The sequence below is a fragment of the Bufo gargarizans genome, chromosome 7 (assembly GCF_014858855.1).
Source record: "Bufo gargarizans isolate SCDJY-AF-19 chromosome 7, ASM1485885v1, whole genome shotgun sequence".
Taxonomy (NCBI): domain Eukaryota; kingdom Metazoa; phylum Chordata; class Amphibia; order Anura; family Bufonidae; genus Bufo; species Bufo gargarizans.
Genome location: NC_058086.1, coordinates 26,434,530 through 26,722,887, shown reverse-complemented (window position 1 = coordinate 26,722,887; position 288,358 = coordinate 26,434,530). Strand labels below are relative to the sequence as shown.

The 288,358-nt window shown below is 45.2% G+C and overlaps 9 protein-coding genes across 16 annotated transcripts; 6 read left to right on the top strand and 3 right to left on the bottom strand.

Annotated features, from left to right (window-relative positions):
* The first annotated feature begins 7,584 nt into the window (after positions 1-7,584).
* Positions 7,585-39,056, top strand: LOC122943093 (solute carrier family 26 member 6-like). The gene is made up of 18 exons (XM_044300528.1): positions 7,585-7,727; positions 8,981-9,120; positions 9,693-9,803; positions 10,711-10,877; positions 11,277-11,441; positions 15,906-16,058; positions 22,071-22,153; positions 23,500-23,647; positions 23,942-24,055; positions 24,423-24,500; positions 26,501-26,596; positions 27,080-27,186; positions 27,712-27,781; positions 29,216-29,308; positions 29,395-29,511; positions 32,185-32,376; positions 33,269-33,323; positions 38,905-39,056. The coding sequence occupies exons 1-18, from the start codon at positions 7,585-7,587 to the stop codon at positions 39,054-39,056; spliced, it is 2,184 nt and encodes a 727-aa protein (XP_044156463.1).
* An 8,351-nt stretch (positions 39,057-47,407) lies between these two features.
* On the top strand, positions 47,408-100,151 carry SLC26A6 (solute carrier family 26 member 6). 2 transcript variants are annotated; one of them, XM_044300527.1, is made up of 20 exons: positions 47,408-47,499; positions 58,310-58,471; positions 59,894-60,033; positions 73,146-73,256; positions 73,435-73,601; positions 74,976-75,140; positions 76,746-76,898; positions 78,402-78,484; positions 82,192-82,339; positions 82,868-82,981; positions 89,788-89,865; positions 92,620-92,715; positions 93,004-93,110; positions 93,342-93,411; positions 94,731-94,823; positions 94,914-95,051; positions 96,198-96,389; positions 97,922-97,976; positions 98,345-98,484; positions 99,536-100,151. In XM_044300527.1, exons 2-20 carry the CDS (start codon positions 58,341-58,343, stop codon positions 99,554-99,556), a joined length of 2,202 nt encoding a protein of 733 aa, XP_044156462.1. In that variant the 5' UTR covers positions 47,408-47,499; positions 58,310-58,340; the 3' UTR covers positions 99,557-100,151. The 2 variants fall into 2 exon arrangements, with proteins under 2 accessions (XP_044156462.1, XP_044156461.1); XM_044300526.1 differs by lacking the exon at positions 47,408-47,499 and adding an exon at positions 56,095-56,185 and having other exon boundaries at positions 99,536-100,150.
* Positions 100,152-108,499: 8,348 nt separating this feature from the next.
* Positions 108,500-150,187, top strand: LOC122943090 (solute carrier family 26 member 6-like). 2 transcript variants are annotated; one of them, XM_044300524.1, is made up of 21 exons: positions 108,500-108,573; positions 109,927-110,143; positions 110,425-110,564; positions 111,455-111,565; positions 114,483-114,646; positions 120,967-121,131; positions 125,222-125,374; positions 126,404-126,486; positions 127,002-127,149; positions 129,237-129,350; positions 130,273-130,350; positions 131,800-131,895; positions 132,782-132,888; positions 140,226-140,295; positions 140,906-140,998; positions 141,099-141,215; positions 142,891-142,959; positions 146,459-146,644; positions 147,431-147,485; positions 147,617-147,753; positions 150,057-150,187. In XM_044300524.1, the coding sequence occupies exons 2-21, from the start codon at positions 109,995-109,997 to the stop codon at positions 150,078-150,080; spliced, it is 2,259 nt and encodes a 752-aa protein (XP_044156459.1). In that variant the 5' UTR covers positions 108,500-108,573; positions 109,927-109,994; the 3' UTR covers positions 150,081-150,187. The 2 variants fall into 2 exon arrangements, with proteins under 2 accessions (XP_044156459.1, XP_044156460.1); XM_044300525.1 differs by lacking the exons at positions 108,500-108,573; positions 110,425-110,564 and having other exon boundaries at positions 110,038-110,143.
* A 5,540-nt stretch (positions 150,188-155,727) lies between these two features.
* Positions 155,728-167,245, top strand: WDR6 (WD repeat domain 6). The gene is made up of 7 exons (XM_044301192.1): positions 155,728-155,755; positions 156,702-156,835; positions 159,732-162,087; positions 163,667-163,762; positions 164,572-164,688; positions 165,242-165,357; positions 166,705-167,245. Exons 2-7 carry the CDS (start codon positions 156,760-156,762, stop codon positions 167,142-167,144), a joined length of 3,201 nt encoding a protein of 1,066 aa, XP_044157127.1. The 5' UTR covers positions 155,728-155,755; positions 156,702-156,759; the 3' UTR covers positions 167,145-167,245.
* A 12,458-nt stretch (positions 167,246-179,703) lies between these two features.
* LOC122944127 lies at positions 179,704-184,660 on the top strand. The gene is made up of 3 exons (XM_044302357.1): positions 179,704-179,925; positions 180,186-180,273; positions 184,149-184,660. The coding sequence occupies exons 1-3, from the start codon at positions 179,704-179,706 to the stop codon at positions 184,580-184,582; spliced, it is 744 nt and encodes a 247-aa protein (XP_044158292.1). The 3' UTR covers positions 184,583-184,660.
* Positions 184,661-185,363: 703 nt separating this feature from the next.
* Positions 185,364-194,222, bottom strand: DALRD3 (DALR anticodon binding domain containing 3). 2 transcript variants are annotated; one of them, XM_044300955.1, is made up of 13 exons: positions 194,003-194,222; positions 192,394-192,698; positions 191,894-192,147; positions 191,520-191,578; positions 191,330-191,446; positions 189,128-189,198; positions 188,561-188,619; positions 188,144-188,226; positions 187,573-187,696; positions 187,440-187,498; positions 187,195-187,308; positions 186,010-186,078; positions 185,364-185,913 (listed from the first exon to the last, which is right to left on the bottom strand). In XM_044300955.1, exons 1-13 carry the CDS (start codon positions 194,189-194,191, stop codon positions 185,794-185,796), a joined length of 1,623 nt encoding a protein of 540 aa, XP_044156890.1. In that variant the 5' UTR covers positions 194,192-194,222; the 3' UTR covers positions 185,364-185,793. The 2 variants fall into 2 exon arrangements, with proteins under 2 accessions (XP_044156890.1, XP_044156891.1); XM_044300956.1 differs by having other exon boundaries at positions 191,330-191,443.
* Positions 194,223-232,268: 38,046 nt separating this feature from the next.
* NDUFAF3 (NADH:ubiquinone oxidoreductase complex assembly factor 3) lies at positions 232,269-238,136 on the top strand. Its single transcript, XM_044301210.1, has 6 exons — positions 232,269-232,302; positions 233,636-233,749; positions 235,381-235,573; positions 236,118-236,184; positions 237,228-237,328; positions 237,998-238,136. The coding sequence occupies exons 1-6, from the start codon at positions 232,286-232,288 to the stop codon at positions 238,034-238,036; spliced, it is 531 nt and encodes a 176-aa protein (XP_044157145.1). The 5' UTR covers positions 232,269-232,285; the 3' UTR covers positions 238,037-238,136.
* A 104-nt stretch (positions 238,137-238,240) lies between these two features.
* On the bottom strand, positions 238,241-255,168 carry IMPDH2 (inosine monophosphate dehydrogenase 2). Of its 2 annotated transcripts, XM_044301208.1 has the most exons (15): positions 255,000-255,168; positions 253,919-253,967; positions 250,754-250,855; positions 250,565-250,639; positions 250,284-250,490; positions 250,105-250,192; positions 249,697-249,896; positions 248,604-248,694; positions 247,724-247,819; positions 246,424-246,495; positions 244,458-244,601; positions 243,586-243,730; positions 243,352-243,495; positions 242,817-242,900; positions 238,241-238,455 (listed from the first exon to the last, which is right to left on the bottom strand). In XM_044301208.1, the coding sequence occupies exons 1-15, from the start codon at positions 255,095-255,097 to the stop codon at positions 238,434-238,436; spliced, it is 1,617 nt and encodes a 538-aa protein (XP_044157143.1). In that variant the 5' UTR covers positions 255,098-255,168; the 3' UTR covers positions 238,241-238,433. The 2 variants fall into 2 exon arrangements, with proteins under 2 accessions (XP_044157143.1, XP_044157144.1); XM_044301209.1 differs by lacking the exon at positions 246,424-246,495 and having other exon boundaries at positions 255,000-255,166.
* Positions 255,169-262,131: 6,963 nt separating this feature from the next.
* Positions 262,132-287,634, bottom strand: QRICH1 (glutamine rich 1). 4 transcript variants are annotated; one of them, XM_044301781.1, is made up of 11 exons: positions 287,376-287,634; positions 279,126-279,441; positions 278,554-278,664; positions 274,254-275,228; positions 269,660-269,825; positions 268,066-268,220; positions 267,786-267,900; positions 266,159-266,267; positions 264,494-264,648; positions 264,309-264,408; positions 262,132-262,528 (listed from the first exon to the last, which is right to left on the bottom strand). In XM_044301781.1, exons 2-11 carry the CDS (start codon positions 279,423-279,425, stop codon positions 262,336-262,338), a joined length of 2,379 nt encoding a protein of 792 aa, XP_044157716.1. In that variant the 5' UTR covers positions 279,426-279,441; positions 287,376-287,634; the 3' UTR covers positions 262,132-262,335. The 4 variants fall into 4 exon arrangements, with proteins under 4 accessions (XP_044157716.1, XP_044157715.1, XP_044157717.1 ...); XM_044301780.1 differs by having other exon boundaries at positions 262,133-262,528; positions 279,120-279,441; XM_044301782.1 differs by lacking the exon at positions 278,554-278,664 and having other exon boundaries at positions 262,133-262,528; positions 279,120-279,441.
* Positions 287,635-288,358: the final 724 nt, after the last annotated feature.

Here is a 288,358-nt window from a genome sequence, read left to right as displayed (position 1 = left end):
ATTCATAGTTTTGATGCCTTCATAGTCATGAAAATAACGAAAACTCTTTGAATGAGAAGGTGTGTCCAAACTGTACTGTATATAAAGGCAACAGGGTCAGCAGCACTCTATAGGCATGCTAGGTGCAACTCCCAAATGTTCCTGGACCAGGAGCAGTGAGATAGAAATGTCGAAAGATGGGCAGCACTCCGGTCTTGTGGTTAAATTTCTGTGATGTTTATTTACACCCCAAAGCAATGCAGCATTTCAGCTCTCTCAGTGGAGCCTTTGTCAAGCTTGACAAAGGCTCCATTGAGAGAGCTGAAATGCTGCTTTGCTTTGGGGTGTAAATAAACATCACTGAAATTTTGCCACAAGACCGGAGTGCTGCCCATCTTTCGTCATTTATATATACTGTGTATATATATATATATATATATATATATATATGTATACTGTATGTGGGTAAGTAACTGGCTCAGTGATACAAAACAGAGGAAGGTTATTAACGGTACACACTCAGATTGGGTCACTAGTGGGGTACCTCAGGGGTCAGTATTGGGCCCTATTCTCTTAAATCTATTTAATAATGATCTTGTAGAAGGCTTGCACAGTAAAATATCAATTTTTGCAGATGACACTAAACTGTGTAAACTGAGTAATTAACATGGAAGAGGACAGTATACTGTATATATACTACAGGGGACAGTATACTGTATATATACTACAGAGGACAGTATACTGTATATATACTACAGAGGACAGTATACTGTATATATACTACAGAGGACAGTATACTGCATATATACTACAGAGGACCGTATACTGCTACAGAGGGATCTGGATAGATTGGAGGCTTGGGCAGAGAAGTGGCAGATGAGGTTTATCACTGACAAATGTAAGGTTATGCACATGGGAAGGAATAATGCAAGTCACTCGTACATACTAAATGATAAAACACTGGGTAACACTGACATGGAAAAGGACCTAGGAATTCAAGTGAACAGCAAACTAAGCTGTAGAAACCAGTGTCAGGCAGCTGCTGCCAAGGCCAATAAGATAATGGGTTGCATCAAAAGGGGCATAGAATTTGGGGAATTTGGGTAATACTCGGGCCTAAGAATTAATTGGGAGAAATCAGTATACATGCCTCTGGGCAAAGCAGACTGGACAGGCCCTTCCCAAATGGCATGGCTAAAGGTGGTAGACACATTCAAGTACCTAGGAGTAACCAGGGCCATCTTTAACGCAGGGCAAAAGGGGCAGCTGACTCTTGAGTAGCGGGCGTAGGGGGCATTGCCCCGGGCGCTAGCAGGGCCACACCGCCAATTAGGCAAAGTTATACGATGGCCCCAGGCGGCGCAGCCCTGGTGACAAGTGGGGGGCGGCGTCAGGGCACAGGGAGATGAGCACCTCTATAGTCATCTGTATTGCCGTCCTCAGGACAGCGATACAGATGGAAGTGCTGCGGCGGGGCAGGTAAAGGAGAAGCATCTCCCTTCTCCGTTCCTCTGATAGGCTGCAGGCGCTAGGCCTGCAGCCTATCAGAGGCCAGTGCAGGCCGCCTGAGCCGCACAGCGCGGGACACAGGCTGGAAGAGCCCTGCATCGCATAACTGCCAGCCTGATGGAGGTAAGTATAAGTGTTTATTTTTTTATATGGTACTGCTTACTGGCACATGAGTTGGGGGCATCTATGGGGGCACCTGTTACTGGCACATGATTGGGGGGCATCTATGGAAGCACTTGTTACTGGCACATAATTGGGGGGCATCTATGGGGCACTTGTTACTGGCACATTATTGGGGGCATCTATAGGGGCACTTGTTACTGGCACATGATTGGGAGCATCTATGGGGGCACTTGTTATTGGCACATGATTAGGGGCATCTATGTAGGTACTTGTTACTGGCACATGATTGGGGGGCATCTATGGGGTACTTGTTACTGGCACATGATTGGGGGGCATCTATGGGGTACTTGTTACTGGCACATGATTGGGGGGCATCTATGGGGTACTTGTTACTTGTACATGATTAGGGGCATCTATGGAAGTACTTGTTACTGGCACATGATTGGGGAGCATCTATGGCGGCACTTGTTACTGGCACATGATTGGGGGCATCTATGGGGGAACTTGTTACTGGAACATGATTGGGGGGCATCTATGGGGGCACTTGTTACTGGCACATGATTGGGGACCATCTATGGAGGCACTTGTTACTGGCACATAATTGGGGGGCATCTATGGGGGCAGTTGTTATTGGCACATGATTGGGTGACATCTATGGGGGTACTTGTTACTGGCACATGATTGGGGGGCATCTATGGTGGTACTTGTTACTGTCACATGATTGGGGTGCACTGTGGGGGCATCTATGGGGGCACTTTTTACTGACACATTATTGGGTGGCACTATAGGGGCTTCTATGGGGGCACCTCTTACTGGCACATTATTGGCGTCACTATGGGGAAATCTACTGAGGCCACAAAAAAGGGTTAGTTTATATGGGGGAAGGGGGGAGAGGAACACGGGGAAGGGGGGGAGAGGAACACGGGGGGGGAGTTTCTACTGAGGCCACAAAGAAGGGGTATTTTATATGGGGGGCTTTGTATAGGGGCATCTACTGAGGCCACAAAGAAGGGGTATTTTATATGGGGGCTCTGTACAGTACAATTTTATACTGGAACACATTATGGTGGGTACTATAGGGAAGGGGAGAGAGGAGTACTATGGGGACACTGAGGGCATCTACTGGGGCACTATATATGGGGCATTTTATACTGGTACATTATGGGGGGCACTAAGAAGAAGGGGGGAGAGGAGCACTATGGGGGCATTTACTGGGGGCATTAAAAGGGGGTATTTTTTGCACTAGTACATTATAAGGAGAATTATTACTACTGGGGGGCATTATGATGTGCTTTATTACTACTGGGGGTCTATGGGGAACATGATTACTAGTATGGGCACTATGGGAGCATTATTACTTCTGCGGCACAGTGGGGACATGTTGGCACTGTAGGAGCACTATTACTACCATGTGTGCTCTAGCAGAGAATTATTCCTATTGGTGGGACTTTTGGGAGGTCTATTACTGTGGGGGCACCTTGGCACAGTATCAGCTTACCACAATTATTTTTGGGGGACGTTATGTTTACACTATTAGTGTCAGGGGCACTATTTGTTGGGCACAGTTATTGTAGGACACTGTGTGCCAATAATTATTGAAAAGCACTATCTACATGGTACTACTATTATCAGGGGATTTATCTGTTTCTGCAGTATATTATTGGGGAGCACAGCGGCACAGTATTGGGGGTGGCAGGATGATTTGTCCAGAAAATGGAAGGATGATGGAAAAGTAGTAAACTAAGATTTTGTTTGTCAAACTTCAGAGACGAGAAATGGCTGAAAAATGGTGTCTGGTCTGAAGGTCTTAAAGGAGAAGATGAGGAAAGAGAACATCTACATCAAAGAAACGTCACTGGAGGTAAGAGGTATGTGGCGCTGTATTACCCTGTATGTAGGGGTGGATGGAGGGGTTAGTAGTACAGTACTATCTGCACATTGTAAAAAAAAAGCAATCTGCAAAATACTATGTATTCTTGTCAGAAGTTGTGCTTTTTTAATTTTTAGAACAATGATACAGCCATTTTATTTGATACTTTTGTGCGGATTCTTTTTTCCCCCTCTATATTAAGGGACACTACACTCGAAAAATTAGAATATTGTGCAAAGTTCATTTATTTCAGTTATTCAACTTAAAAGGTGAAACTAACACATGAGATAGACTCATTACATGCAAAGCGAGATATTTCAAGCCTTTGTTTGTTATAATTTGGATGATTATGGATTACAGCTTATGAAACCCCAAAGTCACAATTTTGAGGTCCCCTTTGCTCAGGGGGTACGGATTAATTAGCTGACTAGAGTGCGACACTTTGAGCCTAGAATATTGAACCTTTTCACAAAATTCGAATTTTAAGCTGCCTTAATGCAATTCCTTTTAATTTGCGTTACTGAAATAATGGACTTTTGCACGATATCCTAATTTTTCGAGTTTCACCTGTATAGTCACCAGAACCACAACAGCTAAACGTAGTAGTTCTGGTGTCTATAGCATGCCTCTGCAAGCTTTTCAATGTGAACACTGCCTTTTCAGAAATAAAGGCAGTATTTACATTACTGCCAAGGAACACGTCTAGTGGGCGCTCATCATTATTCAAGTTTACTACTCTACGAGGTGTGTGGATTTTTTTTTTGTGTGTGTGTTGTGGTGGAGGGCGTGATCACATGCTAGGGTGTGGGACGGCGGGATTCAGGGGGCCCAAGTAAATTCTTGCCCAGGGTCCAATCAATATTAAAGACGGCCCTGGGAGTAACTATCACTGAACGACATTCCCAGGCCCTGTCACTTAATATTTACCCCTTAATTGATCACATACGGAACAAATTTCAAAGCTGGTGGCAGGATGCATTAACCTAATTAAAATGATCATACTCTCTAAGGCTCTTTACGCCTTTCAACACTCAGAAGTACACATACCCAAATTGATTTTCAAAGAAATGGATTCCCTGACTAGGGTTTTAATTTGGGGCAGATACCGTGCTAAGCTCAGCCTAGATACACTAAAACGCCCAAAAACAGGGAGGTATGGCGCTATGGGACTATTTTATATATTATCTAGCAGGGCAGCTCAGGCTCATTAATACCTGGTACGCAACAGAAGACCCGCCTTCCTCGGAGTATGTTTTAAAACTTTACCTAAACTGCTACACACTGTGGTCGGTTTTGGAAGAGTCCCCCAAATTCCAGAAGCCACCGCTGCCATTGCACAAATTGCCTCAAATGATCTGGAAAGTGGCTAAGGGTACTTTCACACTTGCGGCAGGACTAAAAAGTCCTGCATGTCCGACTTTTTTTTCCGGCGGCGATACGGCGAAACAGCAGAAGGACGGATTCGACAGGGAGGCCAGCCTGCCGGATCCGTCCTGCCGCAAGTGAGAAAGTACCCTTAGTCATTGTCCCAATTTACGGAGGGACAATCAATCATTGCCGCATATACAGGTGGTTATGGGGGCGGACAGATGGCAATCGGCAGGAGCCAAAACCCTTGGAGATATTTAAGATCAGGGAGTGTTAATGACGTTCGCAGCACTGTCACAAAAGTATAACATCCCCCGTACCCACTTCTTCTCATATCTGCAACTTAGATCTGCCATACAGAGTAAGTTCCCGAACATTAGCACCAAGATCCCTAAGTACCCACTCATAGGAGTCGTCAAAACCCAGGGTCCCAGAGGACTAGTCTCAGCAATCTACTCACACTGATACCCACACTCCATAACGGTTTTATTTACAAGTTTTACCAGCAGTTAAGAAAAAAATAATCCAGCTTTACATAATTCATCAGACATATCTCACACCAACTAGGCTATATAGAATGGGCAGAGCACCATCCACGGCATGTCCACGGTGTGGGGAACTGGAGGCGGACTTCTGGCACACGATGTGGAGATGCAACCCGATTGCCACTTTCTGGAAGAAGGTGACTGCTTTTCTTTCTAATTTACCGCCAGTCCAGGTATCTTGCATCCCTGAGGTCTCCCTTCTAGGAATACTGAAAGAGGATAACTGGGATCATTATATGACGACATTCTTGAGGGAGTCACTGTTTATGGCGCGTAAATGTATTGCTCTGAGATGGCACAGCCCCAATACACCGAACTTGACCATGTGGAAATTGCAGATAAACCAGATCCTACCATATATAGCGTCAGTATTTAAACACCGCAATAAGCCTAAAAAAATTGATAAGGTTTGGGGCCTATGGTGTGGGTCATCTCACACTATGCACTCAACCTCGAGACTGCGACAAGCCCTGTCATCGGCTCGAGGATCCATGGCTCAGTCGGTTTAGTGGGGCCTCCTGAATATATTATATATTATGTAGACTGTAAGCCCTCGCGGGCAGGGCCCTCTCCTTCTGTATCAGTTTGTCTTGTTTATGATTAGTGCAATTGTCTGTATTATGTATGTGCACCGCTTTTCATATGTACAGCGCTATGGAATGAATGGCGCTTTAATAATAAATAGTAATAATAATAATAATATTGCTACTTCAGCCAAAGAAATAAGGAATTCTCAAGAGTGCAATGGTTGATTAGAGAAATTGATAATATGGACTCTGTATCTCTCTTTGTACTATAACCTGTAACAGGAGTGTATGATGTTGATGTTATTTCTATTTTGTTAATAAAAGAGTTTAAAAAAAAAACAAAAAAAACAATAGCCCTCTATGAGACAACTTTGGATGGACATTGGAGTCTTACCTAATGGGAGACTTCTGCCTTAGGGCTCCAATAAAAAAAAATAGTATACAAAACTGAAAATAGTAAAATACAAGCCTACAACTAAAGAGCCACTGTGTACCCTCAAGGTCAGATTAGAGCACGAGAAAAAGGGCGCCATTGTTCTGGATATATGGCAGCATTATTTAGACATTGTATGGCAGAGGAATGTCTGCACCGCAAATTCCAGCACATACTTGACAGTGAAGATGGCTAAAGCTGGTCACAAACAGCTAGATTCGGCCTCGACTAGGCAAGCGTTCTAGATTTCCTTTGGTTAAGAATTATTATTGTTTTAGTGGAGCAGAACAGGTTTTCGGTATAATTGTACAATCAGGGTGGCAGAAAGAAGATTCATTATTCTTTTCTAGGATGCAACACAGTGGTGGTTTTGGAGGGGAGAAGAACAAGTACCGTATAATGTGAGCTAGGGTAGGGGCTGGTGGATTTGATCCTATATATCTCTTGGAGTTGTCCTTTAAAGGTAACCTGTCACGGGGATTTTGTGTATAGAGCTGAGGACATGGGTTGCTGGATGGCCGCCAGCACATCCGCAATACCCAGTCCCCATAGCTCTGTGTGCTTTTATTGTGTAAAAAGACCGATTTGATACATATGCAAATTAACATAAAAGAGTCATATCTTACTTGTGTGACCAGAGAAGAGTCATATTTTCAAGCTCTGACACATCTCAGGTTAATTTGCATATGTATCAAATCTGTTTTTATACACAATAAAAGCACACAGAGCTATGGGGACTGGGTATTGCGGATGTGCTAGCGGCGATGTAGCAGCCCATGTCCTCAGCTCTATACCCAAAATCCCCGTGACAGGTTCCCTTTAAGCAAGTCATTGACAGCCTGATATAATAACGATAAGGTCAAGGAATAGGCCATGTAAGTATGGAAACGCCACTCTTCTGTATTTTTCCACTTCTTTCATTTACTAAGGTGTGAAGACAGAAAGACGTCTAGCCGATATCAAACTGTCCCGGACAACCATTGCCTTAAAGTACAGTTCCATAAAAAAACCTAAAATGGATACAGTATAATATAAAAGCGTGCGATATTGTGGAATGATCTGCAACACAGTATTGTGCATGTCTCCAAGAGAACAAATGTCAGTGTTTACTAGAAGGAAGCTTAAGACTCTTCTGTATGTCTTAGCAGGTTCCTCTCCAGTACATTTAGAGTGGGAAACTCTGTCCATTCATGTCAGGATTGATCCAGTAGAATCACTTAACTCTTGGTCATGGAGAACAAGGAGCTGAAGTATCGGGATGTGAGATATTGCGTTGAACGCCCTGTGTTTTACGAGCAAGAACTTGGGGTATCATTGCCTAGATCCACAAATACCATACGGTCGATTGTTGGTGCAGCCAAACGTAAAGTTAGGTAAGTGAGGAGTCAACTATTACTTTCAAAGGGTTGACCTTCATTGTGGTTTGACCAAGGTAAAGTTCTCACTTGATGGCTCTGATCAGATAGGATTGGGAACCTTCCATGAGTTGTATAGAAAAAAAAACATTAAAACTCAGAATAGGTGCACCACCATAACTGCAGCCTGGGACTGTAGGGTCCGTTATGTGTGTGTGTGTGTGTGTCGGGGGGTCTAACCTCCTCCATCGTTTGCTAACCTCTATAGATAGTAGGAGTCCTGAGCAGGTTCCTGTTGCCCATTATGAAGATAACCAGGCTACATAGCTACCATAGGGGCTACCTCTATGGTTTATGCCATTGAATGAGTAACACTAATAGCATATGAACACACAAACGTATGATGCTTCAGGGGCCCAAAGTCTCTATAAGACTTCATAAGAGAGCTTCAAGACTATAGATATTAAGGTAGCACTCCCACAAATTTTTTTATTCTCTGACCTGTTAAAAAAGGTATATGATGTAAACTGTAGTGACGGTAATCTTCTTACCAGTGACAGTATTTGTGAGTTATAGCCTTCCTTCTGATCCTCAGCTGTGTCATGTGACCAGCACTCCGATTTCCAACTGACACAGGACAGGAAGTCAATTACTTCTCTATTCATTCCTATGAGACTGACATTGAGGCTCCCATAGGAATACATAGAGAAACCGGCTTCCTGTCCACACATAAGATGCTGTGTTATTGACACAACTGAGGATCAGAAGGGAGGTTGTAACTAGGGATGAGCAAATTTCATATTTTGAAATTCGTTTTCGCTTCGTGTTGTGCTATTTACTGAATTGCGTTATGGATTCCGTTACCACGGACCATAACGCAATTCCATAATGGAATGCCTTTAGAGGCATTCCGTTATTCATTCCGTCATAATAGAAGTCTATGGGCTGCATAACGGATCCGTCGCGTTTACGTTATACAGGAGAGGAGTCCTCTGTATCGGAATGGTAACGGAATCCATAATGCAATTCAGTAAATACCACAACACAAAGCGAAAACGAATTTCAAAATATGAAATTCGCTGATCCCTAGTTATGGCTCAGAAGATTACCTTCACCACAGTTTACATCTACCTTTCTAATAGGTCAGAGAATAAGAATTTTTGTGGGAATGCTTCTGTGATGTTTAGGCCACTTGGAAGAGATTTTATATCTAAGCCCAAAAAAGCTACACCTCCAATACCAAAATTTACACGCCATTTCATACTATATAGATGTTCTCGCTCCGAGCTGAAGGCCTTGTTGTTCCAGTTCATCCCGATTCTCCACTGGCTGCCTCACTATCCAGTCAAGGAATGGTTTCTGGGGGATATTGTGTCAGGGATCAGCGTGGGGATCCTTCAGCTTCCACAAGGTAAGGCTGTTTTGCCGCAAAAGGGAATAAAAATGTACTAACAAGGCTGGACTACCCCTCAGAGGATCAATGGACTATCTTGTGGACCCAGGTACTAACTCTTGCACTTGGTCCATTGAGGTGAGGGGTGGGCTTTCACAATGATCTAAGGCCCCAATCCAATAGAATGTCCTAGGCACCCTCTTAGTTTGCTTATATGGTCTGGGGGTCAGTCCTTATGAAGTATATTTTAGGCATGTGAGTGGTATGTGTGGCTACCTACTCAAAGATGGTGGAAGGAAGGACACAGGCGGAACTTAAGCATGCATAACCTAAGTGGTACATCCTCAGCAAGTCACAAACCTTTAAACAGTTCATTGGGTGGTCCTGGCATCGTAACAAGGTCCTTTTACATGGGCCAGGAGTCGGGGCAGCATCTCCTCTGCCTCATCCCAGCCATCATGGAGAATGCAGTCACAGAGAGGGTTATATGAGCTATGTTGAGATTTGAGCAATTATACACACGGACTGTTTATTATAAACTCACGGTTTGGGTTCCATCCTGAACAAGCTGTATCCGTTCTCTTCCACAGGTTTGGCGTATGCTCTTCTTGCCGGAGTGCCGCCTGTTTTTGGATTGTATTCCTCCTTTTTCCCAGTGTTTGTTTACTCATTTTTCGGCACATCCAGGCACGTGTCAGTGGGTGAGTTATCGTGTACTGGAAATAAAATCAATGGTACAGTGAACTCGGAATCAACCACCAGCTAGTTTACTACCAACTGTAGTTCAGCTGAGCTTTTGCACAGGGTGTTGTGTAAAGAAGACACTTCCAAGAAGTCATCCACTGTGTGCAGACACTGAACAAGCAGGCACTTCTGGGAGATTTCAGCCTGCAGAACAGTGAATGCAGCTCTGGAGTATAAGACAGGATGTAACTCAGGATCAGGACAGGATAAGTAATGTATGTACACAGTGACTCCACCAGCAGAATAGTGAGTGCAGCTCTGGAGTGTAATGCAGGATGTAACTCAGGATCAGTACAGGATAAGTAATGTAATGTATGTGCACAGTGACTCTACCAGCAGAATTATGAGTGCATCTCTGGAGTATAATACAGGATGTAACTCAGGATCAGTACAGGATAAGTAATGTAATGTATGTACATAGTGACTCCACCAGCAGAATTATGAGTGCAGCTCTGGAGTATAATACAGGATGTAACTCAGGATCAGTACAGGATAAGTAATGTATGTACACAGTGACTCCACCAGCAGAATAGTGAGTGCAGCTCTGGAGTATAATACAAGATGTAACTCAGGATCAGTACAGGATAAGTAATGTATGTACACAGTGACTCCACCAGCAGAATTATGAGTGCAGCTCTGGAGTATAATACAAGATGTAACTCAGGATCAGTACAGGATAAGTAATGTATGTACATAGTGACTCCACCAGCAGAATTATGAGTGCAGCTCTGGAGTATAATACAGGATGTAACTCAGGATCAGGACAGGATAAGTAATGTAATGTATGTACATAGTGACTCCACCAGCAGAATAGTGATCGCAGCTCTGGATTATAATACAGGATATATCCTGCTTTTCTTTCAGGTAGTTTTGCTGTGGTCTCCATCATGATCGGCAGCATCACTGAGTCTCTGGTGCCCAATGACAACTTTATGTTGCTTGGAAATGAAACTGTAATTGATACTGTAGCAAGAGACAAAGCCCGAGCGGAGCTGGTGGCTGCAATCACTCTACTGGTGGGGCTATTCCAGGTAAGTGTCTCCGTTTCATACGTCATTGCTAAGATTGTGGTATAGCATTATAGATTATAATATACATATATTACATATACAGTATATATCATGGCTACTATCACCTATAGAGGCAGAAGCAGTCTATATAACAGTTATGGAGCCCGTGCCCACATTGGCATATAACTCATCTATTTTCTGGCTCCTGCACGCCCCGTTCTATTCCTTCTGTTCATTCATTTTAATGCTTGCAGTAGCCTGGGTGGTAATGCCCTGTATCAGACTGCAGCAGATACTCAGCACGTAGCACTTCCAATGACCACTTACTGGCATCTAAATGGTAGTCACTCAGGCAAAACGTCATGTGGTTGCTAGGCAATTCTGAACTAAACATATTCCGCCATCATATTTGTTTTGCAGCTTATCCTGGGCCTTGTGCAGTTTGGATTTGTGGTCACTTACCTCTCAGAGCCACTGGTCCGGGGTTACACCACCGCAGCTACCATTCACGTGACTGTGTCCCAGCTGAAGCATATATTTGGCCTCCCTCTGAGTGAACGGTCACAGCCTCTGTCGTTGATTTATGTGAGTATATTGACTGGATCAGGACGGCCCGGTGCCAGGGTTTGCCTGAAACCAAGATGTCTTCATTCACTGACAGCAAGCAGCTGTGCTCTCACAGTCCGAGGTTGCAGTTAAAAGCCAATCCTTTCTAATATACAAAACTAGAAGCATTAGGCCTCATTTATTAAACTGGCCTTGTTGCCCATAGTAACCAATTAAAGCTTAGATTTCATTTTTTAAATGGCTGAGGAAATATGAAAGCTGCACTGTGATTGGTTGCTATTGGAGAAACTGTTCTTGTTGCCCATGATAACCAATCAGAGCTCAGCATTCACTGTGGAAAAATGAGAGCTGTACTGTGATTGGTTGCTATGGCTAACCCATTCAGTTTTCTGATAGGCCCTTGGGACAAAACTGACCTGAACAGAATGGAGTGCTCCAAAATGCATTCCGTTCCGTTTAGTTGCGTTCCCATACCGGAAAGCAAACCGCAACATGTTGTAGTTTGCTTTCCATCCTGGGATGCGGAGCAAGCCGGATCCGGCATGACCCCTAATGCAAGTCAATGCGGACGGATCCATTTTCTCTGCCACAATAGAAAACAGATCTGTCCTCCATTGACTTTTCAATGACGTTCATGACGGATCCGTCTTGGCTATGTTAACCACTTCACATCCGCCCATAGGATATAAACGTCTTTTGGGTGGATGTTTATCTCTGAATGGATGTTCTGGAACGTCCATTCAGAGATGGCAGCTGCACGCTAATCATGCAGCTGCCGAGCGGGGGGCCTGCTGTCAGTGACAGCAGGCCACCCTAGAAAGAAGTGACCCTGCCTTTTAAATCCCTGTATACACAGCGCTCGCTATGCGCTTCCTGTCCCGGCCCGGTGGTCAGGTAACCTTGATCAGCCCTGAACTGAGGCTGTACAGCGTTGTATTCTGCTGTACAGCCTCTCAGGGGGCTGTATTTCCCCTGCAACTGGGGTTACTATGTCAGCCCCAGTTACAGGATAAATCAATGGTGAAAAAAAAAAGTGAAGGTAAATGTCCCCAGAGGTCTTGTATGAACTTATGGGGGAGGCAAAGTGTATTACTTACCCAATTAAGTAATTCAATAAAAATGTTAAAAATAGAAAAAAATAAAATAAAATAGACATATTTGGTATTGCCGCGTCCGTAAAGACCGGATCTATAAATATGTCACATGATCCACCCGGTCTAATAAACACCATAAAAAAAAAAACTGTGTAAAAAAAAAAGCCATTTTTGTCACCTTACATCACAAAAAGTGCAACTCCAAGTGATCAAAAAGGTGTATGTCCCACAAAATGGTACCAATAAAAGCGTCAACTCATTCTGAAAAAAATTAGCCCCTAAATAAGAAAATCGTTTAAAAATTGAAAAAAACTATAGCTCTCAAAACAGAACATGGAGACATTAAAACATAATTTTTTTGTTTCAAAAATGCTATTATTGTGTTAAAGTGAAATAAAAAAAAAAAGGTATACATATTAGGTATCGCTGCGTCCGTAACAACCAGCCAAAAAAATAAAAAATGTGCCAAAAAAGCCATTTTTTGTCACCTTACATCACAAAAATTGCAACACCTAGTGATCAAAAAGGCGTATGCCCACCAAAATAGTACCAATCAAACAGTCACATAAACAGTCACATAAAAAAGCTATGACTCTCAGACAATGGAGACACTAAAATATGTTTTTTTTTTTCTTCAAAACTGCTATTATTGTGTTAAAGTGAAATAAATAAATAAAAGTATACATATTAAGTATTGCCGCATCCATAAAAACCAGTTGTATAGAAATATCACATGACCTAACCCCTCAGGTGAACACCATAAAAAAATAAAAAAAAAACAGTGCCAAAAAAAAACATTTTTTGGCACCTAACATCACATAAAGTGCAACACCAAGCGATTAAAAAGGCGTATGCCCCCCAAAATAGTAGCAATCAAACCGTCACCTCATCCTTCAAAAAATTTGATCCTATCTAAGACTATGGCTCTCAGACTATGGAGACATTTCAAAAATGCTATTATTGTGTAAAACTTAAATAAATAAGAAAAAGTATACATATTATGTATTGCCACATCCGTAACAATCTGCGCTATAAAAATGTCACATGTCCTAATCCCTTAGGTGAACACTGTAAAAATAAATAAATAAAAACTGTGCTAAAACAACCAATTTTTTGGTCACCTTGCCCTATAAAGTGATATAATGAATAATCAAAGAGTCATATGTACCCGCAAATCATACCAATAAAAACGTCAACTCTTCCTTCAAAAAACGAGCCTCTGCACCAGACGATCGGCAGAAAACTAAAAAAAATATGGTGTTCAGAAAATGGAGACACAAAAACATAATTTTTTTTCAAAAATGCTTTATTATGTAAAACTGAAACAAACAAACAAACAAAGTAGACATATTTGATATCATTGCATCCGTAACTACCTGCTCTATAAAAATAGCACGTGATCTACCCTTTCAGATGAATGTTTAAAAACAGTGCCAAAACAGGCATTTTTTTGGTTACCTTGCTTCACAAAAAAATGTAATATAGAGCACCAAAAAATTCCAAGTTTCCAAAATGGGGTAACTTTTTGGGAGTTTCTACTGTAAGGGTGCATCAGGGAGGCTTCAAATGGGACATGGCATTTAAAAACCAGTTCTGGTAAATCTGCCTTTCAAAAACCATACGGCGCTCCTTTTCTTCTGCGCCCTGCCGTGTGCCCTTACAACAGTTTACGACCACATGTGGGGTGTTTCTGTAAACCGCAGAATCAGGGTAATAAATATAGAGTTTTCTTTGGCTGTTAACCCTCGATGTGTTAAAGAAAAAAATTGATTAAAATGGAAAATCTGCCAAAAAAGTGAAATTTAGAAATGTAATTTCCATATTCCTTTAATTCTTGTGGAACACCTAAAGGGTTAACAAAGTTTGTAAAATCAGTTTTGAGTAACTTGAGGGGTGTGGTTTCTACAATGGGGTCATTTATGGGGGGTTTCCACTATGTAAGCCCCACAAAGTGACTTCAGACCTGAACTTGTCCTTTAAAAGTGGGTTTTGGAAATTTTCTTAAAAATTGTAAGAATTGCTTCTACAATTCTAAGCCTTCTAATGTCCTAAAAAAATGTAATGACATTTCCAAAATTCATGCCAACATAAAGTAGACATATGAGGAATGTTAAGTAATAAATATTTTATGAGGTATCACTTTGTGTTTTAAAAGCAGAGAAATAGAAATGTAGAAAATTGCTAATTTTTTCAAAATTTTTGGTACATTTTGGATTATGTTATAAATAAAGGTGAAATATATTGACTCAAATTTACCACTGTCATGAAGTACAATGTGTCACGAGAAAACATTCTCAGAATGGCTTGGATAAGTAAAAACGTTCCAAAGTTATTACCACATAACGTGACACATGTCAGATTTGCAAAATTAGGCTCTGTCAGGAAGGGGGAAATGGCCCGAAAGTGAAGTGGTTAAAGATAATACAACCGGATCCGTTCATAACGGATGCAGTTGGTTGTATTATCAGTAACGGAAGCGTTTTTGCTGAACCCTGCCGGATCCAGCAATAATACTAGTGTAAAAGTAGGCTTAGACTGTATTGATGATGTAGGGATTGGGCTTCTACAATGATTTCCTCCGGTGGTCCCAAGTAACCCAAGCTTGACACTGGAAGGGGTCCAGGTGTTACATACTTGCTAAAATTTATGTTGATACATTCAGGGCAGTGAAGCATGTATCAAGGCCACCCTTGAGCACCCACTTCTGGGTGGAGTTTACATAAACCCCACCCATTTTGGCCCAGGAAAAGCCAAAATTGCGGTTATTGTCTTTGAAAATCTGGGACAATCCTTGAAAATTCTAGACTATTGTCAACTATGGTGTTATGTCTGTAATGCATAGGACCAGGTCAAGGTGCAGGTCCTGTGCATAATTTTGGTATGCCTCAATCCCACCCACTTGATCCGTATTGCAGCCTTGTGCCTCCCTATAAAGCCGTCCTGGTAATACTGAAGCTACGCCCCTTAATCAGCCATGATAAGTTATTAAAGGGGTTGTCCAGCTGGTACTTTTTTTTAAGCATCAGAGTGAAATAATTAACAAATTAAATCATACCTCAAGGATCCCCCTCCATTCTGATTCTGGTGCTTCCTGGGTCTCTGCTTCCTGGTCCCTGATGACACACAGGAAATACCCACTCAGCCAATCATTGGCTAATGTGGGTATTCCCTGTGGCCAGTGATTGGCTGAGCAGTCATTTCCTGTGTGTCAGAAGACCAAGAAGTATTAACCAGCAGGACCCAGGAATCCACTGGAATGGGAACGGAGTGGGGACCGGTGAGGGGAGTGTCACTTCTTTTATGCCTTTTGACCCTTGAATAAATGACCTACCCCTTTAAGGATAAGTAATGTATTTTTATTCGTTATTTTTTTTCTCTTTCTTTTCAGTCTTTAGTCAGTTTGTTCCGCAGAATCCACAAGACGAACATTGGCACGCTTGTTGTGAGCCTCATTGCCCTGGTTTTCCTCTTTGCAGTCAAAGAAGTCAACCAGAGGTTCCGTTCCAAATTATTCATGCCCATCCCTATAGAATTGGTGGTGGTAAGTACATGCTTCTCTCTAGAAATCACTTACCTGTGTAATAGCCGGTACTGGGTGCATTTAAAGAAAGGATCATATAAAGGAATGCACTCATTATTTCACCAGTGGATGGAGCGTTAGAGTATTGTGTGACAGTATTTTGTGTGTTCCTTAAGGTCTTTTGGGGTTCCTCAGAAGCACGCCACGTGGTTAGGAGTAATATTGCAAGTAAAAAAAGTAAAAAGGGGTTGTGCAGGCCATATATATTGATGACCTATCGTTAGGATAGGTCATGAATATCTGATCGGCGGGTCCCAACACCCGGCACCCCTGCTGATCAGCTGTTTGAAGAGGAGGCGGCACCCCATGTGAGCGCTGCTTCCTGTTTATTACGCTATACGTTGTCTCCTCTAGAGCGCTGGTGTACTGTAATCACAACTGCTTGCTCCATTCAAGTGAATCACACTGCACCGCCGGGACTTCCAAGATGATGGGCAGTGTAATGAGGAGGAAGCAGCTGATTGGCGGGGGTACCGGGTGTTGGACCCTTCCCGATCAGATTTTTTTTATTTTTTTTGCTTTTTGGTATAACATAGAAAACCATAGAAACATAAAATCATAAAGTATAACATTATATGAAATGATGTGTCATTTACCATCCAGAGGCCAGAAACACAAACACCTGACATGTTGTTAAAGTGCCTTGAAATTAGCCAATACACCACTCCAAACCTTCTCAGTGTAATCAAACTGAGACTTAGGCTACATGCACACGACCGTTGTGTGTTTTGCAGTCCGCAAATTGCGGATTCTCAAAACACGGATGGCGTCCGTGTGCGTTCCGCAATTTGCGGAACGGCACGGACAGCCATTGATATAACTGCCTATTCATGGCTCCAGGGCAGCAGATCGTGTAGTCTAAACAGTGATCTGCTGCTCAGAAAACATCAATCTGTAAGAGGACGAGGGATCACAATATCGACCGCCAGTGGCGTCTCTAGCTTTCAAATTTTGGGGGGGCACACTGGGGGCCAGGACAAAAGTAGGGGGGCAGCTATAACAACGATACATTTACACAAGTAGCGATACTTTACCCAATACCTAAAACCGCAACAGGGAAGAAAAGTCCAGCTGCCTGTGGATGACACTTTTATAGAGAGGGGGATCTGTGGATGACACTGCTATGGGGGCGGGGATCTGTGGATGACACATACCGTATATAGCATCTTATGTGTCATCCACAGATCCACCCCATGACAGTGTCATCCCCATTTCCCCCTCCATAACAGTGTCATCCACAGATCCCCCTCCCCGCCACTTACAGGAGTGTACATTTGACATTTCTAAACTGTAATCCATATCCTGCAGTAACTTTAACTTTAAATCAGGATTAAGCGGCCGCTCATCTCTACTAGTACCTTAACCTTACACCACTCGGCTAGCTTCGTTAACAGGGCCAGGCTACAGCCTACAGGTACTGCCTGTTAGTTCTTATCGAGCGAGTGCTGATTTCTGCAGGTCAGAGGATACGGATTACAGTTTAGAAGAAATGTACACTCCTGTGAGCGGTCCAGACCAGTGGCGGATCCAGAGCCTGGTTTTGGGAGGGGCACTTCCAGATTATTTTCTGTCCGCCGCCACAGAACAAGGGTGCTAATAGAACAGACTACACAGTGTAGATGTATACTGTATATTGTGTGGCACAGTGTAGAGGTATACTGTGTGGCACAGTGTAGAGGTATACTGTGTGGCACAGTGTAGAGGTATACTGTGTGGCACAGTGTAGAGGTATACTGAGTGGCACAGTGTAGAGGTATACTGTGTGGCACAGTGTAGAGGTATACTGTGTGGCACAGTGTAGAGGTATAATGTGTGGCACAGTGTAGAGGTATAATGTGTGGCACAGTGTAGAGGTATAATGTGTGGCACAGTGTAGAGGTATATGTCTATAACATAAACATATTTCACATGAACACTTACAGTTACTTGGCCCTTGGGGATCTCGGACGCCACTTCCACACTTTGGCCGGGGGCTCGGCGGAGCTGATGTTGTGCTTTATCCTAATGAGAAAGATTTTATAATAAGGATTTGGAGAAGGGGCAGAGGGATAGCAGAGCAGGGAGAGGCTGGCGCTGCTACTAGGGGGTCATACCATGTGGGAGTAATAAAGCCCACCATAATGCCCCCCAGTAGAAATAATTCTCCTTATAATGTGACAATGCAAAAAATACCTCCTTATGCCCCCAGTTGAGCTAATGTCCCCCATAATGTGCCAGTATAAAATATCCCTATATAGTGCCCCCAGTAAATGCCCCCAGTAAATGCCCCCATAGTGCTCCTCTCCCCCTTCCTCCTAGTGCCCCCCATAATGTACCAGTATAAAATGCCCCAGTAGATGCCCTCAGTGTCCCCCATAATTTGCAAGTATAAATTACCCCTTCTTAGTGCCCCCGTAGATGACTCCATAGTAGTCCTCTCCCCCCTTCCCCATAGTACCCACCATAATGTGTCCCAGTATAAAATGTATTATACAGCCCAGTATTAAGTCCCCCCCAATGTGCCAGTATCACTATTGTAAAAAAAAACAAAAAAAAACACTTATACTTACCTCCATGTCAGCGATGCGATGCAGGCCTCTTCTGGCCTGTGTCCCACGCTGTATGGCTCAGGCGGCGCAATGACGTCATCGCGCCGCCTGCGCCGGCCTCTGATAGGCTGCTGGCCTAGTGCCGGCAGCCTATCAGAGGAAGGGGAAAAGGGGAAGGGACACGCCTCTCCCTCCCCTGCACCACCGCCGCTGGCACGCACAGGCAGATTACTAAGGAGATGAGCGCAATGGAAGCGCTCATCTCCCTGTGCCCGGCGGCGGCTCACTTTGGGGGGGGAGCATTTTAGTTGGGGGGGCACATGGGGGGCACAGCATGATGTAGGGGGGGGCCGTGGCCCCCTTCTGGCCCCCCCCTGGCGACGCCACTGTCGACCGCTCGTCCTCATACAGCAGGGATGCTCAACCTGCGGCCCTCCAGCTGTTGTAAAACTACAACTACCATCATGCCCTGCTGTAGGCTGATCGGTGTAGGATGTCGGGGCATTCTGGGAGTTGTAGTTTTGCAACAGCTGGAGGGCCGCAGGTTGGGCGTCCCTGTCATACAGTAAAGGAGATCGCTGCATGTAAATTCACTAAACGAGCAGCTGACTGTCAGGAAGGAACGCTTCCTTTCCGACAATCTGCTACAGAATCGCCCTTTTTAAATTCACATTTAAACTTAAGACCTGAGGGACCCAAGTATATTGCACATTGTCCTCCCCATCCATCCCCTACTCTAGAGGCTGATGACCTATCCTGGGGATAGGTCACCAATACATATGCCCTGCAAAACCCCTTTAATTCATTATGTAATACAGTACGCTAGGTTTGGTAAAACCACACAGTAGTACAATAAGAAAAGCCATAACCACAATGTATCACCAGAGGGCGAAATAGTATTTAACACATAAATCTGTTTGGATTCCTTTTGTTTTAGGATTTTATCGAAGTCTCCTCCCCTGATAGAATGTTTAATTGTCTCGATCATGGAGAATCGCTGTGTTTTTACATTGCCTCCATGATGGAGTACTACATGCCTTGAGAGCGGTTTGTCGCGTTTGTTGCGAACATCCCCAACATGTTCCAAGATTCTTTTTTTGAAGGCTCTACAGGTCTTGCCAACATATTTACTTGCGCATTCACATTGAGCCAAATATTCTAGCTCTACGGTATTACAGTTTGCAAACGTACGGGCAGTGTATGTCCGTTCTTGAGCACGATTAGAGAAAGCGTCACCCACTTCAATGAAAGGGCATGCCTTACATTTTCCGCACCTGGGGGTACCCAATCTCCTGTCCAACAGCCAGGTATTTCTGGTTGGGGCTTCAAAGTGGCTGTGCACTAATGTGTCCCCTATGCTGCGACCCTGCCTAATCGTTATTGCTGGGTAGTCTGGGAGTAGGTTTGTCAGATCGGGATCTGTTTTAAGAAGACACCAGTATCGTCCCAAGATTTCCCAAACTTGTTGGGATGAGGTATCGTATGTACCGATAATTCAGATTATTTCTGGTGAACACTTTCTCCCCTCAGATTGAAATAGTGTGGACCTGTCCACGGACTCCGCCTAAGGGTCCATTCACACGTCCGTAGTGTATTGCGGATCCGCAATACACCCGGCCGGCACCCCCATAGAACTGCCTATTCTTGTCCGCAATTGCGGACAAGAATAGGACATGTTCTATTTTTCCCCGGAGCCGCGGATCGGAAGATTGGGGGCGCGCACTGTGTGCTGTCCGCATCTATTCCTGCCCCATAGAGAATGAATGGGCCCGCACCCGTTCTGCAATTTGCGGAACGGATGCGGACCCATTCTACGGATGTGTGAATGGACCCTTACTCCAAGCCTCATAGACACAAGAGTCAGGGGATCCCCTCTGTTTGAAACGGTGAAATAATTGTGAGGCCTGCCTGGTGAAATCCCTGTGGTCCGAACAGTTTCTACGTACCCTCAGGAATTGTCCCTTAGGGATGCCCTTCCTCAGTGATCTCGGGTGGAAACTGTCCCACCTTAGCAGGCTGTTGGTTGATGTTTTTTTTACGAAGCAGTGTAGTTTTAATGGCATTATCATCTCCCCTTTGAATCTGTATGTCCAAAAAGGTTATTGTGTCACGCTGAAGTTCATATGTGAAAAATAGCCCTATATGATATGTATTGAGCTCACTCATAAAGAGTTTAAAGTCATCCTCTGTCCCAGACCACAATAGCAGGATGCCATCTATAATTCTGGACCAGAAGGTGATAAATCTGGTCCAGCGTGTCATGGTCTCAGAAAAAACAATGCTATCCTCCCACCAGCCCAGGAGCAGATTTGCATAATTCGGTGCACATGGGATCCCCATCGCGGTGCCCCATCGCTGGTGGTAGAATTGGCCATTAAACACAAAATAATTGTGGGTACAAAGTCCAAGAGTTGAATGTCAAATTGATTATGTTCCTTCAAGTCATTGGACCTAGAATCTAAAAAGTGCTTAGCCGCTGTCAAACCATTGTTGTGGGGGATTGAGGCGTATAATGCCTCCACATCAATGGATGTTAGCCAGATGTCTGGTTCCAATGTGATGCCATCGATGAGTTTAAGTAGATCTGTTGTGTCCCGTAGATATGATGGTAGGGCTGTAACAAATGGGCGAAGTATTTAGTCAATATAAGTGCCTGCCTATCCCAGATACAATAGGTCGGCCCTTGAGGGGACTAGTACCTTTGTGTATTTTTGGAAGACTGTAAAACGTAACCATCCTAGGATTGGATGGTCCAAGATACTCAAATTCTTTCTGGTCAATTAAGAGCCTCCCGCAGCATCTAGTATGGCTTTTGTGAATACGGAATACTGGGGTCAGACTTCAATAGTTCATAACATTTATTTGTCAGATAGAAGTGACAGACACGTATTTCGATATTGTTGAACAGACATAACAACCACATTGCCCCCCTTATCCGAGGGTTTGATTACCAGGTCTTTGTTCATGTTTAGAGGTCGTTACACCTCCATCTCTGTAGACGTGTAGTTTTTATACCTCAGTGTCGGTACAATGTTTTTAAGATCCCTAGTTACGGATGTCAGAAAAAGGTCAATATTGGCTTCTCCCAATGTTTTTGGGGGCATTTTAGTGCTCTTATTTCTAAGAGTGGCAAAGGGACCCACGTTCGTTTTCATCCAGTAGTTCCACCAAATCATCAAGTCCTTGTAGATCGCTGGGTTCAATTCCCAGGTCAAGGCTTCTTTTTTAGAGTGGTACTCCCACCTTATGCAGTTCTTAATATACCAATGTTACAGAATCACAGACTCAAAAGTAAAAAATTTTATAGGGAGCCTTTGCACCTACTGCTTAGCATTGAGGACAGTGACTCTCTGACATCATCGTATCATAATGTAATCCTGCTTCTGTTCAGATTAGCTTCATATAATGTCTCTCCCCCTTGCTAATATCTGCTTCCATCTTCTAGCTCATCGTTTCTACTGCAATATCATATGGAGTGAATCTTCATGGAAATTATGGTGTAGGCATTGTGGGGGATATTCCTACTGGGTATGTATCTTCTGGTGAGAACTCCCTACCTGCTCAGCTTCCTATTTATGTATATTTAGGAGGCACTATTATAGCAGTAATATTCTTGTACATATGAGCAGTATTATAGCACTTATATTCCTGTACATAGGAGCAGTATTATAGTAGTTATATTCTTGTACATAGGAGGCAGTATTATAGAAGTTATATCCTTGTACATAGGAGTAGTATTATAGTAGTTATATTCTTGTACATAGGAGCAGTATTATAGCAGTAATATTCTTGTATATAGGAGCAGTATTATAGTAGTTATAATCTTGTACATAGGAGCAGTATTATAGTAGTTATATTCTTGTACATAGGAGCAGTATTATAGTAGTTATATTCTTGTACATAGGAGCAGTATTTTAGTAGTTATATTCTTGTACATAGGAGCAGTATTATAGTAGTTATATTCTTGTACATAGAAGCAGTATTATAGTAGTTATAGTCTTGTACCTAGGAGGCAGTATTATAGTAGATATATTCTTGTACATAGGAGGCAGTATTATAGTAGTTATATTCTTGTACATAGAAGCAGTATTATAGTAGTTATAGTCTTGTACCTAGGAGGCAGTATTATAGTAGTTATATTCTTGTACATAGGAGACAGCATTATAGTGGTTATATTCTTGTACATAGGAGCAGTATTATAGTAGTTATATTCTGGTACATAGGACCATTATTATAGTAGTTATATTCTTGTACATAGGAGCAGTATTTTAGTAGTTATATTCTTGTACATAGGAGCAGTATTATAGTAGTTATATTGTTGTACATAGGAGAAGTATTATAGCACTTATATTCCTGTACATAGGAGCAGTATTATAGTAGTTATATTCTTGTACATAGGAGCAGTATTATAGTAGGTATATTCTTGTACATAGGAGCAGTATTATAGTAGGTATATTCTTGTACATAGGAGGCAGTATTATAGTAGTTATATTCTTGTACATAGGAGGCAGTATTATAGTAGCTATATTCTTGTACATAGGAGCAGTATTATAGTAGTTATATTCTTGTACAGAGGAGCAGTATTATAGTAGTTATATTCTTGTACATAGGAGCAGTATTATAGTAGTTATATTCTTGTACATAGGAGCAGTATTATAGTAGTTATATTCTTGTACATAGGAGCAGTATTATAGTAGTTATATTCTTGTACAGAGGAGCAGTATTATAGTAGTTATATTCTTGTACATAGGAGGCAGTATTATAGTAGTTATATTCTTGTACATAGAAGCAGTATTATAGTAGTTAAATATTTGTACATAAGGGGCAGTAGTATAGTAGTTATTATTGGTGGCATACATGTTTCTCTGTTACAGGCTGGTAGCACCAACAGTACCCAATTATGAGTTTTTTGCCAGTGTTGCTGGGAATGCCTTTGCCATTGCTGTGGTTGGATATACTATCACTATATCGCTGGCTAAAATGTTTGCAATGAAGCACGGTTATAAGGTAGACAGTAACCAGGCAAGTTTTAACACTTTTTTTTTTTTTTTTTTGCATTTTTAGCTTTGTACCTTACATGGGATTAGAAAAAAGAATGGAGCACTTTTCTGTATTTATGTATTTCCCAAACACAGGGACACTGTTGTCAGTGAGCTATGTCTGTATTCAATAGAATGGGGTATAATCACAATACTAGACACAGTAGTGGGACAAGAATGGAGCTATATAAAATACAATGTACATATACAAATTATCAGCTGCCAGTATTCATGATCTAATTGTAATATCATTGTATATGTTTATTCTCCCTCTAAGGAGCTGATTGCACTTGGATTAAGTAATCTCACTGGCAGCTTTTTCCATTGCTTTGCTGTCACCTCATCAATGTCCAGGAGCCTTGTACAGGAAAGTACAGGAGGAAACACACAGGTAATGATAGGAGATAATGGCAAAAAAAAGTATCTGATGGGGGTCTGACTGATCATGAGAATGGGGGCTGTGTTCCCCCGCTTGAATGAAGTGGCAGACATGCATGCGTGTTTATAATTACAAAGTTTTACAGCTTTCTAATGTACTCTGTGTTTCAATTTCTAACCAATTACAAGATCTCTGCTTGCCGTCAATAAACGCATTGCTAAGCCGAAAACCTGTCCCGACCGTATCCAGCGCGCACAATTGCTGGGCTTGTTACAAGGGCGAAATGGGATGCACTGTAAAGAGTCCCGGACCCTGAGCAATCAGGACGGGGTTTCACCTTTTTTTTCATAAATTACCATTTTCTTCCTCTATTTGCCAGATTGCTGGATCCATATCTGCGGTCATTATTTTGGTGAGCATTCTCAAGGCAGGGGAGCTCTTTACATGCCTTCCAAAGGTAAGAATTTCTTCATTTATTTTAATCTTTTTCCCTGCCACCCTTTTTACCTTTTGCCTTTGAAATCCCAGACATATTGGTTAAAATCCATCTTTCCTAGGATGAGATAAATGCAGAATTGATATTTATTAGGATATCAATCTGAAAAAAAGACATTGATCACATATCCACATGCCATGCATTGATCTACCGCTTTTCAGCATAATTTGTAAACTTTTCCATTGAGGCACTTAGTATACTCTTGATCAAAATGCGTAGGTCCACTTACCACATCAAGATGGCCTTTTATGATTGAGGTCCTACTCTAATTTGGCGCAGTGCCATATGGTGACCACCGCCGCCACTACTCAGCACCTGCAGGTGGAGAGACCCAGCGGCCCAAAGGCATCTCGCTTTACAGCCTACAGGGAGATTGAATATAACCAGCTCATTATTGTTAGCAAGCAAATGATAGGTTTTAGGTATTGCCTAAGATAATACACAAAAGGAAAAGTGTAGAGGGCAGACACAGATTAGAGCCAGGGGCTGGGGTATCTGGAGGGAGCTGTGACATCACAGCATGGGGGCAGGGCTATCTGGGGAAGGCTGTGATGTCAGAGGAGATGGGATTATCTGGGGAAGGGTGTGCTTATCTTGGGAAGAGTGTGATGTCAGAGTGATGCAGTGGGATTATTTTGGGATGGATGTGATGTCAGAATGAGGGATGAGGTTATCTAAGAAGGGCTGTGATATCCTGTCAACAGGGCTTTTTTTTTCCGCCTTACATAACGGAACAAAACAGAACTATGATTTGTGCCTATAGAACTCTATTAGGACGGATCAAAACGGAATGCCTCTAAATTCTGTTATAGACAGGGTTATAACGGAACAGTATAATGGAATATACAAAGCATATGTGTACCCACCCTTACCTGGAGTAAAGTGTGATGTCAGTGTGAGGGGTGGGGTTATCTGGGAGGTCTGTGATATCAGAGTGTGTGTGCGCGCGGAGTTACAGGTTGTGATGTCAGAGTGAGGGGTGGGGTTATCTGGGAGACCTGGGTATATCAGAGTGTGTGTGCGCGGAGTTACAGGTTGTGATGTCAGTGTGAGGGGTGGGGTTATCTGGGAGAGCTGTGATATCAGAGTGTGTGTGCGCGGAGTTACAGGTTGTGATGTCAGTGTGAGGGGTGGGGTTATCTGGGAGGACTGTGATATCAGAGTGTGTGTACGGAGTTACAGGTTGTGATGTCAGAGTGAGGGGTGGGGTTATCTGGGAGGTCTGTGATATCAGAGTGTGTGTGCGCGGAGTTACAGGTTGTGATGTCAGAGTGATGGGGTGGGGTTATCTGGGAGAGCTGTGATATCAGAGTGTGTGTGCGGAGTTACAGGTTGTGATGTCAGAGTGATGGGGTGGGGTTATCTGGGAGAGCTGTGATATCAGAGTGTGTGTGCGCGGAGTTACAGGTTGTGATGTCAGTGTGAGGGGTGGGGTTATCTGGGAGGACTGTGATATCAGAGTGAGTGTGCATGGTTACCTGGGGAAGGTTGTGATGTCAGAGTGATGGGGTGGGGTTATCTGGAGAAGGGTGTGAGGTCATTGTGAGGGGGTGGGATTATCTGGGAGACCTGTGATATCATAGTGAGTGTGCACGGTTACCTGGGGAAGGCTGTGATGTCAGAGTGATGGAGTGAGATTATATGGGGAAGGGTGTGATGTCATAGTGAGGAGGTGGGGTCATTAGGGAGGGCTGTGATAGCAGAGTGAGCATGCAGCGTTACTTGGGGAAATTGTGATGTCAGAGTGATGTAGTGGGGTTTTCTGGGGAAGGCTGTGATGTCAGAGTGATGGAGTGAGGTTATCTGGGGAGGACGATTATCTGCTATACCTTGCTGCAAAAAAACATTAGTGGTCAGATATGGGCCCTTTTGTCCCGAAGGTTGTTCATGTATTAATTGCACCCATCCCAACCACAATATGGTTGACCGGTCCGCTATTTTAATATCTATTTTCTCCAAAGGCAATACTTTCCTCCATCGTCATTGCCAACCTGAAGGGCATGTACAAGCAATTTATGGATATACCCCTCCTATGGCGGACTGACAGATATGATCTGGTAAGTAATGCAAAATATGGGAAACCCTGCAATTTTCATCACTGTTGTATCATAGAGGTCCTATATGGTATGTGCATTGTTACATTTTCCCACTACCGCATTGTCTCATTCCTACATCTTATTGTGCTGTCTGTGTGTCAGTCTTCATTCTGGTTCTAGCATTCTATTCACATACAGTGGAGACCTGGCTAAACAATGTCATGCCTTGTTTGCCATTGTGAAAAAGTTGATCACCTGGCTGTACATTATATCTAGCTGAAAAACTAATTAAAAAAACTGGCACCGCATGGTGCAGCTGGCCACATGCAACTTGTCCACGCTCACCTGTGGCAACCAATGGCAGCATGACTTTGCCATTCGCTGTCGCAAGTTGGTATGGCTTGTATATTAACCCCCTTTCTTGGTAAGTGCAGAATTATGAGAAGTTACCATAATAGGATTGCTGTTAATTATAACGTAAATCAATCACTTTCCCTGTTCCAGTTTATATGGCTTGTGAGCTTCTTGTCAACCATCTGCCTGAACCTGGACATTGGACTGGCTGTGGCGGTCGTATTTGGAGTGTTCACAGTCACTTTCAGAACTCAGTTGTGAGTTATTGTTTATTTTATTGGCATGTAGACATGGAAATAACTATAATGGTATAGAACAGGCATGCTCAACCTGCGGCCCTCCAGCTGTTGTAAAACTACAACTCCCACAATGCCCTGCTGTAGGCTGTTTGGGCATGCTGGGAGTTGTAGTTTTGCAACAGCTGGAGGCCGCAGGTTGAGCATGCCTGGTATAGAAGAAATAACTGGCTGCCCGCAGCCACCACTAGGGGGAGCTCACTGCATATGGATTTATTTAGCTAGTATTGAACTCAAATCTGCACAAAGTTAGGTCTACCTATTTGCATGTAACTTCTATGGCTTTGCAAGCAGGAGAAGCAAATAAGAACTTCCCCTCTCCATCACTGGCCTTATCGCGGTCATATACCCTACCTCCGTGGAGTACAAAACATTGATACCCAGACACGTAATGATCCTATATCATTTTATATGATGATTTCAATATGAAGATAATGTTACAAACCGTTATATGCACCACATTGCTTTTCTATTTTGCTGTCGCAGGTCTCATTACTTCATTCTGGGGCAAGTTGCCGAGTCTGATATCTACAGAGAGGCAGAAGAGAATACCTTGGTAAATAACACAGGCAGAACCATACACCTTCCAAGATGGAATTTGCATAGAAAGATAATTTGCATAACATGTTTGCAACCATGATAGTATCTATAGGGTATGTTATCTAGCTTTCCATACATCCTGAATGGGATCACTATGGTTCACAGGCATACACAGCAAAACGCATAATTATAAGGCTACTTTCACATTAGCGTTTTTCTTTTCCGGCATAGAGTTCCGTCCTAGGGGCTCTATACCGGAAAAGAACTGATCAGGCATATCCCCATGCATTCTGAATGGAGAGCAATCCGTTCAGGATGCATCAGGATGTCTTCAGTTCAATCATTTTGACTGATCAGGCAAAAGAGAAAACCGTAGCATGCTACGGTTTTATCTCCGGCAAAAAAAACGGAAGACTTGCCTGAATGCCTGATCCGGCATTTTTTTCTATTGGAATGTATTCAAAATACCGGAATGCCAGATCCGTTCTTCTGCTCTGCGCATGCGCAGACCTTTAAAAATTAGAAAAAAAAAAATACTGGATCTGTTTTGCCTGAAAAAAACACCGGAAAAACGGATCTGGTATTGCAATGCATTTTTCTGACTGATCAGGCATTTTTTAGATTGATCAGGATCCTGATCAGTCAGAAAAAATGACATGCGTTTGCATACAGTCTGCCTCATCAGGCAGGCAGCTCAGGCAATGGAACTGCCTGCCGGAATCAAACAACGCAAGTGTGAAAGTATGAGATCTTGACCAAATATATTATGCTCCTCTGTCTGTATTGGGGAGCTCCGCAGTATCTAAAATATGACTTGACAAGTATTCCCTTGTAGGAGTCATGGAGGTGGAGCTGCTTGCCAGAAGAGTCAGGGTGGTCAGGCCCTAAACAGGAATCTGAATCTGGCCTGATTGATTCCCAAGACAGGGATACTTCACCTTAAACCTGTTCTAAATACCACATATGAGCCGTTGTCTTCCAGTTCTGGCGCATGCACAGTGAAGATGGGTTTACTAGCATCCGGAATGCGCTTCTGACAGGCTGGTGCACAATGCACCAATGTAGCCTGTGCAGTAGCTTTGGGTCATCTAATAACCCTTATCTATAAATTACTAATAGATCAAAAACACTTATTTAAGCCACATTCTTATCAATAAGATATGAATTGAGCTATAATGAGTTTTTATAAGGTCAGAGGTCAGAGATAAGGAGCATCAGCTGAGCTGCGTGACAGAACACAGTAACAATACAGAGCAGCTACTAGAGAATCTCAAGGCTGTACAGAGAAAGGGGCTCAAGATTTGTAATAAAGACTAATTGAAAGAATGATTTTTAGCTCAAAATGAGTACAATGCAATAATAAAAATAAAAAAAATGCCCCCAAAGGTGTACATGGCCTTTAAAGATTTTTAGATGAGTTCAATCTATTTTTTATCCCCCTTTTTTCAAGGCCAAAGAGATTCCCGGTGTGAAGATTTTCCAATCAAGTTCACCCATTTACTTTGCCAATGCAGAATTATATGCAAAATCCCTGAAGATGAAGGTAAGACATCTGTTGTCTAAAGCATGAGGACCTTCATGTAATTCTCAAGTCATTCTCAAAATTCGCCCCAAAATCATGTATTGTAGATGGGGGTGAATGTGGACAAACTGATAGAGAAGAAGAAGAAAGCCATTCAGAAAAGGAGGAAAGGCCTGCAAAAAGTAATCAACCTAGCCAAAATCATCCTGGCTAAAACACAAAAGGTGAGCGGTGACACAGATGCCCCCAAAATGGGCCTTATTAATCAAAACTTACTTTTTCTTGTTGTCCATAGCAACCAATCAGAGCTTAGCTTTCCCTTCTTAAACTGCTCTGCAAAAATGAAAGCTGCGCTATGATTGGTTGGAATGGGCAACACATTTTGATAAATAAACCCCTTATTGGGTACTGCATTCGGGTTTGTAGATTAACATGTCACCTTTATAACTATTAACTGACCGTGGTGCCTACGGAACCACAACCAAAGTGGCCACACATACTAGCTATCAAAAATAGCAGTGGGAATCTGCTGCCCACGTAATGCAAGCAGTGGCCAGGTCCTCCAGTGTGAGAGGATCTTTGTGGGTTTTGATCAGTGGGTATCTGAATGCTGAGAGAAATCTATGGGCCGGTCCAGATTCCGTCCTCTGCAGCGAGGGTTGTCTGATTTAGAAGACCCATTTTCAAATACCCTTTTAAGGAAGTCAAAGTTAAAGGGGATATCCATCCATTAAAAAAAAGAATGGCTTAAAAAAATATATTTAAAAAGTCATGCTCAATTAACTGATCCCCTGCCGCTCCCATTCCAATGCTTCCTGTGTTCCCTACCTGTCTCTACTTTGGCACGAAAATGGGACTGTTTAGTCAGTCATTGGCTGAGGGGAATCATCACTGCAGCCAGTGATTAGTTGGTTGAACATCTTTCCAATAGTGACTTGTGGGGTCCTAGAAAGCACTGAACAGGAACGGCGGGTGTGACGAATACCGTACCCCGACTGACGTCGAAAGTCAACTACGTAGAGCCAGCGAGATACGGTATGGTCACGGGTTACCAAGGCGCGACGTAATGCCGTTCCTGAGGAGCGGGTAAGGTCAGCTTGGTACAGTGTTCACAGACACCTCCTGTCCACACGGGCACAGAGAGGCAACAAGCTGAGAGAGCCTTTTCACTGCCCCAGTGAACCAGCGCCTTCTCAGCCTGGGTAATCTGCCACCAGTTTCTTATTTGATATAAGCCCGGTCCGCTAACGGGATTATATAGGGTAAGAAACCAACCAGCGGTAGCTTATAACTAGGCTGAAACACGGACGTGGGGATTCGTGATCGAGATACAAGAACAGCACAAGATTAAATTATATATTTATTCGCCTTAAGGGCTCACTAGAAATAACACTAAACACACAAAGAATATATACAGTGGTCTGAGGTTACAAATACAGATGGCGTGGTACAAACAGGGTTAAGCAGAACAAAAGTCAGTTTACCAGGTATAAGAGTCCTTTGTGTTGTGATGAGTTCTTAGCTGTGGTCACATGGAAAGCAGTGATGTCAGCTGGTTGCAGGTCCCTCTAAACACATGGCACGATGTGACCTCCCTTCAGAGAAAGACCCGCTGCTTGCTGGCACAAGCCTTTTAACCTGTAGCCGGCCCCTCCCGGCCTCTGGGAGGGGTCCACCCCCCCTCTGCGGTGCTGGCAGCACATGAGCCACAAAACCGATTAGGGCTCATGGCTCCAGACCAGAATGTTGCATGGAGGTGGTTCTGGGACCAATGGATCCGCCTGGGTTCCGGCTACCAGCAGAGTCCAAGCATGATACTGTTATTTGGTTTCTGTGGGGAGATATGTATATCTCCCCTCCCTGGCATCCCACTACCAAACTATGACCATGGGCCTGTTCCTTGTGGCCACAGGGGCACAAATATGCATCTGATAATGTTCATTGAACTGGGGAATGGCTTAGACCCCCTGCAGAGAGTTTTTTTCCTGTTCCTGGCTGAATGGAGGTGAGAAATTGTAAACAACGGTGGCCTGCTAAAGGTTCTCTGCCAGTTGGCTGGGCTTTGAAGCAGGGCCCCCCTCTGTGGAGTTTACTACCTCTGCTATCTGACAGCTGATGGCTGGTGTGGGAACATGGCTGACATGAAATAATAATCCATATTCCTCACACCTCCCCCTTTAAGAGGGTGACAGGGGGAAGCACATTCCTGTATTCCTCCCGTGCGCATATCTGCACCCTCTCCTTGCTGGGATAGCCCATCAGCGTTCCCGTGGTCACAGCCCTTCTTGTGGCGAATTGGCCGTTGCCGAAACTGCCTGACGCAAATGAATGGCATTTGTGAGATCAATCCGGATATGGGTCCGTCTGACAAATGCATTGAAATACCGGATCCGTCTCTCTGGTGTCATCCGGAAAAACGGATCCGGTATTTATTTATTGATTCATCTTCAAAGGTCTGCGCATGCGCAGACCGCAAAACCAGATCCGTTTTTCTGGAACACTTAATGTCGGATCCGGCACTAATACATTTCAATGGAAATTAATGCCGGATCCGGCATTCCGGCAAGTGTTCAGGATTTTTGGCCAGAGAGAAAACTGCACTATGCTGCAGTATTTTCTTCTGCCAAAAAACGTAAGAGGGACTGAACTGATGCATCCTGAACGAATTTCTCTCCATTCAGAATGCATTAGGATAAAACTGATCAGTTCTTTTCTGATATTGAGCTCCTGTGACGGAACTCAACACTGGAAAAGAAAAACGCAAGTGTGAAAGTGCCCTAAGTCTATTATTAAAGGTGTTTTTTTTATGTTTTTGTTTTTTTGTAGAGAGGGAGGGGATTAATTATCTGTATGTTTTTATCTTCATTTTTATACGGAAACCTTTATCTTCTGTCCAGGGAAGCGGATTAGAATTTTTGACAACTAAAGACGATGTGATTGGAAGTCTGAAGACTCTGAGTGAGTCCATCCCACAGTCTTCGGTCACCCTCCGCTCTTTAGGTTTGGAGAAACTTGACTTTCGCTCCCTCATATTGGACTTTTCAGCTGTCAGCTTTGTAGACACAGTTGCAGCGAAAATGTTAAAAAATGTAAGTAAAAACTTATTATAAGAGGGCAAAAAGGTTTTCTTTTTCATATACTAAACTTAAAGCAAACCTCTTACATACCCTTTGCCGCCAAAACATCTCCCAGTACCTGATGGAGCTCTTGATGAGATCTCCAATGGTCCTCTTCTCATGGCCCATCATTATTTCATTCATGTTAAAAACCTTTAGGCTAGGTCTACACGACGACATTTGTCGCACGACAATAAGTCGCGCGACAGATAGGGCACAGCATTTGTCGCGCAACACTTTGTTGCACTAATGTCGCGCGACAAATTTTATAATGGCAGTCTATGGTGTCGCACTGCAACATGCGACATGCTGCGACTGCGACGCAACAGTCGCAGAAAAATCCATCTCGAATAGATTTTCTGCGACTGTTGCGTCGCAGTCGCAGCATGTTGCATGTTGCAGTGCGACACCATAGACTGCCATTATAAAAATTGTTGCGCGACATTAGTGCAACAAAATGTCGCGCGACAAATGTCGTCGTGTAGATGTAGCCTAATAGTTTACATGTGAATGAGCTGATTAGAGTCAATCCCTCCATGCTCCTAATCTGGCCTCTCTGTCTGGCATCCAGCAGCGGTGGGGACGTCAGTACAGGCTTTTACAGAAGTTCCATTGCTCTGGGACATCAGTCAAGCCAGAGAGGCCACATTAGGGGCATGAAGTACGTGGCTAGCTCTCCAACCCCTTGACCTGAATCAGCTAAGTTATAAAGGTTTTTTATACATTATTGAAATAACAATAGGCCATAAGAAAAGGACCGCTGGAGAACGCATCAAGTGCTCCATCAGGTACTGGGGCCGTTTGGGGGACAAAGAGCATGTTCCCTTTAATGGTATTTCCTCTTTCTCTCTTTTTATTTTTTTAGATCTTCACGGAATTTCGCGAGATTGAAGTAGAAGTCTATATTGCAAACTGTCAGTGTAAGTTGCCATATTTCTGGAATCTTTATTGAATTTTGAATAACCCCCCACCAATTGGGAAATAATTAGAGAATAACATTTTTTACTCCAAAAAAAATAAAAATGTGTTTATGATTGTAAAAAGTAAAAAAAGACCAGAGAATGGAAAATTTAAAAATGACTCATTATTTTAAAACATTTTGTCTATTGCTACAAAATAAAGGAAATGTATACTTTTGCAATCATTCTTATTGTTCCAATGAAACAATGCCTGGTTCCTGTATTCAGCTCCAATGTAGGCCTATGAGTCTCCTTAGCGACAGACCACAAACAAACCTTTTGTGTAGTCTGATTATTTGCTTCACTTCCTCTGGCCTCTCTCCTTGATAACCTACATAAGGAAGAAGAGGCGGCAGATGGGATGGAATAATACATGACTACAGGATGTGACTACACAAAAGAATGCTGCAAAATGAGAATGGGGGTCTTGTGTAGCCTTTTTAGATGGAACGGTGGTCGAGCATGCACACCGCTGTTGCATGCAAAGTCTAGGGGTCTGCCGAAGAATACAGTGCTTGGCTATCTCCAGGGACGTAGCTAAAGGCTCATGGGCCCTGGTGCAAGAGTTCAGCTTGGGCCCCCTTCCCTTAGTGCTTGTTGGCAAGGGGTAGGGGAGCACATATCCTTTCTACTGCCTGAGGCAAACATTGAAAGGGCACCCCCTCATGCCAAATTCTTGACCTAACCCCCTTCCCTCCAGCCAGAGGTGTAAATTGACCAACATGCACTTTCTATAATGCCAGTGTCTTATGTGGCACAAGGGTCTTTGGGCCCCTCAGGCTCCTGGGCCCGGTAGCAACTGCTACCTCTGCACCCCCTATAGCTACGCCACTGGCTATCTCTAGCAAATACGACAGATTGTGAATGTTGTGGCCCTGCGTATGCTTGACAGCCGCTCCATACAAACAGGGAGACATGGGACCCCTCTTTTTGTGAGGGTCCCAGCAGTCGTACTTCTAGCGATCTAAGTATGGAATCTAAAACTTTATTAATGGTTGTACAGGTTCTCCAGCACATGGCTACTCCCCTATCGTTCCCATAAAGCCTTTCAGCTATTAAATACCCCCAAGAGGACTCACATGGCCTGTGACTCCTATGGAGGTAGGGATGCCCATCATGCACTATACACAATGGAGTTGTCATCAGGACAGGTCACTTTATACAGGTCCTTCTCAAAAAATTTGCATATTGTGATAAAGTTCATTATTTTCTGTAATGTACTGATAAACATTAGACTTTCATATATTTTAGATTCATTACACACAACTGAAGTAGTTCAAGCCTTTTATTGTTTTAATATTGATGATTTTGGCTACAGCTCATGAAAACCCAAATTTCCTATCTCAAAAAATTAGCATATTTCATCCGACCAATAAAAGAAAAGTGTTTTAAAAAAAAAAAAATCAACCTTCAAATAATTATGTTCAGTTCTGCCCTCAATACTTGGTCGGGAATCCTTTTGCAGAAATGACTGCTTCAATGCGGCGTGGCATGGAGGCAATCAGCCTGTGGCACTGCTGAGGTGTTATGGAGGCCCAGGAGGCTTCAATGCGGCGTGGCATGGAGGCCATCAGCCTGTGGCACTGCTGAGGTGTTATGGAGGCCCAGGAGGCTTCAATGCGGCGTGGCATGGAGGCCATCAGCCTGTTGCACTGCTGAGGTGTTATGGAGGCCCAGGAGGCTTCAATGCGGCGTGGCATGGAGGCCATCAGCCTGTGGCACTGCTGAGGTGTTATGGAGGCCCAGGAGGCTTCAATGCGGCGTGGCATGGAGGCAATCAGCCTGTGGCACTGCTGAGGTGTTATGGAGGCCCAGGAGGCTTCAATGCGGCGTGGCATGGAGGCAATCAGCCTGTGGCACTGCTGAGGTGTTATGGAGGCCCAGGATGCTTCAATGCGGCGTGGCATGGAGGCAATCAGCCTGTGGCACTGCTGAGGTGTTATGGAGGCCCAGGAGGCTTCAATGCGGCGTGGCATGGAGGCAATCAGCCTGTGGCACTGCTGAGGTGTTATGGAGGCCCAGGATGCTTCGATAGCGGCCTTAGGCTCATCCAGAGTGTTGGGTCTTGTGTCTCTCAACTTTCTCTTCCCAATATCCCACAGATTCTCTATGGGGTTCAGGTCAGGAGAGTTGGCAGGCCAATTGAGCCCAGTAATACCATGGTCAGTAAACCATTTACCAGTGGTGTTGGCGCTGTGAGCAGGTGCCAGGTCGTGCTGAAAAATGACATCTTCATCTCCATAAAGCTTTTCAGCAGATGGAAGCATGAAGTGCTCCAAAATCTCCTGATAGCGGCTGCATTGACCCTGCCCTTGATAAAACACAGACCATCACTGACTGTGGGTACTTGACACTGGACTTCAGGCATTTTGGCATTTCCCTCCCCCCAGTCTTCCTCCAGACTCTGGCACCTTGATTTCCAAATGACATGCTAAATTTGCTTTCATCCGAAAAAAGTACTTTGGACCACTGAGCAACAGTCCAGTGCTGCTTCTCTGTAGCCCAGGTCAGGCGCTTCTGCCGCTGTTTCTGGGGAATGCGGCACCTGTAGCCCATTTCCTGCACACGCCTGTACACGGTGGCTCTGGATGTTTCTACTCCAGACTCAGTCCACTGCTTCCGCAGGTCCCCCAAGGTCTGGAATCGGTCCTTCTCCACAATCTTCCTCAGGGTCCGGTCACCTCTTCTCGTTGTGCAGCGTTTTCTGCCACACTTTTTCCTTCCCACAGACTTCCCACTGAGGTGCCTTGATACAGCACTCTGGGAACAGCCTATTCCTTCAGACATGTCTTTCTGTGTCTTACCCTCCTGCTTGAGGGTGTCAATGATGGCCTTCTGGACAGCAGTCAGGTCGGCAGTCTTACCCATGATTGCGGTTTTGAGTAATGAACCAGGCTGGGAGTTTTTAAAAGCCTCAGGAATCTTTTGCAGGTGTTTAGAGTTAATTAGTTGATTCAGATGATTAGGTTAATAGCTCGTTTAGAGAACCTTTTCATGATATGCTAATTTTTTTAGATAGGAATTTGGGGTTTTCATGAGCTGTATGCCAAAATCATCAATATTAAAACAATAAAAGGCTTGAACTACTTCAGTTGTGTGTAATGAATCTAAAATATATGAAAGTCTAATGTTTATCAGTACATTACAGAAAATAATGAACTTTATCACAATATGCTAATTATTTGAGAAGGACCTGTATAAGGCTGTCTTGCAGATGTCCTAGCAAAGTGAAAGGTTAAACAATTGCACCCGTTATCAGTAAGGTACCAATCATGGCGCAGAGGGACATATGGCAGCACACCTTCATGAGGTCTCTACGGCTATGTCAGGAGGGCTTCCATATCCTGTGACACCTTTTATACTCTTCCTGTTATCAACCCGAAGCTCAACCAAGGGTGGGGAGGACCCTACTTATGGCCAGTGGCCGGGTACATACGATCCTCGCAGCATTAATTAATGCTAGGAGCTTAAGGTACTTATGCATCTGGCCAGCAGCCTCAGGTGTCCTCATGAAATAAACTGTATTGCAGTCTTCAGGAGGATGATACAGTTGAATACTGCAGCAGGGTGGCTGTGTTTTGTTCTGCGGGTGCAGTAGCTTAGGCTACTTTCACACTAGTGTTAGAAGAAAATCCTTATGCAAACGGATATCGTTTGTTTGCGGATCCGTCTGACAAATGCATTTCACAGATTTAGGCCTCATGCACACGACCGTTGTGTGCATCCGTGGCCGTTGTGCCGTGTTTTTTTTTTTGCGGACCCATTGACTTTCAATGGGTCCGTGGAAAAATCGGAAAATGCACCGTTTTGCAGCCGCATCCGTGATCCGTGTATCCTGTCCGTCAAAAAAATAAGACCTGTCCTATTTTTTTGACGGACAACGGTTCACAGACCCATTCAAGTTAATGGGTCCGTGAAAAAACACGGATGCACACAAGATTGGCATCCGTGTCCGTGATCTGTGGCCGTAGGTTACTTTCATACAGACGGATCCGAAGATCCGTCTGCATAAAAGCTTTTACAGAGCTGAGTTTTCACTTCGTGAAAACTCAGATCCGACAGTATATTCTAACACAGAGGCGTTCCCATAGTGATGGGGACGCTTCTAGTTAGAATATACTACGAACTGTGTACATGACTGCCCCCTGCTGCCTGGCAGCACCCGATCTCTTACAGGGGGCTGTGATCCGAAAAATTAACCCCTCAGGTGCCGCACCTGAGGGGTTAATTGTGCGTATCATAGCCCCCTGTAAGAGATCAGGGCTGCCAGGCAGCAGGGGGCAGTCATGTACACAGTTCGTAGTATATTCTAACTAGAAGCGTCCCCATCACCATGGGAACGCCTCTGTGTTAGACTATACTGTCGGATATGAGTTTTCACGATGTAACTCAAATCTGATGGTATATTCTAACATAGAGGCGTTCCCATGGTGATGGGGACGCTTCAAGTTAAAATATACCATCGGATTGGAGAAAACTCCGATCCGATGGTATAAAAGGGACTCCTGACTTTACATGAAAGTCAATGGGGACGGATCCGTTTGCAATTGCACCATATTGTGTCAACGTCAAACGGATCTGTCCCCATTGACTTGTATTGTAATTCAGGACGGATCCGTTTGGCTCCGCACGGCCAGGCACACACCAAAACGACTTCAAAAATCAAGGAAGACCCACGGATGAAAAAACGGTCACAGATCACGGACCTTAAAAAAAACCGGTCGTGTGCATGAGGCCTTAAAGGTGTGCGCATGTGCAGACCGGGAAACCGGATCTGTTTTTCCGGAACACTTGGTACTGGATCCGGCATTAATACATTTAAATGGAAATTAATGCCGGATCCGGCAAGTGTTCCGGTTATTTTGGCCGGAGAAAATACCGCAGCATGCTGCAGTATTTTCTCCGGCCAAATACCATAAAAGGGACTGAACTGAAGACATCCATAATGCATACTGAACGGATTACTCTCTATTCAGAATGCATTGGGACAAAACTGAAGCGTTTTTTTCCGGTATTGAGCCCCTGTGATGGAACTCAATACCGGAAAACTTTAACGCTAGTGTGAAAGTACCCTTATGCTTCACTAAGGTATTTGCTTCTGCTGAGGCAAATTGCTGTGCTGCTCTTTAATATTTGGTTTTGCTGGGGCAGTATTTTGTGCTGCACTTTAATATTTGGTTTTGCTGGGGCGGTATTTTGTGCTGCACTTTAATATTTGGTTTTGCTGGGGCGGTATTTTGTGCTGCACTAAGGTATTGCCTACTTCTGTAGTCCCTGCCTATTTGTGTTGCCCCCACATCTGTGAATCTGAACCTGCCTACAATACGGGCCACTTTTTGTTTTTTTCCCCGGGGTCAGTAAGTTCTAAGTCCACCCCTGAGCTGAACACACAGCCCTGGTCAGTCTCCTGCTGACAGTTTCCCTTTTAACTTTTTACCGAAAAACAGCGGACAGTGCTGTAAAAGGTTCAGTAAAAAGTGCAATAAGACAATGGTGATGACAGACGGTAAAAGTGACACGAGATCTGTTCTTTCTTTTGCAGCCTCTGTGCTACAGCAACTGGAGAACAACAATTTCTTCAATGAAAACATCACGCGGGCCGCCATATTTGCTTCCATTCACGACGCAGTTTCCTACATTTCCAGTGGACAGAGCAGCGAATCCAGCTCGGTGTCAGAAATCACAGCTATCTAGCTGGATTATGCTCTGTAGTCTATACGGCCATCAAAAGACTGAAATGGCTGCAAGTTGTATGTGACTGTGCATCGTGTTCAGGCAGCAACGCTTTATTCTCAGGAACAACGGCCTAACGGGAATTGCTCTGTCATATGGTCCTATATTGCTTCGAGAGTCCTACAGCCCTCTATGCAAGTGCGGAACAAGTCAAAGTTTCCAGGGAAATGTTACCCCCTGGAGGCTCATCTTTTAAGGAGGTTGTAATGACAGCAACCAAGGCAATGTTAAAGGGGTCTTCTGCTCTTTATATGGATAGTTCATCAGTATCGGATGGGTCGGGGCCTGACACCCAGCATCTCCACTGATCAGCTATGAAAACAGCTGAGTGTCAGGTGTCAGACCCCCACAGCCCTGATATTGATTGCCTAACCTGAGCATGCTGTATGTCACTAACATCTCCAGTCTGGAAAACTTCTTTATGAAGGTCCAATACATTTCCGGGGCCAGCAAGACCTGTTTAGATGAATATTGGTCAGACGTTGGGCTACATTTTGTGAAAACTGCACAACAATAAAAAAAATTCATACAAAAAAAACATAAATCCTGTATCTGCATCGTAATATTCTTATCAATATCAGCTCATACAGTCAATGGGGGTTACTGGGTGGCCAGTGGTTGGCAGTACTACACGGGTACACTAGGAGTGCCACACTATGCTGAATGCTAAGAATTAGTATCTATTCCATTTATGTCCACCTGTCTAGGATGAATATATATATATATTTTTTTTTTTAACTGGTTATGGAAATGCAGAGACTTTATATTACCCAGGGCAAAGGTTCAGTTCACTGCCCTAACCATGTAACTAAATACCCTGGGCAAGGCAAAGTAGCTTGTAGGTGCCCCCTCGCTGTACCTCTGAGTTAAGGATTAGCTGCACATGCCTCCATCTAGAAGGCTCTAGGACAGTGATGGAGAACCTTTTAGAGACCGAGTGCCCAAACTGCAAACCAAAACCCACTCATTTATCGCAAAATGCCAACACAGCAACTTACCCTGAATGTTACCGCCAGTACAGTATATCCTCCTCCTACTTTATCATTTAGCTATAATAACCTGCCTGCATTCAGTGCGCTGCCATAGTGCGTCCTGCGCTGATGAATGGCCAAAAGTGTCTAAGGCATATTGGTACACCATAGACTTTTTCCAGGGTGCGGGTGCCCACAGAGAGGGCTCTGAGCGCCGCCTCTGGCACCCGTGCCATAGGTTTGCCACCTCTGCTCTAGGACCACTATCCAGTTTATATTATGACTCTGCCCGATGCTCAGGCCCACTTATCTAGGAGATTCTAGAGCAGATGTCCATGTATGTTATGGTTGGGGCGCTTCCACAAGTTGTCCATTATAGCAGTGGTGTAACTAAAAGTGACTGGGCCCCACATCCATTTTCTGAACAGGCCACCCCACCCCCTCCAGCAACCCCCTCCTCCCAAGCAACCCTCACTCCTGCGGATAGTCAAGATGGCTCTCTAAGACCAGGCCCCATGTCCATTTCCTACACGTATATGCTGTATGTCACGTCGCTTTATATACCGTCACTGTATATATCGTGTCATTGTATAATACTGTTGAGGGGGCCCTGACAAAAAATCTTCTAGTCCTCCCCCCAGACGGGACCCTTTTGAGTTTGGCCCCCGAAGCAGCCGCTTACGCCCCTGCATTGTAGGGTGGACTTACCAGCTGCCCGTGTGATGCCCACACAATGCCTCCATGTCTGTATTTCAGCACCTGAAAGGACAAGAATATTTTAGCTTCTCAGGTTTCTTTATTTTGACCAAAGCAAAGCAGTAAAGTAGTAAAAAAAAACAACACAAAACATGTCAAAATGCTTTATGCCCCCTGCTATAAATATGATGTACATATTGATCCACAAATAAAAATAAACTTTATTAAAAACTATTGTAAATGTGATAAAAAGAATACTTGTAATCCAAATTTTTTTTTTTACACTTTTCCTTAGGTTGTTCAGTTGCCTTTATTAGCACTTGTAGACCGTTGACAATGTCGGGGGTACAGATCCCACTGGGGCCTCAGTGAGCGATGTACAGGCAGGGGCCCCCATCACTGCACTGCCTGTACCAGTTCCACTTGCTAATATCTCTTCATAGTACATCGCTATGCCAGGTTTTCTTGGAGCGGGTGCAGCGATGTGCTATACAGAGCTCCTGTCTGCGCTCGCTCCACTCTGGTAGAAGACTGTACCGATGTGGTATGCGAGGCTTTTAATAGAGAGGAGCGAGCAGAAGCAGGCGCTCTGTACAGCACATCGCTCCTACCGCTTGCGTTTGCTCTATTAAAACGTGTATTGGCGTATCACATCGCTGATGTGCAGGGGCGGACTGAGAATTTAAAGTGACCCATCTTGTAGGTAGGTCCAGATACGTGGGGGGGGGGGGGGGGGGATGATACAAGTAGGCATGGCCAACAATACCTTAGTGCAACAAAAAAATACTGCCCCAACAGAACCAACAGTGCAGCACAAAATACTGCCACCCCTGCCACAGTATTTAACCGTATCACGCGATCCGGTTGAATTCAGGAGGGCACCTGGCCACCAGGTGGTGCATAAATACCTGATGATCCTTGCATTTAAGAGTAACTAAACTTTTAATCAAGTTTTTAGTAAAGTGTCCCAAATGCCCTAATTAGGGATGAGCGAATCGACTTCGGATGAAACATCCGAAGTCGATTCGCATAAAACTTCGTTAGAATACTGTACGGAGCGAGCGCTTCGTACAGTACTAGAAAGTATTGGCTCAGATGAGCCAAAGTTATTACTCGCGAGACTTCGGGTAATAACTTCAGAAATTAATTTCTACTGTAAAAAACCTTTTACCGAGCTCGGGTTCAGTTCCAAGGCACCACTTGAAACCGAACCCGAGTTCGGGAAAAGGTTTTTAACAGCAGAAATTAATTTTAGAATTTTTGACTTCTCAGCAGTGTACGGAGTATGGACTGTACACTTTATGAATGGGGCCGCAGAGAACGGAGTACTGTCAGGCAGGGCCGGCGTTAGGGGAGGGCAAACTGGGCAATTGCCCCGGGCCCCCATCATCTAAGGAGCCCCCTGCTTCAGCTGAACGTCCGTGGAAGCAAACTGGCGGACAGCTGAAAAGCTGTACTTTACAATGCAGTGAAAAGCCCCCTCCCTGTACCCATAACACAAATCATTACCACAGTACCGCTCTGCAAACTGACAGCTCCGGACACCAGCAATACTCTTCTACTGGAGCTGTAAGATCTGCGATGATGTCATGTGCAGGAGGAGCTCAGAAGAGAAGAGGGGGGTGAAGGACCTGCGATGACCTCACCATCATGTGACCAGAACAGGAGGAGGAGCTAAGCAGTGCCGTAAAGTAAGGGTACTTGCGGCAGAGGATTCCGGCAGGCAGTTCTGTCGCCGCAACTGCCTGCCGGATCCGTCAAAAAGCATGCAAACTGATGGCATTTGTCAGACGGATCAGGATCCTGATCCGTATGCCAAGTGCATTGAAATGCCGGATACGTCTCTCCGGTGTCATCCAGAAAAACGGATCCGGCATTTATTTTTTTCACATATTTTGTGGTCTGAGCATGAGCAGGCCGCAATTCCGGATCCGTTTTGCCGGAACACTCTGGGCCGGATGCGGCATTAATGCATGTTAATGGGATCCGGCATTCCGGCAAGGGTTCCGGAGTTTTGGACGGAGATAAAACCGCAGCATGCTGCAGTATTATCTCCGTCCTGAAAAGTCAAAAAGACTGAACTGAAGACATCCTGATGCTTCCTGAACGGATCGCTCTCCATTCAGAATGCATTAGGATAAAACTGATCAGTTATTTCCGGTATAGAGCCCCTAGGACGGAACTCAGTGCCGATAAAGAAGCTAGTGTGAAAGTACCCTAACAAAGACTAATGCATGGGAAGAAGTGAAGGAACCATTGTAAATGCCAGGAAAGTGCTGGGAGTTGTAGTACTCTCCTCATATAATATCAGAGTACATTACAAGATGAGGTATGAGGAGAGGACTAAAACTCTCAGCATGTTCAGCTTGTTATGTAATATCAGAGTACATTACAAGAGGAGATATAACAGGAGAGGACTACAACTCTGAGCATGTCCAGGCCATTATTATGTAATGTCAGGGTACATTACAACACCCTGGATATGCTGGGAGTTGTAGTCCTCTCCTCTTATAATGTACTCTGATATTACATAATAACGGCTTGGAAATGCTGGGAGTTGTAATCCCATCCTCTTATACGTCCCCCTGTAATGTGCTCTGATATTAAATAATAATGGCTTAGACATTCTGGGAGTTATAGTCCTCTCCTGTTATACCTCATGCGGTAATGTGCTCTGAATTAGGCCTGGGACAATGGATAGGCGAGGGTAGTCATCGTCCTAGGGCACCACTTCGCTACTCATAAAGGGAGGCGTAGATAACATTGTGGTCTGCTTGGCAGACAGTGGCGGGGAAAACGGGAGTGAGGTGGGTTTTGTTTTGTTTTACGCGCGGGTGCAATGAGTGACGTGAACATTCATTTCAATGGGGCTGCGCACATGAGCGATGTTTTTCATGCATCACTTGTGCGTTGCGTAAAAATCGCAGCATGTTCTATATTCAGCGTTTTTCACGCAACGCAAGCCCCATATAAGTTAATGGGGCTGTGTGAAAATCGCATTGCATCTGCAAGCAAGTGGGGATGCAATGCAATGCAATTTTCACAGATGGTTGCTAAGGAGATGATGAGATGAGCCCCAGGACCCCATTAAAGTCCATTTACTGTATTATTTTCCATTATAACATGGTTGCAATGGAAAATAATAGCATTCTTTAATACAGAATGCTAAGTAAAATGTCCAATAAGGGTTAAAAAATAATAAAAAAATTACTTACCTCATCCACTTGATCGCGCAGCCGTTATCGTCTTCTTCTTGCAGGACCTGCGCTGACGTCATTGCGCTCACCCGCGGTGACGTCAGTGCAGGTCCTGCTGAATGAAGATAGAAGGTTCTTCTGCAAAGGGAGCGAATACAAGTGCTGCCCTGAGTGACATGTCTCCCTGCTGGGATACTCAGCAGCATGTTATATGTGTAGGACTATAAGTCCCAGCTGTACAATGACACTAGTGCTGATACACACAGGATCTTCCCCCTACCTGTTCTTCTGCAGAACTCCTCTGTCAGCTCCTGTGTCCAGCATTTGTCTCCTCGCTGCCTGCAGCTACTCAGTAAAGCCTTCAGCTCTGAGTCTGTGCAGCTGAAGGGGTTAATATTTTTCCTCAAGAATCCAGGGAGAGAGCAATAAGCAGCAGCCAGCAGTACAGGGGGCGTGGCCAGCACAGTGACCCTGTACAGGCACATATCTGCTCTCTCAGGTCCTGTGCTGACGTCAGCGCAGGTCCTTTTGCAGGTCCTGCAAGAAGGAGAAAGAAGACGATAACGGCTGCGCGACCAGGTAGATGAGGATTATTTTTTAACCCTCAATGGACATTTTACTTTGCATTCTGTATTAAAGAATGCTATTATTTTCCATTATAACCATGTTATAATGGAAAATAATAAAATCAACAGAACACAGAACCCAAACTTCAGTGAAGAAGTCCGGGTTCGGGTCTGGGTACCAACATTCAGTTTTTTATCATGCGCGTGCAAAAAACATTAAACCATTTTGCACTCGTGCGGAAAAAACTAAACAACGCAATTGCAGACTAATTGCGTGCGAACCCGCCCGCAACGCATCCGGACTGAATCCGGCACGCTCGTCTGCAAGGGGCCTAAATGTCCGCACTGCTGGGGGCACCAGGAAAGGGGGGAAAGAGATCATTAGATATACCTGGCACTACTGGGGAGGAATGGAGGAGCATTATATACTGACACTACGGGGGAACATTATATATATACTGGCACTATGGGGGGGGGCATTATATAGAACTAGTGGGAGGCACTACAGGGGGACATTAGAGCCACTGGGAGCATTAGGCCCCTTTCACACGAGCGTGACGGATTAGGTCAATGTCACGGGTAGAGTCACGGGAATCAAGATAGAGCGGAGGTGAACCCCCTGAGCTGCCACCCGGTCCCCTGTCCCTGCCTACTTGCACCACCCGCCCTAGGTGACGGAACGCAACTGGGCGACAGTCCCTGACCTACTAAGTGCAAGCAGAGAGAAAGAGAAAGCAGGGAAGAGGACAGCCACTGAGAAGTTACAATAAGCGGACAAGAGGTAGAACAAAAACGGAAGGCGAGGCGGGTCAACTAGCCGAGGTCAGTCCAGGAGGTCACGTCAGAACAAGGGAAGAGGCAAAGACAAATCCGTAAACAAGCCGAGGTCAAAATCCGAGCGGTAGCGTCAAGGTACAGGGAGCAGGCAGAAGAGGTGTCAAGAGGCGGATCGAGGTTCAATTCCAGAGGTAGCTTAATAACAATAAAGTACACAGCCTATAGGACGAAAATCACAGGCAACCTGTAGCCAGCAGGCCACCTGTATTTATAGTGGGGAGTGAGGGTCATGTGACGTGGCCAGCGTCACATGACCGACAGACAAACAAGTCGAGCACAGAGTGATCAGCTCAGCGCTCAAGGCAGACCTAGGAGCAGGGAGCCTCCCAGCTAGCAAGGCCGCCCTGGGAATGAGGCCAAACACAGATCCTCGCTCCCGAAGCTAAGCAGCAGGTCTGCGGCTGATGGGAGACTGAGTGTGCCTTTGGCGCCCCGTTAGGCTGAGTTCACACGAGCGTGTCCGGATGTGAATGCTTTTTGCACGCGCGTGATAAAAAACTGACTATGGTACCCAGACCTGAACTTCTTCACAGAAGTTCAGGTTTGGATTCGGTGGTGTGTAGATGTTATTATTTTCCCTTATAACATGGTTATATGGGAAAATAATACAATTCTTTAATACAGAATGCTTAGTAGGTGGTCAATTGAGGGTTAAAAAATAAAAAATAATTAGCTCACCTTCTCCTCTTGATCGCGTAGCTGCCAGTCTCTTCTTAATTCTTTAATCATGAGCTGCCGGCTAAAGGACCTGTGGTGACGTCAGATCACATGGTCCAATCACATGGTCCATCACCACGGTGATAAAAAACTGAAGGTTTACAAACAACATCTCTTAGCAACCAGCTTCCGGATGCAATGTATTTTTCACTGAAGCCCCACTCACTTCTATAGGGCCAGGGCTGCGTGAAAAACGCAGATTATAGAACATGCTGCATTTTTCACGCAACGCAAAATTGATGCGTGAAAAAAACCGCTCATGTACACAGACCCATTGAAATGAATAGTTCAGGATTCAGTGCAGGTGCTATGCAGTCACGTCACGCATTAGCCGGCGCATGCACATTAATTACTGTGATGCCGTGCAAGGAATGGGCATTGGAGTGCGCATGCGCCGGCCGACGGACTGAGTGCGCAGGCGCGGGATCTCGGCGAAACAAGAAGTTAGTAGATAGGCGGGCGGAGGGAAGGAAGGGGCGGGGGGAAGCGAAGAAAAGGCTGAGCTAGCAGGGCACCTATGAGGGTAACGCCGCCCCTGGGCACTTGCGAGCCCTCATTTGCATATGCTGCAATGATGTTTTTTGCCGGTTTTATAAGTCCAGGATTGATCATAAAGGTAACGTTTTTATTAACTGTAAGGATGCTAGAAAGCTATGGGAAGGGTTACAAAGGTGAAATGTTGATGAGAGACTCCCTTTAAGTAAAAGTTAAACTGTTTTACTGCAACTGACTGCTCATCCTTTCTACTACCCTCAACATTTGCACTTTACGGTGCTGGCGTCATGAACACAGGGGCCCAGCCACCAAAGCACCCTAAGCATACCCATTACCATCAAGGGCACCTCAACTTCCATCTGGCTGTTGTCCCCTGCAATAGAGAGTGCCTCGGAGGATTTAGTGCTGTCTTCCCCATCACTGCACACCGGCCCAGGAAGGCTCTGCTAACCGTGAGTACAAACACCTACTACCCCCATCGGCTCACTGTGCCTCAGGTGTTGCCCCTGCGGACCCGGTCGCTGCAAAGAGATGCTTTGAAAATTATTTTTCCGCTGCACAGTATCCGTAAAACACGGATGACACATGGACAGCAAAAAATGGACACACGGATCCTTCACGGCATCTTCACCGAGGCATCGCTGATCATCTTTACACAGATTTGAGCAGAGATGTGTGAATGAGGTTTTGGTGAACACGGCTGCACAACCTCACTGCTCATGCTAGGCTGGAATAGCTGCTAGTGGGTCAAGTTACCAGCAGAGGGAGGAAGATGTGATATCCTATGACACGAGGACGTCTGTAATTCCTACAGTCTCTCTCTGTGTGCTGGGATTTTCAGGGGGAAACACGTCATAATGGACACTTTCTGATGACGCAGAGGAAATGAAGAATCTGAGGGCAGAAGATTCTGTGATAATGAGAGGTAAGGAGATTCTGAGTCCTGGCATGGCCTGCTTGTAGATTGCAGGGGATTTACACAGCCACACATCTAATCCCAATTATCTGACTGGTGGAACAATAATGCTAGATACATAATAGTAAATTAAACACAGTGATAGCGCAGTCCAGAGATAATACACACAGTGATGTCACAGTACAGGGATAATAAACACAGTGATGTCACAGTACAGAGATAATAAACACAGTGATGTCACAGTACAGAGATAATAAACACAGTGATGTCACAGCACTGGGATAATAAACACAGTGATGTCACAGTACAGAGATAATAAACACAGTGATGTCACAGTACAGAGATAATAAACACAGTGATGTCACAGTACAGGGATAATAAACACAGTGATGTCACAGTACAGGGATAATAAATACAGTGATGTCACAGTACAGAGATAATAAACACAGTGATGTCACAGTACAGAGATAATAAACACAGTGATGTCACAGTACAGGGATAATAAACACAGTGATGTCACAGTACAGGGATAATAAACACAGTGATGTCACAGTACAGAGATAATAAACACAGTGATGTCACAGTACAGGGATAATAAACACAGTGATGTCACAGTACAGAGATAATAAACACAGTGATGTCACAGTACAGAAATAATAAACACAGTGATGTCACAGTACAGGATAATAACACAGTGATGTCACAGTAAACACAGTGATGTCACAGTACAGGGATAATAAACACAGTGATGTCCAGTACAGGATATACAGGATGTACAGTACAGGATAATAAACACAGTGATGTCACAGTACAGGGATAATAAACTACAGTGATGTCGCAGTACAGAGATAATAAACACAGTGATGTCACAGTACAGGGATAATAAACACAGTGATGTCGCAGTACAGAGATAATAAACACAGTGATGTCACAGTACAGGGATAATAAACACAGTGATGTCGCAGTACAGAGATAATAAACTCAGTGATGTCACAGTACAGGGATAATAAACACAGTGATGTCGCAGTACAGAGGATATAAACACAGTGATGTCACAGTACAGGGATAATAAACACAGTGATGTCACAGTACAGGGATAATAAACTCAGTGATGTCACAGTACAGGGATAATAAACACAGTGATGTCGCAGTACAGGGATAATAAACTCAGTGATGTCGCAGTACAGAGGATAATAAACCAGTGATGTCACAGTACAGGGATAATAAACACAGTGATGTCACAGTACAGGGATAAGGATAATAAACACAGTGATGTCACAGTACAGGGATAATAAACACAGTGATGTCAGCAGTACAGAGATAATAAACACAGTGATGTCACTAGTACAGGGATAATAAACTCAGTGATGTCGCAGTACAGAGATAATAAACTCAGTGATGTCACAGTACAGGGATAATAAACACAGTGATGTCACAGTACAGAGATAATAAACACAGTGATGTCACAGTACAGGGATAATAAACACAGTGATGTCACAGTACAGAGATAATAAACACAGTGATGTCACAGTACAGAGATAATACACACAGTGATGTCACAGTACAGAGATAATAAACACTAGTGATGTCACAGTACACTGGGATAATAAACACAGTGATGTCACAGTACAGGGATAATAAACACAGTGATGTCACAGTACAGGGATAATAAACACAGTGATGTCACAGTACAGGGATAATAAACACAGTGATGTCGCAGTACAGAGATAATAAACACAGTGATGTCACAGTACAGAGATAATAAACACAGTGATGTCACAGTATAGATATAATAAACACAGTGATGTCACAGTACAGAGATAATAAACACAGTGATGTCCCAGTACAGGGATAATAAACACAGTGATGTCACAGTACAGGGATAATAAACACAGTGATGTCACAGTACAGAGATAATAAACTCAGTGATGTCACAGTACAGGGATAATAAACTCAGTGATGTCGCAGTACAGGGATAATAAACACAGTGATGTCACAGTACAGGGATAATAAACACAGTGATGTCACAGTACAGAGATAATAAACACAGTGATGTCACAGTATAGATATAATAAACACAGTGATGTCACAGTACAGAGATAATAAACACAGTGATGTCACAGTACAGGATAATAAACACAGTGATGTCACAGTACAGGGATAATAAACACAGTGATGTCACAGTACAGAGATAATAAACTCAGTGATGTCGCAGTACAGGGATAATAAACTCAGTGATGTCGCAGTACAGGGATAATAAACACAGTGATGTCACAGTACAGGGATAATAAACACAGTGATGTCACAGTACAGATATAATAAACACAGTGATGTCACCGTACAGAGATAATAAACTCAGTTATGTCACAGTACAGGGATAATAAACTCAGTGATGTCGCAGTACAGAGATAATAAACACAGTGATGTCACAGTACAGAGATAATAAACACAGTGATGTCACAGTACAGAGATAATAAACACAGTGATGTCACAGTACAGGGATAATAAACACAGTGATGTCACAGTACAGAGATAATAAACACAGTGATGTCACAGTACAGGGATAATAAACTCAGTGATGTCGCAGTACAGAGATAATAAACTCAGTGATGTCACAGTACAGGGATAATAAACACAGTGATGTCACAGTGCAGAGATAATAAACACAGTGATGTCACAGTACAGGGATAATAAACACAGTGATGTCGCAGTACAGAGATAATAAACACAGTGATGTCACAGTACAGAGATAATAAACACAGTGATGTCACAGTGCAGAGATAATAAACACAGTGATGTCACAGTACAGGGATAATAAACACAGTGATGTCACAGTACAGGGATAATAAACACAGTGATGTCACAATACAGAGATAATAAACACAGTGATGTCATAGTACAGGGATAATAAACACAGTGATGTCACAGTACAGAGATAATAAACACAGTGATGTCACAGTACAGAGATAATAAACACAGTGATGTCACAGTACAGGGATAATACACATAGTGATGTCACAGTACAGAGATAATAAACACAGTGATGTCACAGTACAGGGATAATAAACACAGTGATGTCACAGTACAGGGATAATAAACACAGTGATGTCACAGTACAGAGATAATAAACACAGTGATGTCACAGTACAGGGATAATAAACACAGTGATGTCACAGTACAGGGATAATACACACAGTGATGTCACAGTACAGGGATAATAAACACAGTGATGTCACAGTACAGGGATAATACACACAGTGATGTCACAGTACAGGGATAATAAACACAGGGATGTCACAGTACAGGGATAATAAACACAGTGATGTCACAGTACAGACATAATAAACACAGGGATGTCACAGTACAGGGATAATAAACACAGTGATGTCACAGTACAGAGATAATACACACAGTGATGTCACAGTACAGGGATAATAAACACAGTGATGTCACAGTACAGGGATAATACACACAGTGATGTCACAGTACAGGGATAATAAACACAGTGATGTCACAGTACAGAGATAATAAACACAGTGATGTCACAGTACAGGGATAATATACACTGAGGGAGTATTTATCACACTCTGCACACTCTGAATCACAATCACTGATGAAAATCACTGACTAAAACAATGATGTGTGAATGAGGCCTTAGGTCTCATGCACACGGCCTTTGTTTTAGTCCGCATCCGAGGCGCAGTTTTGGCGGCTCGGATGCGGACCCATTCACTTAAATGGGGCCGCAAAAGATGCGGACAGCACTCCGTGGTCCGCAAAAAAATATAACCTGTCCTAGTCTTGTCTGTGTTTTGCGGACAAGAATAGGCAGTTATATTAATGACTGTCTGTGCCATTCCGCAAATTGCGGAACGCACACGGATGCCGCGGTTTGTGGGCCGCAAAATACACAACGGTCGTGTGCATGAGGCCTTACGCGGGGCTCACTGTTTCATTTTCCATTCTTCTGAGGACTCAGAGGCTGTTGAGTGCAATGGTGAAGCAGGGAACCATCCGCTCCCAGTTTCACCATTCAGCTGCTGGCGCTCTCATCACACCCGCAGGACTGACTAACAGAGCAGCGAGGCCGGGGAATGATGTTGATTACCAGGTCTCTGCTCTTGTGCTCAGCGCAGCAGGAGCGATGACATCACTACGTTGCACCTGCTGTTGACAGCATGTGTCCTCTATTCACTGGAGGAACAGAGCGTTATTTTATTTTATTAATAATTTGGGGACCATAACTACTGTAAAGGCCCACTAAAGAGGGCATGCTACTCTGTGGGGGCACTAAAGAGGGCATGCTACTCTGTGGGGGCACTAAAGAGGGCATTCTACTGTAAAGGGGCATTCTACTCTGTGAGGGCACTAAAGGGGACATTCTACTCTGTGGGGACACTAAAGAGGGCATGCTACTCTGTGGGGGCACTAAAGAGGGCATTCTACTCTGTGGGGGCACTAAAGAGGGCATTCTACTCTGTGGGGGCACTAAAGAGGGCATTCTACTGTAAAGGGGCATTCTACTCTGTGAGGGCACTAAAGGGGACATTCTGCTTTGTGGAGGCACAAAAGGGGGCATTTGACCCTGTGGGGACACTAAAGACAGCATTCTACTCTGTGAGGGCACTAAAGAGGCCATTCTACTCTGTGAGGGCATTCTACTCTGTGAGGGCACTAAAGAGGGCATTCTACTCTGTGAGGGAACTAAAGAGGGCATTCTACTCTGTGAGGGAACTAAAGAGGGCATTCTACTCTGTGAGGGCACTAAAGAGGGCATTCTACTCTGTGAGGGCACTAAAGAGGGCATTCTACTCTGTGAGGGCACTAAAGAGGGCATTCTACTCTGTGAGGGCACTAAAGAGGGCATTCTACTCTGTGAGGGCACTAAAGAGGGCATTCTACTCTCTGGGGACACTAAAGGGGGCATTCTACTCTGTGAGGGCACTAAAGAGGGCATTCTACTCTCTGGGGACACTAAAGAGGGCATTCTACTCTGTAAGGGCACTAAAGAGGGCATTCTACTTTGTGAGGGCACTAAAGATGGCATTCTACTCTGTGGGGACACTAAAGAGGGCATTTTACTCTGTGAGGGCACTAAAGAGGGCATTCTACTCTCTGGGGACACTAAAGGGGGCATTCTACTCTGTGAGGGAACTAGAGGGCATTCTACTCTGTGAGGGCACTAAAGAGGGCATTTTACTCTGTGAGGGCACTAAAGAGGGCATTCTACTCTCTGGGGACACTAAAGGGGGCATTCTACTCTGTGAGGGCACTAAAGAGGGCATTCAACTCTGTGAGGGCACTAATAAGGGCATTCTTCTCTGTGAGGGTACTAAAGAGGGCATTCTACTCTCTGGGGACACTAAAGGGGGCATTCTACTGTAAAGGGGCATTCTACTGCTTGGAGGCACTAAAGGGGCATTCTACTCTGTGAGGGTACTAAAGGGGGAATAACTACTGTGTAGGGGTGCTATGGGAGCATTATACTGTGTGGAGGCACAAAGGGGATTGGGCAGGACCAGGACGTGTATAGATAAACATTGGGCAGTGTAAAAAAAATTGCTGCGGCAATGATAATGTCCCTTTGGCTTATAATAATATCTGATAATGTCCTTATTAAAAGTTGGGAGGAATACTTCCTGCTCACTGTCATCTAAGGAAAACTTGTGTTTCAGGTTTTGTGGCCCTCCGGCATGTCTTACCAGCCTGGGAGTTGTTTTCATACTACAGCTTTAAACAGAAGGTTTATCCTTAGTTAACCTTTGTTTACAAAATGGAGAATCACTTATACAACAATTCCCTTAAATATTCCTATTAACCAATTCAAATTTATGACTCCTCCTACAGCAAGAAATTCAAGTAATAATGTATATTTGGGAACTACTGCTTCAATATGATGTAAATAGAAACAAATCTACTTAAAGGGCATCTGTCAGCAGTTTTGTACTTTGGCTGACCTGTTACATGTGCGCTTGGCAGCTGAAGACATCTGTGTTGGTCCCATGTTCATATGTGCCCGCATTGCTGAGATAAATGAGGTTTTAATATATGCAAATAAACCGCTAGGAGCAACGGGGGCGTTACCATTACACCTAGAGGCTCTGCTCTCTCTGCAACTGCTGTGTCTGCTCTACTTTAAATGACAGGACCAGGCAGGGGAAATGTGATCACACCTGGCCAGGTCAATCAAAGTGGAGAGGGCGCAGCAGTTGCAGAGCCTTTTAGAACAATTCTGAAGTTTTCTAACTTTTGTGACTTTTTTCCTTTTTTTTTTTGCACCTGAATTTACGGCAAAAAGACAGTCTAATTTCTACTGCACTCCAGGGCTAGCCTGGAATACTTTTCTTCGGTGGTGAAGTAAGACCTTTATTTTTTGCATTAAAATTTGCAGTTTCCTGGAAACATGCAACTTTTTTCATGGGCAAGTAAATTAGACCAGTCTAAGTGAATATGAACCTGTCTACCTAAAAAACAACCACCAGGGGTCAGACTAAAAATAATACGCCTCGGGGCACATTTATCAAGCTCACCTGTCTTCACCTTGTCACGCGCAGCAGAAAGTTCCGCAACTGAAAATCAGTTCCACTCATTTCAATGGGACAGTAAGCCCGTGGGTTTCTGCAAGCCCCATTAGGCTAGGTCTACACGACGACATTTGTCGCGCAACATTTTGTCGCACCAATGTCGCGCCACAATGTTTATAATGGTAGTCTATGGTGTCGCACTGCAGCATGTCGTTTGTTGCAGTGCCACACTATAGACTATTATTATAAAAATTGTCGCGCAACAAATGTTGTCGTGTAGACCTAGCTTAAGATGAATGGAACAGATTCTCAGTCACGGAAATTTCTGGCACAAAATTTGCCGCGTGTGAGGGCACCCTTAGAAGGTTCATATTCACTTAGACTGCTCTGATTAGTAGACGCTTCCAAAAAAAAGGCCACAAAAAAGTCGCACCACTGAAAACTGAGGAAGAAAAGTACACCAGCCCTGGAGTGGAGTAGAAATTAGACTGTTTTTGCAACAAATTCAGACTTAAAAATACGCACCTATATAAATAGATTGGTTAAAAAAAGTCCCAAAAGTTAGAAAACCTCTGAATTAGTCTAAATGTTCAAAATAGTAGAACGAGGCGCAAATGCCTCCAAAACTAGTCCAATTTCAGTAGTAAATGCGACTAAAACAATTCATCTGTCTTGGCTAAATTCACACGTCCGTGGAACACGGTCCGTGAGATACCGGACTGGCATCCTGCTGAGTGCAGGAGCGCACGGCGTCATTGGTTGCTATGACCCCGTGCGATTCGTGTCGCCGCGGCTGTACAGTAATACACACGAAGCGCACGGCGTCATAGCAACCAATGACGCCGTGCGCTCCTGCACTCAGCAGGATGCCAGTCCGGTATCTCACGGACCGTGTTCCACGGACGTGTGAATTCAGCCTAAAAGAGCATTTTTGCATCTAGAAACAGGCACAAACACTACAGTAAATGTGCCCCAATCTGTATCGCTCATGTGACAGCTCGTGTCTTCTAATGTGGCTCTGCTTCCGTAGGGTTCCGTTCCGTGCTTCCGTTCCGGATGTCCGGATTTGCGGACCCATTGAAGTGAAAGTGTCCGCATCCGTGAAGCGGAATGCACACGGAACGGTGCCCGTGTATTGCGCATCCGCAATACGGCTACGGAGCGCACACATTCGTGTGCAATAAGCCTTATGCCTTAGGGCTCATGCACACAAATTTATTTTCTTTCCGTTTTCATTCAGGGTTTTTTGGCGGACCGTATGCGTAACCATTCATTTCAATGTGTCCGCAAAAAAAAAAAAAACGGTTACTCCGTGTGCATTCCGTTTCTGTATGTCCGTTCCGCAAAAAAAATAGAACATGTCCTATTATTGTCCGCATTACCGACCAGCTATTCCGTTCCGCAAAATACGGAATGCACACGGAAGTCACCAGTCTTTTTTGCGGACCGCAAAATACATACGGTTGTGTGCATGAGCCCTTATTCACACAGTCAGTGGGGTCTGTTTTTGGCCATAAAATTAGACTGGCGTATTTTATTTGGCTGTCTTTCTTTTGCCAAGTATTTATTAAAAGTTGCACATTCGTTGATGAATTAGACGAGGCGGCACATTTACTAAGACCGGCTTTTTACGCCGATCCTAGTTTCCACCTTGCGAAAAAGCCTTAGACTCGTCTAATTAGGTGCGCCTTGTCATAAATTAGGTGCATCTGTTGCAGTCCTTGCGCCTGGCGTAAAAAACTGACGTAAATGTTAGTAAATCTGCGCAGACATTTGGAAACGAATGGGTCAGGGTTCCGTCCAGGTGCTATGTGTTCGCTACACGCCTCGAGTCCGGATGGAAAACTCGCTCAGAGCCCTAAAATTCTCAGGCTGCTGAAGGAGTGCAGTCTCCTCATTACTGGCAGCAATCAGCAGCGATTGTTTTACATCTGTTATATGATTAATCGGGATTTACACCCTCAAGACATTCACCCATGGGGAGGGAGGTGTAAAGTGCTGACTGCTCCTTGAAGCCGCAGGTTCAGATCCACTTGTGTTTTATGAATCATCCATTAGATCGGAGTCATCTGCACCCGATCAAAGTCCCTGTAGGAGAAAAGCAAGGCCTGCGACATAAACAGGTCCTTTATCTGCCTGCTGAGATCTTTAGGACCGCACAGGTTCCCGCTGTAAGTAGGACTGTGATGCTTGCAATCTATAGGATATCATGTCTGAACCATCAGGGTTCTGTACAGCGTAAGGATCTGTAACACATACTGTGCCTCCAGATTCAGATGGAATCATAGTATCCTCCATTGTATGCTGACTATGAAGTGTACGCTCTTTGTGTGCCACCATGACATTGCTGTGTGCATGATCCCTTATATGCTGGAAATGGCGTGGTCTTCCACTGTACCCGTCAGTCTCACAGACAATGGGACGCATTTACTAAAGTGTTTGCGTCTGTTTTTAGTCTAAAAAATGTTGTTGTTTTTTTTATTTATTTTTTTAGTTTGCATTTACTACTAAGAATGCATCTATTTTGTTTTTTAGACAGTCTTGCCCTGTTCGCCTTTTTATTTAATTATTTTTTTATTTTATTTTTTATTTTATTTTTACTAATTCAGAATTAGTGTTGAGCGAACTTGTGTTTTAAGTTCGGCGTCTAAAGTTCGGGTAATCGAAGTATCCCGTTATGGATTCTAAATTCCGTTATGGTCTGTGGTAGCGGAATCCATAACGGGATACTTTGATAACCCGAACTTAAAACACAAGTTTGCTCAACACTATTCCGAATCAGAAGTATTCTAACTTTTGCAACTTTTTTTCTTTTTTCCGACCTATTTATTTATTTATTTATTTATTTTTGCACCTGAATTTGTTGCAAAAGCAGCATAGTTTCTAAGCCACCCCAGGACTGTCGTACTTTCCTTCATCTGTTTTTAGTAGTGAAGCGCGACTTTTCTTGTATTAAAAGCCGCATTTTAAGGGAGACGTGCGACTTTTCTCACGAGCAAACAAATTAGACTGTTCTAAGTGACTATGAACCTGTCAAAGTGAAAAACAAGCACCAGAGGTCAGACTAACGGCTCATGCACGCGACCATTGTTTGGATCCGCATCATTCACTTCAGTGGGGCCGCAAAAGATGCAGACAGCACTCCGATGCTCCATTCTGTGGCCCTGCAAAAAAAGAAAATAGAACATGTCCTATTCTTGTCTGGTTTTTGTCCGTATTATGGGCGGCCCGTACCGTTCTGTAAATTATGGAAAGCACACGGCCGGCATCTGTATTTTGCGGACCGCAAAACATAGCGCGCCCGTGTGTATGGCAATACAAAGAGTCTAATTCCAACAGCTGTGAGACTTTTAAAAAATACTCGTCAAAAGAAAGACAGAAGAACTAAATATTTTAAATTTTATGGCAAAAAACAGGCGAGCTTGATAAAAGACCCCCAATGGGGCTTATTTACAAAGACCGGCTTTTACTCCCATTTTGTGCTGGCTTTTCTGGCAGAAGATGTGCCTAATTTATGATGAGGCCTGCGCCTAACCGGGCACCGCTTCGGCAGTCTAGCAGATAAAATAGCCCCCTTTTTCCAGGCATAAAGGTCGGTAAATGTTTCGCCGCCACCACACCCTCGACACTCCTGTGTACGGAACACAGTGCAAAAACGCCTATGCACCAAAATATTTTTGCACGGGGGTTCAAAAAGTAGCAAAAAGGAGGTCTTAAAAATATTAATGAATGACCTCCCCCAATGCATGACCAGCACTTCATTCAAACTTGATCAGTGGGAAGGGGTGACAGCCATTGGGCTCTTGGCCATCAGACCTTTATCACCTATTCTGGTCATAGGGTACGACCAAATGGCGCGGTTGCAATGCAGCCGCGCTGCGGTTGTACGGGCTGCAGGTGCCTCCAAGCTATTGAGACTGCACTGTTCAGTGGTTCTGTATTGTTAATGGCCGCTCAGTATTGAAGATCATACCCTTACATTTCCATTGTGGTACAACCCCCCTTTAAAGGGTGTATACACTTTTGCAATATTTTGTGATGCTCCAGTGCAGAGACAAAAAAATTTAAAATGTGAAAATAATCTTGATTTAAAAAAATATATTCTCTACCGCTCCAGCTGTTGCAAAACTACAACTCCCAGCATGCCCTAATAGCTGTCCGCTGGGAGTTGTAGTTTTGCAACAGCCACAAGTTTGGCATCCCTGCTGTACTGTTTTGTGTATACAACTCTTATGCAGACCTATGTGTCTCCATGGTGAGGTCTCGCTCTATTATGTTTTCTGGTATTCTTTAAGATTTTTATAGTCCCTTGCTCCCCAAAGAAAAATGGGCCATCCTCCCAGTCCAGGTGATCCATGGAAGAACCCCATCTTTAACGAAGCTGAACTGGAAGAAATAGCCCCAAGGTATCAAGATTCCAGATTTCATCTATTAGATGGAGTGAGAAGTAAGTTTAGGTGAGTCAAAAAATGACTATGCTGGAGAGACTTGCTAGGGTGTAACGATAAAATCACAATAACTCTGGTCGCCACTAGGTGGCGCTAACTACATCTCATTTATTGATTAAAGGGGTTATCTGTACTATAAAAATTAGTGACAATGGGCTCATAGGGGCTTGAAAATGTAAAATAACAGATACTTGCCCTCACTGACCCCCATTGCTTTTGATTTTCTTTGCCTGCCATTTCCTTTGTAACTGAGTCGAAGCAGGAAGTAGAGAACTGCAAAGACTGGATCAGATTCGTAATGTCAGTGACAGGGGATCGTGAGAGTGAGTAACCATTCTTTTACATTTTTAAGCCCCTCTTGGCACGCTGCCATTAGTTTTATTTTTATTTTTTTTGTGCGCTGAAACATCCCTTTCAATGCAATAATACAGCATGCAGTAAGTTCCAAAGCTCCCCCTAGTGGTGGCTGCAGGCAGCTATAATGTAATTATTTATCTCCATCAGCGCAGGGGATTTGGAGCTCTGTGTAGAAGAACACAACTCTGTCCGGGGTAGATATTAACCCCTTAAGCCACCATGAAGTACCTGTATGTCATGGACTGCAGTGCATTAAGCCACCATGATGTACAGGTCAGTCATGGCTGCAAACTGTCACCATGTCCCTGTACATGGTGACAGTGCTGATATTGCGGCTGTTACACACAGCCAGGAATCTCCGCTAACCGGCCTGGGACCAATGAGGGCGGCCCAGAGCTGGTAACACTCTGACTAGTCTGTACACGCACGCGCAGCCCTCATGTCCCTGAACGGGCCCCCCCCTATTTCAGGTTGGGCAGTGGCATGTCCATTGCGTACCCCCCCACCCGCAATCATATTCAGGATGGCCGAGTTGTGGTAGCGGCAAGTGTCAGCTGTAACAGCTGACACTCTGCTGCAATGGCCGACATCGGTGTCGGTACCGATGGCGGCCGTTTAACCCCTTTCATGCCGTGTGCCGTGGTAGCGTCCTAATGGTTACCAAGGCAACCGGACGCCTTACACAGGCATTTAGGCTTGCCATGGTATCTAAGCCTGACAAGTCCTGCCGGAGGCAGTATCCTAAAGAGGCTCAGTGAAAGGCCTCTTGCACACGACCGTATGGCTTTTTCAGTATTTTGCAGTCCGCAAAAAAACGGATCCGCGCACAAAATACGGATGGCGTCCGCGTGCATTCCGTTTATTGCGGAACGGTTAGGAAATGAATCCGTCGCAGAATGTCGGACCCATTTACTAAGCACGGTGACACTTTTAGCATTGGGCCTGTGGTCATTCTGTCCATTGGTATCTATGCTAATGAGTGCAGAGTGAATTCTTCCATGACAACTACAGATGCGCATATTAATCAGAGAAGTATAAATCCGCATATTAATATAGAATGGCCTTGTATTCCAGATGTTCTGGGACAATTGCAAAATCTCTGCTCCTGAAATTCATCCCGATCCTGTACTGGCTGCCGCGTTATCCAGTCAAAGAATGGCTTCTCGGGGACATCGTTTCTGGGCTGAGTGTCGGAATCATTCAGCTCCCACAAGGTAAAACGTAAACCAGGGATTGGGTATTGAAACGGAGCTGTTGCCCGTAGCAACTAAGCAGCGTCCAGCTGTTAATTTTGCAGATGGCAGAGCATCGCTTCTTTGCTCACCAGGGGGTGATTCTGCTCTCTAGCGACAAGGGGAGTCATTTTTTCAATAACTTTATTTAGACATACTTAGAATACTGCCATTTCTTCTGGGAATACACGCCCCTTTCACAAACCCCACCCCCTTATAATGTAGGCCCTGTGTGTGATAGACAGTAGAGCTCTGCCTAATGATGCCAAACAAGGTTGGAGCTGGAGGTGCCAGGAGGTTTCTGTGGTACAAATACAGGCCCCCAGATCACACCCTCTATATAAATGCAGGCCCCCAGACCACACCCTCTATATAAATACAGGCCCCCAGATCACACCCTCTATATAAATACAGGCCCCCAGATCACACCCTCTATATAAATGCAGGCCCCCAGACCACACCCTCTATATAAATGCAGGCCCCCAGACCACACCCTCTATATAAATGCAGGCCCCCAGACCACACCCTCTATATAAATGCAGGCCCCCAGACCACACTCTCAGTCCGTGTCAGACTGGGGTACTTAGGGCCCACCAGTGTAACTGATTCTGGGGGCCCACCTGTCACGGATGTTTCCGCAACAGGTGGCAGGAGATCCGTGAGACTGGCAACACGTGGTTTGATCCGACAGATTTTCCTAGTTGCTTCTCCCACTATGCTATGTGGTTTATAGCTTCAGTTTCAGTTGTGAATTGCTAATGTGTGGATCTCGGCGGAGTTCCTGGTGCTTCCATAGCCTCTTTGAAGTTAAGTCTTTCCTTTCCCTTTTTGTGTTTTGTTTGGGTTCTGTGTGTTGCATTTCCCTATTATTTGTATTAGGCCTGAAGGAGACTCCTGCTCGTCCTTCCCTTTTGGAGGAACAGGTAGTCTCTGTTATCAGGAGAGCAAGTGCCATGGTTGTGTGTCATGAACTGTGCAGAGATCCTATCGTCTCTTCCCCTATGAGGAATGAGGGCTGTAACTGTGTCCCCCATCCCCTGCGGAGACTCTGCAACAACAGATTAACAGCTGTACTTAAGGTTGTTTACCTGTAAAGCCTAAGGGTACTTTCACACTAGCGGCAGGACGCATCCGACAGGCTGTTCACTCTGTCGGATCCGTCCTGCCGCTATTTCGCCGTGCCGCTGGACTGCCACTCCGTCCCCATTGACTATAACGGTGACGGGGCGGAGCTCCGGCGCAGCACGGCGAGAGGCCGCCGGACTAAAGTCAGACATGCAGTACTTTTAGTCCGGCAGCCTTTCGCCGTGCTGCGACGGAGCTCTGCCCCATCCCCATTATAGTCAATGGAGATGGAGCGGCGGCACGGCGAAATAGCGGCAGGACGGATCCGACAGGGTGAACAGCCTGTCGAATCCGTCCTGCCGCTAGTGTGAAAGTAGCCTTATAAGGGCAATGGAATGTGATAATGCCATGAGAGACGGGGGATTCGAAACTGTTGTTATCCCTCACATCTTGGGGAGGGGGATATGAAAACTGTTTTTACCTCAATAAATCAGTTTATGTTCTAAATTCACATGAACCAGAGGTGTGTGGTGTCTTCTCTGAGGAAAAGGGGACATTAGGATCGCATGGTTCTGGATGTCCGAATGGCATTATCTTGGGACCGTACGGAGCTACTCATTTGGGTTATAAGGGGCCCGTTACAGTCTTGTCCCTGCCATTAGTACCAGTCCTATAGGGCATATAGGTATTCCTGCGTATGAACTCGCCTACCTCTGGGGTCTGTTCATACTGGTAGTCAGTCAGGATTTTGGTTAGGGTTTTACTAGGAGGTGTCCATCTTCCTTCCCTAGTTGTTCTCAGGCCTGATTCCCTGTTTCCCCCTTCCCTCCTATGCTCGGTGTGGTGTTTCCCTCCCACAACGAAGCGTAACATTATAAACCGCCAAAACCGTAATTTTTTGTTTGTGTGCAGCCATGGACCCTATTGCTGCACTGGCAGGTCAGCTGCAAGGGCTATCTTTGGAGGTAGCTGACCTCCGCATGACCGTCTCGCAGATGCAGAGACCACAGGCTGCTGGTCCTAGTGGTGGTGGTGGTGGTGGTTACCAGGCCTGTCTTGAACCTAAAGTTGCCCTCCCAGACAGATTCTCTGGGGGACGTGATAATTTCATTTTGTTTAGGGAGGCGTGCAAACTGTGTTTTAGGCCATGTCCACACTCATCTGGGGATGAGAAACAGCGAGTCGGTGTTGTTATTTCCTTGGTTAAGGGGGATGCGCAGTCATAGGATTTTTCTCTGCCGACCGGATCGCAGTCTCTCCAGTCGGTAGATGAATTTTTCGAAGCTTTAGGTCTTATCTATGATGATCTGGATCGGACCTCCTGTGGCAGGCGCAGCACTATGACGTGCCTTTTGTGCTGTGGCATTAGAAGAATTTTGATATCTCTGACTTTTAGCCTAACCAGACTGTCTATTACTCTGTAATTCCTCTTGTGCCGTTCTATGGAAACAGTAGGTTTAAAGAGCACACCAAATGCTTGAAATAACTTCTTTATTAACTTCAACTTTTCTTCATATATAACACTGCCGCCTCCGCAGCAGATAGTCCCATGTACATAACACGTGTTGCATAAAGATTCATAAAATGGCGGTATGCATAAGATGGTGGTTCCACTGTTCAATCTTGTCATTCAACATAAAATGGATATATTTCTCTCTTCAGTATCTGTACTCTCACTTTAGGTTATTTTAGCACTTTATGATCTCTGAGAGGTATATCTGAGGTCTAACTAATAGTTCACTTGCTGAATTTGGTCGCAATTTGCAGTATGCAGTTAGCAGTAACTATTTGCAGATTGGTTGCGTATGATCTGGTATGATTGTATGCAATTTGGATTGCAATATGGAATTTGGACTGTGAAATTTGTAGTTTGCAATTGGTGGAACTGTAAGTAAACACACATAACTGGTTCAGTACACAGTTCTAATCACTATATTAACAGTAAGAACATTATATACCCGTTTTTAAATACCTATTTTGGCCTCTCTGCTTCCATAAAACACAGCTCTTAGAAGAGTGTGTGTCTGTTCAGCTCCTCTCTCTGGTGAATATTGAGTCCAGCAGCTCCTGCTAGGGGAATTTTCCACACAAGCTGTGTGTGAGACTGACTGTGATTGGTCAAAACTACTGGGCTGTGTGAGGCTAGATAGGATTGGTCAAGACTCCTGCTTAGCAACAACAGTTTAAGGCCTCATGCACATGAACGTTCAATTTTTTGCGGTCTGCAAAAAAACGGAAGCCGCCCGTGTGCCTTCTGCAATTTGCGGAAAGGGCGGCCCATTGTAGAAATGCCTATTCTTGTCCGCAAAACGGACAAGAATAGGACATGTTAAATTTTTTTTGCAGGGCCACGGAACGGAGCAACGGATGCGGACAGCACACGGAGTGCTGTCCGCATCTTTTGCGGGCCCCATTGAAGTCAATGGGTCCGCATCCGAGCCGCAAAAACAGTCGTGTGCATGAGGCCTAATGCTATGCTTTCTGTTGTGTCTGCTGTGTCATTGAGCTTACCTTACATAATAAATTAAAGGCACATTATCTTTTTCTGCTTCTGTGGACACAAAATATAACTATTACATGACATCCAAACATGAAGTCACTGTAAATAACTCTGCTTTTGTCTTTAACACACATAGGAATTGTAATAAGGTTATTGGCAGGTCTAGCTGTATAAACATATAAGCTATATTAGCAACCTAGGACAGGTCTTGGCTGGCCAGCTACACCTCTCTAGCCGAAACCAAGCTCCGCTGCCTTCGTTAGGGTGATCTTTCCGCTGAGATTTATTGCTCTGAGTTTAGGATTTGGGCAACGGATATGGAGTGGAACGATCCTGCCCTCCGTAGCCGGTTTTGTCAAGGGTTATTGGAGCGGCTGAAGGACGCCTTGGCCTTTCATGAAACTCCAGTGTCTCCGGAGGCTGCTATGTCTCTGGCTATACGCATTGATAGACGCCTGAGAGAGAGATCTAGGGGCCCCCACTTTCAGGACGTACTATCACATGATGTATCGTCCTCCTCTGATACTTTGGGTGAAGCTACTCCTGGGTTTATGTCTGGGGACGAACCCATGCAATTAGGGGGAGCTACTCCTGGAAGGGAGTGTGTTTTTTTTTTTCTGCGGACAAAAGGGACACTTTGTCAGTTTAACAAAGACAGCAAGTTACACAGTAAACCGTCAAGTTCCACAAGAATTCCGTCAGAGAATTCCTCCCATAGAGAAATGTGTTTTTGCTGTACACGAGGTGCAGTTTTTGGGCTACCTGCTGTCATCTTCAGGTTTTCGAATGGATCCAGAGAAAGTTCGTGCTGTATTGGACTGGGATCAACCTGAAAATCTGAAGGCTCTTATGCAGTTTTTGGGGTTCACCAACTATTACCGAAAATGTATTCAGAATTATTCGACAATAATAAAACCCATAACTGACATGACTAAGAAAGGGACAGATGTCTCAGTGTGGTCTGATTCGGCGTTGTGAGCCTTTTCTGCGAATAAGGAGTGCTTCTCTTCTGCCCCTATATTGGTGCTGCCGGATGTATCACAACCTTCCAATGTGGAAGTGGACACGTCCCAGGTGGGGGTAGGAACAGTTTTATCGCAGGGTCTGTCACCTGGTAAATGGCGTCCATGCGCATTTTTCTCTAAAAATCTCTTCCGCAGAGAGAAATTATGATGTGGGTAACAGAGAGTTACTGGCCATTAAGTTGGCTTTTGAGGAATGGCGTCATTGGTTGGAAGAGGCGATTCATCCGATCACTGTGTTCACGGATCACAAAAACCTGGCTTACCTGGAGTCACATTATGAATTGTGTCAGAAGGTGTTTGAGGAACATCACTGTACGGTTCTTACGGGACACCCTGGGAGTAGATCTACTGCCGACCTCATCTCTCATAGATTCTGGTGGCCGGGGTTGCGTAAGTGTGTTGAGGACTGTAGTACCTGTGCACATGCTAAGGTGACACATGCTTGGCCTTCCGGATCTCTACTTCCGTTGCCCATCCTGTCCAGACCATGGATTCACTTATCCTTGGATTTTATCACTGATCTACCTAATTCTTCAGGAAAGACAGTTATTCTGGTGGTAGTTGATCGCTTTAGTAAAATGGTGCACTTTATAGCATTGCTGGGCCTACCTAATGCTAAAAAGCTTGCACAAGTATTTGCACAAAATTGTGAAACTCCATGGCATTCCCTCTGACGTGGTCTCAGATCGTGGGACTCAGTTTGTTTCCAGATTCTGGAAGGCGTTCTGTACTCGACTGGGGGTACAACTGTCTTTTTCTTCTACTTTTCATTCCCAGTCGAACGGACAGATGGAGCGCACTAATCAGTCTGGAGACTTACTTGAGATGTTTAGTCTCTGAGAACCAGGAGGAGTGGTCTTCGTTTCTGGCAAACTCTGCCAAATACAAAAGCAATCGTAGGCAGGAGTCCACTGTTAAGTCGATGTTTTTTGTGGCATATGGGTTTCACCCGCAGTTTGGTACATTTTTTGGGTCTGAATCTGATACTTCTGGTATTCCTGAGGAGGAAAGTTTTTTTGTCATCATTATCATCCCTATGGTGGAAAATTGTCATGGAACCATGAACTAGACGTGCAACAGAGATAAGTGGAAATAGAAGGCTTTATTGAAAAGCAAGCTGTAAGCAAAAGTCCAAACGGATGGCTAACCCGAAGCAGGGTCTTGCGTAGACAGAGGTCAGGAACCAGAAGGGTAGTCAGACAAAGCCTGGATCAGGAACCAGCAGGGTAGTCAGACGAAGCCAGGATCAGGAACCAGCAGGGTAGTCAGACGAAGCCAGGATCAGGAACCAACGGGGTAGTCAGACGAGGCCAGGATCAGGAACCAGAAGCAGCAGCAGTCTTAGAAGCATGTGAACACAGGAGGACCAAGCAAGGAACTGAAGCCACAGACCTCCTATATATATGAGCTAGGCATCCAGCTCCTCCCAGTGGGAAGGAGAAGCCGCAGGGTGGGAGGCTACAAGAAACCCAGAAACCAAGATGGCCGCCAGCACATGTCAAACGAAGGAGAACAGTGAGAAGGTAAGACCATGACAGTACCTCCCCCTCAAGGGCCCCTCCTCCGCGGAGTAAGGAACGGTTTCTGAGGGAAGCGTGCGTGGAAGGCTCGGAGCAAAGCAGGAGCATGGACATCTGCGGAGGGAACCCAGGAACGCTCCTCTGGACCATAACCACGCCAATGGACCAAAAACTGCAACCGACCGCGGACCAGGCGTGAGTCCAGGATATTGCTCACTTCATATTCCTCACGATTGCCCACTTGGACCGGACGGGGCCGAGGAACCGAGGAAGTGAAACGATTACACACCAATGGCTTCAACAGGGAGACATGAAACACGTTGGAGATCCGCATGCCAGGAGGAAGCGCAAGGGCATAGGCTACCGGGTTTACCCTGCGAAGCACTCGCAAGGGACCAACAAAGCGAGGCGCCAGCTTGGGAGTGGGCACTCGAAGGTTGAGGTTGCGGGTGGACAACCATACACGGTCTCCGACCTGGTAGGAAGGAGCGGGCGCTCGTCTGCGATCAGCCTGGAGTTTCTGGCGCTGCGCAGAGACCTCAAGGGACCTCTGGATCTGTACCCAAGAAGCACGTAGGACGGAAAGGTGATCCTCCACAGCCGGAATATCCTGGGGAGAGAATACCTCCGGTAACACGGCAGGTTGGAACCCATAATTGGCCATGAAGGGAGACGTCCCAGAGGAAGAGTTCACCGCCGTGTTCCTGGCAAACTCAGCCCAAGGCAGGAGGTCAACCCAATTGTCTTGGTGATCGGAGACATAGCAACGAAGGAATTGCTCCAAGGCCTGATTGGATCGTTCTGCGGCCCCATTGGACTGAGGGTGGTAGGCCGAGGAGAAAGAGAGATGAATCCCCAACTGGGAGCAAAAGGCGCGCCAGAACCTGGACACAAACTGACTCCCCCGATCCGACACAATCTCCTTGGGCAAACCGTGCAACCGGAAGACCTCCCTGGCGAAAATCGTGGCCAACTCTTGTGCAGAGGGTAACTTCTTGAGAGGAACACAGTGGCACATTTTGGAAAACCGATCCACAATCATGAGAATGACCGTATGGCCTCGGGATGCAGGGAGGTCCACAATGAAATCCATCCCCAGGTATGACCATGGGCGCTCCCCGGTGGCTATGGGTTGCAAAAGGCCCAACGGAAGGTGCCGAGGGGACTTACTCTGGGCACAAACGGAGCATGCCGCTACATATGCGGCAATGTCGGAACGTAGAGAAGGCCACCAGAACAGACGTGAAACAGCCCAGGACAGCTGATTCTTTCCAGGATGCCCCGCGGCCTTGGAGTTATGGTAGGTTCGCAACAACCGAGTGCGCAACTCCTCAGGCACAAAACACCTGCCGTTGGGTCTCCCAGAGGGAGCACCAGATTGAGCCGCCAAAATCTGCTCACCCAGGGGAGAGGTCAGGCTGGTGCGAATGGCGGCCAGGATCTGATTCGGAGGTATGACCGAAGTCGGAATCGACTCCTCCCCGGACAGCTCGGAGTACTGCCGTGATAAGGCATCCGCTCTGATGTTCTTGGAACCGGGTAGGTAGGAGACCACGTAATTAAAACGTGACAAGAACAGAGCCCATCTGGCCTGACGTGGTGTCAATCTCTTGGCCTCAGAAAGGTAGGTCAGATTCTTGTGGTCCGTCAGGATGAGAACCGGAACCACCGAACCCTCAAGCAAGTGCCTCCATTCTTTAAGGGCCTGCACGATGGCCAATAACTCCCTGTCACCAATCTGATAGTTGCACTCCGCGGAAGACAGTTTCCGGGAGTAAAACCCACAGGGAAGCAGAGGACCCTCGGGTGTTCTACGCTGAGACAGGAGGGCGCCTACTCCCGTCTCAGACGCGTCCACCTCGAGGACAAAGGGCAACCCAGGGTTGGGATGCGACAGAATCGGAGCCGACACAAAGGCGGACTTTAGAGCCTCAAAAGCTCGGATGGCCTCGAGCGGCCAGACCTGGAAATTACTGCCCTTCCTGGTCAGATCCGTGAGAGGCTTGGCTAGCATAGAAAAGTCCCTGATGAACTTCCGATAATAATTGGCGAAGCCCAGAAAGCGCTGCAGGGCACGGAGACCACTGGGCTGGGGCCACTGTAAGACAGCCGAAACCTTCTCAGGATCCATGGAGAACCCCTCAGCGGAAATGATGTAACCTAAGAAGGTTACCTGGGATCGGTGAAACTCGCATTTCTCAAGCTTACCGAACAGCCTGTTCTCTCGTAACCGTTGCAACACTCGTCTGACATCCATAATGTGGGCCTCCATGGATTCAGAATATACCAAGATGTCATCCAAATAGACCACCACACACTGCTGCAACAGGTCACGGAAAACATCGTTGATGAATTCCTGGAAGACTGCGGGCGCATTGCACAACCCAAAGGGCATAACCAAGGATTCATAATGACCGGTCCTGGTGTTAAACGCGGTCTTCCACTCATCGCCCGCCTTGATCCTTACCAGGTTATATGCCGCCCTCAGGTCGAGTTTGGTAAAGACCGTGGCCCCTTTGAGGCGATCGAACAGCTCAGAAATCAAGGGTATCGGGTAAGCGTTCTTGATCGTGATGCGATTGAGACCCCTGTAATCGATACAAGGCCTCAACTCACCGCCCTTCTTTTTCACAAAGAAAAATCCAGCCCCTGCCGGGGACGAGGATTTGCGAATGTGTCCGCGTTAAAGCGCCTCCCTCACGTACTCCTCCATGGCCTCATTCTCCGCTACCGACAGTGGGTAGACTTTGCCACGAGGAGGAACGGCACCAGATTGTAACTCTATGGCACAATCGTATGGGCGGTGCGGAGGTAGGGCAACCGCGCGCACCTTATCAAATACATCCCGGTACTCTTCGTATTCAGGAGGCAACAGAGAGTCCGAGGAAGTACACAGCAACTTGACAGGCCCATGGATGCAACTAGCCCCACACTGCGGTGACCACGAGAGGATCTCGGCCGATCTCCAATCGAAAGTCGGATTATGCTTCTGGAGCCAGGGGTACCCCAAGACCACCGAGTAGTGTGGAGACTAAATCACCTGGAGACAGACCGACTCTCTGTGAACGGCACCAATGGCTATCCCCACTGGAAGGGTCTCATGAGTCACGTGTGGCAGCAGAAGGGGTCTGCCGTCTATCGCCTCAAGAGCCAGTGGGGAACCTCGAGGCTGCAGAGGAATGGAATTGGCGGCAGCGAACACACTATCAATGAACAAACCACCAGCACCAGAGTCCACCAACGCCTGGGTCGTCACCGAGCCCCCGACCCAGGAGAGGACTACAGTGATCAGTGGTTTGTCAACACGGGAAACCGGGGACGAGGAGACTCCACCCAAGATCTGCCCCCGACAGGATCTCAGGTGCGAGCGTTTCCCGGACGGTTCGGACATGCCAACCGAAAATGCCCACCGAGACCACAGTACATGCATCGGCCCTCGCGTCTCCGGAGTACCCTCTCCCCCTCGGACAGGCGAGCAAACCCCAGCTGCATGGGTTCACCCCCAGACAAGTCATCCCCAGGAGGCGTGGGAGGAGAGGGAGGCACGGGTGGGACAGCAAACGTAGGCGCCAATCTGTTAGAAGGCCTCCACAGGCTCTCCTTAAAGGAAGGTCTCTCCCTGAGTCTGGTGTCAATCAAAATCAGGAAAGAAATAAGAGACTCGAGCTCCACTGGTAGGTCCTTAGCTGCAACCTCATCCTTCAAGGCATCCGAGAGACCATGAGAGAAAGCAGCGACCAGAGCCTCATTATTCCAGCCCACCTCTGCTGCCAGGGTACGAAACTCAATGGCGTATTCAGCTACGGATCGTGAACCCTGTCTGATGGACATAAGGAGCTTCGCAGCAGAGGCAGCACAAGTCGGCACATCGAATACCTTCCGAAGAGAAGCAACAAAACCGGAAAACTCGGCAACCACCGGATTGTTGTTCTCCCATAAAGGGCTGGCCCAGGCCAAGGCCTTGTCCGAGAGCAGCGAGATCAAGAAGCCCACCTTTGATCTCTCAGTAGGAAAGGCATGTGGCAGCAACTCGAAATAAATGCCCACCTGGTTAAGGAAACCTCGGCACTGAGTTGGCTCTCCCCCAAAGCGCTGTGGAAGGGGGGCAGAACCGGTCATACCCCGAGACACCGCAGGCGCAGCAACAGGTGTCGGGGTAGACTCTGGCGCAACAACCGGAGCGGCAGTAGGAGCGGGCCCAGGAGCGACAACCGACCCATCGGCAACGGAAGCGAAATGAGCCGTGCGTTCAAGCAGGGTTTGCAACGCCACAGCGAACCGACCCAACAGGTAATCCTGCTGATCAAGTCTGGCAACCAGCGTAGGTAGCGAGGATGGCCCTGTACCGTCAAAATTCATGGCTTGGTCCTAATGTCATGGAACCATGAACTAGACGTGCAACAGAGATAAGTGGAAATAGAAGGCTTTATTGAAAAGCAAGCTGTAAGCAAAAGTCCAAACGGATGGCTAACCCGAAGCAGGGTCTTGCGTAGACAGAGGTCAGGAACCAGAAGGGTAGTCAGACGAAGCCTGGATCAGGAACCAGCAGGGTAGTCAGACGAAGCCAGGATCAGGAACCAGCAGGGTAGTCAGACGAAGCCAGGATCAGGAACCAGCAGGGTAGTCAGACGAAGCCAGGATCAGGAACCAACGGGGTAGTCAGACGAGGCCAGGATCAGGAACCAGAAGCAGCAGCAGTCTTAGAAGCATGTGAACACAGGAGGACCAAGCAAGGAACTGAAGCCACAGACCACCTATATATATGAGCTAGGCATCCAGCTCCTCCCAGTGGGAAGGAGAAGCCGCAGGGTGGGAGGCTACAAGAAACCCAGAAACCAAGATGGCCGCCAGCACATGTCAAACGAAGGAGAACAGTGAGAAGGTAAGACCATGACAAAAATTCAAAATAACTTGAATATGGGCAACAAGTATAAACGTGTGGCTGACAGGAAATGTATGAATCGTCCGGACCGAAGAGTGGGCGATTCTGTGTGGCTGTCCACAAAAAACATTAAGTTGAAGGTACCTTCTTGGAAGTTGGGTCCAAGATTTGTTGTGATCAAGTCATGTAAAACCCCAGTGGCCTCACCTAGCTGCCGGGGGGCTGTGGACCCCGCAGCTGAAGATCCTGAGTCCAGAAGGTCGCTTCTCTGTACTGGCATCTCTGTCCTCTTGCCCTCTGCGATGTGCCTCCAGATGGATCCAGCATCCCAGCAGTATCATTGCTGGATGCGCCTGGTGAGACAGCGTCCCTTGATGGTGAAGAAGCCTGCAGCCTGTGCGCATCTCCCGGCTCCATGCGCACAGCTGCGGCAGGAAGATTACTGTTCCCACGCCGGGCGGCCTCCCCCAGGCTGGGGGGACCCGCCGCTCCTGGTCCTGCATCCCTGTTAGTAGAGGGCGGGGGAGGGTTCCGCCCGCCCGTTGATAGGCCCCGCCGTGCACCAGGATTCCTCCCGCGCCAGGAGGTGCTGGTACCAGGCTCTACACCAGCCTCCCGGCGCGGAGGGTCTCCGGCTCCGCACTCTGCGCCTAGACCTAGGGGCCTCTGGGCTCAGGCGCGCCGGTGGCCGGACCCGCCGCGGCCGTCTAGCTGGTGGCGGTGAGCAGAAGTTACTCACCGCCGCCCCCTGCAGAACGCTGGAAACTTGCTCCTGCAGCCATTCGGGTCCCCGCACGTCTGCCGCCGTTCGCAACTGCTGTATTAAGGTATCGATCGCCTGCATGATGTCGCCTGTCAGTTCTCTGGCAAAATTCCAGGTAACTGACCTCTCCTCGGTAGGATGGAACCTTTGTGCTCTGGAGAAGATGAGGTGTTGTCTGAGAGCTACAGTATGTGGGAGCTTTCTTAGCTGAATCAAAGAATGCAGTCCACATCTCTATCAGTCCCCCCTTAGACCTCATTCTTAGCCTAACGAAAGCATAGCACATCTGTCCCCATGCTTCTAAATCCTCTTAGCCATCTTCAATGACAACCTAGCCTAGTGTATAGACTCCCATGGCACTGGACTTGGCATGGGGAAGTAAGATGTCAGTCCCTATGGTCGATGATCTCCAGGTGGCGTTGTAAGCAGGAGGGGGGACCAACAGAACTGAGTGGACTTTGTGTGGGAAGGCGGGATCCAGGGGGCCCGAGTAAATTCTTGCCCAGGGTCCAATCAATATTAAAGACGGCCCTGTTCCTGCATGACAATGACCCGAAACACACAGCCAGGGCAACCAAGGAGTGGCTCCATAAGAAGAATTTCAAGATCCTGGAGTGGCCTAGCCAGTCTCCCGACCTGAACCCATTCGAAAATCTTTGGAGGGAGCTGAAACTCAATGTAGCCCAGTGACAGCCCTGAAACCTGACAGATCTAGAGGAGATCTGTGTGGAGGAGTGGGCCGAAACCCCTGCTGCAGTGTGTGCGAACCTGGTCAAGAACTGCAGGAGACGTCTGACCTCTGGAACTGCAAACAAAGGCTTCTGGGCCAAATATTAAGTTCTGTTTTTCTATCTATACCGATTTCATGCAATAAAATGCAAATTCATTATTTGAAAATCATACAATGTGATTTTCTGGATATTATTATTATTTTTTTATTTATTTTTTTACATTCTGTCAACAGTTGAAGTGTACCTACGATAAAAATTATAGACCTCTCCATTCTTTGTAGGTGGGAAAACTTGCAAAATCGCCAGTGTATCAAATACTTATTTTCCCCACGGTATATCAATTCAGACCCCAGACCACACCCTCTTTATAAATTCAGACCCCCAGACCACACCCTCTTTATAAATTCAGACCCCCCCAGACCACACCCTCTTTATAAATTCAGACCACACCCTCTTTATAAATTCAGACCCCCAGACCACACCCTCTTTATAAATGCACACCCCGGAGAATTCTGGGAGTTCTTTGCCTCCAACATTCTGGAAGTTGGCAAGTACAGACTATTTTTGTTATTGATGTTCTGCTAATATTTGCCATTGTATCTTTACAGGTTTGGCCTATGCTCTTTTGGCCGGCGTCCCCCCAGTGTTTGGCTTATATTCATCCTTTTATCCTGTAGTGCTATATGTCATATTCGGAACTTCGCGACACATTTCTCCAGGTAAATATGTGACACAGTACGTGTATAATAACACGTGTGTGTATATCTTTAAGTGGGATCATTTTTATTATTTGGGGCTTTGGATATGCGTAAGGAAATATGTATTAGAATATTTATTAATGAGCTTGTACATGAAATGGGAAAGTCCTTTTAGAAGACATCATATCTTCTACCTTAGGAACTTTTGCTGTGATCTCTGTGATGGTGGGAAGTGTGACTGAGTCATTGGCACCATCTGATAACTTCATGATACCGGGAAATGAATCGATGACGGACACTGTTGCCAGAGATGCAGCCAGAGTTCAGGTGGCATCAGCCTTAACATTGTTGGTTGGCATCTTTCAGGTAAGATGTATAGTGGTCTAAGAGTAAGAGTAAGGCACGCTGTGGCCTCATATCTTCTCCATTCCTTTGGATAGTATAAATGAAATATTACTTTAATGTTCTTCAAGAATATAACTACTATAATACTACCCCTATTTACAAGAATATGGGTAGGGCTACATGACTATATGTCGCACCAAAGTCACGCAACATTTTTTTTAATGTTGCAAAAAATCCATCCAAGCTGGATTTTTGTGCGACCGCCGCATCGCAGTCGCAGTACGACACCATTTGCTATCATTAGAAAAAAATGTTGCGCGACATAGGTGCAACATAAATGTCGTGTGATGCACGGTGCAGTACAGCTGTACCCTTTTTATCGCACAACTTATTGTCGCGCAACACATGTCGCTGTGCAGTCCTATCCTAGAATATAACTACTATAATACTACTCCAATGTACAAGAATATAACTATTATAATACTGCTCCTATGTACAAGAATATAACTACTATAATACGCCCCTATGTACAAGATATAACTACTAATATACTGCCTCCTATGTACAAGAATATAACTACTATAATACTGCTCCTATGTAACAAGAATATAACCCAACTTACTATATACTGCTCATATGTACAAGGAATATAACTACTATAATACTGCTCATATGTACACGAATATAACTCCTATAATACTGCCTCCTATGTACAAGAATATAACTCCTATAATACTGCCTCCTATGTACAAGAATATAACCTACTATAAGACTGCCTCCTATGTACAAGAATATACTACTATATACTGCCTCCTATGTACAAGAATAAACTCCTATAATACTGCCTCCTAGGTACAAAGAATATAACTCCTATACTGCCTCCTATGTACAAGAATATAACTCCTATAATACTGCCTCCTATGTACAAGAATATAACTCCTATAATACTGCCTCCTATGTACAAGAATATAACTCCTATAATACTGCCTCCTATGTACAAGAATATAACTACTATAATACTGCCTCCTATGTACAAGAATATAACTCCTATAATACTGCCTCCTATGTACAAGAATATAACTCCTATAATACTGCCTCTATGTACAAGAATATAACTCCTATAATACTGCCTCCTATGTACAAGAATATAACTCCTATAATACTGCCTCCTATGTACAAGAATATAACTACTATAATACTGCCTCCTATGTACAAGAATATAACTCCTATAATACTGCCTCCTATGTACAAGAATATAACTCCTATAATACTGCCTCCTATGTACAAGAATATAACTACTATAATACTGCTCCTATGTACAAGAATATAACTACTATAATACTGCCTCCTATGTACAAGAATATAAACAATATACTGTTTAAATTGTCTTTGCAGATCTTGTTGGGACTGGTGCAGTTCGGCTTCGTGGTAACCTACCTCTCTGAGCCCCTTGTTCGGGGTTACACCAGTGCAGCTGCCGTCCATGTGACTTTGTCTCAGTTAAAAAGCATCCTGGGTGTGGAGATAAGTCAGCGGAGTTACCCTCTGTCTCTGATATATGTAAGCCTAGGATAAGTCCTTCATCTAGTGTATAGGAAATGTTAAAGGGCATCTGTCAGCAGATTTGTCCCTATGACACTGGCTGACCTGTTACATGTGCACTTGGCAGCTGAAGGCACCTGTGTTGGTCCCATGTTCCTATGTGCCCGCAGTGCTGAAAAAAATTATATTTTAATATATGCAAATGATCATCTAGGTGCAATGGGGGTGTTGCCGTTACACCTAGAGGCTCTGCTCTCTCTGCAACTCTACTTTTATTGACAGGGCCAGGTGTGATCACATTTACACTGCCTCGTCCTGTCAATCAAAGTGCAGATGGCGTGGCAGTTGCAGATGCAACGGGTGCCTCCGCCTAGGGCCCTCTATATAAGGTATAGGAATGGCGAGTGGTATAGTGCACCCTAAAATGTCCCTTTTTATGTGTGTCACGGTGCTTCTACCTGGATACAGCTGGACCACAGGCTTTGGCTCTGAAGCAATAAATAGGGGGAATAATTGGAAGAAAAATTTATTCCAGACCTTGTGATGAAGTTGAACAGCAGCTTTACTTGAATAAATGTTCAACGGAATCAGTCTTCAAACTTTATCTTGGTCCCAGCAGGCTATAGCATTACACTTGGTAGGCAAACTCGTCTCTGCTACACTTGTTTCTCTCTGGCTCTGTACTGACAGGCTGACTGTATAACTCAGATTCTTCTGTCGGCTGCACCTTCTCTCTGTAGTCTGACTCTTAAGTTATGCCAGGGAACTATGCTCCTGGCTTCTGAGGCTTTAAGCTTTGGCCTCCATGGCCAGCAGAGCTGAGGGTGCTCTGGCAGGCTTGGGTTGAGCACAGTCCAGCAGAGACATGCCCAGCACACCCTCCCTTGACAGGGGGTAAGCTAGACTGCTCTAGAAACTGGTCCCCACCCTTCCTGCAGGAAGCGGGACTCGCCCACTCCTCCACAGAGGGGGGTTAGAATGGAATGGAAAGTTCCATTCTATGTAACTGTAGCTCTGCCGTGTTTGCTGCCACCTGCTGGTGAACCAGGCACATTACATTTGAACACAACAGTTGCAAACATTAGAAATAGCACAGTGTAGTGGACCTGAAATAAATACACAAGATGACCTATGTTAGCATACACAGATAGAAGCAGGGCGTAGGAGTGGTAATGCCACTCTGGGGCGTTACACAGAAAGAGCAGAGCCTCTAGGTGTAATGGTAACACCCCCGTTGCTCTTAGAGGCTCATTTGCATATATTAAAACATCATTTTTCTCAGCAATGCGGACACGTATGAATATGGGACCAACACAGATGTCTTCAGCTGCCAAGCGCACATGTAACAGGTCAGCCAGTGTCATAGGTACAAAACTGCTGACAGATGCCCTTTAAGCAGTTGTAGCATCTAAGTTGCTTCTTACATTATCCACTGATACTGATATATAAATATTTGTCCGTCTTGCTTCTTTTGAGACACAAACATTACAAGATTGGCAAAATATTTTATTAAAAAAAATAATGTAACACAAAATGACACAAAAAAGTGCTTGAGATTTTTGACTCTTGATGAAATACACTTTGCTACAATAAGACGTGGTAAATATCCCTTCCCCCCCACAGACCTTCATCAGTCTCTGCACCAAAATTCCACAAACCAACATCGCTTCCCTCCTCACTGGAGTCATTGCCATCATCGTCATGTTCGCAGTGAAATTTCTGAATGAGAAATACAATTCAAAGATACGGATGCCGATACCTATAGAGCTGATCACCGTGAGTATATTATCTCTCTATCTCTAATCTCCAATCTCTGATCTCCTCTCCCCCCCCCCGATGCCCAGGGGGGCACCCAGGCCCTCCTTATGGACGCTGTCTAGGTACATAACACCTGATACTCCAAGCATTAATTAATGCTAAGAGAATTAGGTGCATACAGTATGTACCAGGCCAACGGCTGCAGGTGCCCTCCTGAATTTAACTATATCGCCATCCTCTCAGCAGGGGCATCAGTATTTTGTTCTGAACTGTGGTATTTGGTTATGCTGGGGAAGTTCACTACAGTATTGCTACCCCCTTCTGTCAATTTGGTACCCATTTACAACATTAGGCTACTTTTTTTTTTTTTTTTTCTTTCTTCCAGGGCCACTTTCATTTCCATGTCCGCCCCTAGCTGGCATTCCAAGCTTCCAAACAATGCCGTCATCCCAGCATTATACCCACTACACCTGAAGATATAGCTGTGAAACCTGTTTTTACTTTCACTTTCAGCTGCATTCAGTGCCATCCCGATTTCTAATGGATATAATGCTGTGATGTGGTAGTGTTTGTTTACTTGAAATACCAGCTTTCAAACAAGACCAAGATATGAGCAGTTAAAGCAGCCCTATTTTCCTCTTTAGAGCGCTGAAAATAGCCAATCGGTGAGCTTGGCTGTTTTCAGAAGTCCCATTGAAATGAATGGGAAGCACACTGCAACGGCACGGCTATCGCTTCATTTTATTCTATGGGGCTTATGGAAAAAGCTGAACCAGTGCTCTGCTATTTTCGGCAGTCCCATAGAAATGAATGGAGGGTGTCCACGCATTCTCAGTGCGCCCTCCGGCACTTTGCAGGCTCGCCTATCAGACATTGGAGACATATGCTAGCAATATTCCCCCAATGACCAGGATGGGTATACCCCTTTAAGTCTGGTTTGCTTTGGGAGCTGTTTTCCAGCAGAATAAAATAACTTTTTCTGGACATGGAATAAAGACACAAAGAGCAGACGGGTATGTTTGGAATTTGTTTGCAATCTTCTCTGTGGGGCAGTGCTGTTAGATATTATGGTAAAAATGACGTGGCAGGTCCCTTTAAGGAAATTCTGGGGTAACCTGAGTGGAAATCGGCTACGTAGACTGTGTCTCTCACTCTGGAGAGCCTGGCACTATCCTGTAACACACAGTCTACTGATTTCAGCAAGAGATGTGTAACGCTTCCTTTCGCCTGTGGTGGCGATGCAGGGAAACAGAACATTTGCTGTCGGATTCTAGCTGATCGCTCGGGGTCCCAGCAGCAGGACCACTCGTGATCAGCTATGTACACACTGATGCATCTGCAGATCACTGAATATACTTTCTTTTTATCATACATCTATATTATTTGTATTATACATTTTTTTAAAATGTTGATGGAATTGCCCTTTAATTGCTCCAGAAAGTATAATTCCGCTAGTACCTTTACCTCCTATAACCAGCGAGTATGAACTTGTCCTGATGCCGTTATTGTCTCTGTATTCAGCTAATTGTTGCCACTGGGATATCGTATGGTGTGAATCTGAAGAGAGTATATGGTGTGGATATTGTAGGAAACATCCCAACTGGGTGAGTACTGGAAAATGAATAGGAATTTACAATGCTCATCACTATTATATTCCTTGCTTGCTGCTCGGTGAGGAGCTCAGAAATTATACGTAAGTCGGAAACTAAAGGGGGTGATACTTTTCCCCGATCTTGCTCCTCGGCTGCTTTTTAGCTGGACTCCATGAGGGCAGAGCTGTGATCTGTGACTACCGTTCAGCTACTGCATCTACAGTCGTGGCCAAAAGTTTTGAGAATTACATAAATATTGGAAATTGGAAAAGTTGCTGCTTAAGTTTTTATAATAGCAATTTGCATATACTCCCAGAATGTTATGAAGAGTGATCAGATGAATTGCATAGTCCTTCTTTGCCATGAAAATTAACTTTATCCCAAAAAAAACTTTCCACTGCATTTCATTGCTGTCATTAACCACTTTAACCCCGCTAGCTGAAACCCCCTTAATGACCAGAGCACTTTTTACACTTCGGCACTACACTACTTTCACCGTTTATTGCTCGGTCATGCAACTTACCACCCAAATGAATTTTACCTCCTTTTCTTCTCACTAATAGAGCTTTCATTTGGTGGTATTTCATTGCTGCTGACACTTCCCTGTCATTGATCACCCCCCTGTCATTGATCACCCCCCTGTAAGGCTCCATTCAGACGTCCGTATGATTTTTACGGATCCACTGATACATGGATCGGATCCGCAAAACACATGCGGACCTCTGAAAGGAGCCTTACAGAGGGGTGATCAATGACAGAGGGGTGATCACCCATATACACTCCCTGATCACCTCCGTCATTGATCACCCCCCTGTAAGGCTCCATTCAGACGTCCGTATGATTTTTACGGATCCACTGATACATGGATCGGATCCGCAAAACACATGCGGACGTCTGAATGGAGCCTTACAGGGGTGATCAATGACAGGGGGTGATCACCCATATAGACTCCCTGATCACCCCCCTGTCATTGATCACCCCCCTGTCAGGCTCCATTCAGACGTCCGTATGATTTTTTTACGGATCCACGGATACATGGATCGGATCCGCAAAACGCATACGGACGTCTGAATGGAGCCTTACAGGGGGGTTATCAATGACAGGGAAGTGATCAGGAAGTCTATATGCGTGATCACCCCCTTTTCATTGATCACCCCCCTGTAAGGCTCCATTCAGAGGTCCGCATGTGTTTTGCGGATCCGATCCATGTATCCGTGGATCCGTAAAAATCATACGGACCTCTGAATGGAGCCTTACAGGGGGGTGATCAATGACAGGGGGGTGATCAATGACAGGGGGGTGATCAGGGAGTCTATATGGGGTGATCAGTGGTTCATAAAGGGTTAATAAGTGACGGGGGGGTGTAGTGTAGTGTAGTGTTTTGTGGTACTTTACTGAGCTGCCTGTGTCCTCTGGTGGTCGATCCAAACAAAAGGGACCACCAGAGGACCAGGTAGCAGGTATATTAGACGCTGTTATCAAAACAGCGTCTAATATACCTGTTAGGGGTTAAAAAAATCACATCTCCAGCCTGCCAGCGAGCGATCGCCGCTGGCAGGCTGGAGATCCACTCGCTTACCTTCCGATCCTGTGAACGCGCGCGCCTGTGTGCGCGCGTTCACAGGAAATCTCGCGTCTCGCGAGATGACGACGCGTATATGCGTGACTGTGCGCAGCGCTGCCACCTCCGGACCGCAGATCTGCGTTAGGCGGTCCAGAGGTGGTTAAAGAACCTGCTGAGATCATTTCAGTAATCGTCTTGTTAACTCAGGTGAGAATGTTGACGAGTACAAGGCTGGAGATCATTATGTCAGGCTGATTGGGTTAAAATGGCAGACTTGACCTGTTAAAAGGAGGGTGATGCTTGAAATCATTGTTCTTCCATTGTTAACCATGGTGACCTGCAAAGAAACGCGTGCAGCCATCATTGCGTTGCATAAAAATGGCTTCACAGGCAAGGATATCGTGGCTACTAAGATTGCACCTCAATCAACAATTTATAGGATCATCAAGAACTTCAAGGAAAGAGGTTCAATTCTTGTTAAGAAGGCTTCATGGCATCCAAGAAAGTCCAGCAAGCGCCAGGATCGTCTCCTAAAGAGGATTCAGCTGCGGGATCGGAGTGCCACCAGTGCAGAGCTTGCTCAGGAATGGCAGCAGGCAGGTGTGAGCGCATCTGCATGCACAGTGAGGAGAAGACTTTTGGAAGATGGCCTGGTGTCAAGAAGGGCAGCAAAGAAGCCACTTCTCTCCAAAAAAAACATCAGGGACAGATTTATCTTCTGCAGAAAATATGGTGAATGGACGGCTGAGGACTGGGGCAAAGTCATATTCTCCGATGAAGCCTCTTTCCGATTGTTTGGGGCATCAGGAAAAAGGCCGGAGAAGAAAAGGTGAGCGCTGCCATCAGTCCTGTGTCATGCCAACAGTAAAGCATCCTGAGACCATTCATGTGTGGGGTTGCTTCTCATCCAAGGGAGTGGGCTCACTCACAATTTTGGCCAAAAACACAGCCATGAATAAAGAATGGCCCCAAAACACCCTCCAACAGCAACTTCTTCCAACAACAGTTAGGTGAAGAACAATGCATTTTCCAGCACGATGGAGCACCGTGCCATAAGGCAAAAGTGATAACCAAGTGGCTCGGGGACCAAAACGTTGACATTTTGGGTCGATGGCCTGGAAACTCCCCAGATCTTAATCCCATTTAGAACTTGTGGTCAATCCTCAAGAGGCGGGTGGACAAACAAAAACCCACTAATTCTGACAAACTGCAAGAAGGGATTATGAAAGAATGGGTTGCTATCAGTCAGGAATTGGCCCAGAAGTTGATTGAGAGCATGCGCAGTCTAATGGCAGAGGTCCTGAAAAAGAAGGGCCAATGCTGCAAATACTGACTCTTTGCATAAATGTCATGTAATTGTCGATAAAAGCCTTTGAAACGTACGAAGTGCGTGTAATTATATTTCACTACATCATAGAAAAAACTGAAACAAAGATCTAAACGCAGTTTAGCAGCAAACTTTGTGAAAACTAATATTTGTGTCATTCTCAAAACTTTTGGCCACGACTGTACAGGGAGTCTTAGGTAGTCTGAGACACGCCCCCTGTCTCATTATTGGTTCAGGCTGCTGCATTGGCCCTCCTCCCTGCAGCTCCTCCTCTTCTGACCCCATCCACCACATAGGAGGTCCACATCCACTTAAGGCACCCATACACTTAAATTGGTTTTCCGAAATTTTGAGTATCTGATCGGTGGGTCTCTCGGCAATCGGCTGTTTAAAAAAAATCCACCGGCACTGCTGACCGAACATAGGCTGGCCATGTGATACACATAAGATGGTTGGCCAACCCTCCGAAATTGGCGGCCAATCTAAGTCTAATGTCTGTGGCCATCTTTACCCTCTATTAAGAACACATGCACACTCAGACGAACTGAGCATGCATGTATACGGGGGGGGGGGGGATAGCTGAAGGAATGTGGCCTCCTTTAGTGTTCAGTTTGAGGGGAACCATTGAGGGACAGATTTTAAGCAGTTCAATTCTTTGTTTCCTGTGTAAATAAGCGGCACCAGAGTAATTGTAGCCGCTTCTCTCTCTCCTACTACATCTCTGAGTGAGTAGAGTAACATAGACATAGGGGAGCGAGGTAAAATTTTAGGTTCTATCGATGAGATTATTCGCTGTTATCCGCCGTTTTATTTTTTTCCCGTTTACAGACTAAAAGCTCCTATTATACCAAGCACTGACCTGTTTGCCAGCGTGGTTGGCAATGCCTTTGCCATAGCAGTGGTCGTCTATGCCTTCACCATCTCTTTGGTCAAGATGTTTGCCGTTAAACATGGCTACAATGTGGACAGTAACCAGGTGAGGTCTCCTCCTCCTTGAATATGAATCCATACTATCGGCCTCCCCAAATTTTCTCCCCCCCCCCCCCCCCCCTTGCTTGGAGCAGTTTTAGGGAGTAGCTCTTTATGCAGTTCCCTAATGTAGGTTTTCAAGCAGTGACATGCCCAGATTGCACTGAATTGCTGTCCTTGACTTGTAAGCGGCCACTAGGGGCACTACATATGGAGTTATACAACTTCCATGGAGTTCAATAGCAGCAGTATAAACTTTTCATAGGTAGCTCCCCCTAGTGGTGGCTGCAGGCAACACTCTGTGCAGATATTTTCAGAATTAAGTCTCATTATGGCCCTAAAAGCAAAACCAAGAAAATTAACTTTCATAAAGTCCTATTACATTTAATAAAGCTCTGAATCGGGAGTGGGGCCCCTTCTGAGTTTTGAGGGACTCCAGACACTTTACTAATCATCCTGTATTAATGTACTATAATATACAGACTGTTACTGGTTTTATTGCAATATCTTCTATGTGTGACTGTTTGCATTGCAGGAGCTCATCGCTCTGGGGCTGAGTAATTCTTTTGGAAGCTTTTTTCAGTGTTTTACTATCGGAACAGCCATGTCCCGGAGCCTGGTGCAGGAGAGCACAGGAGGAAACAGTCAGGTGCGGCTATCAGATTCATGATGAGGGATTTCTGCATGAATGTACCTATTTGTACGAAGGACATTGTAAGGTTATCAGGTGGCGCACTACAAACACCAGCAACTTCATCAATGCTTGTTGCTTTATATGGAGCATTTTTATACCTGTGGAGGCAGTATTATACTAGTTATATCCTTGTACATAGGAGCAGTATTATAGTAGTTATATTCTTGTACATAGGGCAGTATTATAGTAGTTATATTCTTGTACATAGGGGCAGTATATAGTAGTTATATTCTTGTACATAGGAGGCAGTATTATAGTAGTTATATTCTTGTACATAGGAGCAGTATTATAGTAGTTATATTCTTGTACATAGGAGGCAGTATTATAGTAGTTATATTCTTGTACATAGGAGCAGTATTATAGTAGTTATATTCTTGTACATAGGAGGCAGTATTATAGTAGTTATATTCTTGTACATAGGAGCAGTATTATAGTAGTTATATTCTTGTACATAGGAGCAGTATTATAGTAGTTATATTCTTGTACATAGGAGCAGTATTATAGTAGTATTATATTCTTGTAGATAGGAGCAGTATTATAGTAGTTATATTCTTGTACATAGGAGCAGTATTATAGTAGTTATATTCTTGTACATAGGAGCAGTATTATAGTAGTATTATATTCTTGTAGATAGGAGCAGTATTATAGTAGTTATATTCCTGTACATAGGAGCAGTATTATAGTAGTTATATTCTTGTACATAGGAGGCAGTATTATAGTAGTTATATTCTTGTACATAGGAGGCAGTATTATAGTAGTTATATTCTTGTACACAGGAGCAGTATTATAGTAGTTATATTCTTGTACATAGGAGGCAGTATTATAGTAGTTATATCCTTGTACACAGGAGCAGTATTATAGTAGTTATATTCTTGTACACAGGAGCAGTATTATAGTAGTTATATTCTTGTACATAGGAGGCAGTATTATAGTAGTTATATCTTGTACATAGGGCATTATAGTAGTTATATTCTTGTACATAGGAGGCAGTATTATAGTAGTTATATTCTTGTACATAGGAGGCAGTATTATAGTAGTTATATTCTTGTACATAGGAGCAGTATTATAGTAGTTATATTCTTGTACATAGGAGCAGTATTATAGTAGTTATATTCTTGTACATAGGAGGCAGTATTATAGTAGTTATATTCTTGTACATAGGAGCAGTATTATAGTAGTTATATTCTTGTACATAGGAGGCAGTATTATAGTAGTTATATTCTTGTACATAGGAGGCAGTATTATAGTAGTTATATTCTTGTACATAGGAGGCAGTATTATAGTAGTTATATTCTTGTACATAGGAGCAGTATTATAGTAGTTATATTCTTGTACATAGGAGGCAGTATTATAGTAGTTATATTCTTGTACATAGGAGCAGTATTATAGTAGTTATATTCTTGTACATAGGAGCAGTATTATAGTAGTTATATTCTTGTACATAGGAGCAGTATTATAGTAGTTATATTCTTGTACATAGGAGCAGTATTATAGTAGTTATATTCTTGTACATAGGAGGCAGTATTATAGTAGTTATATTCTTGTACATAGGAGCAGTATTATAGTAGTTATATTCTTGTACATAGGAGCAGTATTATAGTAGTATTATATTCTTGTAGATAGGAGCAGTATTATAGTAGTTATATTCCTGTACATAGGAGCAGTATTATAGTAGTTATATTCTTGTACATAGGAGGCAGTATTATAGTAGTTATATTCTTGTACATAGGAGGCAGTATTATAGTAGTTATATTCTTGTACACAGGAGCAGTATTATAGTAGTTATATTCTTGTACATAGGAGGCAGTATTATAGTAGTTATATCCTTGTACATAGGAGCAGTATTATAGTAGTTATATTCTTGTACATAGGAGCAGTATTATAGTAGTTATATTCTTGTACATAGGAGGCAGTATTATAGTAGTTATATTCTTGTACATAGGAGCAGTATTATAGTAGGTTATATTCTTGTACATAGGAGGCAGTATTATAGTAGTTATATTCTTGTACATAGGAGCAAGTATTATAGTAGTTGTATTCTTGTACATAGGAGCAGTATTATAGTAGTTATATTCTTGTACATAGGAGCAGTATTATAGTAGTTATATCCTTGTACATAGGAGCCAGTATTATAGTAGTTATATTCTTGTACATAGGAGGCCAGTATTATAGTAGTTATATTCTTGTACATAGGAGGCAGTATTATAGTAGTTATATTCTTTACATAGGAGGCAGTATTATAGTAGTTATATTCTCTGTACATAGGAGCAGTATTATAGTAGTTATATCCTTGTACATAGGAGGCAGTATTATAGTAGTTATATTCCTTGTACATAGGAGGCAGTATTATAGTAGTTATATTCTTGTACATAGGAGCAGTATATAGTAGTTGTATTCTTGTACATGGGAGCAGTATTATAGTAGTTGTATTCTTGTGCATAGGAGCAGTATTATAGTAGTTATATTCCTTGTACATAGGAGGCAGTATTATAGTAGTTATATTCTTGTACATAGGAGCAGTATTATAGTAGTTGTATTCTTGTACATGGGAGCAGTATTATAGTAGTTATATTCTTGTGCATGGGAGCAGTATTATAGTAGTTGTATTCTTAACCAAATTTATTTTTATTGAAAGAAAAATCAAGGCCATAGCCCACACATGACAGTACAATGATGGCAATAGGGTACATGATAGTCATCCAGCATACATGTCAAGTGCAAACAGTACCAGCTGTTATTGACATTAATCATACACAGAAATCAAAGAAAAGAGAAAAAGGGGGGAAAGAGGACATCAGGAGGGGAGGGAAACAAGGAAGGGATACACATCTGCTCCATCAAGTAAAGTTTCTGTAGACTTTCCATGGAGACCACAATTTCAAGAAGCGAGAGCGAGAGTTAGTCTCCCAATGCGCTAGCTCCTCAAAACGGTAGATCTGGTCCACCTTCTCAGACCACATAAGGACAGTCGGCGGGGAATCGTTCTTCCACAAAAAGGGTATGATCAATCTAGCCGCTGTGAGCAACATCGTTGGAAGGTCAAGCTTGGTGGGTGTAAGGGACTTGTTGGGGCACCATAATAGAATGAGCTTAACATCTAGTGATATCTCAGTATCACATATCTGGTTGATTAGAGCCTCAATCGCGCTCCAGAACGGCCGGATCTTAAGACAGAACCACCAAACATGCGACAGAGATCCAGTGTCTGTGCCGCATCTCCAACATTTTTCGGAAACCTCCGGGTTCAGCTTATGCAAAAATTCAGGTGTTTTGTACCACCTGCAGAGAAGTTTAAATGAGTTCTCCTGGATTCTCACACAGCGACCGTGCGAATGAGCCAGAATAAACGCCCTCTCTGGGTCCGTGAAGGCTATGGAGAGTTCACGTTCCCATGACGCCATGAAACGAAGCTCCGGGGGCAGGGAGGAGAGCAATTCTTTATACAACTGGGATAACGGCCGAATAAGAGGCTTAGTAGTCAAAACCTTCTTTTCAAGCCAGGAAGGGGAGCTGCTACCAGAGAGGAGTCCAACACACAGTTTGGTATCCCTCTGGAAGTTCGCTAGATGGAAAAAGGGTGCAGCTTTGACCTCAGGGAGGTCCATTACTGAATCCCAGTGCCAGCTACCATCCGGGAGAAGGACATCCCGCAGAGCAGTGTCAGCGAGCCTAGACCAAATCCCGGAGGGGCGCGACACGGCAGGGTGTAGGTGACATTGAAGAAGTCTAAGCGGCATACAAGCGTTCGGGAAGCTAAAAGTACGGGATTGGATCATTTTAGACCACTCCACCAGCATGCCCTTCCAAACCGGGGACGTATAACAATGATTAGCTGAAACAGGCCTTATACCCCACATGGCTAACAGTTCCTGGTCAGTCAAAAGAGCATTTTCAAGACGAGAACAAAGGGAGTTGGACTGGCGAGACATAATACTAACACATCTACCCAGCTGCACAGCAGTGTAGTAAAGCTTGACATCTGGCATCCCAAAACCCCCTAATTTCTTATCCCTAGTAAGCACAGAGTAGGCAATACGTGGCGATTTGCCATTCCATAGGAAGCGTGTGAACACCCTGCGGACTTCAGTAAAGTATGAATTCGGGAGCCAAATGGGGAGGGATTGCAGCAAGTATAAAAATTTGGGGAGAATAAAGGTCTTGATGTAGTTTTTACGGCCCACCCAGGAAACAAACGGGAGCTTCAGGTCCTGTAAATGTGAGCGAACATTCTGCAGAAGCGGCATATAGTTAAGGGAAATGAGATCCTGCACATTAGCTGAAATATGCGTCCCCAAATACACAATGTCTCTAGAGGCCCAAGAAAAAGGAGTTGCACGTTTAAGAGCAGTGATCACCGTTTGTGGACATGATATATTGAGAGCCATGGACTTCCCATAATTAATTTTAAAATTCGAAACGAACCCAAAATCCTCAAATACATTCAGCAACCTGGGCAAGGCCTCCCTGGGGTTCGATGTCATGACTAAAAGGTCATCCGCGAATGCTGCAGCAACGTGAGTACAGGAACCGATACGTAGACCCTCAATCTCTGGGTCCAACCGAATCTTACAAAGTAGGGTCTCCATCACCAGCACGAACAATGCAGGGGATAAGGGACACCCCTGCCTTGTCCCATTAGTGATGCGAAATGGCGGCGACAGTGTACCATTCACTTTGACCATGGCAGAGGGGGCCGAGTATAACGTATAGATAGCTTTAATAAATTGGTCCGGTAAACCGAACCTCGACAGGGCCTCGGACATAAAGTGCCAACTGACCCTGTCGAAGGCCTTCTCCGCATCCGTGCTCACCAACACCAAGGGCTTAGCTGATCGTTTAGCCCAGTTGACAAGATGAAGAAGCCTTATGGTGTTCTCAGACCCCTGTCTGCCATGGACAAAACCCACCTGGTCTTCATGAACGATGTCGGGTAACACATCCTGGAGCCTAGTCGCTAAGATCTTCGCCCACCACTTCACATCACAATTAAGCAAAGAGATCGGCCTGTAGTTGCTGCAGCATGTCGGATCCTTATTCTCCTTATGCAAGATCGTAATATGCGCCATCAAGGAGTGGGGAGCCAAAGAGCCCCCAGTGAGGAGGTGGTTGCACAGGTCCCTGAAACGAGGGATTAAAACATCTTTAAAGGACTTAAAGTAAGCAATAGAAAACCCATCCGGGCCCGGGCTCTTGCCTGAGGGGATGGACATGAGAACCTTATGAATCTCTGAATCGGTACATAGGAGGCAGTATTATAGTAGTTATATTCTTGTACATAGGGGCAGTATTATAGTAGTTATATTCTTGTACATAGAAGGCAGTATTATAGTAGTTATATTCTTGTACATAGAAGGCAGTATTATAGTAGTTATATTCTTGTACATAGGAGGCAGTATTATAGTAGTTATATTCTCGTACATAGGAGGCAGTATTATAGTAGTTATATTCTTGTACATAGGAGCAGTATTATAGTAGTTGTATTCTTGTACATGGGAGCAGTATTATAGTAGTTATATTCTTGTACATAGACGCAGTATTATAGTAGTTATATCCTTGTACATAGGAGGCAGTATTATAGTAGTTATATTCCTGTACATAGGAGGCAGTATTATAGTAGTTATATTCTCGTACATAGGAGGCAGTATTATAGTAGTTATATTCTTGTACATAGGAGCAGTATTATAGTAGTTGTATTCTTGTACATGTATTCTTGTAAGTAGAGTGCAGCTATATATATTTATGTCTATAGGGGCCACTGTAATAGTCAGATATTTTATAAATTAAACGTGGATGGAGAACCTTTTTTAAACTCTGTGCTTTCTTACAGTAACAATATTAGTAGGTATTTAAAAAATATTGTAATTATGCACCTTAAAGGGTTTCTACCACTTGCATATGACATATTTGGTGTTCAGACACTAGCGATCCGCTAGTGTCTGATGTAGCATACAAGCTAATTATTACATTAATCCGTTCGGCCGATAGCTCAAAAAAAGCACTTATATATTTATGCAAATGAGCCTCTAGGTGCTATGCAGGCGTTTTTCCAGCACCTAGAGGCTCCGTCTACCTTGCAGTTTGCCGCCCAGCGCCTCGCTCCAGCACGCCCATCTCTAACTGTATTCGATCCTCCCCCTGCTTCAGCCTTCCGAAATCTCGCGCCTGCGCCGTTCGTCGCGGCATTCGGAGGCATTCGGCGCAGGCGCAGTCCATGTCTGACCGCTCCCCGCTCAGACATTTCCACTGCGCCTGCGCCGCGTCATGGGTTTAGGCAGAAACCCTTCTGTCCTGTGTGGGGGGCCTGGTTTGATCCTTGCTATGGGGCCCTTACTTCTCTATGTACGCCACTGATGGTAAGGTTGGAAAAAGACACACGTCTATCAAGTCCAACCTATAATCATACAGTGTTGACCCAGATGAAGGCAAAAAATTCTATAAGACAGATGCTACATTTTCTAGCTCCCATATTAAGTAATAGAAATTCCTTTTAAACTTTAAATCACAATAAAATCATAGATCAACGTCCAATCCCCCAGGATTCTAGTAACTTGCAATATTTTTGATGCTGCCTTCTTGTCATAGTTAGAGGCCACCCGTTCCCTTAATTACCTTGCTCGCCCCTCTCTGCACCCATTCTAGTTCCGCTATGTCCTTCTTATACATGGGTGACACAAAACTGTGCACAATATTCCACTTGTGGTCTGACTAGTGTTTTGTATGTAGGCAAAATTCATCCCACACTAACCCCTCTCCGTGTCCAGGTAGCCGGCGCGGTGTCCAGCCTGGTCATCCTCATCATCATTCTTAAAGCTGGCGAGCTGTTTGAGTCCCTTCCAAAAGTGAGTTCAGTTCCATCACGGTGAGTTTTTAATTGTTTTTTAAAAACGATTTCTCTGTAACAGGTTTGACCTGTACAAGCTAGAAAACGCAGGCTCTTATACAAGGAGGGAAACTGTGAAGGTATTGTTACTGCGAGAACATTGAGCCTTGACCGTGTTGTGTAAATATCTTACCACCTTAAAATTAAGGAGGAATATTGTGAATAGGTAAGCGGTTGTAAGGATGATCTAGTAATGTGATTCACCTTTCTCTACGTCTCATTAACACACATCTGTCCATTTATTTATTTTTAATTTTTTTAATAATTTAAAGGGTTTGTGTCCTCTCAAGCGTAGGTGGCATATCGCTAGGATTTGCCACCAATATTTGGGACCCGCTCCTATCTTTAGAACAGGGCCCGTAAGGAGAAGGATAGCGGACTGCGCACGCGCAGCTGCACTACATCATAAATTTCTACAGGAGTGCCGAAAATAGCTGAGTGGTGCACACTGCTTTTTTTTCGAAAGTTCCCTTAGAAAATCCGCCATTGTTCCATTCACTTTTATATGGGGCTGGCGAAAATAGTCGAGCTGTTTTTGGTAGTTCTATAGAAATAAATGGAAGCGGCTGTGCTTGTGCGCTGCGCTCTCACATTGCGGGCCCCATTGTAGAGATAGGTGCGGGTCCCACCTCTGGGACCTGCATCTATCAGACATTGATGGCATAACCTAATGCGACCAATGCTTGAGATGACACAACACATTTAAAGGGGTTATACTATGATTAAGGTAAATAAATGAAAATCGGACACATGACAGCTAAAAAAGCTAGGACCAGCCCTGTTCCTCACATGGATCCAGAGATCCCCCTCGTCATTACTTCAATTGTCCTGCTCGATTTATTTCAAGCTGGAATCTCATGGTGTGTGTCCTTTCTGCTGCAGCTCTCTCCCTTAGGGCTCATGCACACAAACATATTTTTTTTTTTTCTGTGTCCTTTCCATTGTTTTCGCAGCACGTATGCAAAATTATTCACTTTAATGGATCCGCAAAGAAAAGGAAATGACTCAATGACAAAGGAAATGACAAAAAAGATAGAACATGTCCTATTTTTGTCCGTTTTGTGGACTAGGAGAGGCATTGTTATAATGGATCCGCAAAAAAAAAAACGAATTCAATACGGATGTCACACGGACGTGTTTCGTATTTTTGCAGATACGTGTTTTGCTCACAGCAAAATACATACAGTTGTGTGCATGAGCCCTTAGTAGGGTGCGTGTCCTTTCCGCTTCAGCTCTCTCCTTATCGCAGCTCAGCAGGGCTTGTCCTTTCTGCAACTGTCACAGCTTCTAAATCTGCAACTGAAAATCTGTTCCATTTATCTAAATGGGGTTGTTTTGGCGGCAAGCACATGGATCTCTGCAAGCCCCACCCCGGGTGAAAGGAACTGAATTTCATTTCGGACAGAATTATCTGCAACAAAATCTGCCCTGTGTGAAGGCGCCCTAACAGTAGATAGGGCAGTTGAAGGATGGAACTGAGCATGTGCGACCACTACAGTAGGGTGGTCAGTATACAGATTAAACCCAAAAGGATGCCATTCTAATGAAGGTAGTTCAGTATCATTCATGAGTTTCCTTGGCCCTTTCAGACAGAAATTGTTAAATAATCAAAACTACCACCAACTGATGCTTTCATTCCCACACTGAGTGCACGCAAATGTAACACCCCAGAGTGGTGTTGCCACTCCTACACCCTGCTACTGTCCTTAATGGTCTAACATAATGTAATCTTATGCATAATGTTCCACACTGTGCATTCCTTATAATGTTGTTATGTAACTGTTCATATGTATTGTGCCTGGTTCACCAGCAGGTGGCAGCAAACACAGCAGAGCTGTACTTAGAGAGAATGGAACTTACCATTCCATTCTAACCCCCCTCTGAAGAGAAGTGGGCGAGTCCTACTACCTGCAGTAAGGGTGGGGCAGAAGTTCCAGTTAGTCTAGCTTACCCCCTGCTAATGGAAGGGTGTGCAGGGGCATGTCTCTGCTGGACATGCCCACGCCAGCCAGAGCACCTTTAAGCTCTGCTGGCCATGGAGGCCAAAGCTTGAAGCCTCAGGAGCCAGGAGGAAAGTTCCCTGGCATAACCTAGAGTCAGACTACAAAGTGAAGTGCAGCATACAGAAGAAGCTGGGTTTTATACAGCCAGCCTGTCAGTACAGCAAATTCAGAGAGAAGAAGATGTAGGAGAGTGGAGTTTGCCTGCCAGTTTCATGCTAAAGCCTGCTGGAACCAATACAAAGCCTGTAAATCGTTTTGGAGAAGGTTTATGCAAAGTAAAGCTGCCATTGAACTTCATCTCAATGTCTGGACTCAAGTTATTCTGTTATCCATCAATTATTCCTTTTATCTATTGCTTCGGAGCCAAAGCCTGGGGTCCAGCCGTGTCCAAGTAGGAGCACTGTGACACACACAAAGAGACCTTTTAGGCCGCAACATACCACTCGGCATTCCTACACCTGGGACGCGCGATATATAGAGGGCCCTGGGGGGGGGGGGGGCGCCTGTTGCACAAGGCCAGCTAAATTTCTGGATTGTCAAGTGCTGGACTATTGGGAGATTTTTCTTTTTAATGGTTCTCTGCTTGCTGCCAGTGAACAGTCACATTGCTTATATGCAGGAGCAACGTGAATGGACAGTCTTTAGTTCTGGTGTTACATTTTTATATATTTATTTATATATTTATTCTTAAATATTTTTTACTCCCCCAGGCGATACTCGCGTCAGTGGTCGTGGTGAATTTAAAGGGAATCTACAAGCAGTTCAAGGATATCCCAGCACTATGGAGATCAAATAAAATGGACCTAGTAAGACATATTTGTTTATCTCCCCTGACCGGTGTTTTCTTAAAGGGCCACTAACCCTAAAATGTAGAGTTTAAAAAAAAAAAAAAAAACAGTGCAGAGGAGCGGCGGATGGCCGTCACCTCTCTATATACTGTATATAAATGTCTCGGCTCTAGAGAGACTAAACAAAGTTGTGGTCAGTGAAATGGCTGATAACAGAGAGCAATAGCCTGACACATGGTTAAGGACCGTTTCCACCATCTCGCTGGGTGAGTTTGTCACGGAGTTGTACATGTCCTTCTCTTGCAGGCAGTTTGGTTAGTGACCTTTTTGGCTACCATACTCCTGAATTTGGACCTGGGCCTGGCCGTTTCAGTAGCGTTTTCCCTCGTGGCCGTCATCTTCAGGACACAGTGGTCAGTACAGTTTATAATGCCAAGAATATACGCAGCTTTAAAAGCAGATGTAGCAGAGCTGAGTTTGTCAATGCACCACTTGTATTGCGCATTGTGATTGAATATAGTGACCTGCAGTCCTATGTAAAAATACATTAGTGGTATCATAAAGTCATACTACACGTTATTCTGCAAATAGAAATGTTTGGGGCGATCTACGGGTGTAACATTTGGTGATCTGTTCCCTCACAGGCCTCGCTACTCAATACTCGGGCAAGTTTCCGGCACAGATATTTACAGAGATGTGACCCAGTATCAGCAGGTAAGGGGAGTTAAAAGGTAACTCTACCCAAAATACAGGATTCATGCAAACTAGTAGGGGCAATTCGGGGTTAAAGTACTCTGCCCATTCCTTTTCTGACTTGCAGCCTCTTTCCATAGGTCTAGGACAGGGGTGCACAACCTGCGGCCCTTGATACCATTCTGTGCGGCCCCCAACCATCTGGTAACAGACATGTATGTCTAGGTCTTGTGGCTGCTCACATTAGATGGGAGTACTAGAAGTGTAACTAGACATTTATGATATATACTGTATGTTCAATAGGCCATAAATCTAGTATTTCAGTTGGTACTACCCCTTTAAGTTTTATTTTCGGCCCTTAGAATTGGTTCAGGTTGACAATGTAGCCCCAACCAGAAAAGGTTGTGCACCCCCTGGTCTAGGATGTGCCATTGCTTTATGATCGGTGGGGGTCCGACCTCTGGGACCCCCACTGATGCTAAGAATTAAGGGGCTGCAGCTCTGAATTAGTGCTGCCTGTCCAACACTGTGGCGCTCAGGCTGTCCGCCATAGTGGGAACCGTGGCACAGCCCCCAATCAAGCGAATGGGCCTGGGTACAGCTCTCCGGGGCCAGGACCCCAACTTAGTAGGGGGGAGGGGTTCAGCGCTAAATCATCACTGCAGCCACTTTGTGCTCAGGATCGGTAAGGGCCAGATCAGACCCCCCTTCCCAGTGATCATGAAGGATTGGCATAAACTAGCAATATGTGATGTCATTGATACCCCCTTTAAAGGGTTACTCATAAATGGGTTTAGAAAGACCTTTTTATTTATTGGAATAGTAGAATATCTGCCACGTCTCCTAATAAAATGAATGCAATACCACCTGTGCCCAGCGGGTGGCGATAGAAACCATTGTTCCATTACACCTAGTATAGTTATACAGATAGGCTAGCTTAGTTGAATACAGAGTTGTAGACATGGGTGTAGTGATATGTGGTGTAGTCGTAGCAGTCACATTTGGGCCGAAAGGCTCCTTTGCTACATAAGAAGTTACTGGGTCTATATACCAAGGCACAAAAAAAAAAAAAAAGGTTGGTGTGCCCTCCTATTGCACCCAGGACACATGCCCCCGAGAGCCCACCAGCTATGCATCGGTTGAATATCTAATAAGCGGGGTCGCCATAGGTACCAATTCTGAATACGGTACTTGCTATCAGGGCCAGATTGAGGGGAGTGGTAGTCAGACTGGCGGCTGTGTGGGGCACTACTTAAGAGAGGGGTAAGAGTGCCGCCCTAGGCACGTGCCTTAGTGTAAAACAGCCCTGCTAATGAGTTATTTTGGTGTTTATCACACAGGCTCTGGAGATCCCAGGTGTAAAGATCTTCAGGTCTTCGTGCACACTTTACTTTGCTAACGCAGAGTTATATGCGAATGCTGTTAAAAAGCAGGTAGGTACATAGACTCCTAGGAACGTGTCCTATGTCTCCTCTCCCCTCTGCTGGAGCGTGCAAAAAGGTTGATTTGTCTCCTTCTTACAGTGTGGGATTGATGTGGACAAACTTATTGAGATGAAGAAGAAAGAAGCTAAAAAGAAGAAGCAACTGCAGGAAAAGGCAGAGAGAGAGGCAAAGAAAGGGTTAAAGGAACAGAATAAGACCGAGGACACAAGCGAAAAAGTATGTGCTGCTCCATTTCCTGCATCTGAAGGGACGTGTGTATAAGACACTGTCCAGGAGCTGGTGAAATTAAAGGGGGTGTTCACCTTTGGACCCCATTTTACAGTTTATGCATAGATAAAAAATATCCCTTTAGTTATCTTGTACTGATGCTGTATTATGCTCCAGAGCTGGCTTACCTTCCGGTATATAAAAAGTGACTCCACCAGCAGAATAGTGAGTGCAGCTCTGGGTATAATACAGAATGTAACTCAGGATCAGTACAGGATAAGTAATGTATGTACACAGTGACTGCACCAGCAGAATAGTGAGTGCAGCTCTGGAGTATAATATAGGATGTAACTCAGGATCAGTACAGGATAAGTAATGTAATGCATGTACACAGTGACTGCACCAGCAGAATAGTGAGTGCAGCTCTGGAGTGTAATACAGGATGTAACTCAGGATCAGTACAGGATAAGTAATGTAATGTATGTACACAGTGACTCCACCAGCAGAATAGTGAGCGCAGCTCTGGAGAATAATACAGGATGTAACTCGGGATCAGTACAGGATAAGTAATGTATGTACACAGTGACTGCACCAGCAGAATAGTGAGTGCAGCTCTGGAGAATAATACAGGATGTAACTCGGGATCAGTACAGGATAAGTAATGTATGTACACAGTGACTCCACCAGCAGAATAGTGAGTGCAGCTCTGGAGTATAATATAGACTATAACAATGAAACAGTAATGCAATACTGTAAAATGATGGTGGACATGCCCTTGACAGAAACGCTAGAGAACAGAAAATGTAATACTCAGCATCTTTTTAATATACCTGAATTACTTTTGCTTATTTACACTTTTTTATTCTGTACTTAGAAGACAATTTTCACTGGTGGAAACCATCAACAAGCAGGCTGGGAATTACTGCGATTTTTATCTGCATTCTAATTATATAAACACACAGGACACACGCCTTAGGACCGGGAGATATACAGACTGTAGTCAGTGTTAATACATTTTTATATGTTATCCCTCGTGGATGAACGCTTTATTCCAGCCACCATTCATTCATATTTCATGTGATGTAACTATATTTATAGCGTTTACTTGTAATATATTCATTCACTTGACCCATTTCTAACTGGATTTTTCTGCAGGCACATGAGCTGGAGAACATCTATCCGCACAGCCCTGGGGTCAGGGAACCAGAACAAGCTGTAATTAATGAAGTAGTGCAGGAGACCGCATTCAACGGTGCGGGATCCGACCAATGCCCCTTCCACTCGCTCATCCTGGATCTCAGCACGGTCAGCTTTGTGGATACAGTCAGCATTAAGATCTTGAAAAATGTAAGTCCTTTTAGCTTATTTTCCATTATGCTCTCCTTCCCTGAATGGGCAGAAATTCTGGCGTCCTGAAACCGGTCCATTCCATGGATGCAGAACACAATTATAGGACAGGAGACACTGAATTTCCCCAGATGCTTTTTACTTCTTGAGTTAAAAGATAAAATTCTGGTTACCTGTAACCACCACTAGGGGGAGCAATCACAATATTGATTATTCAGCTGCATTATTATGAGAGAGTTTGGGGGGCTGTACAGGCCCCTGTTTTTGGTATCTGTGCACGGACCATCACACATTTTCTCCAGACATGGTTACATAAAATATAAGTTTTAGGTGGAGTTCCCCTTTAAATGGTGAAATCAGTAGTACTTGAAAACTCTAAAGCTCTAGATGTGCTCATGACCCCTTTCTCATTTTCTAAACTTTCAGAACAATATTTTATTTAGCAGATTTATTAAAACTTTGCACCAAACTTTGCTGCATCGAAAGGGATTCTGTCACCTCCAAAATCGGTTTCAACATAAGCATACCGCCATGTAGGGTAGGTTCCCTTAAATGCAACCACACCGTTCTTGTGAAAATCCGCTCCTTTATTAATGAAAAATGCCTCTTTTTTTTTATTTTTATGCAAATAAGGCTTTCAGTGCACCGTGGACGGGGCCACCCTGTTTAGTGCACCATAATGCCACCCAGCGCCTCCCCCTCCTATTTGATAAGTCCCTGAGATTTCAAAGCTGGTAGCCATGACACAGATGAAGCATGGTGCACCAAACACAGTGTCCCCGCCCATGGTGCACCAAACACAGTGTCCCCGCCCATGGTGCACCAAACGCAGTGCCCCCGCCCATGGTGCACCAAACAGTGTCCCCGCCCATGGTGCACCAAACACAGTGCCCCCGCCCATGGTGCACCAAACAGTGTCCCCGCCCATGGTGCACCAAACACAGTGTCCCCGCCCATGGTGCACCAAACACAGTGTCCCCGCCCATGGTGCACCAAACACCGTGTCCCCGCCCATGGTGCACCAAACACAGTGTCCCCGCCCATGGTGCACCAAACACAGTGTCCCCCCCATGGTGCACCAAACACCGTGTCCCCGCCCATGGTGCACCAAACACCGTGTCCCCGCCCATGGTGCACCAAACACCGTGTCCCCGCCCATGGTGCACCAAACACCGTGTCCCCGCCCATGGTGCACCAAACACTGTGTCCCCGCCCATGGTGCACCAAAAGCTTATTTGCATAAAAAAGAAGCATTTCTCAGGATAAGAGGTGTGGATTTTCACAAGAAAGGTAGGTATGTTTCTGTTTTGGGGCAGCTACCCTACGATTTTGGAGGTGACGGACTCCCTTTATGCCCCCTTCCAGCCATGCCCCATTTCCCTGTAGGTCACTCCTCCTTGTCTACTAAGGTGCAAAGTGTCTGAAACGCATATTAAATGTGCATGCACGCCCCTTTTTTTTTGGGTGCAAATTCAGCAATAATGTATCTAGCTTAGTAAACCTCCCCATAATATCTTTTTTTTATTTTTCAGATATTTCGTGATTTTCAAGAAATTGATGTGGCCGTCTATCTGGTTGGATGTCATGGTATGTAGTAATGGCCGACTGTATGGGGTCATTTTCTAATGAGCTGGTGGTGGCAGAAAGGAACCACTCAGCCTGAAGAGATGGTAGGGGCTCTGGATCAGGGGGTGACGGGTGGTGACACAAACATATGGACCCCCTGGGTTGGACCAGCTCTCTCTCCGGTGGGATCAGGCCATTGAACAATAATTGGTCAAAAAAGGACTATTTCCTATGAGTTGTATCATAAATATCTGATCAGATCTTCTTGGTGACATGTTCAGTATATATGGAGGGCGGGCCCCATAATTTCATCCTCTGAGACCAGGGGACCCAAGGCAGATGGCATCCTTATACCTATGGTGAAAATCTAATGTATGTGTCTATCACAGAAAATGTCCTAGAACAGCTGGAACGTGGGAATTTCTTCAGCAAGACGATCACCAAGCATCAGCTATACTCTTCCCTCCATGACGCCGTCACTTATATTTCGAGAATTCATAGTGAGAAGCCTGTGAAAGAAGAGAGACATGTAAGCATTTCAGTGTATTTCCTTTTTTTAAAGGGCAATTTGATTATTTTTTTATTTTTTAAAAAATAGGACTATCCCTTTAATTGATAAAATGGGATCCTCATATGTTAATTGAAAAAGGATCACTTCCCCTGACATAAATGCACAAATAAATCTCCCCCTACAATGCTAAATCCCCAGATTCCCTTGTTATAGCACATGATAAAACTGTCTGCGTGCAGCCACCACTAGAGGGAGCTCAGTGCACAGGAATATAGACAGTTACCATTGAAGCTGTAAAATTTCTTTAAAGGGGTTATCCAAGACTGAATAATCCCTGGTACAATTCCCAGACCAGCGACGCTGTGCATATCTACCTGGTCCCTGACTACCGTTTCCTACCGGATCACTCAACGTCCGTCTTCGCATTTCCTCTGCCTGCGTAAATGAACATCCGTCGATGGAGGGGGTGCAGCCAATAGCAGGCTGCGGCGGTGACCTGGTCCCTTGTGTCACGTGTGACACAAGGCGGCCGATCACCGCCACGTCCTGGTATTGGCTGCTTTCCCTCCCTCCAGAGCTCCACCTAGTGCTGGAAAATGTCATTGATTTATGTCCGAAGGAGAGCTTTATTGCCAGATTCCCTCCCCCCTTTTTTTTCTGGGCCCCATATCAGTTGTGTGGTCTACCTCCATGTTAGGTAAGCCACTGGATATGACTATAATCCTTCATTGTATATGCTTTAATGTTTACAGCAGGCTGTAAAGGAAGGTGGCGACTTTCTATATTGCGCTGACATCTAGTGGCCAATATTAAATCTGCAATATTTTATACCTTGGGGTACTTTCACACTAGCGGTTTTCTTTTTCGGTGTTGAGTTCCGTCACGGGAGCTCAATACCGGAAAAAAAAACTTTATCCTAATGCATTCTGAATGGAGAGCATTTCGTTCAGGATGCATCAGTTCAGTCCCTCTTACATTTTTTGGCCGGAGAAAATAAATTTTAAATTAAAATTAAATTTAAATAATTACAAATCCACTTAACGGACCTGTGTATGATTTATTATTACAGTCTTGGGCCACGAGGATATGAGGGCATCGATTTCCTTCCCGCATCTTATACTTGAATTCCCAGAATGTGAGCCCTTCAGGATAACACGTGGACAGTCTGGCTACAACAACTGCCAACCAAGAGCTCCCCCTAGTGGCCAGATGATATTATTCACTAATATTTTGTAATTTTTGCAAAGTGAATAAAAGGAACCGTCTACTTCTACTGCAACTGATGACCGATGAGGAGATGGGAGACCTTATAAAAATCAGTAATATGGTGCTATCATTTAAAGGCAACCGAGTACCTTGGATTCTTATTAAGGTTTTTTTACCGGATAATCGAAATACATGTCACATGTAATAAAACCTATTTTTCATGCTTGCTGTTCTGTCAGGTCATTTGTGTGCGTCAAGGAATAGTAGCCGAGGAATGACTGTGGTCTGGCATCCAAACGATTCAAAAATCAGATTACTTGAGCTTCTCCACATTTAGTAAATGGGGGGGTCTGCTTTGTTCTATACATAATAAAAAACCCTCCAGTCATTTTTAGTGGTGCCATTATGTTGGGCTACATATGACTTTTTTTTTTCTTTTTTTTCGGGAGGTGGAATGAACAAACAGATATTAGTTTTGCCCTTTATGTTTTCCCAAAAAGGTCATTTTAGTCTACGGGTCATTACAGATGCAGTGATACCAATTATGTACAGTTTAGGTAAATAAAAGCGCTTGTGAGTAAAAAATGCATATTATTATTTATTTATTTTTTATTTTTTTTGTAAGTTAAATCTTTCTCTATATAGTGCCATCTGTTTGTTCTCTTCATTACTTCTCTGTCCACCTCGCTGAGGAGGACGCACATACTCTGTTCCATTCTTCAACTGTCTAAAAGCCCTAGATTCTGTTAGAGGCTGTGACAGTTATAGGGAGAGAGCTGCGAGAGAAAGGGCACACCTCCTGAGCAAGGACACGTCCCCCCTGAGATGTGATAGGGAGCAAGCTGCAGCAGAAAGGACATGTCCCCCTGCCAAAGGACACGCCGCATGAGCTGTCAGTCTTATTTCTGGATCCATGTGAGGTACAAGACTGGTTTGATCCTTGCTAGAAAGAACTTTTTTATTTTATTTAATCAGATCTTTTTTTATTATTTATGTACAAATCACATATACAGTTGCAAGAAAAAGTATGTGAACCCTTTGGAATGATATGGATTTCTGCACAAATTGGTCATAAAATATGATCTGATCTTCATCTAAGTCACAACAATAGACAATCACAGTCTGCTTAAACTAATAACACACAAAGAGTTAAATGTTACCATGTTTTTATTGAACACACCATGTAAACATTCACAGTGCAAGTGGAAAAAGTATGTGAACCCTTGGATTTAATAACTGGTTGAACCTCCTTTGGCAGCAATAACTTCAACCAAACGTTTCCTGCAGTTGCAGATCAGACGTGCACAACGGTCAGGAGTAATTCTTGACCATTCCTCTTTACAGAACTGTTTCAGTTCAGCAATATTCTTGGGATGTCTGGTGTGAATCGCTTTCTTGAGGTCATGCCACAGCATCTCAATCGGGTTGAGGTCAGGACTCTGACTGGGCCACTCCAGAAGGTGTATTTTCTTCTGTTTAAGCCATTCTATTGTTGATTTACTTCTGTGCTTTGGGTCGTTGTCCTGTTGCAGCACACATCTTCTGTTGAGCTTCAGCTGGTGGACAGATGGCCTTAAGTAGGTTTTGATGTTGGTGTGCTGTGCCTCTTTTTCTCCACACATAGTGTTGTGTGTTTCTTCCAAACAACTCAACTTTGGTTTCATCTGTCCACAGAATATTTTGCCAGTACTGCTGTGGAACATCCAGTTGCTCTTGTGCAAACTGTAAACGTGCAGCAATGTTTTTTGGACAGCAGTGGCTTCCTCTGTGGTATCCCCCCATGAAATCCATTCTTGTTTAGTGTTTTACGTATCGTAGATTTGCTAACAGGGATGTTAGCATATGCCAGAGACTTGTGTAAGTCTTTAGCTGACACTCTAGGATTCTTCTTCACCTCATTGAGCAGTCTGCGCTGTGCTCTTACAGTCATCTTTACAGGGCGGCCACTCCTAGGGAGAGTAGCAGCAGTGCTGGACTTTCTCCATTTATAGACAATTTGTCTTACTGTGGACTGATGAACAGCACTGCTTTTGGAGATACTTTTATAACCCTTTCCAGCTTTATGCAAGTCAACAATTCTTAATCGTAGGTCTTCGGAGAGCTCTTTTGTGCGAGGCATCATTCACATCAGGCAAAGCTTCTTGTGAAAAGCAAACCCAGAACTGGTGTGTGTTTTTTATAGGGCAGGGCAGCTGTAACCAACACCTCCAATCTCATCTCATTGATTGGACTCCAGTTGGCTGACACCTCACTCCAATTAGCTCTTGGAGATGTCATTAGTCTAGGGGTTCACATACTTTTTCCACCTGCACTGTGAATGTTTACATGGTGTGTTCAATAAAAACATGGTAACATTAATTCTTTGTGTGTTATTAGTTTAAGCCGACTGTGATTGTCTATTGTTGTGACTTAGATGAAGATCAGATCACATTTTATGACCAATTTGTGTAGAAATCCTTATCATTCCAAAGGGTTCACATACTTTTTCTTGCAACTGTATATCAGAAATGCAACAATATCAATGTACATGCTTAAAGATTCAATTTATTAAATTTTTTAATTCCCCCCTCTCTCTCTCTCTTGCTCCCCTGCCTCTCCTTGCGCCTCTCCTTGCCCCCCCCCCCCTTCCGCACGTCTCTCCACTCGCCGCCTTGATGTGTCTCTGCCTACCACAGATACGGGGAATAGAACATCATTCAATAAATAGGAGAATAGATGCGGGTAGTTTCATGGAATTTTAGAGGACTGGGGAAAGGAGTGAAAAGAATAGCGGTGTTTGACGTGATTAACAAATTCTTGCCTGCTATAGTATGCCTACAAGAGACCCATCTAACAAAAGAAAATTGTGGGGATTTAAGGAAAACATGGATTCATAAGGCATATCACTCTGTATTCTCTTCATACTCTAGAGGTGTGAGTATAATGTGGCATAAGGATATCAGAATGCAGGTTAAGGAGGAGTTGTTAGACCCCGAAGGGTGTTATGTGGTATTGGATTGTATAATTGCCAACAAGCCCTGGATTATAGCAAATGTTTATATACCTCCCCCATTAAAAATGGACGTCCTACTAAAGATATATGAATTTTCACTAAATCGAGCTGATAGGGCTTTACTAATAGTGGGTGACTTTAATATGGTAATGGATGAAACAATGGATAGGTGTAGATTAGGAAAAAAATGGGAAGTAGTTTTAAAACCATTACAGAGGAATAGAATTTGGTAGATATATGGAGGTTGCACAACCCTACGGGGAAAAGATTCTCATGTTTTTCAAAAACACATAATAGTCTGTCACGGGTAGATATGGCACTTATAGATTATAGTACAATTCACGAAATCATTAAGGTTAAGTACACACCGCGTGGTATCTCAGACCACAGCCCAATGGTGGTAAACATAAGGGATGTAGGTGAAAAGAAAGAAGTTAGGATTAGAATTAAATTAGGATGGATAGATATAAATGGGAATCGCGAAAAAATTAAAAGCAAACTTCGAGAATATTTCGACAACAATGTAGGCACGGCAGACACCAAGATCGTATGAGAGGCAGGTAAAGCGTATATGAGAGGGATATTTATGAAACACATAGCTATCTGTAAAAAGGAAAAAAGGCAACAGATACGAAAATTAGAAGCTAGATCTAACAGAAAGGGAATATATCGCTAACCCAATAGAGGGAAACCTTCAGACATGGAGAGATAAACCAGCTGAATACTCTGACACAATGTTCTTGTTAGCAGAACAACAAAGAGTGAATTATATCCAGGACTATTATACCCAGGGGCATACCCCAGGAAAGAAGTTGGCTGCTATTGTAGCAGCTCAACGTAAACGCAACTATATCCAAAGTTTGGTAAATACATCAGGGCAAATAGTAGGAAAATAATCAGAGATAATTAGAGAATACTTTAAAGATATGTATAAGAGTAGACTAGAGGCCGATGTAAGGGAAATTGAGGAGTTTTTGGATAATATAAAACTAAACGTCCTGACGACAGTAAAGAAAAAGGCAATCTTGAAAAAGAGATAAATATTAACGAGATAAATAACACCCTGCAAAAAGTAGGGAAAAATAAATCCCCGGGTTCCGATGGAATTCCTTTTGAGATATATCAAGAATATAAAGAGATTTATACCCCTAAACTCCTAGAGATGTGGAACGCGGCAAGGATAAGTAAAATATTACCGGATTCCCTGCGGGAAGCCCTGATCACTCTTATTTTAAAACCAGGAAAGGATCCAACAGTAATGGACTCATACCGTCCAATATCCTTAATAAATACCAATAATAAAATTCTCGCCAAAGTTTTAGATGCTAGATTAAGAAGTATAATCAACACAATCATACATGAGGCCCAAACAGGATTTGTCCCAGGTTAAGACTAAGTCCGAAAATATTCGGAGATGTTTTATGAACATCCAGATAATACCTAATCACAGAGGGGAACGGATTAATGGTCTCAATTGATGCATCAAAGGCATTTGAGTGGCCCTTTTTGTTAGCCACACTGAGGAGAATGGGGTTTGGAGACTATTTTGTCTAATTAATTAAATTAATGCCAGAATAATAATAAATGATGATCTGACAGATTCATTTCAGATGGGTAGAGGGGTCAGACAGGGCTGCCCCCTTTCTCCATTGTTGTTTGCGATAGCACTGGAACCCCTCGCAGCAATAATAAGGCAGCATGATAGCATTAAAGGATTTGAATACGGGAACCACAAAGAAAAAATCTCAATGTACGTGGACTGATATGATGTTGTTTGTAGGAGCACATGACTCTCCGACTCATATATTGGCCCAGTTTGAAAAATATGGGAAGCTGGCTGGTCTGAAGATCAATTGGGAAAAATCTGCGTGTATCCCACTGGACCATTAGAGATAAAGGAAGAAGGAGAGAGTATAAAATACCTAGGTATTAATATCTCCGCAAACATACTGGATTATATTCGATTAAATGTTACTCCTCTTATAACCAAAATTAAAAGTAAGATCAAGGTATGGAAAGGAATTTCTCTCTCTATGGCTGGGAGGATTTCTCTGATTAAAATGTGTTTATTACCAATGATAAATTATGTCCTCTGGAACTCCCCAATAGAAATCCCAACAAGAGTTTTTAAGATTATAGAGAATTTGCTGAGTGAATTAATATGGAGGGGATGAAAACCCAGAATTAAGAAACAAATAATGCAGTGTCGGGAAGAAAAAGGGAAAATGTCGGTCGCAGGCTTAAGAATGTATTATCTGGCAGCACAGATAAAGAAGATCCAGATTCTCAATTCTCTCCAGATCTATAGAGCAAATATGATAAAGATAAATAAAAAATTATGAGAACCCAAAATGTGCCTAATATTGGAGGCAGGAGTATTACAAAAGCAACGGTTCTCAGAAGTCTTGACAACAAAAGTAATGGGAAAATGCTGGCAGGAGATAAAATCCGTATGGCAAGAGAGCGAGATACATGATGACTCATTAATATGGTATAACTCAAGACTGGGAGAAAAGAAACAATAGAAAAATAAATTTGGATGAAATGGGGGGGGGGGGGGGTCCTAAGGTTAGGTCAGGTTTGGAAAAAATGGAGAGATGATAAATTATCAAGAAATTAAACAAGGGTATGGATTTTCGGATAGGGAAATTATTTATTATCTCCAGCTGAGACATGCTTTGGAAAAGTTAATAGGTAAGGGGAAAATTAAAAGGCTCCCCCCCAAACATTAATAAGTATAATCAATGTAACAATAGAAAGAAAGCAGATTTCAATAGTGTATAACATATTAATAGCCCAAAGATTGAAAGAGATAGGGATTTAAATGTAAAGCGTAACTGGGAGGGGATAGTGGCCCAAATGACCGAAGAGAAATGGGGACAGATAACAGGGGTCAGAAGGAGAATCTCAAGAAATCCATTCCCATAGAACGGCCCAGTTTTTTGTGTTGCACCGATTTATACTACTCACCCAAAAAGCTTATGCGGTTTAAAAAAAAAAAAAAAAAGAATTTAAATGTCAAAAATGCGGTGAAATAGGAGCAGATGATGTAGATATCTTATGGGACTGTACTCGAATACAGGTATTTTGGGAGAAGGTGATCTTGTGGATAGAGAGAGTACCTTGTTAAAATCCCCAGAAATATAGAATCGTGTATCTTGGGAGAGATAGGAGGGCAGGGAGATGAAACCACTCAGGAAATTGTGGCTAAACTACTATTCCAGGCCAGGCGCTCTATAATTAAATACTGGGTAAATAAAGAGTCCCAATCAAGTAAAATGTGAACAATACAGCATTGGCTCCCGTAGAAAAAAAGAGAGATTTGCTAGGCAATGGAGGAGGTGGTTGGAGTAGTCGACAGTGGGTAGGAGGGAGGGTGTGGGGATGGGGAGATAGGGGGCTGTTGTGGGAGGTGGAGAGGAAGAATGAGGAGGTTTTTGATGTGGTGTCTTTTATATATATATTTTTTAATTATTTTTTCTCTTTCTTTCTTTCTTTCTTTCTTTCTCCCTCGTTTTCCTTCTTGATGAGGTGAAGGGGAGGTTCAGGTGGGGATGAGAAAACAAAATGATGGTAAAATATTGTAAAATGGAATTTAAGAAATATTTTGTATTATAAGGTATGTCCCTTAAAAAAATAATAAAGAATATTTATTAAAAAAAAAAAAAGATTCCAAATTAAATCCAATCCACTAGAAAAAACTTTGTACGCACTATATGATTCTCATTTTCTAACATTAATCATGGGATAACCCCTCTAAAATGATAGGTACCCTTTAAATAAATGGGGGCTGAGCTCCAATACCAGACAGTGCTGATGGTCATGGGTGACTCCCCATGCCCTAAACTCAATGGCCAACAGTCCTAGCTTGGAATATGCACACAGCAGCAGTCAGCCACCTCTGGCACTCCAGCTGTTGTGAAACTACAACTCCCAGCGGGCACATTGCTCTATTCTCGGAACTCATAAAGAAATGTATGGAGCATGATGGGATTCATAGTTTCTGGGACCAGACTGAACTACTGACAATGACCACAGTGACCCCCCCCCTGTTCTGCGGCTTGTCCTCTCCCTCCTGCCGCTCATTAGGTAAGTTAATATTAGGACTGGGGCCACGCAGTGACGTGTCGCGTGACATGAAAATAATGCAACATTGCATATGATGATTGCCAGTGGGGTGACACGCAACATACTGCGTGGTCACAGGTTGCAAAACCCACACAACTTTGCTCTCACAGACCACAATGCAATTCTCATACTCCTGTGATTCACTGGACAGAACTTAGTAAGACCCTGCTTTCATCACTGAACACTATTGTTTGGCACATCAGAGTTTGCAGGAGGCCTGGAGAGCGCCTACTGCTATCATGCATGCCACAGGACCAACACCAAGTGTCATGGTGTGGGGCGCCATTGGCTCCCATGGCTGTTACCGTCTGGTATTCAAAGAGGGTACATTGACCAGCCTTTGGTATGTCCTGGACATCCTGGAACCAATCGTACTGACTTTTTGACTCTTGACTTTTACAAAAAGATAACGGCTGCCCGCACACTGCATGCGCCACACAACACGCTCTTTAGGGTCTCCAGCAGCTCCTGTGGCCAGCTCGATCATCAGATCTTTCCTCCATCAAGAACATCTGGGACTGGATGGGGTGACGGGTTTTCCATGTACAGCAGCCGACAACCACCTCGGCTGAACTACGGTTCCAAGTTGAAAGAGCTTGGGATGACCACAGGAGGATATCCGGCATCTGTTTGACTGTCACCATGCCAGGGGAGATGCCAACCCGTACTAATGTGACCCTGCTTGAACCTATACCCTGCTGCAGAACCCAAAGTAAAGGGGGCACCACCACAGTTGTGTAATCACTGACCAAGCACCTCTAGCAGTTTGTACTCCATCTCAAGTCATTGGTGTTACGTTTTGCAGTTGTTCTTTTGTGCATTATGTTTTGTAGGTGTTCTTTGTTTTGTGTACATTACATTTTTCAGTTGTTCATTTTAATTTTCTGCTAGTTTGGAAGAATATCACATGCTCCGCGCTTTCCTCTGCTCTATACAATAACTAGAGATAAAGAATTTCTTAAAAGTTCGATTCGGCTGATTCGCCGAATTTCACCCAAAAATTCACTTTGTGACCAAGTAATTTGCATTATTTTTTAAGTAGCGGGTGCAAATACAGGGAGCTGCGATAGCGCCGCCCCCGTCATTGTACCCCTCAGATGCCGCGTTCATACATGATCGTGACATCTGAGTGTAAAATTAACAAAAAAAAATTTAAATCAAATTTACCGCCGCCATCTTGCTTGAAGATCTCAGCCTAAATCCTGTGCTGCGCGAGATTAGGTCATCACGCTGGCACGAGGAAATTATGCTTCTAGGCGAATTGAATTTATCCTGAAATTCGGATCGAATTCCACTTCATGGGATTCGATTCGCTCACCGCTAACAATAACCCATTGTGCAGCGTGGGTCAGGTAATAACAGTTTTTGTATAAAATGCTGCGTGCTGTTGCTTGTAGTCTACACACAGGTACATTTGTTCACCTACATGCTTACAAAGAGCTCAGGAGGGCAGCCACACCGGGCGCACAATGGTGCCTTTTGATAAAACCTTTGGTCCTGGTAACTAAATATGACTGGTATCGCCAAGATAACTGTGTCAGAAGTGTTTGGGTTGGGGTCGTAGCTCTATGGCACCTTTGTTTTACCGCTGTCGGTGCAGGTTGGCAGAGTAAATATGATTGGCCAATAATATGGGCGACACAGTATAAATGCAGCGATAACCTTTGCTTCCTACAGTTTGGCGTCAGTTACATGTGTGTCTTGTGGCTGGGATTAGCACTGAACTGAAGCCGGGAAGGACAGTCCTCACATCACACGTGATGGAGATTATTCACACTGTGGTAAGTAACCTTTGTGTCAGTACGTAGAAGGCTCTTGTGGAACTACAAGTAGCAGCATGCTCAAAATGCCCCTCTTCAGTGAAACCAAATCATCAGTTTCAGGATCCTTTCAAACAACTCCCAATATCTCAGCTTGCTAGAGCCTTCTGAGTAGTTGTTTACTTTACAAGACAACCACAACAACCCCCAGTATGCACAGACTGTCAAGGCATGATCCAAGTTGCAGACCACTGCCTTACTCTAGATTTACTTAGGGGCCACATTATTGAATTTTATTCTTTAGACTAGGACTCCTTCAGTCACAGCCCAAACTCTCCATCGCTTAATTGACTTATATGAGACCTCCTTTCAAAATATCCTACCATTTTATGTGATCTGGAGAGGACCCTGTGAGGGGAAGTAGTACTCATCATTTACAGTGGCAGTCCTCTATCCGTGCAGTATTGGAGGGTGCATCCTTTCTTACGCTGGGGCACACTGTGATATTGGGGCTCCTGCCTGGTGATAGGTGAGGTGATGGTAGATGTTTGGTCAGGGTGCAAGGCAGGATGGTGGATACTGGGCCGGCGAGGTATGGAGACAGGTCCCTTGCCATAGACCGTGTGTACCTTACTAGCGTTTGCAGGTTCTAGACCTTCTCAAGATGTATGTTCTTCTTTCAGAAGTACTTTAGTGTTAGAGCTGGTCCTTGGTGAATTGAAGCCTGGGAAATGGTAGTTCTCTGGAACCTGAGGCCTTGTCTGCAGAGCGTCTGTTCTGCATCTCTCCTCAGACTAGAGTCCTCTAACTAAACAGAGGGAGGGGTGGACCTGGGTGCATCCCCCTAGCAATCCGAATGACAAACAAATTTTAACCACGTACTTGCCAATACACCTGTATGGACTGGACTTGGGGGACCTAGGGAAAAACAGGTAGTTAACCATAAATCACAACAATCCACTAAATAGTAGTAGGTGCTGCTGTAGCAATAATTCACCCTTTGCAGTGTTTTTGTAGTTTTATGCAGCTTTTTATGTTTCAATGGTAAAATGCAACAAACAAGCCCTGTGCAGTCCGAACCTGCAGATTTGCAGCCATATTACTTTCCATCAGGATGGAAAAGATGAAAAGCAATATGACTACAGGATCAGACTACACTTTGTTGTCTGTTACCATGGAAACCTATTGGTCTGTATAAAAACTGTGTTCACAAAATGGTGGGAGAGTTTTAAATAGGATGATGTGCAAGGTTGGTTGACTTTAGAAGCACTGGGGCAATAAATAATTAATTGTGAAGGTGGACCAACCCCATAGGATTGCAGATTTCTCTTGGATGCAGTACACGGCTTATTCATGATGATTATTTTTTTCCAGTAATGTCATAGCGCTCGTTGTCTTCGGCCGCTTAAGTCTTCAGCGTTATCTCAAGGTATAGCTAAATAATGGTGACACTGGAAAATCAGGACCCTGTGCACAGGCCATGTTGCCCTGAGAAGCTGCAGGCCATAAGTGAAGCTGACCTGGACAGAATAGCTCCAAGGACCAGTGTCGTCAGACCATCCCTCTGGAGAAGATTCAGGAGTCGGATACGGTGAGTAAAATCCATCATCTGACAAGCTTTTCCAAGTTATAGCTGTTTGGGGAGAATTCAAAATGGCCTCCATCACAACTCTTCTTAGAGTAACTTCCCCAGAATTCTGAATAGCAGATATGGTTATGCAGAGGTACATCTCCTGCCCCAATACAGATGTAGCAGGAGCACATACAATTCTGGGGCCCAGGAAAGCTGGGTGATAACCCCTCGGGGAGCCGTAATGGTAGTCACTCAGCTTTCTCTATGAAACTAATGTGAATATCTGTTCTATCTTCAAGATGTTCTCGGGCCAAGGCCTACTCCTTGCTGCTGGACTATATCCCTGTCCTGCGATGGCTTCCACGGTATCCGGTCAGGGATTGGTTATTGGGGGATTTCGTTTCTGGGATTAGCGTTGGTATAATCCAGTTACCACAGGGTAATTTATCTATAAATCCTAAAGATTGTGTCATGAATGAAATGCTGGTCATTTATTATGTATTTGATCATAAATTTTATATCAGGTTTTGTTATAATTTTACACAATGCTACTCCAGCCTCGGCCTCCTTTATCCAAACTGTCTTCTAGGAAGACTATCTTTGTTTCCCATAGCAACCAATAGGAGCTCAGCTTTCATTTTATCAGAACAGTTTAAGTAATGAAAGCTGAGCTCTGATTGGTTGCTATGGGCGACCAGGACAGTCTTGCTGAGAGTTCTGATAAATGAGGCCCATTACATGTGAAAAGGCCATTTTTATGAACGAAGCCCACAAGTATTTAAGGTCCATTTTGTGCCTGCTTATTTCTGGGAGGGGAACTGATATTAACAGATATTAACAACACAATAAATGATTTAAAAAAAGGATTAAAAAAACATGGCTGCTTTCAGAAACAGAGGCATGCCTGTCCGCAGGGTATGTGTGGTATTGCAGCTCTGTCCCATTTACTTCAATAGAGATGAGCTGTAATATATGCGGTGAGTGACAGGACCGCAGCTCCCAGCGCTCCAGCAATGAGCACTTCCATCTGTATTGATGGAAGCGCTCATTGCTTCTGGACTCTGGCACCCCCTGAGAGCCGGCACCTGGAGCGGATACAGGATAAAGAATGTATGTACACAGTGACTCCACCAGCAGAATAGTGAGTGCAGCTCTGGCGTATAATACAGGATGTAACTCAGGATCAGTACAGGATAAGTAATGTATGTACACAGTGACTGCACCAGCAGAATAGTGAGTGCAGCTCTGGAGTATAATACAGGATGTAACTCAGGTCAGTATAGAATAAGTAATGTATGTATACAGTGACTCCACCATGTTTTATTTTAGGCTTGGCGTACTCGCTCTTGGCTAGTCTGCCTCCCGTCTTTGGCCTCTACACTTCCTTCTATCCTGTGTTTATATACTTCCTTCTTGGGACCTCTAGACATATATCTGTAGGTGAGTCTTGTACTGTGTATCAGGGGTGCAGCTATCTTGTAATGGTTCCTAATATGCAGCTGCAATTTTATATGTGCCCACTTCAGATTTAGTGGTTCTTTAAAGGCTATGTACACCTTTTGGGGGGCAATCTTTTTTTAAAATATTGCATTGTACTCCTTTTGAGCTAAAAATAATTTTTATAATTGATCTTTATACAGCTTCCTTTTTTCTGTACAGAGCTGTCTTTAACGTCAGACCAGGAGCAGATGGGCTCCTTATCTCTGCTCTCTGGCATTATAAAAACACTCATTAGCTCAGTTATCTTACTGACAAGAATGTGGCTTAAATAGGTGTTTATGACCTCTTAGTAGTTTCACACTAGCGTTTTTGTTTTCCGGTATTCAGTTCTGTCACAGGGGCTCAATACCGGAAAAAAATGATCAGTTTTATCCTAATGTATTCTAAATGGAGAGCATTCCGTTCAAGATGCATCAGTTCAGTCCCTCTTACGTTTTTTAGCCGGACAAAATACCGCAGCATGCTGCAGTTTTCTGTCCGGCCAAAAATCCTGAACACTTGCCGTAATGCCGGCCTTATTTTTCATTGAAATGCATTAATGCCGGCCCCAAGTGCAGACCTTTAAAAATGTCAAAAGATAAATACCGGATCCGTTTTTCCGGATGACAACCGGAAAGACGGACCCGGTATTGCAATTCATTTGTCAGACGGATCCGGATTCGTCTGACAAATGCATCCGTTTGCGTCCTGATTGCCGGATCCCGCAGGCAGTTCCGGCGACGGAACTGCCTGCCGGAATCCTCTGCCGCAAGTGTGAAAGTACCCTTAGAGATAAGGGTTAGGCTACTTTCACACTATGGTTTATGAGAACGGAACGAAATGCATTTTGGAGCATTCCGTTCTGTTCAGTTACGTTTTGTCCCCATTGCCAATGAATAGGGACCAAACAGAAGCGTTTTTTTTCCGGTATTGAGAGCCTATGACGGATCTCAATACCGGAAAATAGAAACGCTAGTGAAAGTAATGAATGAATAACAAATAAACTAGTAGGCCCTCTGGGAACTGTATCAAAAACTGTATAAATCAAAATATAAATCATAGAAATATATACCAGAGAGGAATCAGGGATTTGCTACTGTCTCGTATACCTCACCAGGGGCAATAGGTTGTAATTATCTCTGCAACTATTATATCGTTAGTAGTTGAAAGAATGCCGTATATGTCAAATATCAAAATGCCTCCACTGTATCACACATACAGTAAATGACTGGATAGGATGGTTTTCCTGCCCTGCTCAGTGTAGCAGGTTGAACCGAGAGGGACAGGAATCCATCCACTCCAGTTGCCGACAAAGAATGTAGTATTGATACCACTAATACATAGATCAATAAAAACATGAAATATCACTCCCTAAGTAAATGTCCCAAAACAATATTAGTATTTTTTTATAACCGTAATAAATAATCATGATAGTAAGATTGTTAGAGTCCAAGTGGTCATAAATCTGTATACAGGATTGCTATGAAAAAAAATCTATGTCTATGATTATTATGTAGATCAGTATTCATGATTATTAAAAAATATAAAAAAAATTGATAATGATGCAATGATTCAATCTCATTCATGAATCCAGGTGCATAGTATGTAATAAAGCCAGCTTCATCCAAAAGCAATTGATCAATATTCACACTCCGGTATAAGTACTGGATTCCTTTTACGATGTGGACGATAGTATAAACAGTCACTTAGTCTGTATCAATTGCTAGATTATATACATAGTATACCACTCTCTTATAATGAATGATAAAATGTTACCACTTGATGATTTCACGTGGAATGCTTTTCGATTAAGCGGTGTTTTAAGGGTACTTTCACACTAGCGTTCTCCTTTTCCGGCATTGCGTTCCGTCCTAGGGGCTCTATACCGGAAAAGAACTGATCAGTTTTATCCTAATGCATTCTGAATGGAGAGCAATCCGTTCAGGAAGCATCAGGATGTCTTCAGTTCAGTCTTTTTGACTTTTCAGGATGGAGATAAAGGTACTTATACACTTGCGGCAGAGGATCCCGGCAGGCAGTTCCTGCCAGAATCCTCTGCCGCAAGTGTGAAAGTACCCTAACAGACTCCCCTTATCGCTGCGTGTATCTGTCCTTCATTCGGCGCCCCGCGTGGTCGTTCTGTTTCGGATCACCATGTAGCGCACTATAGCTCAATAGGCTTCAGGTTTGTAAAGATTCAGAAGTTGCGCTGCTCGATCACAATAGCAAATCACTGCTATGCCGGGGGTCTTTATTGGATTACAGTACTAACCAACGCGTTTCGGAGCGCCACTCCTTCCTCAGTGGCATTTTGATATTTGACATATACGGCATTCTTTCAACTACTAACGATATAATAGTTGCAGAGAGAATTACAACCTATTGCCCCTGGGGAGGTATACGAGACAGTAGTAAATTACTCTATGGTATATATTTCTATGATTTATATTTTATTGTAATAAATGAGTGTTTTTGATACAGTTCCCGGTGACTGAGTGCCTACTACTTTATTTGTTATTCATTCATTATTTTATTATTGGACGTGGGGTAGTCCGCTAGCGGTGCACCACAGTCCAGTGACCAAACAGGTAGAGTCGCTATATTTCTATGTAAATTTTTTGCTAGTGTGAAAGTAGCCTTATTAGATGACCGGCACAAAGTGAAAATGAAAGCACCAGTACCAGTTACAAAAAACTGTTAACCCTTTGTGACAGAACAGCTCAATATTTTTAATAAAGGCCAACTGAAAAAATTAATTTTAGCCAAAAATGACTAATATGCAATCATAAAAAAAAAAATTGCCTCTGAAGGTGTACATAGCATTTAAATTATGGAGGAACATTTATTGTAATAATGGACACTCTTTTATGTCACCCAGGGACATTTGCGGTGATATGTGTTATGATTGGCAGTGTGTTGGAAACCTTGGCACCCAATGAAAACTTCATGCTTGGAGACAATTCGACTATAGACACTGTTGCCAGAGACCTGACGAGGGTGGAGATATCTATGGCTCTGGCTTTTCTTGTAGGACTGTTTCAAGTAAGATATCACCATTTATATCACCATACATTTTAATTTTACAATTATGCCATGAAGTTATCAGTGTGTCTGACAAGTATGTTGACTGTTTCCAGTAAAAAACAGCAGAATAGTGAGTGCAGCTCTGGAATATAATACTGGATTTAACTCAGGATCAGTAATGTATGTACACAGTGACTCCACCAACAAATAGCGAGTGCAGCTCTGGAGTATAATACAGGATGTAACTAAATGATTTTCCTATTTCATGACGTAAAGTCATAGTTTTATTAAAGACACGGAGGCGAGTATTGCATTCTCCTTCTTTACTGAACCACCAATAGCAGCAAAGAGAAAAAATTAACATACAGGGAACCATAGCAACCAATGTCCCTCCCCTATGGCCCCTATAATAGGCCGCTCCTCCAATGGCTCTTCCTCTTTCTTTGGGATCCTGGTGCCAACATCCCGAACAATCCAACGAATTCTGAACCTCAACCGGAACGAAGAACTCCACTCCGTACGAAGCAGGAACCAGCAGTCGCCAACCTGGTCAACCGGAACGAAGAACTCCACTCTGTACGAACAGGAATCCGCAGTCGCCAACCTGGTCAACCACCGAAAAACTCAAACTGGAACACGGTATACCATCCTTGAAACAGCTTCAACCTGAAAGAGAGAACAGATCATGGGCCCAGGTGAAACCGGCATGTCAGGACAAGAGCGTCGGACATCAACAGCTCAAAACAGACCCGATAGGGGTTGAATGACCAACGGCAATAAAGTGCAATAAACGAACACTACAATGGCAACGAAAATAACCAACAGAGCAATAAATACAATGTCATTAATAAATAACAGGACAATAAAAACCGCAAAGATATATACATAAGTGAGCCCTGAAAGAAAACAACCCACCAAAAGACCCAAGGGAGGGAATCCAGGGTGGGCAATACTCGCCTCCGTGTCTTTAATAAAACTATGACTTTACGTCATGAAATAGGAAAATCATTTAGTTTTACATCAAGACACGGAGGCTCATATTGCAAGTTCAAAGCCTGTCAATAATTGAAGCAAACAAATTAGCTGGAGGACGGAAATAGAACTCCCTGAACGTGGTAACATTAGACCAGTCGGCCAGGCGCATCACGTCCTCAAACCTGGCCCCCGAAACCGCCAGGGCGGTGGCAGAGGCCCCCCGAGCGGAATGGGCCGTGAAGACAGAGGTGTCAACACCCGCCAACGACATAACCCACTTAAGCCAACGCGCCAACGTAGGGCTAGCCACCGGGCCAAACGGATGCCGAATAGACATGAACAGCTGTGGCCTGGTCGGAGACCTGTGTGCCAGAGTCCTGGACTCGTACTCCCGAAGGCACGCCACGGGGCATAAGATCGGAGATGTAGGAAAACTAGGGTAAGACACGAACCGGATGCTAGTCTTGGTGCGATGCGAGATGTTAAAGGTAACCCCCTCCGGGGGAAACGAACGCGCGTCGTAATCAAGGGCCCTAACATCCGACACTCTTTTACATGAAATGAGGCAAAACAAAGCCAACAATTTAGCGGACAATTGCCTAATGGAAAGGGCAGAATTCTCGGGCCAAGAGGCCAAAAAGCCCAAAACCAGGGAGACATCCCAAGTAGTGGAAAAACGAGGCCGAGGGGGACGAGACAACCGAGCCCCCCGGAGGAGGCGAGACACGGAAGGATGTTGACCAGCCGCAACACCCGCGTAGCCCTCGTGGGTAGAAGAAATAGCGGACCTGAAAAGGTTAATGGTCCGATACGCCTTCCCCGCCTCAAAGAGAGAAGTGAGGAAAAGCAGCAGGTCAGCTACAGGTGCCGAAACGGGATCCAAGTCCCGTTCCACGCACCAATTAGCCCAAGTTCTCCAGGCTGCCCGGTAAGACTTTCGGGTGCCGGGAGCCCACGCGTTGTCCAATAGTCGTTGAGTTGCAGCCGAAATTCCCTCGAAAGATCCAGGTGTCCGGAGATCCGGCACGCCAGTAGTCGCAGGGATCCGTCGAGGAGGAGGGGATGATGTAGACCCAGAGGGTTGCGTAGAAGATCCAGCCGGCTCGGGAGAAGAACAGGAATCTCCACCAGAATCTTCAACAAAGAGGGGAACCAAACCTGGGATCCCCAGAACGGGACCACCAGAACCAGATCCGCCCGATGGCGGAGAACCTGCAGGAGAGTCCTCGGGATCATCGAGAACGGAGGAAACGCGTACAGGCGAGACATCGACCAGTCCTGGAGGAAAGCATCCACCGCCATCGCTTCCGGGTCCGGACGCCAGCTGAAGAACCGGGTCAGCTGCCTGTTGAGCCGAGAGGCGAAGAGGTCGATGGACATTGGACCCCAGAAATCCGAAATCGCCGTGAACACCAGCGGATCCAACTGCCAATCGCTGCCGTCCGACAGGTAGCGAGAGTTCCAATCCGCCTGAACGTTGCTCAATCCTGGCAAATATTCCGCCTGCACCATGATATCCCTGGACAGGCAGAACGACCAAAAATCTTTGGCCAAACGTGCCAAGGTGGCCGAGCGAGTGCCCCCTAGACGGTTGACATACCGGACCGCCGACACGTTGTCCATCCGAAGCCGGATACACGCGTTGGCGATCCCGTTGGAGAAACTCTTCACAGCGAAGGACCCCGCCAAGAGCTCCAACGCATTGATGTGCAGGAGGGATTCCTCCGCCGACCAGGGACCCCCGGTGGAGACCCCGTTGCAATGGGCCCCCCAACCCTGGAGGCTCGCGTCCGATTCGATCGTCAACTCCGGCAGGAATCCAAAGATTGCTCTCCCGTTCCACGCTTCCAGGTTGGCTATCCACCAACTCAGTTCCTCCCGGGCTTCCGAGTCCAGAACCACCGCGTCCGCAAAGGAGGCACCGGTCCGAAGATGGGCGATCTTCAGTCGCTGGAGAGCCCGGTAATGCAGAGGGGCTGGGAACACCGCCTGAATGGAAGAGGCCAACAGGCCGATAATGCGGGCCAGGTGACGTAACGAGAGATAGGGAGCGAGGAGAGCACGTCTCAACTCCTTGCGGATCCCCCGCAACTTCGCCGCCGGCAGGCTGAGGGACTCCGAGAGCGAATCCACAGTAAATCCCAGGAACTCCATCCTCTGGGCCGGAGTAAGGCAGGATTTCTCCCGGTTGAGGAGGAACCCGAGACCCGAAAGCAGATCCGCCGTCCAGCGTAGATGCTCCAGCAATCCCGCTCGGGACTCGTGCATCAACAGGATGTCGTCCAGATAGATTATGAGGCGCACACCCCGAGTCCTCAACCACGACACGACCGGACGCAGCAACTTGGTGAAACACCAGGGAGCTGAAGACAGCCCGAACGGCAGACAGGTGAACCTCCAGACCTCTCCTTGCCACCTGAACTGAAGCAGGTCCCTGGAGCGAGAGGACACCGGAACCGTCAGGTAGGCATCCTTCAAGTCTAGTTTCACCATCCAGTCCCCCGGGATCAATAAATCCCGAAGGAGGTGGATCCCTTCCATTTTGAAGTGCCGGTAACGTACTACCGCATTCAAGGAGCGAAGGTTGATGACTGGTCTCATCTGCCCATCCTTCTTCTGAACCAGAAAGATATTGCTGATCACCCCCGCCGAAGACGGGGGAGCCGGCTCTATCGCCAACTTCAGCCTGAGGGCGTGCAATTCTGCGTCCACCAACGCACAGTCCGAGCGCGATAGGGGAAAGAGCGGAGGGGAAGGAATCAGATAGGGGGATCCCGAGAGCTCTATGTGGAATCCCCTGACCGTGGTCAGAACCCATGGGTCCGCGGTAATGAGGCTCCAAGCGTGGGAAAAAAGCCGGAGCCTTCCCCCTACACAAGGTACCGTAGAATCCCCCATCTGGGGAGCACTTACCCAAGGGTCTACGATGATTCGGGTTGCCCCGGAAGGAACGTGAACGCCACTGATTTCCTCTTGTGGAGAAGAAGGGGGATGCGGTACGCTGGTCCTGGAACTGAGGACGATGTCCACTGGAGCCTCTGTTCGCTCCACGGGCCTGGAAATTAGCACGGGCGGACAGGCGGCCCCTACCACTGCCGGCCCTATGAGAGACCCGCCCCTGGAAGACCCGGCGCATAGAAGCCTGGGCTTTGTCCAGTGCGGTAAACGTGCCCACAAATCGGCCCATGTCCTTGATGAAGGACTCGCCGAAGAGGAGGCCCTGGGCATCCTTCCCTGCCTCAGTGAGCGCCAAATTGGCCAATTTGGGGTCGATTTTAAACAATATAGCCTTGCGTCTCTCAATTGCTACGGCAGTATTGGCATTGCCGGCAAGGCATATGGCCCTCTGGGCCCAGCCCCTCAATTCCACCGGGTCAACAGGGGAACCCTCAATTCTGGCCGCCTCGGCCATCTCCAAAATCCTGGTCAAAGGACCGAAGACATCCAACAGCTTGTCCTGGCAGCTGCGCAACGCTGAATCCAGGCCCTTCTTAGCATTCCAGCCAGTCTTGGCCAAGAACTGCGACATCTTGGGGTCCACCAATGGGGTGTCACAAACCTTATTAGGGACCACCGGACGGGGACACTCTGCCCTAAGCTTGTTGCGCGATTCGCGGCTAAGCGAGTGGCGCACCCAGTGCTCCAAGTACGCTCCTACATGAGGAGATGGGAGCCATTCTGCCGAACGCGGGTGGTGTAAAGACTCCGGGTCGAACATCAGTTCACCCGCCTCATCCAGCACACCCTCAGCGCGGGTAGCAGTGGAGGTCGCTGCCAAATCCTTGGCAGAAGAGGCCGCAGCAGCGGAAGTCGAGGGGACCGGAACGGGGAGGGTGAGATCCTCCTCAACCCCATAATCAAAATCCGCCAACGCCTCCTCGTCTGAAACTCCATCAGAGACAGACAGATCCGGTGATTGCGCTCTAGCGCATTTCCATGTCCGCGCCCGTTCTGCCCGGCGGGAAAGGGCCCTCTTCCGTGAGCTAAGCACGGTCTCTGGGGTGGCAGGATGCGCACCAGTCACAGTCCCCTGTGCAACAGGGGGATCAATGGAGGTAGGCTGCGGTGCTGCGGAGGGCAGCTGCGAGGGGACACCCGTGGGGAGTGCAGACAGGGCCTGGGTGATAGTCTGTGACAGAACCGACGACATGGAGCCCATGGCTGCCATAATCGCGTCTGACACAGAGCGCTGTAGAGCAAGCGCTTGAGCATCTGCCTCAGAGGGGTTAAACGCCTCAGGGGGGGAGGGGGGCCGACTGGCAGCAGGAGGGGGAGTAGGAGTGGACATAGTGGACACAGATGTCTGAAGGGAACCCAGCTATGATCCGAAAATACCCCCAAATAACTAAGGACGAGGTCACCTGAGAGGCCAAAGCAGGAGCCGCCGACCGTGCAGGACAACTGGAGGCGAGTGAACGGCAGGAAGACAGGAAGCGCCGTAATCCCGCCCCCAGAAGCCCGCGAAAGCGGCCGCCCAAACTAAGATGGCCGCCGAGATCTCGCGAGATCTCGCGGCCTCCCGAACACAGAGGGCGAACCAAAATGGCCGCCGAGATCTCGCGAGATCTCGCGGCCTACCGGATCGCAGACGCGCCGGGAATGGAGCCCCAGACAGCAGCGGAGACCCGCCCCCCAACCCCCGTCGGCGCGGAAGCCGGGGGACGGTAAAACAAGTAAGGGTGGAAGGGAGGGGAGGTCAGAGCAAAAGCACAGAGGCCAGCACAGAAGGGGAGAGGGGAAGCCCTAATGGCGCCGCATACAGGGACGCAAACGCGCAGGAATAAGCGCAGAGAAGACAAATCCCTCACCTGCCCTAAGAGGGAGGGAGGCAAAGTAAAGCGAGCGCTGCAAGCGAAACAGGGTTAGTCACCCTGCGGTAGCCAGCGCAAAACAACAGATAACACCTAAAGCAGAGACACAAAAAGAGACAAGGTGCACTTAGCTTGGCAGCAGCAAAGAAAGAGCCATTGGAGGAGCGGCCTATTATAGGGGCCATAGGGGAGGGACATTGGTTGCTATGGTTCCCTGTATGTTAATTTTTTCTCTTTGCTGCTATTGGTGGTTCAGTAAAGCAGGAGAATGCAATATGAGCCTCCGTGTCTTGATGTAAAACTCAGGATCAGTACAGGATAAGTAATGTAATGTATGTACACAGTGACTGCACCAGCAGAATAGCGAGTGCAGCTCTGGAGTATAATACAGGATGTAACTCAGGATCAGTACACAATAAGTAATGCAATGTATGTACACAGTGACTGCACCAGCAGAACAGTGAGTGCAGCTCTGGAGTATAATACAGGATGTAACCCAGGAACAGTTATAGTCAGTGCCGACCTCTATTAACTCTTTTCTCCTTTTCATAGCTTGCTCTGGGTCTCATTCAGTTTGGGTGTGTGGTCGCCTACCTCTCAGACCCATTAATAAGCGGATATACCACTGCGTCTGCTGTCCATGTGTTGGTATCACAACTGAAATACCTCTTTGGCATTAGAGTGAGTCAGAAGACCCAGCCGTTGTCATTAATATATGTAAGTTACACTGTGAGGGGTAATTGTATTTTATAGAATCTACTTTTAAAGGGAACCTGTCACATCCAAAAACCGCCCCAAGCCGCCAGCAGTACCTGACAGTAGCCAGCAGCGTGTTTCTGATGATAATTTCCTTCCTGAAGGCCGATGCGGCTAAAGCTCAGAAAACTTTCTTTTATCCCCTGCCGGCGCGCTTCTCTAGTCATGCTTGAAGTCAAGGGGGCAGCGGCCTCCTTGCTTCAATCCCAAGATAACCGCGCCCCCTTCCCTGCCCCTTCGCTGTGACTGACAACCGGCAGTTCTGCTGGCTTTGCCGAACTCTCTGCATAAACTCTGTCAGTCACAGCGATGGGGCAGGGAAGGGGGCGTGGTTATCTTGACTTGAAGCAAGGAGGCCGCTGCCCCCTTGACTTCAAGCATGAATAGAGAAGTGCGTCGGCAGGGGATAAAACAACGTTTTCTGAGCTTTAGCCGCATCGGCCTTCAGGAAGAAAATTATCGTCGGAAACACGCTGCTGGCTACTGTCAGGTACTGCAGGTGGCTTGGGATGGTTTTTGGAGGCAACAGGTTCCCTTTAAGTCTGCTGGATCTCCTGCCCAATTATTTTGTTAATTAAAGAGAATATGTCAGCATGATCAACTCTATGAAACCAGTCCCAATGTCTGGAGGGCTGCTGCAGCTGATTAAAACCATATCTTTCTTACCCTGCATGTTGGAGAAATGAGTATTTTTTTTAAAAAAAATATACAAATTAAGGCTTAAAGACTATGTACACCTTTGGGTGCAGTTTTTTTTAAATTATTACATTGTACAAATTTTTAGATAAAAAAAATGTTTTTCAATTGGTCTTTATTAAGAATTTTTTACCACTGTCTTTGTGCAGCCTTGAGTTTACCTAGTAGAAGGATCTGAATTTTCACTCTGTTCCGTCAGGCAGCTCAGCTGAAGGCTCCTTATCTCTGACCTTGTAAACACTCATTATAGCTCAATTCTTATCTTACTGATAGTGGCTTAAAGAATGTGGCTTAGGCCTCATGCACACGACCGTTGTGTGCACCCGTGGCAGTTGTTCCGTTTTCCGTGATTTTCTGCGAATCCATTGACTTTCAATGAGTCCGTTGAAAACTCGGAAAATGCACCGTTTGTCATCCGCCTCTGTGATCCGTGTATCCTGTTCGTCCCAAAAATAGGACCTGTCCTATTTTTTTGATGGACAACGCTTCACGGACCCATTCAAGTCAATGGGTCCGTGAAAAAACATGGATGCACACAAGATTGGCATCCGTGTCCGTGATCCGTGGCTGTAGGTTACTTTCATACAGACGGATCCGAAGATCCACCTGCATAAAAGCTTTTTCAGAGCTGAGTTTTTACTTCGTGAAAACTCAGATCCGACAGTATATTCTAACACAGAGGCGTTCCCATGGTGATGGGGACGCTTCTAGTTAGAATATACTACGAACTGTGTACATGACTGCCCCCTGCTGCCTGGCAGCACCCGATCTCTTACAGACCCCCATCCCTCCCCAGTTTCAATTTCATTGGTGGCCAGTGCTGCCCCCCCCCCCCGGCCCCTTCTCCATCCCTCTATTGTATTTATATCATTGGTGGCACAGTGTGCGGCCCCCCCCTTTATTGTATTTATATCATTGGTGGAGCAGTGTGCAGCCTCCCCTCTCCCCCCCCCCCCCCCCGATCATTGGTGGCAGCGGAGAGTTCCAATCGGAGTCCCAGTTTAATCGCTGGGGCTCCGATCGGTAACCATGGCAACCAGGACGCTACTGCAGTCCTGGTTGCCATGGTTACTTAGCAATATTAGAAGCATCATGCTTACCTGCTGGCTGCTGCGCTGTCTGTGACCGGCCGGGAGCTCCTCCTACTGGTAAGTGACAGATCATTAAGCAATGCGCCGCACAGACCTGTCACTTACCAGTAGGAGGAGCTCCCGGCCGGACACAGACAGCGCAGCTCGCAGGTAAGTATGATGCTTCTACTATTGCTAAGTAACCATGGCAACCAGGACTGCAGTAGCCTCCTGGTTGCCATGGTTACCGATCGGAGCCCCAGCGATTAAACTGGGACTCCGATCGGAACTCTCTGCTGCCACCAATGATAATACAATAGAGGGAGGGAGGGGGGGCCCCGCACTGGCCACCAATGATATTCAAACTGGGGAGGGAGGGGGGGGTCTGCCCCCTGCTGCCTGGCAGGGGTTAATTGTGCGGATCACAGCCCCCTGTAAGAGATCGGGTGCTGCCAGGCAGCAGGGGGCAGTCATGTACACAATTTGTAGTATATTCTAACTAGAAGCGTCCCCATCACCATGGAAAGGCCTCTGTGTTAGAATATACTGTCGGATATGAGTTTTCACGATGTAACTCAAATCCAATGGTATATTCTAACATAGAGGCGTTCCCATGGTGATGGGGACGCTTCAAGTTAAAATATACCATCGGATTGGAGAAAACTCCGATCCCATGGTATAAAAGGGACTCCTGACTTTTCATTGAAAGTCAATGGGGACGGATCCGTTTGCAATTGCACCATATTGTGTCAACGTCAAACGGATCCGTCCCCATTGACTCGCATTGTAATTCAGAACGGATCCGTTTGGCTCCGCACGGCCAGGCGGACACCAAAACGACTTTTTTTTCATGTCCGTGGATTCTCCAAAAATCAAGGAAGACCCACGGACGAAAAAACGGTCACAGATGACGGACCTACGGACCCCGTTTTTGCGGACCTTAAAAAAAAACGGTCGTGTGCATGAGGCCTTAAAGAATGAAATTTTAGTACTTTAGAGATAATGTTTATTAGATGATCGGCACAAAGTGAAAGTAAAAAGCAAAATTCACACAGTTGGAAAAACTGTTAACCTCTTTGTGACAGCACAGCTCAATACTTTAAATAAAATAAAATAAAAAATTTTTAGGCCAAAATGAATAAAATGCAATCAGGAAAAAAAAATTGCCCACCAAAGGTGTACATAGCCTTTAAGTGCTCAGAAGGCGGGCCCTAGCCACTCATTGCTGTTTGTTCTCCAATCTGCTACCCTGAGCACGCTCCTTCCACTTGATTGACAGGGCCAGGTGTTACCACTTCTGCACCCTGCTACTGTCCTTATTGGTCTAACATCATGTCATCTTGTGTATTTATTCCAGGTCCTTTACAATGTGCAATCCTGTTTTGTTATGCAACTGTTATGTTCACATGTAATGTGCCTGGTTCACCAACAGGTGGCAACAAACACGACAAAGCTATACTTAGATAGAATGGAACCTTCCATTCCATTCTAACCCCCCCCCCCCCTCTGGAGAGAGGTGGGCAAGTCCTACTTCCTGCAGGAAGGGTGGGGCAGAAGTTCTAGCCAGTCTAGCTTACCCCCTGCTAAGGGAAGAGTGTGCATGGGCACGTCTTTGCTGGATGTGCCCAAAGCTTAAAGCCTCAGGAGCCAGGAGGATAGTTTCCTGGCATAACTTAGTCAGACTACAGACAGAAAGTGCAGCATACAGAGGAAGCTGAGTTACACAGCCAGCCTGTCAGTACAGTAGAGTAAGAGAGAAACAGATGTAGTAGAGTGGAGTTTGCCTGCCAGTTCATGCTAAAGCCTGCTGGAACCAAGACAAAGCCTGAAACAGTTTGAAGAAATGTTTATTCAAGTAAAGTTGCAGTTGAACTTCATCTCAAGGTCTGGACTCAAGTTATTTGTTCCAATCCATCAATTATTCCCCCTATTTATTGCTTTGGAGCAAAAGCCTGGGGTTCAGCTGTATCCAGGTAGAAGCACCGTGACACACATTTTCCATTCAGAATGCATTAGGACAAAACTGATCCGTTTTGGACCGCTTCTGAGAGCCCATGACGGATCTCGGAAACGGAAAGCCAAAACGCTAGTGTGAAAGTAGCCTAAAGAGACATTTTAGGCCGCACTATACCACTCAGCATTCCTGCACCTGGGTCATGTTATACAGGGCCCTTGGGGGAGGCGCCTGTTGCACTTTGACAACCTCTTCATTGATTGATTTCAATATGCAAGACTACAGTATGGAATCTTTATTAGTTGTATCCGTTTTCTTTCTTTGTGTCTAGACCATTATTAATATCTGCTCAAGAATTAGAGAAACAAACATCGGCACGTTGGTCACCAGTATCATCGCCATCGTCATTCTCTTGCTGATGAAATTTTTCAATGGGACTTTTGCTTCCAAACTTGTCATTCCAGTTCCCATTGAACTGATCATGGTAAATCTAAACATAGAAATATATGTAGTTGTCTATGGTGACACCCATTATTCTCAGATTCACTATAAGGGAGGCGGCTATGGTGGTCTAACTGATTGTCAACCATAGGCATTTGTGTGGGGTGGTATGTAAGTTGCAGGGGGACGGAGATGATCAACACTGAGGCAGTAATTCACACCACCGTACTCCACAGACTCGTTGACGCACCCTCAGAGACACACTGCACACATGTGTCTAAACAGGAACAGCTCTCTTCTCCTGCTGTGACACGAGGACCTACTCAACCCAGTTGTGAGACCACAGGTCCTTCAGCACCCTTAGCTTACATCTGTAGGTTGCAGAGCCAGAGCAACTAACCCATTTGCCACCTTCTATCATTTCATGAAGAACCCCCCGATGGATCTCATGGCTCCTGCAATTTTCATATTAACCTCTCACACACATAATGTATAAAATGCTTGTGTCCTTTAAAGAGGACCTTCCACCACTCCTGACAGGTCTGTTTTAATATCCTTATGCATTCCCCATGTAATAACAATTCTGGAGCCTCTATTCTTATGGCTCTATGTTGTGCCATTCCTGTATTATTTCTACTAGACGTTATGAATGAATTGCTAGCAGTCTGCAGTAAGGGTACAGAGGGGCGGTAACCAGTTGGGGGGGTGTCCCTGCACAGTCTGACTCTATCCAGTCAGTGCTGTCATTGTCACACTGTGTAGGTCCCCCCCCCCCCCCAACTGGTTACCACCCCTCTGTAACCTTACCGCAGACTGCTAGCAATTAATTACAAGTAATAAAGGAATAAGACAACATAAGCAGGGGAGTAGATATAGGGGAAGCGGCTGCTTTGGGGCCCAGACTCACAAGGGGCCCCCTCAACATTACATACAGAGACACTGTAAGAAACAGATGGTGCAGCTGCCAAGCCTCATATGAGAGCTCGGGAGTGGTGATGGGTCCTCCTTGTACCCAACTTTCCTATGGAGAGAACTGTGTAATGACTTAATTAGGCATTCTTAACATTTTCAGCTCATTGTTTCCACTGGAATATCATATGGTGTTGACCTATACAAGAATTTCGGGATTGAGAATGTTGGCCACATCCCTGTTGGGTGAGTGATGCAGGATATAAACACTATACTATATATGATATATATTAATATAATAAAAATAAAATAATTGGAAATGCAGATGAGATATTAAATAATCAGTCAGGGGCACCCCCGCTGATCAGCTGTTCTGTGTAGCTCTGTTGCCAACAGTCGGATCTACGCTGCACCATTAACATTGTAGTGGACAGCACTCTTCACTACAATGGGAGCAGCACATCGCTTATAAGGCTAGATAACCCCTTAATTTTCTGTCTGCATGCAGCCACCACAAGGGGGAGCTCACTGCATATGAATTTATATTCCTCCCATTTAACTCAAGCTCCCTCTAGTGGTGGCTGCAGGGGTTGTCCAGCGTTTTTTTTTTAAGTAATGGCCCATACTCAGGATTTTATCATTTAATTCTATGCCCATGCAGGAAAAATGGAAAATATATATAAATATATCTTATGAAATTAATTAGCACAGAATTGATCGCATCATTCAAGCAGCTCTTTATCATATCATATGTTCTGTAGTTTGAAGGCCCCCTTGTTACCGGACTTCAGCCTGTTCGGAGATATTGTTGGAAACGCCTTCGCCATTGCTGTGGTCGCCTACGCCATAACCATTTCACTGGGGAAAGTGTTCGCCTCTAAGCACGGTTACAAAGTTGACAGTAACCAGGTGAGCCAACATTACCACCTTTCATGTATGGTAGAAAGTTTCTCCTGCAGCGTGAGGGGGATATAGCTGGTCTTGGGGGTTTATAAATTATGGGGGGATGCAGCTGTAGGGTGGGAATCCTCTGCTCCCAAACAGCAGACCTGGTAGAGGCTGTGGTCATGACTAGGTGAAATATACTCTGCTCCTCATCGGCAGTTCCATAGAGATGAATGGGGCTGCAGAGCACCTGCTTGACCGCTGCTCTATTCATATGTGGGAAGGAGTGATCAGCGAGGGTCCTAGTGGTCAGACCCCCACCCATCAGGCACTTTTCACTTATCCCGTGTATAGGGGATAACTTTAAATCTTAGGTCCCCTTTACGCCAAATTGTAGCGCATTTTAGCAGAGAAGGACTGGCCATAGACCCTACAGGGAAATATCCCAGTGGGCCGATGCCCAGGGGGCAGCCCGAGCCTTCCTCATGGCCGCCATCCGGGTACATAATGATCTGTTGCTCTCAGCAATAATTAATGCTAGGAGCATCGGGCACTTATGGACCTGGTATGTGGCCACAGGTCCCCTCCTTAATTCAACTGTATTGCCATTTTCAGGATGGGGATGGCAGTATTCTGTGCTGCACTGTGGTATTTGTTTCTGCTGGGGCTGTATTCTGTGCTGCACTGTGGTATTTGTTTCTGCTGGGGCAGTATTCTGTGCTGCACTGTGGTATTTGTTTCTGCTGGGGCTGTATTCTGTGCTGCACTGTGGTATTTGTTTCTGCTGGGGCAGTATTCTGTGCTGCACTGTGGTATTTGTTTCTGCTGGGGCAGTATTCTGTGCTGCACTGTGGTATTTGTTTCTGCTGGGGCAGTATTCTGTGCTGCACTGTGGTACTTGTTTCTGCTGGGGCAGTATTCTGTGCTGCACTGTGGTATTTGTTTCTGCTGGGGCAGTATTCTGTGCTGCACTGTGGTATTTGTTTCTGCTGGGGCAGTATTCTGTGCTGCACTGTGGTATTTGTTTCTGCTGGGGCAGTATTCTGTGCTGCACTGTGGTACTTGTTTCTGCTGGGGCAGTATTCTGTGCTGCACTGTGGTATTTGTTTCTGCTGGGGCTGTATTCTGTGCTGCACTGTGGTATTTGCTTCTGCTGGGGCAGTATTCTGTGCTGCACTGTGGTATTTGTTTCTGCTGAGGCAGTATTCTGTGCTGCACTGTGGTATTTGTTTCTGCTGGGGCTGTATTCTGTGCTGCACTGTGGTATTTGTTTCTGCTGGGGCAGTATTCTGTGCTGCACTGTGGTATTTGTTTCTGCTGGGGCAGTATTCTGTGCTGCACTGTGGTATTTGTTTCTGCTGGGGCAGTATTCTGTGCTGCACTGTGGTATTTGTTTCTGCTGGGGCTGTATTCTGTGCTGCACTGTGGTATTTGTTTCTGCTGGGGCTGTATTCTGTGCTGCACTGTGGTATTTGTTTCTGCTGGGGCTGTATTCTGTGCTGCACTGTGGTATTTGTTTCTGCTGGGGCAGTATTCTGTGCTGCACTGTGGTATTTGTTTCTGCTGGGGCTGTATTCTGTGCTGCACTGTGGTATTTGCTTCTGCTGGGGCAGTATTCTGTGCTGCACTGTGGTATTTGTTTCTGCTGGGGCTGTATTCTGTGCTGCACTGTGGTATTTGTTTCTGCTGGGGCTGTATTCTGTGCTGCACTGTGGTATTTGCTTCTGCTGGGGCAGTATTCTGTGCTGCACTGTGGTATTTGCTTCTGCTGGGGCAGTATTCTGTGCTGCACTAACTGTGCTGTTAGTTTTTTTCTGGGGACACTTTAAATTCCCAGTCCGCTTCTGTACTTTAGTATCCGCCACTTTCATACTAATGAATACAAACGTTATCTGATTTGCGGGACATTTCAATGAAAATTGTGACCCCCGGCAAGTATGTGTCAGTGGTCAGATTTGCAGGTTATATCCTAGGGGGTTAGCAGCACCATTTCCATAATTTTGTCCGGAGTGAGCCACCATTCCGGAAGATATAATATATTCCAGGGGGATTGCACATAAAAAAACATAACGTGTGTGGATTTTTGTCTGACCCTCTGTGTCCTCTTACAGGAGCTCATCGCCATTGGCTTCAGTAACCTTACTGGCAGCTTTTTCCAGTGCTTCGCCATTAGCGCCTCGGTGTCCAGGTCTCTGGTTCAGGAAAGTACTGGGGGAAACAGTCAGGTGTGTGATCTAGTTCTATCTGTTCCTGACAACCAATATGGCTGCTAGTTCAGCTCATCGACCTCTTGCCCTCCGCCTGATGCAAAATCACAACTCCTGGCACGTAATGACAACTGGAGGATATTAAAGGGGTTATCCAATCCCCATAATGCCCCCCAAAATGCCCGGGCACTCCATACAGGTTACACTTACCCCGATCCCTGGCATCCACGTCGTTCCTGATGCCTGCACGGCCGCCGCTGCGCGGATCAAAACAACCGGCGACGGGGGGATGGGGTTCAGCCTCACCGGTGATGCTAGGAAGGCTTGTCCCCGTCGCGGCCTGCTATTGGCTGACTCCCTTTCCCCCCCCCCCCCAGCGCCGAAAGTTTTGATCTGCAAACTGAGAGATGCAGCGGCGGCTGTGCGGGAATCAAGAGTGACGTGGGTGCCGCGGGCATTTTGGGGGGCATTATAGGCTTTGGATAACCCCTTTGAGTTATGCAGTTTTGCAACAGCTGGTGAGCGACAGGTTGGAGATCAACATTTTGGGATAGAGCAGGGATCAGCGACCTTCGGCACTCCAGCTGTTGTGAAACTACAATTCCCAGCATGCTCCGTTCATTTTGTATGAGAGTTCTGAGAAAAGCAAGTATGCATGCTGGGAGTTGTAGTTTCACTACAGCTGGAATGCCGGCGGTGGCCTACCCCTGGGATAGAACATGAGTTACTAGTTCTTAAAATCACGGCTGCTTACTTCCAGAAACAGTGCCACACAGTTTTGTCTGGTATTAAAGCCAATCTCTATTGAAGTGAATGTGGCTAACCTGCAATACCACACATGACCTGTGGACAGGTGTGGCACTGTTATTTTTTAAGAAAGCAGCCATGGACAACCCCTTTAATTCTTTTTATTTTTATATCCTCTACAATATATACGTAGGTGGCCAGCGCTATAGCGTCTTTCGTTATCCTTATCATCATATTGCGAGCTGGGGAACTTTTCCAAGACTTGCCAAAGGTAAATAAAGCATCGCCTTACATCGCTCTCGGGATGGAAATGCGTGTAGGGGGAACCAGCGTTATAAGAATTTGGATAAAAGGGATAGTTGCTCCTTGTTTAAATACCAGTCCCCTAAATGTAATATCAGTAATGTTCCCTATAGCTATCGGAGTAACCGGATAATAACCTACAGGCTGCTCGTAATGGGATATTATCATATGAGGCATTTATGGGATATGCACAGACACCCCTGAGCCCCCTTCTACCAGGTGACTCGCCGCAGACTGAATGGAGACACGACTGAATGGATCTGCTAATAATATAGGGTTGTGTATATGATTAAAGGGGTTGGCCCATTGCTAGGATATGCTATCAATGTCAGGTATGGGTCCCACCTCTGGGACGCTCTTCTATATCCAAAACGGGGCCTCCAAAGTGAAGGAGAGCGCACCACGCATGCACGGCATTCATCACTATGGGAATTTCCGAAAATAGGCAAGTGAGTGCGCTTGGCTGTGTTTCGAACTCCCATAGTGGTGAACGGAGGGTGCGCAGCTGCTCTCCGCTCACTTCAGGAGTTCTATTCTGGAGATAGCAGAGGGTCCCAGAAAGGACCTGCACCTATCTGACATGGGTGGTGTAGCCCAGCGATATGCTATCAATAACGGAGATGGGCCAACCCCTTTAAAGGGTTAAAACAAGTCACTTCCTATCCACTCGACAGGGGATAACTGGCCCTGTGCCCCCGTATGAATGGAGAGATGCTGCTCAATTCATCTCTATAGGACTCCCTGGGAGAGCTGAGCAGAGCTTGCGCCAATCTCCTGCAGTCCCATAGAGTCTGAATGGAGGAGCAGCAGTGCGTATGCGCGACCATCGCTCCATTTATACAGGGGCACAGGATCCTGGTGTTCATCATCTGTGGGGGTCCCTGCACCTGTGCAGATCTAACATTTATCCTCTATACAGCGGAGAGAGTAAAACTTGTACTAAGGGCTCATTCAGGCGGCCGTAAGAATGAGTCTGCATCCGTTACGTAATTTTGCGGAACCGGTGCGGACCCATTTATTTCATTTTCACTGTGTGCTGTCCGCATCCGTGGTTCCATTCCGTGGCTCCGCAAAAAAAAAAAAAGATAGAGCATGTCCTATTCTTGTCCGCAATCATGGACAAGAATAGGCATTTTCTATTATAGTTGCGGCCATGTGCGGTCCGCAAATAGCAGAACGCACACGGCCGGAATTCGTGTTTTGCGGATCCGCAAAACACTACGGGGTGTGAATGCGCCCTAACTTGAATATCCCTTTATTTAGCAACTCCCCATCATGGTGTGATAGGTGAGAGGTGCCTCACTGCAGATGACAGGGTTTGCAATTACTCAAATAGCAATCGCCTAATATCAAGTTACCCCTGAAATGCTCTGCACAGATCTGCTGCAGGGAAATTTACAGTTTTCCTTTATTTTAGGCCATTTTGGCTTCAATCATCATAGTTAATTTGAAGGGGATGTTCAATCAGTTCTCAGAAGTTCGAGTCTTATGGAGAAGCAACAGAATTGACCTGGTAAGTATCCAGGGATCATAACCCCTTCTGTCCTTACCCCACATGTGCACCACGGAAGTTCCACCAAAACTATTGCCACCACCGAAAATTTCTGGTAAAGCTGAAAGGGTTTGCATGAAGTTAAAACATATCCGCTATCCACAGGATAGAGGACAAGCATCTGATCCATAGGGACCGACCGCTGGAGCCACCCCCTGATCACAATAATAGGGGGCTTGAGTCTCCTAAATGAATAGCGCGCTGCCGCACCTTACTTTCTCTATGGGATTTCCAGAAACAGCCGAGCGCTCTGGATAGAGGATAAACGTACAATTTCACACAAACCTATTGACGGGGTTGTCCAGAATCAGAAAAACATGGCTACTTTCCTCCAGAAACAGCGCCATGCCTGTCCGCAGGTTGTGTGTGGCATAGCAGCTCAACCCCAGTCACTTCAATGGAACTGAGCTGCAATACCAGACACAACCCATGGTCAGGCGTGGCGCTGTTTCTGTTAGTCAGCCAATTTTGCAATCCCGGATTACAACCCCTTGAATCACTCTACAGTGCAGAGATCTCCAGCTGTTGCATAGCTACAACTCCCATCATGCCCTGGTGTCCAAGCTGTATACTTTTGCGGCAGCTGCAGAGCCACCGATTGGAGACTCCTGCTTTAATAAAATGTTACACAGCTTTTTAATACAGTTTGCTATCAACTCTAAACCATTACCAAGATCTCTGTTTCCTGTCAGTGTATGGAAACTGTTTGAAAACCACTGCAGACGTCTCACAGCTGAAGGTTTTGTTACAATTGCATCTAGGCTAGACTCCAGACGGATATACTTCGCTTGCTCTGATTCGTTATTAGATGTCTATTGGCTTACCGATTCATTTTCTTCTGTTGCAGCTTACCTGGTTGGTGACCTTTGCTGCCACAATTCTGTTCAATATGGACATTGGTCTGGCCATCTCTGTCGCGTTTTCCTTGCTGACCATTATCTTCAGGACACAGTTGTGAGTGGTCTTTGAAAGGCTAGCACAGCACACATGGCAGAGGACACAACCACTATGGTGGCAGGGACCTGGCACTGAGATCCTACCATTGTAATACTTTCACAGTGGCTAACCGCAGCCACCACTAGAGGGAGCTCACTGCATACAGAATCATACAGCTTCCACTAAGTTCAGTACTAGCTGTATGAATCCATATGCTGGGAGCTTCCCATAGCGAGACTGAAAGCAGAAAATCATATACCGCACTATGGAATTGGCTCAGAGTTTTGGACCTCCCTCCCCAAAAAATTGCTAGACCATGACATTCATAAGGGTCCATTCGCACGTCCGCAAAATGGATCCGGATCTGTTTTGCAACGTTGCTGAACGGATCATTTTCAATGTGGCCGCAAAAGATGCGGACAGCACACAGTGTGCTGTCCGCATCCGCACTTCCGTTCCGCAACAAAATAGATCATGTCCTATTCTTGTCCGCAGACACGGACAAGAAAAGGCATTTCTATTTAAAGGGAGTCTTTCACGCCGATTGACCCTATTAACCTATTAACACACTTAAGTACACGGCATCCCCCCTATTAAAACTGTTTTTACCGTTAGTTCCCTGCTAGCATCATTCGTCCAAAAAACACTTTTATTCCGTATGCAAATGAGGCTGTGAAGGTGCCCAGGGGCGGCCTTACAACGGCCGGTGCCCAGGCCCCTGGGTCATTTTCATACCAATTCACTCCCCCTCCTCCGCGTCTGCCCGCCCATCCGCCGCATCTGCCCACCCATGGTCTCTTCTCTATCTTTCCTCCTACTGTCCGTAATCCCGTGCATGCGCCGATGACCGCGATATCGGCGCGTGCGCATTGTATGACCACAGTCTGGCCGGGGCATCACAGTTTACTGTGCGCATGCGCCGGCCCCGGCCTAACTTGCGTTCTTGCCGTGATGCTGTGATAATAAACTGTGATGCCCCGGCCAGACTGTGGTCATTCAATGCGCACGCGCCGATATCGCGGTCATCGGCGCATGCGCGGGATTACGGACAGTAGGAGGAAAGATAGAGTAGAGACCATGGGCGGGCAGACGTCGCGGATGGGCGGGCAGACGCGGAGGAGGGGGAGTGAATTGGTATGAAAATGACCCAGGGGCCTGGGCACCGGCCGTTGTAAGGCCGCCCCTGGGCACCTTCACAGCCTCATTTGCATATGGAATAAAAGTGTTTTTTGGACGAATGATGCTAGCAGGGAACTAACGGTAAGAACAGTTTTAATAGGGGGGATGCCGTGGACATAAGTGTGCTACTAGATTAATAGGGTCAATCGGCGTAAAAAACTCCCTTTAACCACTTCAGCCCCGCTAGGTGAAACCCCCTTCATGACCAGAGCACTTTTTACACTTCTGCACTACACTCCTTTCACCGTTTATCGCTCGGTCATGCAACTTACCACCCAAATGAATTTTACCTCCTTTTCTTCTCACTAATGGAGCTTTCATTTGGTGGTATTTTATTGCTGCTGACATTTTTACTTTTTTTGTTATTAATCAAAATGTAACGATTTTTTTGCAAAAAAATGACATTTTTCACTTTCAGCTGTAAAATTTTGCAAAAAAAACGACATCCATATATAAATTTTTCGCCAAATTTATTGTTCTACATGTCTTTGATAAAAAAAAAATGTTTGGGCAAAAAAAAAATGGTTTGGGTAAAAGTTATAGCATTTACAAACTATGGTACAAAAATGTGAATTTCCGCTTTTTGAAACAGCTCTGACTTTCTGAGCACCTGTCATGTTTCCTGAGGTTCTACAACGCCCAGACAGTAGAAACACCCCACAAATGACCCCATTTCGGAAAGTAGACACCCTAAGGTATTCGCTGATGGGCATAGTGAGTTCATAGAACTTTTTATTTTTTGTCACAAGTTAGCGGAAAATGATGATGATTTTTATTTTTTTTATTTTTCTTACAAAGTCTCATATTCCACTAACTTGCGACAAAAAATAAAAAATTCTAGGAACTCGCCATGCCCCTCACGGAATACCTTGGGGTATCTTCTTTCCAAAATGGGGTCACTTGTGGCGTAGTTATACTGCCCTGGCAATTTAGGGGCCCAAATGTGTGAGAAGAACTTTGCAATCAAAATGTGTAAAAAATGACCGGTGAAATCCAAAAGGTGCACTTTGGAATATGTGCCCCTTTGCCCACCTTGGCAGCAAAAAAGTGTGACACATCTGGTATCGCCGTACTCAGGAGAAGTTGGGGAATGTGTTTTGGGGTGTCATTTTACATATACCCATGCTGGGTGAGAAAAATATCTTGGTCAAATGCCAACTTTGTATAAAAAAATGGGAAAAGTTGTCTTTTGCCAAGATATTTCTCTCATCCAGCATGGGTATATGTAAAATGACACCCCAAAACACATTCCCCAACTTCTCCTGAGTACGGCGATACCAGATGTGTGACACTTTTTTGCTGCCAAGGTGGGCAAAGGGGCACATATTCCAAAGTGCACCTTTCAGATTTTGCAGGCCATTTTTTACAGATTTTGATTGCAAAGTTCTTCTCACACATTTGGGCCCCTAAATTGCCAGGGCAGTATAACTACGCCACAAGTGACCCCATTTTGGAAAGAAGACACCCCAAGGTATTCCGTGAGGGGCATGGCGAGTTCCTAGAATTTTTTATTTTTTGTCACAAGTTAGCGGAAAATGATGATTTTTTTTTTTTTCTTTTATCCTTACAAAGTCTCATATTCCACTAACTTGCGACAAAAAATAAAAAATTCTAGGAACTCGCCATGCCCCTCACGGAATACCTTGGGGTGTCTTCTTTCCAAAATGGGGTCACTTGTGGCGTAGTTATACTGCCCTGGCAATTTAGGGGCCCAAATGTGTGAGAAGAACTTTGCAATCAAAATCTGTGTAAAATGGCCTGCAAAATCTGAAAGGTGCACTTTGGAATATGTGCCCCTTTGCCCACCTTGGCAGCAAAAAAGTGTCACACATCTGGTATCGCCGTACTCAGGAGAAGTTGGGGAATGTGTTTTGGGGTGTCATTTTACATATACCCATGCTGGATGAGAGAAATATCTTGGCAAAAGACAACTTTTCCCATTTTTTTATACAAAGTTGGCATTTGACCAAGATATTTTTCTCACCCAGCATGGGTATATGTAAAATGACACCCCAAAACACATTCCCCAACTTCTCCTGAGTACGGCGATACCAGATGTGTCACACTTTTTTGCTGCCAAGGTGGGCAAAGGGGCACATATTCCAAAGTGCACCTTTCGGATTTCACCGGTCATTTTTTACACATTTTGATTGCAAAGTTCTTCGCACACATTTGGGCCCCTAAATTGCCAGGGCAGTATAACTACGCCACAAGTGACCCCATTTTGGAAAGAAGACACCCCAAGGTATTCTGTGAGGGGCATGGCGAGTTCCTAGAATTTTTTTTTTTTTGTCGCAAGTTAGTGGAATATGAGACTTTGTAAGGAAAAAAGAAAAAAAAAGAAAAATCATCATTTTCCGCTAACTTGTGACAAAAAATAAAAAATTCGAGGAACTCGCCGTGCCCCTCACGGAATACCTTGGGGTGTCTTCTTTCCAAAATGGGGTCACTTGTGGCGTAGTTATACTGCCCTGGCAATTTAGGGGCCCAAATGTGTAAGAAGTACCTTGCAATCAAAATCTGTAAAAAATGGCCTGTGAAATCCGAAAGGTGCACTTTGGAATATGCGCCCCTTTGCCCACCTTGGCAGCAAAAAAGTGTCACATCTGGTATCGCCGTACTCAGGAGAAGTTGGGGAATGTGTTTTGGGGTGTCATTTTACATATACCCATGCTGGGTGAGAGAAATATCTTGGCAAAAGACAACTTTTCCTATTTTTTTATACAAAGTTGGCATTTGACCAAGATATTTCTCTCACCCAGCATGGGTATATGTAAAATTACACCCCAAAACACATTCCCCAACTTCTCCTGAGTACGGCGATACCAGATGTGTCACACTTTTTTGCAGCCTAGATGCGCAAAGGGGCCCAAATTCCTTTTAGGAGGGCATTTTTAGACATTTGGATCCCAGACTTCTTCTCACACTTTCGGGCCCCTAAAAAGCCAGGGCAGTATAAATACCCCACATGTGACCCCACTTTGGAAAGAAGACGCCCCAAGGTATTCAATGAGGGGCCTGGCGAGTTCCTAGAAATTTTATATTTTTTGCATAAGTTAGCGGAAATTGATTTTTTTTGTTTTTTTCTCACAAAGTCTCACTTTCCGCTAACTTAGGACAAAAATTTCAATCTTTCATGGACTCAATATGCCCCTCAGCAAATACCTTGGGGTGTCTTCTTTCCAAAATGGGGTCACATGTGGGGTATTTATACTGCCCTGGCTTTTTAGGGGCCCTAAAGCGTGAGAAGAAGTCTGGAATATAAATGTCTAAAAATGTTTACGCATTTGGATTCCGTGAGGGGTATGGTGAGTTCATGGGAGATTTTATTTTTTGACACAAGTTAGTGGAATATGAGACTTAGTAAGAAAAAACAAAAAAAAAAAAAAAATTTCCGCTAACTTGTGCCAAAAAAAATGTCTGAATTTAGCCTTACAGGGGGGGGGGGGTGATCAATGACAGGGGGGGTGATCAATGACAGGGGGGTGATCACCCATATAGACTCCCGGATCACCCCCCTGTCATTGATCACCCCCCTGGTAAGGCTCCATTCAGACGTCCGTATAATTTTTACGGATCCATGGATCGGATCCGCAAAACACATGCGGACGTCTGAATGGAGCCTTACAGGGGGGTTATCAATGACAGGGGGTGATCAGGGTGATCACCCCCCTGTCACTGATCACACCCCCTGTAAGGCTCCATTCAGACATCCGCATGATTTTTTACGGATCCATGGATACATGGATCGGATCCACAAAAAACATGCGGACGTCTGAATGGAGCCTTACAGGGGGGTTATCAATGACAGGGGGTGATCAGGGTGATCAGGGTGATCACCCCCCTGTCACTGATCACACCCCCTGTAAGGCTCCATTCAGACATCCGCATGATTTTTTACGGATCCATGGATACATGGATCGGATCCACAAAAAACATGCGGACGTCTGAATGGAGCCTTACAGGGGGGTTATCAATGACAGGGGGTGATCAGGGTGATCACCCCCCTGTCACTGATCACACCCCCTGTAAGGCTCCATTCAGACATCCGCATGATTTTTTACGGATCCATGGATACATGGATCGGATCCACAAAAAACATGCGGACGTCTGAATGGAGCCTTACAGGGGGGTTATCAATGACAGGGGGTGATCAGGGTGATCAGGGTGATCACCCCCCTGTCACTGATCACACCCCCTGTAAGGCTCCATTCAGACATCCGCATGATTTTTTACGGATCCATGGATACATGGATCGGATCCACAAAAAACATGCGGACGTCTGAATGGAGCCTTACAGGGGGGTTATCAATGACAGGGGGTGATCAGGGTGATCAGGGTGATCACCCCCCTGTCACTGATCACCCCCCCTGTAAGGCTCCATTCAGACATCCGCATGATTTTTTACGGATCCATGGATACATGTATCGGATCCACAGAACGCATGCGGACGTCTGAATGGAGCCTTACAGGGGGGTTATCAATGACAGGGGTTGATCAGGGTAATCAGGGTGATCACCCCCCTGTCACTGATCACCCCCCCTGTAAGGCTCCATTCAGACATCCGCATGATTTTTTACGGATCCATGGATACATGGATCGGATCCACAGAACGCATGCGGACGTCTGAATGGAGCCTTACAGGGGGGTTATCAATGACAGGGGGTGATCAGGGTAATCAGGGTGATCACCCCCCTGTCACTGATCACACCCCCTGTAAGGCTCCATTCAGACATCCGCATGATTTTTTACGGATCCATGGATACATGGATCGGATCCACAAAAAACATGCGGACGTCTGAATGGAGCCTTACAGGGGGGTTATCAATGACAGGGGGTGATCAGGGTGATCACCCCCCTGTCACTGATCACACCCCCTGTAAGGCTCCATTCAGACATCCGCATGATTTTTTACGGATCCATGGATACATGGATCGGATCCACAAAAAACATGCGGACGTCTGAATGGAGCCTTACAGGGGGGTGATCAATGACAGGGGGGTGATCAGGGAGTGTATATGGGTGATCACCCGCCTGTCATTGATCACCCCCTGTAAGGCTCCATTCAGACGTCCGCATGTGTTTTGTGGATCCGATCCATGTATCCATGGATCCGTAAAAATCATGCGGACGTCTGAATGGAGCCTTACAGGGGGGTGATCAATGACAGGGGGTGATCAGGGAGTGTATATGGGTGATCACCCCCCTGTAAGGCTCCATTCAGACGTCCGCATGTGTTTTTGCGGATCCGATCCATGTATCCATGGATCCGTAAAAATCATGCGGACGTCTGAATGGAGCCTTACAGGGGGGTGATCAATGACAGGGGGGTGATCAATGACAGGGGGTGATCAGGGAGTGTATATGGGTGATCACCCGCCTGTCATTGATCACCCCCCTGTAAGGCTCCATTTAGACGTCCGTATGCGTTTTGCGGATCCGATCCATGTATCCGTGGATCCGTAAAAATCATACGGACGTCTGAACGGAGCCTGACAGGGGGGTGATCAATGACAGGGCGGTGATCAATGACAGGGGGGTGATCAGGGAGTTTATATGGGGTGATCATGGGTGATCAGGGGTTTATAAGGGGTTAATAAGTGACGGGGGGGGGGGGTGTAGTGTAGTGTGGTGTTTGGTGCGACTGTACTGACCTACCTGAGTCCTCTGGTGGTCGATACTAACAAAAGGGACCACCAGAGGACCAGGTAGGAGGTATATTAGACGCTGTTATGAAAACAGCGTCTAATATACCTGTTAGGGGTTAAAAAATTCGGATCTCCAGCCTGCCAGCGAACGATCGCCGCTGGCATGCTGGAGATCCACTCGCTTACCTTCCGTTCCTGTGAGCGCGCGCGCCTGTGTGCGCGCGTTCACAGGAAATCTCGCGTCTCGCGAGATGACGCGTATATGCGTCCAGGAGGAGAAAAGCAACCACCTTCCGGACGCATCGGCGCGTTAGGCGGTCCGGAGGTGGTTAAAGTGCTGGCCATGTGCGGTCCGCAAAATGCAGAATGCACATGGCTGGTGTCTGTGTTTTGCGGATCCGCAATTTGCAACTTGCGGACGTGTGAATGGACCCTAAAGACCTATCCCATTTGGTGATGCTCTCAGTAAGGAGGGGCAGGGTTTTGCTGTATAACTGATCTGGGATTAAATCTCTGTTGCTGTTTCAGATCCAATTTCTCCATCTTAGGCCAAGTGTACGAAACAAGTATTTACAGAGACGTGTCAAGGTGTCATCAGGTAACGGCAACCGTGCCTTTAAATCTGTGGGGTTTTTCCCCAAGAATTGTCATTAAACACTAGCTGTAAATTCTGTTGCTGCATGGAAACTGTCAGTAAGCAGGATAGCTGATGACGACGGATCATAAAATCGTGCTATTTTTGAGTAAATAACCCTTGCAGCACATCCATCGTGGGATTTAGGCCTCTTTTATAGGATGATGATCAGGCGGACAAACCCATGAATTTTCGACAGGATATTTGTGTGTGGGTTTGCCCAGGGGTATTATCCGGTCGATCCACGGCCTACTCACAGTAGGGCATCATTATCAACTCACAGTACTAAACTGAGACACAAAATAAGAGATCTGTCAACAGCAGTTTCCATGCAGCAAAGCTAGAGTACAGGCAGAGGTGGATAAGGAGGTTGTCCATTATTACAAAAACATGGTAGCTTTATTGTAAAAAAAAAAAAACTGCCGCCACACCAGTCCACAGGTTGTCTGCGGTATTACAGCACGACCTCACTGACTTCAATGGAGTCGAACTGCAATGCCAGACTCGACCCATGGACAAGTGTGGCGCTGTTTGTGAAAGCAGCAGCTGCAAGTTACACATTTCCATGTTCCAGGCAAAGGAGATACCAAGGATAAAAATCTTCCACTCTTCCTCCACGGTCTATTACGCCAATGCAGATCAGTATCTAGGGACCCTCTACCGGAAGGTAAACGTAGAAGGGAACTTAAAGGGATTTCCTAGTTTTGCAATGAAAACTCCTGCAACTTTGTAATCTACTTTGTGTCTGTCCATCTCTCCTACGATAGTGCGGGGTAGATGTGGAGAAGCTGATCCAGAAGAAGAGGAAAGCGATAAAGAAAAGAGAGAACAAGGAGCTTAAAGCATTGAAAAAAGCGAAGAAGGAGAATGAGGCCAGCGAGGAGGTGAGGGTGCGACAACTGTGTGCACTTAACCATCATAGGTTATCAGCTAAACTAACATTGACCATCAGCGAGCAACTTAAAGGGAACCTGTCACCGGGATCTTGTGTATAGAGCTGAGGACATGGGTTGCTAGATGGCCGCTAGCACATCCGCAATACCCAGTCCCCATAGCTCTGTGTGCTTTTATTGTGTAAAAAAACCGATTTGATACATATGCAAATTAACCTGAGATGAGTCCTGTCCCTGACTCATCTCACATACAGGACTCATCTCAGGTTAATTTGAATATGTATCAAATCGTTTATTTTACACAATAAAAGCACACAGAGCCTCAGCTCTATACACAAAATCCCGGTGACAGGTTCCCTTTAAAGGGGTTGTTCCATTTCCTGTATTGATGACCTATCCTCAGAATAGGTCATCAATATCAGATCGGCGGGAGTCCTACGGATCAGCTGTCTGAAGAGAATGCAGCGCTGGTACAAGTTTACCTGCTCGGCATTGACATCACAGCGGTGAGCAGGTCCTCCATCCCCATTCACGTCAATGGGAAGGAGCAGTTACGGTCCCTTTACACGGGACGATGTACAGGCAGATTGTCAGGAAGGAAGCGTTCCTGAGATCTCCTCCAGAGTATGGGGAGGAGTGATTAGTAACGCCATCGCGCTTCCCCATACAGATTCGTTGTTTCACAGCACAATCTGCAACTGGGAAACAAGGATTTTTGTGCTACTCTAACGATCCAATTACCCGATAAACGAACGTTTCGCTCCTTTCCATTTTTCGGCCCTTTCGGCTAGGTCTACACGAGGACATTTGTCACGCGGCATTATGATAGTCTATGGTGTCGCACTGCGACATGCTGCGATGCGACAGTCGCAAAAAATCAATTCGAAATGGATTTTTCAGCGACTGTCACGTCACAGCCGCATGTCGCAGTGCGACACCATAGACTATCATTATGACAAATGTCGCAGTGTAGTTGTGCCCTATGTGTCGCGCAACTTATTGTCGTCGTGTAGACCTAGCCTTACACTCCGTCTGCTCCTTCGCATTGAAGTGAATGGGACTGCGGAGCAGTAATGACGCCTACAATGTTGACAGCAAGCAGGTAAAACAAAAATTGGCCCGGTCTTTAAGGGGTTAAAGGGAACTAGAGTTTAGGTACTAGGGGTCTAACGTTCTAAACTTGCCCCTCCCCAAACTGTCCATTTTGGTGTTGTCATAAAACAGCAAGTGCTGCATTAATCTATCGGAGGAGAGGCCAGCACACCGCACTTCCCTGCGCATGCGCCAGACGCTGGGCTCTTCTCGTGACTTGTCTCCTGTACATACAGCAGCAGGATCTAAAACATAAAGAGAAAATAGACAGTATAATGACATGCTGGTGGTTTAGTGTCCTTAGATCTCGTGAAAGCTCTCCATCTGAAAGATCACTAGTCTGAAAGTGGCCTTACAGATCAGCTCGGGAACGTCACCAGCGATACAGGCAGGTTCCCAGCATTCTGCAAAGACAGGGATGTTTTATGAACTGAAGTTAGGGCCAGAAAACGAGTCCATGGAAAAATCTCACTACCGCTGCATTAACAACTGCGCACAAATTACGTGGAAAACATTTTGTGCTGCTTATAGTGTCCTCTTCTACCATAAACCTGTCCCGTCTTCTTTCTCGCAGATCACAGGACATGACAACATTGCCTTTGACCACCTCGAGATTGGAAATTTTGAATATGCGATACAGGAGGTAAGTTCAAAGGGCGAGAAACCAGAGACCTAGTTTGCATACATTTTTTCTCAGGGAACATTGTCTGGTCTGTAAAACTCTCTACCCCAATATGGCGGTCTACACAAGGTGAAACTTTATTGTCCCAGACCCATCTCAGAGGCCTCACAATCACCCAAACCAGTACCCTGCTCTGCACTGATGAGGCTCAAAAATCCCGAAACAGCTGTCTGTGGATGGGTCTCTTTTGCTTATGGAGAAGATTTTGAGTTGGCCTGGAGAAGATGCTTATGGAGAAGATGTCAATCGGTGGCGCTAGAGAGAACATCTTTCTTCTTGCCCGTACACTACAGGATTCAATTTAATCTTCTCATCCTCCCCCACAAAGCTCTCCACAGTGCTGCACCCCCTACATCTCTACCTCATTTCTGTCAACCATCAACCCGTGCTCTTAATTCAGCCAATGACTTACGACTGACATCCACCATAATCCAAACCTCTCACTCCTGTCTCCAAGACTTCTCCCGAGCTGCAATGGTTCTTTGGAACGCCCTACCCCAGGCAATTAGGTTAATTCACAACATCCACAGTTTTAGGCGTTCCCTGAAAATGTATCTTTTTAAGGTGGCCTATCACATCCCCTAATCTAATTCACCTCCATTCACCCCCCCCCCCCCATCAACCTTTTCTGAACCTGATCCATCGTCAAATATCCACACCCTATGCACTCATATATTGGCTGGTGACGGCTCATGCAGCTTCATACACTACTCAAAAAAAGTTAAGGATATTTGGCATTTGGGTGAAATTTATGGGAAACGTAAAAAGTTCCCACTCCATTGATATTGTATCATGGACGTAGGGCATTTAAGTAGAAGCAGCAATGGTGATTTCCTCATCTCAAACTATTTATTGAAACAAAAGCCGACACCAGTGCTGGGTACACCGCCACAAAAATGTCAATGTCTCAATAACTTGTCCTGTGGCCTTGAGCATCAATTCCAGCTTGACAACGATGTCGACCTATTATCTGCTGAGGCATAGCATCTAACTCTTCTTGAAGGGCGGTCCTCAGGTCATTGAGGTTCTGGGGTACAGAGTTACGAGAGTTACAAGCCTCTACAATGGGACTCAGCTGATCCAATAGGTTTTCAATGGGATTCAGGTCTGGAGAAAGTGCAGGCCACTCCATTTGAGGTGACCCAGTCTCCAGCAGCCGTTCCCTAATGATGCGACCTCGATGAGCTGGCGCATTGTCCTCCATGAAGATGAAATGAGGCCTGTGTTGTTCATGCAGAGGCACAATGACTGGATTAATGATGTTCTTCAAGTAGTCTGGGCTTGTCACTGGACCATTCACAAAGTGTAGGGCGGTCCTGTATGGACTAGACACACCTGCCCACACTATAACACCACCACCACCAAAGGCAGTGGCTGATGCATAGCGCTCTCCTTGACGTCTCCAACATTGCTGGCGGCCATTATTTCTGCTCAGCGTGAATCGACTTTCATCAGTGAACAGCATTGAGGCCCACTGGTCCCTCGTTCAGTGTAGATTCTCCCTGGCCTATGCAAGATGATGACACCTGTGCCCGGTGGTGTGGTCAGGTACCCTTGCAGGTCATCTAGCACGCAGACCACGCTGATGTAAACGGTTTCGAATGGTCTGACTTGACACTTGGGTGCCTGGAGTGGTTTGGCATTCACCATCCGGTTCCGCAGGGCATTGTTCACAATGAAGTGGTCATCAGTTTGGGATGTGGCCAAACGATGTCCACTTCTCTACCTTTCTGTGACTCTTCCAGTCTCTCTGTATCTCTGATACAACCTGCTGATGACACTCTGTGACACTTTAAGCTCAGTGGCCACTTCTGTCTGAGAACATCCTGCTTGAAGTCTGACAATGGCGAGGTGTGGCAGGCGCAGCACTATGAAGTGCCTTTTGCGCTGTGGCATTAGAAGAATTTTAATATCTCTGACTTTGTCTAACCAGACTGTTACTCTGTAATTCCTCTAGCGCCGTTCTATGGAAATTGTAGGTTTAAAGAGGACACCAAATGCTTGAAATAACTTCTTTATTAACTTCAACTTTTCTTCATATATAACACTGCCGTACAGTCCATGTACAAAACATGTGTTGCATAAAGATTCATAAAATGGCGGTATGCATAAGATGGTGGTTCAACTGTTCAATCTTGTCATTCAACATAAAATGGTGGATATATTTCTCTCTTCAGTATCTGTACTCTCACTTTAAGTTATTTAAGCACTTTATGATCTCTCTGAGAGGTATATCTGAGGTCTAACTAATAGTTCACATGCAGTTAGCAATGACTATTTGCAGATTGGTTGAGTATGATCTGGTATGGTTGTAATTGGTGGAACTGTAAGTAAACACATATATATCTAGGTCAATATACAGTTCTAAGCACAATACTAACAATATAAACATTATATAACTGTTTTAACTACCTATTTTGGCCTCTTGTTCCCATAGAACTCAGCTCTCAGTGGAGTGAATGTCTCTTCAGCTCCTGTCTCTGGTGAATAATAATTCTAGCAGCAGGAGCTGGGGAAATTTCCAGACAGGCTGTGTGTGAGGCTGGCTGTGATTGGTGAAAACTCCTGCTGTGTGAGAAGCGGGCTGTGATTGGTCTAGACTTCTGCCCAGCAACAACAGATTAACACTATGCTTTCTGTTGTTTCTGCTGTGTCACTGAGCTTACCTTACATTACCAAATGAATCTTAAAGGCATATTATCTTTTTCTGCTTCTGTGAACACAAAACATATCAGTTATATGACATCCAAAACATGATGTCACAGCAAACAACTCTGCTTTTGTCTTTAACACCTAAACATAGGAACTGTACCAAGGCCATTGGCAGGTCTAGCTGTATACACAAATAAGCTATACTAGCAATCCAGGGCAAGTCTTAGCTGGCCAGCTACACAAGGTACTGTTAATCAATTGTTAGGCGTAGTCTTGGTCTCATGATGTCAGAATGTGAATAGCATGATGAGGAGGACTGTTTAATACCAATTGTAATTGAACCAGGAAATGTATTGGATGTTCCATGGAGTAAACACCTGTTGTGAATTAAGCTCCTTGTTAGAGAACAGCAAGTTGTGCAAAAAGCACTGAACAGTTGGACATGTGCATTCAGAAGTTTAGAGACGGTCACATTAGGTTCGCCTGTTAAGGTTACAAGGCATTTAGGTTCATCCTTGAATTTCATCCACAAGTCAAACATCCCTAACTTTTTGTGAGTAGCATCCCTATTGTGTTAAGATGGCGGACCATTGCACAAATCAAGCACTTGTTACCTCCTGTGTCCCCCTATCTCCTCATAGGTTGTAAGCCCTCGAGAGCACGGCCCTCTTTCATCTTGTTTAAATTGTTGGCTTGTCTGTTGCTGTGTTATTTGTGACTCTGTACATGAACCCCGATTGTAAAGCGCTGCGGAATTTGTTGGTGGTATATAAATAATTAAATAAGATATAGTACATTTTTTATATAGAACAAGGAGCAGGAGACGGCAGATGGATCCGTCATCATTGTACCAAAACATGCTGGAAATGAAGAGAGTGGTGGAAAGAGCACGCTTCAGTCACTGGGTCTGGAGAGGCCGAATTTCCATTCGTTAATATTGGATTTCTCATCTGTGAATTTTGTAGATACAGTCTGTGTTAAAGTTTTAAGGAAAGTAAGTGCACTGAATATTAATAACCGTGCAAAAGTTGAAAAAAATGCTTAAAGGCTATGGACACCTTTTGGGCAATTATTATTTATTTATTTTTTGCATTTTACTCATTCTTGGCTAAAAATCTATATTTTTTAAATATTCAGCTGTTTCTGAGTTACAGGGGTTAAAAGTCAGTCTCCAAGCTGTCACTTTTTTTTCTTTGAATCCTGTCATCTGATGGCTCATGTGTAGCTCTTATCTCTGATCTCCTGGTCCCATAAACACTCATTATAGCTCAATTCTTATCAAACCAATAAAAATATGGCTTAGATAAGTGTTTATGAGGTCAGGAGATCAGAGATAAGCCGTCAAATGAGCTAGCTCTACAGGGCAGAGTTGTCAGATGACGCTCCACTTCACGTCTAAAAAAATATCCAGGTTCTGCAGGCTCCAGAAGAGTCCTAAAGATGATGAAAACAGAATAAGCCCCGAAAACCTTTTTTTTTTACACAGTCTAGAATGAGGATAAGACCTGACAACCTTTTCATACATCTTACCTGAAAGAGAATAGAGCCTGGCAATTGACACAGTCCAGAATGGATATAAAACCTGACAACTGTAATGGCACAGTCCAGAATGGAGATAAGACTGACAACCTTATTCACACAGTCATATTACTGTCACTTAAAAATACAGTCCGTTATTTTGGAAGATAAAAAAGCAAGACGCTGTATTTTTATACCTGTGTTAGATTTTATGTTTGCAGCGTTGGACCGATGATTTACTTCTTCTTTCTCTTTTTTTCAGATCTTCAAAAGTTTTGCTGAAATTGAAGTGGATGTCTACCTAGCTGGCTGCAATGGTAAAAAAGTTATAGGAATAAGGCATAGTAAATAGGCCTATTACAAGAGTTAATCAGGGGTCTGGGAAAGCTGGGTGAATTCCTGTAGGATCCTAGGTCTAATTACAATTGCTCTACATTTATTCCAATAGCAACAGTGATAAAGGGGCTGGAGGACGGGAACTTATTTAACGAAACTATCACCAAGTCTCAAGTCTTTCCCTCCATCCATGATGCCGTCACCTATCTCACGATGGACCACGACCAGATCTCCATTCATGAAACCAATGTGAGTTGGGGGCTTAGATGCCTGTATGTATGACACCGCTTAAAGGGCATCTGTCAGCAGTTTTGTACCTATGACACTGGCTAACCTGTTACATGTGCACTTGGCAGCTGAAGGCGTCTGTGTTGGTCCCATGTTCATATGTGCCCGCATTGCTGAGAAAAATGATGTTTTAATATATGCAAATGAGCCTCTAGGAGCAATGAGGGCGTTGCCGTTACACCTAGAGGCTTAGTTCTCCATGCAACTGCCGCGCCCTCTGCACTTTGATTGACAGGACAAGGCAGTGAAAACATTATCACACCTGGCCCTGTCAATCTAAGTGCAAACAAAGGGCAGCGGCAGTTGCAGAGAGAGCAGAGCCTCTGGGTGTAACGGTAACGCCCCTGTTGCTCTAGAGGCTCATTTGCATATATTAAAACCAAATTTTTCTCAGCAATGCACATATGAACATGGGGCCAACACAGATGTCTTCAGCTGCCAAGTGCACATGTAACAGGTCATCCAGTGTCATAGGTACAAATCTGCTGACAGATGCCCTTTAATGCTTGAAAATCCAAATACCCCCATCACACTGACAGGAATTCAAGAAGCTGAGATATAAGGAGCTGTTTGCACAGTCTTCACAATGTTTAGCTGCTTTAGCTGTTACTGTGCCGTAACATGGAGCGCAAACCGTGGTCACAAGGGATGCTCTATCCCATAATAGAGGCTCTGCAAGACCCATTATTTGTACAGTTATTCAGTAGTGCCTGTAACTTTAAGGGAATGTCCACACGAGATATAAAGTGCTGCAAAAAAAAAAATAATAATCTGTTGTGGAGTTAAATGCAGATTTGTCAAGGATTTGCAGCAGATTTCACCGCATGTCAATTTACACACGTTTCAGGCAGAACGCGGATGAAGTTTAGCAACTCCTTAAATCTTATCCATTTTAGGGCTCATGCACACGGCTGTATGCATTTTGTGGAACGGAACGTCCGGCCTCTAATAGAACAGTCCTGTCCTTGTCCGTAATGCGGACAATAATAAGACATGTTCTATTCTTTTTTGGAACGGACATACGGAAACGGAATGCACACGGAGTAACTTCCGTTTTTTTATTTTTTTTGTAGACCCATTGAAATGAATGGTTCCTCATATGTTCAGCAAAAAAACAAAAACAAAAAACGGAACGGACATGGAAAGAAAATACATTCGTATGCATGAGCCCTTAGTGTGGATTTTCCCTCCACAATTCCACAGTGAAAAACATAGAAACCTAGAATGTGTCGGCAGATAAGAACCATTTGGCCCATCTAGTCTGCCCAATATACTGAATACTATGAATAGCCCCCGGCCCTATCTTATATGAAGGATGGCCTTATGCCTATCCCATGCATGCTTAAACTCCTCCACTGTATTTGCAGCTACCACTTCTGCAGGAAGGCTATTCCATGCATCCACTACTCTCTCAGTAAAGTAATACTTCCTGATATTACTGTCAAACCTTTGTCCCTCTAATTTAAATCTATGTCCTCTTGTAGCAGTTTTTCTTCTTGTAAATCTTCTCTCCTCTTTTACCTTGTTGATTCCCTTTATGTATTTAGCAGTTTCTCTCATCTCCCCTCTGTCTCGTCTTTCTTCCAAGCTCTACATGTTAAGGTCCTTTAATCTTTCCTGGTAAGTTTTATCCTGCAATCCATGCACCAGTTTAGTATCTGTTCTCTGAACTCTCTCCAAAGTATCAATATCCTTCTGGAGATATGGTCTCCAGTACTGCGCACAATACTCCAGATGAGGTCTCACTAGTGCTCTGTAGAGCGGCATGAGCGCCCCCCTCTGTCTACTGGTAATGCCTCTCCCTATACACCCCAGCATTCTGCTAGCATTTCCTGCTGCTCTATCACATTGTCTGCCTACCTTTAGGTCTTCCTCAGATACTGAGGTTAGGACTGTATCACTGATTGTATATTCTGCTCTTGGGAGCCTGTATGCCTCGTGTGGACTTACCCCATTTTTTTAGTAGGTGACCACATCTGCACAGCCACCTCTCCACTGAGACGAGTAGAGCGACACACGACTGCAGGCTCTGACTACACCGGGTGTATTTGTAGTCTGTAACCATGGAAACCAGACATTACTCTACATAAGAGCTGTATACACTAACCAGAGGAGATTTTTAATTTAAGATTATTAGCTGAGTTGCTTCATTTTTCACTTTAGATTCACTGGTTACTAACATGTAAGCAACCCCAGTCTGATAAATGCGGACAGGGTCTGTGACTATGGTGTAGGCCTGTAAGTAACAGTCCTCTGTGTTACAGGGAGCCCCAGATACAAGACTATAATCCGGATGAAGCAGCGTGCTATCAGGGACGTCTCCAGTCTGCAAGGAGAAGCGGCTCTAATCTATGATCCGTGGTCGTCAGCCTATTATGGATAGTGTTTCTGTATTAATTAATGTCGATGGTAATTCTGGACACGACTGTTGTGTATATCAGTCATACATGTAACCGGCGGTATACTGCACTGCCGAAATGTAAAGATCTGTAAATAAAGTCTAGGTGTTCACCCTAGTACTCCGTGTTTCAGCGTGAAGATCCAGGGCCTTGGCACCAAACCTAAAACCACCACTTAAAGGGATCGTCTCACTTCAGCAGATGGCATTTATCACTTAGAGAAAGTTACTACAAGGCACTTACTAATATATTGTGATTCTCCATATTGCTTCCTTGGCTGGCTGGATTCATTTTTCCATCGCATTATACACTGCTCGTTTCCAGGGGTTGCGACCACCCTGCAGGCCAGGAGCTGTGGTCGTGCTTGCACATTACATTTGCATTCCCAAGTCTCCAGACACCAGAGAGGCCACTGCCTTTTCCTATAGTGTGCAAGCACCTCCACACACCCTTTAAAAGGGGTTTCCATTGTGTGTCAGTATGATAGGCCATAAATACATAACTGCAAGGATGAAACACTGGGACCATCACTGATCACTGCGCTTCACCTGATGTCATGTCTATTCGGATCCTGTCGACCAAGCTTTTCTCATACACACACAGGCACACCATACGGTCTAGGGTTCGACCACAGGACATGCTGAGAGTTGTAGTATTGCAACAGCTGGAGAGCCAATAATGGCCACTAAACTAGAAAGATAGACCAGACTACTTTAGGGAGGATAATAACTGACCTGGAACTACCTGCAAAAGTTGTAGTACCCTATACAGCCACCAGGGGATGCACTAATACCTATGTATGTAAAATAATCAGGACCACTTTTTGGGCTCTGTTTCCATCATAAAACGCAATACCGGATCCATCACAGGAGAGACACCGGCAATGACCATCAGACCCCAATGACTTATAACAGGGTTAGTTAGGTGAGGGCGTCACGGCGATCTCTGCTGCGAAACCCATCAGGTGACTGAGGATGTCCGTACATTATTGCATCTATGGATATAATGGGTACAAAGCGCTGAAATATTCTGATATCACATAATATGTGATATGAAATATATGTTGCCATGAGCAGGCGTAGACTTGTGCCAAAATGTGTACCGTTTCCCGGCCATAACCCATCTGGTAAATCAACTTTAAGCAGTTTTGGCATCAAAAATGTAACTTTTTTAATTTTTTTTGACAACTTTTAGGCCTCTTTCAAACGGGCGTTGCAAGAAAATGTGCGGGTGCGTTGTGGGAACACCCGCGATTTTTCCGCGCGAGTTTAAAACATTGTAATGCGTTTTGCACTCGCGTGAGAAAAATTGCGCGTGTTTAGTACCCAAATAAGAGCATTCTGAATACAGAATGCATAGTACAATAGCGCTGGAGGGGTTAAAAAATAATTTAACTCACCTTAGTCCACTTGTTCGCGCAGCCGGCATCTCCTTCAGACTTCATCTTAGCTGTGTGCAGTAACAGGACCTGTGGTGACGTCACTCCGGTCATCACATGATCCATCTCCATGGTAAAAGATCATGTGATGGATCATGTGATGACTGTGACGTCACCACAGGTCCTTCTCCTGCACACAGCTAAGATGAAGACAGAAAGAGATGCCGGCTGCGCGAGCAAGTGGATTAAGGTGAGTTAAATTTTTTTTTTATTTTTTTTTAACCCCTCCAGCACTATTGTACTATGCATTCTGTATTCAGAATGCTATTATTTTCCCTTATAACCATGTTATAAGGGTCTCCTAGCAACCGTGCGTGAAAATCGCACCGCATCCACACTTGCTTGCGGATGCTTGCGATTTTCACGCAACCCCATTTACTTCTATGGGGCCTGCGTTGCGTGAAAAACACACAAAGAGGAGCATGCTGAGATTTTCACGCAACGCACAAGTGAACAGCCCCATAGAAATTAATAGGTCAGGATTCAGTGCGGGTGCAATGCGTTCACTTCACACATAGCACCCGCGCGGAATACTCGCTCGTGTGAAAGGGGCCTTAATGGGGTTCTCCGGGCTTAACCTTATATTTTCATAAAAAAATCTAACCTGTGGAGGAAAGATTAATGATCACATACTTACCTTCCGTTCCTGAGATCTTCTCCCGGTCAGGTGGTCCCTCCAGATGGCTTTTCTTTGCTTCTGGCCGAAGTCCATCTTCTTATCTTCCTGTCTTCGCTTCCTTTCTCCAGCAGAAGTAGGATCATCATGAGTGACGTCACTGCCTCCTGCTGGAGAAAGCGTCGTCCGGCAGTCTTCACAGCGCACTAGGCTGAATGCTAGTGCGCATGCGCGGGATTGCCGGCCAATCTCTGCAGTGTACAGGCTTCTATGTGAAGCGCTGTGCAGGAATGACAGCATAGCGATCAGCCACAGAGTCTGATTACTATGCTGCGGATCTCACTTGGGGCACTCACTGGCAAATTGGGATGGGGGGGGGGGCGGCACTGTGGAATTGTGGATGGCACTCTGGGGCAATGAGGATGGCACATGAGGGCACTGGATTTCCCTGGGGCACAGTGGATGACACAAAGGGGCATTGGATGGCACTAGGGGCACTGAATGTCACTGTTATGGGGGCACTGTGGATGTCACTATTATGGGGGCACTGTGACTGTCACTGTTATGGGGCACTGTGGATGTCACTGTTATGGGGGCGCTGTGGATGTCACTGTTATGGGGGCGCTGTGGATGTCACTGTTATGGGGGCGCTGTGGATGTCACTGTTATGGGGTCGCTGTGGATGTCACTGTTATGGGGGCGCTGTGGATGTCACTGTTATGGGGGCGCTGTGGATGTCACTGTTATGGGGGCGCTGTGGATGCCACTGTTATGGGGGCGCTGTGGATGCCACTGTGGATGCCACTGTTATGGGGGCACTGTGGATGCCACTGTTATGGGGGCGCTGTGGATGCCACTGTTATGGGGGCGCTGTGGATGTCACTGTTATGGGGGTGCTGTGGATGCCACTGTTATGGGGGCACTCAGTATAAGTAATAGGGCTCGTGCACAGAACCGTATCTGTTTTGCGGTCTGCAAGTCACGGATCCACTAAATGAGGTTACTGTCCGTGTGCGATTCACATTTTTTTTGCAGTCCCATTGAGTTCTATGGGTTTTAGATCTGCATTATGAGGACCAGAATAGGACATGTTCTATCTTTCGCAGAACTGACACACGGATGTGGAAAGCACAGGGACGTCATCAGCGTGTTTTTTACATCCGTATGTCAGTTCCAGTAAAGACAGAACATGTCCTATTCTGGTCCTCAAAATGAGCACCTCAAATCCATAGAACTCAATGGGACTGCAAAAAATATGGATTGCCAAATGGATACGGTCGTGTGCACACTCTGGAGATAGTGAGGGCAGAGCCTGTGGATGGTCAGTGATGGGATTAGATACACGGCTCAGCAGGCTGTATCACACAGGATAGGATTAGATACAGATGTCAGGGCAGAGCCTGTGGACGGTCAGTGATAGGATTAGATACACAGCTCAGCAGGCTGTATCACACAGGATAGGATTAGATACACAGCTCAGCAGGCTGTATCACACAGGATAGGATTAGATACATGAGGGCAGAGCCTGTGGATGGTCAGTGATGGGATTAGATACATAGCTCAACAGGCTGTATCACACAGGATAGGATTAGATACACCACTCAGCAGGCTGTATCACACAGGATAGGATTAGATACACCGCTCAGCAGGCTGTATCACACAGGATAGGATTAGATACACAGCTCAGCAGACAGTATCACACAGGATAGGATTAGATACACAGCTCAGCAGGCTGTATCACACAGGATAGGATTAGATACACGAGGGCAGAGCCTGTGGATGGTCAGTGATGGGATTAGATACACAGCTCAGCAGGCTGTATCACACAGGATAGGATTAGATACACCGCTCAGCAGGCTGTATCACACAGGATAGGATTAGATACACGAGGGCAGAGCCTGTGGATGGTCAGTGATGGGATTAGATACATAGCTCAGCAGGCTGTATCACACAGGATAGGATTAGATACACATGAGGACAGAGCCTGTGGATAGTCAGTAATGGGATTAGATACACATCTCAGCAGGCTGTATCACACAGGATAGGATTAGATACATGAGGGCAGAGCCTGTGGACGGTCAGTGATGGGATTAGATACACCGCTCAGCAGGCTGTATCACACAGGATAGGATTAGATACACAGCTCAGCAGGCTGTATCACACAGGATAGGATTAGATACACGAGGGCAGAGCCTGTGGATGGTCAGTGATGGGATTAGATACACAGCTCAGCAGGCTGTATCACACAGGATAGGATTAGATACACACGAGGGCAGAGCCTGTGGATGGTCAGTGATAGGATTAGATACATAGCTCAGCAGGCTGTATCACACAGGATAGGATTAGATACACACGAGGGCAGAGCCTGTGGATGGTCAGTGATAGGATTAGATACATAGCTCAGCAGGCTGTATCACACAGGATATGATTAGATACACATGAGGACAGAGCCTGTGGATAGTCAGTAATGGGATTAGATACACATCTCAGCAGGCTGTATCACACAGGATAGGATTAGATACATGAGGGCAGAGCCTGTGGACGGTCAGTGATGGGATTAGATACACCGGTCAGCAGGCTGCATCACACAGGATAGGATTAGATACACGAGGGCAGAGCCTGTGGACGGTCAGTGATAGGATTAGATACACCGCTCAGCAGGCTGTATCACACAGGATAGGATTAGATAGACATGTGAGGGCAGAGCCTGTGGACGGTCAGTGATGGGATTTAGACATGGGGTGAGAAGCAGATTCCGGTCTGGGTGTAGAAAGACACAGGAGTGTTAGTGGGTGTGGCTGCAGCAGACAGAGCAGTGGGGCGTGGCCAGCCTGTGACTCATCTCTGTGCAGCCAGGCTTGTGTATCAATAAAGTTATGTATTCAACAAAACAAGAAGGGGAGAAAGTAAACAGATCTGCCAGTGTCTTCCAGGGGGCAGGTCTTCCATCTGAAAAACAGACATTGGGGGCATGTGGATGGATGGTGAGGGGTCTTAGGAGCACATAAAAAAAAATTGATTTTGGGACCGGACAACCTATTTCCTCAGTGCCTAATGGAGTCTAAAATCCGCCAGTGCTCAGTCCATTCCCCACCATGCTTTACAGTGCAGCACTGATCATTCAGATTAACTACCAAACTAGACAAAAACTATAAGAATTACAAAGCACCTGCCAAACACAAAATGAAAAGGAAAAATGACTAATTAATAATGAATTAATAATCGCTGCCGCTACTGATCGCACAATCTGTACACCGGCCGAACCACACGGCGCTAAACTATAGGAGTTCTACCTCTGCAATTCACACGGATCAGACAGATCACGTGCTCCAAGCGTCTCCTCACCTAGCAACGGCTTCGGGGCGTTCCTTCCGGCTCTGTCAGCAAACATCCAATTACGATTCAGCTTACATTCCTGGAGGTTTCAGTGTCAGGCGTCGTGATTGGACGGAAGAACTGAGCGGAAAGCACGTGACAGGTGCGGGCGGAAGTGCATCTGAAAAAGCATGTGTGAGTATAACAAGCCTGACAGTTCATTGATGAAAGAGACATTTGATCCATTTGTTTCACTAAATAGCCGATAGTTTGTATCAGTGGTGGAGGGCGTGATGTCTAGTGACAGCTCAGAGCGGAGTGGGGCTGCTCATGTCTCCCTGCACCACAGGCATGCTGTGACTTGTGGTTCTCCACGTGATATATCTCTCTGCAGGCTGAAAAATGGTTAACCTTTGGCAGTTGGAAAACTACATTTCCCAGCATGCCCTTACAGTTTTTAGCTTTAAAAGGGTTGGCAATCCCCCCTCCCCTTCCGCTATATGGCTGTAGAGATGCATACTATAAATAATGACCATGAAAGGGGTTGTCCAGGGCTAGAAACACAATTGCATCTTCCACAAGCAGTGCCACGTCTGTCCTCAGCCTGTGTACAGCTGAGCTGCAATGCCGGACACAACCCATGGGGGGGGCGCTGTGCTGTTTTTGGAGGCAGCCATTGTTTTCTGCTCCTAGGCCAATAATATGCTTGATGTCATGTTCTCCACTGGAGGAGCAGCGCTCTTCTGATCCAGAGTGAAACTTTGCATCTATGTCCAGCTTTAGGGCTCATGCACACGACTGTATGTATTTTGTGGCCTGCAAAAAATACGGATGACGACCGCGTGCATTCCGTATTTTGCGGAACGGAACAGCTGGCCCCTAATAGATCCTTGTCCGTAATGCAGGACAATAATAAGACATGTTTTTTTGAGGAACGGAAATATGGACATATGGAAATGTAATGCACACTGAGTAACTTCCATTTTTTAGTTTTTTTTTGCGGACCCATTGAAATGAATGGTTCTGCAAAAAAAAATAAAAATGGAACGGACATGGAAAGAAACTACGTTTGTGTGCATAAGCCCTTCTTAGGGTGTCTAATCCACATGATGAATATTAAGAAAATGTTGCTTTTTTCTAGACTAATGGAGACGTATGGGGACACCTCTCTAGATGAGGTTCTGTAAAGGCTTCTCTGTATGACCAAGATGGAGTCACAGCTGCTGGTGGCTCCGATTACTGCGCTGGAGTTTGTGGGTGATCATCTTCTGGCGGGTAAGCTCTTGTGGATATTTATATGTATGTGAAGCCAGAATCTAATTATATGTAGGCAAAACTAGGTCCTCTTCCATCCAGTTCTTAAAAATTGTATTCAGCCATATATGTTAGGATTTCTATCGTTTAATATGCTTTCCCTTAGTCCTAGCAGCAGCACGACAATGGGGTAATTCTGCCCCTGTGAAGCGGGTAGGAGAGATGGAAATTGAATAAGTAAATAATTAAACCCACCTAAAACAATGACACATTGCATCTTTATTAAAATATTTTAAAACTGAAATAACAAGTAAATGGCAGACATTCACCCACATAAACACAAGGGGGCGCCATGCTTGGTCGGCAATAGTGCATCAAAACTGCTAAGGGCTCTTTCACACTTGCGTTCTTGTCTTCCGGCATAGAGTTCCGTCGTCGGGGCTCTATGCCGGAAGAATCCTGATCAGTTTTATCCTAATTCATTCAGAATGGAGTGAAATCCGTTCAGGATGCATCAGGATGTCTTCAGTTCCGGAACGGAACGTTTTTTGGCCGGAGAAAATACCGCAGCATGCTGCGCTTTTTGCTCCGGCCAAAAATCCTGAAGACTTGCCGCAAGGCCGGATCCGGAATTAATGCCCATTGAAAGGCATTGATCCGGATCCGGCCTTAAGCTAAACGTCGTTTTGGCGCATTGCCGGATCCGACGTTTATCTTTTTCTGAATGGTTACCATGGCTGCTGGGATGCTAAAGTCCTGGCAGCCATGGTAAAGTGTAGTGGGGAGCGGGGGAGCAGCATACTTACCATCTGTGCGGCTCCCAGGGCGCTCCAGAGTGACGTCAGGGCGCCCCACGCGCATGGATGACGTGATCGCATGGACACGTCATCTATGCGCATGGGGCGCTCTGACGTCATTCTGGAGCGCCCCGGGAGCCGCACGGACGGTAAGTATACCGCTCCCCCGCTCCCCGCTACTACTATGGCAACCAGGACTTTAATAGTGTCCTGGCTGCCATAGTAACACTGAAAGCATTTTGAAGACGGATCCGTCTTCAAATGCTTTCAGTTCACTTGGATTTTTCCGGATCCGGCGTGTAATTCCGGCAAGTGGAGTACACGCCGGATCCGGACAACGCAAGTGTGAAAGAGGCCTTAGACTAGTATCAGATGTACTGAATAACATAAGCCTTACTAGTATGCAGTATATAGTGATGAGGAAACGCCAGCAAGCAATATGAAAAATAATGAAGCAAGATGACGAGGTAAAAGTTACCGACGGCATGCAGGGCTCTCGCCTCATATTGCTCGCTGGTATTTTCACATCATTATATATTCCATACTGATGTGATACTAGTCTTAGCCGTTTTGATGCATTATTTCTGACCAAGCATGGCGCCCCCTTGTGTTTCTGGGTGAATGTCTGCCATTTACTTGTTATTTCATTTTTGTTGTTGCAAGGTGTCATTGTTATTGCTTTAGGAGCTTTCAGTTTGTATTGTACACTTTGGTTGATTGCGATCAACAGGGAGCCCATTGTTTTTGGTGTTTCGCACCCTCCCTTACACTATAAAGTGCGTAGTTATGAAGTAAAAGAAAGAAAAGGGCGGGATATCTGTGCTGGTGTTAGGACTAAGGGAAAACAGATTACAAACCCTAACTTCCCTTATATCCTACCTGCAGCACAACAATGGGGATAGATCAAGTAACCCCATCTGGAGGGTCCTCTTGTAGTACAGAATATAGGGTGGAGTATTAGACTCCTTTGTAGTGTAAAAGATGGTGTTTGATTGATTAAAGGGGTTATCTGACCCCTGAAATGCCTCCCCATATGCCCGGTCCCCTCACCAACAATGTGTTACCTCACACCCCGGCACCCGCGTCTCTTCTGAAGCCCGCATGGCCGCCGCTGCATCTCCACATGCGCAGGTGTAAACATTCAGCGTCGGGGGGGGGGCAGCCAATAGCGGGTGGTGATGGGGACGAGCCGCCTTAGCATCCTGAGTGACGCTAGGGAGGCTCCTCCCCATCACTGCCTGCTATTGGCTTACTGTCCCCCCCCCCCCTTCCCCCGACGCGGGAATAACCCCTTTAATTATTTACTTATTACATTTCCATCTGTCCTTCCAGATCACATGGGCAGAATTACCCCATTGTTGTGTTGCTGGTAAGACGTAAGAGAAACACGTTTAAAGGATACCTGGGGGACAGCAAATGGATCTGCCATTGCTTCTGCCATGTCTATATGGTTATATCCTACGCTCATATAACCATTTCTTTGTGTACTACTGTGAATTGAGATTTGGGAATAAATAGGCTTAACACGACTTTGGTGCATAAAAAGTTTACTAAACTATGATAATGATGACATACAGAGTAAAGTAAGTCGCAGTCACCAAAGCTGTGAACAAATTGGCCAGCTCCCCATCGATTAGCTCCCAATATGGCACCTGGCCGACGACCATATGACGATACAAACGGAGGTAGAGTAGCAGGACACATCTTACCCATATGAAGTCTTCAATGGAGCTGAGTGCTTTGTTACATGCTGGATGTTTTCTAGCTTCCTTCCCCCCTCTCCCCTAAAAGTCTTCAGTACACATGTAGTTGCTTCAGACTTCAGGAACATGGCCAGGTACCAGGTACCACTAACCACTCACAAAACAAGGAATCAAAGGGGTAAGCACCTTAGTACACACTTGGTTATATGTGTTTCTGGAAAAGCTACAGTAGGTGATCATAGGGTTGCCATTGCAGATCACACAGCTTTCCCAGAATCCTAGACATTTTAGCAACTCCTATGTTGCTACATAATGTGACAGGTCTGCTAATCAAGGTCCAAAAAGCTGGGATACAACCGTATGTGAGAGGCAATAACAACCATGCAAGACTGCATTACTGTGTGTTTTATCTTCTAGGTGAAGGCCCTAATCTGACAGTTTATAGCGTAACAAGCAGCGGTTTCCCATCATTGAGGCTCAAGGAGAACGTTCTTGCAGGTTACACCATTCATGGGATAAAGACTTCCACTTCAGAAGACTCAGACTCCTCTATCTTGTGTGTGTTTGGAAGTAAGGGTCTAATCGTGCTGAATTTCAACAGCGGAGAAGTAAGCCTGTCCAAAGTCTGTCAGCTTCGAGAGTTGCATGACTGGATATGGGACGTTCAGTGGCTTGGAGATGACTCGCAGTCTGCTGCTTACCTTGGCGTAGCTTTGGGCCACAATTCTGTAGCTTACTATGATTATAGGGAAGGAAAAGTTCTAAAGGAAATCCACTGCTCAGAAAAATGCATCTTGTACTCTGCTCATTTTGTGGGAAGAACCTGGGAAGAGCTCACTCTGATCTCTGGGACGGTCTTCAACCAGCTCGTCATATGGGGAATGTCTGATCAAACCAATGAAGAAGGGAGAGTAGAGCCTCGCAGGAGAATAAGCGGGCACGATGGCGTCATTTTCAGCATATCTTATGAATTGCAGGGGGGTATTTTAGCTTCGGCCTCCGACGATCGCAGCCTCAGGGTGTGGAACGTGGGCAGTCTTCTTGACCACGATCCAGAGGTCCAGTGTCTTCTCGTGTTGTACGGGCACCAATCGCGAGTGTGGTCGGTCAGACTTTTCCCAGACAACATAATCAGTATCGGTGAAGACTCTGCTTGTATTGTGTGGAACTACAGTGGCGACATTATCCATAACTTTAAAGGCCATAAAGGTCGGGGCATCAGAGCTGTTGCCGTCCAGGACCAACTTGGTTTGGTGGCGACAGGTGGAGCAGATGCTGGTATACGACTCTGGCAAATTAAAGAAAAGTCTTCCTCCTCTACCAACCTTCTGAACCTACATTTTGATGGCTCTAAGAACATTGGGGTCCCGAAGGCAATCATGTTAGCGGATATCAGTTGTCTTGTTGTAATGACGGACTTGGGCTTTATATACACTTATAATTTTACCAGTAAGCAATGGTCCTTGGTACTGGAGGATAAGAATTATAAATCGTATGGTCTCCTAGAGGTGGTCAGATTGGCTGAGTCCACCCTGTGTGCCATCGGTAACATAACTGGCAGCGTTAAGATCTTCTCACTTTCATCTGCTCCCTCTTGCAAGGAGTTGAAGCACCATGAAGGTAAAGTGCACAGCCTGACTTGGGTTGCCTCATCATCAGACACCTGTAGCCTGTTTTCTTCTGGTCCTAACGGAGTCCTCGTTTGGCTTGAAGTCACATGTGTGTCTGGAGATATCGCATCTGTCATTGAGAAGCGTAGGTTTCTTCTACCTACCTGCAAGCAGAGATGGCATACTAGCATAGCATTTGTGCCTGAAGAAGGTTTGATTGTATGTGGTGACCGCAGAGGTTCACTGGTGCTGTTTCCAGTCAAGGACGGATCTTCACAAAATGCCAACAACCCTCAAACGTCTAACATTTCCAGCCCACAAGGGCAAGAAGAAGAACCGATCCATGTTCTTTTTGGCCTTCATGGTAAATTAGGTGTCACATCAGTGGCTTATCATAATAACTTTGTGTACAGCAGTGGTCGAGATGGGTTTTACCGCCAGTTGAAGTTGGAAGGGCGCCAGTTGGTCATGCTCCGCAAACTCAAGTCTTGTAAAGGGATGGAGTGGATTGAAAGTGTGTCTTTTACACCCGATGGAGACATATACGTCCATGGTTTCCACTCCACTGACTTTGTGGTGTGGAGTACGAGAACTAATGAGAAACGTCTCTGCATCCCTTGCGGTGGAGGACACAGATCTTGGAGCTACAAGACAGAAGGTCCATTGGAAGTGTTTGCCTTTATTAAATCTGGTGATCTGTTCACCTACCAAAGCCAACCGGCTGAAAGAATCCAGAATGTGTTAAAGGAACCTTTGCATGGCAGAGAACTGACTTGTGTTAAGTATGGTGGAACGGTTATGACTTCCAGCAAGGAACATCTTGGCATCCTTATTACAAGCAGTGAAGACACCACCGTTAATATTTGGTCCTTCAATGAAAATTCTAAACACCTTAATTGCCTTTCTACCCTAAGTGACCATCTCTCCAGTGTGAAAACTTTGGCTTTAGCCAGGACCACACATCAAGATGGTGTCCTCTCGACTCTGCTCTTCACTGCTGGGGGTAGGGCTCAGATTGAGGTTTATCGGTTGTGGATCCAAGCAGAGGAGGTTAATGGCAGCATTACGTGTCAAGTCATCCACTTGGCTTCCCATCGACTGGATGAACACTGGGATAGAATCAGGAATAAACACAGGATGCTGAAGATGGACCCAGAAACCAGGTAACTGTCTGGTAATGGGGAATTATCCTAAGTTAGAGGGTCTGTCATCTGCGCAGGTGGCAGGAGCTATCCATATATACTTACAGTACATGAAACAACTTGCCCGCTCATGTGTCCTCCTTGAGAGCTATGGATACATGTGCCACAGACTATGTTACCATAAGGCAGGGATGGCCAACCTGAGGCTCTCCGGCTGTTGCAAAACGACAACTCCCAGCATGCCCAGACTGCCTATAGCTATCAGCCTACAGCAGGGCATGGTGGGAGTTGTAGTTTTACAACAGCTGGAGAGCCACAGGTTGGCCATGCCTGCCATAAGGGGTTGTCTCATCTTGCTGTTACAAAGGTAGATAGAGGGAGCAGACCCCCTTTGTGACCACTTCCAATGGGTTTCATTAACACCCAACAAGTGTCTAGTCTCTTGATGGATAGGGGAGGGTATCCTTTACTTGCATGGGTGCCAACAGGCTCTTAAAGGGGTTGCCTCATCTTGCTGTTACGAAGGTGAGATGAGACACAGCCAGCCGGGATACAGCAGAACGCACAAGCTACAGAAGGTGAACAATGTAGGACAGCAAGCTATGCAGTTTCCCTAAGGGCTGATGCACACAACCATATTTTTTTCTCTTTCTGTTCCGCTTTTTTACAGGTCCGGTATACGGAACCATTCACTTCAATGTTTCCGCAAAAAAATGGAAATGACTCTGTGTGGATTCTATTTCCGTATATCCTCCTGTCTGTTCCGCAAACAAATAGAACATGTCCTATTCCTGTGCGTTTTGCAGACAAGGACAGGCATTGGTACAATGGATTGCAATACGGATATCACAGACGTCATCCGTGTTTTGCGGACTTATGGTCATGTGCATGAGCCCTAACTCGGAAACTGCTTGCTGTGCCACACTGTTTCTGTGGTTCCCATGCACTGCAATTGGAGCTACTGCAACAGAGAGCGCCGGAGCACTTCGCTGTTTCCCTGCTGGATCGGGACTGTTTCTCATCTCACCTTTGTAACCGTAAGAATAACTAGAACAGAGAGCGCAACATAGGTAGGACCGCAAAGGAAGAAGGTAAGTGAGAGGATGACCAAAGCCGCTCACCTTCTAATGTTGTGCTGTGGGCACAACACCACCAAGGGCCTTTGAAAATGCCTGGCAAGGGGGTCCCTTCAGATGCCGGTTGGGTCGAAGATGCAAGGAGAAGAACAGCAGGATCTCCAGAATGGCACGAAATAGGGAAGTTGTGCCTTTCTGGAGTTCCTGCTGTTCTTCTCCTTGCACCTTTGTAACAACCCCTTTAAGAGCCTGTTGACATGCATGCAAGTACAGGACCCATCAAGAGACCAGACGCTTGTTGCATCGTGGGAGCACTGCAGGGGTGACAAAGGGCGCTTCCTCCCTATATCAACGGCATCTGAGGGGTTAAACAGCCAGGATCTAAATTATCTGTCGTAGCAGCGGCACAGTAAATGTACAGCAGGTGACGCCGAGGGGTTATTATGTAAAACGTTTTTTATTTTGTTTTTTTAAGTTTTTTTTTTTTATGCCTTGTTTAATGGCTTCTATTGTCTTTTTGCCAGATACTTGTCAGTCTCCACAGTGGATGAGATTCCAAATAGCGTGAAGCCTGCGTCCTGCGTGTATCTCGCCGCTGCCTGTAGTGATGGATCTGTAAGGTGTGAATTATGTTAACGTCACCAGACAAACCCTGTAATGTGTACCTATGGTCACCACTAGAGGGAGCTACCGAAGACACATTTATTATATCCTTTGGTCAGTGAGCTCCACCTAGTGGTGACTGCAGGATGTTATCCTTCATCCAAGTGTCTAGCACTGAATTTAAACCCACAACGATTCGCCTAATTTGTGCTTTAAAAATCTGGTGTTTTTTTTGTTTTTGTTTTAGTTTTTTTTTTTATCCTCGCATTCCAAAAGCAATAATTATTATTATTATAATTTATTTTGTCTAGTAGGCATATTTATACAATGCAAACCAGGGGACCATTGTTAGGCTGCCATAGCAATTATTGGCACCCATTTTGGGGATGGGAACATGGTGTCACAGAGTGAGCCCCCCTCACTGTCCAGCCAATCAGATGCCGAAGTCACTATCAACTGCAGCATCTAAGGCATTATAGTGCCTGGATTGAATTATCTTGAATGACTGTGGTAACTATGTAACATTCATATAGCTTATATACTGTGAGAGGTTCCCTTTAAATATTCAGTCCACTATAAGATGCGCTAACAAAATAAAAGGGAGGTTTTATGTCGCGACACTCTGTCTGTCCGATTAAAAAAAAAAAAAATTGCTTCTGCGCGGGATTGGCCATCTGATTGGCTAAGACCTGTAATTAGCATGTCGTGCGTCTACGTTTTGAGACCCCCGACTGGAGCATCGGGGGTCTGTTTTGAACCCTGTATATCAGACTGTTCATTGACGCCATGTTGATTAGTTTACTTGGTGGTTTTTATGTCTCTGTAGATTCTTTGCGATGAGTGAGCGTTCCCGGCAGATGATATTGGTAGCGGAGTCCTTTTACCACCAGCGCTGTGTACTGAAAGTCGAGACCTTTGTCCACACTTCCGGCAACGATTCAAGGTAAAACTCCGGAAAAATGTTATATAGTGTGTCACAGACCAATGTATACTCGACTTTAAGGGGTTAATGCATCTGGTGGACCGCCTACTGAATTCCCTGACGATCGGCGATCGCCATACGCTTCTCCTGCAGTGGCCACTACAGGAGAAATGTGGTATTACGCGACCTCCAGTGAAATGAATAGGCGATCGTGTCATTGAGTCCTCCAGAGTGGAAGTCCCTCTTTAAAGCGGTTCTTGGTTGTGTCTGATAAGAGGGGGCCCCCTTTATGATGTCCATATACTCTATTAGGGCTGACCACTCTTTTTAAAGGGCGTTTATCCCAAAGTGCAAGTCTTCGAGTAATCTCATTTTTTTCAAGATGTTAGATAGGACAGAACGTTCGGGAGTCGTTACTACACAGATAAGAGTATTTGGTATTCAGGAACCTGGCAAAGCTGAGTGACACCCCCCGTGGGAAATGTAATGGTGGCCATATTGGTTGTGTCATGTGATGCATTTGTACCTTTGCTATAGGCTGACACTGGATGAATACGCTTTTTCTTTATTTCAGAGTCATGCTGTGCAGCGCCGCTACAGATGGTCGCATTGCCTTATGGGATATAACTGCTACAGTATCCCATGCCGATAGGCTGCTGGAGAAGGGGCACCCAGATTGTCCTTTGCCGGGTAAGTCTGTAGGTGACGCTTATGGTGCTTGATTTGTGGCCATTACTAGCATTTAAAGGGGGGTTGTGCAGGATTAGAAAAAGATGGCTGCCTTTTTCCACAAACAGCGCCACACCTGTCCACAGGATGTGCGTGGTACTGCAGCTCACCCCATTCACTTCAATGAAGTCGAGCTGCAATTCCACACACAGCCCATGGACTAATGTGGCACTGTTTGCCGACCCCTTTAAGATGCTGCCCCTTAACAGGTTTTATTTATAAAACGCTATTATTATAAAATAACAAAGGAAGTCACTAACTGTCACAATGTGTTTCTGTTTATTGCATCATTTTTTATGCAGCCTGCAGTATAAAGCATGGAGTTTGTTTTTGTTTTTTTACATCACATGTTAGATCTTCATAGAATTAGCAGAATTTAAAGACATTGGTGACTTAAGTAGTGGTTCCTGTCTCTGGGCGGGGGCTGTATTGTCTCTTGTCATCCTAGTGCACACTCCAGCACGTTAGTACCGCTGCACACCGAAGAGGCTCATGACACATTAATTAAGTGCTGAGTGATGTGCCCGGGGTTACAACAAAAGAGAACATTTGAAACCGTGGTACGTAACATGTCCGTGATGAGGAGGGTTCTGTGCCTCCGTCTTGTGCTTCATGTCTGACCCCCAAAATCTAGTGTAACATATAAAAAATAAAAAAATAAAAATTAAAAGGGTTCTCCACTTTGTTAAAAGCATCAATTGCCAATAACCTGATGGCAAAGTGTCTCTCTGCTGGAGTTGCCCAGCGATCAGCTGTAATCTGTAGGGAGACCTGGCAGTAAGTGTTCAGTTTTCCTGCAGCGCCTCCCCAGGTGAAATGAAGCATTACACAGTGCCCATTGCAAGCCTGTGTAATGCAGGACAGGACCGGTCCTCCACAGGGAGAGACACTCTTTGTACCCACTCTCTGATCTAGAGAAGAGAAGAGAATCCTGAACTGAAAATTGTTTTCTATTCTGAACAAAACCTTGAATAAATAAATAAATAAATAAATACAAATGATAAAAGGTATAGTAGTAATAAAAAAAAGGAAAAAAGAGATTGATGTCCCTGGAGCCCCATTATAGATAGAGATGACTATTCTTGTCCAAAATTGCGGAACGGATACGGACCCGTTCATACAGTGTTGTGAATGAGCCTTAAAACGGATGCACTGTGACACAAGGACACTTGTGTCATGCTCCGCCCACTCAGGTCCTGCACTCGGTATAATAGTGTTTAAGTGAAATAAATTATACAGTACATTGTTTAAGAAAAAAACCAAGGGATAAAGAATGGATGAGACTAATGAGGCTTCTGCTCCTTGCAGATCTGGCACCGGTTTGCTTTACGGTCTCCGCTCACCAGTGTGGGGTCAACAGTCTCTGTGTCCAGATGACTATGGATGGGCAGTACTTGGTCGCCAGTGGAGGAGATGACAATTCCATCTCCGTGTGTTGGTTAACATTGGACCATACATCTCAGGAGGATCCAAGAGGAGCCGTCCAGCTTCTCCGGTCAGTCTCCGTCAACTCCGCGCACGCGGCACATGTCACCGGCCTGCGCATCCTCGGAGATGACCTCTTGGTATCTGTGTCTGTGGATCAGCGTCTGTCTCTTTGGAGTCTTGGGGAGAATGGACTTCGGCACGTGGCTACCAGATTCTGTCACGTGGCCGATGTGTCCGGGTTGGACTGTTGGACTCATGATAAAGGACATCTATGTGTGATCTGCGGGCAAGGACTGGAGATTGTGAAGTGGGAGCAATAAATATCCTGAAAATGTACTGAGATCATGTTTCTAAAATATATGTAATCTACAGAAAAACTAAAGTTATATTTATAAGGCGTGTTTGTATATTAAACCAGAATCAAGAGCGAAGACATTTACATAACTCATCACATCTGTATTTCTTACCACAGGAGGCAGCAGTATTATAGTAGTTATATTCTTGTACATAGGAGGCAGTATTATAGCAGTTATATTCTTGTATATAGGAGCAGTGTTATAGTATTTATATTCTTGTACATAGGAGGCAGTATTATAGCAGTTATATTCTTGTACATAGGAGCAGTATTATAGTAGTTATATTCTTGTACATAGGAGCAGTATTATAGTAGTTATATTCTTGTACATAGGAGCAGTATTATAGTAGTTATATTCTTGTACATAGGAGCAGTATTATAGTAGTTATATTCTTGTACATAGGAGCAGTATTATAGCAGTTATATTCTTGTATATAGGAGCAGTGTTATAGTATTTATATTCTTGTACATAGGAGGCAGTATTATAGCAGTTATATTCTTGTACATAGGAGCAGTATTATAGTAGTTATATTCTTGTACATAGGAGCAGTATTATAGTAGTTATATTCTTGTACATAGGAGGCAGTATTATAGTAGTTATATTCTTGTACATAGGAGGCAGTATTATAGCAGTTATATTCTTGTATATAGGAGCAGTGTTATAGTATTTATATTCTTGTACATAGGAGGCAGTATTATAGCAGTTATATTCTTGTACATAGGAGCAGTATTATAGTAGTTATATTCTTGTACATAGGAGCAGTATTATAGTAGTTATATTCTTGTACATAGGAGCAGTATTATAGTAGTTATATTCTTGCACATAGTAGCAGTATTGTAGTAGTTATATTCTTGTACATAGGAGCAGTATTATAGTAGTTATATTCTTGTACATAGGAGGCAGTATTATAGCAGTTATATTCTTGTATATAGGAGCAGTGTTATAGTATTTATATTCTTGTACATAGGAGGCAGTATTATAGCAGTTATATTCTTGTACATAGGAGCAGTATTATAGTAGTTATATTCTTGTACATAGGAGCAGTATTATAGTAGTTATATTCTTGTACATAGGAGCAGTATTATAGTAGTTATATTCTTGCACATAGTAGCAGTATTATAGTAGTTATATTCTTGTACATAGGAGCAGTATTATAGTAGTTATATTCTTGTACATAGGAGCAGTATTATAGTAGTTATATTCTTGTACATAGGAGCAGTATTATAGTAGTTATATTCTTGTACATAGGAGGCAGTATTATAGTAGTTATATTCTTGTACATAGGAGGCAGTATTATAGTAGTTATATTCTTGTATATAGGAGCAGTGTTATAGTAGTTATATTCTTGTACACAGGAGCAGTATTATAGTAGTTATATTCTTGTACATAGGAGCAGTATTATAGTAGTTATATTCTTGTATATAGGAGCAGTGTTATAGTAGTTATATTCCTGTACACAGGGGCAGTATTATAGTAGTTATATTCTTGTACATAGGAGGCAGTATTATAGTAGTTATATTCTTGTACATAGGAGCAGTATTATAGTAGTTATATTCTTGTACATAGGAGCAGTATTATAGTAGTTATATTCTTGTACATAGGAGCAGTATTATAGTAGTTATATTCTTGTATATAGGAGCAGTGTTATAGTAGTTATATTCTTGTACATAGGAGCAGTATTATAGTAGTTATATTCTTGTACATAGGAGCAGTATTATAGTAGTTATATTCTTGTATATAGGAGCAGTGTTATAGTAGTTATATTCCTGTACACAGGGGCAGTATTATAGTAGTTATATTCTTGTACATAGGAGGCAGTATTATAGTAGTTATATTCTTGTACATAGGAGCAGTATTATAGTAGTTATATTCTTGTACATAGGAGCAGTATTATAGTAGTTATATTCTTGTACATAGGAGCAGTATTATAGTAGTTATATTCTTGTACACAGGAGCAGTATTATAGCAGTTATATTCTTGTACATAGGAGCAGTATTATAGTAGTTATATTCTTGTACATAGGAGCAGTATTATAGTAGTTATATTCTTGTACATAGGAGCAGTATTATAGTAGTTATATTCTTGTACATAGGGGCAGTATTATAGTAGTTATATTCTTGTACATAGGGGCAGTATTATAGTAGTTATATTCTTGTACAGAGGAGGCAGTATTATAGTAGTTATATTCTTGTACATAGGAGCAGTATTATAGTAGTTATATTCTTGTACATAGGAGGCAGTATTATAGTAGTTATATTCTTGTACATAGGAGCAGTATTATAGTAGTTATATTCTTGTACACAGGAGCAGTATTATAGTAGTTATATTCTTGTACATAGGAGCAGTATTATAGTAGTTATATTCTTGTACATAGGAGCAGTATTATAGTAGTTATATTCTTGTACATAGGAGTAGTATTATAGTAGTTATATTCTTGTACATAGGAGGCAGTATTATAGTAGTTATATTCCTGTACATAGGAGCAGTATTATAGTAGTTATATTCTTGTACATAGGAGCAGTATTATAGTAGTTATATTCTTGTACATAGGAGCAGTATTATAGTAGTTATATTCTTGTACATAGGAGCAGTATTATAGTAGTTATATTCTTGTACATAGGAGCAGTATTATAGTAGTTATATTCTTGTACATAGGAGGCAGTATTATAGTAGTTATATTATTGTACATAGGAGCAGTATTATAGGAGTTATATTCTTGTACATAGGAGCAGTATTATAGCAGTTATATTCTTGTACATAGGAGCAGTATTATAGCAGTTATATTCTTGTACATAGGAGCAGTATTATAGTAGTTATATTCCTGTACATAGGAGGCAGTATTATAGTAGTTATATTCTTGTACATAGGAGCAGTATTATAGTAGTTATATCCTTGTACATAGGAGCAGTATTATAGTAGTTATATTCTTGTACATAGGAGCAGTATTATAGTAGTTATATTCTTGTACATAGGAGCAGTATTATAGTAGTTATATTCTTGTACATAGGAGCAGTATTATAGTAGTTATATCCTTGTACATAGGAGCAGTATTATAGGAGTTATATTCTTGTACATAGGAGCAGTATAAGGGTCCATTCACACGTCCGCAATTTCGTTCCGCTTTTTGCAGAACGGAATTGCGGACCCATTCATGTCTATGGAGCAGCACGATGTGCTGCCCGGATCCGGAATTGCGGATCCGTACTTCCGGGTCCGCAATTCCGATCCCGAAAATTATAGAACATGTCCTATTCTTGTCCGCAATTGCGGACAAGAAAAGGTATTTTCTATGAGAATGCCGGCAATGTGCGGTCCACAAAATGCGGAATGCACATCGCCGATGTCTGTGTTTTGCGGATCCGTGGATCCGCAAAACACACACGGACGTGTGAATGCAGCCTTATAGTAGTTATATTCTTGTACATAGGAGGCAGTATTATAGTAGTTATATTCTTGTACATAGGAGGCAGTATTATAGTAGTTATATTCTTGCATGTAGGAGCAGTATTATAGTAGTTATAGTCTTGTACATAGTGTGCAGCATTATAGTAGTTATATTCTGGTACATAGGAGGCAGTATTATAGTAGTTATATTCTTGTACATAGGAGCAGTATTATAGTAGTTATATTCTTGTACATAGGAGGCAGTATTATAATAGTTATACTCTTGTACATAGTGTGCAGCATTATAGTAGTTATATTCTTGTACATAGTGTGCAGCATTATAGTAGTTATATTCTTGTACATAGGAGGCAGTATTATAGTAGTTATATTCTTTGTCAATTGTCTTTTTATTGAAAAGCATCAAGAAAAGCATAACATACAATGATGTATACATCCAGATTCTTGCAAACTATCATATCCGCAAATGACAAATGCATAGACATTATGCTTAAGACATATGAAAAGCATCAAGAAAAGCACAGCATACAGTGATGTATATGTCAAGATTGTTGCGAACAGTCGTATCTGCAATTGACATATGCAAAGACATATAGAAGGTGCATTTTCCATGTCAAGGTCAGGAAATATTGGCAATTGACAATCAAAGTATAACCTGAGGTAGGTAAGGTCAACATAAACTAATAAGGGGGGGGGGGATACAAAATGTCCCTAGAACTGGACAGATACGGTCCAGGCAGTTGAGGTGCATGTGATGGATCCAAAGAGAGGAAGATGGCTTGGCTTCTTCCTTTCCTGCTAATGTGTCTGTCACGACTATGAGGCTATCATAAGGTTGTTATCTGCCTAAAAAACCCTAAGATGCTGAAGTACCATTCACTCGCCTATACTCAACCCATGGGGCCCATAACTTCTTATGTTTCTCGTGTGTCCTAAGTTCCCACCCTGCCAGTTCTTCCATACGGTGTATATGATCTAGTTTGTTTAACCATTGAGAGACTGTAGGGGGGTCTTCACTCAGCCACTTTTGGGGGATGAGTAAGCGTGCAGCTTGAATCAGGTGTGTAGGAAGCTTGTTCTTTGATGGCAAAAGGTCCTTTGTTGGGAGCCATAAAAGGACCAGTTGAGGGGATAATGTCAGTTTAATGTTTAGAATTTCGTTAATGATCCGGGAGACGTTATCCCAGTATCCTCTTATTTTAGGACAGGACCAGAAAATGTGAAGAAGAGTGCCACCCTCCTCTCCACATCTCCAGCACCTGTCGTGGTCACTCAAGCCACTAAGAAATAGTTGTTTGGGGGTAAGGTACCACTGCGTGAGAACCTTATATGAATGTTCCTGGATCTTCACACAGCGGGAGAAGCCATGCGAGTGAGCGTGCATGCGGAGAATATCCGTCTCTGAGAAAGTGGTCTGAAGGTCGTTGGCCCAGGTGTGAACATATTGTGGGGTTATGCGGCGCTGAGGCGTATTCAAGGCCGTATATATGTTAGATATCAATTTGCGTTGAGGGGAGGGGGGGCTCGCTAACTTCTCGAACCATGTCGAGGTCAGTACACATGGTTTCTGGGTGAGTAGCTGTTTCCCAGCAGCTGTTATAGATATGAGGTCTAGGAAGTTAGCTGCCTTCCAAATCAGACTGAGTGGGTGTTGTTCCGGTAGGGTGCCGCGTACTTTCCCTATAAAATCGGCTGCGGAAAAACTTCTGAATCTGTGCCAGATCTGTGAGACCTGAGTACCTGAAGATTGGATAGTGTGTGGTATAAGGTCTGCTGGCATCGCACCGGGAGGGTTCTGTAGGAGCCCGTGAGCCTTATTGAGCTGTTTAATGACCAAACTGGTGCCCTTTAGGAGCACGTAGGAGTGCAGTGATGCATTGGATTGACCCCATAAAGCTGCTTTTTGCTGTTGGGTAAGCTGCACTAGTTCCAATTCCGTGCCCAATGTGTGATAGGCAGGGGAGTGGAGCTGCAACCACCTCTTCAGGTGTATGGCCCTGTAGTATGTTTGGACATCTGGCAGTGCTATACCTCCATGACCACGCCCCAGTACAAGCCTCTGGTGAGGAGCCCTAGCCTTCTTCCCACCCCACAAGTAAGTCGCAAATAGCCTACGGAGCTTTGTAAAGTACGAGTTAGGTAGGAATATTGGCAACATCTGTAGTATATACATAATTTTTGGAAGGACAAACGCTTTTAAGATATTTTTCCTTCCCATCCAAGAGGAATAGGGGAGGCGTAGTGATTGAAGCAGTTTTTGGACCTCTGTTAATAGGGGAGCATAATTGAGCCGAAATAGATCGTCCGTGGACGCGGAGATCTTAACCCCCAGATAGGAAACACATGTGGGTTGCCATTTGAAGGGCGTAGTGGTTTTTAAAATGGCTATAGAGCTCGCCGGGGCAGTAATATTTAAAGCTTCTGACTTGGAATAATTCATTTTGTAGTTCGATAGCCTACCATACTCCTCAAATAGCTTCAGAAGATGCGGGAAGGCCTCGACCGGGTTGGAGACCATGATCAGTAAATCGTCGGCATAAGCCACATTAATATATTCTGCACCGTTATCTCCTGTTTTCACCCCCCGAATATCCACATGCTCCCTAATAGCCTGAAGGAGAGTCTCCATGACCAGTATATACAAGGCGGGAGATAGGGGGCAGCCCTGACGCGTCCCATTACAGATGGGGAAGGACGGAGACAATGTACCGTTGACCCTGATTTTTGCGCTCGGGCCTTTATATAGGGACATGACAGCTTCCTGAAATCTTGTCGGGATTCCAAACCTCGACATTGTCCTTCTCATGAAATCCCAGCTCACCCGGTCGAAGGCCTTCTCCGCATCAACACTAAGAAGCGCTAAAGGGAGATTTTTCTTCTTGGCCCACTGTATTGCAGTGATCAGTCTACAGGAATTGTGGTTCCCTTCCCTCCCAGGAACAAAGCCAGATTGGTCGGGGTGAATGAGTTTGGGGAGCAGGCGACTCAGCCGTGTTGCTAGTAGTTTGGCCCAAATTTTTATATCTACGTTAAGTAGTGAGATTGGCCTATAGCTACCGCAGAGAAGGGGATCTTTCCCAGGCTTTGGGAGTATGGTGACTGTGGCCTCCAGAGATTGCTTATGTAGGGTTTCCCCGTTCAGGAGTGCATTGCACCACGTTACTAGATGTGGGATCAAGTATATCTGGGAATTTTTTATAATAGCCCACCGGGAATCCATCCGGGCCGGGGCATTTGCCCATGGGCATAGAGGTTAGCAGGGTTTTTACTTCGAGTTCAGTGACCGGCTCTAATAAGGTATCACCTTCTTGTGGAGATATCTGAGGGTAAACTAATGGCCTCTCAGAAACAAGTCCTGTTGCTTCTTGTAATGAAGGGTCTGGGTCTGGGAGGCCATAAAGTTGCCTGTAGAATTCCTGGAATTCCTCTGCAATATCAGCTGTTTTATGCAGCATACTACCATTTCTGGATTTGATGTTGGGAATAAACATGGAATCTCTCTTTTGTTTCGTGAGGGAAGATGTTAACTTAGATCCCTTGTCCCCATGGGAATAATGTTTATATTGGGCGTATTGGTAGGCTTTAGCGTTTTGGATGTTTAAATGGTCTTTTAGCTGCGATCGCAGCTTGTTCAGTTCTGTCTGAACTTTTATTGCTTTAGACCGTTTATGGACCGCTTCTTTATCTGCTATCTGAACCAAGAGATCATGAATGATCTTTTGCTTCTCTTTCTTGACTCTGCTGCCTAAGGCTATTAATTCTCCCCGGATAACCACCTTATGTGTCTCCCAAAGTGTCGTCTGGGGCATGCCGGGTGTTGCATTTACTACAAAGAAGTCCCTTAATTTTTGTCCTAGGATCAAGGTATCTGCTTGTCTATCCAATAACGTCTCGTTTAGACGCCACTGTCTGACTGAGGCTGGTAAGCTGGAGAATCTAAGGGCAGCGGAGACTGGGGCGTGGTCAGAGACGGTCACAACACCTATGTCTGCCGAGTCCACCATATCTACAGCGTTGCTGGACAATAATATGTAATCTAACCGCTTATGCGATTTATGCGGTGCAGAGAAAAAAGTAAAATCCCTAGTATCTGGGTGGGCCAGTCGCCAGACATCTAGCAGGTTCATATCTGAAATGTATCTGTTTATACATCCTAAAGCTGACTGGGTTAACTGGGAGGAACCATCAGAGGCATCAATGATGGGATTCAACGTAACATTGAGGTCTCCCCCAATCAACCTAATCCCCTCAGCGAATAGCTCCAGTTTACTCAGAGTGATCTTGATCCAGCCGTTTCTGACCACGGTTAGGGCTGTATAAACTGGCAAGCGTAACCTTTTGTGTACCAATGAGGCCCTTCACGAATATGAAGCGGCCCTCAGGGTCCGTCAGCTTAGATATCAATGTAAATGGTACTCTCTTAGAAATAGCAATACCCACCCCTCTCTTTGCCTTTTCAAAAGCACTAAAATACCAGTGCTGGAAGTATGGGTTTTGAATTTTGGGTATATGAGACTCTTTAAAATGCAGCTCCTGAAAGAAGGCAGATATCTGTGTTATTCTTTTTTAGCAGACGGATGACCTGAGAGCGCTTTTGTGGGGTGTTAAAGCCCCTAACATTGTACGTTGTACATTTAATGGACGACATCATTGCAAGAATAGGGCAACTTTGGAACCGAAAATTCCAGACATGCACATTTGACCGTATCTAGGGGGTGAACAGAAAACTTCACAACTAAATACTCTGTCAACATGACAAATAGTACTGTGTAATGGCCCCCATGCCAGCAACACTGCAGCAGGTCACTTAGCTGCAGTGAAGCGGGCGTGAGCAGCCATGCAATTAGGCACATGTACCAGGTTTGTGCCAAGATAACCCTGGTAGGTGGGGGGGGTACAAAGTGGAACCATTTACTCATGATGGTATCCAAATTGCGTCACCCGCTGAACTGGTGCGAAATAGCACCGTGTACATTTGGTCCAAACAGTTCTGCATAAAAGTAACATTGACAAGGCAGAATATCTACCCTGCCGGCACTAACAAGAACAGGAGCAATACAATTCAAGTGGTATTCAGGTATACTTGCGGAATTATGGCGAGCAAAAAACAAGTGGAAACCTTCCCCTCTCTGGAGATTGCGTAGAGACGCAGTAGAGAGTCAGCAAGGACTTCAACATAGTCTCTAGGACTTCAAGTGTCTCTAGACCTGTGCTGGTTCCTCTTCTTCTGTGGGGCTGGAAGCCATCCTGAAGCCTCTGGAAGTTCTGGCAGCTGTGTCCCAATCTCTGCAGACGGCAGCCATGATGGCACATCTAGTGGATCTGTTTGCAGCAGCTCCCAGGCTGCCTGGAGATCTTGTGGCAGGCGAATGGTGCAGCGCTTCCCATCTATGGTGAAGGTGAGGCCAAAGGGGAATAGCCATTTATATGGCACTTTGTGGTGGCGCAGGTGGTCAGTGAGGGGCCGCAGCGCCCTCCGTTTATTCAGTGTGGAGGATGCCAGATCTTGATAGATGGAATCTTAGCACCTTCATGCAGGATTTCTTTCTGATTTCTGGCAGCTTGCATTAAGGCAGCGGTATCCACATACCTCAGGAGACCGCACACCACGTCTCTGGGGTTCTCCTTCTCTTTCGGTTTCGGCCTGAGCGCCCTGTGGATGCGTTCTATTTGAATATCGGCCGCACTGGAACTTCCCAGGAGTGAAGAGAAAATGGCGCCGGCAGCTTCTGGTAGGCTTTCATGAGGGATGCTTTCAGGTAAGCCGCGGATCCGGAGGTTTTTCCTCCGATTCCTGTTCTCTTGATCTTCAATGAGGGAGTATGCTGTATCCAGCGAGGCTGCCAGAGCCATGGTATTATCGCCGGCCGCTCTGATGTAATTCGTGATGACCGTCTGGTCATGTTCCAGCGTTTCCACCCTCCCGCCGATGTGTTTTAGATCTGCCTTTATTTCTTGCAGGTCCTGTACGATTGGGGTAAGGGCCGCTGTCAATGCCTGTTGTATAAATCTTCTGGACACCGGAGCGGTGCTTAGAGGTTCAGGGCTTGTCTCGAGGCTTGTATCCTCCTCTCCCTCCGATTCCCTGCTCCATTCATCTGCTTCCGGCGGCGCCATCTTAGGACCGGCCGGTGCAGGGGCTGACGGTTTTTTGTTGAGGTATTTCTCCATGTTGGAGGTTCTGCGCTCCGGTTTGCAGGCTTCTGGTTTCTCTCCGGGCATATACAGTCATGTGAAAAAATTAGGACACCCTTTGAAAGCATGTGGTTTTTTGTAACATTTTTAATAAAAGGTTATTTCATCTCCGTTTCAACAATACAGAGAGATTAAAGTAATCCGACTAAACAAAGAAAACTGAAGAAAAGTCTTTTCAAGATCTTCTGTAAATGTCATTCTACAAAAATGCCTATTCTAACTGAGGAAAAAGATAGGACACCCTTGCCCCTAATAGCGAGTGTTACCTCCTTTGGCTGAAATAACTGCAGTGAGACGGTTCTTGTAGCCATCTACCAGTCTTCGACATCGGTCTGAGGAAATTTTACCCCACTCCTCAATGCAGAACTTTTTCAGCTGTGAGATGTTTGAGGGGTTTCTTGCACGTACAGCCCTTTTCAAGTCACCCCACAGCATCTCAATGGGATTCAAATCTGGACTTTGACTTGGCCATTCCAGGACTCTCCATTTCTTCTTTTTCAGCCAATCTTTGGTTGATTTACTAGTATGTCTTGGGTCATTGTCATGTTGCATGGTCCAGTTCCGCTTCAGCTTTAATTTTCTAACTGATGGTCTCACATGTTCTTCAAGCACCTTCTGATACACAGTAGAATTCATCGTGGATTCTATGATGGTGAGCTGACCAGGTCCTGCTGCAGCAAAGCAGCCCCAAACCATGACACTTCCACCTCCATGCTTCACAGTTGGTATGAGGTTCTTTTCTTGGAATGCTGTGTTTGGTTTACGCCAAACATGTCCTCTGCTGTTGTGTCCAAATAATTCAATTTTGGACTCATCTGTCCAAAGAACATTATTCCAGAAGTCCTGGTCTTTGTCAACTTTATCTTTGGCAAATGTCAGTCTGGCCTCGATGTTTCTCTTGGAAAGCAAAGGTTTCCTCCTTGCACACCTCCCATGCAAGTTAAACTTGTACAGTCTCTTTCTGATTGTAGAGGCATGTACTTCTACATCAACAGTAGCCAGAGCCTGCTGTAGTTCTCGAGATGACACTTTAGGGTTTTTGGAGACCTCTTTTAGCATCTTGCGGTCTGCTCTTGGGGTGAACTTGCTGGGGCGACCAGTCCTGGGCATGTTGGCAGTTGTTTTGAAAGCCCTCCACTTGTAGACTATCTTCCGGACAGTGGAATGGCTGATTTCAAAATCTTTTGAGATCTTTTTAAATCCCTTCCCAGACTCATAGGCTGCTACAATCTTTTTTCTGAAGTCCTCTGACAGCTCTTTTGCTCTCACCATGGTGCTCACTCTCACTTCAACAGTCAGGAGCACACCAAACTAAATGTCTGAGGTTTAAATAGGGCAAGCCTCATTCAACATGCAGAGTAACGATCTACTAATTATGTGCACCTGGTGTGATATACCTGTGTGAGATCTGAGCCAATTTAAGAGGGAATACATGTGAGGGTGTCCTATCTTTTTCCTCAGTTAGAATAGGCATTTTTGTAGAATGACATTTACAGAAGATCTTGAAAAGACTTTTCTTCAGTTTTCTTTGTTTAGTTGGATTACTTTAATCTCTCTGTATTGTTGAAACGGAGATGAAATAACCTTTTATTAAAAATGTTACAAAAAACCACATGCTTTCAAAGGGTGTCCTAATTTTTTCACATGACTGTATCTGCCAGCTTTCCGCATTCTGGGGTGGTTTGGACCGCTAAATTTACCAGTTAGCAAGGTGGTACGAAGGAGAGCTCTCCTACATGCGTCCGGCCAGATCTGCAGCCAGGCTCCGCCTATCTATAGTAGTTATATTCTTGTACATAGGAGCAGTATTATAGTAGTTATATTCTTGTACATAGGAGGCAGTATTATAGTAGTTATATTCTTGTACATAGGAGGCAGTATTATAGTAGTTATAGTCTTGTACATAGGAGGCAGTATTATAGTAGTTATAGTCTTGTACATAGGAGCAGTATTATAGTAGTTATATTCTTGTATATAGGAGCAGTATTATAGTAGTTATATTCTTGTACATAGGGCAGTATTATAGTAGTTATATTCTTGTATATAGGAGCAGTATTATAGTAGTTATATTCCTGTACATAGGAGGCAGTATTATAGTAGTTATATTCTTGTACATAGGAGGCAGTATTATAGTAGTTATATTCTTGTACATAGGAGGCAGTATTATAGTGGTTATATTCTTGCACATAGGAGCTGTATTATAGTAGTTATATTCTTGTACATAGGAGCAGTATTATAGTAGTTATATTCTTGTACATAGGAGCAGTATTATAGTAGTTATATTCTTGTACATAGAAGCAGTATTATAGTAGTTATAGTCTTGTACATAGGAGCAGTATTATAGTAGTTATAGTCTTGTACATAGGAGCAGTATTATAGTAGTTATATTCTGGTACATAGGAGCAGTATTATAGTAGCTATATTCTTGTAGATAGGGGCAGTATTATAGTAGTTATATTTTTTATATAGGGACAGTATTCCGGATTAACTATATTTTATATTACTACGCATTCTATACTTAGACTTGTTATATAAAGGGAAGTTAATGGAGACACGTATCTGACCTTTTCAGGAAAGGTCCTGAGCTGCCTCCTCTTTGTTATTCTGAATATGATCCTCTGGTTCCCACTCGGTGCCTGTTGCTGTGTTGACAGGTTTTATAATGAATACAAATGTGCAATGTCAATGCCAGTCTGAATTATTGAGCATTTGCCACCCATGAAAGGCTGATCTACTCCCAACCTAAGAGTCCTAATGAATAATTCATCTCCACCGATCCGAGCCCTCGGAGGGGACCTCCATGGTTCACCAGTGACACTTGGACAATGAGCTTGGATACTTGTCCATGAAGATCTTTACAATGCAATGACCCGAAAAAGCTGAGAAGTCTGCGTGCGTCCCCTGAAGACCAGAAGAACCTTCTGCAATGCACCAGAATATCGAGTCCAAGAAAGGCCGGTTAGATCGGCGGACTTCTAAGAGGGTGACCGTGAAGGTACCAAGCCGTGAAGCTGCGGCTGGTACACGGGTGCCATCAGTGATCCCAAGGCTCTGCCAAACAGCAGATCAGTCTCCAGCTTTGTCTCCAAGTCACCAGAGTGACTGCAATGGCAACAGAGGAATATGTAAGGACACCTCTCTACAGAAGGTAAGTCAACTTTGCAGGTGATTTCTTTTTACATTATGGTCGATGAGTGGTAATATCCTTTGTCAGCTGTTTAGAATGAAAGCCGGCTGACAACCAATATCGCTGCCCTTACAGCTTCTATGGAATCAACTAGGTTTCCTCCATATTTGGGATGAATTGTCTTCAAGACTTATAGTTTATATGGAGAGAGTCACTATCTCCCCTTCCCCGACTGATATAAAATAATCCCATTGTGTTCTCATTTTCCCATTTGTTTTTAGATATCAGCCAACGCCAGATGCCCGGACAACGCATTAACCGAAAGCGTGGCTTTGCCGTTAATCAAGAAAGGAGCAGGGAAGGTGACAGGTATGGGCGGTACAGGAGGCATATGGGTAGGGCGGGCATCTCTGTCTGTGATATGGTCCCACAGGGAGATGACCTTCTCCTCAATGCAGGTGTTGGGGGCATTGGATTGCATTCAATATGCCAATTTCAAAGGCTTTGCCGGCTCCTTCCTAGGGGTGTGCCAAGCACCGCCAGCGGTAATCTTCCATCTGCCACATATAGTCACTGGCACTTACCAGTGCCCCTAAATGACAAGGTGAGGTAATGAAGGGTGTGCGTCCAGTACAAAGCGCGGCTTCTGCTGCACTTGGCACGTTAAGGTTCGTGTCAGTCTCGTCCCGCGGTGCGATGGTTTTCATATTATATGTCGGGGGCGTTACCTGCCAAAATACATGAAAGGTGCCTACACCTGATGCCGGGTTTATAGTGTAATCTACGCATATCAAATCCACATATAGCCACCTGCTCCTTTATATCAGCAGCCGTCATGGCGGAGGCTTCAGTAATCAGGCAGCGGCCGCCGGTGTCTGATATCACTGTATTCTGAGAGCAGGAAACAGATGAATGAAAAGAATAAGCAGAGGAGGTTGAGCGCAAGAAACGTTAGTTACGCTGGCGACGCCACGCAAAATGGCGAAAAAAATCCAGTTCCTAAAAGGGCGACAGTTTATAATTATGCATCTGTCCTGGGGGCGTAAGAGTTAATGCTGCTTATCACGGAACTATGTTATTTGGCTATTTAGAGGCAACATTGAACACATTCAAGGGAACCTGTCACCGGGATTTTGTGTATAGAGCGGAGGACATGGGTTGCTAGATGGCCGCTAGCACATCCGCAATACCCAGTCCCCATAGCTCTGTGTGCTTTTATCGTGTAAAAAAAAACAACGATTTAATACCTATGCAAATTACCTGAGATGAGTCCTGTCCCTGACTCATCTCACGTACAGGACACATCTCAGGGTAATTTGCATATACAATAAAAGCACACAGAGCTATGGGGACTGGGTATTGCGGATGTGCTAGCGGCCATCTAGCAACCCATGTCCTCCGCTCTATACACAAAATCCCGGTGACAGGGTTCCCTTTAAAGGTAGCGTGTCACCCAGAAATTCACTGTGCTACCCGGCACAGTGTCTTGCAGGACTAGGTCAGCTGAATGTAATGATGCCTTTCGCTTAGAGATCCGTTGCACTTTTAATCCATGTAAATGAGCAGTTAAGTGCACCGGGGGCAGGACCAAACCACTCTGTGCACCCTGTTCCTTCTGCCAGCCCCTCCCTCTCCTTCATTGGCTATGCAGGAACCCGACCCTCAAAAAAAAGGAGGGGTGGGGCTGACAGAAGAAGTAGGAGGAGCAAGGGTGCACAGAGGGGCTTGAGTCTGCCCTTGCTGCACTTAACAGCTCATTTGCATTTTCTAATTATGCACGATTTTTACAATAATTTTTTTTCTTTACATTTTAAATTTGTTATAATATTCTGTGCAGTGTAGAAAATACATGTATTCTGTTGCTACCTGGAAACTGTCAGCAGGCAGGCTTGCTGTATCCTTACTCCGTATTTAAAGACTGCGTTGTCGGCTCTCCTGTCATGCACCTTTTAGTAAATACTTTCATTCCTCACCTCATAATTACAATTCTGGAGCATTTTTCTGTAATTCTGTGTTGTGCCGTCCCTCTGTTATTCCTACTTGAAATTTATGAATAATTTGATGACCGGGTGTTTCCAGTTTAGGAGTGTGACTCTACACACACACACTGTCTTTGCCCAGTCAGCGCTGACAGTGTCAGGCTCTGTAGGGACAGACCCCTGTGTTAAAGGGAACCTGTCGCCGGGATTTTGTGTATAGAGCTGAGGACATGGGCTGCTAGATGGCCGCTAGCACATCCGCAATACCCAGTCCCCTTAGCTCTGTGTGCTTTTATTATGTAAAAAAAAAAAAAAGATTTGATACATATGCAAATTAGGCCTCATGCACAAAACCGTTCTGTTTTTTGCAGTCCGCAAACCGCGGATCCGCAGAAAACTGAAGCCGCCCTTGTGCATTCCGCAATTTGCGGAACGGGCAGCCCATTGTAGAAAAGCTTATTCTTGTCCAAAAAACGGACAAGAATAGGACATGTTCTATTTTTTTTTGCGGGGCCACAGAACGGAGGAACGGATGCGGACAGCACAGAGTGCTGTCTGCATCTTTTGAGGCCCCATTGAAGTGAACGGATCCGTATCCGAGCCGCCAAAACGGTGGCTCGGATGCGGACCCAAACAGCCGTGTGCATGAGGCCTTAACCTGAGATGAGTCCTGTCCCTGACTCATCTCACGTACAGGACTCATCTCAGGTTCATTTGCAAATGGATCAAATCAGTATTTTTTTTTTACACAATAAAAGCACACAGAGCTATGGGGACTGGGTATTGCGGATGTGCTAGCGGCCATCTAGCAACCCATGTCTTCAGCTCTAGACAGAAAATCCCGGTGACAGGTTCCCTTTAAGGGGAATGGTTACACGCAGCTGTCATACGTTTCTAGGAGGCATAACAGCGCTTTGAGAATTGTTGTTTCATAAGGAATACAAGTATTTACTAAAACAGAAATGTCAGGAGAGCGGACCGATCCCACTTGGGGTCCATTCACACGTCCGCAAATTGCGTATCCACCAAACACGGACACCAGCCATGTGCGTTCCGCATTCTGCGGACCGCACATGGTCGGCACTATAATAGAAATGTCTTTTCTTGTCTGCGGACAAGAATAGGACATGTTCTATTTTTTTGCGGGGCCGCGGAACGGATGTGCTGATGCGGACAGCACGCAGTGTGCTGTCCACATCGAAAATTAATGGGTCCGCACCCGTTCCGCATGCGGACCCATTTTGCGGACGTGTGCATGGACCCTTAAGGAGCGGACCGATCCCCCTTAAAGTTCTTGGCTGGTGACTCTTCCATTTAAGCCTCTTTCACACGACCGTGTGCGCCCCGTGGTCTTGCTGTGGCCCGCAAATTGCGGGCCGCAATGCACGAAACCCACCATGGGGCAGCCGCAGCGGATTACGGACCCATTTACTTTAATGGGTCCGCGATCCGGCCGTTCCACAAAAACATTGGACATGTTCTATCTTTTTGCGAAACGGAAGTACGGGACGAAACCCCACGGAAGCACTCCGTAGTGTTCTGTTCCGTGCTTCCGTTCTGCACCATTCTGCATCTCCGGACCTATTGAAGTGAATGGGTGTGCATCAGTGATGCGGAATGCACACGGAACGGTGCCCGTGTATTGCGGATCCGCAATACGGCCATGGAGCGCACACGTTCATGTGAAAGAGGCCTTATACTTACCTAGTTGTCGTTGATCCCAAGATGTCCCCCTCCTTCTTACAAGCTGCTGACGAGGCCGGATCCATCACTAATTATGTCTTAATCATCAAGGCCGTAGGAGATATTAGGCTGGATTCCTGTGGGCGTGGATTTAATTATAGTATGTTAATGAGCCACTAATAATGTAGCCTCAGCCGTATTGCAGCTACCACAGCATGGGAACCTTAGGCCTCAATAATTAACGAGCCTATAAGACCAATGGTCCATTCATAGCAGGGCTCCATTTTTGCACCTAGTACTAAATAAAGATGCATAATAAAAAAATCGAAAAGATCCGTCAACAGTGGCTTGCTGACAGTTTCCAGCTGCAAACAGGATATATTTTTTTTTTCTATGCAGGACCAATTAAAACCAAATGAATGATTATGCTCCACGGTAGCTGATAGAATAGATGGGGCACTGCGCCCCCTATTGGTATGGACCGTAGGCCAGTGCCTACGTGCCCAACCCTTCAGTTTAAGGAATCCTGTATAATGGATTGTTATTGTAGGTTCATAGACCTAATATGACTTTATGCTCCAGCTCTAAGCGTCCGAAATACTGACAAGAGGACAGACCTTCTCCCGTCTCTGAAGGCTTCATACACGAGGGGGAAGCAGAAGACTCAGCCTATCCTTTCCAGTGATATGACGCCATGGGTTAGAGCTTCTCCTTCCGAGACCTCGCTGACCTGTCTCCTTCAGAGCATCCCCTCTCCAAAGACGTTATCTGACAACATGGCCGACAGCCGCCAAAGTCAGCGGGAGGCGGCTAACGAGGACGGCTGGAGCCTGAAGGCAAGTGCCCCTGAACAGCCAACATTAAAAGACAAGGCTAATGGCAGAGCTAAACCCAGGGGCAGAACCGGAGTGACCAAGAGACGGGCCTCTAATAAATTCCATCACTATGAAATTACCCCCGGTCCCCGCAGTAACCGAGCTCAACTTCAGCCGCAATTTCAGCTTTTCATTCTTTGAGTTACCGCAATACCAGAGCCCCCAACACTGGATCCAGCGCCAGAAATACGTCTTCATGTTAATGAGAAAGCTGCAATAAACCGCTGAGTAAAATGAGCTTTTCTGCAGTAATTTCAGCAAAATTGCACCTCATTTTAAACATTAGGAGCAGTATTATAGTAGTTATATTCTTGTACATAGGAGCAGTATTATAGTAGTTATATTCTTGTACATAGGATGCAGTATTATAGTAGTTATATTCTTGTACATAGGAGGCAGTATTATAGTAGTTATATTCTTGTACATAGGAGCAGTATTATAGTAGTTATATTCTTGTACATAGGAGACAGTATTATAGTAGTTATATTCTTATACATAGGAGCAGTATTATAGTAGTTATATTCTTGTACATAGGAGCAGTATTATAGTAGTTATATTCTTATACATAGGAGCAGTATTATAGTAGTTATATTCTTGTACATAGGAGCAGTATTATAGTAGTTATATTCTTGTACATAGGAGCAGTATTATAGGAGTTATATTCTTATACATAGGAGCAGTATTATAGTAGTTATATTCTTGTACATAGGAGCAGTATTATAGTAGTTATATTCCTGTACATAGGAGCAGTATTATACTAGTTATATTCTTGTACATGGGAGGCAGTATTATAACACCACACATCTGCAAAGATTTGTCATTTAGTATCTATGGACAATTGTTAACCTCTGGTGTTAATGATCTCATTATGTGTGATAAACAGAACATTTCTATATATATTTATCTGGTACAAGAAAAAAAAGAAAGTACACAGTACAATTTATATTAGAACAATGCACTTTATTATCATCTCCAGTATAAAGTACACTTTACCAGCTCACTAAGATACCATTAAATACGTGACGACATCTAATAAATTTGTGAAATCTGAGCTATAAAATATATACCGTATATACATTTTTAGCAGTAGATTTTGTTTCTTGCAGATTGCACAGGTTGTTATCTCCCGAGGGCAAAACCTAGAATGGGATAATGGGTAAAATTTTATGGTGTCATCCCCTCCCTCATTTGCTGCATTAGGTTTATAACCTCTCCTCCGATGATGAGCCATGCGATCCCTCCTTCTACGACCACCTTGTCACCTCAGTCACATGCACGTGGTTGATGCTGTCACCACTTATACTTCATGTAATGCATCGGGCCCCCTGTTGTATGATCCTCCGGGGACAGTTTTATATCTGAGTCAATGGCAAAATGTGAAGTGTCCTCAATGCAGAATGCAGCACCCCCTGAACGGCTTTCACCAGCTGCAAGCGAGCAAACATCTGACTGAAGAGATGAGGTAACGGCTCCTGCAACGTTCACGAAAAGCGTTGTTTTATGTAATCAGAGAGAGAGAGAAAAAAAACAGCAATAACCTCCATAAAAAGCTATGGGATATAACTCACCCCTAGAATGTGCACGCGGTTGTAATAGCAGCTGAAATCCATGCTGAGGCTGACCAGGAATTTACAAACCTGAAATAAAACCAACATAGTTCATATTACACTTGGAGGTGTCCCAGGCGCCCACGTGCACCCGTCATAAGAATGGGTACCGATATATAATGCGAATGGCTAATATGCTACTCATGACCAGTAGAAGACGACCCCTTTCTACGTGCACCTCTTGCCCCAGCCTCAATTTTGCACGCAACTCCCAACATGCGAATTTCCATATAGGTATTGCAGTCAAAAGCTAATAGTCAGGTGACCTTTGCGCAAATTCTAATATTACACTTATACTGGTCCCTAAAACTGTCCTAGAGAAAATTCATATAAAATTTCATTTTAAAACAGCAATTTCTGTTATGGGCATGGGGCGCCTGGGCACTTGCGATGGCTCGTTTGCATATCTTTAAAACTTTTTGGTACTTTGGCGACTCTCACAAACTAAACAAAGGTAACATCAACGTCCTGTATTTGTGTCTCACAGAGCCATATAATCAGTTTAAGGGCTCATGCACACGAACGTATTTTCTTTCCGAGTCCGTTCCGTTTTTATTTTTTTTGCAAAAACAACGGGAGTTACTCAGTGTGCATTCCGTATTTCCGTTTCGCAAAAAAATAGAGCATGTCCTATTATTGTCCCCATTACGGACAAGGATAGGTCTGTTCTATTAGGGGCCAGCTGTTCTATTCTGCAAAAGACGGAATGCAAACGGACATCATGTGTATTTTTTGAGGACCGCAAAATACATACGGTCATGTGCATGAGCCCTAAAAACTGTCAAGCAGGTGACAGACTCCCTTTAAAGGGGTTGTCCAGGATTAGAAAAAAAAATGGCTGCTTTCTTTAAAACAAAACATTTTTTTTTTTACACGGAGCCCAGCTGGCCATAGGTTGTGACTCGTACTGCAGCTCTGCTCCATTGAAGTGAATGTAACCGAGCTGCAATCTCACACACAAGCTGTGGACAGGGGTGGCGCCGTCTTTAAAGAAGGCAGCCATGTATTTCTAATTCTGCACAACCCCTTTTAATTCAGTTACAGGCCATACAGATGTAGCAGAGCTAAATGGGTCATTTTAAGGCCAAATCACAGCCTCGCCTCTGCTATATCTACTGTGGTAAATCAGGCCAGGAGATCTCTTACCGCCTCGGTGTTGGCTGTGACTCGGATCCCGGGGGAGGTTGCTGACATCTGTGCTGACTGGCTCAGTACCTCTGGGAACATCATGATATAATTAAAGAGAAGGAGCCATTCTCCCTGTGTGAGGAGACAGAAGTTGGGAGCCGGCTGTGTGCAAGCCCTAATAGGCAGCCATCCAAAACAGAACCTGATCTTCCCTGTATAAATGAATAGTAATAAAAATACACCAGGGGGCGCCGCTCTCTCACCTCCTCACGCAGACTGGAATAGTGGAGCCCTTCAGACGGCGGGAACTCGGGATAGTCACCTGAAGAAACAAGAACCGTATTCACCACCCTGTAGAACCACAGCGCCACCCGCTGATGCCCCGAAATGCTGTACCTTGACTGACAGCGCTGTTATAACTGTCCAACATGGTGGCCAGCCGGGCGCAGTTATACATCACAAACGATCCACTTTTCGTTCCCTTGGTTGTGATGTTGGCCTCCTCCAAGTTCAGATTTACCTTAATGGGACACAATAAGCAGACGGTCGGGGAAGTCACAAGACACAAAACTTACGGTGCAGCATGCAGAACCTCTAATCGCTTTCCATTAAAAGGTGTGTCGACATTTCCATCCCCTTTTTTTTGTCCCCAATGCATAAAAAAATATTAAAAATAAAGCAACTCTGCAAAAAGTCCTACTTCAAAATCTTCTACCATTTTGTATATACGGCTCCTATGTCGACCTATGCGTCTCCATGGTTACAGACTACAAACAAACCCTGTGTAGTCGGATCCTGTAGACATGTGTTACTTTACCCCTCATCTACTGTGCAGTCTCAAAACTGTTCTCTCCATCTGTTGGGAGACAACCACTCCCATCATGTCCTGATAGCAGTAAGAGAAGACCCTCTTCTGTTGATGGTACTATATATGTGCTTTCCAATGGGATTTAGTGGAAAATATTACCTGGGAGCGATGAGGAGTTGCCATTAACTCAAACTTGATTGCAGCAGAGGTCAAAGAGTTAATAATTTCATCCCAGCTGTCACCTGCACGAAAAGCATGCAGATGATGAGATGTGACATCATATATGACATCATCGGTAAAGATGAGCAAATCTTGAATTGATTGGCTGGCGAAACAGGAGACCTACCAAGGCTACAGCGGGGTGCAGAGGTGGCAGCTGCATCGGGGCCCTGATGTGTAGGGGAATTAGAGGCCCCTCTGCCACATACAAAGACACCAGTATTATACATGACACATATGGTAGTAGCTGGGGGCCCTGATTTTGCAGCAGGAGCTCTGCCTGAGGCTGCACTACTGAGAGATTATAATATCTGATCATCTTTACAAAAACTTAGGAATAAATACACCATTGACAACCTTGAACACTTTCTCCATATTTCATAACTGAGGCTTCCAGCATCTGAGATTTCCGGAGCCTGTGGAAGAAAGGCACACAGAGGAATTACCACGAGATCCCACGTCCCATACAATGGTTCGACTCACAAACGTTTCAAACTCCACTCCAAATAAAATAAACCAGCAGTATAAATAATCTACAGCCCTGTCCTAATATACTGGATAAGCTGCGGAGATGCAATCCTCTGTTCCCCTCGAGAAATACCTAAAAAACCCTGACTTCCTGTTGCCGCCACTAGAGGGCGATGTATAGACAACTAAATACAGTTCCTAATTAGACGCTGTAGAAAGAGCGCCCCCTTGTGGTAGAAACAGGGAGATGCTTGTCGCTCTTGATAACCTATAGAGCTTGTCATTCAGGGCATTTTCACACTGTGGTTGTCAGGGGGGCTACAAATGTTCTCACCCCGCTCATGTCTGCCTAGTGATACCGATCTGACCACCGGACACACCGGATAGGTCGAGGTAGTTACACAGATGTATAGGCGTCCCTGACACATTCCAGACTGATGTCTAAGGAGCACTTACTGAAAATACTGGGAGCAACTGACGGGTGATGCCGAGTTGAGAACTTTCACGGGTCCACATATCAAATGCTTCTGCAAAACAAGCGACGGATAAACATCAATATCTATTATCAACATCAAACAGTAATCTTACCCTGCCCCCCCTTATGAGCTGAACAAGCAGAGCTGCAATGTAAAGCATGGGGGATGGATAGTGCAGCAACCTGATCCTGTTGATGAAATAGGAGGAAGAAATCAGACTTCCGCAAACAGTAGATACCTGATCCCCCGTTTATTGAGTTCGCCCCCTAATCTGACCAAGCAGAGCTGCAGTATAAAGCCTCGTTCTCCTTTCCGAGTCCCTTTGGCAACCGTGGAAAATCTATCCGTGAAGATCTCCGCGTGTCCTCTGTATTCCACAGACGCTGCTCAGCTGAAAATTTCCAGCGCATCGACAACCAATGGTCTGTTAAACCGCACTGCCATCCGTGTTGTGTCCGTGGTTTTTCACGGACCAAATTAGTCCATGCTTCAATGATTTTTCCACTGACCCACAGCCAACAGAAAACCACGGCCGTGTGAACAAACCCATAAAAAAATTATATAAATCAATGGATAGGTGGGCTGCCATGTCCTTCATGTCCGTGGATTTATTGGAGTGTGAACAAAGCCCAAAACATGAGGGAGAACAGAGCAGCAGGAGGATTTCTGACTACGGCCTCACGCACACGGCCGTTGTTTTGGTCCACATCCGAGCCGCAGTTTTGGCGGCTCGGGTGCGGACCCATTCACTTCAATGGGGCCGCAAAAGAAGCGGATAGCATCCGCATCCGTTGCTCCGCAAAAAAAAAAAAAAATAACCCGTCCTATTCTTGTCTGCGCTTTGCGGTCAAGAATAGGCAGTTAGATTAAAGGCTGTCCCTGCCGTTCTGCAAATTGCGGAACGGCCACGGACGCCATCCGTGTTTTGCGGATGCGCGGTTTGCGGACCGCAAAACACACAACGGACGTGTGCATGAGGCCTACTTCAAATAATGCGGCTACACTAGAGTCAGTGATCATAGCGGAGCAGAGCTAAAAGACCCCAAGCAGTAACTGTCCACATGGGCATGGTGCCTGCTCGACCAGCCCCCTCCCCCACTGTCGGGGTGCCCGGCTCTGGTCTGCACTTCCTATAAGAAAACAGGATGAGGCTCACATTGGATGCGCTTCCCTCTCCATGGACCTCCTAGCGATGGTGGATACCCCCTGCATACAGCTCCCTGGCCGTGGCCGATACAGGATAGCAATCGCCTGCACCCAGCGCCCGTATCATGGGAACATTTCTATACGTCCTTATATTACACAGTATACAGGGCCGGAGCAGGAGCTGTAACTGCAGGAAGGGTCTCATCCCCGGGGGCTCAGATTCACATCAGCTATACCCCAGACCCATTCACATTGCACACTGCTGTAGATCAGTGCTCTGCGGATCTCCAGCAATGGGGTGTGAAACTACAACTCCCAGCATGACGCCAACCGACATTGCATTTTGCATGGCTGCCCTGTGTGAACCCGGCCGTACATCCTCCCAGGTGCCTCAATGCTCCACCCAGAGCAAGGGCTTGGAAGCAGTTAGTAAAGGTTCTGCTCTATTAAAGGGGGGACTTAAAAATCTAAATCAGTGGGGGGGGGGGGGGGGGGTTGACTCCCCATGCCCCCCACCAATCAAGCTTGGGTGAGCGCTGCAGCCTCTTCCTTGGTCTGTCATGTCACGTCCATTAGTCACATGACCTTTCTGCATGTCAGTCCCATTCATTTGAATGGGACAGATTTGCAATACCAAGCATAGCCACTATAGAATGTACAGCGCTGTACTCGGAATACTAAGAAGAGGACAGGCTATGAGGGTCCCAGGAGTCTGACCCCACCGATCTCATACTTCATGACCTATCCTGAGGATGGGTCCTCAGTGTTTAACTCCTGGAAACCCCTTTTAAGAGAGTCTGATGCTGTTATGGGGCACTTATAGGGGCAGTTAGAAGAAAACTATGGCTGAAGCTTTTTCGGATGCATCCTAGCAGAGGTGTAGCAAGGCCTTCCTTCACCCGGGGCAAATAATCTGATTTCTGCGTCTAAATACCCTGGGAAAAGGCAGAAAAACTTTTTGCCATCTCCCTGGCATCCAGCACAGGGTGCACATGCCTCGCCACTTTCCCACCTGCTTCCTGGCTTTGGTTAGTACCTGAGCAACATCTCCAGCGCTGGGGACCATCAGCCTCCAGAGAAGGTCCAGCTTCTGCTGATGGAGCTCTTCCTCACAGCTGACGATATGTAGGACAGTACAGGGGGATCCCTGCTGCTAAATCACAGAAATCCTGGTTATATGGATGCTCAGAGTGCGCTGTGGACAATCATTACTTGGCGTTTCTTACCACCGCCTCCTGGAAGGATCTCTGCAGCCTCGCCACGTGTCTTAGATCATCTTCATTCACTACATACATTCAGAAAACATTGATGAACAAAGGGTCTGAGATTAAGATCTATTTGCTAGGGAATAAACTGGGGTTTGCAGTATTCCAATATGTCCAGCAGATGTCACTATTGCATCAAATCTCAATACAGGCTCGTCTACAACAGCGACCTCTGCTGGTAGTAACAGGCTACTGCAGCCATTACAACCGAAGAAAAATATTTTTATTTGCTAAACTTATATGAATCAAGAGTGGAAGAAGTGATATTGTATTAAAGTAACAGAGCGCCCCCTCATGGCCACCATTTTAAATATGTTAATCTGCTACCAATTTACCATGGAAGACGTCTAGATTTGGGTCATATCCTTGCAGGCCCAAGTTGTGCTTCTCTGCAAAAGTTTTAAGCGGCACACTGATTACATCCGGTGACTGGGTAGAGTCCACACAGTCCCTTAGGAAGTCCTTAAAACTTGAAACTGTCTCCTGTAGAGATGGTGCATCCACTGAACAAGGCCAGGAGATCCCCAGCTGACTCAAGTATTCTTCTACCTCCTCGCAGAGCGCTGCAGGGACCATGTATATGCATTTTCTAGTGGAGAAAAAAAAAAAAGCTGATAATTTTGCAAAGGATTTGTTTAAAAAACGTATGCTCTAGTCACACCCAAAGCTGCAATCAGAATTGTGCTGGCTGTCACTTGCATTGCTGTCAGACACACCGCCTGGTGGTTAACACTACATCTCCCACACTACGACACAGCGGAACCAGCAGTGGCTGTGCTCCAGATGGAAAAGGCTCTGAACGCAGCTCTAGCAGTGATTGGAGGGATATACTGACCCCTTCAGGGTGAGAACCTCAGCCAGGTGGTCTGCTATCAGCACGGCCCTCAGGTGACTCAGTCTCAGCGTCTCCAGGCTCCCGCAGCTCTGCAGCGCAGCGCAGTTCAGGAGGACGATGTCCTGGCCGTCGTCTGCGGAGGGGAGAGGTCTCAGGTACGGAGTGAAGTCTCGGAGCACTCGATGGAAAACCACAGGTCTCTCCAACTGGATGACGAGTCCGGCTTCAGACTGCAGACATCTCTTCATCGGGGGGAGGCCCGGGGCGTCCAGGGACCTCAGCCTCTGAATCAGCTCCGCCGGAACCTGGGGAAAATCCAAAGCAAGTAGATGAGCGAACTATGCAGGTGCGGCAGTATCACATATCATGGGCTTAGATACACCGGGTCACCCGACAGTATCACATAGGATCAGCTTAGATACACTAGATCAAAAGACAATATCACGCAGGATGGGCTTAGATACACCGAGTCAACCAACAGTATCACATATGATAAGCTTAGATACACTAGATCAAAAGACAATATCACGCACAATAGGCTTAGATACACAGAGTCAACCGACAGTATCACATAGGATCAGCTTAGATACACTAGATCAAAAGACAATATCACGCAGGATAGGCTTAGATACACCGAGTCAACCGACAGTATCACATAGGATAAGCTTAGATACACTAGATCAAAAGACAATATCACGCACGATAGGCTTAGATACGCCAGGTCAACCAACAGTATCGCATAGGATCAGCTTAGATACACTAGATCAAAAGACAATATCACGCACAATAGGCTTAGATACACAGAGTCAACCTACAGTATCACATATGATAAGCTTAGATACACTAGATCAAAAGACAATATCACACACGATAGGCTTAGATACACCGGGTCAACCGACAGTATCACATAGGATAAGCTTAGATACACTTGATCAAAAGACAATATCACAGAAGATAGGCTTAGATACATGGGGTCAACCGGCAGTATCACATATGATAAGCTCAGATACACTAGATCAAAAGACAATATCACGCACAATAGGCTTAGATATACCAGGTCAACCGACAGTATCTCATATGATAAGCTTAGATACACTAGATCAAAAGACAATATCACACATGATGGGCTTAGATACACTGGGTCAATAGACACTATTACATGTGTTAGGATTAGATACAGCAGTTCAGCAGACAGTATCACACATGACATGCTTAGATACAGCAGCTCGGCGGTAGATCAGGCAGTATCCCACATATTGGACTTGGATACAGAAGAGGTCAGCAGAAGACGGACCGTGGAGACTATTTAATAAGGAATTCACCTGACACCATGGGGGATGTAGTATTGTGCGGTTCTCATGGGATGTGGTGGCAGAAGCACATGGCAGGTCAGTCACCCTTCAAAGAAGTTAATGACAAAAACTCCCAACAGTGAAAAGCGCACCTCCTATCGCACAAATCATGCATCATGTGAATGGACGTCTAATGCCTCGCTAATAACTCAACAGCAGCCAAGGAACTGCATGCATGCTGGTACTTGTAGTTCATTAGCCATTTCAAAGCCACCTCTGCCTCCCCTCCACCCACGTGACCCACAGCCTGCCTGCACCTCTCCATCCGGGAAGCTTTTCTTCAGCGCTCCTCTGGGAACCATGAAGTCTCTGCTCCTCAGGTTCTTCTGGCTGCTTTCCTTGAACCATACAGTAGGGGGCGCGCAGGAGCCGCGCAGGGCGTCCCCCAGCACTCGCAGAGCCTCAGATACCCAAACTGGTTCGGTTCCGCGGGGCTCAGCCTCCATGTCGAATTGAACGGAACCTTTAATGCTTCATCTCTGTAGCTGACGGAAGAAAATATCAAAGGAGGGCTGTCGCACGATGTGACGTCAGTAAGTGGTGTGATGTTTAAGACGCCATTTTGGTTGTGGCAAAAAAAAGACCTTTTCTACTAAAATCTACTGGAAAAAAATGAGTGAAATGGGGGCGTAGGAGTGCTGCTGTGTACTGGACCACTGCTGCATTGTATAAACGTGCTAGATGTGATCCATTGTTGCATTTTATTATATAGTTGCCTTACAAATTGTCTTTATGTGGCAGCCAAAACACAGACCATTTCTAACACTGCCTATGAACCCCTTATTATTCACAACTCAAAATTAATAAGACCCCAGACCCTGCAGTTGTCCTACCAGGTCCACATTTTTTTTACAGTCTAAGGGGGCACAATATCATGCCTCCCAAGTGTCCTTATTTTGGAGGGACAGTCCCTCTTTTTGACCCAAGTCCCTCTGTCCCTCTTTGATCCTTAAAGGGGTTGTCTAATCTTGGACAATGGGGGCATATCGCTAGGATATGCCCCCATTGTCTTATAGGCGCGTGTCCCACTGCTGGGACCCGCACCAATCTCGAGAACGGAGCCCCGCAAGGTGGCGGCTGGAGGACTCCGGTCTGGCCACCACCAAGCCGACCCCCCATAGAAGTGAATGGGAGCGTACTGCGCATGCACGGCCCCCGCTCCCATTCATTTCTATGGGCCTGACGGAAATAGCCGAGCCAGCGCTCAGCTATTTTTGCCGGCCCCATAGAAAATGAATGGACGGCGGTTGCGCATGCACAGTGCGCCCTCCTTCCCTTGCAGGGCTCTGTTCTCGATATAGGTGCGGGTCCTAGCGATATGCCCCCATTGTCCATGATGAGACAACCCCTTTAAATGTACCTCTTATTGACCTGGGGAATTAATGCATAAATGTGTATTAATAAAGTTACTAAATTGCTCCTTACTAAAGTGTCTTTATGGTTTCTACCTGTATATTAGACCATAACTTTATTATTTGGTGCAATTTCTACCTTAAAATATCTATAATCTGATGATTTATAAGCTGATATTTAAATGGATATTAAAGTGCAAGAAAAAAATTGTCCCAGGGGCTCCACTTGCTGTAAAAAACTAAAGGAACTTACACTCGCCTAAGGCTACTTTCACCCTCGCGTTTGGTGCGGATCCGTTCAGATAATACAACCGCCTGCATCCGTTCAGAACGGATAGGTTTGTATTATCTTTATTATAGCCAAGATGTCTTGAACACCATTGAAAGTCAATAGAGGACGGATCCGTTTTCTATTGTGCGTTTAACTACAATGAGGGGTACAATGTGTGCCAGATTGTGTCATAGAAAACGGATCCATCCCCATTGACTGACATTTTGTGCCAGGATGGATCCGTTTGGCTCAGTTTCGTCAGACGGAATGGAGAAGGAACGGAGGCAAACGGATGCATTCTGAGCGGATCCTTTTAAATTCAGAATGCACTAGGGCAAAACTGATCCGTTTTGGACGCTGGTGAGAGCCCTGAACGGATCTCACAAACGGAAAGCCAAGACGCCAGTGTGAAATAACCGATCCCCAGCTGCTGTAATTATGCTTTGGGGCGGAGTTAGAGGCGTGGCCTAGTATGAAAAAAATTGCCGCACATATTGTCCCTCTTTGCGATTTTTGAAAGTTGGGAGGTACGCAATATTGGCATGACACTGTGAGGGGCACAATGTGAGCATAACTGCTGTGAGGAGGCACAGCGTGGGCAAAACTGTGAGGGGGCACAATATGGCATAACTACTATGAGGGGCACAATGTGGGCATAACTTCTGTGGGGGGCACAATGTGGACATAACTACAATGAGGGGTACAATGTGGGCATAACTACAGTGAGGGGGCACAATGTGAACATAACTTCTATGGAGGGCACAATGTGGGCATAACTTCTATGAGGGGCACAATGTGGACATAACTACAATGAGGGGTACAATGTGGGCATAACTACAGTGAGGGGGCACAATGTGGACATAACTTCTATGGGGGGCACAATGTGGGCATAACTTCTGAGGGGCACAATGTGGGCACAACTAGAGTGAGGGGTACAATGTGGGCATAACTACTACGAGGGGCACAATGTGGGCATAACTTATATGAGGGGCACAATGTGGGCATTACTTCTATGAGGGGCACAATGTGGGCATAACTACAGTGAGGGGGCACAATGTAGGCATAACTACAGTGAGGGGGCACAATGTGGGCATAACTACAATGAGGGGTACAATGTGGGCATAACTACAGTGAGGGGGCACAATGTGGACATAACTTCTATGGGGGGCACAATGTGGGCATAACTTCTATGAGGGGCACAATGTGGGCATAACTAGAGTGAGGGGTACAATGTGGGCATAACTACTATGAGGGGCACAATGTGGGCATAACTTATATGAGGGGCACAATGTGGGCATTACTTCTATGAGGGGCACAATGTGGGCATAACTACAGTGAGGGGGCACAATGTGGGCATAACTACAGTGAGGGGGCACAATGTGAACATAACTTCTATGGAGGGCACAATGTGGGCATAACTTCTATGAGGGGCACAATGTGGACATAACTACAATGAGGGGTACAATGTGGGCATAACTACAGTGAGGGGGCACAATGTGGACATAACTTCTATGGGGGGCTCAATGTGGGCATAACTTCTGAGGGGCACAATGTGGGCACAACTAGAGTGAGGGGTACAATGTGGGCATAACTACTACGAGGGGCACAATGTGGGCATAACTTATATGAGGGGCACAATGTGGGCATTACTTCTATGAGGGGCACAATGTGGGCATAACTACAGTGAGGGGGCACAATGTAGGCATAACTACAGTGAGGGGGCACAATGTGGGCATAACTACAATGAGGGGTACAATGTGGGCATAACTACAGTGAGGGGGCACAATGTGGACATAACTTCTATGGGGGGCACAATGTGGGCATAACTACTATGAGGGGCACAATGTGGGCATAACTACAGTGAGGGGTACAATGTGGGCATAACTACTATGAGGGGCACAATGTGGGCATAACTTATATGAGGGGCACAATGTGGGCATTACTTCTATGAGGGGCACAATGTGGGCATAACTACAGTGAGGGGGCACAATGTGGGCATAACTACAGTGAGGGGGCACAATGTGGGCATAACTACAGTGAGGGGGCACAATGTGGGCATAACTACAGTGAGGGGGCACAAATGTGGGCATAACTTCTATGAGGGGCACAATGTGGGCATAAGTACTTTCAGAAGTTGGGAGGTATGCCTTAGAAATGAACGGGGGGTGGTCTTGCATGCACGGCTGATCTCTGCTCACTTTTGGGGGCCCCATTCAGAAGTGGGACCCGCATCTATCTGGAATCCTAGCGATATGCTGCCAGTGTGTAACAGGACGCAGCCCCTTGAGACGCTGCTCATTCTGAGCTGTTACACATTGGACGACAGCAGATTCAAGTGCAGAATATTTATTATTTGGAAGCATCGTCTTTCCTGTGTCTCAGCCATTGCCTCCATCCCCCTGAAGCTCTGCTTTGCTATGCAGATTAGAGTCACAACTGAATGTCGGTTGACTTAATGATATTCATTTGCTCCCAGCGTCTGATGGTTCCTCGTGATATTTGTTTATAACCGGCAGCAAGAGAGAAAATGTAATTATTCCCCAAACTACTTCATCATCATCCGTGTATTTGCATTGTCTAGTGCAGGAATCAGCAACCTTCGACACTCCAGCTGTGGTGAAACTACGACTCCCAGCATGCACACCTGCTTCGCTGTTCTCAGAACATACTGGGAGTTGTAGTTTCACAGCAGCTGGAGTGCTGCAGGTTGCTGACCCCTGGCCACCTTCAGATACTAAGGTCACAACCTTGTTCCTTTAATGCTAGAATTTAAAGGGGTTGTCTCATCAGTTATGTTATCCGAAGAGCCCTCTAAATGACATCCCTATGCACAGGGGCTGTTGGGGTGAGACGTCCTCCTTTAAAGGGGTTGTCTGGGCTTTTAATATTGATGACCAATCCTCAGGACACACATGCTGTCTCCTCACACAGCTGATTGGCGGGGGTGACGGGTGTCGGATCTGATATTGACGAGCTATCCCGGGGATAGGTCATCAATATTAAAAGACTGGACAGCCCCTTTAAGTGCACAAAGCCAGATACGGCTGAATTCACATATATAAAAGATGCAACGTGTAAACCCCTGGGGATCATGACTTCTCGGTCACATTGGTCGTGCACTGCACATTTTGGGACACCATTTTTCTAACTCTCGTTATATCCTGGTCTCCGGTGCTGCGCTCCTAGGTTTTGCAGGCACTTTCCCCATGGCAGACGTATTCTACTGATGTCACTGTGGAAAATGTCACATAAACATTAGTAGATGCCATCGCAGTCATTTCAGCCTACTGGCCTGTGTGCTGACGAGGGCCCCAGGGCCCCTCCTTGTGAATGACGGAATAGCAATTCCAGGTTCAATATAATGTATAAAGTACTATTGTGTCTGGTTACATGATGGACCCCATTATAGTCAACGGGGTCCACCATGTTATGTGTCATGTGATGCACTAGATAGCGACAGTATGAAGACACCGAGCCCTGAATGTGGTACACAACGCACAAGTGATGCGTGAAAATCAACGCTCATGTGCACAGCCCCATAGAAATGAATGGGTCCGGATTTAGTGCGGGTGCATGCGTTCACATTCATTTCTATGGGGCTGTGCACATGAGCGGTGATTTTCACGCATCACTTGTGCGTTGCGTGAAAATCACAGCATGCTCTATATTGTGTGTTTTCCACGCAACGCAGGCCCCATAGAAGTGAATGGGGCTGCGTGAAAAATCGCAAGCAAGTGCGGATGCGGTGCGATTTTCACGCATGGTTGCTAAGATGAAAGTCTATTCACTGTGTTATTTTCCCTTGTAACATGGTTATAAGGGAAAATAATAGCATTCTATAATACAGAATGCTTAGTAGGTGGTCAATTGAGGGTTAAAAAATAAAAAAATTAACTCACCTCCTCCTCTTGATCGCGTAGTTGCAGATCTCTTCTTACTTCTTTAATCATGAGCTGCCGGCTGAAGGACCTGTGGTGACGTCACATCACATGGTCCAATCACATGGTGATGGACCATGTGATTGGACCATGTGATAAGCTCAGTGACGTCACCACAGGTCCTTTGACAGATCCTGAAGAAAGAACAGGAGACCGGCAGCTATGCGATCAATTGGAGTAGGTGAGTTAATTATTTATATTTTTTTTAACCCTCAATAGACCTTGTACTATGCATTCTGTATTAAAGAATGCTATTATTTTCCCTTATAACCATGTTATAAGGGAAAATAATTAGATCAATACAACACCGAACCCAAACCTGAACTTCAGTGAAGAAGATCGGGTCTGGGTACCGCATTCAGTTTTTTATCACGCGCGTGCAAAACGCATTGGAACGCAGTCAAAACTGAAATTGCGTACCTACTCGCGCGGGTTTGCCACAATCCACCAGGGACCTAATCCGGACACGCTCGTCTGCAAGGGGCCTTATTCACTTCCTAAAGACTTGGGACCTTAGAAAAGTAGGAGGTTTGTACCTGTTCCTACAGGAAGTCTATCTATCTATCTATCTATCCATCTATCGCTCTGTTCTATCTTATCTATCTGTCATCTCTATATTTTGCTTTGTTTCCAGTAATCCAGAACCTGAAAGTCCAGATTTCCTGGCAATCTGGCACTGCCAAAAATAGCTCCATTGCCAAAAGGCCAGGAAACTGAGGTTGCTAGATTACCAGAATTGAACCATATAGCCTAGAGTGCACATTATCAATGATCAGATATATTATAATTTTGTAATTTTATGGAATGTGCAACTCCAAATACATGCATATACACATATAGAATAAATATACATAAATATACAATATATTGGCACTCAATGTGGGAAGCAACCCACAAAGGGTTAAGACTGAATGGGACACTAGCTCCCATCCCCCACTTTATTACAACTATCTATCAATCATAATATGTATCAATCCTTTACCATAAACACATCCAAATAAACAAAGCTTGATATTTTGTATCCTCTTTATTTCCATAAGCTCTTTTGCGCAACAAAAACAGATGTTCAATAGTTTGGCTGCATAACACAATCTTTAATATCCACCACCTGGAATTGACAGCAATAGAACAGTGCCATCTGCTGGCCGAAATAACGTGAAAAATGAGGAGTAGACACATAAATCATAAACCATACAGATTCTTGTTGTCTTCCCTAGATGCTACGCACAGCCAAGAGGTGATCTGAGAATTTATGTTCACGCCAGACCAACTTCTGACTGTCTACAGCAACAGGATTGTAGTAACAGATGTATAGTAAGTATATTCTTGTACATAGGAGTATTATAGTAGTTATATTCTTGTACATAGGAGCAGTATTATAGTAGTTATATTCTTGTACATAGGAGCAGTATTATAGTAGTTATATTCTTGTACATAGGAGCAGTATTATAGTAGTTATATTCTTGTACATAGGAGGCAGTATTATAGTAGTTATATTCTTGTACATAGGAGCAGTATTATAGTAGTTATATCCTTCTTGTACATAGGAGCAGTATTATAGTAGTTATATTCTTGTACATAGGAGGCAGTATTATAGTAGTTATATTCTTGTACATAGGAGCAGTAATATAGTAGTTATATTCTTGTACATAGGAGCAGTATTATAGTAGTTATATTCTTGTACATAGGAGGCAGTATTATAGTAGTTATATTCTTGTATATAGGGGGCAGTATTATAGTAGTTATATTCTTGTACATAGGAGGCAGTTTTATAGTAGTTATATTCTTGTACATAGGAGCAGTATTATAGTAGTTATATTCTTGTACATAGGAGGCAGTATTATAGTAGTTATATTCTTGTATATAGGGGGCAGTATTATAGTAGTTATATTCTTGTACATAGGAGGCAGTTTTATAGTAGTTATATTCTTGCACGTAGGAGGCAGTATTATAGTAGTTATATTCTTGTACATAGGAGCAGTATTATAGTAGTTATATTCCTGTACATAGAAGGCAGTATTATAATAGTTATATTATTTTACATAGGAGCAGTATTATAGTAGTTATATTCTTGTACATAGGAGCAGTATTATAGTAGTTATATTCTTGTACATAGGAGCAGTATTATAGTAGTTATATTCTTGTACATAGGAGCAATATTATAGTAGTTATATTCTTGTACATAGAAGCAGTATTATAGTAGTTATATTCTTGTACATAGAAGGCAGTATTATAGTAGTTATATTCTTGTACATAGGAGGCAGTTTTATAGTAGTTATATTCTTGCACGTAGGAGGCAGTATTATAGTAGTTATATTATTTTACATAGGAGCAGTATTATAGTAGTTATATCCTTGTACATAGGAGGCAGTATTATAGTAGTTATATTCTTGTACATAGGAGCAATATTATAGTATTTATATTCTTGTACATAGGTGGCAGTATTATAGTAGTTATATTCTTGTACATAGGGAGCAGTATTATAGTAGTTATATCCTTGTACATAGGGGCAGTATTATAGTAGATCTATTCTTGTACATAGGAGCAGTATTATAGTAGTTATATCCTTGTACATAGGAGCAGTATTATAGTAATTTCCTTGTACATAGGGGCAGTATTATAGTAGATATATTCTTGTACATAGAAGCAGTATTATAGTAGTTATATCCTTGTACATAGGGGCAGTATTATAGTAGATCTATTCTTGTACATAGGAGCAGTATTATAGTAGTTATATCCTTGTACATAGGAGCAGTATTATAGTAATTTCCTTGTACGTAGGAGCAGTATTATAGTAGTTATATTCTTGTACATAGGAGGCAGTATTATAGTAGTTATATTCTTGTACATAGGAGGCAGTATTATAGTAGTTATATTATTGTACATAGGAGCAGTATTATAGTAGTTATATTCCTGTACATAGGAGTAGTATTATAGTAGTTATATCCTTGTACATAGGAGCAGTATTATAGTAGTTATATTCCTGTACATAGGAGCAGTATTATAGTAGTTATATACTTGTACATAGGGGCTGTATTATAATAGTTATATTCTGTACATAGGAGGCAGAATTATAGTAGTTGCATATATTCTTGTACATCAGAACAGTATTAGCACAGGTAAAAGCGCCCTTTATATGAAATCTGTGCTCTATTTTTAGACATGATGAGTGTTAAAATTGTGCTAGGAAAAATTAGCATTTTCTGCTATTATCTCTTTTGCCTGGATTTGCCTTTTAATTTGTATGAACAATTCTGACATTTCTAAGATATAACACATCATGTAGAGACGGCAGTATTTTGTAATGTGCATTTCCCACAACAGACTATTTCATTATACACTTAAGCCATCGTCGCTGGAGTGGAAGAGAGAGCTTTGGAGCGACACGATATTCCCGATGGCGAGACTGTGCTTGGGCTCAACGGGAGTGATCGTGTCATTCCAGGGCAGTCTCTCTAAAGAGGCGTCCGGGGGTCTTCAAGGGGAGACTCGATCCTCTCAGTCGCTTTATGGTCTTCGATAGTCTGCCAGATACTGTGACATGAAGCCACCAGAGATCTTCATTATGGACTCTAGAAAAGAAAAATATGTATTTATGGATAACTTCAGCTTCTATCCCTCCAGCTACACTCTACTGCAGGAAGATTCAGGTCTTGTGTTTTAAGGCCTTATTCACACAGTCAGTGATTGTGAGCCAAAACCAGGAATGGAGCCTACAACAGAGATAAGGTAGAATGGAAGATCTGCACCTGTTCTGTATTTCTGACCCGTGCCTAGTTTTGGCTCACAATCACTGATGAAAATCACTGACCAAACACTGATGTGTGAAATCGGCCTAAAATGCAACAGCATGGACCTATTTATCTTAATGGGAAATGAAAGCTGAACTGCTTATGATGTAGTCACATGGATTTTTTTTACTATTGCAAAACTGCTAAGTGGTTTGTTTCCTCTGTATCAGTGAGCCCCAATGGCAGCCTGCCTCTCCATAACCACAGTCATATCTGACCTAATGTCTTCCTGTATCCTCACGTTACACACATGCCCGCTTACAATGCATGGCACGCTGCTATGTGTGCGTCTTCTTTCTTTTTTTTGCTTTCTAACGGCCATTGTGGTTTCTGGCAGGAAATCAGTAATTATCTTTAGATTTATCTCACTCCAGGAAGAAAAATGCTACAAGTCATTTCAATCGATTTTCAATTACATTAAAGGGACGCTCCTCCACCTGTGGTTCTCCAGAAGGCAGATGTAACAGCCAGATTTGTAATATACCTTCATTATATTTTACTTCTTATTACAGTAGTTTTTATACATTTCTCCATTGTGAAAAGTATTTCTGATGCTGCCTGGAAATTGTCATCAAGCTGACATTGATGGATCTGTGATTTCTAAGCCTAAGGGCTCATGCACACGACCGTATATATTTTGCAGTCCACAGAAAATACGGATGCCGGCCGCGTGCATGCCGCATTATACTGAAAGAGCTGCCAATTATAGGATATAGAACAGGACATGTTACATAATTGGTGGAACGACCGCACAGATGCGGACGGCACTAAGGATGACATCTGTGTGCTCTCTGCGTTTTTTGTGGACTCATAGGAATGTATGGGACTGCAAAAAATGGCTCCCAAAATAAGGTCATGTGCGTGAGGCCTTAATATGTAAGATATATAGAGTCTATTGTTTTCCATGAAATAAAAACATGTAACTTAATTCTCCAATGAAGCCATAATAATGCATATTCTGTCTATAGAGGGCAATTGTACATAGGAGGCAGTATTATAGTAGTTATATTCTTGTACATAAAAGCAGTATTATAGTAGTTATATTCTTGTACATAGGAGCAGTATTATAGTAGTTATATTCTTGTACATAGGAGGCAGTATTATAGTAGTTATAGTAGTTATATTCTTGTACATAGGAGCAGTATTATAGTAGTTATATTCTTGTACATAGGAGGCAGTATTATAGTAGTTATATTCTTGTACATAGGAGCAGTATTATAGTAGTTATATTCTTGTACATAGGAGGCAGTATTATAGTAGTTATATTCTTGTACATAGGAGCAGTATTATAGGAGTTATATTCTTGTACATAGGAGCAGTATTATAGTAGTTATATTCTTGTACATAGGAGGCAGTATTATAGCAGTTATATTCTTGTACATAGGAGCAGTATTATAGGAGTTATATTCTTGTACATAGGAGGCAGTATTATGGTAGTTATATTCTTGTACATAGGAGTAGTATTATAGTAGTTATATTCTTAGTTATATTCTTGTACATAGGAGCAGTATTATAGTAGGTATATTCTTGTACATAGGAGGCAGTATTATAGTAGTTATATTCTTGTACATAGGAGCAGTATCATAGTAGTTATATTCTTGTACATAGGATCATTATTATAGTAGTTATATTCTTGTACATAGAGGCAGTATTATAATAGTTATATTCCTGTACATAGGAGCAGTATTATAGTAGTTATAATCTTGTACATAGGAGGCAGTATTATAGTAGTTATATTCTTGTACATAGGGGGCAGTATTATAGGAGTTATATTCTTGTACACAGGGGCAGTATTATAGTAGTTATATTCTTGTACATAGGAGCAGTATTATAGTAGTTGTATTATTGTACACAGGAGCAGTATTATAGTAGTTATATTCTTGTACATAGGAGCAGTATTATAGTAGTTATATTCTTGTACATAGGAGCAGTATTATAGTAGTTATATTCTTATACATAGGAGCAGTATTATAGTAGTTATATTCTTGTACATAGGAGCAGTATTACAGTAGTTATATTCTTGTACATAGGAGGCAGTATTATAGTAGTTATATTCTTGTACATAGGAGCAGTAATATAGTAGTTATATTCTTGTACATAGAGGCAGTATTATAGTAGTTATATTCTTGTACATAGGAGGCAGTATTATAGTAGTTATATTCTTGTACATAGGGGGCAGTATTATAGTAGTTATATTCTTGTACATAGGGGCAAGTATTATAGTAGTTATATTCTTGTTCATAGGGGGCAGTATTATAGTAGTTATATTCTTGTACATAGGGGCAAGTATTATAGTAGTTATATTCTTGTACATAGGGGGCAGTATTATAGTAGTTATATTCGTGTACATAGGGGGCAGTATTAGACAGTCCCTACTGTACACTTGCAAGGCTTGTCTCTTTTTGTCTTTTGGGTTCTAATACCATACTCTATATTACCTCTATTCCTTTGTAGTGATTATAGTTGGTAACATCATAGCTTAAAGCTCTTGGTACCTGATGCAAAGTCTGTAACATAGCCTCCACCCCCAACCCAACTTTCACATGACATTTATCAAATTTTTTATTGGCAAAAGGGCTATTAGGACTTGCAACCTCTGCTTCCCCCACAATTACAACCCTGTTTACTGGTGTCTTTGGTAGAGTAGCTCCTGATATCAGACTTTCTGCAGACCATCCTCTTCACCTTCTGTTAGCAGATCTTCCTTTTTTCTTCCTCAAACATTGATTTTGGCTCTTCTGTGTCACATTCTTAGTTGATCATTAAGCCATAACTCCTAGAGAAGTTCTGAACAGCGTGTTATTTCAAGATCAGATTGCAAGACCAAGACCTTGCCTTGTCCACTGGACTGAGGACATCCTGGAAAATAAACTACATAGTTGACGAACTTGCAGGAGATCAGCTAACGGATCCCAACTGCAGCTGAATATCTTCACAACAGCTGCTTTTGGGATTCCGTTGTCTAATCTCTCGCCTCTGTTAGGGAATTAAAGTGCAGGCGAACGTCCAGAGGATCCTGCAAAACAGAAAAGGAAATTAGGAAGTTTATTCTGAATAAAAGACCAGTCAAGAGCACTCCTGTAATGTAACGTGCACTTCAGAGACATCACCTACTTTATTTGCTGATGGGGGAGCTGGATCAAAATGTCCATTAAGAGTTTACCATAAAACTGTTTATGGCATAATCTTGTATATAGAAGCAGTATTATAGTAGTTATATTCCTGTACACAGGAGCAGTATTATAGTAGTTATATTCTTGTACATAGAAGCAGTATTATAGTAGTTATATTCTTGTACATAGGAGCAGTATTATAGCAGTTATATTCCTGTACATAGAAGCAGTATTATAGTAGTTATATTCTTGTACATAGGAGGCAGTATTATAGCAGTTATATTCTTGTACATAGGAGCAGTATTATAGCAGTTATATTCTTGTACATAGGAGCAGTATTATAGTAGTTATAATCTTGTATATAGAAGCAGTATTATAGTAGTTATATTCCTGTACACAGGAGCAGTATTATAGTAGTTATATTCTTGTACATAGAAGCAGTATTATAGTAGTTATATTCTTGTACATAGGAGGCAGTATTATAGTAGTTATATTCTTGTACATAGGAGCAGTATTATAGCAGTTATATTCTTGTACATAGGAGCAGTATTATAGTAGTTATATTCTTGTACATAGAAGCAGTATTATAGTAGTTATATTCTTGTACATAGGAGGCAGTATTATAGTAGTTATATTCTTGCACATAGGAGGCAGTATTATAGTCGTTATATTCTTGCACATAGGAGGCAGTATTATAGTCGTTATATTCTTGCACATAGGAGGCAGTATTATAGTCGTTATATTCTTGCACATATGAGGCAGTATTATAGTAGTTATATTCTTGTACATAGGAGGCAGTATTATAGTAGTTATATTCTTGTACATAGGAGGCAGTATTATAGTAGTTATATTCTTGTACATAGGAACAGTATTATAGTAGTTATATTCTTGTACATAGGAACAGTATTATAGTTTGTTATATTCTTGTACATAGGAGCAGTGTTATAGTAGTTATATTCTTGTACATAGGAGGCAGTATTATAGTAGTTATATTCTTGTACATAGGAGCAGTATTATAAAACGGAACGGACACGGAAAGAAAATACGTTCGTGTGCATGAGCCCTTACTGGCACAAATAACATTTTAAGGCTACATACACACGAATGTTTGTTTTTGTGTCCGTTCCATTTTTTTTGCGGATAGGATGCGGACCCATTCATTCCAATGGGTCCGCAAAAAATGCAGACAGCACACCGTGTGCTGTCTGCACCAGTATATCCGTTCCGTAGCCCCGCAAAAAAAAATAGAACATGTACTATTCTTGTCCATTTTAGGCATTGTTACAATGAATCCACAAAAAAAAACCACGGATGGCATACGGATTCCAATTTGCGGACCGCAAAACACATACGGTCGTATGCATGTAGCCTAACTCTAAATGGCGGAGTGGAGACTAAACACAGGAGAAATCAACTCCAAGGGTCACATGAAATGCCCTTTACTACACCTAGGACTATTTGCAATATTGGCTACTTTTAGCTATGGGCTTTTTTCTCCTTGAGCTTTTGTGATAGAATTTAAATAAAAATAAAAAAAACTCCTGAAATTGTGAATTTATGATCAAATTTAACTTAAAGGGATTGTCTACTTTTTGTTATAAGGGTCCCACAACAATATGTGATGACCGGTTGCAATCTTATGGGGAACCTGGTGGCAAATGTAAAATTTTCCTGCCGAGAACATTAAAGGGCTTCTGTCACCCCACAACAGTCATTTTTTTTTTTGGCTAGTTACATTCATTATAGCGCGATATATGAGATTATAATGTTGTCACTTACTTTCATGCGGCTGTTTCTTGAGAAAACGAAGTTTTATAATATGCAAATCCGGTCTCTACCAGCAAGTAGGGCGTCTACTTGCTGGTAGCCGCCGCAGAAAACCACCCCCTCGTCGTGTTGATTGACAGGGCCAGCCGCGATCTCCTCCTCCGGCCGGCCCTGTCAGTATTTCAAAAATCGCGCGCCCCTGTTCATTCGGCGCAGGCGCTCTGAGATGAGGAGGCTCGTCTCCTCAGAACTCCCTCAGTGCGCCTGCGCCGATGACGTCTTCTCTTTCGGTGATGTCATCGGCGCAGGCGCACTGAGGGAGTTCTGAGGAGACGAGCCTCCTCATCTCAGAGCGCCTGCGCCGAATGAACAGAGGCGCGCGATTTTTGAAATACTGACAGGGCCGGCCGGAGGAGGAGATCACGGCTGGCCCTGTCAATCAACACGACGAGGGGGCGGTTTTCTGCGGCGGCTACCAGCAAGTAGACGCCCTACTTGCTGGTAGAGACCGGATTTGCATATTATAAAACTTTGTTTTCTCAAGAAACGGCCGCATGAAAGTAAGTGACAACATTATATTCTCATATATCGCGCTATAATGAATGTAACTAGCCCAAAAAAAATAAAATGACTGTTGTGGGGTGACAGAAGCCCTTTAAGAACTATACATTGTCCGCTGAAATTAAGGATCTGCCTGTGAACAGCATGGATGTCAGGTCCTCCAGAGTTTCCAAATTGGGCATTTAAGACAATTTTTTACTGAGAATATAAAAATTGGGACATTTAACCTTGGTCTACCTGGGAACACCCCTAAACTGAGACAGAACTTCCTACTTATGTGAGCCCCCCTTATTTCAGGAGCATCTAGTGGGAATATCCCAGCCGTATAGGGACTGTTGGGAAGTATGCGTTTTCTTATTTTGCTGTTGCATTTGCCGTCCATGGAAATATTTCATGTTTTTTTGGTAATTCTGCATTATGTACCGTACATAACTTAACCGCACTCATTTCAACAGTAAAATATAAAACATATTTTTCACATCCAATATCCTAGTTTTATTGCGATTTGCATTTTTATAACTACAGTACTTGTACCTGTAGCTCTTTTTGTAAATCTGCTCAGGATCAGATAGGTGTCTTAGGGATGCAGAAGTAACAGTCGCACCCAAAGAAGCCCAAAAACTCCTCTGCTACATAAGAAACAGTGAATGGGGCCGGGAGGGTTTAGATTTTGCATTGGGGCTCTGGCGGTTCTTTTTTTAGCACTGCATGCACAGATCATGTAGTATCAGCCCATGTAGCCTCTATGGCTTCATACGATAGACAACAGTCTGTGTGCCGCCATATGGTAGTAGCTCGAGTGATAACGGGAAAATACCCACGTAATACACCGTTGAATCAGAGCTTGTCATATTTTTTGTGATAAATAACCTCAGAAGCTCATGGAGATACAGTAGGACCTTCAGCACAGGCTATGGGCACCTAATATGTCAGTGTACGTAAGGCCTTTGTCTCATGAAGGTGGGCTGATTAGCCATTATCGCTGGGGCATCCTGTTACTGGTACCATAGAATGTCCCTCCATGTAATGCATGGATGTGTGGGGTCCACCAGAGCAGTAGAAGCTCTTCATGTTGTCCCATAGAGCAGGGTCCCCAAAGGGGGGCAACCCTATGATGATTTTATGATGTACGTATACTCTGATTGGTAATATAGACAGGGGGAGTTGTCACCATCTTTAATTGTAATAGAAGTCCATTATTACGGCTCTGTACAACTTAAAGGGGTTGTCCATAACAAGCAGTTATCTGTCCACCACAGGATAGTGGATCAGTGTCTGTTTGGCTGGGACGGTACAGTGTGTCCCCCTGTTTTAATGGAGCAGCAGGGCACATGTGTAGCCTCCATTTGCTGATCAAACACTTATCCCTGTCTGATCAGCAGGGGACGACCACAAATGTGGTCTGCCGCTCCATTAAAATGGGGGGACGCACGGGCCCTGTCCTTGTAATTAGCAGGGGGCCCCAGCTGATCAGGCACTGATCCACTATCCTGTGGTAACCCCTTTAAAGGTTGTATGGAGCTATAATGCCCTCCTGAACATTAATTTTTATTCACAAAATGGCTGACATTGATCAAAAACTGGTGCCAGAGAAGGTGTAATGGTTGCCCATAGCAACCAGTCAGATTCCAGCTCTCATCTGCTGGCGACCCTTTGAGAAATGAAAGCAGTGATCTGATTGGTTGCTATGGGCAGCAGTTCCAGAAGGATCTATAATACTATATGAGGCAATTGGTCACAGCCTTCCCCCACCCTGTAATCTCCTCACAGATGTTCATGGCAGCATTTAGGACATTAAGGAACAAAAGGGTTAATATTAGAGGCTGAGCGACCTCCATACTTTTCTTGGTTCCCAACTTCTAAGGTCTTCCTATGGGTTCAGTGAAGTGATTAATAATGAGGAACAAAACAGTCATAAAAAAGGGGGGAAACCGGACACCGCAGCAGGGTATAATGAGTGCGGTAAAGTGCCTGCTCCCATGTTCTCGGCTTTGTTCCTCACCTGTGGGGTGAAATTACATACAACAGGACAGTGTGAAGGAATAAACCTCAGCAGGCTGCCCGAAAACTGAAAAATCCCAGTCGCCCTCTTCTGCCCAGTTATTAAAGCAGCTCTGTCACCTGGATTAACCCTATATAACCAGGTATATAGCCTGGTAGGGCTGCTGAGGCTGATTAAACTGATACCTATCTGTTATCTGTAGGTAGTAGCGTTGTGGAGAAAGGTAAACTTGTATAAATATGCTAATGAGTTATTGGAGCACCAGGAGGCGGGCGCATGTGGTTCGAGCACTGCTCCAGCGGCGATCTTGGTGCTCCATACTGATGCCCTTCTCCATCCAATCACGCTCCCTCCCTTTAGATTCACAGCTTGCCCACTTGCTGTCTAGAACGGCGCGTGTGCAAACATCTTTGGCTTCATCCCGATAAGAGAAGATTCATACTGCGCACGCGCCGTTCACATCACTGAACGCAGAAGTGGCTGCACGGTTGACTTCAAGCTGACTGCGCCGCCACTTCTGGGTTTAGTGACGTGAAAGGCGTGTGTGCAGTATGCATCTTCGCTTATCGGGATGAAGCCGAAGATATAGTGCGCATGCGCTGTTCTAGACAGCGGGTGCGCAGGCTCGAGATCTCAGCTCTAGACCAAAGTTCTAATGCTGTCAATCTAAAGCAGGCATCCTCAAACTGCTGCCCTCCAGCTGTTGTAAAACTACAACTCCCACAATGCCCTGCTGTAGGCTGATACCTGTAGGCTGTTCGGGCATGCTCGGAGTTGTAGTTTTGCAACAGCTGGAGGGCTGCAGTTTGAGGATGCCTGATCTAAAGGGAGGGGGGGGGGGATGATTTGACAGAGAGGGGCATCTGTATGTAGCTCCAGGAGCGTCGCTGGAGAGGTGCTTGAACCACATGCGCCCGCCTCCTGGTGCTCCAATAGCTCATTAGCATATTTATAAAAGTTCACATTTCTCCACAATGCTACTATCTACAGATAAAATATAGATATCGATTTAATCAGCGTCAGCTGCTCTACCAGGTCATATACCTGGTTGTATAGGGTTGATCCAGGTGACAGAGTGACTTTAAAAACTCTATTTATCACTTACTGGGTGGCCGCCATCTAAACAACCTCACAATGCAAGCACACGAAAGCTGGGCTATTTAACCTACTTTGATGCTAAAATGTATTAAAACCCTCTCCTGACATGTCTGTTTCACTAACTCCTTGCATTTCCCCATGTAATAACATTTCTGTGGCATCCATTCCTATAACTCTATGTTGTGCCATTCCTAGAAGTTTATGAAGGAATTACCAGCAGTTTGCAATGAAGGTCCAGTTGGTTGTTACCAGATGTAGGGTGTGTCCCTGCCCTGCCCATATAAGCCCATGCAGGGACCCCCCCCCCCCCCAACTGGTAACACCAAGCTGGACCTTCATTGCAAACTTCTAGCCATTCATTCCTAAACTTCTAGCAGAAATAATATAGGAATGGCACACATAGTCATAAGAACGGATGCTGCAGATTTATTAATCCATGAGGGATGCAAGTAGTTACTAAACCAGACACGTCAGTAGAGGCGACAGCTCCTCTTTATGGACTCAGTACAGAGGAATTTCCTTATTTTTGGTGTGTGCTCTCCTCCTTGTTCTGGAGGACTAACCTGCACCCATTAAACATCAACAGACCCCATCAATTTCAATGGGCACACGCTATGTAATAATTATTATCCTGTAGTTCTCCCGACGATAGCTCGTTAATCTGTCATTATGGGCTTGGTTAAGGAATAATTTTCATATTGCACATTTGTTTGGGGATAATTACCAACATTTTAGTTGGTAAATTCGGCGAATGTAAGCCCCCTCCCCGGGAGCAGCCAAATCCACCTAGAAACACCCACTTATGGGCATGACTTATATAAGCCCATCCATTTTTGCCCGGGACAACCCGAATTTGCCAGGACTGTCTCTGCAAATGAAGATTCTTGCCTCGGCTTCAGTCTTTGGGTCCCCTTAGGGTCCAGGTGCAACTACAACAACCGCACCCCTTCCTTAGGGCCAAACCACTGATCAAATGATGCCATGTGGCAGTAATAATATTACAACGGGGAATTCCATGCATGGGTGGCAGGGGTGCCTGGATCCACACTTTGCACCATGATGACATAGCACCTATAGCAAATAAGGGAACATATTCTGCTTCGCGTCCAGTGTTTTTTTGTTTTCTTCTGCCTTTATAGAGTAGTTTTATTTCATGCTAATTATATCAGCGAGTTTCATTTTGTGGAAGTGGCTGCGTCTTGTAAGAGGAAAAAAAAAAATCTGACTCACTGGGAGGTTGAGCAAGACGTTCTTGCCCAAGCAAGTGAAGGAAAGAGAAACGACAGCTCGAAAGTTCAGAGCAGTAGAAGGCATTTACAGATCTATCCATGATATTCTTATTATTGACCGTGACATACGGAGATTCAGCAGCCCAAACACTGCAGTCAGACTGGGGGCCCGGCAGCTCGATTTTGATGACGAGAGATCTGTGAGATGGGGAAGTGTCCCTGCGGATAGGGGGTGACTTATGATTATCATTAGGGATGAGCGAATCGACTTCGGATGAAACATCCGAAGTCGATTCTCATAAAACTTCTTTCTAATACTGTACGGAGCAGTATTAGAATGTATTGGCTCAGGTGAGCCGAAGTTATTGCATCACGAGACTTAGGGCAATAACTTCATAAATTAATTTGTAGTGTAAAAAAACATTTCCCAAACTCAGGTTCGGTTCCAAGTGGTACCTTGGAAGCAAACCCGAGTTCGGGAAATGTTTTTTTTTTTACAGTACAAATTACAGTCTCCTCTCCGTACAGTATTAGAACAAAGTTTTATGCGAATCGACTTCGAAGTCGATTCGCTCATCCCTAATTACCATTATACTCCCTTAAAGGGAACCTGTCATCAACTTTGTGCTGCCCATACTAACGGCATTACAAAGTAGAGACATGAGAGTTGATTTCAGCGGTCTGTCATTTATAAGTTAAAAGTCAGTGGTTGCCGAGAACCAACATCACAATCATTGCAGACTGGGCCTGGAAAAGAGTCATGGCCGCCTGAGAAGAGTCCTGGTTATTCCTGCTCTCCTGCTGATGACTGACCGGCTTCTACCGAGTTTTCTCCCTTTCTCTCTAGGAGAGAACTGCCAATTATCAGCAGATGGGGGGAGAGCAGGAGATTATAATAACCAGGACTCTTCTCAGGTAGATCTGACTCTTTTCCAGGCCTGGGCTGCAATGATTATGATGCTGGTTCTCAGCAACCACTTACTTTTAGCTCATGAGGGACGCACCGCTGACATCAGCATTTCTGTTACCATTTTATACTGCCCTCAGTGAGGTCAGCATAAAGTTGATGACAGGTTCACTTTAAGTTGTGGTGTAGCACTTTTATTTTGGGCTGTGTAAGTTGGTAGTATTTAGACACGATATGACAGTACTAAGCCTTTCGCACATGGTCCTGTAATTTGGGTATTGCCATGTGGTGGCATAGGTTAGCTACCATGTGGCAGTATTATTCATAATTTATTAGATCACTATATGTTAGAATTATTGAACTACCGTATGGTACTGTTATTTGAGGGAAACCTTACTGTATGCGGAGGCAATAAGGGACATCATTACTGGGAGAGGCACTAAAGTGGGATCCTTTCTGCATGGGGCATCGTTACTGTGTGGAGGCACTAAGGATGTTTCATTGCTGTGAGGAGGTACTGAGGTGGTATTAGTACTGTAAGGTGGCACTAAGGTGTAGCCTTTCTGCATGGGGCGACACCTGGGGGCATCATTACTGGGAGGGGGCACTATAGGGACCTCCTTATTCTGAGAGTGCACTAAAGGGCATTGTGTGGGGTACTACTATGAGGGGGCATTAATATGGAGTCCTTTCTGCATGGGGTAACACGGGCATCATTACTGTGAGCGGACACTGAAGGGGCATCCTTACAGTGAGGGGGCACCAAGGAGCATCATTACTGTGTGGGGACACTAAGGGTATTATTACTATGAGGGGGCACTAAGGGGCATAATCACTGTGAGGGGGCACTAAGGCGAAACCTTTCTGCATGGAGTAACACGGGCACAGTAACATCATTACTGTGAGCAGACACTAAATGGGCATTCTTACAGAGATGGGGCACTAAAGGTGTCTCATTACTATGTGGGGGCACTAAAGGGTATTATAACTTTGAGGGGCACCAAGGGGCATAATCACTGTCAAGGGCCCTATGGCAAAACTTTTCTGCATGGGGTAACATTTCTGTGAGCGGGCATCCTTGTTCTGATGGTTCACTAAGGAGGCATCCTGTGGGGTATCACTAAGAGGGCATTATTATTGTGAGCAGGGGGCATTTTTACTCTGTGCCACACAAAGAACACTGTGAAAGTTTATGGTGCACAGAGGGGCGCTATCAATGTGTGGGTGCTGGGTGGTTATAGATATGACCGAACTCGGAAAACAAATGTATGCAGTATGTATAATTGTATGCAGTATGTATAATTGTATGCAGTATGCCGCTATAGCATGGATTTCTCCTGCCCAATCCTAGTGTTTCACATATATAAGTGGTGTCAGTATTATCGGAAAGCTGCTGCTCCATTCATGCACGTTCTATTGATGAAAGAGCATGAAGACTGCCGCTTCTCACATCTACTGCAGTGGGTGTTATTAGGTGGAGTGACCCTTTAAATGTCTAAATCCAATCTGGTTCCTTTGCCCTTGTCTCCACCTGTGCTGGTCATTGACCCGTTTTACCTCGTCGTCCCTACAGCACTTCCCATTGCTGGATGTCACTGCACTCGGCACCTGTATCCTCATATCTGCACATATCTGTATTAGATTGATTTACAGGTTCATTTATGTATATAGAACACGCAGCGTGTAAAGGAGAAAGACCACAACTTCCTTTTTTCCACCCTACGGTTACGAGTCATTTACTACCTGCCTCGTGGACTTATCTGTAGTTGCCTGTGCACTTCCAGTACTAAGTTAGACAAGAGCTTCTTTTTGGTGACTCTCAGCTCTAACTCATAAGTGGTGGGACTCACTGACCATGGGATCCCCTTCCATGATGTCCAAGACATATGGACAAGGAGGATTGTCTCATGAAAGGGGTTGTGTGGGAATAGAATATTGATGACCTATCTTCAGGATCGATCAGATATTGATCATCTGTTGTACGGTCCGATTTCCAGCACTCCCGCCAATCAGCTGTTTGAAGAAGCCTCGCCACTCTTCTTTTCCTAGGCCAGTGATGTCATTTTTATCGGTCACGTGTCGTAGGTGCAGTTCAGTCCCCCTCAAGAGTATGGGCCTGGGCTGCAGTACCAAGTACATCCACTATACAATGTACACTGCTGTACACGGTAAACAGCAGATCGTTGGGGGTGCCTGGTATCGATCCTTCCATCAATCAGATATTGATGACCTATTCTGAGGATAGGTCATAAATAATCTACTCTCAGAAAACCCCTTTAATACAACCACTTTAGGCCTCTCCCTATCCATCTAGCCGTAAGACTGCAGCCAGGAGGCGTTGAATCGTAGATTGTAAGCCCTTGCGGGCAGGGGGGTCCTCTCTCCTTCTGTACCAGTTCATAACTTGTACTTGTTTTCATTGTGTATGTGCACCCCTTATCATATGCACAGCGCCATGGAATGAATGGCGCTTTTATAATAAATATTAATCTAACTTGGTCTGGTGTGCATGCTTCACTACCGCTCCATTGAACTCCTCCATTGAGTCCCACCCCAGTATAGCAGTTATCTTGTAACTTGTAATTACTGTTATGCCCCTTTAAGTTTTGGTGTAGCGCTATTATTTGGGTAGTGTAAGGTGGTATTATTTGGATGCTATATGACAGCATTATGTAGTTAGTTCGCGTCGGCATCATGTGGTGGAATTGTATGGCAGTATTATTTGTATGGCACTGTTATACGATGTTATAAGCAGGGTACTGTATGGCACTTGTATTTGGGAAATCTATGGGGATATCAGTTTATGGTGCTTGTCTCACCTGTAGATTGACTTTCTCTGAGCTGTTTTCCCTCTAGGAAGGTGGGGGGCCACGCAGTATTTTGCTTAGGGCCCTTCACAATCCTTGATCCGGCCTGTCTGAGGCGGATGTAGAAATTCAGCGGTTTAACTCCCATCCACATCAAATAGCTGGAGGGTTGTGTTCTGCATAAAATTAACATCCCCGGGTCTTGAATATGTGTGCAAGAGGCATGTGAACAGGACAAGATGGTGTATGCAAACAGCAGAGACGAGAGCCACAGGATAAACAGCCTGACTGCTGCAGAGAGACCTACGGTGTATCACCCACTCCTCAAACGTCTCTGATAACCCCCCATAGTGTCACCCAGTCCGGGGTCTGAAGTGATGAACAGATAGTGTGACATCTATAAAATGAGACAGATATATGAGGTGCATAATATAAGATAGATATATGGGATATATATATAACTAGCAGAAGGACCCGGCTTCGCACGGGTATATTTCATCTATTTAATTTAATGTTTGTGTGTGTCGTTAAAAGATATCAACAGTATTCACTATAACAGTGACCTCTACAGCACCCTGCCCCCTTAACAGTGACCTCCACAGCCCCCCACCTCTTAGCACTGACCCCCCCAACAGTGCCCTGTCTCCTTAAAATCGGACCTCCACAGCAACCCATCCCCTTAACTTTGACCTTCACAGCAGCCCGCCCCCTTAAAGGGAACCTTTCACCAGGATTTTGTGTATAGAGCTGAGGACATGGGTTGCTAGATGGCCGCTAGCACATCTGCAGTACCCAGTCCCCATAGCTCTGTGTGCTTTTATTGTGTAAAAAAACCGATTTGATACATATGCAAATTAACCTGAGATGGGTCCTGTCCCTGACTCATCTCACATACAGGACTCATCTCAGGTTAATGTGCATATGTATCAAATCGTTTTTTTTACACAATAAAAGCACACAGAGCTATGGGGACTGGGTATTGCGGATGTGTTAGCGGCGATCTAGCAACCCATGTCCTCAGCTCTATACACAAAATCCCGGTGACAGGTTCCCTTCAACAATGAGTTTCACAGCACCCCACCCCCTTGACAGCGACCTCCACAGTGGCCCACCCCCTTAACAGTTACCTCCACAGCACCCGCCCCTTAACACTGACCATAGGTTACAGTCCCCTTAACTGACCTCCACCATTCCCGGCCCCATTAACAGAGACCTCCACAGCGACTGCCCCTTTAACAGTGACCTCACAGAACCCTGCTGCCTTAACAGTGACCTCACAGTACCCCTCTGCCCCTTTAATAGAGGCCTCCACAGTCCCCTCCTCCCTTAACAGTGACCTCTACAGTGCCCGCCCCTTTAACATTGACCTCCACATCGGCCTGCCCCTTAACAGTAACATCCACAGCGCCCTCCCATTTAACAGTGACCTCCACAGTACCCCGTCTCCTTAACAGTGATTTACACAATAACCCACCCCCTTCACAGTGACCTCCACAGCGGCCACCCCTTTATTAGTGACCTCCACAGTACCCCGTCTCCCTAACAGTGATTTCCACAACACCCTGCCCCCTTAACAGTGGCCTCTACAGCAATCTGCCCCTTAACACTGACCTCCATAGCGGACCGTCCCCTTAACTGTGATCTCCACAGCAGCCTGCCCTTAGGGTGGCCAGAGGTCCAGTTTTAGGCCGGACAGTCTGGCTTTCAGACTTCCTGTCATCCGTCCAGCGCAGGAGCCTGGACGGACACAGGGATGTTCTTTTGAACAGCTCACTCTCAGACAGCAGCACTGTGCGGTCTAAGAGTGAGCTGCAGGGAGAAAGTCACCCTCCCTCCCACCCCTGCAGCTGACAGAATTAGATTTTTACCTTCATTTTTTCAATTCTCGTCAGCTGCGGAGTGGGAGAGGCGTGGCTTAGCAGGACCTGGGGGCAGGGTTTTTAAATTTTTTGAACGGGCCCTGAATGGCCACCCTACCTGCCCCTGAACTGTGACCTCCACAACACTCCGCTCCCTTAAAGGATAACTGTCATTTTTTTTTGCTAGTTTATTAGAGCTAGGCATGTATACCTGATTTAGTCTGTCAATGATTGCCAAAAGATCTGTAATTACCTTATAATAACAGCTTTCATTAATGTCTCCTGTCCCTTTCCACTGCTCCCTTAAAAGAGCGTTGCTAGGGCTCGTCTGTCTCCCAACTTAATGTAAACAGAAGACGGAGGGATGGCCCTTCACACTGCATGCCTGCATTAGGCTTCAGAGTGAGGAGACGTGTCTTTCAGTAATCCAAATTGATTGGGGAAATAAGGGAAGGCAGTTTTGGCCTCAGAGAACTGGCAGAGGAGCCATCTTGAGAAGATCCTCATATTGTAGGATTTAAGACAGCTGTAACTAAGGGGAAAACTCAAGGAAAACAGTGGTATGTGAAGAAACTAAAGATTGCTTTATGCATAACGCTGCTGCAGCACTAACATATGCTAAAATAGATTTTTTGATGAAAACATGACAGTTATCCTTTAACAGTGTCAACCACAGCGCCCTGCCCCTTTAAAGATGACCTACAGCAGTGAAGAAAAATGGCTGGGTTGTTATGGAAACCTGGAGTAAAACTGTGTGTATGTGGAGACTCAGGGCCTGTGAGCTTCTATTGGCTGATAAGGGTCATGTGACCGCATGTATGGCAGTTGGGATAGGAAGAGAAAGACTTGCAGGCTTGTATTGGCTAATGCAGGTCCTTTTTTGGGAATATCTCAGGAACGGTACATCCTAGAGAGCTGAGACCCCACAAGATTTCTTTCCAGGTAGCAAGGGATGTGTATATCAAGTTTCGTTGAAATTGATGGTTGTGTTTTTGAGTGATCACGAAACATACATACATACATACATACATACATACCTACTCACTCACATACATATATACATACCTACTCACTCACATACATATATACATACATACATACCTACTCACTCACATACATACATATATACGTCCTTCTTTATAAATATAGATAGAGATTAGATAGATATAAGAGAAAAAATTCTACAGCACTTCCCAAGCGTAAATAAAAAAATATATATATTTCAATCACCAAACAGAAAAGTTTTGGTCCTCTGCTTGAGAAAGGTCCCAGTGAGAGGACTGAAACGTTGCTGTTTGGTGATTGAAATACATTTTTTTTATTTAGGGTTCATTCACACATCCGTTTGTGTTTTGCGGATCCACGGATCCGTGGATCCGCAAAACACGGACATCGGCGATGTGCGTTCTGCATTTTGCGGACCGCACATTGCCGGCATTCTCATAGAAAATACCTTTTCTTGTCCGCAATTGCGGACAAGAATAGAACATGTTCTATAATTTTCGGGATCAGAATTGCGGACCCGGAAGTAAGGATCCGCAATTCCGGATCCGGGCAGCACATCGTGCTGCCCCATAGACATGAATGGGTCCGCAATTCCGTTCTGCAAATTGCGGACGTGTGAATGGACCCTTACACTTGGGGAGTGCTGTGGAATTTTTTTTCTTTTGTATTTTTGGGAGGTTGAATCGCTTCCACAACCGCTGGCACCCCTCTACAATCCTTTATGCTGTGCTGCTCACATCTCTTTATTTGATATAGATATAAGGATAGAAAAAAAGAAAGAAAGATAAGATAGATAGATAGATAGATAGAATAGATAGCTGGATAGATAGAAATAAGGTTAGATACACAGATGATAGATCTATCCTTATTTCTGTCTATTCCTATTTCTAAACTAACAACACAAATAAAAGCAGCACCAAATGAATAGTTGGCAGATGCAAAAAAAAAATCCTCCAAGACCATGGTTCAGGGTCTCTCCAAGTAAAAACAGAAAATGAGGCAGCGCTCTAAGCGAACAAGTGAACCTTCTTTACTCACCGAACTTTTTAACCCAACACAATGAGGTCTTTCTTATGTTATTTTTTTTTAAATCTCATATGTATGTATCTATCTATCTATCTATCTATCTCTCTCATATCTATCTCATATGTATCTATCTTGTTGACATAGATATGAGATAGATAAATATTCATGTGAATGCACACAAAAGAAAGCAAGAAAAGTACAGGACACAATGGGCTCAGTGCTTGCACTTGGGATCAATGCCTCGCAAACCTCTTCACCTTTACAAATTCTTTCAGAATTCTTGAGATGAAAGTTTAACCAAGAAGTACTCAAGTGTTCAACCAGAGATATTACATTAACCCTAGCCTGGCCAGCCGCAATAAATAATTTCATTGAAATAGTCCTTCTGAGAGCTGCTTCAAAGACGTCTCACCCAGCCAACCAGAACCCTGTTCTGCACTGATGAGGAGTTTTGCTAATATCCCTAATCATTCTCAAGGCTCCTTGACCTACAGGGTAGTAACCTATAGGCGGCACTAGAGAGACCGCTTTCTTCCTTCCGGAGGAGAGCAGATTTGCATACTTTTTCCCAGGTAGCATTTTCTGTAAGACCAGCTGGATAACCACAAGGAGAACCTGTACCTTCCAAGAATTGTAATATCCCAGCACACATATTATGTTCCTTTTCCATAAGGCAAGGAATGGGAAGCGTCAGGACTTGTAAGACTTGTGTTGGAGCCATATATGAATCATGTGACGCTCTGTGTATTCTTACAGACTCTGTCTCTGCTGTGTGCATCTATATGAGAACAGTTGTGGCGCTGACTTTGGAAGAAAGCATCCCTGTTTTTATATCTTTGTTTTAATGGAAATCTGGCAGAAAAACAACCAAGGTATGAACACTGCCCAGTATTCACCCTGTCCCTGTCCTGACCTCAGTGCCAGTTTAGCTTCAAGACCTGATAGATATTAGATAGAAAGTTAGAGTAGGTAGACAAATAGATATTAGGTAGATAATACATAATGCGATAAATAAATAATGAGATAGATATAAGACACATAGATAGATGATAATAGATAGACGGCAGACAGATATGCCATAGGTAGATAATGAAATGGATAAATAGGTATTGGATAAATAGATACATAATGAGATAGATATTAGATAGATAGATAGATAGATACTATTGTTGGAGTGTAGTGGATAATGTATTTAGAATTCTCATTTAGTAAAGTAATCAGTCACTAAGTTCCCTTTTTCAGTGTAAGAATTTTCGGTTTCCCTCCTGGCAGTACAGGCCTGCCCTCAACGGTAGTTTTGAGAAGTACCATCCATAAACCATTGTTTGCCTGCCACACCCCTGTGACAAGCCCGCTTGCTTCTGCCCACACATGGCACTGCCAGCCATGATGATTTCTTTACTAAACGGAATCCTGGGCACAGGGCAGCCTCGGAAAGAGAACACCTGGGCTCTTGGGAGCGTTCACTCATGACAAAGTGATGGGATTGTCCTCAGGTTTCACCTTACATGATCTCCCCACACAAAGCACAACACCTCTCTGCAATTACCAGGGCTTATCGGGGGCGGGAGGGGGCAACAAAGAGAACCGGGCCGTCTGCTGTAGAATTCCCACAGGCTCAAATCTATCTATCTATCTATCTCATATCAATTCTATCTAATTCATATCTATCTATCTATCTCATATCTATCTATATCATATCAATTCTATTTATCTTATTATTATTTATCAATTTATTATCTATCTATATATCTAATATCTATCTATCTACCAGATTTGCCAAAAAGCAATTAGAGGTTGCCAGATTACCAGAACTGAACCAAATAGCCTATTGTGCACATTACAGATGATCAGATGTATCATAATGTTGCCATATACAATGAGATATATAGATATACACTTATACAATAAATATACATGCACCTCCAATACATTAGCACTCTATATGTGAAGCAAACCACAAAGGGTTAACACTGAGCGGGGCGCCAGCTGCCATCCCGCTCTTTATTACAACTTTCACCCGCAGATAAGGAACATCTGTCCCACCTGTTCACCCCGTGTCCCATTGTCTGCCCTTCTCAGCGCCCAGGGCATGGCCACAATAGAACTCAAGGAACTGGTTACTGAACCTACCATGCCAGGCCCGACATGCCGTGGCACTCACACCGTGCAGGCTGGATCTTGCGGTTTTGAGTGGCACCATTTTTTTTGTAAATTTTTTTATTTTTTTGCAGGGGGTAATTATATGTCCTGGGTAAGGTCACATTCACACCAGGCATCCCTGCTGCTATGGGGCACTTTTGTAGTTTTTTTTACCCCCTCAGTAGTTTTTGCATGCTTTATGCTACATGCGTTTTCGATGCCGATGTGTGAACACGGCCTGAAGCAAAGGAACCAGTCACAAAACTGAACCCATCTGCTATTACGGTGCAGGTAAAAAAAATCAGCATGGAAAGTGTTAATCTGCAGCAGTTATGAAGAAGCATGTGTCTGAGCCTGAAAGGCTTAAGTGCGTTGTGCAATCTAATTGGCTGGGCGTGCAAGGGTTAAGCGCGTTGTGCAATCAGAGAGCGATCGTTCCTACTCACCCGTCCTGGGCTCCGTCTGATACCTGTTGGGACGCATTGTGTCTTTATATTGCCTCTCGCCCACACCCCTCCTCTCCCTCCTCCTGCCCTCTACAAATTTATCATCCTCCAATCACGCTCACATCAACTTCCCCTTTTACTTAGTGGTGACAAAAAAAAATATCACTTTTTCTTTGAGGGAAGGACTCGTTCACATTTATGGCAAATTCACCCCGATATAAAACTGCAACTCCCATCATGCCCTGTGTGTCCTCGTTTTGTAACAGCTGTAAAAAAAATCTAATCATTTACTTATATTTTTAATGGAAATAAAGGTTCAGGAATAGTGGTGAAGGGTTTGCAGTGTGTCCCGCTGAACAGTGTCGGAGTGTCCCCATAATCAGTGCCAGGCCATGTTCCTGTGCCAGCCATAGAGCATCCCTATAAACTGTGCCAGCCATAGAGTGTCCCTATAAACTGTGCCAGCATAGAGCATCTCTATAAACTGTGCCAACATAGAGCATCCCTATTAACTGTGCCAGCCATAGAGCGTCTCTATAAACTGTGCCAGCCATAGAGCGTCTCTATAAACTGTGCCAGCCACAGAGCGTTCCTATAAACTGTGACAGACAGAGAGCGTCCCTATACACTGTGCCAGCCATAGAGTGTCTCTATAAACTGTGCCAGCCATAGAGTGTCCCTATAAACTGTGCCAGCATAGAGCGTCTCTATAAACTGTGCCAGCCATAGATAGTCTCTATAAACTGTGCCAGCCATAGAGCATCCCTATAAACTGTGCCAGCCATAGAGCGTCTCTATAAACTGTGCCAGCCATAGAGCGTCTCTATAAACTGTGCCAGCATAGAGCATCTCTATAAACTGTGCCAGCCATAGAGCATCCCTATAAACTGTGCCAGCCATAGAGCGTCCCTATAAACTGTGCCAGCCATAGAGCGTCTCTATAAACTGTGCCAGCCATAGAGCGTCCCTATAAACTGTGCCAGCCATAAACTGTGCCAGCCATAGAGCGTCTCTATAAACTGTGCCAGCCATAGAGCGTCCCTATAAACTGTGCCAGCATAGAGGCGTCTCTAAAACTGTGCCAGCCATAGAGCGTCCCTATAAACTGTGCCAGCCATAGAGCGTCCCCTTATAAACTGTGCCAGCCATAGAGCGTCCTCTATAAACTGTGCCAGCCATAGGAGCGTCCCTATAAACTGTGCCAGCCATAGAGTCACCCATAAACGGTGCCAGCATAGAGCGGCTCTGATAAACTGTGCCAGCCATAGAGCATCCCTATAAACTGTGGCCAGCCATAGAGCAAACCCTATAAACTGTTGCCAGCATAGAGCGTCCACTATAAACTGTGCCAGCCATAGAGCGTCCCTATAAACTGTGCCAGCCATAGAGTGTCTCTATAAACTGTGCCAGCCATAGACTGTCTCTATAAACTGCGCCAGCCATAGAGTGTCCCTATAAACTGTGGCAGATAGTGTTCTTATAAACAGTTCCATCCACAAAGTATCCCCCATGAACAGTTCCAGCCAGAGAATATTATCATGAACAGTGCCAGATAGTATACCCATAAAAATGCCAGTCAGAGAGTATCCCCATAAACAGTGCCAGACATAGAGTATCTTTATAAACAGTGGCAGACAGTGTTCTCGTAAACAGTGCCATTCAGAGAGTATCCATATAAACAATGCCAAACAGTGAGTATGCCCATAAAATGCCAGCCAGAGAGTACCTCCATAAACAGTGCCAGATAAAGAATATTCTTATAAACGGTGCCGGCCACAGTGTATCACCATATACAGTGCCAACCTGAGAGTGCCCCTATGTACAGTGCCCGCCTGAGACTATACCAGTGAACAGTGCCAACCTGAGAGTATTCTTATGAACGATGTGATAGCAAGAAGAGTGGGACAGACGGACACAAGTCTTGCTCATAGTCATTAACCATGGAGACACATACAGAAGGTCTGTATAATACATGTACACGACCTGTATGTGTTTTGCGGTCCGTTTTTTTTGCTGATCCATTGTAATAATGCCTATCCTTGTCCGCAAACTAGAAAAAAATAGGACATGCGCAATTTTTTTGACAGGAGCAACGGAACGGACATACTGATGCGGACAGCACACGGTGTGCTGTCCGCGTTTTTTACGGACCCATTGAAATGAATGGGTCCGCATCCTATCAGCAAAAAAAACGGATCGGACACGGAAACAAAATACGGTCGTGTGCATGAGGCCTTAGAGCTGTATACACTAAAGGCCTCATGCACACGAACCGCTGTTGTGTTCCGTTCCACAAAATGGGGTTACGTTGTTCCGTGATCCGTTTCCGTTTTTGTTTCCGTGTGTCTTCCTTTATTTTTGGAGGATCACCAGACATGAAGGAAAGTAAAAAAAAGTCTAAGTCAAGTTTGCCATGCAAATGATAGGGAAAAAAACGACACGGACGCGGATGACAATCTTGTGTGCCTCCACGTTTTTTCACGGACCCATTGACTTGAATGGGTCCGCGAACCGTTTTCCGTGAAAAAAATAGGACAGGTTATATTTTTTTGACGGACTGGAACCACGGATCACGGACGCGGATGACAAACGGTGCATTAGCCGAGTTTTCAACTGACCCGTTGAAAGTCAATGGGTCCGCAGAAAATCACGGAAAACGGAACAACGGACACGGAATGAAACAACGGTCGTGTGCATGAGGCCAAAGGGTAGGAGATTTTTAATTGAGGCCTTTTGTAAAGTTCCCTCATGTTTCATGTAAACAGGTGGACATGTCCTATATTTATTTAAATTTTTTAATTTAATTTTAATATAAATATATGAAAAGAAAATAAACATGTAATTTAAAGAAATTAATACATCTACACACATTTATTTATTTACTATTAAAAAGATCTAATATTCCTCGGCTCGCTCCTCTTATACGTTTATTCCATTTGCCGCTAACCATATTAATCATAGAGATATATGCAGTAAACCAGCCAATGTTTATTGGGCATTCTTATTATAGTGAGTTACACCACCTAGTGGGGGGAAGCTGTCATCACAGTTACAAGGTGAGGTGGACAGGGAATGGGCCACCTCACAGACTCTACGACGGTGGTCTTCCATCTGTGACCCTCCAGCTGTTGTCAGCCTACAATTCCCAGTATACTGGCGCACCTCACTGACCAATTAATGGTGCCCCTTATCTTGTGGGGGGCTAAAAGCTTCCATGTGTATTATGCCGATGCAGGGGTCTCCACCAATCAGAAGTGGATAACTGAGGGTCTTTTATGAAGCTATTCTTTGGTTCTCCCTGTAGTGCTGAGCACAGATACAATCAAACTGTCACAGATATTTCCGTCTTCTTATCTTAGAAGAAGCGTAGCGGAGGCTGGTAACTGCTACCCGTAATGGCAAACAGAAGACAGGGGTAGTGTTATATAGGGCGATCTGTAATGGCCCCCACCTGCCATGTACATGATGGGGCCTTTGGATCCCATCGGGCACCTGGATGGTAAATCTGCCTAGTCACGAAATTGGGTGGCGTTTCACTGCCCTTGCCCGTGTAGCACCATATTGGTCATCACCAGAGATGAGTCAATCGATTTGTACAAAAATTCATAAATTGACCTGCCTGCGCAGCGAAGGGCTGGCCCCGCCACTCAGGAGCCTCCCCCTTGATTGACAGGATCAGACATCTCATCTGGTCCTGTCAATCTCGCGCAAGCGCCAAAGTTCTGCTGCAGCCAGCTGAGCAGCGCAGATGCCGACAGTGACTGTGCCGCTACACCTCCGCAGAGGCTCTGTTGCTGCTACCTATGCACATATGGAATCTGTAGAATATACTCCCCTAGTCCGGAGGTCCTTCCTGGGAAGTTTGCCGACCAAGTGGTCCCATTTTTTTGTACTTTCCTCTGCTCACATATGGAGACTGTGCCCCAGTGCCGCCACACCTCTAGGTGTACCCAGATGTGAACGGCGCATGCACAGTCGGCATCTCTCCTGCTCGAGTAGCTGCAGCAGAACCTCTGTGCTTGCACAAGATTGACAGGATCAGGTGAGATGTCTGGTCCTGTCAATCAAGGGGGGGTCTCTTAAGCCCTCGCCGCTCAAGCAGGCTGATTTTTTAATGAATTTGATTTGTACAAATCGATTGACTCATCTCTACTCGTCACCCAGCTTTTCTAGAACTAGAAATGTCCTGAATGCCTCCTTGTAAGTTTACAAATTTAAAGGGGTATTCCCTTCTGGACATTTATGGAATAGAATTGCCCCCCTTGTAAGTTGACATTGACATTTATGGTTTATGTAAAAAATTTAGAGCGGGACGGGGGTGTCCTACGACCCCTGTCTAGCAGCTACTGTGAACGGAGAGGCGCATGCGCGGTTCTTTACATTCATTTATAACTTGAGTTCATAAAATACCTGAGAAGATAATGGAGGGAGACACGCATGTGCGGCCACCTCTCCATCCACTGCAACTGCAAGACGGGGCACCGTTCGGCCTAGAGGTGTGACCCGCACCTATCGGACATCTATGGCCTATCCTGTGGTTATGCTATAAGGAGAGCAGCCCTTTGACTCTGGTTTTCCCAGAAGCCTGGTCCTGCGCACCTGTCTGTCACAAAGGCTGTTTAATTACCACTAAGTAGATGCCTATTAATGATGCGGTCAGGGTGAGCGGGCGCAGTCTACAATTACACATTGGCTGCTGCACACAAAACAACAGCCTGTGCCGCCTGTTCGGGACGACGGTGGGCACTATTGGGAGAGTGAGATGTCCCTAAGCAGGTGACGTGGTGTATTGTTGGGGGTGGGCGGATACATCGCAGATGGTCCCTGTAACCGACACTCTCATTATCCTCGTTCCCAGGAAGACCTTCCTGCCTGCCCCCAAAAAAGGTTTTGTTAACTCTTCGCCTGCCTTGTAAAGGGCCTTGATGAGAAATTCACCTTAAAAATGATAAACTCCTAGAGTCGTCCTCTAAAGATTGTATTCTGCCATTTCTTAGTTATAGGTCACACACAAGAAAAGCTGTGTGACAACCAGTATGGCTGTCATCAGCTCCTGCATAGGTTGTCACCTAGATTTCCTTAAAGGGGCTGTCCAGAATTAGAAAAACATGGCTGCTTTCTTTCACAAACAGCACCACACCTGTCCACATGGTATTGTATGGTGTTGCAGCTTCACGCCATTCTCTTCTATGGAGCTAAGCTGCCATACCGGACATAACCCTTGGACTATTGTGGAGTAGAAAGAAGCAGCCATGTTTTTCTTTTTAACCCTGGACATCCCCTGCAATTACAGATGGTCTCTACATATACTGTTTTATGTTGCCGGCATGGTATATTTATATTTTTATTGGTTATATCTCACCAGTGGGTCTTAAAGGAGGGTCACCAAACCACCTGGATCACTGGTAAAGATCACTAAACCAGAATCATGGATCACTAAATAGGCTGAGAAGGGCACTAAACCATGGCCTTAGATGATCACAAAAGACCTTCAGGTATTGTCACCTAACCAGTTTATCACCAGAATCATCCAATATGGCAACTAAGCCAATTTAGCACAGTGAATAGAATTGGGAAGGCAAGATCAAGACGTTATACTATTGGATCTCCATGGATTCCTCAAGGATGATCATTGAACCTCCAGAGATGGTTAATTACTGGATCATCAATGGTTATTACTGGATTCCTTATCCATGGTAATTATATGACTTGGTCACCTGAAGTGGTCATTAAACCATCATTGGGAATGACCAGTAGATCTGCAGGTATGGTCAATAAACCAAAGACAGAAATGTGTCCAATGGATTTTCTAGAATGGCTATCAGGAATCTTCTGGCCAATAAACATCAAAAGGTCCTTCAAAGATAATCACCATAGATGACTACCAGATCTCCTGGGACGGCAAATAAACCATCAACAGAAATGATCTCCTCTGGATTTTCTGGAACAGCCAGTAAATTACTGGATAAGGAATGACTTCTGGATCTTGTAGGATAGACCTTCAAGGGAGCTCACCATTCTAGTTGATCACTAGGGATGACCACTAGATCTTAAGAGATGGTGAAAAAAACATCACCAGAAATGACATCCACTGGAGTCAGTAAATCATTGGATTATCCGACATGACTTCTCTGTCTCGTATAATGGACCTTCAGGGATTCCCACCATACCAGGTGATCACCAGGGAAGACCACTAAATCGGAAGAGCAACTAAACTGCTTTTTCATGGACATAGTTGAGTTTCTACGGAATTTCACTTGCACCAACGGGCAACACAGCTTGGGTGTTTTATCAGTCTTTTTCCCTCTTTCTCACCCCATCACCAGTTTTAGTCATCAAACATGGTAGGGGTCTCAGTGAGGCCACAAAAAATGTGTCAAGCCGGCCACAACTGGTCTATATCCAGGTTCCAAATTTTCCATAAAAGTCACAAACTAGTAATATGATGAACCAGCAACATACATAATTGCTATGATAATTCAACCGTAACCATGTGAGGACTATCTGCCCCATAAACATTGCTTCATCGCCATCTAACTTGTCAGCAGGAATCAAGATTAATGATTTTGCGGTCCTGACGTGGACGTTTACTCTTGATAAACGATACCATAATGTCGTAAAACCCAAGGTGTCCAAGACCTAGGTACTTTCCACACCTTAATGGGCTCATTCCTTGCATACTGGGAAACCAATTTGCGGCCACCCGAAGCGGAAATGTAATGATACCAGGTTTGAGTAACAAGTATGGAAGCGACCATGCATGGAGAGTTCTTGACACCACACCTGTCCACTTGCCTCCATTCCCACAACTCCCATCAACTTCATCATCCAAGTTCTGAAGAGGTCATATTAACCCTTCCATACCTAAAATGTATGATTTCTAAGTAAAGATGTCTGTACTTGACTATAAGGTCACCTTTAGCTAGAGTTATGTGCATGGGCCCTGCATGGGAGCATCAGAGAGTGGCCCCTGACAATGGAGCTGCATACATGAACGTTCTTCATCAAGATTCCAGTAATATGTCCTCTGTGGGATCAGTACGATGTCAGCATCTTGGATTTTCCAGACTATTGAGGCTTCTGATAATCCAGTAGACCAGGATTCTCTTAGTCGGAACCTTACTGGGGTTTTGTCATCCCAGACTTTGATGGCATATCACTAGAATATGCCATCAGAGTCTGATAGTTGCCAGTCCCACCTGTAAGACCTGCACCTATCTCCAGAACCGGGTCCAAAAAGTGAAAAAGAGTGCACCGTGCATGTGCGTTGTGCTTTCCATTTATTTGTATGGGAGTTCTGAAAATAGCTGAACATGTACGCTCTACTATTTTTGGAAGTCCCTTAGAGATGATTGGAGAGCGCACCACACAAGCGCGGCCACGGCTCCTTTCACTTTTATGGGACTGCCGGAGTTATCTATTTTTCTCAGTCTCATAGAAACGAATGGAGGGCGGCCGAACATGTGTGACTGCTCTCCGCACACTTTGGGGGTCCCTATCTGGAGTATGGGTATGGGTCCCAGAGGTGGGACATGCACCTGTCTGACATTGGTGACATATCCTAGAGATATGCCACCAATGCCTAAGAGGAGACAATCCCTTTAAAGGAGTTGCCCAAGACTGAAATATTAGGATAGGTCATCAGTAGTATCTGATCGGTGGGGGTTCAACTCCTGGCACCCCCTCAATCAGTTGTTAGATGGACCACAGCGCTTCCTGTGATGTCATGTCCTTCGGTCCCATGGCCTTTCCACAACTCAGTCCCATTCAAGTGAATAGTGATGAGCTGCAATTCCAATCTCAGCCACTATGCAATGTGCGGCGCTGTGCTTGGAAAAATTAGAAGGCTCGTCTGTGTGCCACTGCACTGCCCCTTCAAACAGCCGGTTGGCCGGGGTGCTGGGAGTTGGAATCCCATCGATTTGATATTAATGACCTATCCTGAGGATGATCGGTCATCAGTATTTGATTTCCAGAAAATGTTTTTAAAGGGGTTTTCCAAGATTTTTTAACTGATGACCTGTCCTCTGGATATGGCAGCAGAATCTGTTCAGTTGGGGTCCAAAACCCAGGACCTTCGCCGATCATCTGTTTGAGATGACACAGGATAGGTCATCAGTTAAAAAATCTCGGAAAAATCCCTTTTAATGAAATGATAAAATTCTGCCTGCTGCTAGCTTCCAGTAGAAGGAGCTCATGGAATACATATACCATTAGGGCTCATGCACACGACCGTGGTTTGGGTCCGAAGGCGATCCGCATTTTTCGCAGGTTGGATGCGGACACATTTACTTAGGTGGAGCCGGAAAAGATGAGGACAGCACTCCGTGCGCTGTTCGCAACAGCACGTCCGCTCCGTGCTGTCCACATTATGGACAAGGATAAGTCTGTTCTATTAGGGGCCTGACGTTCCGTTCCGCAAAATGCGGAATGCACACAACCGGTATCCATGTTTTCCGGATATGCAATTTGCATGTCATGTGCATGAGCCCTAATACAGTCAAACAGAGAGAGGTGTAACTAAGGCCTCATGCACACGACCGTGCCGTGTTTTGCTGCATGGTCTATTTTTTTTGCGGGGCCACAGAATGGAGCACAGATCTTTTCCGGCCCCATTGAAGTGAATCGGTCTGCACCCAATCCGCTGAAAATGCGGCTCGGATAAGGACTCAAACAACATTTGTGTGCATGAGGCCTAACAAACATAAAAATATCTAAAATAAAAAAAAAAAAAAAAACTCCATTAATATAAACATATGCCAACCACAAAGCAAATGCCCAAAAAAATGTAACTTTTTTTTTTTTGCATGCCTTCAAAAATAATTGAGCAAATTTACTAACATGCCTAGATTGAATTGTAAAATGTGCACAAATTGGTGCAAATTTTAGACCTATTAACTGTGGTTTGCAGACTTTTGCAACAATGTAAGCCAACCAATAGTGTAATAGATAAAAGTGTCTAAAGCACATGCACCAAGTTTAGCGTCCAGGGACTGTATACATTTACGCCGTCTATTTTACACAGGATTATTAGTAAATCCACCCCACGAGCTCATGTAATAAACTTGCACAGGGCCTGTTCCACTCCCAGCCACAGGAGGGCAGCAGCGCGCTACACCGGCAGATTCTGCAGGGAACGTCTGCGCAGCATGTTTTCTATGGTAAGTGTCATGCCTGGGCGTCCATGCTGTGTGTACAAGGGCATGCACTGTGGAGTGGTGCGGTTATGAGCCTGCTACTTGTGTAGGTAAGAGTACAACCCCCATCATTTCCACACGTCCTTTATTCCCCTTTGCTATGAGGTGAATAGATTTTGCGGTATGACGCTTGAAGCTCTTTGCACTGTATACTCCATTAGATTGTCAGCTCTGTGGGTTATGTGCATGCTGCAGCTCTGCCGGGTTGTCATTCATCCTTTGCTCCAGTTAGGAAACTATTGAGAGTTTGGTTTAATTTACTAGAAGCTGGTGACAGGGCTGAGGTTCTGGGTGCCTCATACCTCAGGGATGGGACATCTGCTGCTCATGTGTTGTATTACATATGGTCATACATGTACTATGTGTAACTTACATACAGTGTTATATAAGTTGGGGGGAGGAGGCTCCAGGCTCTCCCATTATTTGCTCATGGGATTAGGGTTCCCCCGGCAGTGAAGCCCCCCATGATCAGTGGTTGTAAGTGGGACCTACAACATGTGACAGGGTGATAGAACCCTTAAATGAACAATGACTCGAGCCACAATCTCTGTCTGTTTAAAGGGGTCTCTGGGATTGGAAAACAAGGGTGCTTTTTTTTTCTTTCCCAGAAACAGCGCCACACCTGCCCACGGACTGTGTCTGGTATTGCAGTTTAGGCCCACGCTCTTTTATTGGAATCAGCTGCAATACCAGACACAGTCAGTGGAGAGGAGTGGTGCTGTTTCTGGGGGGTTGGGTGGGAAAAATTATATAATTTTCTTATCATGGATAACTGCAAGCTGACACATAGCGATGGGGAGGCCACGTCAATCTTTCCCCTGCAGATGAATCGTCTGTCCGTGTATTATGTGGAGGCACCAGGTCCGTCGGAGTGGGGGACGCTTTTACAGTGCGGCTTTCTGTTCCGGCGGGGGGGGGGGGTGAGGGTGAGGGTGAGGGTGAGGGTGAGGGTGGAGGGTGGAGGGTGGAGGGTGGAGGGTGGAGAGTGGAGTCCTCCTTTATGATGTCCATATCCACAGTAGCTCCATTCAAGATCTTGAAGCGATGCTCTAGCCTAGGTGCTCAAAAATGTTGTGTGCGCCTACTGGGGATGAGCCCCCTCGTTTTATTTTCCTCAGATCTTGGCCGCTTTTCAGCTCCATTAGGGCAGAGCTGTGATCTGGGGACTACTGCTTAGCTCCAGTGCCTATAGAGAGTCTGTGGTAGTCTAGGACACCCCCCCTTTCTCATCATTGGTTCAGGTTGCAGCAGAACCAATGATGACACTGTGGGTGTGTCTGGGACTACCCGAGACCAGGCGGAGCTATAAAGAGCTGCCTGTGACAGTGAGGAAACCAGTGGTCACCAAGGGTAATGGTATTTTATGTGGTTATTTCCAGGGTTGTGTTCCGTTTACCCACCATGGCACCTTTAGCATCGTTAGGTCTTCCTTTGATTCGACTGTCCGCTCCACGCTTGGTGAAGTATGGGTCGGCCATGGCGGCACACGCATGGTAAGTCATCAGGCTGCTTCTATCAGACAGATATAGGGTCTTGTAGCTCACCGCAGCCAATCGCAGGTTTAGCTTATATTTTTCCAGTAACGTGAAATGAAAGCTGAACCCTGATTGGTTGCCATGGGCCGAAATGACTCTTTCCATGAAATATGGCCTCCCCCAGTGTGAACTGGTAAGGGCTCTTTCACACTTGCGTTGTTCTTTTCTTCCGGCATAGAGTTCTAGAGTTCCGTCGTCGGGGCTCTATGCCGGAAGAATCCTGATCAGTTTTATCCTAATGCATTCTGAATGGAGAGAAATCCGTTCAGGATGCATCAGGATGTCTTCAGTTCCGGACCGGAACGTTTTTTGGCCGGAGAAAATACCGCAGCATGCTGCGCTTTTTGCTCCGGCCAAAAATCCTGAACACTTGCCGCAAGGCCGTATCCGGAATTAATGCCCATTGAAAGGCATTGATCCGGATCTGGCCTTAAGCTAAATGTCGTTACGGCGCATTACCGGATCCGACGTTTAGCTTTTTCTGAATGGTTACCATGGCTGTCGGGACGCTAAAGTCCTGGCAGCCATGGTAAAGTGTAGCGGGGAGCAGCATACTTACCGTCCGCGCGGCTCCTGGGGCGCTTCAGAGTGACCTCAGGGCGCCCCACGCGCATGGATGGCGTGATCACATGGCACGTCATCCATGCGCATGGGGCGCTCTGACGTCATTCTGGAGCGCCCCGGGAGCCGCACGGACTGTAAGTATACCGCTCCCCCGCTCCTACTATGGCAACCAGGACTTTAATAGCGTCCTGGCTGCCATAGTAACACTGAACGCATTTTGAAGACGGATCCGTCTTCAAATGCTTTCAGTTCACTCGCGTTTTTCTGGATCCGGCGTGTAATTCCGGCAAGTGGAGTACACGCCGGATCCGGACAACGCAAGTGTGAAAGAGGCCTTAGGGTGCACTTCAAAGGGATTGCCCCGAGTGTTTTATACTGTTGGCCTATTCTCAGGATAGGTCATCAGATTGGCGGGGTGTTGGACTGCCACCAATCAGCTGTTTGAAGAGGGCCACGGTGCTGCGGTCTCTTCCTAGGTCAGTGATGTCACGTTAGGGTACTTTCACACTTGCGGCAGAGGATTCCCCGGCAGGCAGTTCTGCTGGATCCAGCAATACGGATGCATTTTTTTAGACTGATCCAGATGCGGATCCGTCTCACAAATGCATTGCAATACCGGATCCGTCTTTCTGGTTGTCATCCGGAAAAACGGATCCGGTATTTATTTATTTATTTTCTCATTTTTAAAGGTCTGTGCATGTGCAGACTGCAAAACCGGATCCGTTTTGTCGGAACACTTGGGGCCGGATCCGGTTCCGAGGACGAAACTCAATACCGGAAAACATTAATGCAAGTGTGAAAGTACCCTTAGTCTGTCGTGACCTAGGCGCAGCTCAGTCCTGTTTAAATGAATGGTCCTGGACTGTAATGCCAAGCAATGTTTGGCGCTACGCTTGGTGAAATGCGGGGGGCATTGACCTCTTCAAACAGCTGATCGGCGGGGGATCTGATATTGATGACCTAAGAGGAAAGGTCATTAATATCAGAATGTCGGCTAAACCCTTTACATGTTAATTTGTTCGTAGGCAACAGAGCAGATCGCACCGTCTACAGCCGACCGGTGACGAGCTGTATGAGAAAACCACGGTGACGCGTATGGAGAGAGACTCTGCAGACATAATGTTTATTGAGAGCTACAGCTCCCTGGGGTTCATCATCAATGGGGACCAAATAGTGGGGCCCTGCGCTGTGCTACCCCGGAGCATCCTGCAGTGGAACGTGAGTGTGGAGCCACAGAGCGTAGTTTTATTAAAGTGTATCTCCAACTTTAAGCCATTGTTTTTTTTTTTTAGGTCTAACATTATGTGCTGGTTAATTTTTGAATGTATTGGGGTAGGAGCGCCGTGTTCCCCCTTCTCCGTTGGTGCACTGTCTACCTGTAGCCACCACTAGAGGGAGCTCCTTGAAGGTGGATTTAAAATAAATAAATTAAAATAAATCCGTATGCAGCAAGCTCCGGAGCTCCCCCTAGTGGTGGCTAGGTGATATAAATGGGTTATACAAGATCAACCCTTACCACCTATTCCCAGGGGCTGTGCTCCCCTGTTTCTGTCATAGGCTTTGAATGCTCGCTTCATTCAAATGAGGGACACGGTGCCATCAATTTTCTGTTTTGTTGAAAAAAAGGCGTATATTTTAACAATTGGAGGTGGCAGCTTCAGAAGTAAATAGATCCTGCTTTAAGTTGTTGCCACGATAAGAAAATGCACGTTATGTCCGATCCATGTTGTAACTGATGGTCCTCGATCTGTTCTGTATCTAGGTGGCCTCCCATAGGAACATCTCATTGGAGAGTTTATCCTTGTTTCATCTACTGGTTCCCAAAATAGGTAACAACTTTTTTTTTATTTGTACCCAAAACAGTGCCCCTCTTGTCTATAGGTAGTGCCTGGCGTTACAGCTTAGCCCCTTTTAAGTACATGCCATTTACTCTATTTTCTTAAAGGGCATCTGTCAGCAGTTTTGTACCTATGACACTGGCTGACCTGTTACATGTGCGCTTGGCAGCTGAAGGCATCTGTGTTGGTCCCCATGTATCATATGTGTCCCGCATTGCTGAGAAATGTTTTTTATTACAGCTAGAGGCTCTGCTCTCTCTGCACCAAAACGAGGGGACCTGTTTGAATGGACTGATGGACACTCCATTCAAAGTCTGTGGGACTGCTGAATATAGCAGAGCTCTGTACTTGGCATTGCCATAGACTGTGAATGGAGCAGTGCTAGACATGCTCGACCACTACCCCATTTAAGTGGTGGACATAGGACCCCTGTTCTTGTTATCTTTGGGGTTTCCAGCGGTTAGGACTCTACCAGTCTGAACTCCCCTTTAATTCCTTAGGAATCCTCACCTCCCCCCCCGGCAAAAGCCACAATTCTTCCCTGTGTATAAATATGACCTAAAATTCCTTTTAACTGGCCTCCTATAGTCCAGAATTTCCAGCACTTGTTCCTGGCCATAAAGTGACAGATAATATGGAAGACAACCCCCGAGGGCCTGTCACCTCTCCTAATGTCTGTTTTAATAACTACTTGCAACCCCCTCACACAATAATAATAATTCTAGAGCATCTTATATAAATCTGGGTTGTGCTGTTCTTCTATTATTCCTACTAGAAGTGTATGACGATGCCCAGCTGGGTGTTACCAGTTGGGGGTAGCCCTGGACAGTCTGACATTATTCACTTAGTGCAGCTACTGTGAGACTGTGCAGGGACGCACCCGCGTCTGGTAACACCCAGTTTGGCATTTGTTCATAAACTTCTAGTAGGATTAATAGAATGGTACAACCTAGATTTATATATAAAATCTGTTGAGTTTTTTCCCCCTGTGTGTGTATATACTATATATAATCTTATTTCTTATATTTTCGCAGAAATCCTGGTGCTGGGCACAGGGGACCGGGTAGAGAGATTAGATCCCGCCATTGCTAAGTTTATGAGACAGAAAGGAGTGGCCATAGAGATTCAAGACACGGTGAGTGATTAGCATGTACCCCCCCCCCCCCCGGCAACCTAATTGCACTTATAGCAGCAAAGATGTGTCCTTGCAGAACCAAAGGGAAAATAACACCGTCCAGTTTTTAAGCCATACTGTATTGTACAGATCATTCACACTGGGCAGGCACTGATGCAATTGATAAGTAGCTGCCAGAGCTATATGGTGCCACTACCCCTCCTGAGAGCAGACACTGGCCCACAGTGACACATTCTATGTTTCTATAGTTTTAAATTAGAGGGGCAAAGGTTTAAAAGTAATATCAGGAAGTATTACTTTACTGAGAGAGTAGTGGATGCATGGAATAGCCTCCCTGCAGAAGTGGTAGCTGCAAATACAGTGGAGGAGTTTAAGCATGCATGGGATAGGCATAAGGCTATCCTTCATATAAGATAGAGCCAGGGACTATTCATAGTATTCAGTATATTGGGCAGACTAGATGGGCCAAATGGTTCTTATCTACCGACACATTCTATGTTTCTCCATCCATAGGTTCCCATTCATACAGTGTGGCTCATCCCTCTAATATCCTCTGTAATTTTAGCATGGGGGGGGGCTCCATATGAACATGTCTGTATTGTGCCGTGCAGTGCCCTCTTCTGATCTACCTTATACAAATTACATGCCCTTTTTTTTTATCCTCTGCAGCCCAATGCTTGTGCCACCTATAACTTCCTGACCAGGTGAGCGACGAGTCACCGCAGCCGCCTTAATCCCAGTATCTGACTAGATGCCAGCAGCTTATGTACTGAACTCTGTCTGTATGTCCTGAGGACGCCCCCTGCTGGTCAAGCATCTACTACAGAAGACCGACCCTTCTTTAGAATTTTTTTTTTTTAACCCAAGCGCTCTGTTCAATTAATTGTACTTATGGTTCAGGAGCCGGTCGCAGAAGATTTTACATTTTTATTGCAAAACTCCAGACGCAGTAGTGAGGACAATGAACAGTATTTCCCAGAATCCCTTGCTATGAACACAGGGTCGAAAAGGCAGCTGTGATGATCTCCACAGCAGAGGACATGCGATTCGGGCAGAGGCTACATTCTGTGCTGTGGACGGTGGCAGACGATGAGGCTCGGCAACTTTAGAAGAGTCTCTTTTCATATCTGGAAGAAAGCGGAGAGTTACAATGATTCGTACGGATGACTGGTTCACTAGAGAGGGTTAAATTGCTGCCCTAGTGCAGGGGGTGAAGCATTGCACATGGATTCTCTTTAGTGTTCCTTTAACATTTAAAGAGATGTCAGGAAGAAGTTATTCCCTACAAATAACGGGCAGAGGTCTGGCCTCTAATGCTTACAAGAACGGGGGTCCCATGCCCCCATTTGACTAGAAGGGCAGCTGAGCATGAGCTCCACTGCACCATTTATAGTCAATAGCACAGGGCTCAGATACCTCCAGTGGTCCCCTAGAGATCAGTGGGGCTCTAGTGCCACACTCGACCCCTGTGTAATTCAACAAGGGGACATGGGACCCCCATTGTGATCAGTGGGGACTGACTGCTGGGACTCCAACAAAAGTTATCCCCTTTAAAGGTATACTACATAGTGCCATATGGCATCAAGGTCTGAGTCTGGTGTCACCTTGGCATTACTTTGCTTCCTGTATTAGTGATGTTTTTGTAGGAATTCCTGGAAGTGGCATTTTGCATTAAAAATAACCCTCACATGCAGCACTGAGAGTTATATGGCTGCCCTAGACACACTGATGGGTTCTGACCCTGCCCAGCAGTGACGCACATCACATCTGCAAACCACTTTACCCGTCATGAATTATATTGTTAAAGAGAAAAAATAAATTTGTACAAAGCCGGACTGACTAGAAAAGCTGCCCTTACTTTACCTGCAACATCGAGCTGAACGTATGGGCTGCTCACACCAGGTTTGGGTTGGAAATGTATTCAGTGATGTTCCTATGAGGCCAATATATACAAAAATGCCCCTTGTGTGTTTCTTTTACCAGTTTTATGTTTACTGATACTGTATCTCTAGGTATTGTGTAATAATATATATATATATTTACAGACACTAGGGCTGCACGATATATCAAAAAAATAATCTAATCGCCAAATGCGATATGGCCGACCTGAAAATGCCGCGATTATGTATGAAGGGGCCCCGCGCACATAACTGGCTTTTTGTGTAAAGTATTTTACTACTGTGTGAAACAAGCTCTCTCTGACTCCTATTGATAAAATAGCCAGCCTCTGTACTCATTACGATGAATGCACTGCAACGAACGGCAGTGAGCAGGCCGGCCGGCGCGTGACTGACGTCACTTAGTAACGCTCCTGCTTCCTGAAGTGCGAGGAGCGTTACTAAGTGATGTCAGTCACGCGCCGGCCGGCCTGCCTGCTCACTGCAGTGCATTCATAGTACTGTGACAGTGAGTACAGATACAGAGGCTGGCCATTTTCCCAATAGGAGAGAGCTTGTTTCACACAGTAGTAAAATACTTCACACACACACAGCCAGTTATGTTTATTGCAGTTTAGGACACATAGGGCAATGAGGGGGACCAGCATAAGATGCTATATGTGTGTCTTATGCTGGCCCCCTTAAAGGCCCTATGTGTCATAGCACACATCCCCTATAACAGTGCCATCCACAAGTCCCCCATAAGTGTCCTCCACAGATCCCCCCACATAACAGCGTCCGCCACAGATCTCCCCCCCCCCCCACATAACAGCGTCCGCCACAGATCCCCCCCCACATAACAGCGTCCGCCACAGATCCCCCCCCACATAACAGCGTCCGCCACAGATCCCCCCCCACATAACAGCGTCCGCCACAGATCCCCCCCACATAACAGCGTCCGCCACAGATCCCCCCCCACATAACAGCGTCCGCCACAGATCCCCCCCCCCCCACATAACAGCGTCCGCCACAGATCCCCCCCCCCACATAACAGCGTCCGCCACAGATCCCCCCCCCCCCACATAACAGCGTCCGCCACAGATCCCCCCCCCCCACATAACAGCGTCCGCCACAGATCCCCCCCCCCCACATAACAGCGTCCGCCACAGATCTCCCCCCCCCCACCCCCACCCCACATAACAGCGTCCGCCACAGATCCCCCCCCCCCCCCACATAACAGCGTCCGCCACAGATCCCCCCCCACATAACAGCGTCCGCCACAGATCCCCCCCCACATAACAGCGTCCGCCACAGATCCCCCCCCACATAACAGCGTCCGCCACAGATCCCCCCCACATAACAGCGTCCGCCACAGATCCCCCCCACATAACAGCGTCCGCCACAGATCCCCCCCACATAACAGCGTCCGCCACAGATCCCCCCCACATAACAGCGTCCGCCACAGATCCCCCCCCACATAACAGCGTCCGCCACAGATCCCCCCCACATAACAGCGTCCGCCACAGATCCCCCCCACATAACAGCGTCCGCCACAGATCCCCCCCACATAACAGCGTCCGCCACAGATCCCCCCCCACATAACAGCGTCCGCCACAGATCCCCCCCACATAACAGCGTCCGCCACAGATCCCCCCCACATAACAGCGTCCGCCACAGATCCCCCCCACATAACAGCGTCCGCCACAGATCCCCCCCCACATAACAGCGTCCGCCACAGATCCCCCCCACATAACAGCGTCCGCCACAGATCCCCCCCACATAACAGCGTCCGCCACAGATCCCCCCCCACATAACAGCGTCCGCCACAGATCCCCCCCCACATAACAGCGTCCGCCACAGATCCCCCCCCACATAACAGCGTCCGCCACAGATCCCCCCCCACATAACAGCGTCCGCCACAGATCCCCCCCCACATAACAGCGTCCGCCACAGATCCCCCCCCCCACATAACAGCGTCCGCCACAGATCCCCCCCCCCCACATAACAGCGTCCGCCACAGATCCCCCCCCCCACATAACAGCGTCCGCCACAGATCCCCCCCCACATAACAGCGTCCGCCACAGATCCCCCCCCACATAACAGCGTCCGCCACAGATCCCCCCCCACATAACAGCGTCCGCCACAGATCCCCCCCCCACATAACAGCGTCCGCCACAGATCCCCCCCCCACATAACAGCGTCCGCCACAGATCCCCCCCCACATAACAGCGTCCGCCACAGATCCCCCCCCCACATAACAGCGTCCGCCACAGATCCCCCCCCCCCCACATAACAGCGTCCGCCACAGATCCCCCCCACATAACAGCGTCCGCCACAGATCCCCCCCCACATAACAGCGTCCGCCACAGATCCCCCCCCCCCCACATAACAGCGTCCGCCACAGATCCCCCCCCCCACATAACAGCGTCCGCCACAGATCCCCCCCACATAACAGCGTCCGCCACAGATCCCCCCCCCCCCCCACATAACAGCGTCCGCCACAGATCCCCCCCCCCCACATAACAGCGTCCGCCACAGATCCCCCCCCCCACATAACAGCGTCCGCCACAGATCCCCCCCCCCCCATAACAGCGTCCGCCACAGATCTCCCCCCCCCCCCCACATAACAGCGTCCGCCACAGATCCCCCCACATAACTATGTCATACCCAGCCGCGTCAGCGGCTCATATGGGAAAATCCAAGCAACTAGACCTCTAGCACAATTCCCTTAAAATATTGCATCGCATATCGTTATCGCAATTTTTAGGGCCCTAATCGCAATCGCACAAAATTCCCATATCGTGCAGCCCTAACAGACACTTATGTCCCTGGATGGTTCCAAATGAAGAGTGCCTGTCTATAATGAGAGGGTCATACAGGCAGAGCACCTTATTCAGAACAGACAAGGTGGTGAGCCGCTAAAATATAATTATATTCAAGATGTCCTATTATTGTCTGCATCACAGACAAGGATAGCACTGTTCCGCAAAATACAGAATGCACACAGACGTCATCCGTCTGTGAGCATGAGCCCTAAGGCTGTGCGGTCCTGTGAAACTAGCAGTGTCCGTAACGGGAAATCACGCTCCCACACGATGTGCGTTCCCTGCAGTGGACACGCTTCTCTAAAGTTAGCCTTACTCAGATAAGTCCTCATATCACAAGTACTGCCCTCTCGTTTCAGTACAGTTTCTTTACCGACTGTATGGCACTCATGACCAGAGCTGTCCAACAGCCTCCTGTAAATAACACTGCACATGCTCTATGTTCCATGTTATTCTAAGGAAGCAGCTAATGACTAATGTGCTCCTCCATCAGCGGCCATGTCCCGGAGGGGAGCGATGTACACTCGCTGAAAAGACTGCGCTAAAATATATGAAGATGTCACTTATATTGCTGTGCACATCACAAAATAGGTCGTCAGGCCCCTTTATTATGATGTGACCGAGCCTGTAAATTCTTAAATCAGATGTCCCTGAAATCTGCACCCAGTCTAATTTTTTTTAAATCTGATGCGAGTTTTACAGTGGACAATGTCATTTTAAAGGTCCACAGGACTAGTGTAAGCAGTCTGCAGTCATGTCAATAGCTGTAAAGCACACAAGACTTACGAGTGAAGACCATGGACGCCTCCCTCCACCTGAGCAGACCTGGTTCTCTTCTCAAACTTGAGCTCACCGGAATACATCATCGCCCTGGAGAAAAGCAGAAGCTGACAATTTACATGATGTATCAGTGCCCCCCCAGCCTCCTAGTGGTAATGAGCAGCCTGCACCCCATTTTTACCCCAATATTCTCAAATGGGTGGCTCAGTGGTTAGCACATGTGCCTTGCAGCGCTGGGGTCCTAGGTTCGAATCTGACCAAGGGCAACATCTGCATGGAGTTTGTATGTTCTACCTGTGTTTGCGTGGGTTTCCTTTCCTCCCACACTCCAAGGACATATTGATAGGGACCTTAGATTGTGAGCCTCATTGGGGACAATTGGTTGCTAATGTCTGTAAAGCGCTGCAGAATATAGTAGCGCTATATATAAGTGCATACAATAAAGGCCCCCCTACAGGAGCCAATTAGTGGTTGCGGTTGTGTCCAGATATCCGGTTCTCTGCAAGACCAACCTCCCAGTGAAGTAACACTGACTACTTACCTGACTTGCATTAAACTTTTTGCGCCTATGTCCTGGCAGGAATGCTGGATGCCAGCAATCAAATATGGGATAAACTTGTGAATGGATCCTTTGTCCTGTACAGCACCGGACACACCCTGGGCCACTTTAATCTTATCCGCCTCACTGAAATAAGAAACATTGATGTGATATATATAGCCCATAGGATACAGAGCACCACATGCCAGGGGTGGAGATTCTGGAACCAAAATGCACCTGAAATATCTCTTTTGGCTGCTCACGTTCTTGTCCATGGCGTCCAGTGAGCCCATACCGCGGTACTTCTTCAGCCGTATGCCATCCGAGAAGAAATATTCACCTGGAGCTTCTGTGGTCGCTGCCAACAAGGAGCCCATCATCACTGCAAACCAAAAAGTAGAAGCTGGGTTGTAGTCCTGGAAACAAATTATCTACTCCCATCATGCCTCATGATACAGCCCTGGTTTCCATTACAGCTCCATGATAGGAAGAGCTTAAAGGGGTTGTCCAGGGCTTTACTACTGGTGGCCTATCATCAGGATAGGCCATCTATATCAGAATGGCAGCACCCCGACACCCCTGCACTACACAGCTCTGTCTATTCTGGAGTGGAAGGAGCGAGTTACTGCAGCGCGGCTCCCATTCACTGCATAGTACCGGTGCGGAATTCCAGCGCTACTCTGAATCGGCTAATTGTCAGGGATGCGGGTTGTCGAGGGTGCCGCCAATCAGATATTCATGGACAACGCCTTTAAGCTTGTGCTCATCATTGCCCCCTGTAGATCTTTGCTCTTACTCTTCCAAAAATGCGGAGGGGAGAGATTTAGTGACAATCGCAGAGCACAAATCCGGCTTTCAAGCTGTTGGCAGGTCAATGGCTGAAGAATATCAGATTGGTCTAATGGCATGATGGGAGCAGAGCTTCCAACAAACATGGCTGATTAGGGACCCGTCCATGCAAATGGTACTCAATACAGGACTACTGACCTCATTATTTATGGAGGGAACTTACAGGAGTTAATGGCATCAGCACAAAGATCTCCGTGCGCAACCTTGCAAAAGTTTTCACCCCCTTTCACATGCACATTATCCATGAAGAGGTGATTTACCTGTGGAGGCACCGAGGGCCAGCGCCTTTGCAATGTGTCCAACTGTCTGAATCCCACCGTCGGCAATGACCGGCACCCCAAACCTTCTTGCGTATTCGGAAACTTTGTACACAGCCGTGGCCTGAGGCCTCCCACACGCCAAGACTGCAGGAACAACACATGAATGTATTAGCAGCAGAATAGTAGAGATCCCTCATACTAATGACCATCTGCTACTGGCTGTGGTGTGCGATCTATACATTGTCAATCAAGACCCGGTCAGCCGATTACAATGGTAAAATAGCATCAATGGGGATTGGACGGCCATTAGCTGTCAATATGGGAAAGGATTCTTTACAGTTACAGCAGTGAAGCTGGAATGTCCTACCACAAAAAGACAGCATGACCAATTAAAAGGACCGGACCTGTATCTCCTGGCTATGAGAACATTGGTTGACTGATCCAAGGATGATGGCCTAAAAGGGTATGGAGTCTTGTGCTAAACCACCCTGGGAATGCTGGAATTGATGATTTTTGGACACAAGACTCTTTACGTTTCAGGCCACAACATGGCGACCTCGAATGTAGTGACATGAACACATGCAGGATTAGTAATCCAGGTGCAGAGACATTGACAAATGACAAGAAACAATAAAAATCTATGAAGGATTGATGACAATTTTCTGGAATTCTCGTGCTCCTGTAAATGCAAACCGGCATAACACAAGGCAGTGGTCCATGTCCCAAAACAAAGGTGTCAGTGACAGGCAGGCAAAGATTTATATAAAATACCATGAGGTCGGACTGGCAACCCTGGAACCACATGCGCCTGCTATGTCAACACAGAGGCTACCCCCCCCCCCCCTTCCTTATTAAGAGAGCAGCCCGTCACATCTCACTGACAACAGCTGTTGGGGGAGATTAAGTGTCACAACTAAGTCCCAAGTACTTGTGCCAGGGAGTTAGGGGGGTGCAAGCATTTCCCCAAAAAGCAGGGTTCAGAGGTGGAGGAGAAACAAAACAAGGATTCCTCCTGTAAAAATGTCATTACTTATCCTGTACTGATCCTGAGTTACATCCTGTATTACACTCCAGAGCTGCACTCACTATTCTGCTGGTGCAGTCACTGTGTACATACATTACATTACTTATCCTGTACTGATCCTGAGTTACATCCTGTATTATACTCCAGAGCTGCACTCACTATTCTGCTGGTGCAGTCACTGTGTACATACATTACATTACTTATCCTGTACTGATCCTGAATTACATCCTGTATTATACTCCAGAGCTGCACTCACTATTCTGCTGGTGCAGTCACTGTGTACATACATTACATTACTTATCCTGTACTGATCCTGAGTTACATCCTGTATTACACTCCAGAGCTGCACTCACCGTGTACATACATTACTTATATTCTTTTTACACTTCATTAATTGCATTCACTAATCTGAAGGCCTGAAAGTCCCAGACACCCCCCTACTTGTTGTGTCTGCGCATATTTTTCTCTGGCCAATTCCATTTTGGGAAGTGATGGCCTGACATCAAGCACTGTACACTCATTTCCAACTTAGATGTTCGGGATGAGTCCTCGTTACAAACTTGCTCATTATTCCCACTGACTGATTGCAGAATTGTAAATGCAGCTCTGCAGTATAATAAATGTCAAATTGCCATAGTGCTGACAAAAGAGAAGGAGAAATGTAGCTTGGAAGTGGTCGCCCCAATTAGAGCTGAAAGGTTTGGAGTCTTTGAGAGAGGAAGCTATTAAGACAAAAACTACTGGGAGGAAGAATCTCAAATATTGGGTAGTAGCATTATCTAGAATATACCGTAGGAACCCTGCTTTCTCTATAAACACCTCCCACCCTCAAGACATTCAACCAGTCCCCCAAAGCCGCAAAACCCCAAGTGCATGTAGAACTACCAATCAGTCAAGCAGGGCGCTACCTCGGGGCTCAGGCCAGACAAACCTGTGACTTACTATAGGAGCCTGTCACACTAGAGGGGCATTTGGGGCTGTGAGACTTTAGGTCTGGAGGGATCGTTGGAGCAGCTAAACAGAGAAGATAAATAAAATGAAATCATTCAGCAGCAGAGACCCTGTAGTGGGGGCAGCAGCAGCGAGCACAGCAACACATGACAAGAGAATTCGACCCCCCCCCCCCCCATGGCCCGTTAAACAATCTGGTGCATCACTTTCAGACACAGCAATAGTCCCCACAAAGACCCCCAGGGACACAGTCACTCAAGAACTGGAAAAAGGTTCAGAGACTTTCATGCAATACCCCTAAAAAGTTATATTAGTGTGTGGCTTTTATATCAATTTATTCTGTATTATGTGTACCACTGTAAGAATGGTATACGAAGGCTGAAAGCTGAGAAGGGTGGTGACATCACATCAGCCCTTCCCTAATAGCCCCACCTTCTCACTGTGACATCACCAGCCTCTCAGATAATGCCTCCTATCACTGTGATGGCTAGCCCTTCTAAGAGAAAACTACCTCCTCACTGTGACATCACTAGTTCTCCCAAAATAATTCCCATCCCTCATAAATATCCTTTTCTCTCCCCCAACGAAAGCTGCCTCCTCGCTGTGACATTCCTAGCCTTCCCAACATAAACCTTCCCCTTTAATGACATCAGTAGTCCTCCCAAAATAATCCCTCCCCTTCAATGACATCACTAGCCCTCCCAAAATAAACCCACCTAATTCCTCCCATTCGGTATTACACGGCCCACCCCCTCTGTGACATACCTATCCCTCCCCCAAATAAAGCTGCCCCCTCGCTGTGACACTCTCTAGCCCTCCCTAGAGAATGCTTCCACCTCAGTGACATCACTAGTCCTCCCAAGAAAATACCACCCCCTGAATGACATCACTAATCTTCCCAATAAAATGCTCAGATAAACCACCTCCTCACTCCGCATCTATTCTCTACACTATTCCCTTTTTGCATCTTATCGGAGGCAGTGCGATAGGCCCGGCCATACATATTTTGGAGGAGGTGGTCTCCACTAGCCTGCTCTGTAGCCTCTTTGGTCACTAGATGCCAGTACACATGAAAAAAGGCAGTATTTTATCATTTTGCCATGTAAATAAATTGCGACAAATGCCATTTTTTCCCATGGATGCAGCTTCCATCTAGCCACATAAGGGGGATCTGCTCTGCAATCACACCATCATCCAAAGTAAGTGTCTAAAACCTCCGCCCCTCCAGCAAATAGAACGTGCACCAACACCAGCGACCAGAGGCAGACATCTCAGGGACTGGCTCTTTTACCTTCTTGCGTTATGCAGATGGATCCACTTCCCATTCCCACCCTCAGTGCATCAGCTCCAGCGTCAATCAAGTTCTTTGCTTGTGCGGCGGTGACCACTGGAAATACAAGAGAACACGTTACAAATCCATCACAATAGCACCGGACAGTTATTCCACACTCTGCCACCAGGGGGCAGGACAGAGTTGTATGGCACAAAGCTCTGTTTTCTTCCTCTTAGGCCTCATGCACACGACCGTTCAGTTTTTTTGCAGTCCGCAAATCACGGAAGCTGCCCGTGTGCCTTCGGCAATTTGTGGAACGGAATCGGGGGCCCATTGTAGGAATGCCCATTATCATCTGCAAAACGGACAAGAATAGGACATGTTCTATTTTTTTTTTGTGGGGCCACGGAACGGAGCAACGGATGCAGACAGCACACGGAGTGCTGTCCGCATCTTTTGTGGCCCCATTGAAGTGAATGGGTCCGCACCTGAGCCGCAAACACTGCGGCTCGGATGCGGACCAGAACAACGGTCGTGTAAGGCCTCATGCACATGTAGGTATTTGGGTTGCGAGTTATAAAGATATTTCTGAGATAACGCTATGGGGGTCGCCACTTGTCACTGACTGTCAAACCGGCTCAGAGTCACATTCCACGTGCAGCAGTGTCATTGGCTATTTATACAAGATGCCAACACTTCAAATACGCCGGGAAGTCCAGCGTTCGGGGGGGGGGGGGGGACGACGACTCTGCTGCACGATAGAACAAGGGAAGCTGCACCCTCTTGTTACCTCTCCTAGGGTATCTTAGATCATTTTAAAGGGACAGCTACCCTTTAAAATGATCCGTCGGATCTCACTCCATACATCTGTACGAGTACAGGCACCAAGAACATTTACCGTTTCCTGCGATCACCTGGAGATCTTCATACTTCTCTTTGATGTACTTGATCATATTTATCTGATATATGGAGTTTCCTTGAGAAGAATCCTAAAATTCAAAAGAAAACAACAATGAAAAGGAAAAACAATAACAAAAAAAAACAAACACACAGCATGATACATTGTAAACTTGGAAACTGTCAACAAGCAGGCTGGCTTCTGCCAACAGACATTGACGCTTGTGTGAACACCTTTATATGGACACCCCAACGTTCCAATTCAGGGGTCAGCAATCTAGACTGGCACTCCAGCTGAAGTGAGACTACAACTTCCAGCTGCCTGGAGTTAAAGGGGTTATCCCATCTTAGACAATGGGGGCATATCACTCGGATATGCCCCCATAGTCTGATAGGTGCGGGTCCCACCTCTGGGACCCGCACCTACAGGGAGAACAGAGCGGAGAAAGTTGAGAAGGGCGCACCGCGCATGCGCAGTCACCCTCCATTCATATCTATGGAGCCGCCAAAAATACCCGGCTCGGCTATTTCCGTCAGCCCCATATAAATAAATGGGAGCAGTGGCCGCACATGCACTCCCATTCACTTCAATGGGAGAGGCGGGGAGCTGCGCCTGTGGTGGACGGACCCCGGGGTCCTCCAGTCACAACTCTCCCCGGCTCAGTTCTCCTTGTAGGTGCGGGTCCCAGAGGTGGGACCCGCACCTATCAGACAATGGAGGCATATCCTAGGGATATGCCCCCATTGTCTAAGATGGGATAACCCCTTAAATGAGCGATTCTGAGTGATTAAGATAACACTGTGCTCTACTAAGCAAGAAACAGAGCTGTCAACTAGCAGGTTGTTGACAGTTTCTAGATGTCAAAATGTGATTTTTATTTTCTAAAATTGATAGCAAAGTGGTTGTCAGGGCAAATGTGAGGTTCTGAGTGATTAAGACAACGCTATCTCCTGCTAAACAAGTCACAAGAAATAGATCTGTCAACAGCAGACGACTATAATGAGAAAACCAATAAGGTCTCCAAAAAAGAAAAAGAAAAAAATTGGCACAGGGTGGAAAAAAAACAAAACAAGCAACACAATTCAAGACGCACCAAGACCACTGCGTCCACTCCGGCCTGCACAAGAAGATCCAGACGATATTTATCATCCTCATGGGTTCCTATGGCGGCGCCGCAGAGCAGCTGTTTCTTGGAATCCTTAGAAGCCAGTGGGTAGTCCCTGTTCTTCTTCAGGTCTGTCCGAGCAATAATGGCCACAAGCTCATCATTCTGGTTAACGATCGGCAATTTGCCTGAAACCAATGAAAAAATAAAATAAAAATAATCACATTAAATCTGCAGAAGGGGACCAACAGTCTTCCAAAAACTGCACCACACCTGCTGCACAGGACGCGACTGGTATTGCAGTTCAGCCCCATAAAAATGAATGGGACCGAGCTGCAGTATCACACACAACCTGTGGACTGATATGTGGCGCTGTTACTTCTTTAACCCATGTACCTTTTTTACTTCTCTGGAGGATTTCGTTTGCTTCTTTCAGTGTGACGCCGGCCGTAGCGACGACCAGATCTTCCCTTCTGGTCATGATCTGATCATAAAAAGGGAATATATGAGAACTACAATATCAGAAAGTAAACAGAAAAAGGGCCGCCGTTATGGAGCATAGCCCCAGCACTCACCTCGCTCAGGGGCACGTCGTGCTCCTCCGGTTTAAGGAAGTCAATATCCCTGGAGGATATGATTCCCACTAGTTTACTCCCCATCTTCCCATTGTCTGTGATAGGGATCCCACAAAAGCCATGCCGGGCCTTCGCCTCAAACACGTCTCGTACCCGATGCGTGGGGCTCAGCACCACAGGATCGGTAATGAATCCTTGCTCGTATTTCTAAGGAGAGTGGATGCAAGACGTCAGCTGCCGGAATTATTTCTTATGTAAAGAAGGAGCAGGAGGAGACTCACTTTCACTTTTCGGACTTCATTAGCTTGGAACTCAGGGGTGCAGTTGTGATGTATGACTCCAATGCCACCAGTCAGCTAAACAAGAAAAAAAAAAGGGGGGGGGGGGGGGGAGGAAAATAAATATATAAACTTAAATTTAAAAAAATTATATATACAAAAAGACAAAAAAAAAAAAAAGTTTTTCCTTACCGCCATAGCGATGGCCATGTTTGCTTCTGTTACTGTATCCATTGGGGACGACACTAGCGGGGTTTTAATGGTTAATTTCTTGGTCAGGGCAGAGGTGAGGTCCTGCAAGAAAAAAAGTATTAATTAACGGGCGATCTTGCAAAACAAGTGTAACTGGTCAAACCTAACGGGATACAGGACGCAGAAGTGGCACAGCGGTGTCCGATATTCTAAATGGGAAAGCCTGCACAAACTGAACGTCCGAAAGGCGAACGCCTATCGTTAAAGGGGTCGTCTCATGAAAAATATTCTACATTTTACAAACCAGCACCTGGCTCTGAATACTTTTGTAATTGCATGTAATTAAAAATGTATTATAGCTACTCAGTTATTCAATAAAATGTATCTGTATAGCGCCACTTATTCTGTTCTTTCCCTTATTTCTCTGTCCACCTCGCTAAGGTGGTCGCACACACTCAGTCCCATCCTTCAACTGCCTCCAGGCCCCCCCTCCCAGCTGTGACAGGGATATAATTGTAGCAGAAAGAATGTCCCCTCAACTTTAATAAGGAGACACCTACAGCAAAAAGGGAACATGCACCCTGCGCTGTGAAAGGGATAGGCCTCTTTAAAACAGGCGTCACATTTTGGTTCAGGATGCGTCCCGGGTGCATTGCGGCAAACCCGCGCGAGTAGGTACGCAATTGCGTTCCATTGTTCAGTTTTTATCGCGTGTGCAATGCGTTTTGCACGTGTGTGATTAAAAAACTGAATGTGCGGGTTCAAAGTTGTGTAGATGTAATTATTATAACATGGTTATAAGGGAAAATAATAGCATTCTGAATACACAATGCATAGTACAATAGCGCTGGAGGGGTTCGAAAAAAATAAAAAATAAATTGACTCGCCTTAATCCACTTGTTCGCACAACCCGGCTTCTCTTCTTTCTTCAGGACCTGGGTAAAGGACCTTTGATGACATCACTGCACTCATCACATGATCCATCACCATGTGATGAGCACAGTGACGTCACCACAGGTCCTTTTCCTCAAAGAAGAAGAAAGAAGAGATGCTGCGCGAACAAGTGGATGAGGAGATTATATATATATATATATATATATATATATATATATATATATATATATATATATATATATATATATATATATATATATATATATATATATATATATATATCCTCCAGCCCTATTTTACTAAGCATTCTGTATTCAGAATGCTATTATTTTCCCTTATAACATGTTATAAGGGAAAATAATAATGATCGGGTTCCCATCCTGATCGTCTCCTAGCAACCGTGCATGAAAATCGCACCGCATCCGCACTTGCTTGTGGATGCTTGCAATTTTCACGCAGCCCCATTCACTTCTATGGGGCCTGCGTTACATGAAAAACGCACAAAATAGAGCATGCTGCGATTTTCACGCAACGCAGCGTGAAAATCACCGCTCATTTGCACAGCCCCGTAGAAATGAATGGGTCCGGATTCAGTGCGGGTGCAATGCGTTCACCTCACGCATTGCACCTGCGGGGAATTCTCGCCCCCGTGTGAAAGAGGCCATAGAGTTACTACAGAAAGAACGCCCCCATAGAAATGCCACATCCATGAGCGGCCGGCCTGAAATAAATCTAGCAGAGCAATTGGAGCAGATTCGGACCCATAAAAAAAATAAAAAAATATGATATATATATATAACTTCATAGATGTCAGAGTTCCACTTTTCTGATACATAGTTCCAAATCTCCTGCACAGACTGAGATCAATGCTAACGTTGTCTGCCAGCAGCCACCACTAGGGGGAGCTCACAGTCTATGGTTGGTTTTATACAACTCACACTGAACTCTAAGGCCCCTTTCACACGAGCGAGTATTCCGCGCGGGTGCGATGCGTGAGTTGAACGCATTGCACCCGCACTGAATCCTGACCCATTCATTTCTATGGGGCTGTTCACATGAGCGGTGATTTTCACGCATCACTTATGCGTTGCGTGAAAATCGCAGCATGCTCCTCTTTGTGCGTTGCGGTGCGATAATCCACGCAACGCAGGCCCCATAGAAGTGAATAGGGTTGCGTGAAAATCGCAAGCATCCGCAAGCAAGTGCGGATGCGGTGCGATTTTCACGCATGGGTTCTAGGTGACAGTCTATTCACTGTATTATTTTCCCTTATAACATGGTTATAAGGGAAAATAATAGCATTCTGACTACAGAATACATTAGTATAATAGTGCTGGAAGGGTTAAAAAAATAAAAAAGTTAAACTCACCTTATCCTCTTGTTCGCGTAGTTCGTTCCCGGTCTGTTCTTTGCTAGCTGTGGGCTTGGGCTAAAGGACCTTTGATGACGTCAGATCACATGCTCCATCACCATGGTGATGGACCATGTGATTGGAGCATGTGATCTGACGTCACCACAGGTCATTCAGCCCAAGCCCACAGCTAGCAAAGAACAGACCGGGAACGAACTACGAGAACAAGGGGATAAGGTGACTTAACTTTTTAATTTTTTCTACCCTTCCAGCACTATTATACTAATGTATTCTGTAGTCAGAATGCTATTATTTTCCCTTATAACCATGTTATAAGGGAAAATAATACAATCTTCAGAAAATCAATCCCAAGCCCGAACTTCTGTGAAGAAGTTCGGGTTTGGGTACCAAACATGCGTGATTTTTCTCACGCGAGTGCAAAACACATGACAATGTTTTGCACTCGTGCGGGAAAATTGCGCATTTTCCCGCAAAGCACCCGGCTCTTATCCGGGCAAAAAACATGACGCCCGTGTGAAAGAGGCCTATAAGGGCGGCCGTACACATTTAGTAGCTGTCGGCCCAACGTGTACTTGATGGGGGCAAAAAGGATCAGGTGAACACAATGCACTATGGCGTATGGAGGGCTTAAGGGTATGTTCACACAACCTAAGTTTTCCAGATATCAGTGCACCGCTATGCCGAAATCCGCCTGCACGCATGGTCATATCTGCGCACTATTGTTTCCAATGGGAATCCACGCTTCCAAATCTCTTGCACAGGCTGACTTCAATGATGACATTTTCTTTGCCTGCAGTCACCACTAGGGGGAGCTCACACGGCCGCGAATTTTAAACCTTCCTGGTAGCCACGTGTGGACGCGGTCTTTTCAACGCTTGAGTGTTACGGCCGTTACTCACCACCTGATCTGCTGTGAAGTCTATGTACCCGGGAAGAATAAGAAAGTCGCTGGCGAGAAAGAGAAAATATCAAGCATTAGTCATTGACCAAATACCTAGAACATGGCCTAGTCCGCATGTAAAAATTTAAAGCGGTTTAAAGGCTGCTTTTCCAAAAACAGCGCCACATCTGTCCACAGGTTGTCTGAGGTATTGCAAACTCAGCTACATTCATGTCAATAGAGCCAACGTGCAATACCAGACACAGCTCGTGGACAGGTGTGGCGCTGTTTGTGGAATCCGGTAGCCATGTTTTTCCAAACTCATACAACCAATTTTCATGCAGTATGCAAGGAAAGCTGGGCGACAACTGACAACCCCTGTGAGAGATGTAATGGCAGCCATGTTGGCTCTCTCCGTCATGTATTACTATGTAACCCTGGATAAGGAGGTCTCAGTGACATTAGTACTGGCCTTGTTGCCCATAGCAACCACGCACGTGGGGGGTGTAAAGCACTGTACAATATCCAGGGGTCTCCGCCGTGAGAACTACGACAAATGGACAAAATCTGTGTAGTACCACAAGTGCCAGAGCGCTCGGGTGGTGTGGATGCTGCAGAGCTAAGCTGTGGTGGGTCTTCTGGAAGTTTCTTAGAAGCTTCTCTCATAGGGACGTCTGCTGGGTGTTGTAGTACCACGACATCTACTAGGACCGTTTGACATTCGCAGATGATGGCATAGGACACACAGCGCCCGGCAGAGCGTGGCACACCTTACAGCCCCCCCCACCAGGACTGGCATGCTGGGCCTTCCAGAACATTCCAGCACCTTGAAGATACCTGACTGGTCATGCTGGGTCTTCTAGTACTACATGCTGGGCCTTATAGTACTTCCAGGAAGACTGAGGGCACTATAGTATTGTCAGGGAGGATGACAGAGCACGCTGGGGGTGATAGCACCTCCAGGTGGTCTGTGCGGGCATGCTGGGTGTGGTAGTACCCCCAGGTGGTCTCATACTGGGCACTGTATCACCAGCAGTGTCCGGTCCTCCCCCCGGCACCTCAGTGACATTGAGGGGGTCACCCCAGGACTCCATACTCACTTGTATGTCAGCCCATCCCCTGCCCCGAAGAGCTGCTGGGCGGTGAGGCCGTCGTCCGGGATGTAGGAGGTGCCCCCGCTGATCAGGTAGTCCGCCATGCTGCGCCGCACGAGGCCCCGCTCCTCACACAAGAGACTCGCAGCAGCCGGCGCCGCCACTTTATAAAGAGCCCCCGAGCGCCACCCACCGGTGACTTCATCTCCCTGCGCCAGCATCCGGGGCCGGACGGGGAGCAGTCGGTGTCTGCTGGTGGTTTTCCTGTTTTGTTAGGGAATTTCGAGAACTTTTCAGTTTCGTGGGGACCGGGAACAAAGTGACAAGAGGGGGACAAGCGACACTCAGCAACGCCTATAGTCACCACACACCGGCCCGTCCACCAACAGCCCTTCTTTGATTCAAAGCATATGAGACTTTATTGATAATGTTGGGTTGGGGCCCGGAACCCCCAGTCCGACCCTGCTCTGCCCCCCCCCCTTCACGTGGTCACCTCACACCGTCCCCTACTGCCCCCCCACGTGGTCGCCTCACACCGTCCCCTACTGCACCTCCCACGTGGTCACCTCACACCGTCCCCTACTGCACCCCCCACGTGGTCGCCTCACACCGTCCCCTACTGCACCCCCCATGTGGTCGCCTCACACCGTCCCCTACTGCACCCCCCACGTGGTCGCCTCACACCGTCCCCTACTGCACCCCCCACGTGGTCGCCTCACACCGTCCCCTACTGCACCCCCCATGTGGTCACCTCACACCGACCCCTACTGCACCCCCCATGTGGTCGCCTCACACCGGCCCCCTACTGCACCCCCCACGTGGTCGCCTCACACCATCCCCTACTGCACCCCCCACGAGGTCGCCTCACACCGGCCCCCTACTGCACCCCCCACGAGGTCGCCTCACACCATCCCCTACTGCACCCCCCATGTGGTCGCCTCACACCGTCGCCTACTGCACCCCCCATGTGGTCGCCTCACACCATCCCCTACTGCACCCCCCATGTGGTCGCCTCACACCATCCCCTACTGCACCCCCCATGTGGTCGCCTCACACCATCCCCTACTGCACCCCCAATGTGGTCACCCCCCCACATGGTCCTCACACCGTCCCCACACCATAAAACACATACAGTCGTGTGCATGTAGCCTTACACAGTAAGACGCTGACAGTTGCCTAGGAGACCCAGCCTGCAGGCTGGATCTCCTGGGCTTCCGTAGCTGGCAGGCCCCGATGCCTGTGCATCGGGGCTGCCATGGCAACCATCGGCGCCCTGTCAGCGCAGCACAGGGGGCCGATGGTGTCAAAGGGAGCCCCCTCCCTCTGTAAACCCAGCACGTGCCGCGGTCAACGCTGATGCCGGCGGATGCAGCAGGGGCACGGCTGCACTTGCCCGATCACGTACAGTACAGACCAAAAGTTTGGACACACCTTCTCATTCAAAGAGTTTTCTTTATTTTCATGACTATGAAAATTGTAGATTCACACTGAAGGCATCAAAACTATGAATTAACACATGTGGAATTATATACATAACAAAAAAGTGTGAAACAACTGAAAATATGTCATATTCTAGGTTCTTCAAAGTAGCCACCTTTTGCTTTGATTACTGCTTTGCACACTCTTGGCATTCTCTTGATGAGCTTCAAGAGGTAGTCACCTGAAATGGTCTTCACTTCACGGGTGTGCCCTGTCAGGTTTAATAAGTGGGATTTCTTGCCTTATAAATGGGGTTGGGACCATCAGTTGCGTTGTGGAGAAGTCGGGTGGATACACAGCTGATAGTCCTACTGAATAGACTGTGAGAATTTGTATTATGGCAAGAAAAAAGCAGCTAAGTAAAGAAAAACGAGTGGCCATCATTACTTTAAGAAATGAAGGTCAGTCAGCCGAAAAATTGGGAAAACTTTGAAAGTGTCCCCAAGTGCAGTCACAAAAACCATCAAGCGCTACAAAGAAACTGTCTCACATGCGGACCGCCCCAGGAAAGGAAGACCAAGAGTCACCTCTGCTGCGGAGGATAAGTTCATCCGAGTCACCAGCCTCAGAAATCGCAGGTTAACAGCAGCTCAGATTAGAGACCAGGTCAATGCCACCCAGAGTTCTAGCAGCAGACACATCTCTAGCACAACTGTTAAGAGGAGACTGTGTGAATCAGGCCTTTATGGTAGAAGATCTGCTAGGAAACCACTGCTAAGGACAGGCAACAAGCAGAAGAGACTTGTTTGGGCTAAAGAACACAAGGAATGGACATTAGACCAGTGGAAATCTGTGCTTTGGTCTGAGTCCAAATTTGAGATCTTTGGTTCCAACCACCGTGTCTTTGTGCGACGCAGAAAAGGTGAACGGATGGACTCTACATGCCTGGTTCCCACCGTGAAGCATGGAGGAGGAGGTGTGATGGTGCTTTGCTGGTGACACTGTTGGGGATTTATTCAAAATTGAAGGCATACTGAACCAGCATGGCCACCACAGCATCTTGCAGCGGCATGCTATTCCATCCGGTTTGCGTTTAGTTGGACCATCATTTATTTTTCAACAGGACAATGACCCCAAACACACCTCCAGGCTGTGTAAGGGCTATTTGACCATGAAGGAGAGTGATGGGGTGCTGCGCCAGATGACCTGGCCTCCACAGTCACCAGACCTGAACCCAATCGAGATGGTTTGGGGTGAGCTGGACCGCAGAGTGAAGGCAAAAGGGCCAACAAGTGCTAAGCATCTCTGGGAACTCCTTCAAGACTGTTGGAAGACCATTTCAGGTGACTACCTCTTGAAGCTCATCAAAAGAATGCCAAGAGTGTGCAAAGCAGTAATCAAAGCAAAAGGTGGCTACTGTGAAAAACCTAGAATATGACATATTTTCAGTTGTTTCACACTTTTTTGTTATGTATATAATTCCACATGTGTTAATTCATAGTTTTGATGCCTTCCGTGTGAATCTACAATTTTCATAGTCATGAAAATAAAGAAAACTCTTTGAATGAGAAGGTGTCTCCAAACTTTTGGTCTGTACTGTACATGCACATGAGGATGCGGCAAGAAGCCGCATTCCCTCACGTACATGTACATGAAAATGCGTGAAGGTGTTAAAGAGATTGCCTCATCTTGCCGTTACTAAGGCGAGATGAGACACATTCCCGGCCGGGAAGCAGCGCGATGCTCCAGAGCTCCCTGTCTCAGTAGTTCCCATTGTGGTGCATGAGGGGTACGGAAACAGCGTAGCACAGCAAGCTATGGTGTTTCTGAGTTAGGGAGACAGTATAGCTCGCTGTGTTACGCCTTTTCCATAGCTCTCATGCACCACAATGGGAACTACTGAAACAGCTAGCTCTGGAACACCGCGCTGCTTCCCGGCCGGGACTGTCTCACCTTACATTAGTAATGGCAAGATGAAACAAGCCCTTTAACGCACCCTTCCCTTAAAATGGTTGTCCCATGAAAAATATTCTAGTTTTCACACCAGCACCTGGATCTGGATACTGTTGTAATTGCATGTAATTAAAAATGTATTATAGGCACTGAGTTATTCAATAAAATGTATCTGTATACAGGGAGTTATTGTCCCAGTTCCTGCGCAAGACCGTTTGAGTGTTTTACTCCAAACTCTTTGTGATCCCCAAAAAACAAGGGACGCTCCGTCCCGTTCTGGACCTCAACCGCTTCCTTCGGATCCGCAGATTCCAGGTATTGTGTCCATGGAACCGGGGGAGTACCTGTCCTAGATAGACATCAAGGACACTTATCTTCACGTTCCCATCTGCGTGAGTCATCAAACATTTCTCTGGTTCGCAGTGGGTCCCTTTCACTACCAGTTTGTGGCCCTCCCGTTTAGGCCACAGCTCCCAGGGCTTTTACGAGGATTCTGGCGGCGGTCATGGTCCTGCTTCATGCCAGGGGGATTATGGTGATCCCTTACTTAGATGACATCCTGGTAAAGGGTCCTTCATTCCGGGCGACGGTGGACAGCCTGCGCATAGTCCTGGACACCCTGGAACTCTTCAGATGGATCCTGAACGGGCATAAGTCCTGTCTTTATCCATCGCAGCTGCTGACCTATCTGGGCATGGTGCTTGACACATTTCAAGCCAAGGTACTCTTGCCGCCGAAAAAACTATCCACTCTCTGTCTTCAGATTCTCCCATTGTGGCCCTGTCCTCTTCCAATTTGTAACTGCATGTGGGCTCTGGGTCACTTGGTCTTTGCCTTCAAAGCAGTTCCCTATCAGAACTCTTCAATGAGCCATTCTGTCCAGGTGGGACCGTTCCCCAGCCTCCACATCTCTCTGCCCCGACCCACTGGGCCCTTAGGTGGTGGTTGGTCTCCCAGATGCAGACATCGGGCTGCTTTTTCCTTCCTCTCTGTTGGATGGTGTTGACAACGGGCGCAAGCCTCAGGTGTTTTTTTTTGGGGGGGGGGGGGGGGAGAGTGTTGGGAAGCCTCTCAGTTTAAGGTGTGTGGCCTCAGTTCAATCAATGTTCTGGAGTTCAGAGCGATTAGTCTTTCTCTGCGGCATTGGACCACCATCTCCGGGGACATCGGGTTTGAATTTAGTCCGACAACTCCACAGCGGTAGCGTACCTTGATCACCAGGGCGGCACCCAGAGCCTGACAGCCATGGCAGAAACATCTCTGATCCTCAGCTGGGCGGAGAACCATGTTCCGGCGCTGTCGGCAGTTCACATCCCCAGAGTTGACAACTGGATCACTGACTTCCTCAGCCGGGAGCGTCTTGATCCCGGCGATTAGGCTCTTCACCCGCAGGTTTTACTAGCCATTAGCGAGCGATGGGGGTCGGCCAGACGTGGATCTCATTTCAACCACAAGGTCAAGGACTTCGTCGCGCGGTCCAGGAATCCCATGGCCCTGGTGGGTGACGCTCTAGTGATTCCGTGGAGTCAGTTCAAGTCTCCTTACGTGTTCCCGCCTCTTTCTCTCATTCCGCATCTCTTCTGGAAGTTCAGGTCTGAAGGTCTGCCTGTCATTCTTGCCCCCGATTGGCCATGCATCTCTAGACACCCTCCTCGCTGACTAACCCCGGCATCTTCCTCTTCTGGAGGCCTCTTGTCGCAAGAGACGATCTTCCACTCAAATTTAGAGTCACTACATTTAACGGCATGGCTGTTGAAGCCACCGTACTAAAGGCTCAGGGTTTCTCGTTTGCCGTGGTCCAGACCACGATTCGTGCCAGAAAGCAGTTGTCTTCCTGAATCTATCACTGGATTTGGAAGTCATACTTTAGTTGCATCTGTTTCCTGTTAGTTTCTCTTTGCCGTGACTCTTGTCTTTCCTGCAGTCGGGCATGGACTTGGGGCTGGCTCTCGGCTCCCTGTCAGCTCTATTTTTTTTAGCAGAATTTGGCTTCGCTTTCAGCAGTTCGAACTTTTCTGCAGGGGGTAGCGCATGCTGTGCCCCCTTTCCGTCCTCCGTTGGATACTTAATCTTAATCTAGTGCTTAAAGAGGACCTTTCACTACTCTACAAACTAAAAACTAACTATACCTGTGGGCAGAGCGGCGCCCAGGGGTCCCCCTGCACTTACTAGTAAGTCTGGGCGCCGCTCCGTTCGCCCGGTATAGGCTCCGGTGTCTGCGCTCCCTCTGACTGATTTCTTGTAGGAGGCGTGTCCCTTGCTGCACTGCTGGCCAATCGCAGCGCACAGCTCATAGCCAGGCTATGAGCTGTGCGCTGCGATTGGCCAGCAGTGCAGTATACACCCTTGAGTCTTCTGACGCTTCTCTGGGGTGTAGAGTTTTGCAGACGGCGGTTCCGATTCGTGGGAGGGTTTCTTGTTATGCCCACCCATGGGGACTGCTCTGTAACGTCCCATGGTCAATCCTGTCTTCCCCCCCCCCCCAATGATACAGATGAGAAAACTAGATTTTTGTACTTACCATAAATTCAGTTTCTCTTCCGTTAATTGGGGGACACAGCTCCCACCTGTTCTCTTATTTACAGGACTTTTCTGGCCTGTGTGGTTCTGGGTTTGTACATAGTTTTTTTTTTTTGTCTTCTACTGCTTTTCCACTAAGTGATTTATCTTAGTCCCTGTAGGAAGGGTATAGCTGGAGGGAGATCACACCTTTGTGCTTAGTGTCCGCCTCCTAGTGGCAACAGCTATACCTATGTTCAAGCCTGTGTCCCCCCCAATGAACGGAAGAGAAACAGATTTTACGGTAAGCACAAAAATCTAGTTTTTGTCCCCATTCGTGGTCAATGGGGAAAAAAAACGTAACTACGCTCCAAAATGTATTCCGTTCCAGTTGGTTGCGTTCTCATACCGGCCAGCAAACCGCAGTTTTCTTTCCGTCATGGGATGCAGAGCAAGACAGTCGGATCCACAAGTCAATAGGGACGGATCCGTTTAACTCTGACAATAGAAAACTGAATCGTCTTGGCTATGTTAAAGATTATACAACCAGATCCGTTGATAACAGATGCAGACGGTTGTATTATCAGTAACATAAGCGCTTTTGCTGAACCCTGCCAGATCCAGCAAAAACGCAAGTGTGAAAGTAGCCTTAGAAAGAGACTGTCATTTATTATGAGGTCTGATTTTCATTTTTTACATTAGTCATGGGATAACCCCTTTAATACCAAAAACCCAAGTAGGCAGAGACCTGGAAAGAACACACACTGCTCGGTTGCATGTTAAAAAGACATGCTTATCATTCTTAATAAAACAAAGAGTATTAGGAACAAATGAGAAATCTGGATATATCTGCAGCAGATACACAATATTATTTTACAAGACATTTACAACGGCTCATGTGCCAGCAGTTTAAGGCCTTGATACCGGGGCCGGAGGAAAAAGTCTATATATTTAGGCTTATGTGATTTTTTTTTTCTCCAGAAATATCTGTATACATTTCAGCATATAAAATCATGAAACATTTCTCGTCATCCTCCTTCCCTTCTAGCAGAATCCGAGTCCTTACAGCGATTAGGCAAGAAAATAAACGACTGCTTTCCCAAAAAGTCCTTGAAACACAGGAAGACAAAATGTATTCTGTCTACAAGTTTCTCGTCTCCCCCCTCCTTCCCCCGGGTCGATCTGAACCTCTTGACCACATAAAGATAGGACTTCTAGATCTTGGGATTCGGATATGTCACAATTTTGTAGATTCTTCCCCCCCCCCCCCCCCCCAAGATGCGCATGTTAAATGCTTTTTTTTCTCTTATACTTTATTCAACAGGAGAAGCCTAAAAGGGCCTCATAACTACACCAATGTAATAAAAAAAAAAAAAAAAAAAAAAAAGTAGGCATCGTCTTTTTAGTGTAAAAGTCTGTACATTTTATTTTTCATCATCACATTCCCTCCACGGCTGTCACCAGCTGCTGTTTAGTGCATGTTGGTGGCGCTGGCGACCACAATGGCTTCCTGGATTTCACGGACAATTAGAATTCGGGTCAGCATCTGTTCCATCTGATCTCGGCTGATTGGCTGGGTGGAGTACCAGATTGGACTGTTCGGGGCCACCACCGGCTCTGGCGTCAGGTAAAAAGTGTCATTTCGACCTTTCACGCTCTGTGGGCTGGAGAGGAAACAAGAACGAAGGATTCAAGTGCATGTAATCGGAGATTTAGGCTACATCTATGGTTAAACAGAATAAAGTGGTCTTAAAAGGCAGAAAATGCTCAAAACCCCAAATGCTGTTGCACATTTCTAACCCTGCACATGTGATCCGTTGCTAACAGCAATCCCCAGCAAAAATGCATACAATGGAGGATACCCGCAACGGACCACATGTACCACAAAGAAACTGTGGCAACTCCAGGTTTGAAGGTGCCTTGATTTTGATCTATGGGTAACATTCAGGTGCACCTGTGCAGCCTGCGTCACATGAGTCAGTGATAGGTGGGACTCACAGTCTCCTCCCATTGTATGTGTGATGTCATGCTGAAGGTAACTGGGAGTTGTTCGTTGTGTGTCGGACTTTATGCCCCTGTAATTGCCCATATGGCACAGGTAGGTTAACGTTAGGTCCCGTGCCACTTTAAAATACCTTGACGGGGTGCGCAGACTCCGGTATGTTCTTGATATAAGAATATATTGGCGAAAGTCTCATTTTATTATAGGTGTGAGGGTTTAGCCATATATTTTCAATTACATTTACCATTGTAGTGCACCATTTTTTTTGTTGTAAATTTCTATGGTTAAGTCTAAGCAGGAGTGAAAGAGGAAAGTCTTTCCAGTAGACTTTACCTCTGTGTAGGTGGCACCGCTGTTCTAGACTCTCAAATATGGATGCAAAATACTGACCCAAGTACTACCATGTGAATTTGGCCTGAAAGGGGCTATGTTATCCAAAAGTGCAACTTTCCATTTTATACTGTGGATATACATTTTGTGTACAGTCGTGTATTTAAAGGGGTTGACCAAGTATTTAAAGGGAATCTGTCACCTCCATATGGCCATATACAGCGCTTACATGGCTCTGTAGCACACCTATACAGGATTGTAACGGTACCTTTGTTCCTTTTCTTTAGACTTGCACAAGCAGGAAAAACTAATTCATATGCAAATGAGCACTGGCAAGTGCCCTGGGGCGGCGTTCAGAGTGTAGGTGCCCAGGCTACTCTGCCTTCTTTTCACTTTACTCCTCCCCAGCCTCTTCCTTTGCCCGCCCTCAAAGTCCTTTACATCATCGCTAAGCCTGGCCAAGATCCCACGCCTGTGCACTGCTTCGCCGGGATGGGGCATGTGCACGGTGATGCCCATTGTGGGAACGGCATCGCTTCACCTAGTGCGCATGCCCTCTGCCAGACCTATCGATGAGGCAAGAGACTTTAGGGGGGGGGGGCAAAGGCAGAGACTGGGGAGGAGTAAAGTGTAAGGAAGGCAGAGCAGCCTGGGCACCTACACACTGAACTTGCGAGTGCTCATTTGCATATGAATTAAACTATAGGTCTGCTACAGAGCCATGTAAGCGCTGTACATGGCCATATAGTGGTGACAGACTCCCTTTAATACTGATAATCTACCCTTAGAATAGGTCATTGGTATCCTATCGGTGGGGGTCCGAATCCCAGCAACCTCGCCACTCAGCTATTTGAAAAGACCTGTGCGCCGCTGATGTCATGATCATCGGTCACATGGTCTAGGCGCAGCTCAGTCCCATTTGAGTGATGTCCCTTTGTCCAGAGCAAAAATGTAATCTTTTGGAAAGACAACATTCAAAAATAAAAATATAATAATCTTTGCCTAGTCATTTTTTTTGTTTTTCCAAAAGCTATTTAATAAATAACTGAGAAACTGGTTCCCTGGTTGTTCCCCCCCCCCCCCCCCAATAATCCTATTATAATCATTCATACCATTTGAAGAGGTAGAAATCATAAAGTTTAATGGGGCATCGCAGTGGATTTTCGGAATTCTCGGTTTGCTCTGCATACGACTCATCTGTAACTGGGAAGCCTGAAATGAGTGAGAATAAATCTGTGAAATCCATAAGACTTAAAATTATAGGTACAAGTCCTCGCCAGGAGCCAAGAAATGTTACCTTTCTGCTGCCCGGTCTGGTGGATCCCCAAGGCCTTAAGGTATCGGATGCTGGTGCTTTTATCCTTTGGGTTTGAAGGATTCTTCTTAGTTTGTCTCAGAACCTTAGAGAAAGCCAATCTCATGTGCTGGTCAACGGTTTTCAACAAAAAATACCTGAGAAGGGGGAAGAAAGCGTGATTATCTAGGAATCTTTTTTTATACCGAAAAGTCCTGAAAGGCTTTTAATGGCGGTTTTGAAGCAATCTATTGTGTTTCTAGCGGAAAAATACCTTTGTTTTTTTTTACCAGATACTAGAAGAGCTGCTCAGAGCACTCTGCTTATTCAGCCTTCATTGACTAGTGTGTGACGTATGGATCCTACATCCTTTCTATAGATCTGTATTGCACACGCTTGATAAGCTGATGAAAGCCAAAACGGAGCAGAACACATTTTTGCTTCCACAAGCCATCTCCCATGCTGTTGGGGGATCCGCTCTGGAGAGAATAAGTCTCCTTCCCCCTCTGGCATATTGTCAATATGGTTCCATCTTTCTTCCCTTGGAGAAGCAGTGTTCTCAGATATACTGCCATGTTACTGCACCATCCACTTACATTGGCTCTGCTCTTTGTGTGTGTGTTGAGTACAGATACTTTCTATAGTATATTCCATATACTTTCTATGGATCTGTGCTCCACACACTCGATAAGCAGAGCGCTCTTTAATGTTTTCCCCCCCTAAAAGTTAAGCTACCCTACCATTTTTGCTTCCATGTGCCCCCCTAGGTGCTGCTGGGGCAGGCTATGAACAGAGTCAGTCTCCAGCTGACCATATAGTCCCTTCTTATTTTCCTTGGAAAAGGAGTGATCTTGGCTACACTGCCATGTTACAAGCAGGACATGGAGCCATTTCTAACTGCTGCCCTGCCTGCAGAGAATACAGGATCGAAAAGCAGAGAAGAGAATGAACACGTGTGTCCAGCAGCAGATCAGGTGGACATGCACATTGCTATACAATTTAAACACCAGGTGGCATAATACTAAATAAATGTTGCAGCTAGTGTTGAGCGAATCGAACTTCGGATCATAGATCCGAAGTCTACTCGATCCAATGCTGTCATTAAAATGTATTGCCTTCGTTGAGGCAAAATTTGTTTCACCGGAAGTCTCATGAGATTTCGGTGAATGAATTCGGTTCTCAGTTCTACATCTTTAAAAACATTTCAAATAAGTAATCCGAAGTTTAGTTTGGTAGAGGTACCAGACCAGTCCCAAACCAGACTTTGGATTCCAAATTTTAAATGTTTTTAAAGATGTAGAAATGAATACCGAATTAATTCAAAGTCTTGCGTGACTTTGGGTGAAACAAATGTTTACCTCAACGGAGGCAATACATTTTAATGCTGTACGGAAGGAAACAGGTCTCTCTGGACAGCATTAAAACAAATCAACTTCGGATCTATGATCCCAAGCTCAATTCGCTCAACACTAGTTGCAGCTATTGTATATAGGGGCTGCCCATGTCTTGCTTGGCTGTTTCTGTAGCCACCAAGTCATTAAATAAAACTCCAAACCTCACTGTAAAGTACTACACTAGAAAGCGTTTTTTATAGTCCTGTCACACTGAGCTGCCCTCAGATTACTGACGTGTTATACATCACGTGCTCTGCTTCTATATATTACTTACTTTGTGTTAAAAAACATCAGTGTAGTTAGTAATGTAGCAGGAGAGTGGGCACCCAACTGTTTGCACTCCCACAGCATCTCTTCTGTCACATGGCTGGGAATGAGAAAACCTGTAAGAAATAAAAAAAAGGACACAATGAAACCCAGACCACACGAAAACAACACCAGTTAAAAATGAGCCGTCAACCCCCCCGACATGTCTGCTTTAGTAACTACTTGCATTCCCCCATGTAATAACTCTGGAGCATCTAGTCGTACGACTCAGTTGTGCTAGTCCTCCATTATTACTGCTGGAAGTTATGAATGATTTGCTAGCAGTTTGCAATCAAGGTCCAAGAGTGGATTCAAAATAGAGGAGAAGAAGAGGTATCGATCCTTTATACTTTCTCTCCTTTTGTGATCCATTCCTAGTTTTGGCTTCAAAAACTATATCAAGAAACCTGAATGTGTGGCAGCACCTTTAAAGATTCATGTTTATTAGGTTATATTCCCATCTGTGCTGGAGATTCATTCAGGGCCTCTGTCACAGATTTCTTTATATTTGAGAGGAAAAATTGCGTTGCGTGCTGTCCTTAACCCTTTCTACCCTAGAGTTTTTTTTTTGTTTTGCGCTCCCAGTCTTCCTAGAGCCATAACCTTTTTATTTTTCCGTTCCCATAGCTGCAGAAGGGCTAATTTTCTGCTGGGCAATGCTTTTTGCACATGCAGATACCCATGATGTGTATTTATTTTTATTTTGGAGAAGTGGGGAGGGGGAAGAGATTTAAATTTTTAGATAAAAAAAAACAAAAACAAACAAACACTTTATGGTTCTCACAGGGAACGATAACAAGCAATCATTAGATTGCTATTCTCAGACTCCAAAGCAATAGAGGTATCCCATGACTATCTTTGAAGACCCGGTCAGCACCGTTCTAATATGGCGCTGGTCGGGAAGGCTTTTTCAAGGAGTCATTTCAGCAAATGGCATTGTCATGTAGACAACAATAATACAAGGCACTTACTAATGTATTGTGATTGTACATGTTGCCTCCTTTGCTGGCTTCATTCATTGTTTCTATCACGTTATACACGGCTCGTTTCCAGCCACTGCAGCAGCATCGATTTGAGGTGCCTGGGACAGGAGCTTCAGCACATGCATGCCTAATGTATGCACCTGCGGTCCTGGCCACCAGATCATTTTCCTATAGTGTGCAAAAGCATGGCCCCCGCTGGATTGCAAGGTGGTCGTACACCATGGAAACGAACAGTGTATAATGGGATGGAAAAAAATAATTGGGGGAAAAAATAAATTAAAACATTGTCAATGATCTAAGTCTTTAGTCTGCCGAGTCATCCATAGCCACTGCACGTCAGGTGACTGCACCAAGGACACCGGCTATATTTCATCATACACTAGAGTAGGAGACCAGCAGCAGAGCCAAATGAGTGCAGCACCTTTAATATTCTTGCACCACTTTTTTTCTGAAATACACCTTTTATGAATGTGGATGAGTTCTGACAAAGTGCAGTAAGTATTTCATCCTCTGAGCAGCGATCTTTGCATTTCAAAAATCCATACTCCAGAACGTACAACCTTTCAGGGATTTAATTGTGTAATCTACTTACTTATAAAATATAGCACTTACCAAGGGGTGTAACTCTTGGCTGAAACGTCCTTAGAGCTTGATGAAACCATTCTGTGAACCTGATGTAGTAAGGATCGGAAAATATATCATCTACTCTTCCATTTTCACAAAGGTACTGGAAGGAAGGATGATATACAAGTCAATGAAATAAAACCACTGAAATACCTTCGGTCTTTCCAACACAATTCAGGATGATCCATTTTTTTATTTTATTTAACCTTTTTTCCCCTATTCTGACAAAAGACCTCTACAGACCGTAAAAATGTAAGATTTTACCAACCTTCTGAATACAAAGGAAAATATAATAGAGGACGTCCGAGTCATAGGGTTCTCCTTCGCCATTGCGAGCTTCCTTTGTCATAAGACATAATCCATAATTCAACTCTGCAACTGCAGACGATATGAGATCTTCCTGAAACCTCAACAGCTGGCGTCCTGGAAAGAGACATTCAATGAGACTACTGGCATACCCGGCCACGCAGCTGGAGAGCAGAACTAGACTTCCTGCCTGACACCCAGAGAATTACAACTATGCTTATCTCAGTGTGGGTTTCTTCTAAGGGTCGCTGCCATGATTTTAACTACGGCACATGTCACTGCCGCCCCCTCCCCCCCCAAAAAAAAATAAAAATAAAATAAATCCATGATCTGTAATATGTGGGTCTGCACTTCACTTACATACATATAACAGGTTAAAAGAAATAATGGATTCAAAAACATGCAATTATTCACATGCCTTTATAGCTGTATATTTTAAAGGTCACTTTAAAAGTCAATTTAAAAAACTTTGACTTCCTTTCTATTAGGGGCTGTTTCAAACAAGTGTCCCCAGTGCAGAAATCATGCTCTGTGTGTGAGCGTGATCCTGTGTTCTGGACACAGCTAGTCTTGCAGGAGTGCACGGCATTATACTGATTTATAATGCCATGTGCCTCTGCATGACCTTATTGCTACAGGATCATACTGACATAAAGCCGTCAGTATACTTCTGTAGCAGTAAAGTTGTGCAGAGGCACATGGCATTATAAATCAGTATAATGCCGTGCACTCCTGCAAGACTAGCTGTGTCCAGAACACAGGATCACGTTCACACACAGAGCATGATTCCCGCACTGGACACGCTCGTGGGAAACGGCCCTAATAGAAAGGAAGTCAAAGTTTGCCAAACCTCATTCCCGATTTCACTACAGGACTAGAATAAAGGCAACATCCCTCCTGTAGGTTTTCCCAGGAACAACATATACCTTTGTTATCCTGTAGAAAGGGGAGAAGTGTCTGATTGGTAAAGGTCCGACCATTGTCACTCCCGGCCAATCAAGGGGATCTCATGTTCCCTCGCATGGACTCGCAGTTGCTTATGTCCGCTGCCACTCCAATTTTTTGGGACTGACAAAAATGGTTGAGCACTATACTATGCCGCCTCAGGCTGTCCTATGGAGATGAAAGAGGTGGCAGGAAACAAGCAGGGCAACACAGGACCCGTTTGTCTAACTGGTGGGAGTGCCAGTAGTCGGACCCCCATCAGACATTTATAGAAGTGTTGCTCCTGGGAAAACCCCTTTAAGGCCTCATGCACATGACCATATTTTTGCTCCGCATCAAATACGTGTTTTTGTGGATCAGATGTGGAGCCATTGATTTCAATAGGGCAGCAAAAAAATGCGGACAGCACACACCGTGTTCTGTCTGCATCCATATATGTCACATGTCCTGTACTAATTATTTTTGCAGACAAGGATAGGACATTTCTATAGAAGGCAAAAAGAAAATGGCGGCATGCACACAGCCAGTATCTGTGTTTTTCGAATCCACGGTTTGTGGACCACAGAACACATACAGTTGTATGCATGAGCCTTAGAAAAATCTATACATACGTCCTATTGGTGCCAGTCTGTTTTGAGAGTCCTTTTCCAGTTCGGAGTTTTTTGTCTGAGCCCAATTCTTCCAAACTTCCAAACCCTCTTCTGGTTTCAAAATATTTGGTAGCATCATTTCTGGGGAGGGCTGTTGTTGTTGCTCAACCTCCACAACCTGTTGACTCTGAGGGGAGGAAAAAAACAAAAAACAAACACTATTAAATATCTGCACCAGAGTGCTTGTGACAACCCCTCTACCAAATACTGGAGCACACCTATACCATTTCTGGGCCTTCAAATCCATGTACGGCTACTTTCAAATTAGAGTTTTATGAGGATCCGTCATGGATCTTCAAAAACGATTCCTGTTACAATAATACAACCACATGCATCCAGTTGTATTACGTCTTCTATAGCCATGATGGATCCGTCATGAACACCATTAAAAGTCAATGGCGGACAGAAGAACGCTGCTTGCATATCTACAGGCATTCTCAGATGGGAGTACTCCTTTAATGTACCTTCAGGTGACACGTCCCCAAAGACTTTGAGATGCCCCATAATAGACACACGTGGTCACTAGAACGCCCCCATCAGTAAATAACCCAACAATCTACCATAATATTTTAATTTTAATATACTGGCATACTTACAGGATAAGCGGCTGCCTTGCACAGACACAGCCGCTCATCTCATCAGAACACCTAATGTCGCAATTAGGCCTCGTTCACATCTCTGTTTTGGGGATCCGGCGTAAATGATGGCTGTTGGCCGGACAAAAAAAAAAAAAAAAAACGCTGCATGCAATGTTTTTTGTCCGGCCGAAACCCAGCATTTATGCTAGAAATCTGCCGAATCACCTCCGGACATCATTGCAGTCAATGGGGATCCGGCAGTGAAGTGGAGGATCTGACAGACTGTTTTGGCACAGAGCAAACAGATGTGAACGAGGCCTTAGGCTACTTTCACACTTGCATTTTTCTTTTCCGGCATAGAGTTCCGTCCTAGGGGCTCAGTGATCAGTTTTATCCCCATGCATTCTGAATGGAGAGCAATCCGTTCAGGATGTCTTCAGTTCAGTCTTTTTGACTGATCAGGACAAAGATAAAACCACAGCATGCTACGGTTTTATCTCCGGACAAAAAAACAGAAGACTTGCCTGAATGGCGGATCCGGCATTTTTTTCCATAGGAATGTATTCAAAATACCGGATCCATGCTTTTAGTCAGACCGAAAAAAAGGTGAAGATGATGAATGCCCGATCCGTTTTTCCGGATGACAACTGCCGCAAGTGTGAAAGTAGCCTTACACGTTTCAACCAGTGGTTCCCTTGTTCCTCCAGAACAGGTCTGCTGCACCTGAGGCAAGAAGTTACTGATTGGTCTGCGCTAATACAAGCATGCTGTCATCACTGGCAAACGTTTATGGAGATCTATTTCATGTTCCGGATTTCCAGTAACACAGCTGGTGGCAGTCGTACGCTGCACAGCATCTGTGTGGGTGTGACGGCCTACAGTCAGAATAGTCACAAAATGATTCACAGATCGCAATTAGCTGTTCTGAACACTGTTCCCTCAGGCAAGAGCTTCTGCAAATCCATGTATTAAAGTATATATCATTATGTTCATGTAACACGATGGTTGTCCCACAATACAAACGTATCCCCTATCCACAAGATAAGGGATACGTATCTGACTGGTGGGGGTCTGACTCCCTAGCGAACTTCTGGAGAGTACTGAGCTTGGCCATCTCAGTCAGTCCCACAGAGAAGGATAATGCACACTCGACCTGCTGCTCCATTTATACAGGGACAAAAGGTCCTTTTTGCAATCGGTGGGGGGTTCCAGTAGTCAAACTTTGATTGACAGGGCTAGGTAGAGTAAATGTGATCACACACACATCAAAGTGCAGAGGGGGAGGCAGTTACACATACAGCGGAGCCTCTAGGTGTAATGGTAACGCCCCCGTTGCTCCTCAAGGCTCATTTGCATATATTAAAACAATTTTTCTCAGCAATGTGGGCACATATGAACATGGGACCAACACAGATGCCTTCAGCTGCCAAGTGCACATGTAACAGGTCAGCCAGTGTCATAGGTACAAAACTGCTGACAGATGCCCTTTAAAAATGGTGAGGAAAATCATAAAGCACATTAGAAAAATGCTGAAATTTTCATTATACAATAAAATAAGTTGTTGCCTGCAATAACCCAGCATGGCCACTAAACTTTGTGCTTCCGGTACCATTCACAGTGCTAGTTCCAAGAACAGAGGCTGCAGGGAACAACTGATCTACATTTTTCAAACCAGTACCTGGATCTGAATCCTTTTGTAATTGCAATGAAAAATGTTGTATATCTAATGAGCTATTCAATAAAAAGTATCTGTATAGCACCACCTGCTGTCTGTCCTTTTCCTTTTTTCATGTCCACCTCACTGAGGTGGTTGCACATGCTCAGATTAAATCTTCAACTGCCATCCTCCATATCTCCTGTTAGAAGCTGAGACACGTGCTTGAGCTGTGATAAGGAGAGAGTTGCAGTGGAAAGGACACGTCCCCTGAGCTGCCAGGCTGAACAGAATTTAGCAGAACAATTGGAGCAGTGAATGGGGAGATCGCTGGATCCATAGGAGGTACTGGGCTGGTTCTAGTTTTTCCATGTACTATACGATGTCCGATTTTAATTTTTATATCAATCATGGCATAACCCCTTTAATGATATATCCTGAGGTGTTAGCCACGGTGGCTCAGTGGTTAGCACCTATGACTTACAGCCCTGGGGTCTTAGGTTGGAATCCGACCAACGACAACATCTGCATGGAGTTTGTATGTTCTCCCCGTGTTTGCCTGGGTTTCCTCTGGATACTTCTGTTTCCTCCCACACTCCAAAAGACAGACTAATAGGGAATTTAGATTGCAAGCTCCATTGGGGACAGCGAGTGATGATAATGTCTGTAAAGCGCTGCGGAATATGTCAGCGCTATACAGTATAAGTGAGTAAAATAAATATCTGGAGCCTGGTAAATCCCTTTGAGCTTTTCCAATATGTAACACATTAATCCTTGGTGATAGGTGAGATATATATATGTAACACATTAATCCTTGGTGATAGGTGAGATTATATATATATGAACCATACTGGTCAGGGTAGGCTTCTATAGAGGCTGGTAGGAGAGCTGAAATGTGTCAAAGGTAGGGATGAAAATTAAACGTAGCTGCACAATTCAATCATGCGAGCCGCCGCTGTGACCTCACAAGCGGGATTCAGCCGCGCGAGCCGCCGCTGTGACCTCACAAGCGGGATTCAGCCGCGCAAGCCGCCGCTGTGACCTCACAAGCGGGATTCAGCCGCGCAAGCCGCCGCTGTGACCTCACAAGCGGGATTCAGCCGCGCAAGCCGCCGCTGTGACCTCACAAGCGGGATTCAGCCGCGCAAGCCGCCGCTGTGACCTCACAAGCGGGATTCAGCCAGGCAAAACACTTCCACATTTTCCTTGCAAATATACTGCATTAAATCAGTATTAAAAAACATGGCCCCCTTCCACGAGATCTAACTAATAAGCTGCATACTTTTGCAGCACTAATGCAACGACTAGCAATGTACAGAGACTCCAGGTCTGACAGAAATAAAGATTTACTCTAAGGCTAAATGCACACGTTCAGGATTCATGTGCGGAGAATCCGCACTAAAATCAGCAGGTGTTCGCAGGCAAATCCGTGCGGTCCATCTGCATCAATTGGTGCATGCGGATTTTACTAAGTGAATGAAGAAAATCCGGTTAGGAAAAATAAAATAAATTGACATGCTGAGGATTTTAAAATCTGCAAGGCATTATGTGCATTGAGAATTTCAAATTTTCCGCACGCAATCCTGACCGTGTGCATTTAGCCTAAAATGTCGACGTCAGCCCTGGAAAAAGAGGGAGGCTGTTTCTTACTCTTCCTATAATGTTCGCTCAGCGTGGCCAAAAATAACAAAACTTAACCAAAGCAGCTTTAGGTTTGCAAACACTTGAGAACAGAGGAGACAGCCAGGAGAGATTAAAAGCCCGAAAGTCAACAGAAACTGGAGTGCAGCATTACAGCGCAGATCTTATGTGGTCTTTATGGAGAGTGTGCCCCCCCCCCAGCACACGCAATGGACTGACAGCAGCGCCAGAGTTGCCCATAGGGAAAAAATAAAATAAAAATAGCAGCGGTTTCATCCGCTAGCGTACAGGCGATTGCCGGGAAGGAGAGCTTCCCTCCCGACAATCGTCTGCCTGATCGGGCTGTGTAATAAATCCTTTTGTATTCCTAGGGAAATCCTGTGTTCAGTGTCTACTGAACACTAAAGAAGGGTGACTAAGAGGCAGAGGCTTCTCAGCCTGTCTGTTCTCCTTGCCCCAGCTGCTGCCCTCTGAAGTGCATAGAAGACATTGTACTAAAAAACTATGGATTTTTCCATTTCTCTGCCTATTTGATCTGCTTCCATTGCTGACAGCAAGTGCTATACACAGGAACATAGTACACTAAGAGTGGAGCAGGGATGCCAGTAATCGGCACTGACAGTATGTGTGCTGTGCTCCTTCTATATACATTTAGTCCACATGTAGGCTCTCTGCAGGTTACCTGTAGTGAATGCTGCTGTTGTTGCTGGACCTGCTCGTGTAGCGCCGCCTGCTGGTGAGGGTCCCATATGTGGACAGTCTGTGCTGTATTTTGATATGCCCCTGCCACAGCCTGAACCGCTACCGGAATGTGGATATTCCCATTCATAAACTGAGCTGGGAAAAGGGAGTTTGCCAGAGTCTGAACGACTTCCTCGTGGTTTTTTACCATTTTGTCCTTCTCATCCTCTAATTTTACAGCAGCCATGGGGGAGCCTGTTACATGGACGGCATTATAGGCCTCTTGCGGGATGGCAATGTGGGTTATGTTTTGCTGTTGCAAATCACTGCGGGTGTTTGCTGAATAAACCGGGATGGTCCAAGTCTCTCCTGTTGGGCTTGTAATGGTGCCTGTGGCCCCATATAAGTGAGCGCTGTCCACTGTCAGCAAGTCTGGCCTCAGGGAAACATAACTCTGCTGCTGGCCTTGTGGTATTGCAAGCACGGCTGCAACTGGCTGCCCTGATATTGCATATGACAAAGTAATAGGCATGTCCACCTTACGTTTCTTTACAGGCTGAAGGACGCTTGAAGTGCTAGACCGACGCTCCCCTTCTCTCGGAGAACCCTGCTGTGAGGGTGGTGGTGAAAGAGCACCTGCTGTTTGTATCTGAATTCCACTGCCTACCGACTGTCCCCCCACCAGATGCGCCTGAATCTGTTGGTGTTGTATATGGTCATCCTGGAGGTCCGTGGACTGCATCTGCTGGCCAGGTTGAACATGCTGCACCTGGATCTGAGACACCTGTAACTGGGAGCTTGAAAGCTGCTGTGAAGGGTTGGTTGACTGAAGGGACTGAGTCTGTATTGTCTGTGCGTTTTGTGCCGTTTGAGCAGATCCCTGGATCTGTACTTGGATCGGATGCTCATTGGACTGGTGGACACCGAGCTGTGGAGAGAGCTGCTGGGCAGTCACATGCTGCGGGGATTGCTGCACCTGGAAAAAAAAAGAAAAACCCATAAAACATTGATTAATATGACCAAGGCACAGGAAGCATACTGGTTAATACAGTGCAAAAAAAACAAACAAAAAACAAACAAACGATCACATAGCAAGTAGCAAACAAATCATGACATCCGGGATGTACTTTCCACACGTCTGTCAAAGATGAGGATCATTTCGCTTTAGATAGGCGCAGTTTGAAACTTTGTTCTGCAGAAAAGGACTGGTTAATTACTTATTGTTCCCTGTAATCTGTCATTTTTTGCCTAAGAACTCAGGGATATAGCCTAAATAAAGTCATGGCGAGCAGGTCACTGTTGCTCATTTTGGGTTTCAAGACTGCAATAGTGGTGTGGTTGTCTCATTGCACGACAATGCTGCAATATTATCATAATAGTAAATATATAACTTGTGCACGGAGTCACTATATAGCAAAATCCCTGCAAAAGAACAGCTACCATTAAACATACCCTTAAAACTACTTGCCTAATACTGTACACAGTACGCAGCCCCACAGCCAGCAGGAACTCTCAGCAGTTGCTCCACGTATGTCATAGGATCAGACGGGCTAGCTTTCCCTATCCATGCACTTTAATGAGACTTGGACATCCATACTTAACACTGCATACAGGGACCTGCCACTTTGGAGATGCTCTGACCCAGTCACTCAGATTCTTACACTTGCCCCTTTTTCCTACTTCCAACTTCATTGACAGGTGCCGTCAATCAATGCTATTCACTTCACCTGTCAGTGGTCTTAACGTTATGGCTGATCATTGTAACAGCTGTGAACGGCCAGCAATCACAAACAAAAAAAGGTGAGGAGAGCCGGTTGAGGAAGAAAAAAAAATTAAAAATAAAATAAAAAAGACAAAATATAACCAACGGTGAGCAAAACAAGATGTACAAATCACAGGCTCTGTATTAAATGACTGTACAGAACAACAACCATCACCAAAGAGAATTCTACCACCAGGGAAGGAAGTGATTAGCCTGAGTCAACATGAAACTGGATCCATCTGCACATAATTATAAGCTCGCTCTTTGTACGGTGCTTGATAAAAGACTTACGGCCACACGGTCAGGTTTCCTGATCCAGTTTTGGAATCCCAAAAAAAAAGAAAAAGAAGAGGAGGAGACGTCGCAGCTGTTCTTTATACTTTTTCTCCTTTTATCATCCAGTCCTCATTTTGGCTTACAAAAATAAAACCTGACTGTGTGACCATACCCTTACACCTTTAGGCTGGAGACAGATGGAGAGGTTATATATACGATAATAGAAGTCTTATAAAAAAGCCTATGGGAAAATGTGCCGCAATATTACTGCATTAGTAATGGAGCTGAAGAGCCCTTTTGCGAGCACCTTCGAATCATAAGGTGTGCGGTACCACTGCTATATGGACATGCTATCCTGGGGACAGGCAATCAACAGTAATGGAGACAAAAACCCCTTTAGGAGTAACATCTGGGAAAGGGAAACCTGATCCACTAGATGTGGGATTGTCCCACTATCCAAAACTATTGGTCTAATACCAGTTGCTTAATGAATACTAAATTGGGCTTCCCAGGAGTATGTTCCCCAGCGGCTAGCCTGTTCGGATAGGATCTTATATAGGTAACTAATTGTCTACGTCAGGGACTCCATTCTTCAGAACTTTTTAAAGTGACATCTGTATCTGTGCAGATCTTCCTCTCTATGCCGATAGCTGGACCCCTCTTCAAAATTTGGGAACCATGAATTAAAGGGGCATTCCAAACCTGTCTAACTCAGAATTTAAAATGAGCACATATTGCTGGCTGCCCCTTTCCACGTAGCCGCACAATAGTATACAATTCCAGGCCGCCATCTCTGCAGCAAATCGTATTACGTTGGATGAAAAGCTGTCTGCAGTTAGACCAGATAGGGTGGAACCCTCACAAGGTCTTCAATGTCCTGACCCCATCCTCCCGATACTGGATATTATCTATCCTTATGAAAGTAAGGCCCCCATTATTGGATGCATATATGTCTCCTCCATCCTTTCGTACATTTCTTTCTCTAGCACCTTTTCTGATGAAAGTCTTTAAACTGTAATGGAGTTGTAGGTCACACAAATATTGCTTTATATTCATTCCCCTTTGTATGCCTCATGCACCATGCTTATGCATTTATCTGGCATTACTGATGCATATCTTTTAGTTTTTAGTTTTTTTAAACAAAGTTTATAGATTTGATCCTAAAAAAAAAAAAAGCATTCCAGTACCAAAGAGTTATCCCCTATCCATTAGATAGGGGGTAACTAAGTGATCGGTGGATATCTGACCACTGGGGACCCCCAATGATCCTGAGAATGGGGATCCTGTACCCCCATCCCTCATGAAGCGGTAGGTAGAACATACACCCTAATGCTCCATTCATTTTCTCTAGGACCGCTGGAGAAAGCAGAGCACTACGTATATTTTGGTAGTGTACTTATGCTTTCCTTCACCTTAGTTTCTGTTTATCTGGATGCAGCATTTTTAACTTTAAAAAAAATTGCTGTTAAAAACGCAGCATAGTGCAGCGTGTGAATCCAGGCCTTAAACCCAACTAGAAAACGTAACCACCACTATGGCGGGGGGACTAAGCAGAGATATCAGGGAAGCAGCTGTGTCTGGACCTATGTGTGGGGGGTATTAAAGAGCCGACTTTCTTTCCCTGAATAACAGCTCTGCAAAGGCAACAAGCATAATGTTTGTTACAGTCGGAGTCTGATGGCCCGAAGTGACAGCATTATAAATCCCTATGATGAATTACACCTCGCTCCATCTCCATCAAGATCCAGAAGGACTGTTCCAGCACAGAGCAATCTGCTGGACCCTCTACTTCAATGCCGGATCCCCATTGACAGTAGTAAGGCATAAATGTTGGGTTTTGGTAAGACAACTGTTGCATGCAACAGTTTTTTGTGAACCTGCCCTAAAAGAAGAGGTTTAACTCTATGTAGCTTTTGCTTTATTAGTCAGGAGAAAGAAAGTCACCAGTGACTTTTTTTCTTCTTCAAACTCACAGGCAAAATAAGAAACATCTGAAGGACCACCGCAGCGGGAGGAAGAAGGTCTGATCAGCAGCTTCGACTAAATAATATGGAGCTATAATCAAACCTACATTTTCCCCATACTTCCTTGCAGTCCCAATTTTAGCAGAATTTTCCCATAACCGACACCGCAATGAGACTGTGAACAGTTTCTCAATGAACTGAAAATGCATCTGTAGTTGGAGACTTTGTCCAAAGTCTTAGAGGGAGAATATTTTGGTGCAGATTTAGATATAAATAGTCTGGGCTTTTGGGAAACTGACCAACAAATCTTCTGAAATACCAGAGTCCTGTGACCCCTCGGGGGAGAGGTTGATTCGATTCGGCTGAGGGGCAAGGTGGTGGATCCAAGGTCGGATGAGCACGTCGGGAATCTGAAATCAACAATGGACACTCAGCCACTAACATCTCTCTGAGGTGCGCTTTACAAAGAAGTGTCAGACATCTTAAAAATCTCTTGGCATGTGAAAATACCCTGACCTTTGTCTTTAGGAGATAAGGCACCCTCACTATAAACAGCAAAGACATCTCTAATTTCCGACAACAACGACGAAAGCAAGACGAGAGTTATAAGTCTTGAACTAGGCTGCAGACAGAGGCATAGCCCGACCGTGCAAGAGGCTATATGTATAAGGTTCATATATAGTCTATATATATATATAAAACTAGCATTCACCTTTCTTGCTGGGAAAAAGTGTGTTATCAAAAGAGTCTATAACCTGTAGAACCCCTTTAAGAAACCTCAAGGTATCCAAAATAATTCATGAGAAATAATCTGAAGTGATAGCAATATATGACATCACTAAAAAGTAAAAGAAAGACCAGTCACCTGCACCTGATGTGATTGGACCTGGATTTGCTGTTCTTGCTGGTTCTGTTGCTGGACACTGGTGGTCACGGGGCATGCCAGCTCCAGCAGCGATCCGGCCACTTCGGTACTGTCTGTGTAGATACAGTTCACTCCCTGCTGATACACCATGGTGCTGGTAGGGGGCTGATGGAATTCTTGCAAGGCGTCCGGCCCCTTCGCAGCCAAAGAGTCCAGGAATTCCTTCATCCTGTGTTGTGGGACCGAACGGGCTTTCATGCGGACATACTCTTCGAACGAAATGGCGTTTTCCAGAGAATTATTCATAGTGCACGCTCAAATCCTGCATTGAGAAGGTCAATAATATTAAAGTCAATGATATAAAATCAAACACTAAAGAAAGTCATTCAGTACCTACAGAGGGAGAACCTCTTTAAAAGGGGTTGTCCAGGATTTTTATAAGGGGATAGGTCATCAATATCTGATCATGGGGTCCCCCCCACCAATTCGCTCTGGAACTGGAAAGCTCCATCCACTTTAATGGGTGAAGCATTGCAGTAACTTTCTGTCCACCGCCGGGGGTGGGGGTGTCAGACCCTCTCCGATCAGATATTGATGGCTTATTCCAACGATAGACCAGTAATATAAATATCCTATATGAAGTAGGGATCGACTGATCGGAAGTACCGATATTATCGACTGATATTCAGGATTTTGTACATTATCGGCATCTAACCTTGTCGCTATACCAATAATGCGTATAAAGCGAATACTAGTGAGCGCTTCCATTATGGAAGCGCGCACTAGTATGCATCGGGTGCTGGAAGAGGAAGCGCAGCAAGCGCTTCCGATAATCACCCTCTCTGGTCTTCTTTGGTGGGGCCCGCGCTACACTGCCCTGACCCCTGCACTGCCCGCGCGCACTATGACCTGATGCTGCACGCTGTCAGATGACAGTTCAGCGCAGGCCGGAGAACACAGGGGAGCGAGGCGCCGGACCCGGAGATGAAGAGGAGCCGCAGCGCAGGAGAGGCGAGGAGGAGTTTTTTATTTTATTTATGTGAGGTCTGATAGGGGTTAATAAAGGTCTGATAGGGGTTAATAAAGGTCTGATCTGAGGTCTGATAGGGGTTAATAAAGTCAGTGAGGGAGGGGGGATGGTGTGGAAATTGGCATTTGGCACTAGTGTATTATAAAGGTCAATTCCCACCACCTCAGTGACTACCAACTAATATAATATATGTTATGAGATATAAATTATCGGCTATCGGCCTGAAAGTTCACAGAATATCGGGATCGATTCTAAAAAAAAAAAAAAACAATATCGGTCGATCCCTAATATGAAGTTATTAAAAGGTCTACACATGCACAGCTTTTTCTTTTAGGCATTTTTGTTTCAAAATGCAGCTCGCTCTGGAGGACGACATTTTTTCTGGAGATTCTCCCATTGGCTTCTCTATAAGACAAGAAAAAAAAACAAAAAAAAAAAAACACACCTGGAAAACTGCATGTGACAAATGTCCCAAATAAAAAAAAAAGCCCTCTGAAAAAGACTTCGAAGTCATGGCGTCTTTACCCACCTAAATGTTTATTTTTTTTTTTAGCCTTTTAGATGCTTCAAATTCATAGCGTTTTTTTTGTGGCATTTTTATTTTTATTTTGTCACATGCATTTTTTTCTCTGCCGTTTTTCCATGTCCTACAGAGACACCTTTGGGAAAGGCTGCTTGTATGGAGACTTTTCAATAACTTGTAACATCTGAACGCAGCGTTTTTAACACATTTTTTGTGGGGGTGGGTGAAAAACGCCAACAGAGCAGATGTGAAACAAAAAAAGTCATAAAATGCTATGTGTGAATTCAGCCTAAGAGCTCTATAGGGTATAAAAGTCACTTATACGTATAACTAGTGAAATCACTCCAGAAGTATAAAAATGGTCAGCGTCTGCTTACTCCTGTCTACTACAAATCCTCGCCGGCCACGCAAATGGACCATACACATCAGGTCTACGTTGGCACCATTGGTGGGGTTGAAAGACCATCATCTACTGCATACGGTGTCTTCTCCTACGGCACATGTTGGGGGAGATAAGGATTGGGCATGCTGGTTTTCAACTGCCCAATCCTTTTGCTCTCACCCCAGTCACTACACATGCATGCTCGGCTTACAGCTCTCTCAGACCTCACATATACGGATGGCTTAAAAGTCAGATTTCCTTCAATTACCAATAAATGATGTTTGCTTTGGATCATTAATTGCAGCAATTGCTAGATGCGGTTTTAATGCTACTGCACGTTCCACTGTACCGAGTCCACATGCTCCCAACTAAAAATATACATCACAGCAAAAATACTGTGTATATCACCAATAAGGCTGCCACCTTACCATGTGCATACATGATCGTCCAAGGATGCATGTGTTCTGAATTGGGAAAGAAGAAAACCGACGCCAGATACCTTTGGTGGAAGAACAAAAAGCTCTCATCCGACATGGGGGAGAGTTGGGGAGCCCCCATTACTCGGTAGGCCGGTCCCGGCGAAATCAGCGGAGACATTTAATATGTACGGCCAGCTCAAAACCCAGAAGAAAAATGTATGATTTAATAGTCTTATCTAGATAATCCAGCGACAAGGAAAACTCTAGCTTTTTACCTTAAAATAAGCAATTCGTGATTAAGGGCTCATTCAGACGGCCGTATGCTATCCGCAAAAATGCGGATCCCTTTTTTTTGCGGATTTGATGCTGACCCATTCACTCCTATGAGGCCCTTTTCTATTCCACGGTTCCGCAAAACAAATGAAACATGTCCTATACTTGTCCGTGAAAATCAGGACATGGCCCCATTGAAGCCTATGGATCCGCAAAAATACTGAATGCTATCCGTTCAGCATTTTTGCGGACAGCATACGGCCATCTGAATGAGCCCCAATTCTCATTTTCCCCCACACTGGGCTAAAAAAAATTAAAGCTGCCCCTAGACCTAAAAATCCCCCCCCTCCTATTCTAATTTGCTTTTAGAACCCTCATTGAGAAGAGGGGCATACAGAACCAAACAATTCCCCCAGTGCAAAAGTGTTCGCACCCTTAAAAAAAAAAATTTACTTGCATGGCGATTAATGACCAAGAAAAACATGAAAGCGGGTCTGATGGGGACACGGACAAGGTAATAATCGCAGCCAGCAATACAGTCAGATCATTATGGGCGCCCCATGTGACGCCTCGTATGCCTAGAACGAAACCAGTAAACGCAGGCTATCTGCAGTCCTGCAAGGGGTTAATGTCACACTCCAGTGACCTGGGGATAGACCTGGCCGCCTGCTGAACCCAGGCCTGCCTTCACCCTCCCTGTCGCTGTCAGGGAATTCCCTTCCTACAAAAGCGGTCTGTGCCGCTGGGAGCGTGCCCGCGTGCAGCACAGGACTCCGCTACTACAATGGAGGCTCGTGCACAAAGCCATCGGGGGAGGGGAGGAAGCAAAAGGATCCAGGAACATGTGGAAAGAGCCGAGGCCCAGCACATCCTCCATTCTGCTCTCCTATCTAATGCTACTGCCAACAGCCTCCATTATAATACACCGAGACATAATATACTCCCCCGGAATCCAGCGCCGCTTCTGCCTATATATAACTATGAGCCGACTAAACTACCATCCATTACACACAGCGCGATAATCATTAGACCCAATACAACAGACGGCATATAACAGACAGCATGCACAAATCTATGCTGGGGCTTGTGGTTCCCCAATTACTGTTCTACATGACATGCCTAAACGGAGCAGCAGTCAAATTTTCCATCTCCTGCATATATGCAAAATAGAAAATCGCCATCCAGATGTAAGGGTTCGGCTATCTGGCGACATGCAAGGCGCAGAAAAGTCGTGCGACACAAAGATGTGTGCGACTTATCACAAGACTACTTTAGAAATGTGATTTGGCTGTGAAAATAGACGCGAGTCGCACGTTGTGTGCAGCTTCCATTAAAGTCACGGGTAACCTGCGACACAAAATCCGACATGTCTGCATTTTTTTCCTACTGTCGCAGTATGTAGCGTATCGCAGTGTGACGCCACTGACCAGCACTACATGAAAAGGCCCCTTTCAAACGAGCGAGTTTTCAATGTGGGCGTAATGCGTGAACGCATAGCACCCGCACTGAATCTGGACCCATTCATTTCAAATGAGCGTTTTTTTTCTTCACACATCTTCACGTTGAGTGAGAATTGCAGTGCGTTCTATATTCTGCGTTTTTCCCGCAGCCCTCTGGCCCTATAGAAGTGAACAGGGCTTCAGTGGAAAAAAAAGCATTGGAAGGCCTCATGCACACGACCATTGTATGTTTTGCGGTCCGCAAATTGCGGATACGCAAAACATGGATGGCGTCCGTGTGTTCCGCAATTTGCGGAACAGCCATTGATATAACTGCCTATTACTTGTCCGCAAAACAGACAAGAATAGGACGGGTTATATTTTTTTTGCGGACCACGGAATGGAGCAACAGATGCAGACAGCACACGGAGTGCTATCCGCATCTTTTGCGGCCCCATTGAAGTGAATGGGTCCGCATCCAAGATGCAGAAACTGCAGCTCGGATGCAGACCAAAAGGCCTAAGGGCTCACTCACCGCGGTTTGGTTCCGCATTTTTTGCGGCTCGGGTGCGGACCCATTCGCTTCAATGTGGCTGCAAAAATCATAGATCATGTCCTATTCTTGTCCGTTTTGTGGACAAGAATAGGCATTTCTATAATGGGCCGTCTGTTCCGTTCCACAAATTGCAGTAAGGCACACGGGTGGCATCCCTGTTTTGCGCATATATGCAATTTGCAGACCGCAAAACACGACACGGTCGTGTGAATGAGCCCTAATCTGGATGTACCTGGATGCAGTTCGGGTACGATGTGTTTTTCACTGATGGTTACTAGGAGATGTGGTTTGTAAACCTTAAGTTTTTATTCACGTGCATGAAAAATGCATCAAAACCGATTGCACCCGAACGGAAAAAAACAGACCAACTGAACGCAATCGCAGACAATACGTATCATTCGTGTGAAAGAGGCCTTAGGCTACTTTCACACTTGCGTTTGGTGCGGATCCGTCATGGATCTGCAGATAGATCCGTTCAGATAATACAACCGTCTGCATCCGTTCAGAATGGATCCGTTTGTATTATCTTTAACATAGCCAAGATGAATCCGTCTTGAACCATTGAAAGTCAATGGTAGACGGATCTGTTTTCTATTGCGCCATATTGTGTCAGTGAAAACAGATCCGTCCCCACTGACTTACATTGTGTGCCAGGACGGATCCGTTTGGCTCCACTTCGTCAGACGGACATCAAAACGCTGCAGGCAGCCTCCAGAGCGGAATGTAGACTGATCGGAGGCAAACGGATGCATTCTGAGCGGATCCTTTTCCAATCAGAATGTACTAGGGCAAAACTGATCTGTTTTGGACCGCTTGTGAGAGCCCTGAACGGATCTCAGAAACGGAAAGCCAAAACGCCAGTGTGAAAGTAGCCTAAGGCCACCTGCACGCGTTGCAGAATCAGAGCTCCAGATGGCGACCAAAGGGGTCGCCAATGCGACCTAGAATTGCTAAATGGCGACAAGACTAGTCTTGTCGTCATTTGCAGCCTAGACCCGCCGCTTCTCTGCCGCTTTCACAAACTGACATGGGACAGCTCTGCTCTCAGCGCACGCCATGTTCTCCTCAACAACTCCTCCCCCCTGTACTACTGCCACCAATGGGCGGACAGCAGGGAGGAGGAGGGGAGGGGCTGTGGCCACTGCGCCACCAATGAATATCGTTTATGCTTAATACAAACGCAGGCTGCGGGTGCCGGACATATCCCATACCCGGCACCCAGCCTATAAGACTGCGCACTGCGATAGGCCGCTATTAACCCCCTCAGGTGCGGCACCCAATCCACCAAAAAATGCAGATCAGATGCGGACTGAAAATACAGTTGTGTGAATGAACCCTTACACTTCCTGGTCCTGTCAAAAAAGTACAGAGGGCGCAGCAGTTGCAGAGAGAGCAGAGCCTCTAGGTGCAATGTAACGCCTCCGTTGCTCCTAGAGGCTCATTTACTCTCTGCAACTGCTGCGCTCTCTCCACTTTGATTGACAGGGTCAAGCACTGAAATCATCATCATCACACCTGGTCCTGTCAATCAAAGTGCAGAGGGCGCGGCAGCTGCACAGAGAGCAGAACCTCTAGGTGTAATGGCAACGCCCCCGTTGCTCCTAGAGGCTCATTTGCATATCTTAAAACATCATTTTTCTCAGCAGTGCGGGCACATATGAACATGGGACCCACACAGATGCCTTCAGCCGCCAAGTGCACATGTAACAGGTCAGCCAGTGTCATAGGGACAAAACTGCTTGACAGCCGGTTCAGACCTGAGCGTTTTACAGTGCGTTCCTACGCGCTGTAAAACGCCCGACGCCCCAAGAAGTACAGGAGCTTCTTTGGGGCGTCTTGTCGCGCGTTCCTGTACATAGACTTCAGCAGGAACGCGCGACAATGGGCGTTCGCTTGTCTCTGTATGCGCGATTGCAAACGCCCGTACAATCACGCATACAGAGCGTACGTTCAGTACGCCCAGGTCTGAACCCAGCCTTAAAGATGTCACCTGGTACACATAGCGAACACCCAGGGCTAATGTCTGCAACCACCATTAGCCCCTCAGATGCCGTGGTCAACTGTGACCATATCTGAGGCCGCTTTCCCCAGGTGCACTGCACTGGGCTCCACAGGGACATAGGAAATCTCCCATAGACTGCTATACTAATTCACTGCAGTCTATGGGGCAAGCGATCTAACAATTGCTTGTTAAAATCAATTAAAATGTGTGAAAAAAAGTAAAAATAAATAAATAAATAAATAAAAAATCCCTCCCTTTGCCTATAATAAAAAAAAATAGAAAAACATATGGAAAAAAGGGATTTCAAGTCACACACCGCCCTCCTTCGCCATGCACGGATCCCTGATCAGGAATCATTTAGAACAGTAGAAAAGAAATAAACCACAGCAGGCTCGGATAAAATCCTTTATAAAATGTCTTTATTATAAAATCCATAGGCTGACCAGACGAGCAAGGTCTACGCGTTTCGACAGTCTGTATGTTCTCCACGGATGCGGACCCGTTCACTTGAATAGTTCCGCGATCCAGTGCGGAGCGGCACTGCGGAGTGCTTCCGTGTGAACGGATCCCGGAGCCATTCAAGTTTATTTATTCTGCATCTCTGACACCCATTACTGACGCTGAATGCCGACTACTGCTCTCTGTTGTCAGCCAATGCTCCCCCCCCCCCCCCCGTTATATCTCCTCCAAACACCACCAAAGCACGCAACGCTTTCTTTTAGCGGTGACTACACCATTTAGTGCCTGGTTCACAGACAAAAGGACACGTGCGAGCCCCATTACAGCGCAGGTGGGTACAACAGCCCAACCGCCGGCTTAAAGGGGGGTTATTACCAGCAAGTGGTGCAACATTTCTAGAGGTGGGGGTCAAGTCTCTAGCCAAATCAGAGGCATAAGGCTATCACTTCATAGGCTAGGAAACCCCCTTTAAAAAAAAAAATAATAATAATAATAATGACTTTCTTCTCCCCATGGTAACAGCTTCCCGCAGCCGGCCCTCGGGTTGTCACGTCTTGTCTCCGCCTCCTTTCTCTTTACTCCGCCCCCCTCCGGCGCTCGCCTCCATCGCTGCTGTCTATTCTTCCTGGCCCCGCCCTCCACGGGCACGCGCAAGCGCAGCCAGCTCCAGAGCGGGAGACACGGAAGCGCGCGCTCGGGGAGGGGAGAAAAAAAAAAAAAAAAAAGTACGCGCAACCGAGCTGTTGCCCAGAAAGATGACGACGAGGCGACCGCCGTCCAGTCCACTATAAGAACCGTAACCCCCCGTGTCGGTTACATAGGCCGCGGGTGAAGCGAAAGAAATTAGGTGTTCCTCCACCGGTGGCACTTTAAGGGAAAAAAAAGGAGGTGGCGGCGGAGGGATATCGTGAACTAGTGCGCGCGCCCCCGAGGAATTTATTTTATATAAAAAAACAGTAATAAAAATCCCGCGCTTTTTTCCTCCCCGGCCGTATTGTTGAGCAGGAGAGACCGGAGCCGGGGGCGCGCACAAACTGTGACAGGAGGACGTCGGGGGCGCGCACAGCGCTGAGGTAAAGGCAGCTATTCCGCGCCCCGGGGCGACCTCTTACCGTCACACCGGGGATGACGCCGTGAGGCGATAGCTGCGGAGGCCCTGCCCGTATCACTCACCTCCCCCGCTGCTCGTTGTCCGGAGGCAGCCCGTCCCCCCACCGGCACGGCCTTGGCTCCTTCTTTCTTCTCTCCACCGTCGCCGCCACCACGTCACACCCGGCGGCTCCGCTCACGGAACCTTCCTTCCGTCTTGACGGTTTCCTTTTTCTCCTCTGTTATTTTTTTTATTATATTTTTTTTCCACCCTCCGATAGATTATTTTCGCCTCACAGCTCCCTGGGCGCCATCTTACATTCAGAAGCCGTCAGCCAATCGTGGCCCCGCTGCTCGTCCTCGCGAGACTTTCCAGGCTAGATCCCGCGATGTTTGGGGGCGGCCCCTGAGTCCACTTAAAGGGGACGCGCAGACATGAGACAGAGGACCTCCGACCTGGCCTGTGAGCAGCAAGTCTATCCCTTCAGCACTACAAGTCCCAGCATGTTGACCATACTGGCTCCGTCCATAAGACATAAGTGACATTACTGTTACCAGTAAATCATAAGGGAAACGTTAGATCCAAACACAACTGTGAAAAGACCTAAACTGATTATATACGATAAAGTGTCGCCATATCCTTTCACAACTATATAATAGGCCCCCCTGACGTGATGATCACCTGCAGACAGAGACCGTGTCTGTGGAGAGTAGTAGTCGCCAGGACTGTAAGTGGTGCTGACCTGTTACTGGCGAATCCAGGAAAAACCTCTAGAATTTATCTGAAGAGAAGAGGAACGAGCTGAGCTCGGGATATTAGTGTTATATGATCTCATGTAAATGCTGCTGGAAAGGCCTGTGAGTCCTGCTACCACTGCCCACTCATAGAGAGAGCCTGTGAGTCCTGCTACCCCTGCCCACTCATAGAGAAAGCCTGTGAGTCCTGCTTCCCCTGCCCACTCATAAATAGAGCCTGTGAGTCCTGCTACCACTGCCCAGTCATAGAGAAAGCCTGTGAGTCCTGCTACCACTGCCCACTCATAGAGAAAGCCTGTGAGTCCTGCTAC

Bases quoted from the DNA above. Each gene is read 5' to 3' on its own strand.
- WDR6 (XM_044301192.1), top strand. From the start codon at position 156,760: ATGACCAAGATGGAGTCACAGCTGCTGGTGGCTCCGATTACTGCGCTG. The intron at 162,088-163,666 runs GTAACTGTCTGG...TCTTTTTGCCAG, and splicing joins AAGATGGACCCAGAAACCAG to ATACTTGTCAGTCTCCACAG. The intron at 163,763-164,571 runs GTGTGAATTATG...ATGTCTCTGTAG, and splicing joins TGTAGTGATGGATCTGTAAG to ATTCTTTGCGATGAGTGAGC.
- QRICH1 (XM_044301780.1), bottom strand. From the start codon at position 279,425: ATGAATAATTCTCTGGAAAACGCCATTTCGTTCGAAGAGTATGTCCGC. The intron at 278,665-279,119 runs GTGACTGGTCTT...TGTTGATTTCAG, and splicing joins TCCAATCACATCAGGTGCAG to ATTCCCGACGTGCTCATCCG. The intron at 262,529-264,308 runs GTATGAATGATT...TTTCCTCTCCAG, and splicing joins GATTTCTACCTCTTCAAATG to CCCACAGAGCGTGAAAGGTC.
- LOC122943090 (XM_044300524.1), top strand. From the start codon at position 109,995: ATGGTGACACTGGAAAATCAGGACCCTGTGCACAGGCCATGTTGCCCT. The intron at 132,889-140,225 runs GTGAGTGGTCTT...TTGCTGTTTCAG, and splicing joins ATTATCTTCAGGACACAGTT to ATCCAATTTCTCCATCTTAG. The intron at 140,296-140,905 runs GTAACGGCAACC...TCCATGTTCCAG, and splicing joins ACGTGTCAAGGTGTCATCAG to GCAAAGGAGATACCAAGGAT.
- LOC122944127 (XM_044302357.1), top strand. From the start codon at position 179,704: ATGCACCAGAATATCGAGTCCAAGAAAGGCCGGTTAGATCGGCGGACT. The intron at 179,926-180,185 runs GTAAGTCAACTT...ATTTGTTTTTAG, and splicing joins AGGACACCTCTCTACAGAAG to ATATCAGCCAACGCCAGATG. The intron at 180,274-184,148 runs GTATGGGCGGTA...TTTATGCTCCAG, and splicing joins AGGAGCAGGGAAGGTGACAG to CTCTAAGCGTCCGAAATACT.
- IMPDH2 (XM_044301208.1), bottom strand. From the start codon at position 255,097: ATGGCGGACTACCTGATCAGCGGGGGCACCTCCTACATCCCGGACGAC. The intron at 250,491-250,564 runs GTGAGTCTCCTC...CACTCTCCTTAG, and splicing joins ATGAAGTCCGAAAAGTGAAA to AAATACGAGCAAGGATTCAT. The intron at 243,731-244,457 runs GTAAATCACCTC...TTTGGTTTGCAG, and splicing joins GGCCCTCGGTGCCTCCACAG to TGATGATGGGCTCCTTGTTG.
- SLC26A6 (XM_044300527.1), top strand. From the start codon at position 58,341: ATGGGCCATCCTCCCAGTCCAGGTGATCCATGGAAGAACCCCATCTTT. The intron at 60,034-73,145 runs GTAAAACGTAAA...GTATCTTTACAG, and splicing joins AATCATTCAGCTCCCACAAG to GTTTGGCCTATGCTCTTTTG. The intron at 92,716-93,003 runs GTAAGACATATT...CTTCTCTTGCAG, and splicing joins GATCAAATAAAATGGACCTA to GCAGTTTGGTTAGTGACCTT.
- NDUFAF3 (XM_044301210.1), top strand. The intron at 235,574-236,117 runs GTGAGTGTGGAG...TTCTGTATCTAG, and splicing joins GGAGCATCCTGCAGTGGAAC to GTGGCCTCCCATAGGAACAT. The intron at 236,185-237,227 runs GTAACAACTTTT...ATATTTTCGCAG, and splicing joins TCTACTGGTTCCCAAAATAG to AAATCCTGGTGCTGGGCACA.
- LOC122943093 (XM_044300528.1), top strand. From the start codon at position 7,585: ATGGAGAACAAGGAGCTGAAGTATCGGGATGTGAGATATTGCGTTGAA. The intron at 11,442-15,905 runs GTGAGTATATTG...CTTTCTTTTCAG, and splicing joins AGCCTCTGTCGTTGATTTAT to TCTTTAGTCAGTTTGTTCCG. The intron at 33,324-38,904 runs GTAAGTTGCCAT...TTTCTTTTGCAG, and splicing joins CTATATTGCAAACTGTCAGT to CCTCTGTGCTACAGCAACTG.
- DALRD3 (XM_044300955.1), bottom strand. From the start codon at position 194,191: ATGGAGGCTGAGCCCCGCGGAACCGAACCAGTTTGGGTATCTGAGGCT. The intron at 188,620-189,127 runs GTAAGTGCTCCT...TTTCTTCCACAG, and splicing joins AGTTGCTCCCAGTATTTTCA to GCTCCGGAAATCTCAGATGC. The intron at 187,499-187,572 runs GTACAGCATTTC...TTGTTTCTTCAG, and splicing joins TAACAGCGCTGTCAGTCAAG to GTGACTATCCCGAGTTCCCG.